This window comes from Micromys minutus, assembly GCF_963924665.1.
Source record: "Micromys minutus genome assembly, chromosome: 2".
Lineage (NCBI taxonomy): Eukaryota > Metazoa > Chordata > Mammalia > Rodentia > Muridae > Micromys > Micromys minutus.
This window is the reverse complement of record NC_137971.1, coordinates 38,595,505-38,880,245: the sequence shown is the minus strand read 5'-3', so window position 1 is coordinate 38,880,245 and position 284,741 is coordinate 38,595,505. Positions and strand designations below refer to the sequence as shown.

Sequence of the window (284,741 nt, the reverse complement as noted above, 5' to 3'; positions counted from 1 at the left end):
TGTAAATCATAAAATATCCAATAAAAAAACTGTGATAACTGAAACTTTCTGCATCTCTGGAGATAGGTACCTAAGTAACAAGTATGTTTTCTCTATTCCTTGTCTATGTTGTCTCATGCATGGTGTTGGCCAAAATCAGAATAGACCAAAGCTGTTAGCCTATGTGTGTGTGTGTGTGTGTGTGTGTGTGTGTGTGTGTGTGTGTGTGTGATTTATTTCATAGATAAATAGATAGACAGACAGACAGACAGACAGATAAATAGATATATAGAGATATAGTTATATATAGTGCTTATTATATTATTCTATTAGGAAAAATCATGAGCGCTGATAATCCTTGATATAAAACCCATTGTAAATACAAAGCAATGTAACTCAAAATTTAATGTTCATGACCTTCCCAGTGTAATAAAACAGCAGACTGTGAAGTGTTTCCTATTTCTTCATGAGCCCACTTCCTACCAGGAGCTGTGGTTCTTCCACTACCCAGCACGGAATAAAAACATCAGACCATATGAGGTCAGCCAGGAAAAGATCAGAATTCAAGCTTTGAAGTATTGCCTTTAAATGTTGAATGTATACTGATTTTTGCATCATAGTAAATGAGAAGAAAAGCAAAGCATGATTTGAGGGTCTACCTGGACAATGACATTTTCATTAGAAAGGATGACTAGCAGCCAAGCAAAGCTTTTAACACACTCTTTTTTCACTCTGCATTGCAATCAACGCTCTGTGTTCTGTCCCGAGCAGAGCTGATGAGCACATTGAATTAATCATAGGTTTAATTTCTGTGTGGGCTCCCTGTTCCAAATCTCTCACTGGCCTTTAATTAAAGCAGCTAATTATCTTTCAAATCCTAGAAGAAGAAAAAAGTGATAGATTATTATCTCCAGTCTTAGGCCATTAAAAACAAATGCTGCAATTATGTTGGCCATTATTGACTTTGTACATAAAGTGTTTATAAAATATCATACAGTTGTTGTGAACATCTTCATCTATACTTTATTGCACATGTCATTTTTTCATTTTCTCTTTATTTTAAAATTGGCCATGGTAAATATCAAGATAATGATCTCTCTTTTTAAATAGTTAGCATTATGACTTTAATTACTTAAGTATAGGGTAGTGAAGTTTAAAGTTTGGGTAGTTTATAAGCTTGAACCTGAATCACATCCCTGGTCAAAATGAATTTCATTTGAAAAATGTCAAGTATATCTTAACACCATTGAATTACTTATTCAAACAAAATTTATCCATATCAATTCTGAAAAATCTTTCTATTCTCTGAAGGTGGGTACCACAGCAGAGTTTTATCACACGATAAACACTTAGTTAAATTCTGCAAAAAATGAAAGTATTTCACAGATCACTAGCTATTTTTAATTTAAGCAAAATTATGCCATGGGACTGGAGCGATGGCTCTGCTGTAAAAAGCACATGTGGCTGAGTTTCATTTACAGAGTCCATGTTCAGAGGATTGCAATGACCTGCAACGCTGCCTCCGGGGACCACATATATATATATATATATGTGTGTGTGTGTGTGTGTGTGTGTGTGTGTGTGTGTGTGTGTGTGTATGCATTTAATTTTTATTTGGAAAGGTTACCCATATTCATTTGTCATTTTTTCTTCAGCTTTAAGAAAAATAGTTTAAAAAACATAAGATTGTAAATATACTCAAGAGTAACTGCTATTAAATAATTCTGATGAACAGGTAGAAAATGTACCTTCCTTTTACAGAAAATGTTAAATCTGTAATAGCAGCATAATTTAAATATAGAAAAAAGCTGGCTTTGAAAAACCCAGATTTTTTTTTTTTTCTTTTTTTTTTTGTACACACAAAAACACCTCCCTCTTTTTTCTATACAACATAGCAATGTTTTTGGGAAGGCTGTTCACATTACGGTACTTCCCACAGTTGGCAGCTCCATCACTTCCCCATCATCAGTGGGCTCTAGCCCAGCAGTCAGTCTAACACCAGGGCTGACAGGGCATTCAGGTCTTTCATGTACAGATAAGCTACCAGAATCTGGTCAATCTTCAGTTTTTGCTCAATCAGGAAAGAGCTTCAGCAGTACCTCCCTCAGCTCACTGGTCTCTTCAGATCTCTGTGTTGGCATGGGAAGGCTTGCTGCATTCTGGGAAGGATGGCTAGGGGTGTGAAGTGGGGCTGCTGAGAGAGCCAAGGACTTGAAGAGGCCTGGATTGGGGTGGAGGCTGGTGGCTGGTGTTGGCTACCTGGCTGCTGGGACTCCGGAAGCCAGGGTCAAAGGTGCCCACACTTGAAAGGGTGTTGGGAAGTGGCTGCATGGGAAACTAATATTTTCAGCCTTCTTGGGAACCTGCAGTTAGGTGCACGTGCACAGCATACAGAGAAAAGTGCAATTAAAACTGTACAAATTTGTTGAAAGCATACTTTCTGACAGTACATAGTTCAAGTAGCCTGGGCGAGGTATACAAAGCCTGGCATTGTATTCATGGATTCACATAAGCACTCACGTCTACAGATTACTTTCTCGATTTTATCTAAAAATTGCAAATCACTATTTAAGTGTTTCATAAACAGAAAATAAAATTTTATTGTCTGCATGTTGGGATGAGAGAGAAAGAGAGGAAGGGAGAGAGAGAGAGAGAGAGAGAGAGAGAGAGAGAGAGAGAGAGAGAGAGAGAGAGAGAGAGAGACTACATTCTGAAAACTCAGTGTAACAGGATCCTATAATGAATTCAAAAGACATTAAAACCCATGAATCCTGCCCATGAAATATGATTTGTGACTTCTGGCCAAAGGCCAGAGCCATCCAGTTTTATCAGGACTATGAGCCTGCCTGCAGATTGCTGGGCATCCAGAGGAGCCACAGAGGCTCTCACTCCAGAACCCATGGGTGAGTCCACGCACCCTCTACACTGTTTATCATGGGAGAGACAGCCAGGAACTCTCAGGGTGCAGGTGGCTTGGTGCTGCCTGGGAACTGACTATTTGGGACCAAATCAAGAGCCAGTCCAGTGCCATCAGAACTCACAGCCTACCCAGAGAGATGAACACCTATGAACAATATCCTTCCAGAACTCACAGACCCACAGTCCCACAGGAGAGACAAGCTCCAATTAGAGACAACAAGACCACCTGGCATCACTGATAACAAGATGGCAAGAGACAAGCACAAGACTGAGAAACAGAAACCAAGACAACCTGGCAACATCAGGACCCAGTTCTTCCACTATAGCAAATTATAGATATCCCATCTCACCAGATAAACAAGATTTAGACTTAAAATCATACTTCATGATGATGATGAAGGTCCTCAAGAAGTGCATTAAATAACACCCTTAAAGAAGTACATGAGAGCCAGGAGAAAACATGCAAACAAGTTGAAGCCCTCAAAGAAGAAACACAGAAATTATTTAAAGAGCCACAGGAAAGCACAACCAAACATGTGAAGGAATTGAAAACAGAAACAGAAACAATTAATAAATCACAAAAGGAGACAACCCTAAAGTTTAAAAAACCTAGGTAAGATATTGGAGTCATAGATTCAAGCATCACCAACAGAGTAAAAGAGATGGAAGAGAGAATCTCAGAGGTAGAAGACATGATACAAAACATTGACACAACAGTCAGAGTAAATGCAAAAATCAAAAGGCTTCTAACCCAAAACTTCCAGGAAATCCAGGACACAATGAGAAGACCAAACCTAAGGATAATGGGTGTAGAAGAGAACAAAGACTCTCAACTAAAATAGCCCTATCTTCAACAAAATTATAGAAGAGAACTTCCCTAATCTAAAAAAAGAGCTATCAATGAACATACAAGAATACTACAGAACTCCAAATAGATTAAACCAGAAAAGAAATTCTTACCGACACATAATATTCAGAACAACAAATGTTCAAAACAAAGAAAGAATACTAAAAGCAGTAAGGGATAAAGGACAGGTAACATATAAAGGCAGACTAATCATTTTGCACCATGCTTCTCAACAGAGATTCTGAAAGCTAAAGAATCCTGGAATGACATCATACAGATCCTAAGAGAATACAAATACAAGCCCAGGTTACTATATACAGCAAAACTCTCAATTACTATAGATGGAGAAACCAAGATATTCCACGACAAAAGCAAATTTACACAGTATCTGTCTACAAATCCAGCCCTACAAGGGATAATAGATGGAAAAATTCAACACAAGAAGAGAAACTTCATCCTAGGAAAGAAAGAAATTAATCTTCTTACAACAAACCCCAAATAAGAAAAGCACACAAACATAATTGTACCTCTAACAACAAAAATAGCAGGAAACAAAAATCACTATTTCTTAATATCTCTTAACACCAATGGACTCAATTCCCCCAAAAATACATAGACTATCAGACTGGATATGTAAACAAGACCCACCATTTTCCTTAGCACCTCATGACACTTTCTCCAAAATTAACCATATAGTCGGGCACAAAACAGGCTTCAAGAGGTACAAGAACACTGAAATAATCTCCTGCATCCTACCAGATCACCATAGACTCAGGCTGGTCTTCAATAACAACAAAACAACAAATAGCCAACATATACATGGAAGTTGAACAATGTTCTACTCAGCAATAGCTTGGTCAGTAAAGAAATAAAGAAAGAAATCAAAGACTTTTTAGAATTTAACAAAAATATATGCACAACTTGCCCAATCTTAAGGGATACAATGAAAGCAGTGCTAAGAAAAACTCATAGACCTGAGCACTTCCAAAAAGAAAATGGAGAAAGCATACACTAATACACATGAATAATCTAGAACAGATACAGGCAAGAAAAGTAGAGGCAGGAAATAATCAAACCCAGAGCTAAAATCAACAAAATAGAAACAAAAAGAACTATAGAAAAAATCAACAAAACCAGGAGCTGGTTCTTTGAGAAACTCAACAAGATTAATAAATCCTTAGCCAGACTAACTAGAGAGCACAGAGACAGTATCCAAATTAATAAAATCAGAAATGAAAGGGGAGACATAACAGCTGAAACTGAGGAAATTCAAAAAGCTGTCAGATCCTACTACAAAAGCCTGTATTCAACAAAACTGGAAAAACTAGAGAAAATGGCCAATATTGTAGACAGATACCAGCTATCAAAATTTAAATCAGGATGAGATAAACCATCTAAAGAACCCCATAATACCTAAAGAAATAGAAGCTGTCATCAGAAGCCTCCCAACCAAAAAACAAACAAAAAACAAAAAACAAAAATAAATATGGGTTTAGTGCAGAATTCTAGAACTTCATAGAAGACCTAATACCAATACTCTCCAAACTATTCCACAAAATAAAAACAGAGCGAACACTACCCAACACATTTTTGTAGCCACAATTACGCTCATTCCTAAACCACAAAGATGATACAAAGAAGGAGAATTTTAGACAAATTTTCCTCATGAACATTGCTGCAAAAATACTCAGTAAAATTTTTGAAAACCAAATCCAAGAACAAATCAAAAAGATAATTCACCATCATCAAGTTGGCTTCTTCCCAGGGATGCAAGGATGGTTCAGTATATGGAAATCAATCAATGTAATCCACTATATAAATAAACTCAAAGAAAAAAAAACACATGGTCATCTCTTTAGATGCTGAGAAAGCATTTAACAAAATCCAACACCCCTTCATGTTAAAAGTCATGGAAAGATCAGAAATTCAAGGCCCATATATAAACACGGTAAAAACAATATACAGCAAACCAGTAGCCAACAATGGTGAGAAACTTGAAGCAATCCTACTAAAATCAGGCACTAGACAAGGCTGCCCACACTTTCTCTACCTATTCAGTATAGTACTTGAAGTATGGCCAGAGCAATAAGACAACAAAAAGGGGTCAAAGGTATACAAATTGGAAAGGAAGAAGTCAAAATATCACTATTTGCAGATGATATGATAGTATACTTAAGTGTCCCCAAAAAAATTCCACCAGAGAATTCCTATAGTTGATAAACAACTTCAGCAAAGTGACTGGATATAAAATTAACTTGAACAAATCAGTAGCCTTTCTCTACTCAATGAATAAACAGTCTGAAATAGAAATTAGAGAGTAGACACCCTTCACATTGTAGTATATTTACACAATGGAGTACTACTCAGCTATTAAAAACAATGACTTCATGAAATTCCTAGGTAAATGGATATAACTTGAAGCTATCATCCTGAGTGAGGTAAACCAGTCACAAAAGAACACTCGTGGTATGTACTCACTAATAACCAGATACTAATCCCCAAACCTCAGAATACCCAAGAAATAATTTACAGAAATGATGAAGTCCAAAGAGAAGGAAGACCAGCAGGTGGATGCCTTACTCCTTCTTAGAAGAAAGAACAAAACTCTCATGGCAGGAAATAATGGGAGAAATAGAGGAGCAGGGATTGGAGAAAAGATCACCCAGGAACTGCCTCATGCAGGGATCTATTTTATATGCAGCCACTAAATCCATGTACTATTGCTAATTCCAAATAGTTCTTACTGGCAGAAACCTGATATGGATGCCTCCTCAGCCAGAGCCATTGTGATACAGAGGAGGATGCTTGCAGCTAACCATCAGACTGAACACCACGGTGACACCAGTGAAGGAACTAGAGAAAGGACTGAAGGAGGTGAAAGGGTCTGCAATCCTATGCGAAGAACATTATCAACCAAGCAAACCCACCACATTGCTCTAGGTGCATATGCTGCAGAGGATAGCATTCTCTAGCATCAGTGGAAGGAGAGGCCTTAGGTCCAGTGAAGGCACTTCTTTCCAGTGTATGGGAATGCCAAGTAATTTGCGAAGTCTTGAGCTATATAATGAGATCCCTTTCTAAAATACAACTTAATTGTAGCTGGAGAGATTTCTGATTCCATTCAGTGCTTTTATTGCAAATTTATAGACTGTAGTTTAATTCAACAACACTCATGAAAAAGCTAGATGAAGCTGTGTACACTTATAAACCTAGCACTAGAGAGATGGAGAGAAAAGAACCCCTTTCTCACAGACACAAGAATACATACACACACACAAACACACACACACACACACACACACACACACACACACACACCAAACCAATGAAATTTAAGAATGTTTATGCCCTGTGTGCCGGCTGGTGATAAACTAAAACAAAACAAAATGGCAAACAACTACAAACCCAAGTCCATTTTCCTGTCAAACACTGGTACCTTTAATGATGTAAAATTGAACTAGTAATTCATAATATAGCAATGGTTAATGCTTAGTATTTTAAAGTCTATAGTCCACTGAATTGTGAATCTTCTTTTAAATGGTTATGTGACTGTCCTCATTTTCTTCCGTTAAGGGTCACTAAACACATGTACCTGAGAGAATGCCGGAGGACGGAGTGCTGGGTGACACGGCAGACCATGGAAGAGCACATCCAGGAAGTAAATAGGCAATGCACATTTTCTATTAATGTTATTTCTACTGTTGTGATGCTCAGCTGCAGAAGGCAAGGCTGACTTCCATTTATCTGTATAGCTGTTCACCGAAGAGTAGCTTTGTAGAATTTATTCCTCGTCTCTTAGAATATACCAGAAAAATGAATTCTGTATGATCGAATATACCAGAAAAACATAGATATGTGCAAGGTTCAGTGCTCACTAGTGGCATTGTAGATTTTCTCTTACTTAGTTAAGAGTCATGATTTTAATTTTAATATGAAGCTTCATTGTTATTTAATTTACCATTACTTAAATTCCTAAGAGGTCTCTGTGTTCTTTCCAATTTCTTTGGTGTCTATAATCATCACTCGATGGTGTTTGAAATGACACAGTTCAGCATTTGTATGGGCTGCTATTCTGTATCTGTCCAGACAAAAATGAAAGGAGCTGTGTGATTACGGTACTATAAACAAATGACATCAACAACAACCACCAAACCCAGTAATCTACTTCATTCTCCCATCAGCCTGCCAAATTCATGGTGGGATTTTATACAGGCAGCCTGCTGGGCTGTAGACAGAACTCAGAATTCAAGTGCAGGTGTGCTTACTCTGAAGTAGGAGCTGGAGCAGAGCAAAACAACAAAAAGCTACATAAATTTGGATTTTCTCACAGCATCTGTCTTAGGCCCAAAGAGAAAAACCAAACAACAACAACAAAAAAGCAAATCTGTATTATAACCACAATGCAATTTGTCAAATTCCTATGAAGACTTTCCAGTCAATTGTGTATACAGAGGAAAAAAGAAAGTTCTTCCACAAACACTCTCAAGCTTACAATTACCAAGAAAATGTCAGAATTTGTAAAAGCAGGAAGAATATTAAACACATGTCAGGGAGGCCACTTTCTGTTTCTGCTTTATGTAGCCTATTTGCCCGTCCCATTCTTCATCGGCAAACAACAAATAACAATCTACCCATGAAATTGGTTTGTGGTCATATCATATCAAGAGGTGCCCTGAATTAAAATGTCCATTTTTCCCAATGGAACAGAGTCCCGGAGATGCCAAACAGATATTTTGCTGAAGAATGAGTTTGTTTGCAACCTGTAAGTGAAACTGAATTATGGGTGCATCTGAGACAAGGGTGTTCTATTGGCTGCAGTTATCCAAAGACTTCCGTCCATAAGCTAGGCTCCAGAAGCTGAAGACATGCTGGTGTGCACCAAAGGAGTGCTCCAGATGGGTATCACACATGGCTTTATTCACTCTTGTTCTTTGTTTCTGATCACATAAACACATCAGCACCTATCATTCACTGCAGGTTTTTGTACATCGGTATTTTTTTTTTTTTTTTGTGAAAAGCAGAAATAGAAGTTGACCTTCCTGACACATGTTTAATATTCCACATTTTGATTTTATATGTGTTTTACCTGCATGTGTGTAGCTGTATTATATGTGTGTCTTATGTAGAAAATTGAAGTGCCAGATAATCTGGGACTGGAGTTAGATGGTTATGTTTCACTGTGTGGGTACTGGAAATTAAACCCAAGTTCTCTGGAAGTGTAGCAAATACTCTATAGGACTGAGATATTTCCAGCCCCTCTTTTATATTAAATTTAATTTATGACTCTGTAGCAAACTTGGAAAGCATCAAGTAATATGTGACTTCATGATTTTCATGATCAATATTTTCACAGTATAAAGTAGTTCATGTTTTAGTAACATATATCACTTCTTTACATCCTAATATGCACGAAACAGCTGTGTTACTTGATTTTGATTTAGTCATGTAGTTACTCTGTCTCCATTCTCATGAAATGTGTGCAAAGTTCTTCCAAACAGGTGATACTAATGCTTATTTAATCTCGATCAACAGTGTCTAGCATATTATTACCCTTATTTTATTAGAAGATTCAAATAATACATTTTATTTACAGTTTCTCTTCTTTTAGGGTCCTTCTATTGTGTTAACCATCAGAAATATGCCAGTTGTTTTTATCAAATTGCCAAATTAACTTATACAGAGAAACCCATACTATTACCTCAACAACAACTATATATGTATATTTATACACACACACACACACACACACACACACACACATATATATATATATATATATATACATATATATATATATGGAAAGAGAGAGAGAGAGAGAATTTACATATAACATGTTTTGAACAAATCCACACTTTCTTTTCCATCTCATTACCGTTTTTTAAATTTTTCCTTTAGGTCACTCCTGCATGTTTATGAAGTTGTACTAGCCAGTGGAGCATGCATAGCTTTTCTGTGACTACATTCTGAAGAAAACTGGTTCTTCCTCCTATCCCTAACACCTCCTTCCTCATATAGGATAGGGTTTAATGACAAGCCATCCCTACCCCAACACACACTTTTAATGGGATTTAGACAGTCCTATTATTGTGAATGTTCTACAGTGTTGTGGATAAGACATTAATTATATAGAAAAACAGCCTAGTTATGAACAAAAAGTGAAATAAAAAATGTATAGAGGAGTAGGGAGAACAGAAAACTTGCAGAAGACTTGAAAAGAAGGAACGATGAAAAACTAAAGAATTGAGCTTTTTTCTTGAATTTACTTGGGGCACTATGTGCCATTGCCCAGCAGATGGTGATGGAGATCCATATTCCATCATCCAGGCAGAGTAGCTTACTGTCTGTTCTCTGGACATAGCAGAAACCAGAACAAAATTTAAAATGAATCCCAAGCCAATTGATCTCGTAGTTGGCATTGAGCAGGGACTGATTAGACCCTGTTAACACTAGGTGAGATTGAGGTATTAATATGTGCTCTTGATGGCTTTCTTCTACTTTTGTGCATGCAAGGGAAAGCAGCTAAAGCCTTCTAGTTTACAGCTTTTAGCAGTTTATACTGTTAGAATAAAAAGGCTAATCATCTCGTGGATGGTCTGTTCTCCTTGCACTTCTAGAGGAAATTATATTAAGGGCATGAAAGAGAAATACATAAAGAGAAGGTGTATGCAAACCTACATCTAGACATTTGAATTGGAGACAGAGATCACAAGTCCCCAAGGGGCCATTGTTAATGCTTGCACCTTCACCTGGAGGCCAGAAGATTCCCCTTGTCAGGAGGAGAGAAGCACTACATGATTTGCTCAAGGAACTGGAGTTTAGGTTAAGATTCATTGCCTTTAAGAATGCTACTGTTTCTGATTTAGTTTGAATTGGTGTATTGAGGAAGGATTTTATGTAGCCCAGGCTGGTCTCAATATTTTTGTAGCTGAGGCTATTCTTGACATAGAGATTTTCCTATTCCTGTTGCCAACATGCTAGAATCATAGGCAAGCACCACAATGCTTGACCTAGACTGTCTGGTTTTAAAATTATAATTATACAATTTCTTCTTTCTTCTCTCTCCAAACCCTTAAATACCCATTTCAATTCCCCTTAAAACTCATGCCCCCTTTTATTTAATTATTATTGCTTAAACACACACAGGTATTATATATGTATATATATATATATATATATATATATATATATATATATATATATCATATATCATATATCATATATATGTAACTGAGTCTGTTTAGTTCTGTATTTTCTTGATGAAACCAGAGCAAAAGGTGCTTAGATTTCAGTGGCACATACAAGTTTAGAAAAGGCATCTTAGCTGTAATCAAATGTGTAAAACATGGACAAACTTCTATCAAATGACATTTTTTATAGTCTGAGTTTGAGTAAAAGACCACCTACATAGATTTGGATAGATTTATATAAAATTTTAACTGAATAAATTAGTTTATTTTTAAAAATTTGTCCAGTATTTATAATTTTAATGTCAAATAAAACAAAACATAAGCAAATGTCTTTACTATGTGGTAATTCTATGAGCTGGGAATTAGGGGAAGGATTTTAATATCATGTTATGTGCATGTGTGGATTACCGCAAAGAATCACATTGGCGATTTCAGAGTGGGAATCAAGAGGCATTGTCCTAACTCAGGCACCCACTGAAATAAAGAAGTTATTGTCTTAAAGGTTCTACCCTGGAATAATATGAAGTCTGATGAAGTAAAGGGGTTTTCACTCATATCACAGATACCTTATCTAATGGACAGGTCATTTGCAAGATTTAATAGCCTTGGTAAAAATAAATAAATTTTTGAGAACATTCTGTTTCAGTAAATATTAAGCACTGTTTGGTGACACACCTGGGTTATGAGACTCTGACCTCATCTACTGTCATCGAGTGATTTCATCATTTTACAATGGTTTGTGGTTGATAAAAACTCCTGCCCTCTCATGTCACCCATGAACTGAGGATAGAAAATAAGTCTCCCAAGGAAGACAAACAAGGATCTTGACTCACACCAAAGTTCATTGAGCTAACTGAGCCTAGAACTTCCACAACCATCTTGCTCCAAATCTTCAAGAAAAAAAAAAGTGTATCCTTCTGTGGGTGAGAAGTCTCTGTGGGTTACCCTCCATCTTTTATACTGCCTTACCAGATGCAGAACAGATAAATAATCCACATATTTTCATTTTAAACAAAATGAAGGGTTTTCTAAGGAGACCTTGGCTCTTTTTTTTTTATGTAGAAGGTTGTCAACTTTATTTTTTTATTTTATTTATTTATTAGCTAAGCACTTTCTTTATTGGACATTTTCTTTTCTTACATTTCAAAATTATCCCCATTTCCTGGTTTCCCTCTGGAATCCCCCAGTTCCCTCCCACCTCCCCCTGCCTCAATTAGAGTTTTCCCCCACTCACTCACTCTCTCCTACCTCCCTGCCCTGGCATTCTTCTACACTTGGGTATTGAGCCTTCACCAGGCGAAGGGCCTCTACTCTCCTTGATGCCTGATAAGGCCATCCTCTGGTACATATGTGGCGGGAACCATGGGTCCCTCCTTGTGTACTCTTTGGTTGGTGATTTATCTCTGGGAGCTCTGTGGGAGGGGATCTGGTTGTTTGATATTGTTGTTCTTCATGTGGGGTTAAAAACCCCTTCAGCTCCATTAGTCCTTTTTCTAACTCTGTCCTCTGGAACCCCGTTTTCAGTCCAATGGTTAGTTGACAGCATCTGACTTTGTATTCCTAGGCTCTGGCAGAGCCTCTCAGGAGACAGCTATATCAGGCACTGGTCAGCATGCACTTCTTGACATTCACAATATTGTGTGGGGTTTGGTGAATGGGGAATATTTCCTGAACAGAACACAAATGGTTTATGCTCTAAGATTAAAAATTGACAAATGGGAATCTCACCAAATTGCAAAGCTTCTGTAAGGCAAAGGACAAAATGGCAAGCAACAGAATGGAAAAAGAGCTTTGTTAATACTACATCTGATAGAGGGCTACTATCCAATATATACAAAGAACTCAAGGAGTTAGACTCCAGAGAATCAAATAAACTTTTAAAAATGGGGGTCAGAGCTAAAAAAAAAAAAAAAAAAAAAAAAAAAAAAGAATTCTCAACCAAAGAATATCAAATGGCTGAGAAGCACCTAAAGAAATGCTCAACATCCTTAGTCATCAGGAAAATGCAAATCAAACCAACCCTGAGATTATACCTCACTACAGTATGAATGGCTAAAATCAAAATCACAGGTGATAGCAGATGCTGGCGAGGATATGGAAAAAGAGGAACACTCCTTTATCATAGGTGGGATTGCAAACTGGTACAACCACTCTGGAAATCAGTCTGGCAGTTTCTCAGAAAATTGGACATAGTACTACCTGAGGACCGAGCTATACCACTCCTGGGCATATACCTCAAAGATGCTCCAACATATAACAAGAACACACACTCCACTATGTTCATAGTAGCCTTATTTTTAATAACCAGAAGCTGGAAATAACCCAGATGTCCTTCAACAGAGGAACTGATACAGATAATGTGATACATTTAGAGAATGGTGTACTACTCAGCTACTAAAAACAATGACTTCATAAAATTCTTAGGCAAATTGATGGAACTGGAAGCTATCATCCTGAGTGAAGTAACCCAATCACAAAAAACACATATGGTATGCACTCACTGATGAGTGGATATTAGCCAAAAAGCTCAGAATACCCAAGATATAATCCGCAGACCACATAAAGCCCAAGAAGTTGGAAGGCCAAAGAGTGGATGCTTCAGTTCTTCATAAAATGGGAAACAAAATATTCCTAGGAGTTAGTACAGAGATAAAATGTGAAGCAGAAACTGAACAAAAGGCTGTCCTGAGACTGCCTCACCTGGGTATTCATCCTATATACAGTCAATATTAATTTTTAATTGGTTATTTTATTTACATTTGAAATGAAAACAACTAAGATTTTCTAATCTTATTTAATTTAGGTGAAGATAAATATAGTTAATATGGACAGTTGATAATGTATTCAATATGCTTTGAAATTAAAGCTCCAGAAATATAGTTGAGATTTCATTTACTGTGTCTCTGGGCTAGATACTACAAGAATGATAAGAAACTAGAAAAATTACCATATTTGTAATAGGGACAAAATATGATATTCAACCTAACAACAGCAATAGTATATTTTTAAAAATTCAAATAACAAATCTAAATAAAATGCATAAACAATAGCTATGACATAAATGATCTTAGTAATGTTAATGTTTCAAATATTAATATGTAACAGCTAATTAAGTCAAATGAACATTAATATGCTTTTCTATGGAACTATGAAAATGATTCTAGAATATACATATAGTAGGATTACTCTTTGGTGATTAGTGGTCTTTGGGAGGTAAACTAAATAGAAAGCGGTGAAAATACAATTCTCAATGTGTCCTTGAATAATTTTAGAAACAACAAGCATGTGGGGTCAGTGAACTAAGGGGAAAGAAATACCATGAATATGGAATAAAAGGCAAAAAAATTATTTAAAATTTAATTCAGAATGAAATAGTTATGTACTTTAGAGAAAGAAACCTGATAGAATTCATACACATGAATAAGGAGTTATTGGATCGGTTTACACATGAGCAGGATAATCCAACAATGGCTATGTGCATGGTGTATGTGCTGGGGACCCATCTGCTCAGTCTGTGCAGCTGGGTGTCTCAGAATATCCAATATAGTTCTTAAGGCCTGGGACACTTCTGGCAAGCCCAAGTCTTCACGTCATGTTGGCAGATGGTACAAACAAGTGACATAAAAGAACAACAACAGAAGGAGAAGAGGAGGAGGAAGAGGAGGAAGAAGAGGAGGAGGCAGGCAGTAGAAGAGGGAGGAAGAGAAATTTCTGTTTCTCTGAAGAACTCTCAAAAGCTATGCACTAACAAATCTCTGAGAATCTTCAACCAATTACAAATCCCGAATCTTGAGAAAGGGGGAGAGCAAAAGGGTCTTCCAGACACCTAAATAAAAACTTGCTGTAATCAACACTACATGGTATTGACACAGGAATACATAAATATTTTAGTTATATAAGGTTGAACATCCACATAAAGAGTCAATATGTAAGTGGTTGTAAATATAGCAGAGCAAGAAAAATGAGTTAATATAATAATTTGTTTTGTTATATTTAAATTATTCATCTAAAAAGAAGCAGGACTTATTTGTCTAAATAATGTAAAGGAAGCAGTTTGAATTTTTTTACTTCCCATTTTGCACCCCACAAACCAAAGTATGGTATTTACTATGGTACTTACTCTGAGGCCCAGGCTGTATACTCATGGTCTTCCAGCCTAAAGTTCTGATGAAGAGATGTTAGGCATTCACTAACAAACATGGCTTCTTTACTTTTTCTTTTAAGAAAAACATTGAGAGGCTGAGCCAGCACAGCCATAATCACCATATATATATGAATATATAAAAATAAAAAATAGAAGACAGTTTAAGAGAAGATTGTATAAAGGGAGAAATTCTTTCATATCATGAAGGAATCTCAGAAATTATAAAGAAAAACCTAAGTCCATTTGTTTTTAGAAAATTACATTTTTTACATGCCAAAAGTTATGTAACCAAAACCAGAAAACTCAAAGCTTTAAAATATTTATGAAAAATGTTCTAATATATTTAGAATTAATTATTAGATCATTGAGTATAAATCTGCTTTGGGAATTCATAGAATAACCTTATTGAATATTTGAATTTGAGAAAATTCCCAAAACTTTTTCAAGTAAATACTAAAAAATAGCACAAGTCAAATGCAGTAGCTCTATTACTGGGGAGAGAGAAACATTTTTGTCAGTGGGGTTGCCACACACTGGAATGGCACCCTTGCTACTGTAAACAACTTAAAGAAAGTCCATCAGCACTCTCTCTCTCTCTCTCTCTCTCTCTCTCTCTCTCTCTCTCTCTCTCTCTCTCTCTCTCTCTCTCTCACACACACACACACACACACACACACATACACACACAAAGTAGCAGGAGGAGTAGACAAGAGGAAGATAATTAGTGGGAGAGGAGAGAACAAAAAAAAGTAATGTGGAATAAATATAAGCCAAATGCACTATTATTTATTTAGAAGTGTCTTATTATGTATTATTAATACATATTAATAAAATTGTGAAAATAAATCTAAGCCTGAAAATAATTTTAATACAATTATACTCAGAATATAAAAAATTACTTCAGTTCTTCTTTTCAAAATGAATGAATAACAGCAAAAATGATTTGGTATAAAAGATATGAAGTGAATGCTGAGAGCTGACAGCCATATCAGTGGGTTATCAAATACCAAATGAACACATGAGAGATCACATGAACATATATAATAAACAAGCTGAGTAGGTTATATTGGAGAACATATATATGCTTGTGTGTACACATATACATATTATGTATGTTACAACAATTAATTTTAAAAATCTCAAGGATTTGAAAAAGAACAAGAAAGGACATATGGGAGGTTTAGAGGGAGAAAATGGAAAGGTTGAATGATATAATTATATTGCGATCTCAAAGGTAAAATAAAACTTTCATGATGTGAAGCAGAGCAGGGGAAGGAATGGCCACAGGAGTTGCTAATAAGGTCTAATCGTGTCCCTGCTTGAATTTCTCTTTTTCTGTCCCCGGACACAGAACTGCTTCAACAGAGTTGCATTTTTGACTAAGGAAGAAATATAGAGATGTGTATCAACAAGTAAACATCCTGTTTCTCAGCTCCCACAACCCTAACAAGCTAAGACTATCCCGAAAACTTCAAAGACTCATGGCACAAGTGAACCTCCTCTTCTTGACTAGCTATAAATTATGATCAAGAACAACAAAAATTATCATAGTAACCAAAATACGGTTTTAGAGTGGAATTTGGTCTAATTGATGGAGAAAATCCTGTAGTCTCTCTACCAAAGGGGGGAAATGGTCTTGGCTAACCTGCTTTCCTGAGACCATGGCAACTGAGAGCTAAGATCATGTGTTCCTAAGAAAACAGGGGATCAAGGGCAATTATTCACTATTGAAGCTTTGGTGATGACCTCACTCTGCCCCAGATGCATTTCATTATGAAAGAATAAATTAACTAACATTGCCAAGGTTAAGTTCACCTAAGGTAACAGGTCAAGGATGTTTCTGATGATGTACCTACTTAACAAACTTGCATTTGGCATCAAACAGAAACTATTATAAAATATCAAGTGTTGATATGTAGATCAACTGGGTAATGTTAAAATTCATACTTTCACTGTGAAATGTCCCCACCGTACCAACAATATAACTGGTAGTTCTACAGTGTGTGAGTGAATGCCAGTGACTCAGCATTTTAGAACAGAAATCCATGTATGTGTTTACAAATTAGCATGTGCAAGACTTTAGACTCAGCACTTTCCAAAGCAAACACCTACTGGAAAATCACAAAGTGATTTTACCAGCAGACTAAGTTAACTGTTTGTGGTATGTGTACCTATAAGAACTCTTCAGAATTGGAAGTGAATAAAATTCATCTACTCTCCACTTGAAAAATACTGAAAAAAACTCAGATCATCTAGTAAAGGCAATGTGGTAAAAAATGAAGTCAGAATAACGAATGTATGTTTGGTTCTTAGAAAAGTCAAAAGAAAACAAAGCACGGAACTTAGAACCACAGTGCATCTTGGGGCATAGAAAGTAGGCCACTGGCTGGATCAGGGGTATTGGTGGTGCAAGAAGGGAAAATATACCGAGCTTAAATCATGTTTTATAACAATTATCTATACTTTATTTTAATAAAATACTTTCCCCCAAAATATGTGTTCACAGCATGAAGCAGGAAGTGATAATGAGAAATGAACATGTTAACTTTCTTTGAAGTGAGAAAATTATTTTGAAAAATGTCAAACTGTAACCTAAACACAATACTTTCCCTATACAATTGTCTTGGTCTAATAGCAATGAAACAACAGCTTTTGTTTTTACTCTAAATAGGACACTGTCCCTTCCTATCCTGCTCCAGTGAACAATGGTTATGATCCTGGCTCTACTTCTCAAGTTTACTGAAATAGATAAAGTAAGAATTAACTTGGGATAGACCATCCTGGAAGTCAGATCACAGCCCTGAGCACTTTCACCTTTGACAAGCCTTTGTGACCGTTGTCATATGAACCAGAAATTGTCTTGAAGGAGTCTGCCAGTATGCACCTTGAACACTGAATGCATGTGGAAAGGCTTTATACCACAGATACTTACCTTGGCACTACTAAGACATTAGGTGACTTGGTTTTTACCTTTGAATAATGCTACAACCTCTTATTAATCTACTGGACTTTTAAATATCCTATTAGAATCACCTATGAGATGGCAAAAATCCACCATGATGCTAAGCAATTACAGAGAGGTGAGACTGCCCCAAGACAGAATGTCGCACAGTGGCAGAGCATGTGATTAGGAAGTGGAAAGGCTCCAAATTGTGGTGCCCAAATTCTTCATCCCTATGTCATGAATAATAACAAGAGATATATGTAAGATCCTGTGATGATGGCCGATGTACAATGCTAATATATAGGACAAAAGGGAAAGACAAGATGCTCTGAGGAGCCCAAAAGTGAAAGCTCTGGAAGAGCAAGGAGTTGAACAAGGATGCAGAATGTTAGAGCTATCCTGGTGTCTTGGGCCAACAAAGATATTTCACCTTGTCAGGGTTTTATTGCACACACACTACAAAGGAATTCTCAAGTATACACCTGACTGGGATATATGAGAAAGGTTGGCTAAATCTTGAAATTTCATAAGCATTTATAAACAAAAGCTAAAGATATACAATTGAATAACTAGGTAACACAAGAACATAGGCTATGAATTTTTATTGACATATATACTTTTTATTTTATGCATATATACTTGTTTCATTCTGCAAAAGAATAATTAGCAATCTCATCTTAATGGACTCTTCCGTGTCTGCTACTGAAAGAGCCTGGGTTAGAAGTACATGAAAATTTCCTAGTAGTACTAAATCAAATGTTAAGAAGGAGCAATTCTCCTTGACCAGTAGTCAATAAATGAGAACTTCTAAGGCTTTATGTTCAGAATTCTGCCTTTTTTTATTCTCAGTCACCACATCTATTATAAATAATTAGATATAATGCTTTAACAACCTGGGTTCTCATTCTACTCTGAATACCTGAGAATTTTAAGATAGACACTCACCACCTTTAAGCCTTTGTCCACAGTTTATATGCTGTAGTAGTCTCAAATAATGTTATATTTGTAATATAAACCTAAGCTCACCTGGAGAAAAAAAGAGATTTGTGAGTCTGACCTTCCTACATAGCAGATGTTCTGTTGATGACTTAAGTGGATTTCAACAGTGTCAGGCAAATCTATACAACATGTTCCATATCATTTAAGTGTGTGTGTTTGTGTGTGTGTGTGTGTGTGTGTGTGTGTGTGTGTGTGTGTGTGTGTGCAGCATTAGCCTCATGGAGTATACATAGTTTACAAACAAATAGAAGAAATAGTGATCCCTTACATGTATACTTATTTTTATATTGGATATTTTGGTTGACATATGCCAATCTCATAGGATAATAAAATGAAAGGCATGATAAATAGCCTTTAATTCGCCATGGTGAGCTGTGAAGTAAGCATGGCATAAAAGAAACGGTCTGTCTTTGTTTCCTATTGCTCTCATAAAACACACTGACAAACTCTTTCAGGATAGAAAGGATTTATTTGGGCTCATAGTCCTAGTTAAAGAACATCATTGTGGGAAAGTCTAGGCAGTAGGGACTTGAAGTAGTCGCATTACCTGAAAAAACAAAAAAGAATCAATTTGTTTAATGTGTGCACTTAGCTGGATTTCTCTTACATACTTTAAAACCTTCTAGATTAGCATAACCAAGATTGTCATATAGGCCATTCTGATCCAGAAAATGTATATACTCATTTACAAATTATTACAACCAAAAAGACAATATAAGATCTCATTTCTTCAAATGCTCATAGATAATGTCTCAATTTCAAATTTTGACAATATTATGGCAAATTCTATTATACATTGATTAAATATTTAAGTCACTGTCTTAGTGTTTTCTCCATGATTAATAACACAGATATATAGACTGGGTAACTTATAAAGAGAGAAATTCGTTTTAGGTTGTGGCTTTAGTCCAAGATTGAAGAGGCTAGCCTATAGCGATAGCCTTCTAATAAACAAATGCTTGATTTGGCAAGTGGACAAATTAAATGGCAAATATAGTGAAAGAGAAAATGTGAAAGTTAGTTTTAGTAAAGATCTCTCTTGAGATACCTCATTAGTCTGTTAATTGCATATATCAATTTCATGTATCAAGGCAGAACCCTAATCACCTTAATATCACTCATAGTAATATGTCATAATTTAGATTAAATTTCAGCATGAATTTCAGAGAAGAAAATCTATAATTGGCAATCACAGATTATCTTCCCATTTTCATGGCTTTGATATTCACATTTTTTATTAATTTAAGTGAAAACTTTGTTTATTGGAGATTCTATTCCTCTCTTCCCATTACCTGTGTCACTAATGCATCGCCCTTATCAACGTAGTTTGGTTTTGTTTTTCCACATTAATATTTCATTAAGCAGTAATCCAAAATGTCATTATCAGAAATAAAATAAGCTATTCTTATGTACTGTAGTATCTCTTTCTTATTAAGGAAATATCTTCTACACAATATGGCCTTTCTCAGTCAATCTTTGATTTCTACTAGAATTTTTTTTCTGAAATGAATATTTTGGAAGTTTGTTTCAATTACTACTTATAGATACTGGGAATTTCCCCAGACACACGCCGCTCACAGATACTGTCCCTGAATATTTACTACAATGGTTAGCAGGAAAACACAGCAAAGGGTCAGAATTCTAGGCTCCCCATCTATATCAGATAGAAAACATTTTTTTTTTATAAATATATTGAGATATCGTCAATGTTCCTCTAGAGTTTAGGCATATATTCTAGAACTCACTGCCTTCATGGAAAATGTACAAGCCTTGAATTGATGTTTATACAGATTTTAATTTTGTATTGAATTTTGATTCATAGTGTAATTTTAATTGGACCTATTGCTCAATATTTGCATGATATTTCTGAAAAGTTATTATATCTGCATGTACGTATAATTTTCATTATTTTTCAACAATTAAGAATTTAGAATATCAAATGACTGAGACACACCTAAAGAAATGTTCAACATCCTGGGTTATCAGGGAAATTCAAATCAAAACAACCCTGAGATTCCACCTCATATGGGTCGGAATAACTAAGATCAAAAACTCGGGTGACAGCAGATGCTCATTAGGATTTGGTGGAAAAGGAACACTTTTCTACTCATGATGGGATTACAAGCTGGTACAACCACTGTGAAAATCAGTCTGGCAGTTGTTCAGAAAATTGGACATAGTATTACCTGAGGACCCAGCTATACTACTCCTGGGCATATACCCAAAAGATGCTCGAACATATAACAAGGACAGATGCTTCACCATGTTCATAGCAGCCTTATTTATAATAGACAGAAGTTGGAAACAATCCAGAGGTCCTTCAACAGAGGATTGGATACAGAAATTGTGGTAATTTACACAATGCAGTACTACTCAGCTACTAGAAACAATGACTTCATGAAATTCCTAGGCAAATGGATAGAACTAGAAGCTATCATCCTGAGCGAGTTAACACAGTCACAAAAGAACACTCATGGTATGTACTCACTGATAAGTGGATATTAGCCCAAAGCTCAAAATACTCATGATACATCTCACAGACCATATGAAGCTCAAGAAGAAGTAAGGCCAACAAGTGTGGATGCCTTAGTCCTACTTAGAAGGGGAAACAAAATAATAATGGAAAGTAGAGGATGGGAGGCTCTTGGGAAAAAGAGAGAAGAGGGAGAGGGAAAAAGGGGGACAGGGTCAGGTGTGGGAGGAAATGGGAAGATAGACAGAGGGTCATGAAACTGAACAGAGCAGTGTGGCAATGGGAGATCAGGATCTGGGGGTAGCCAACAGAAAGTCTCCAACTCCAGAACAGCTATAGGCTCCCAGGACCCAACAAGGATGACATTAGCTGAAATATCCCACAAAGGGGAGAGAGAACTTATAGACACCGTATCCAGAGTTTAGGCACAGGTCCTGGTTGAGAAATAGGGCCACCCATCCCCCATCCGTTTTAAATTTTTAACCCAAAATTGCTCTTGTCTAAATGAAATACAGGAACAAAGAATGGAGCAGAGACTGAAGGAAAGGCTATCCAGAGACTGCTCCACCTGGGAATTCATCCCATTTGCATCCACCAGACACAACCACTATTGTTGTTGCCATCTGGCAGGAGCCTCATATGGATATCTCCTGATAGGCTCTTACTGATACAAATGAGGATGCTTGCAGCCAACCATCGGACAGAGATCAGGGAACACAATGGAGGAGTGAAGGAGCTAAAGGGGTTGCAAACCCTTAGGAATAACCACAAAATCAACCAACCAGAGCCCCAGAGATCCCAGGAACTCAACAACCAACCAAAGAGTACATATGGAAGTACCCTTGTCTCCAGCTGCATATGTAGCAGAGGATGGCCTTTTCTGGCATCCTTGGGAGGGGTGGCCTTGATCCTGTGAAGACTTGATGACCTAGCATAGGAGAATGCTAAGAAGATCAGGCGGGAGTGAGTGGGTGGGGAGTACCCTCATGGAGGAACAGGGGAGAGGCAGTGAAATGGGGAGAGGGGTTTCAGAAGAGAAACCAGGAAGGGAGATAATATTTGAAATGTAAATAAGCAAAATAACCAATAAAAATTTTCAAAACCAGAATTTAGAACTGTCTACTACCAATATTGTCAAGGACATTTGTCAGTGAAAACAAATCCCAGTAGTTTAAGAAAACTGGAATATGTTATAGGAAATAATTGCTCGGTTTCAGTGTTACAGTGTTTAGTTTCCGTGAAACAAGATGCTGGCAAGCAAGGTTAGATAGCCCAGGCTTTGAATACTAATTCTATGAGTATTTGTTAGGACAGAGTTCCGTGGTTATTTCAAGAATCCTAGGGAGGAGGGCTTGAGAGATAGGAATGGAACCAATGTCTGAAAATAAGTCTCTTCAAGGCTGAGGAAAGGCAGGCTGACTGCCATACTTACATGCCTTAAGGTGTTTGTAAGTCAGAGTAGGCCTTTTGAATGGGACTTGGTGGGAGTAGGAATTGGGAACTATATTACTCTTGGGAATAACAGAGAACTGGTCTAGAATGAGGCACTGAGGGTGAACAAGGTTTCTTTTCAGATTGTATTTCTAGTACTTCCAAATATTTTTCAACTTACAGTGTCATCCCATTGGAAAGTGGGCAAACATTAGCATTTTGTGAGTATGAACTGCATATAATAAAAGCAATACACCTACCCTTCCAGGAAGGTGATAAAAAGTGACAGATGCCCACAGAAGACAAAGGATTCTCTTGGAACATGTGTCAGATACAACAACTGAATCAACTTGGTGGGCAGGACTTGAAGATTGGGGCAGAAATCTTCATGATATTTTGGGAATCAGATGCTCTCTTAGCACATCCTGAAGAAGACATGCAAAAAGCTAATTTCATTAAAAACATTGTTATATAATGAATATCCTATATTATCAAATGAATTTTAAAAATCCTATCAGACAGTATTGGGGATTTTGCTGTTTACATACATGAAGTGTGGAATCTATTGCTGAATAATTTTAATTGGGAACATTGGACATCTGCTACCTGATTGAATTACTGATTGACACTGGATATACCACAAGGAAATGCAGACTGTATATTTAAATATATATATACATACTTGTATAAATATAGGAAATGCCCTATACTGATAGAGCTTAAATAGTAGGAGAGGGGATTGGTTTTTGGACAACGAATAATCCTCATATTAAGCAGAGATGCAAGATGTGACCAGGAAAGCAGCAAATGTGTCAAACTCATCTGAGAGGCTTCTCAAAATAAATAGCACTGCAAAGCACGAAAGAGAGAACAGTATTTTTAGTAATGGCATCTTAAAGATCCGAGCCTTTTTATGATGAGTCACTGAAAGCAAACACTCTGCAACTTGTCCATCATACTTTTCTGTAAAATGCATGCGTGCTAAGCAGAGATAGAGAGAAAAGCCTTTATGCATGACATTTAAGTTAGCCTGGACTATATGGGCAGTCACATTGATGGGGGGAAAGGACGACGGGACGGGGAGAGATAGAAAGATAGAGAGAGAGACAGAGAGAGAAGGAGGGAAGGAGGGAGGGAGGGAGGGAGGGAGGGAGGGAGAGAGAGAGAGAGAGAGAGAGAGAGAGAGAGAGAGAGAGAGAGAGAGAGAGAGAGAGAGAGGAGAGAGAGAGAGAGAGAATTTCGGTTTGTTCTTAGCAATCAAATGGAAACAAGTGGCCCGGCCCTGAGCACAGGGGTGAAAGAAGCTCAGACCACAGAACAAATCAGAGGCTGCCACAGGTTTTACTCCTGATCTGGAAGTCAAAGGAAATGGAAGACAAATACCACCTTCCTTCCATGAGAAATGGCAGAGCAGAAGAGAATGTGAACACGGAGAGAAGCTGACCACCAGAAGTTGGTGAACAACAGAATTTCTTTCTTTCTTTCTTTCTTTCTTTCTTTCTTTCTTTCTTTCTTTCTTTCTTTCTTTCTTTCTTTCTTTCTTTCTTTCTTTCTCTGGCCAACTTTTAAGCAAACAAAGAATGAGAACAAGACATAGACTTGGATCTTAGATCCTTCCCCTTTTAAGGGCTCTCAATACCATCTTGGTGATGGTATTCAAGGTCAATGTAGGGGATAAATATCACAAGAAAGAAGTCTCTACAGTTCTTAGAGAATTTCTCTGTCATATAGCTGGAGTGTTTTCCTGGTTGCAATGGTTAAAATAAAAGCTTTGTCTGTGATGTATTCCTTATGATGTCTACGAATCCATAATCTCTTAGGTGCCTAAAAGAACAACCCCCTTTTAGTGGGAAAGAGCAGTCACCCCTTCATCCCCATCTCCCCAATCCCCTGTCAAACCAGGCGCTCAAGGAGTTACAAAGCTACTCTTAATACTTTGGGGTGTGCCCCACAGGAATAAAAAACACCGGAAAGGGATAACCCCTCAGACCCAGGAGTGGCCCAGAGGGAAAAAGGCTTCCTGATGGAGGGGAAGGAAGCACAAAAGGAACCCGCTGCAGACTGGGGCAAATGGGGCAAAGGGAACACCACCGGTGCTGGGACCGGTGAGCACCACAGGAAGAAACTGTATTGGGATTGGCCCCAGGCACACAGACTTAGAGTAAAAGAAGCCACAAAGCTACTTGGATTCTCCTTCTTCGTGTTTGCCTTTTTCTGCTTCTGCTGCATGAAATCCGAGTCCCTCTGCTTGCTGGCAGCAGCAGAAAGCCCAGCATCGTTCTGGCGGGCAAGCTCTCGCTGGTTACCGCGGGTCTTGGCAGTGGCTCCAACCTGCCTCCATTGTGTCCCGATGCTCAGGCCTACATTGCAGGCCCTCACCTTCTTTATGCTGTATTTTTCTAGTTTCATTCTTATCTGTGTATTCTAAAGTATCTATATATTTTAAGCAAATATAAAATATAATCACGAATTATATAAAAAGCCCCCAAAGTATACTACTTAATTATATCTTAGAAACATCACCAGTGTTCAAATTAGATTTTAGAATATGTGTTAAAATTTAGAAATGTCTTAGTTTAGTTAATAAAAGGGTGGTTAAAATACCAGTATTTTGGGAAAACACCAGGCAGGAAGATGTAAGATGCCCTGTGGTGATCTACTCACCCCCCACTGATGCTGGGCCTACAGAAAAATTGACAACTGTCCTATTACAAAATGTGTGAAGTAACATAGATAATTTCCAAAGGCTTTTCAGAAAAGCACAAGTAATTGAATTTGTTTCTTTTAAAGGAAAATGTTGATTTTGTGTTTGGAATTTCAACCAAGTCCTGACTGATTACACAACTGTTTCTGAACGACTTAATCCTGCTGCCTAGATGCCAAGTCCTGGCGGGGCAAAGGCTGTCTAAGATCACACCACACTAGAGTCATAGCCCAAAAGGCAAATTTATCTCTGTCTGTTTTGGGGTTGTTTCTGTACCTTGACTTATTGGCAAATAGAAGAAGTACTCAATATGCAATACTTGGCAGTATACCTCATAAGCAATTCTGTTTCTACCAGAATATTTGGGTGAAATGTTGCATCCCGTCCTCCACAAAAAAATTCATATATAATTATATGTCATGTGTAGCTCAAAATATAAATGTATTATGACGTGGTCTGCAGAGAGGTAATTAAATTTGAATAAGGATCTTGATATAAAGAACTTAGGTCTTTTTTTTTTTTTTTAACAGACCCCTTTGTCCCTCTAGGACCTGAACTTAGCCTTTGATTTCTGTTTATCTTGTTTTTTAACACTTTTATTTTAAGAAACAAAGATAAATGTACAGATTTTAATCATTTTTTGCATAAAAGTATACAATACATTTTTGTCAGTACTTGGTTTCTTGTTTTTTTAAAGGTTTGATAGTGTGATCAAGATCCCACTAGTTACAATGAGCATAAAGTACATGTAAAACAAGATGAAACCTGGAAATAGTCAAAGTTTTCTTGGTGTGTAAAGATTTTTTTTTTTTTTTTACAATGAGCAAACAGTACACGTAATATAGGGTGCAACCTGGAATTTGTTAATGTGTTCTTGGTGGGTAAGGATTGAGCATGACTTTTTTTTTTGTTTTGTTTTGTTTTCTTTTTTTCTTGGATTTCACACAGTCTGTGAGTTGTTTCTGGGGCAGTGCGAGCCTCTGGGGTTAGCATCCCACTATCAGTGACTGCATATTACATCTTTTCTTTTGTGACTGGGTTATCTCACTCAGGATGATATTCTCTAGATGCAGCCATTTTCGTAAGAATTTGGTTAAGTCATTGTTTCTGGTGGCTGAGTAGTATTCCATTGTGTAAATGGAACAGAGTGTTGGTTAGTTTCCATGTGTACGTAGGCTTTTTGTTGTCTTTGTTGTTGTTAAAGACCAGCCGTAGACCATGGTGATCTGAGAGGATGCATGGGAGTATTTCAATCATCTTATATCGATTGAGGCTTGCTCTGTGTCCAATTATGTGGTCAATTTTCGAGAAGGTGCCATGGGGTGCTGAGAAGTAGGTGTATTCTTTTACTTTAGGGTGATATGTTCTGTATATATCTATTAATTCTAATTGGTTCAAAGTCTCTGCTAGTTTTGCAGTGTCCTTGTTCAGTTTCTGTTTCCATGATCTGTCCATTGATGAGAGTGGGGTATTAAAGTCTCCCACTATTATTGTGTGGGGTGAAATGTATTTTTTGAGCTTTAGTAGGGTTTCTTTTATGAATGTGGGTGCTTTTTTATTTGGAGCATATATGTTAAGAATTGAGAGTTCCTCCTGACAGATTTCCCCGGTAATGAGTAAAAAGTGTCTTTCCTTATCTTTTTTGATAACTTTTAGTTGAAAATTTACTTTATTCGATATTAGAATAGCCACTCCAGCTTGCTTCCTGGGGCTGTTTGCTTGGAAGTTTTTTTCCCACCCTTTTACTCTGAGATAGTGTCTGTCTTTGTCTCTGAGATGAGTTTCCTTTATGCTGAAAAATGCTGAATTTTCTTTATGTATCCAGTCTCATAGCCTATGTCTCTTTATTGGGAAGTTGAGTCGATTTATGTTAATAGATATCAAGGAATAGTTGTTTCTGTTTCCTGCTATTATTGCTTTTGTGGGTTGAGTTGTTTCTGTGTCTTTTTCTTCTTTTGGTTTTCTTGCTTAGGAGTTTTCTTGTTTTTACTATGCTGTATTTTCCCTCATTGTATTGGGTTTTCCACCTATAATTTGTTGTAGTGCTGGGTTTGTGGTCAGATATTGTGTAAATTTTGATTTGTCTTGAAACATCTTCATCTCTCCATCTATGGTGATTGATAGTTTTTCTGGGTATAGCAGCTTGGGCTGGCACTTGTGCTCTCTCAGGGTGTGTATTATGTCTGTCCAGGCTCTTCTAGCTTTCATAGTCTCTGTTGAGAAATAGGATGTGATTCTGATTAGCCTGCCTTTATATGTTACCTGACCTATTTCCCTTACTGCTTTTAGTATTCTTTCTTTGCTTTGGGAACTTGGTGTTTTGACTATTATGTGTCGGGAGGTATTACTTTTTTGTTCCAAATTATTTAGAGTTCTGAAGGCTTCTTTTATCCTCGTGGTCATCTCATTATTAAGGGTAGGGAAGTTTTCTTCTACGATATTTACTGTGCCTCTTAGTTGATACTCTTCTCCCTCTTCTATTTCTATTATCCTTAGGTTCGGTCTTCTTATTGTGTCCAGGATTTCCTGGACATTTTGGGTTAGGAGCTTTTTGGTTTTTGCATCTTCTCTGGCTGTTTTTTCTATGTTTACAATGTTGTCTTCTGCCCCTGAGATTCTCTCTTCTATCTCTTGTAGTTTATTGGAAATGCTTGCTTCTGTGACTCCTGATTTCTTTTTTAGGTGTTCTACCTTTAGGGTTATCTCTTTTAGTGTTTTATCTATTGTGTCAATTTCAGTTTTAAATTCCCTCTTCTATTTTTTCATATCTTTGGTTCTGTTTTCCTCTAGTTCTTTGAGTTCTTTGAGTGTTTTCCTTGTTTCCTCTTTAAAAGCTTCTGATTCTTTTTGCTTTTCCTCCCGTTCTTGTTTAAGTATCTCTATCAGCATCTTGAGGTATGATTTCAGGTCTGTGTCTTCTTTTTCTGGAGTGTTTGGCATTCCAATGTTTGCTGTTATGGGAGATCTGGGTTCTGGTGTTGCCAGGTTGTCTTGGTTTCCTTGGGATATACTCTTTCACTTTCCTCTTGCCATCTTGTTGTCAGTGATATGTTCTTGCCTTTCCCTTGTATCTGGTCTGTGTCCCTGGATCTCCACTGGTCCAGGTGGCAGATGGGCCGAGTCCTGTTCTGCGCCACAGAGTTTCCGGGTGGAAACAGAAGTTCCAAAGTTGTGTTCCTGGTCCCTGGATCAGGCAGGGCGGGGGATGCACTTTCTGTGCCCACTCCACAGAGATCTCTCTGCTCCCCGGCTGCCTAGATCTCCTATTCACCAGTCTTTAAAACTTTAGGAGCTGCTTGTCCGGGTGGCAGATGGGCCAAGCTCTCAAGAACTTAGGTCTTAAGATAAGCCAATGGATATTTTTACAAGGGAAAGGTTCTTCGGAAGACAGGAATATGGAAGCCAAATGTAAGTTAAGGGAGACGGCTTGGGAGAAACTCCTGCAGGACATCGTTTTTGGATACTTAACATTCAAAACCACATGAGAAGCTTTGTTTAAGCCATTCAGTGTCTCACATTTTTTCACTGGACAGTTTAGTAATCTAATGCGTATGTACATTTAGCAGACTAAAAGCAGATTAGTAATAAAGTAAAAACATCAATTTTTTTTCAACACAGAAAATATGTTAATTACCTAAAAATACGAAGTTTCCATAAAACTGACTTTTAAAACTTTATTTGTTTGTTAGTTTGTTTATGAAAGTACACTGTAGCTATCCTCAGACACAGGCAAAGAGGGCATCAGATCCCATTACAGAAGGTTGTGAGCCTCCATATTGTTGCTGAGACTTGAACTCAGGATCTCTGGAAGACCACTCAGTGCTCTTAACCACTGAGTCATCTCTCCAGCCGAAACTGAATTATTAATACAGAAAATATCATGACCATAGTAGATCTTTCCATATTCTGAGGTCTTTTTCAATGTTTTTCAGGACAAGAACTGAAGTTCTTGTCATACAAATTTTTTAATTGTTTGAATACAGCCACATTATTTCTATTATTCATATCATTTGTGATTATTGTGAAGGGTGTCAATTCCCTAATTTCTTTCTTAGGTAGCTTATCCTTTCAATAGAGGAAGTCTACTGATATTTTTGAGTTTTATATCCAGCCACTTTGCTGAATGAGTTTATCAGCTATAGAAGTTCTCTGGTAGAATTTTTAGGGTCACTTAAGTATACCATCATATCATCTGCAAATAGTGACGTCTTAATTTCATAATTTCCAATTTGTATCTCTTTGACCACCTTTTGTTGTCTAATTGCTCTGGCTAGAACTTTGAGTACTAAATTAAATAGATAGGGAAAGAGTCAGTAACCTAGACTTGGCCTTGATTTTATTTGGATTGCTTCAAGTTTCTCTGATCCATTCTCAGGCCCTTGTACAAAGCTCAAGTCCAAGTGGATCAAGGACCTCCACATAAACCAAATTCAATGAATCTAATGAAAGAGAAAGTGGGGAAGAGCCTCCAACATATTGGCACAGGGAAAATTTTTCAGAACAGAACACCAATGGCTCAAGTTCTAAGATCAACTATTGATAAATGAGATCTCATAAAATTGAAAAGCTTCTGTAAAGCAAAGGACACTGTCAGTAAGACAAAACAGCAACCTAGAGATTGCAAAATATTTTTACTAACCCTACATAAAACCCTATTTTATGTATATATGTATATATATATATATATATATATATATATATATATATATATATATATATATATATACAAAGAATTCAAGAAGTTAGAGTCCAGAGAACTAAATAACCCTATTAAAAAAGGTTACAAAGCTAAAAGATTTCTCAACAGAAGAATCTTGCAAGGTTTGGAATCTCCTAAAGAAATGTTCAACATCCTTAGTCATTAGAGAAATGCAAACCGAAATCCCCTCACAGCAGTCAGATGGCCAAGATAAAAATACAGGTGAGAGCAGATGCAGAAGGCTGTGGAGAAAGAGGAACACTCCTCCACTGTTGGTGCGATTGCAAGCTGGTACAACCACTGTGGAAATCAGTCTGGCCATTGCTCAGAAAACTGGACATATTACTACCTGGCAACCCAGCTATACCACTCCTGGGCATATGCCCAAAAGATGCTCCAACATATAACAAGGACATATGCTCCACTATGTTTATTGCAGTCTTATTTGTAATAGCCTGAAGCTGGAAAGAACCCAGATGTCCTTCAGCAGAAGAATGGATACAAAAATTGTAGTACATTTACACAATGGAGTACTACTCAGTCATTAAAAACAATGACTTCATGAAATTCTTAGGCAAATAGATGGAACTAGAAAATATCATCCTGAGTGAAGTAAACCAGTAACAAAAGGAAACCCATGGTATGTACGCAGTGATCAGTGGATATTAACCCGAAGCTCAGAATGCACACAATACAGCTCACAAACCATATGTAGCTCAAGAACAAGGAAGACCAAAGTGTAGATGGTTCAGCCTTATTTAGAAGGGGGAACAAAAGTAATCACACAAGGTAGAGGAAAGGTGAAACCTGGGCGTGGGGAAGAGGAAAAGAAGTGAAATGGGGGCAAGACCAAATGTGGGAGGTGATGGGCAAGAAGTACAGAGGTTCAGAAACTGAATGGAGGTGCTCAGCAGTGGGGGATTGGGAGATGATGGTAGCCACTAGAAAGTCCTAGATGCCAGGGAATCAAGAGGTTCCCAGGACCCAGTGGGGATGACATTAGGAGTAGTACCCCAAAACTGGGGAAATAGAACCCATAAGGCCATATCCTGTGAATAGTCATGTACCTGACTGAGGGAAGGGGCCATGCACCAATCTCAAATCTCATAAACCAGAATTTTTCCTGTATAAAAGAAATACAGGGCCAAAGAGTGGAGCAAAGATGAAAGAAAAGGCCAGCCATAGTTTGTCCCACCTGGGGACCTATTCCATCTGTAGTCACCAAACCCAGACAAAATGGCTGATGCCAAGAAGTTCTTGCTGATAGGAGCCTCATACAGCTGTTTCCTAAGAAGCTATGTCATAGCCTGACCAATAAAGTTGCAGTTGCTCCCAGCCAATCATTGGATTGAACAAGGAGACCCCAGTGGAGTAGTTAGGGAAAGTACTGAAGCAGCTGAAGGGGTTTGTAATGCCTTATAGGAAGAACAACAGTATCAAGCAATCAGGCCCCGAGAACTCCCAGAGTCTCAACCACCAACCAATGAGCACACATGAAGGGACCCATGGCTACAACTGCATGTGTAGTGCAGGATTGCGTCATCTGGCATCAGTGAGAGAAGAGGCCCTTTGTCCTGTGGAGGCTCAATGCACCAGTTTAGGGGGTTGCTAGTTTAGTGATGCAGGAGTCAGTGGGTGTATATGAGGCACCTTCATAGAGGCAGGGCGAAGGAAAACGGAATGGGGTGTTTGCAGCAGGGAGTCCAGAGAGGAAGTAACATTTCAAATGTTTGTAAATAAAGTAACCAATAAAAAATCTAAACAAAACAAACAGAAAACAAAAGAAAAGATAGGCAATTCAATGACTTTTTTAGAGATTCTTTATAATCAGATTACAGGGCCTTATTTTTTAATTTTTACTTTTATTTATTCATTCACTTAATTACTTATTTTTTCAATATACTACTTCAATTTTTATTAGATATTTTATTTAATTACATTTCAAATGTTATCCCCTTTCCCAGTTCCTTCCTCTGTCATCCTCCCTTCCCCTGCTTCTATGAGGATGCTCCCTTCTCCAACCTACCAACTCACACCCCACTGCCAAAGCATTCCTCTATGCTGGAACATCAAGCCTTTGTAGGACAAGGACCTTCCCTCCCATGGAAGCCAGACAAGGCCATCCTCTGATACATATGTAGCTGGGTATCTCCATTTGTATTCTTTGGTTGGTGGTTGAGTTCTTGGGAGCTCTGGGGGTCTGTTTGGTTGATATTGTTATTCTTCCTATGGGGTTGCAAACCCCTTCATCTCCTTTGGTCCTTCCTCTAACTCCTCCAATGGGGTCCCCATGCTCAGTCTGATGGTTAGCCATAAGCATCCGAATGTGTATCAGTCAGGCTTTGGCAGAACCTTTCTGGAGACATCCATTTAAGGCTCCTGTCAGCAAGCACTTCTTGGAATCAGCAATGTCTTTCTCAGCCTGTTTATTCTTTGAATAGAAGAAGGGTGGTTTGTTTGAGTGGATGAAGAAGCTAGGAAGGAATGCTGCTTACTGGCTTGCTTCCCCTGGCTTCTTCATCTTGCTTTCTTATAGAACCCAGGTCTACCAGCCCAGGGATGGCACCACCCACAATGGGCCCTCCCACTGTTGATCACTAATTGAGAAAATACCTTACAGCTGGATCTCATGGAGACATTTCCTCAAGAGAGGTTCCTTTCTCTGAGATAACACCATCAGCTGTCAATTTGACACAAAATCAGCCACTACATATGCAAAATCTGTAAGGTAAAAATATAAAATTAAATTAAACAGATAGATAAATGGATTAATAGGTAAATAAGTGGGAGAAGACCTTGGGCACTGGCTCCGCACCCAGACCCACAACATCCAGAGTAAGCCCAAGTACCAGGTGCTCTAATATGCTCAGGATCACATGGGAGGAGGCCACATCTGCCACAATATCCAAAGTTAACTGCATCTAACTGTGCTCTTAAAACATCCTATCTCATTGCTGAGACTGTTCTATACACTTACCATTCTGTAGGCTGCCATTTTGTCCTTTGGCTTAGAGAAGTTTTTCAGTTTCATGAGGTCTTATTTATTAATTGTTAATCTTAGTGCTTATGCTGTTGGCCTCCTCTGTTCAGGAAGTTGTCTCCTCGGCCAATGCATTCAAGGGTATTCCCCACTTTTTCAGATTTAGTGTGTCTGGTTTTATTGTGAAGTCTTTGATCCTCTTGGATTTGTGTTTTGTACAGAGTGAGAAATATGGATCTATTTTCATTCATCCATGCAACCATCCAGTTAGACCAGTACCATTTGTTAAAGATAATTTCTCTGTTCCAGTGTTTAATTTTGGCTTCTTTGTCAATGTACATAGGTTTGTGGGTTTACATCTGGGTCTTTAATTTAATTCTAACCTATTTTTTTTAACATTAATACCATGTGGTTTTTATTACTATTGTTCTGTAGTACAGCTTGAGAAATTGGAAACAACGTATATTTGTCTCAACTGATGAATGGTCAAGGAAAATGTGGTATTTTTACACAATGGAATATTACTCACTTATGAAAAACAATGATATCACAAAATTTGCAGGCAAATAGAATGAACTAGAAAAGATTACCCTGATTGAGGTAACCCAGACCCAGAAGGATAAACATGATTATATACTTACTTATAAGTCAATATTAGCCATAAAATACAGGGTATCCATCTATAAACAACCGACCCAAAGATTCTAAGTAACAAGTAAGGCCCAAGGCAGGATGCTTGAAACTCCCTGAGAAGGGGCTATAAAATAGACGTTTGCTGTGGATGGAAGAAAGAAACTTGGTGGGAGAGGGAATGGCAGAACATCACAGACCAAGTGTGGAGAGGATGGCAGGAGAAAGAACTGAAATCAGTTGGAGGGGGGCAGGGATCTCTGGGACAAGCTAAAAACCTAGAACAATGCAAATGCCCACGAATCTGTGAGGGTGAATTTAGCTAAGATTCCTAGCAACAGGAGATATAAAATATGAAATGGCCACCTCCAGTAACCAGGCAATACTTCCAAAAGACAGGTAGGGATACCAAGCCAGCCACAAAACCTTCTACCCACAATTTTTTTTCCTGCCTCTAAGGCATACAGGGTTAAAGAGAGAGCAGAAAGTGAGGGAACAGACAACCAATACTGGCACAGCTTGAGTCTCATGCCATGGGAGAGAGCCCAACCCTGACACTATTAATAATACTCTGCTATACTTGCTGACAGGAGCCTAACATAACTGTCATCTGAAAAGCTTCACCCATTAGCTGATGGAGACAGATGCAGAGACACATAGACACACATTAGGCAGAACTCAGGGAATCTTGTGTGTGTGTATGGGGGAAGATTGAAAACATTCTCTTTTTTAAATTGGATATTATCTGTATTTGCATTTAAATGTTATCCTCTTTCCCCCTACTCCCATCTGCCCTCTGCTTCCACTTGCTTCCATGAAGATGCTCTCTATCCCAACCACCCTTTCCTACCTCAACACCTTGATGATTCCCTACACTGGGAAAATGAGCCTGATTGAAAGCATTCTTGTCTTATCACATGGGGAAATAGAATTCACACAAAAATTCACCAAACAGATGAAGAAGGACATCTCATTTTTTTATATATTATAAAGTGATCCTCTTTTTATTAGGTAATAATAAGTTACTTTGAGTTTAACATACAAAGAATTTTTTTATTTTACAATTTTATTTTACAAAATAAAGATAAATGTACAGATTTTAAGCATTTTTGCATATAATTATACAATACATTTTTGTCAGTACTTTTTTTCAGATTTTAAGATAATTTTTACATGAAACTATATGAATATATATTTTGAGTCAGTACTTGATTGTTTTAAAGGTTTGATAGTATGCATTGAAAACTTAATAGTTACAATGAGCATAAAGTACATGTAAAACAAAATGTAACATGGAAATAGTCAAAGTTTTCTTGTGTAAAAATATTTTTTTGTTTTCTTTTCTTTATTTCTTGGACTTCATACAGTCTGTGAGTTGTTTCTGGGGGAGTGCAAGCCTCTGGGGTTAGCATCCCACTATCAGTGACTGCATATTATATCTGTTCTTTTGTGACTGGGTTATCTCACTCAGGATGATATTCTCTAGATGCAGCCATTTTCTTAAGAATTTGGTTAAGTCATTGTTTCTGGTGGCTGAGTAGTATTTCATTGTGTAAATGTACCACAATTTTTGTATCCATTCATCTTCTGAAGGATATCTGGGTTCTTTCCAGCTTCTGGCTATTATAAATAGAGCTGCTATGAACATTGTGGTGCATATATCTTTGTTGTGTATTAAAGTGTCTCTGGGGTATATGCCCAAAAGTGGAATAGCTGGATCTTCAGGTAGTACTATATCCAATTTTCTGAGGTATCGCCAGACTGATTTCTAGAGTGGTTGTATTAGTTTGCAACCCCACCAACAGTGGAGCAGTGTTCCTCTTTTTCCGCAACCTCGCCAGCATCTGCTGTCATCTGAGTTTTGGATCTTGGCCAATCTGACTGGTGTGAGGTGGAATCTCAGGGTTGTTTTGATTTGCATTTCCCTGATGGCTAAGGATGTAGAGCACTTCGTCAGATGTTTATCAGCCATTCAATGTTACTCAACTGAGAACGTTTTGTTTAGCTCTGTACCCCATTTTTTAATAGGGTTATTTGATTCTCTGGTGTCTAGCTTTTTGAGTTCTTTATATAACCTGGATATTAGGCCTCTATCTGATGTGGAGTTGGTAAGGATCTTTTCCCATTCTGTTGGTTGCTGTTTTGTTTTCTTGACAATGTCCTTAGCCTTACAGAAACTTTGCAATCTCAATAAGTCCCATTTGTTAATCTTTGACCTTAGAGCTATAGCCATTGGTGTTTTTTCTCCTGTGCCTATGTGTTCTAAGGTTTTCTCTACTTTCTTATCTAATAGTTTCAGTGTATCTGATTTAATGTGGAGATCTTTGATCCACTAACCCCTGAGCTTTGTACAAGGATATAAGAAAGGGGCTATTTTCATTCTTTTGCATGCTGAGTGCCAGTTGGACCAGCACCATTTGTTGAATAGGCTGTCCTTTTTCCATTGAATGTTTACAGCTCTGTTGTCAAAAATCAGGTGACCATATACGTGAGGGCTCATTTCTGGATCTTCTATTCTATTCCATTGATCCACATGCCTATTTCTGTACCAGTACCATGCAGTTTTCAGCACAATTGCCTTGTAATATAGCTTGAGGTCAGGGATAGTGATTCCTGCAGATGTTTTCTTGTTGTTGAGGATTGTTTTCCCTATTCTAGGTCTTTTGTTATTCCATATGAAATTGCACATTGATCTTTCCAATTCCATGAAGAACTGGGTTGGAATTTTGATGGGGATTGCATTGAATCTGTAGATTGCTTTTGGTAGGATGGCCATTTTTAAAATGTTGATCTTTCCAATCCATGAGCATGGGAGATCTTTCCATTTTCTGAGATCCTCCTCAATTTCCTTCTTTAGAGGTTTGAAGTACTTGTTGTACAGGTCCTTCACTTGCTTAGTTAGAGTCACACCAAGGTATTGCATAGTTTTTGTGACAATTGTGAAGGGTACCTTTTCCCTAATTTCTTTCTCCACATGTTTGTCCTTTGAGTATAGGAAGGCTACTGATTTGTTTGAGTTAATTTTGTATCCAGCCACTTTGCTGAACTTGTTTATCAGCTGTAGGATTTCTCTGGTGGAATTTTATGGTTAACTCAAGTACACTATCATGTCATTGGCAAAGAGTGATGTTTTAATCTCTTCCTTTCCAATTTGTATCCCCTTGATCTTTTTTTGCTGTCTAATTGCTCCAGCAAAGACTTCTAGTACTATGTTGAATAGGTGGGGGAGAGTGGGTAGCCTTGTCGAGTCCCTGATTTTAGTGGGATTGCTTCAAGTTTCCCACCATTAAGTTTGATGTTGGCTGTTGGTTTGCTGTATGTTGCTTTTATTATGTTTAAGCATGGACCTTGGATTCCTTTTCTTTCCAGAACTTTTAACATGAAGGGGTGTTGGATTTTGTCAAATGCTTTCTCAGCATCTAGTGAGATGACCATGTGATTTTGTTCTTTGAGTTTGTTTATATGGTGGATTACGTTGATAGAGTTCCTTATATTAAACCATCCCTGCATCCCAGGGATGAAGCCTACTTGGTCATGATGAATGATCGTTTTGATGTGTTCTTGGATTCAGTTTGCAAGGTTTTTGTTCAGTATTTTTGCATCAATGTTCATAAGTGAGATTGGTCTGAAGTCCTCTTTCCTTATAGGGTCTTTGTGTGGTTTAGGTACAAGGGTTATTGTAGCCTCAAAAAATGAGTTAGGTAGTATTCTATCTGATTCTATTTTTTGGAATAATTTGGAGAGTATTGGTGTTATATCCTCAATGAATGTGTGATAAAATTCTGCACTGAACCCGTCTGGACCTGGGATTTTTTTGTTTGGGAGGCCTTTGATCATTTCTTCTAGTTCTTTAGGTGTTATAGGGTTATTTAGATGGTTTACTTGGTCTTGGTTTAACTTTAGCTAGGTGGCAGATGGGCCAGGCTTTGTTCTGCTCCCTAAAGTCTCTGCCAGGTGGAAACAGAAGTTTCAAAGTTCTGTTCTTGGTTGCTGGATCAGGCAGGGCAAGGCGGGGGGGGGGGGGATGCACTTTCTGTGTGCACTCCACAGAGATCTCTCTTCTCCTTGGCTGCCTAGATCTCCTACTCACCAGTTTTTCAGCCTTACGAGCTGCCAGTCCGGATGGCAGATGGGCCGGGCTCTGTTCTGTACCCTGAAGTCGCCTCAGGGTGAAAGCAGAAGTTTCAAAGTTCTGTTCCTGGTCCCTGGATCAGGCAATACAGGGCTGGGGGTGCACTTTCCATGTGTACTCTGCATAGATCTCTCTGCTCCCTGGCTGCCTAGATCACCTACTCTCCAGTTTTTCAGCCTTTAAGGGCTGCCGGTCCGGGTGGCAGATGGGCCGGGCTCTGTTCTGTGCCCTGAAGTCGCCTCCGGGTGGAAACAGAAGTTCCAAAGTTCTGTTCCTGGTCCCAGTTTTTCAGCCTTTACGAGCTGCCGGTCGGACATCTCATTCTTATATGTATAAAGAACCCAGAAAACACTGTAGTCATAATAAAAAGTATGTAAAAAACTCTGGTGGCTCAAATTTTATAAAAAGTATATTACTGCATTTCAAGACACAGATTAACCCAAACTTAGTAGGTGTCTTAGTTAGGGATTTATTGCTGTGAACAAGCACCATGACCAATGCAAGTTTTATAAAAGACAACAATTAATTGGAGCAGGCTTATGTGTTTAGATGTTCAGTTCAGTATCAAGGCAGGTGCATGGCAGCATTCAGGCAAGCATGGTGCAGGAGGAACTGAGAGTTCTACATCTTCATTCAAAGGAAGCCAGGGACCAAATAAGCATCCTCAGGCAGCTAGGAGGGGTGTCTCCAAGATGACACCCAGAGTGACATACTTCCTTCAACAAGGCCACACCTTCTAATAGTGCCACTCCCTGGACTAAGCATATGCAAACCATCATAGCAGGTAATTTCAATATCCCATTTTCTCCTATAAACACATCATCTGGACTAACAAAATGCCACAAAGCATCAGAATTAAGTAACACAATACATGAAATGGACCTAACAGTTATCTGTAGAGAAGTCCCCGCAAATGACAAAGCACACTGATACTATGTAGCAACCCATGGAAGTTTTTCTAAAATAAACCATATTCCAGGACACAGACCTGAACAAATACAGAAAAGTGAAAACATTCCCTCTTTATCCTTGCACCTCTTAGAGGCAGAAAAATATTGTGGGTTGAAGGTTTTGTGGCTGGCTTGGTAGCCCTGTCAGTCCTTTGGAAGTCTTGCATGGTTACAGGAGGTAACTGTTCATGTTCCATATCATCTGAACATAATGCAAAAAAGATTCATCAACTAAGAATCACTTCTTCAAAGAGAAACTAATTCTCCCACTTAAGATGTGAATGATAGGCGGCCAAATTCAGCTTATATTCTACTCAGAAACCAAAGAGAAGAGAAATAGTTTGAAACAATTACTATGAAAAATAAATTCCAATATATATTTAAGAAAACACATAAATGTCTATTTTATTAGCTTACCAGGGAAAATAAACAGAACCCAAGAGTACATAGAAGCTAAAAATGTGCATAATCAATAAAACACATCTAATTTTTAAAATCTGTCTTCTCTCTGCTCGGAGAGAGTTAAGACTTAAGCATATTTCCTGGTCTGCTGCAACACAGTTACCACCTCTGACTGGAGTCTCCCATGTACCAAATTCAATTCTAAGCAAATTCTGACTTGCAAAACTCACAGTCCTTTGAAGAGTAAGTCATCACAAAGAGGTAAGTCATGTTTAACCAGCTTCCAAATTTCCTTTTGGTCTTATAATTATACACATCTAGCTCTTCTAAGTTTTGCATTCAAGCACAGATATAGTGGTGAAACTATACTAAGTAGTACATTTTCAGGGATTGGAGATATGCTTTATTTATAGTTATTAACACTTACTTTAAAAATTCAAACTATGCTTATATCCTATATAAGGAACATAAAATCTGTTAAGTGTGTTATCATTTACATTTATTTTATTGTCACTTTTTCCTTTTCCTTCTAACTTCTCCCATGTCCCACCCATTCCCTTCCAAGTTCATGACCCACTTTTCTTTAATTATTATCCAACACACACACACAAACACACACACACACACACACACACACACACAGAGTGAGAGAGAGAGACAGACAGAGACAGAGAGACACAGAAAGACACAGAGAGAGACCGAGAGAACACTAAGTTAATTTACTTTTATGTGTATATATTTAGGGTTGACTGTTTGATGCTGTGGGTTGCCCTGGTGATGTTTGTATTTTGATGTTAATCCTGCTTCCTCAAGTAGATCACATACTCAGGTAATCTCACTGAACTTTCTCCCAATTCTGACTGGTTACATAAAGGATAGAGCAGATGATTGGGCAGTGGAAGGGGATGGCCTGGAAGGTCTCAGAGTATAAGGAAAACAAAGAAGAATCATTGGCTTGAAGAAGTCACAAGTATCAAGGCATCTAATTTATTACTATGGCTGGGTAATAAATTAGTATAGTAATAGATCTATCTGCCTGATCTACACATACATGTTATAAATATAATAAATGAGTGTGGGTTTTGTATGGGCTTATTGGGGTAACAGCATGTAGTTGGGGTCTTCTCTCTAAAGAAGGCTAAACATTCCTTATTCAGCAGCTAGTAGTTACATATAGTTCCTTATCTATGGGTATGACCTTCTGTGATTGCTATCACTGTGGAAGGGATGATCACTGTGCAGATCATGGGTGCATCTGCTCAGTCATATACTGAAGACATCTCACATCTGAAGTCCTAGTTTTCTGTTCTTTATATTCTCCCTGCTTCCTCACCCCAAATGTTCCTTGAGACATGTAAATGAGGTTTAATGTAGATCTGTCAACTGGGACTGAGTGACCCATTGTCTCTTGTCCTCTGCATTTTGTCCTTTGTAGTTAGGGATTCTTGAGTGGTCTTTATCTGTTTCAAAAAGAAGCTTCTTTGTTGAAGGAAAGAGCTACACTTATATGTAGGTAAAATGATTCCTTTTGCTTTTTAAAAATACTGAAAATATTTTGAACATACAGTTTATACAATGGTGGTTCTCAAGAGCATTTTCAAATTAACATATGCAGTGTGTGTGTATGTTTGTGCATATATATATGTTTGTGTGTCTGTAGAGGAGTATTATATACATGTGTATATGCATATACATGTATATTGGTGTCGGTGTATGCATGTCTGTGTATATGTAAACTCAAACACATGTATATGTATAATATGTATATGTGTATAGACATATATATGCATGTGTGCACATGTGTTTACATGTATTCATGTGGATGCATATGTGTTCATGCATGTGAACAGGTGCATGTATATATGTGTGTGTACTTCACGAGAAAGACATTGTCTTATTAGGAAGTTGACTTTTTCCCAGTACCACATTTCTGTCTTCATACAGAAACATTTCTTAAAAGTAACAATATCTTTTACCCCAGTTTCCTTATGGACAGGAAGATTTCTAAGTCCAACTCTATTTTTCTGTAATCACAAGTAAAAAGAAAAATGGGCCAAAAGCCAGGCTATGATATTCTGGATACTTGTCTACTGTTACATCCCTTGGTATCCAGGACAAGTAAGCTGGCAATGCTCCCCTTAGTTCAAGCCTCACTAATTCTCTTTATCACCCTTTCTTTGGCCGTCTCCCAACTTTGTTATGCTGCCCGCCTTTTCTGCACATGTCTTGGAGAGCTATGAAGGCACACTCTGTCTTTGTCAGAGTGGCGTGAACTGTGGCTGAGGACAAGGAATGAAAAGTGTCACAAATCTTAACCCCTTCAGAAAGTAGGCCTGTAAAAACAAACAGGGTGGCAGGATCTCCTGATTCAAAAGTCTAGACACATACATCAGATCTGTCTTGTGAACAGTTAAATAATTCCAACATCCACAAAGACCATTTGAATCCAATCCTCCATGAATGAATGTCTTTTATATCTTCTCAGTGTGACAGGAGGTTCCAGGTGGAAGAATTTCTTAAAGAAAAAGAAACTTCAAAGGCTGATCATAAGCTTTAAAGGACCCGCTCAACCTGACTTTGAAAAACTTGGGCCCAGAAATGTCATCTGCCTCAGTGAGGAAACTGAAGAAGCCATCTAAAGGCAGAGAATTTTGGCAAAGCTGAGAATGTCCTAAGAAACTGGAACCATCTCTCTCACAGCAGAGACAGAGCCCAGAACTAAGCCTGCCTTGGGGAACAGCCAAAAGAGAACATCCAGGCCTGGAAGACAAGCTAAGGGGTGGATAGAACTGTGTGGGGAGGAGTCTGCTGCTGGCTAGGGATGATGAAAACAGGAAAGAGAGACAGAGAGTATTCTACAATCAGAAGGAAGCTGGGAAATAACCCCGTGAATGGAGCCAAAAAAAGGTATGATATCTGGAGAAAAAAATGGGAGCAAGGGGAGAGGCTTAACTGACTACAGTGTCGAGAAGGATAAAAGAGATTAAAAGATGAAATCATCTTTAATTAGCTGGCAATAATATGTAGGGTTGAGAATTTAGAACAGGAGCCACGAAGGGTAGTGGGAAGACCAGATCCAAGATGGCTGTTCGCTCCGAGCTTCAGAGTCAGTCTGGACACAGTTCCTTGGAAGGCAACTCTCCTTCTGTGGTCACTGCATGGGACAGAGAAGGAAGGTGGCCTTGACTGTGAAAGAAACATACATCTATGCTCTCAGCTGGATTAGTAAATTCCCCAGGAGTTTACATCAACTGGGAAGATCTGTACCTCTAAAATTAAAACAGTCAAATCCTGAGTATATGAGCCAGTGCTTTGGATTAGGAGCTTATTTCTATCTTGGTAAAAAGTGCTTTGGGACTATCTGGATAGATTTTGTGTTATTGTGATGTGACCAAGTAAATGGCCTATGAGGCTTTATTGTCTCTCTGTCAGGGCAGTTATAACTTATATAATAGGTTTTTTTTTTTTTTCTTCTAAGGTTGGAGTTTAGGGTTTGGTGGGTATTTGAAGTTTCAAAGTCAACTTTTAATGACAGTTCCTCCAAATGATCTTCAGTAGCTAAAACACTCTTACACAAAAAGGAAAGCAAGTCTTCAAAACAAATGTGAAATTGACAGGTCACAATACTGGTAAGCTTCAGATTCTTAACTACCTTGCCATGGTTTTCAGCTACAGGTTCCTACATATCTAAATGCTTTATGTTAATAATTCAAAAGTTTTGAGTAGAGTTTACAGACCCTCGAAGTCTGACCAACTTCCAGAAGCTTTTACAACTGTCGTTGTATCCTTTGTCCTATTTTATTAAAGAAAACCTTCACCCCTGATGTTTTTGCAGTTAAGTCCCTTCTGGATACAATTCATTCAACAACAAATTAACCGATGTATATTTAGAAGTAATAGCAAACAGCTTGTACAGATACCTATATTGTTTTTCCACTTCTGATTGCCTGAAGAATTAAGTGTTGTTAGCAGAAAATGAGCTTGCCTTGCGTTTCTTTTCTTTAAGAAGAACACAAATTCTTCAGTATGCCAGTTGTGGCAGATAATGTAGACTGTACACTTGAAAAGCTTAAGATGATGCATGCATGAAGCTGTGGGACTGAAGCCAAACCTTGAGTGGAAACTCCCAGGAAACTGCTGGAAAAGCAGTTGCTATCAGGAAAAGCTTACAAAGGTGTAGAAAGTCTGCTATGGAAAGAAGCACATGGTAAGCAGAGCCCACAGAAGAGAGAATCTATCTGGGCTGCAGACTGCCTGGACTTATGAGTAAGGCTTACCAAACTTTTGGAGCAGATACAATATTGCCTCCCGTATTCCTCGTTGTCAGACACCTAACAACAGTGGCGCATGCTTGCCCTAACGGGTTTCAGTGTTGCTTTGCCCCAGTCAGGCCCCTAATCATCACTTCAGAGTAGCAAGGTCTATCCAGTGTTATTGATGTGTATGCTGGAAGCAGGCACATTGCTGTTTTCAATTTTAAATGGTTTAATAGCTACATGTTTGTCCTGGGTCTCATAATAGACTACTGACTTGGAACTGTAAAAAAATGATAGAACTTTTAAGATGATAGTTTGGTTACAGCTGCTTGATTGTCTCTCCCTGCTAGTCAGTATGGACATAGATTCCTGCCTCAAATTTTAATTTTTCAAGTTCAGTATGTTATCTGGGCAGTGGTCCCAGGAGAGGCAGGTGGATCTCCATATTGGAGACCAGCCTGGTCTATAGAGTGAGTTCCATTATAGCCAGGGATATACAGAGAAACCCTTTCTGCAAACAAAACAGAATGCAAACAATAGCAGCAACTGTCATTTCTTATTTTCCATTCCTTTCCATCTACATTGTGTACACAAATATTACCATTTAATCTTTAAAACATATTTCCTTTGATGAACTTGACAGTGCTTACTTCCTTTCTTTAATTCTTGATTTTGGAGTAGTTCTTGTGGTGTCTATCTCAGATCTATTATTCATGGCCCATGCACACATCTTATCAGCTGCTGGGAATTTCTCCTGCTGAACACTGTCAAATGCATTTTCTGGATAGCTTTGTCTTTGGTATCTGAACAGTTCCACCATACAGCCTCTTCTCCTTGTTATTTGGGTAATACAGATGTACCAAGTCTCAGCTTAGGGTAGTAGAGAAAGTAGACCTGGCATATAAGGTTGTCCCTGTTTCAGCTCCATTTTCACTTGTGAATCAAGACCATCTGTGGAATTTGCTCTTCTTACTTCACAATTTCATTTTCTGGGACTTCTAAGCAAACTGTCTATATAGATTTTTAATTCAGAATCTGTTTCTAGGAGAGCCAATTAAACTCTCAGTTTAAAGTCAGTTGATACTTGTTACAAATGGTATAATATGGTCAGTGTTAGCCTTTTAATGATATTGGTAGTAGATTGTGGCAGTCAGATTTCTTATGCAAGTCTGAATTCTTAGCATACCAGTCCACTGAGCATTGCTTAATAATTGGAGAAATTTTTCTAGAGACTGCTATAGACAAAAAGGGTTTTCTTCTCCAAAATAGAAACTATTTTTATGTAGTTTTCCTTATTAAAATGTCTGGCCTAAGGACACAACTCCAGACACTAATGCTGACATTAATACAGAAGACCTACTGTGGTTGTTATTTCTCCTATACCCCCCCACACACATATACACACCATCACACCACACCCCCCCCAAGGTTATGTGCAGTGCTGTGCTGTAGTTAATGGTGACTAGGAGAAAGTAATATATCCCCAGACACACTGGAACATTCTAGAAAAGCATCTTAAGTCACTGTGGCCTTTAAAAATAAAAGTAGGCCTATCTTTAACCATGAAAGATATCCTTACCATATTACCAACAGAAAGAGAAGATGTTGTACTGTACAAATAAGAAGAAATACTATAAGTTAAATGTACAATAAAGAATGTGTATGTTCACAAAGATAATGACATCTAAAGCTTATAAAGATACCTATTTTCTATTCTAACATTCACATTTTTATATTGATTGCAACAGGTGTTTATAATTTTATTAATAAAAGTGTTGACATAAATTGAATATTAAATCATGCTTTTACAAATAAAGATTACCATTACTTCACTCCTATAGTTCCATATTTATTTTTATTATTTATCCTTATATTACCACTGATATTCTGAAGGCTGGCATTCACTTCAACATTTCTTGAATATTCATCCCTAGAAGTACAGCTTAAATCACATTGGTTTTGTTCTTCAACCAGACAACATTTGGTCTGTGGCATATTCTTTGTTGTATTAAAAACAAGCCTCTAAAATCTCTCCTATTACTAAAATACATAAAAATCTCCATTTCTCCAAAGTTTTTTTCAAGTATTACATAATATTTGTTGCTTTGTTTTATATTGCTAGTATAAAAATTTTTAATATATGTATCAAAAGTAAAGAAAGAGAGAGCAAAATTGAAAATCTCAGTGGGTCCTATAGTCTGGAGTTTTTGCATATTTTATAAATAATAAACTATGTTCAGAAAGTCAGTTTGTTTACTTCTGTGGTACATTATTTTGTTTTTATCCATTTGTTAAATACAGCCTTTTCCCCATACATAATTTAACCATATTATATTTGCTCTCTCACTACTCTTCCCACTTCCATTTCCTCCCCACCTCCCCTGCCTTCCGGATTCACCCCCTTTCTGTCTCTCATTACAAACACTTCTAAGTAATAATAATAATATAATACAATAAAACAAAACTAGCACACTGGAATAGGGACAAATAAATAAACAGAAGTAAAAGAGGTCAAGAGACGGCAAAAGAACAAGATATAGGTGAAGAGACTCACTGAATCTCACATTCAGGCATCCCTTAAAAGCACTAAACTAGAAGCCACGATATATGCCCAAAGGATCAGTGTCTGTGTGTGTGTTTGTGTGTGTGTGTGTGTGCGTGCGTGCGTGTGTGTCTTGGTGTATTTGTGTCTGTATGGGGGGGGTAAAAAATAGATATTTTAAGACCTTCACATAGCATTATGAGACAGAGGATCTCCAACCATGTAATTGAGTTAATTTTCTGTTGGCAATCTACTCCTGATCATACATCCTACCTTAGTTATCAACTGAAAATTGCTTTTGGGTTAGAGATGAGAAGTGCTCACTTCTCTTTTCAGCCCTAGAACCCCATTTGGGGTAGGCATGTGTAGGCTCCAAGCATGGTGCCTCAGTCTCCCTGAGTTTATATCTGTGTCTTCTGTTGATTTTGAGGGCCTTGATTTGCTAGTTTCCTCTATTGTCTTTGGCTCTTACATTTTTTTCTATAACCTCTTCTGTAAGATTCCCTGAGCTCTGAAGAGAGATTTGATGGAGCCATTCCATTTATGGATGAGTATTCCAAGGTGTCTCACTTTCTGAATATTTTATGGGTATACGTTACTCCTATTGCTGCAAGAGGAAGCTTCTAGAATGATTTTTCAGTAAGGCACTGGCCTATGAGTATAGCAATTTCTACTTAGGACTCAGTTTATGGTGATGGATGCTCCTTTATAAAACAGTACGAGCACTTCTTATAGGCATGCCATCATGCCAACACAATGTTTTATGGCTGGGTTGGTGTTTATACTCCTTTGGTAGCATGGAGAGTATCCTTATGTACTAAAAATGGTAGCACATAGGGGTAAAAGGCTCTATGTAAACACCAGATATCTTTTTCCATGTTCAATTAGTGGGTAGGTGTTGTCTTCAGCAATGTGGGCTTCATGTCAGTTTGTGGAGAACAATCTAAAGCTTTGACAACAACTTGGGTGTTTGGGGAATTTACATGGGAATCACTTTGTTTAAAACCTCAATTAGGTGTAACACAATACATGTACTGGAAGCTCCGTTTGGTGAGAAGTGGTCAATTGATTTTCTGTCTCCCCCATTATTTGGCCATATCATTTATATTTCCTACATATATGTACAAATTTTATGAAGCTTCTACATATTACACTTCCATAAAACCCCTCAATTTTTCCCTCAGTATTAGCAGTCTCTCCATGTATTTTCTTTTTCATCCACATCTTCCCTCTTTTTCCTCACTTGATTCTCCTTCTCTTTCCACCCTCTATCCATCCATCCACAAATATCTATCCTATTTCTCGCCTAGTGAGAAAAATCTTCTTGAACTCTCACCCCAAGTCCCATTGTCAATTCTTAGACATTGTTGTTCTACAGACTATAGCTTGGATATTATTTGAAGAACTAATATCCACATATAAGTGCATTCCTGTCATACTTGTCTTTCTGAACCTGGGTTACCTGTCTTGGGATGATTTTTGCTCATTCCATATATTTTTGTTTGTGAATTTAATGATTTTATTTTTAGATTTCTAGTTAATATTCCATTGTGTAAATATACCACATTTTCACTCTCCATTCAACTGCTAACAGGCATTTAGGTTGGTTACAATTTCTGAATTTTGTGAATAGACACAGTGAACAAGTTTAAACAAAGATATTTTGGGTTGGATAAAGCATCCTTTGGGTATATGCCCAAGAGTGGCAGATCAATTTTCACCTCACTGAAGAGCCTTCACACTGATCTCCACAGTAGCTGTAAAGAGTTTGTGCTCTTACCATCAGTGGATGAGTGTTCCTCTTCACCTCCTCAACAGCATGATTTAATTTTTATTGATCATAGAAACTCTGATATGTTTCTTATGAAGTCCCAAACATTTTTATTTGCATTTCCTTGAGAGCTAAGAATGTTGAACATTTTTTAAGTGTAGTGTTTCTCAGCCATTTGAGGTTTCTTTTTTGAGAATTTTCTGTCTAGACATGTAATGTTAATTTTTAATTGAGTTATTTGTTCTCTTGTTGTCCAGGTTTTGAGTTCTTTATATATTTTGAATATTAGACTTCTATTCGATATGGAATTGATAGTATTTTCCATTCTGTAGCCTGGTCCATGACCCATGATCACAGGAGATATTCCATCTTCTACTATCTTTATAAACATCTTTTAAAAATAATTTGACCTTTTTATTATACAAGTCTTTTACTTGCCTTGGTTAGAAATACCCCCGTGAGATTTGACCTCATTGGAAGTTTTTGTGAAAGATGATTTTTAATGATTTCTTTCTTAATCCTTGTGCCATCTGTATACAGAAAGTCTGTTAATTTTTGTAAGTTAATATTGTATCCTGCAACAATGCTGGAGGTATTTATCAGGGGTAGAATTTTTCTAGTGGATTTTTAGGGTTATTTATGCATATTATCATATCCCCTGAAAATAAAGATATTTTGAATTCTTCCTTTACAATTTGTAGCCCCTTGAGCTCGTTCTTTTTGTATTTCTTTGAGCAACTGCCGTATTTCTCTAATACTTCAAGTACCGTATTGATTGTCCTAAAGAGCAGACAACCTTGTCTTCTTCCTGATTATAGTAGAAAGTCTTTGAGTTTCTTCTCATTAAGGCTGATGCTGGTAATGTGTTTGCTGTAAACGAGCTTTATTATATTATTAAATTTTGATAATTTCAAGCAATATATCTTGATCATATTTTACTTTTGTTCCTTCTGCCTCCAAGATCTAATTCAATTCTTTTCCTATGTTCATTTTGAGTAGAATGAACTGGGATTTTATAGGACTTTTGATTTGTATTTAACTGAAGAATGCTAACATGTTAAAAGTATGGGCCATCATATTTCTTCTTTTGAGAATAGGCTAGCCTGTTTTATAGTTTATTTACTGTTTGAACAACTACAGAACTTTTAATTTAATTCTTGAAGTCTTTCATATACAGTGTTGTTAATTCCATGTCTGTTGTGCTGTTAACAAAGTTACATTTTCCATTCTGTAGATTATCTTGGTGGTGGCTGTTTCCATTGCTTACAGTTGTCCATACATGTCTTGGTTTCCTGTAATCTCACTTGTCAATTATTGGCGTTAGTTTCTGCTCTAGAAACCTATTCACAAGTTGGTTGTCTATATCTATATTGTAAAGTATTTTTTCTCCAGAAGTTACCAAGTTTCAGAATGTCACAGAAGTCTTTGATCCATTTTAAACTGATGTCATTCATACTAAGAGATATGAATCAAGTTTTATTCTTTTAATATGATAACCCAGTGTTGCTCAGACTATTTATTAATAAGGCTGACTTTTCTTTAATGTCTGTATTTCCATCACCATTCAAGTCTAGTTGGCTAACTGGATGAGTGTGTTTACAGGTCCACAATTCTATTCTGATTATCCTGTGCTTGCAATTGTATAATGCACTATTTGTTATTATGTTCTCTAATATAATTTGAGATTGAGTATTGGGATGTCTTTAGCATTGTTCTTCCTAATAAATATTGCTTTAGCTATTGGGAACCTTCATGCTTCCATGTAAGCTTTAATACTGCCTATCTACTTCTGTGAGGACAGTCATTGGGATTTTGATTGAGATTGTTTTGATTATGTGTATTATTTTTGGTAATATAGCTATTTTTTACAATATTCAGTTCACTGGTCAATGAACATTTTAGAGGAGGTATGATATTTTATCTTCTAATATGTTCATTAGTTTATTTCTAAGGCTTGTAATTACTTGATTAGGTTTGTTTATAAGCATTTTAGTGTTACTGTAAATTGTTTATTTCTAATTATATTTCACATAAGTTTATTACTGCTGTGTATGTAGAAAAGCTCTGATTCCCAAAAAATGATTTTATGTTTTTTTACCAAATGTTTTCATCTAGTCTATAAATTCTCTGACGAAGCTGCTAGGGTCTCTTAACGATATGATATGTCACCTCTCCGTAATGATAACACCAGTTCTTCCTTGTCTAGCTCCCCTTTTTCTATCATTTTATTACTGTACATAAAATTTCAAGCACTGTTCTGATTAACATTGGAAAGAGAAAGTATCTTTTTCTCTTTCCTCGTTTATAAAAATGCTTTTTTGCTTAACCCATTTACTATAAAATTATTACAAGTTTACCACATATAATTTCTATTTTGTTAAAGTATGTGGCATTTATATCTAGTTTCTTAGGAACTGTTACCATAAAGGAATTTTAAACTTTGTCAAATACCCTTTCTGCATTAACTGAGATGGCCAAGTGATTTCTGACTGTAATTATATTTACATAGTAAATGATTTGTATATCTTAAATTTTTTATGCATTCTTTAAATGAAACCAACTTCGTCATGATGTATGGTATTACTGTATTTGTTGATAGATTTATTTAATTTTATTTTATGTGCGTGAATGTTTTCTCTGCATATCTGTATGCATGCATGTTGACTGTGCAGGCCAGAAAAGGGTGTTAGATTCCCTGTATCTGAAGTTATAGTGACTGTAGACTGCTGTGTAGGTGCTGGGATCTGAACCCAAATTCTATGCAAAAGCAGTGAATTTTGTGATCTCTAAGACATCTCTCTAGTGCTTCTTCACACACTGCTGATCTTGACTTGAAGGAATTTTATTAAGAATTCTGATGCATAGATTTCTTTCCATGTTTTATCTTTATCTGTTTTCTACTTCAAGGTAATACTTGGCCATAGAATGAAGTTTGTAGTCCTGTTTTATAGAACACCTTAAGGAACATTGACATTATTTCTCCATGAAAGATTTTTAGCTGACAGTTCATCTGGTAATTTGAGTTTTATATGCTGTGATGATAATCATCAGTTATTTAGTGTCATTAGCATTTTTGGATATTCACCTGTATTCTTTTGCTCTAATGCTAGTAGGTCATATGTTTCTAGAAATGTATTCATATCCTCTAATTTTACAGGTTTTAGATTTTAAAATTCCAAAGTATTCTTTAAGAATTCTCTATATTTAACTGGAATCCACAGTAACCCATAGCTTTACTTTTTATAACTTTATTAATTTCAGTTTTTTCTTTTACTTGATAATTTAAGAAAGCTTTCAAATTTTTAAGAACTTTTGTCAACAAAGCTATTCTTGTATTGTCTCAGTGTAGTGCTTTTTAAATCTTTCTTTAGTATTTCTTGTTGTCTCTTATAGGGTTTAGATTGTTCTTGCTTACTAGATCCTAAGGGGCACAATTAGGTCAATAAAACTTTTTCCCTTTTTTTCCTTCCTTCTTTCCTTCCTTCTTTCCTTCCTTCTTTCCTTCCTTCCTTCCCTCCATTCTTCCTGTCTCTCTGTTTGTCTTCCTTCCTTAGTTTTTCTTTCTTTCTTTCTCTCTTTCTTTCTTTCTTTTTTCTTTCTTCCTCTTTTTCTTTCTTTTTTTTCTTCTTTCTTCTTTGCTTTCTTCTTTCTGTCCTTCCTCTTCCTCCTCCTTTTGTTTTTTTCCCATAATCATAGCTCTAAACTTTCCTCTTAGAAATGCTTAAACTGTATCTCAAAGTTCTAAAGATTCTGGTAAGTAGTAATGTCAGGTCTTTGAGCTTCCCCTTGAGCAAGATCCCAGTTTGGGCCAGCAGTCTCAACTAACCTTGCCTCCAGAGATCTCTCAGACACTGAGCCACCAACCAGGCAGGATACACCATTTGATATGAGACCTCCTACACATATATAGCAGAAAACTGCCTGATCTGGCCTCAGTGAGAGAAGATACACATAACCTTCAAGAGACTTGAGGCTCCAAGGAGTGGGAGGTATGATGGGGGGAACATCCTCTTGGAGATGGGAAAGAGGTATGGGATTAGGAACAATCAACTGGACTGTACAAAAAGATTAAAGAAAAGTAAAAAACAAAATAAAATCCAACAAAAACTCAATACCCAGCCTTTTAAAGCATACCAAATGTAAAATACATTTTATTTACAAATATTATTTATTTACTGTGGGGAGCCAAATGTGGATGCCATTACAAGATGGCGCTGGCTCCCTCACAGTTTGAGGTAAACAACTCCATATATAGTAGTGCTCTTGTCAGCTAAGGCACTGCACTCTGCACATGCGCAGTACATAACCTATCTCCGGCCAATCCCAAGGCCTCTGGTGTCAGCAGACTTGTGACAACAAATCATGGCAAGCCCTGTATGCGCTTCTCCCTATATAAGCAGACAGCTAGGGTAGTTTGGGGGGCCCCTCGCTTCCTGCTCTCCCCTTCATTCAAGAGGCTCCCACAATAAAGCGTGATCTGAGAAGAATCCTCTGGTGGTGGTCGTCTTTCCTCGCTGGTCAAGGAGCGCGCCGCAATTTACACTCAACCTAAGTTTTGGGGGGGAACTGAAATTCTTATATATTTATTAAAAACATTCATTATAATTAATCTTTAGTATCTTGAATTAAAGTTACCCAGAACTTACTGGAGTTATAAAAAGAACATATAGTCTCTGGTAAAAATTCTAAGAACATTTTAAATTTGGGGATATTTTATTAAATGAAAAGATGTAAGAAACAGAATAAGCCAATACTAATAAATGTTTTACATAAAAAGACTCTACCCTTACTAGTACTCAATAGGAGAAAAGAAATTCCTGTAATGTCCATAGTATCAAACTACAAAATATTAAGAAATGTCCCTAAAGTCAATTAAAAGTCACTAAAACATCAACAAATGAGTACAGACCTAAACATGGCAAAACTGCTGTTGGTTGTCATGATGATCTGCATCACTTAGGGTAAATGTTGGGATAGTCAATAAATGAGATTCGAAACAGGACAGGGAAAGTAGAGAAAAGGAAGAAAGAAAAATGAGTAGGAAGGAAAGCTACACTGAGAGACAATAGCCAGTGACTAAGGCAGGAGGGGGTAAGAAGAGACTTACCAACAGTGAAAATTATCTTCATAGTGCATATATTTAATAAGTGAAATAAGCAACAAGAGATGTCACGTGCCCACGCTTCCCGCCGGTAGGAACAGGCGTGCAACAAAACAAGATTCTTCTGCGGACAACCTTTATTGTACAGCACTCTGAGCAGAGGACTTCTTGAGCAGGAAACTTCTCTCTGAGCCGGGGACTCCCTACCGGGGTCTACTGTATAGGCAACCTCTCACGTGCAGTCTCCCACGTGCGATCTCTCTGTCCAGTCTCTCTCCACGTGGGATCTTTCTGCCATCTCTCTACGTGGTGTCTCCCGCAATCTCTCCACTATCTCCCACGTGAGAGAGAAATGCACTGCTTATAAATGCCTAAGAGACTTGTGTTGCTACCTGATTGGTGCATCCTCCAATAGCTCAATCACGTGCCCAGAGATTGGGCTGTGACTTATGTGGTTGCCAAGCAACACGAGGGGAAAGGTTTTTGTAGGCTGAATAATGGGCGGGAAGCTTCCTACATTTCTCCCTTTTCTCTTAAATAAAAAACATAAAACATGACCGATCAACCATCAGGCTCATGTTGGACCTTTAGGGTTCAAGACCATGATCAGTAATAATTTTGGGTAAGGCACCTTCCTGCGTGCAATGGGAACAAGCCCTACAGGGTGCAAAGGCTGCCTTAGTGTAGGACACCCGATCCTGGTGCAATGCCTCGAAGGCTCAGGGTGCAGGGGCTATCCAGACACAGACCCAACATTTTTCCTAAAGCATACTAAGCCAAACAGAGGGAGAGGTGCCCATTTCGAGTGCAGCAAGAGCTTGTGCTATGACCACTTTGTCACGTTACTGTTGAGTACGGAGTTTGCACACCATCTAGAGCAGAAACACAGTCTCTCTGCACAAAAGCATGCCAAAATTACTTGATAAGGCAAGAGTTTATAATCCCAATAACCCTGCTATCTCTGTGCCTAAGGGCAAGTACAGTACATCAAAGGTTACAATGGTGTCAAACAAACAAGAAAATAATTATGCATTAAGGCATATGGGCATTGGTTTTGGAAACACCGACAGAATCTTCCAACTCAGTTCCGCTTGAATCGTCATGCAGGACAGGCTCATCAGAAGCAGGTGGAACAGCTTCTTGTTCTGGTAGCACTCGACGTGTTAGACATTCTGGGATCCAAATTGGACTTTCTTCTCCCTGTGGAAAAACACAAATAGCTCCCCTGGATCGTATTAAAATAGGATCCGGGCCTTTCCAATTACCAGTGAGGACATCTTTCCATTTCACTAGCTCTTTAGGTGGCACAGGCCATTGTCCATGGCGCTCGGCAGCTGAATGGCCATGAGCGTCCAAATTTTAAAAATTTAAAGTTAGAAGTATAGTAGAAATGGCCATTTTGGGCGTAGGGGGTATCTCTCCAATTCCCCCTGCTTGTTTGTTTAAATAAACCTTTAGGGTTCGATGGGCACGTTCAATGATGCCTTGACCCTGAGGATTATAAGGCAATCCTGTCAGGAGTGAAACTCCCATGTGATGGCAAAATTGCTTGAATTTTGCTGAGGTATATGCAGGAGCATTGTCCGTTTTTAACACTTTAGGAATGCCCCATGCACTCCACGCTTCAAGACAATGAGTAATAACATGAGAAGCCTTTTCTCCTGATAAAGGAGAAGCAAAAATAACTCCTGAGCAAGTGTCAATGGACACATGTAAATATTTTAATTTCCCAAAGGAGGGAACATGAGTGACATCCATTTGCCATATTTGGAGAGGCTGAATGCCTCGTGGGTTTACCCCTATATGTGGAGTGGTGACAAAGACGCTGCAGCTTCCACAGCGGAGAACTATGTCTCCGGCGTCTTTCCTGGTGATGGAGAAATGCCTGCGTAAGGTTTCAGCTGTCACATGAAACAGAGAATGGAACCGGGTGGCGGCGTCCATAGGGGTCAGGACTGCAAACGCAGTAGCTCGGGTGGCAAGATCTGCTAAATTATTACCTTGTGACATTGGGCCAGGTAGGCCTGAGTGGGCACGAATGTGCGTGATGTAGCAAGGTGAATGTCTGGATAAAAACTCTTGCTGAATTTGCATAAATATGGAAGCAACGGGGCTCCCAGATTTAATTAGACCAGCTACCTCTAGGGAATTAACTGCATTAACTACATAAGAGGAGTCTGAAACTATATTAACAGGACCAGGGAAAGCACGTAAAACTTCTAGAACAATTTGACATTCAACCAGCTGAGGGGAATTTTGGACAAACTGTTTGGTTACTACTTTGCCCTCATGCACATATGCACCTAGTCTTGTTTTAGAGCCGTCAGTATATACTATGTCACCTTTTGTAAGAGGAACTGCGCTTGTCACACAGGGAAATACAAGAGGCTGACAGCGTGCAAAGGTCAAAATTGGGTTTTTAGGGTAATGGTTGTCAAATGTCCCAGAAAAGGCACATACAAGTATGGCCCAATCATCATTAACAGCAGCCAAAGTCTGTAACTGTTCTGCAGTATATAGAATAACTATTTTTTCTGGATAGGTACCAAAATGAGTAACAGCAGCCTTTAATCCTCGCAAGGCAAGTTTGGCTACAGCTGAGGGATACCATTCAATAGTTTTGGCTGGAGAAGCCTGTGGATGAATCCACAGCAAAGGACCTTTCTGCCATAATACTGCAGTAGGCAGCTTCTCAGTCTGTAAGAGACATAGCTCAAAAGGTTCACCAGGTTGTATTCTGACTAGCTGAGCTTCAGTCAAGGCCTTTTCTACCTTTTGTAAGGCTCCAACGGCCTCTGGGGTCAGAGACCATGGGGATGTTAACTGTGGATCTCCTTCAAGAATATCAAACAAAGGTTTTAGTTCAGCAGTAGAAATCTTTAGGAAAGGCCTTAGCCAATTAATGCCTCCTAGGAGCTTTTGGAAATCATTTAATGTCTGTAAATGATCTCTCCTGATTTCTATTTTTTGAGGTACAACAAATTCTGGGTGAATGACAGCTCCTAAGAACGTTCCCACTTGTGATCGGTAAACTTTTTCTGAAGCTATCGTTAACCCAAAGTGTTGTAAGGCCTTAAGTAAATCATCAAAGGCTATTTCTAAGTCTTGAACATTAGGGCCACATAATATAACATCATCCATAAAATGAAAAATAGATAATGACGAGTATTACCTCCTAATAGGGGTTAAAGCTTGTTGTACATACAGCTGGCACATAGTAGGACTGTTTGCCATTCCTTGTGGGAGAACTTTCCACTGGTATCTATTATCAGGTTCTACATGGTTTATGGCAGGCAGAGTAAAGGCAAACCTCTCTTTATCTCTGGGATGTAATGGTATAGAAAAAAAAACAGTCTTTAATATCTATAATAATTATCTCCCACAGCTTGGGTAAAGCTGATAGAAGCGGGAGACCACGTTGAACAGACCCAAACAGTTGCATTTGTGCATTAATAGCTCTGAGGTCATGTAAGAGTCTCCATTTGCCTGATTTCTTTTTTATAACAAAAATTGGAGTATTCCAAGGGGAGCTAGAAGGCTCCAAATGTCCTAACTGTAATTGCTCTCTTACCAGTTGATGAGCAGCCTCTAATTTTTCAGAGGAAAGAGGCCATTGAGGAACCCTCACTGCCTCCTCTGAAAGCCATTGTATGGACATAGTCTCCTCAACGGCCCCTAAGAAAAACCCAAAGCACTTCGATCAGATTTTATGGTGGGCTGTATGGGGTCTGTAGGACCTTGATATTTGCCAATGCCCCTTCCGGGGATATACCCCATATTAGTCATCATCTCTTGTGCAGGCAGGGAATAATTATTCATAAGTTTAAGACCTAGTTTTGTTAGAATGTCTCTTCCCCATAGATTAAACGGTATTGGAAGGACATACGGTGTAAAAGTTCCTTGGTGTCCCTCAGGGGTTTTCCATTTCAATGGCTTAGAGCTAATAGCGGGACTGGCTTCATAGCCAATGCCTTGTAAAGAATGGGAAGATTGATTAACTGGCCACTTAGCAGGCCACCACTTAGTAGATATGATACTAATGTCCGCTCCAGTGTCTAAAAGTCCTTCAAAGAATTTTTCTTCTATTTTTAAATTTAAGGTTGGTCGAGTATTTAAATCTATTGTTAGACATGCTAAGTCAGTTCCTGAAGAACTGAAGCCTTTGTTTTCCCTAAGCAATCCAATCCCCTGGTGAGATGGGAAATAAACCCCTCGGGGAGGAGCACATGATCTTTAGTTGGCCTTTATAATCTTGATCAATTACTCCAGGGTGTACTACCAAACTTTTAAGGGTAGCAGATGTACACCCCAAAAGCAGTCCTATTGAATTTGCAGGTAGCGACCCATGAAAGTCAGAAGTAATAGGCTGAACTCCCATTTGTGGAGTCAGGACAATTCTGGTGGTGGTACGGAGGTCCAATCCTGTGGAACCTGGAGTGGCTCTCCACGGGGGTTCTTCTGCTCCCAGACTACTGGGGAGGTGGTTGCCCCATATATTTGAGGGCCCTGAGGACGGGGGCCCCGCTGTACGTTTTTGATGCTTCTAGGGGTTTTCCAGTGAAATCTTTTACTGATCTACATTCATTAGCCCAATGCTTCCCTTTCTTACACTTAAGACACAGGCCAGGAATACTCTTAGGGTTGAATCCAGAGCTCTGACCTTTACATTCTCTCTTTATATGACCAGGCTTCCCACATTGAAAGCAATTGACACCTATTTTAAAAAGACCTAGCTGCCTTTGCCCCTGTAGTATGGCAGCAGCCAAACCTGCATTAGTTAAAGGTCCTCTGATCTCTCTGCAGGCTTTAATCCAGGCTTGTAATCCTTTAGCCTTGCAGGGGGTGATGGCATTATGACATTCCTTAGTACATTGTTCAAAAATTAGTTGCTCTATCAAGGGCATAGCCTGTTCTTGGTCTCCAAATATTTTTCCAGCTGTCTCTATCATTCTGGCCACAAAATCTGAAAAAGGTTCACTTGGACTCTGAATAATTTTTGTTAGATTTCCTGACACTTCTCCCTTATTAGTGAGCGTTTTCCATGCCTTTACGGCACAAAGTGCTATTTGGCCATAGACTTCTACAGGATAGGCGGTTTGATTTACCGCCCACTGCCCCTGTCCAGATAACATATCAAAATCCCAAGCTGGCTATCCTGCGGCTGCATTGGCGCGAGCCTGGACCTGACAAGCATCCTGCCACAAGGCTTTCCACTCAATGTATTGTCCCATACTTGGGAGACAAGCTTTAGTAACAAACTGCCAATCAGCAGGTGTCATGGCTATAGAGCTTAATCTTTCGATTAACGACATAGTAAAATTAGCAGTGACTCCATAAATTCTGACTGATTCTGCCAATTCTTTGACTTGTTTATGTTCTAGAGGATGATAACTGCGGATGTTATTCTCCTCAAACACCAGAAACATTTGCCTGAGGGCATGGCAAGTCTCTGGCGGACAAAAGGAGAATTCACACTTCCTCTCAGCATGAGGTGGAAAAGCTGAGGCTGCCTTTTGTTTTGTTAAAGTCTTTTGTTTCCCCTGAAACTGCTCTGCCCCAAATTCTTTTGTCTCTTGTTTTTCTAAAATTTCCTCAAATTGAAATTCAGTTTGTGATCCTTTTTCTGCCAGCTCTAGGGCCTTTTGCTCCTTTAACAGATACAAAGCATTCTCTCCAGGAAACTTGTACTGTTTCCCCAGACGCAATCCTACCTTTTTCCAGTGGTTTTTCCGCCATTTGTTCCTTTAGCGGATACAAAGCATTGGACTCTGGCGCAGTCCTCTCTTTTCCAGCGGTTCTTCTGCCGCCACTTCTCCGTTTCTGACTTGTTTTGAACATGTCTCTCGGAGACTGCCTCCCTTACCTTTTTCTTTATCACGTTCTGTTTCTGACCCACCCTCTAGGTGCTGCCTGCTAACTTTCTGTCTAGATAACTTCCACAACAGTAATGTTATAACAATTACCACAAATGCAAGCAATACTCCTTCTACTGCTGGAGAAAATCCAAGAAGAGACATGCCTAAGTTTTTGGCATGTTCTTTTGGCACCCCGTAAAAACTAAAGAGTGACATGTCTCTCAGAACTTACCTTTTAATTTTTCTGCAGTTCTGAATCTAGTTCAGCGGCCTGAAGGTTCCGCTTGCCGGCGTGGTTCAGGGCTCCCGGATGTTCCGGCACCACTTGTCACGCGCCCAAGCTTCCCGCCGGTAGGAACAGGCGTGCAACAAAACAAGATTCTTCTGCGGACAACCTTTATTGTACAGCACTCTGAGCAGGGGACTTCTTGAGCAGTAAACTTCTCTCTGAGCCGGGGACTCCCTACCGGGGTCTACTGTATAGGTGACCTCTCACGTGCAGTCTCCCATGTGCGATCTCTCTGCCCAGTCTCTCTCCATGTGGGATCTCTCCGCAATCTCTCTTACCGAGTCTCTCTCCACATGGGATCTCCCGCAATCTCAACTATCGGGTCTCTCTCCACCTGATTGGTGCATCCTCCAGTAGCTCAATCACGTGCCCCGAGATTGTGCTATGACTTATGTGGTTGCCAAGCAACACGAGGGGAAAGGTTTTTGTAGGCTGAATAATGGGCGGGAAGCTGGCACCATCTATTGGCACCAACGGCTTCCTACAAAGAGATATAACTATTTCTTAAAGTCAATATGACAAAACCAAGATACTATTAAAAATAAAAAACATGGGGACAATATCAAAAAGCAAAAAAAAAAGAAGGAAGGCAAGGAAGAAAGAAAAAAAGAAAAGAAAAAGGAAACTAAAGAAAAGAAAACAAATGAGAAAAGTGAATAAATGAAATTTTATTAATATAAGTAGGAAAATTATTACTAAATGTATTAAAATTTTAAATATGTTTTACAGTTTAAAAGAATCTTGCTAAGTACATGGTAAGTAAGAGGATTCATACTGAGAAAGAAACTTTTCAAAGGAATAGCTATTAGTGGCCCTGTTTCTGTCAGTCTAGACATGGTCTACAGCTTTCCTTTCTTTTTTTTTTTTTTACACAGCACTGCTAGAGTCTTGCTGGAGAGTTATGTGTAAGGTTCCATCAAGGACATTTTCCCCTAGTGACTTGTTGTGACTTCAATTAGATGATGTATTTTTGTCAGGGTGGTCCAACTGTTACATATGAAGCACTAACAAAACAACAAAACTTTGAATTTTGAGCAAGATTCCAAAGACTACCACCTCGATTTTCATTTGCATTAAAAATAGTTATGGTAATTTTCATAGCATATATGTAGGATATATTGGTATTGAAGATTTACTCAAGTTTCTGTCTCATAAGATTTCAGAATGAAGAATCTAATGTTCCTATAGTCAACGTCTACCACAGAAGGTACATGGTTATACAGTACACAGGAGACAGGATTCAAAACTTTGGTGAAAATTATAACAACATATAATTTTACTTCTTGGATTGTCTGTTTAAGGTTTCCTCATTTTACTGCATTAAAAGATACTTATATTTAGTTTGTGTGTGTGTGTGTGTGTGTGTGTGTGTGTGTGCGCGCGCGCGCGTGCGCGCGCACGAGAATTTCCCACTACATTAATATGCTGCCCTTGTAAGTCAAAAGACTATTGTCTTCAGTTGCTTTTCTCATTTTATTACATGGATCTCAGGCCTCAAATTCGGGCTTTAAGGCTTGGTAGTAACTTTACCTGCTAAACCGTCTCATCATCATTTATTTCCTTTTATTTTACCCATTTTAAAATCTTTGTCTTAATATATTTTGCATGAGAAAACTCACTTATTCTACAGCGTTATTTCAGTTGACATTAGCTACATTTTAAAAGAACATAACCTAAATATTTCAATGATGTTCTTTTCCTAAAAGGTGGCACCTTTCACATAATAGCCTACTATCAGACTTGTTATCAAACCCACTAAGATGAGCAGAATACATCAGTCATAGTTAACAGGTAGATGGATTTCTGAGTTTGAGTTCAGCCTAGTCTGCAGTGTGTTCCTGAACAGCCAAGGCCACACAGAAATACCCTGTCTCAAAATAAACAAAGAACAAACAGGCAGACACACAAAAATCTACAATGTATTAAAATATAAATTTTTAAAACATCATATAAATTGGCTGAATATTTCTGTGTGGTTTCGATTTTAATTCTGTCTTTCCTTGAGATGTAGTTTTACTGTCTTGTTCAGGTAGTCATCAAAATAGAGATCCTCCTGCTTTTTCCTTGTTTAGGAATAAGTTTTCTAATCTTATTCTTATCATATAAATTGAAACAAGATAATTAATTTATACAATGAGCTATTACTGATTTTTGTCATGAATATCCTTAAATAAACAGGTTGTATAAGCGCTAAAAGAAACATACATTGATACTGCGTTTCCTTTCCTTAAAATTTTCCTCTTGTGTGCTTTTCAGAATCACAGCTGACTTGATTTTGATGGGTAAATAAATGTAAGAACTCTCCCAAAGTATGTAAGATTTTCAAAGCAATGTTTGGTTGCCTCAGACAGACAAAGAAGCAGCAATTCATTTCCACCAACTCAGTAGTGGGAGAAAGGGGCACACCTCAGAGATTACTATGAATGCTGAACACTGAGTCCCAGAAAACACATGGACCTTTGAGAAGCAAAGACTGAGAAGCAAAGTCATGGGGAGTCTACTGCCTCAAGATACATGGAGTTTGCTCACTAGTAGCCTTGATTAGTGCTTCTAAAATGCAATAAAACAGAGTAGAAAGTTTCTCAAGTTGCCACGCATAGTAATATGTATTGTTTTGGGTAAAGGTGGCTATATTTAGCAAGTTTGAGTGAAAAAATGAGTTTATGTTAGTGAACTGTAGCCCATCTTGATGTATAGCCCAGCCTTGTTTTAAGTAAGTGAGTTTCAGTCAATCCCAAGTACTCATTTCAAATTATATGCAAGTAAAACAGACCAAAGCTGTAACCACTTGGGCTCCCTCTCTTGCTCTTTTCTCCATATCCCATGTTCTTTTCACTAGTTATAAATATAACCTGCCCAGATGGTAGAGTGAGTAATTTTGAATAACTAAATTTTGAATCTGGAATTGCAAATATAGCCAACAACGATGTAAAGATGCAGGTTTGTTATAATTTCTCCTTTAACCAGTGTGTGTTTAAAACATCAGGGGCTATAGAGATGAATCAGGATTTCAGCTCATCGATTGCTCTTACAAAGGACCAGCTTTGGTTCCTAACACTCATGTGGTGGCTCAAAACTTCCTACCTCTACTTGTAAAGGGGTCAGATTCTTCTTTATGGTCTCTGCAGAAACCTATCATGAATATTGTATACTTAAACATATACAGGCAATCACACACAATCAACATAAATAAGTAAAAATTACTATTTTTAAAAGCTGAGAAAAACTGCATAAAGATATGAGTTACCTATGGATGCAGTATAGAAAAGATAAGTAATTTCTTCATTATACTATGGCTAAGAAAGCTTAAACACTGCTGCTTTTCACTTAATATTCTCCTCCTTTCAGCCACTATTTCCCATATAGGAAAGTGTGATGTGTCTTATTCTTCATTTGATTTTTTTCAGGGTTATTTTGGCCATGCCTGCTCCAACTCCCTAGCAATACACACAGGTAAAAGCTTGTCCATAAATAGTTTATTCCCAGCAGTAACTTCTCATAAATTCTAAAGCATTTCCCAACAACAGACGAGTTAATTGTGTTGGATACAAGATCTCTTCCTTTCATTGTTAATGATCTCAAGGCTTTTTTTTGACTGAGTACACTTGATACACCACACAAAACACTCATTCTTCCTTCTTGACACAAACATCCCTCTACACTGAAATGCAACCCTGTCACAGAGTCTCTGCCTTTATCTGTTTCATGAATAAAGTACCTACAAGCAAGAGAGGTTTATAGTAAATAAGGACTTCTCTAGAATACCCCTGTTTTATAAAGTGTATGATCAATACAAACGATTTTATAAATTGTTTAGTCTGCCCCTCATAGGACTAACACAATACTCATTGAAATTGTGTAATTCACATTCTAGGAATGACAAACTGCTTTGTCTTGATTGATATGATACTGTGGGTAGTTCTCAGTTAAGTTGTCCAATCACAGTTGCTTTAATTGGCCTGCACATTTAATGTCTTATATCTAAGTATAATAAACTGAGATTCTCAGATGAGAATTAAACCTGCCAGACAGATCAGATCTGGCAAGTTCAGGTACACAATTGCCTGAATCCTTTGTGGCTTATTTATATAAACTGGTGTGTAAATATTTTCTGTCTGTTTTGTCTTCCCAGAGCTTTGCAAGTTCTCAAAATCTCTTTGCTGTTTGTATTATTAAAAATTTAGTGCATATGTGTAGAATAAATAGAAATATAATGGTCCAGAATGCCCAAGGTCAGTTCTTTCCTATTTTGTATTTGTTTTTGATTGATACAGGGTTCCCTTTTCTCTCCCATCTTTAGCAACTAACTACACTATTCTTCTCTCAACCATAAGATCAATGGGTTTGGATTCCACATGTGAGCCCGGGCATGCCCAATTTGTCTTTCTCTGCGTGACTTACCTCAATTAGAGCAAAGTGCCCTGTTGTGACACCTTCATAAAGCTGAATAGATTTTGTTGTGTATACATGCCACATTCTTTTTGCTCATTCAGCCACTGATGGTCATTTATGTTGATTCCAAATCTTGGCTACTGTAGATAGTACTAAGATAAACATGGAGTGCAGGTGTTTGTTTAGCGTCTGGTTTCCTTTTGGGAACAGTACTACTGTTGGGGTAGTTCAGCCTTTTGAGGAATCCCCATAGTGTTTTCATCGTGTGTTCCTCCTTCTCATTCTGTCTCACAGTGGTTGGGCTCCCCTCTCTCTGCATGTTCACCAGCATTTGTTATTCTTTACTTTATGGCAATAGATAGCCTAACTCACAGGTCATAATATTGTACTACAGTTTGACTTTAAATAGAGTTTTCTAAGGCATCTGTGACCTTCTCTCTCTCTCTCTCTCTCTCTCTCTCTCTCTCTCTCTCTTGCTCTCATTCACTCACTCACTCACTCTGATATATCTAAAGAATTGAATAACCTACAAATAGATAGCAAGGTTCTATTTGTTCATAGACTAGAAGAACTGATGCTATTAAGATGTCCATAGGCCCAGAGTGTCCTAAGGGTCTGAGATTCAGTGACATCCTCACAATATAATTTCAAATATTTGTCTTCACAGACAAAAAGAAAGATCAAATTCTCACATGCAGGGGAGAACCTGAAATATCCACAACTACCCAAAATGATATCAAATGAAACAAAAGTGGAGATACAGGAGGAGCTGGTGTTAAAACAAACTATAAGTGATAATAACCAAAATAGCAGGACACTGTCAAAAGGAAATTAACACAGAGAATAGGAATAAAGGGAGTGCCAGGGCTATAGCAACACACTTCCAGCTAACTGATATTTTATAGTGCCCCAAGAGCACAACAAAGAAAGAAGAATTGCTTATGTAAACAATGGACACATACCTGCATAATAATGTATTGAACACTTCAACCAGAGACTATGAAAATACTGAAGTTCGATGAAAGTACTAAGAACAGAGCGCTGTTGCATGACATTGGTACAGGCAATGCAGTTTTAGCTAAGCTCCCAACACCACTGGCAACAAAAGCAAATGGAGACAAATTAGATTTCTTTGATTAAGAATTTACTCAGAAAAGGACATAATAACAAAATGACCAGTAAAACTATTGTATGGTACAAAATACTTTTAAGCTGCACCTTCAACTTGAGGTGAATGGATAAGAAAGTCAGAACAGCTCCACAACAACTAACTTTAAAGAAAAGAAAATAAGACCAAATGAAATGACATTCTTTTGGTCAACTGTAAGGAAGGCATCAGCAGCTTCGAGGTTCAGCTTCTTGCACTCTTTCTCAGCATTTGAAATTTATTTTGAAAGGGATCTTATTCAAACCAAGCACTTCATCTATCAACTCTACCAAAAGAAGTCCCAGCATTGCCCTGTTTCCTGAACTCTAATTTGTCTCTAATCTCACCTTCAGCTATGCCTCTGTTAGAGCTTAATCTCTCATCTGCCAGAGTGTGCTTTACAGATGAATGCCCATTGTTTTGAAATGCTTCCCTTCTCATCCCACACACACCACTTTGAATCCTCAGCAGGCTTGTTTCTCTTTTTATTACTCAATGCACACATTCAGAGAGTCTTAGGTCAAGGATTTCCATTCTTCTGAGTGTTGAATGCCATGGTTTTTTAAAAGCTACTTTTTACTCCTTCACTCAATGTCAAAATGCATTACCTTAGTAGAAAGAAATTAATCTCTTGCCTCAAGCCTATTGTCTTTTTATAGGTATTAGTTTAGGATACTGATAGATGGTATTTCTCAACTGTCTATCATGTGTTTGTGAATTGTGTTCTCTTAGGAATTTGAGCCATACCACTAAACAAATCCAACAGTGAGTACACTCATAGACCTTATAGACAGTAAAGTGTACCATCACAAAACCAAGTATAAGCACATGCAATAACATAAACCAGGTGGTAGAATACATTATATAAGAGAAAACATGAGAGAATAAGAAAATACGCATGTAATAACATAAATCAAGCAGACAAAGTATAAAAGAATAATTTAAGGGAATAACAAAAGACAGATTAACCAGGGTAATGTTAAATATAATTGCTTTTCCATAAAGTTCTCATTCTTTAGCTTTTATCTTAAAGTATTTTTCTCAGGGAGATCATCAGTAGTCTGTCTTATAGCATGGTTTCTCAGACCCTCACTCATTCACAGCTCCAGGTACAGTGACACATTCTAACTCTGTGATTATTTGATCACATTTCATTCTCACTATCTGCCACCAGAAGACTGAGGTAACTGAAGGGAATCATGCTGCTTCCTGTGTCTGTCACTGCGGCCCTCTGCCCTCCATTCCAGGCTATATCTGACTCTTGGTAAATTCTAGTCGATTGACTGAATTGTGAGGCTACAGGGATGTTTATGCTCTGTTCTCCAGCTCTTCCTATGTTTCATGACAATTCTCAATTTCTTTTTTCAAAAGTTGTTTTGGGTGGTCTTTCTGTCTCAGAACAATTGTCTCTCCTAAGAATGATCTTCTTTGTTGCTGCTGCTGACTTTGCCCTTGGCTCATGGCTACCTTACATGGTGAGCTCAGGCCAGTAGATGGATCAGGTCACTCCAGTCTTTGGTACTGCCACAGAGCAGAATGGATTTTAACCACTTGTTCTAATGAATGAAGCAATCAGCTCCAAGCTATGACAGAGTGCAGGAGCACACAAAAAAGAGTCACAAAAAAATGGGCTTTTGAGAATTTGGAATGTACATTTTGCAACACAGAGTGGATTTCAAAGCAGTGGTGCAAATGTTCAGAATTGACTGCTGTAACCAGGAAGCGAGGGCACCTCTATGACTAGGCTATTTACTAATCATTATCCAGGCAGGAGAAAAAGGGGGAACACAGCCAAAGCTGGAATTAGTGAAAAGATATTCGGTCTTTTTTTTTTTTTTTTTTTTTTTTTTTTTTTTTTTTTGTGGTCAGGATAATGTGTGCTGCCTTTGGTTTACTTGCACATGATTGCAGAGCATTCTGGGTTACTGTATCCAAGCCAGAGTACTTTGTGTGCATTTGTCTTTTCCTGAAATTATGTTCAGAACGAAAACACCATATTCTAGCTGCTAGTACCATGCAAAGCTTTAACAGCATGAAGGTATTGTAATAGCTCCTGGATTTTAGAAACAGCTACACTTCTTAGAGTGAGTCACCTCATTGAGGAGCAGGGTATTCAGAAGGCTTTTCACACCCAGTCTGTCTCCTACGTCTAAGTGTACAAGCTGGTTTCTAGATGGATTACAATGTTCAGATAGCAGAATTCTAAGACAGAACATTTTGTTTTTCATTTTGTCCTAGTTTCAAAGTCATGTTGTGTTACTGAATTATTACCTTAGATAAATAACACCCCTTACTTACTGAGAATGCCTGGTACGCTTTGGCCTGTAACTCACTATCATAACCACCCAGAAAAGAGGACACATACGCCTCTCTACATAGTTTGAATAATTTTGCCAAAATCACCTGTTCTTTTGCAACAATGAAAATCAACAACTGGACTTTGAGAAAGAGTGAATTTGCCAGTGGAACTGGGTTGACACACTGGCAGACTGCAGAGGAGCCAAGTGGAAGCTGTGGCCTGAAGACAGTAACAATCACAAGCTATGCAATCAGGATTTCATATTAATGTAGTGATTGCTTTTTGATAATAGGAGTTGCATGCCTCACAGGAGCAGGAAGCACTGTGATTTACCAAAATTCTCCTGGAATCAGTGAAGCCTAAAAGACAAAGGGTTCCAGAAAGGCATTTTGTACTTCCTTCTGAGAAAGAGCTTTGATCTTATCGAAAGCTTTGCAAAAGCAGTGATTTGTCTCCATGTCAAGCCATGACAAGCACCTCGACTAAAGCAACAGAAAGGACTACACCATTCTGAGTTTTTATAAGACCAGATTTTACAGCTTAATTAAGGCAAATAAGTTATAGCTATGTAAATATTATCATATGTTTCATAATCAGAAAGAGACAGTGATAAAGAGATTGGAAGAGAGATTGAGAGAGAGAAAGAGAGTTACAAATGTGTGTCTGAGAACAAAAATCTCTCAGTGATAACAGGACTCATAACACAAGGACAATCTAATCTTCGGTACTGCTGTAACTTTCGCTTTGCCCTAGTAATTTCTTTTCGTCATTTCCCCAAAGATGTACTACTTTCCTATAATTCTAGAACTTTCTCATTAGTAAACAGTTAGCTTTTGATATGAAGATAAACTAAAACTAGCATCAAGACCTATTCATTTTGCGTAAAGAAAAATGTTCTATAGAGCCTTCAGATCTCATGGGTGAGAAATCCCTTCTGCTTGTGGCTAATGTTCATGCCCCTTTACTTCCTGCCTTCTCACATACCTTTCTCACAAATAATCTCAATGTCTCTGTGTGTCTTTGTGTGTCTCTGTGTGTTTCTGTCTTTGTCTCTCTCTCACACACACAGGTACCCACACACACATACACACATAAGACCACCCTTTCCTCATTAGAAAATAAACATACTTCAATACAGATATTTCATACTAGTCAGTTTTCTATTTAAGGAAAGAAAATGCAGCTATCCTCCCAACAAATAAATATCTTAAAGAGTTACACAAACCACTAATGCTCTTACTTGAATCCTCATAATTTGTGAGTCCCCAGGGTATTTTCCTGATTGATGATTATACCCACACCGCAACCTTTACCCAGATCAATAATAAATTGCAATTGTTTCTTAATCTGGGTTTAAATTACACAGTGAATGTTAGCTAAACTCAGTAGTTTAAAGGGTAACATAATTTGTTTCTCAGTCTTCCTCTTTTGTAGAAAATTTGTCAAGATACAATGTTGTCAGCTTTTCTCAATTCTGTGGTATTTAGAGACCAGCAGGAATAGTCAAAGCTCATGATTTAGAAACATTTGAAGTCTTACTTAGCCCAGTGCTAAGAGTTTGATGATGGATGATGGGTGTAAACTAAGATTTAAGTGTTGTATCTTAAATAATAAAACATTTCTGTGTGATCTTTCCATGGCTTTGCAATGTGAAAATTGGATTTGGAAAACAGGTATCCTAAGACAAATCTGAGGTTCTCATGGCCTCAAGTTTGAAATGATGGAGAGTTGTTTGGGCCCTAGTCTTTCTATTCCTGATCCTTTGTTGTTTTACACAACAGAAATTTGAGGATTTGGTAATGTCACACGCTTAGAAAACTCGGTTTTCATAGCCTGGGTTTTTATAACACACTAGTGCAGAGTGGGTAATTTACAAACAGCAGAAATATTTTCACAGAGTCTGGAAACCAGGGAAATTCAACAGTATAGCAATAGCAGATTCAGAGCTTAAAGATGACTTGTTCAGCATCCTAAGACATAAAAAGGAACAAATGCTATATCCTCACATTAAAAATATCTCAAACTAGCTTCTGAAGGCCTGGCATTAGGGCATGTTCCACAGCCCCCTTCTGGGCCATAGGGTTCAGCATCTAACTCTGTAAAGGTCACAAATATTGGAAGCACAGCCAAAGTTTTGAGAGAATGTTCAGAAATGGTTACAACTGATTATAAATCAGGTGATATAATTGGTTTCTATTCACAACAAATGTAGCCTGGAACTTCAACATTCTTCTTCCTGTGTCATGGCGATAAGTTGGGAGTGCCAAATTCTGCTGCACTACCATATTTTTCCTCCTTTCTAAAAGAAATGTTACATATTTCTTCAAATCTGAAATAGTGTTAGTATTTTATATTAGCCTATGATAACTTAATATTGTGTATAGGTATGTGTTATATCTGTGTGCATGTGTTTATTATGTATGTTCATATGAAATTGCATAAGGTTTTGTGTACACATGTGGCACATGTGTGTGCAGGCTAGAGTTTAAACTCACATGTATTCCCCAATAACTCTCTACGTTACTTTTTGAGACAATGCCTCTTCCTGAATGTGGAACTCACTAGTTTAGTGAATCTGGCTATTCTGTTAGCTCCAAGGGTCTTTCTCGCTCTCCTCCCATGCATCTGGACTACAGAAGTGCATTTCCATGCCCAGATTTCTCTGTGAATGCTGAGGATCCGAACTCAGATCTTCTTGCCTACAAAGGACTCAGTTTAGCCGCCCATTTATCTGTCTATCCCCAAGAATAGGTTTTTATATAGACCTTCTGGAAGTGTACTTTTGCTCACTGTCGGCTTACTATATTAATTCGTATTCAACTAGAATGTCTTCCGCATTTTATTGACTTAAACAGTTGTCTTCTGGATCTTCCTATTGTCTTTTAATAATGAGATCCTAAAAGTTAGGTATAAAATAACACCTATACTTCCAGAATCTGAAAAACTAAGAGAGACAGATAAGCAGTTTAAATCCATCTTGGGCTATACGATAAGATTCAAGCTAACCTGGGTTAATTAAAAACTGCTTCTAGAATAGCATCAAACATATTTTAAATTTTATCATTAGTCATATAAGCTTGCACTGAATATTTTATTTGAAATCATTTGCTGATCTTTTTCTCCTCAAAGAGCAAGAATAATAAAAAAATAAAGTGAAATCTAATAGTCAGTATTCCAAGTAATAAATGGCTGTTTATCTAAAGTGAGAGTTGACTAACAAGTAAAATTCAGTGAAAAAAAATTAGAATATCTGTTACTGTATCCATATGGAGAAAGCATGGACTTTCTTCAGAAAACTAAAAACTAAACTATATATGATCAGCTGGTCTTATTTCTGGGCATGGTCTTAAAAGAAATAAACTCAGTATATACCAGAAATGTCTGAACAGTATAGTACTTATACACAATGGTCAAGGAACACAGCAACAGGTAAACAGCATCTTAGTTTTAGAACCTCTGAGGGAAAAAATGATTAAAAAGGAGTAATTTTCAAATTCTTCAGTCCACAGTAATTTTCCATCAGTTTTAGTCGGCTGACACTGCTGAGGTATCATTACAGAAAGGCATGAGGGAAGAAAGCCGCTGCCTTCGGAGTAGCCAGGAAGGAAAGCACAGGATGCTAGACATAGTGTGTTCCTTTTGAAGACATGCTCCTGGAGACTTATAATATCCTACTAATAATAGTTCATTAAGTGATGTGTCCATCCAGAGACTAATGTATTGGCAAGGTTAGCAGCCTCCAACAACTTCTCAGTAGTACTAACATATAGGGACACAGCTCAAATACAGAAGCCTTTTTGAGAAATACTTTTATCTGGATCATAACAAAAAGACAATTATAGGCTACCTTTAGAAGACATGCCAGAATCTAAGCCCTCATGATGCTGAACTGTAAAGTAGCTAGTGTGTTAAAGGACTGTCCCTGTGGATATGTGAACAAATATTCATTCATCTGAGACAAACCATTGATGGCTAAACAATAAAACTATATCACTACAGTCTAATTCAGTGAATCATTTGCCAGAATATTAATGGGGAATTATTTACAGGAGTGTTGACATCACAGGTACTTCTAATACTCCCACACCAGCATAGATTACAACACAGGAAAGACCATTCTGGAACTCTCTATATGACTTACAAGCAGTTTTCCTGATACTTAGCAATTGTAACTGCTTATATAACCTTGGACAGGGCGTTTCTTTCTTTCTTTTTTTTTAGCATTTCAAATTTTTATTTCTTCCTCTTTTTTATTTTTTTATTTTTATAACAACTTTATTTTACAAAACAAAAATAAATGTACAGATTTTAAGCATTTTTTACATAAAATTATACAATACATTTTTTCAGAACTTTTTTTTTTTAAAGTTTGATATTGTGATAAAGATCCCACCAGTGACAATGAGCATAAAGTACATGTAAAACAAGATGCAACCTGGAAATAGTCAAAGTTTTTTTGGTGTGTAAATTTTTTTTTTTTTTTTTTTTTTTTACAATGAGCAAACAGTACATGTACTGCAGGGTGCAACCCGGATTGTGTCAGTGTGTTCTTGGTGGGTAAGGATTGAGCATGACTATTTTTTTTTGTTTTGTTTTGTTTTCTTTATTTCTTGGACTTCATAGAGTCTGTGAGTTATTTCTGGGGCAGTGAGAGCCTCTGGGGTCAGCATCCCACTATCAGTTACTGCATATTATGTCTGTTCTTTTGTGACTGGGTTATCTCACTCAGGATGATATTCTCTAGATGCTGCCATTTTCTTAAGAATTTGGTTAAGTCATTGTTTCTGGTGGCTGAGTAGTATTCCATTGTGTAAATGTACCACAATTTTTGTATTCATTCATCTTCTGAAGGACATCTGGGTTCTTTCCAGCTATTGGCTATTATAAATAGAGCTGCTATGAACATTGTGGTGCATATATCTTTGTTGTGTGCTAAGGTGTCTCTGGGGTATATGCCCAGAAGTGGAATAGCTGGGTCTTCAGGTATTATTGTGTCCAATTTTCTGAGGTATCCCCAGACTGATTTCCAGAGTGGTTGCATAAGTTTGCAACCCCACCAACAGTGGAGAAGTGTTCCTCTTTCTCCACAACCTCGCCAGCATCTGTTGTCATCTGAGTTTTGGATCTTGGACAATCTGACTGGTGTGAGGTGGAATCTCAGGGTTGTTTTGATTTGCATTTCCCTGATGGCTAAGGATGTCAAGCACTTCCTCAGATATTTCTCAGCCATTCGATATTCCTCAACTGAGAACGTTTTGTTTAGCTCTGTACCCCATTTTAAAAGGGTTATTTGATTCTCTGGTGTCTAGCTTTTTGAGTTCTTTGTATACCTTAGATATTAGGCCTCTATCTGAGGTGGAGTTGGTAAAGATCTTTTCCCATTCTGTTGGTTGCCGTTATGTTTTCTTGACAATGACCTTAGCCTTACAGAAACTTTGCAATCTTATTAAGTTCCATTTGTTAATCTTTGACCTTAGAGCTTGAGCCATTGGTGTTTTGTTCAGAAAATTTTCTCCTGTGCGTATGTGTTCTAAGGTTTTCCCTATTTTCTCATCTGATAGTTTCAGTGTACCTGGTTTAATGTGGAGATCTTTGATACACTAACACTTGAGCTTTGTACAAGGAGATAAGAAAGAGTCTATTTTCATTCTTTTGCATGCTGAGTGCGAGTTGGATCAGCACCATTTGTTGAATAGGCTGTCCTTTTTCCATTGAATGTTTACAGCTCCTTTGTCAAAAATCAGGTGACCATATACATGAGGGCTCATTTCTGGATCTTCTATTCTATTCCATTGATCCACATGCCTATTTCTGTACCAGTACCATGCAGTTTTCAGCACAATTGCCTTGTAATATGGCTTGAGGTCAGGGATAGTGATTCCTGCAGATGTTTTCTTGTTGTTGAGGATGGATTTCGCTATTCTAGGTCTTTTGTTATTCCATATGAAATTGCACATTGATCTTTCCAATTCCATGAAGAACTGGGTTGGAATTTTGATGGGGATTAAATTGAATCTGTAAATTGCTTTTGGTAGGATGGCCATTTTTAAGATGTTGATCTTTCCACTCCATGAGCATGGGAGATCTTTCCATTTTCTGAGATTCTCCTCAATTTCCTTCTTTAGAGGTTTGAAATTCTTGTCGTACAGGCCCTTCACTTGCTTAGTTAGAGTCACACCAAGGTATTTCATAGTTTTTGTGACGATTGTGAAGGGTACCTTTTCCCTAATTTCTTTCTCCACATGTTTGTCCTTTGAGTATAGGAAGGCTACTGATTTGTTTGAGTTAATTTTGTATCCAGCCACTTTGCTGAACTTGTTTCTCATGTGTAGGAGTTCTCTGAAGGAATTTTTGGGTTAACTCAAGTACACTATCATGTCATCGGCAAAGAGTGATGTTTTTATCTTTTCCTTTTCGATTAGTATCCCCTTGATCTCCTTTTGCTGTCTAATTGCTCCAGCCAGGACTTCCAGTACTATGTTGAATAGGTAGGGGAGAGTGGGCAGTTTGTCGAGTTTCTGATTTTAGTGGAATACTTCAAGTTTCCCACCGTTAAGTTTGATGTTGGCTGTTGGTTTGCTGTATATTGCTTTATTATGTTTAAGTATGGACCTTTGATTCCTGTTCTTTCTAGGAGTTTTAACATGAAGGGGTGTGGAATTTTGTCAAATGCTTTCTCAGCATTTAGTGAGATGACCATGTGATTTTGTTCTTTGAGTTTGTTTATATGGTGGATTACGTTGTTGGATTTCCTTATATTAAATCATCCCTGCATCCCAGGGATGAAGCCTACTTTGTCATAATGAATAGTTTGCAAGGATTTTGTTGAGTATTTTTGCATCAATGTTCATAAGTGAGATTGGTCTGAAGTTGTCTTTCCTTGTAGGGTCTTTGTGTGGTTTAGGTACGAGGGTTATTGTGGCCTCAAAAAAATGAGTTAGGTAGTATTCCATCTGATTCTATCTTTTGGAATAATTTGGAGAGTATTGGTGTTATATCCGCAATAAATGTCTGATAAAATTCTGCACTGAACCCGTCTGGACCTGGGCTTTTTTTGGTTGGGAGGCTTTTGATGACTTCTTCTATTTCTTTAGGTGTTTTAGCGTTATTTAAATGGTTTACTTGGTCCTGGTTCAACTTTAGGATCTTGTATCTGTCTAGGAATTCGTCCATCTCCTCCAGATTTTCCAATTTTTGGAGTATAAATTTTTGTAGTAGGATCTGATGATTTCTTGAATTTCCTCAGTTTCAGTTGTTATGTCTACACTTTCCTTTCTGATTTTGTTAATTTGGATACTCTCTCTTTGCCCTCTAGCTAGTCAGGCTATGGGTTTATCAATCTTGTTGATATTCTCAAAGAACCAACTCTTGGTTTTGTTGATTTTTTCAATGATACTTTTTGTTTCTATTTGGTCTATTTCTGCCCTAATTTTGATTATTTCTTGCCTTCTACTGTTCTTGGGTATATCTGCTTCCTTTTGTTCTAGGGCTTTTAGCTGTGCTGTCAGCTTGCTGATGTAAGCTCTCTCCAGTTTCTTTTTGGAAGCACTTAGGGTTATGAGTTTTTCTCTCAATACTGCTTTCATTGCATCCAATAGGTTTGGGTATGTTGTGTTTTCGTTTTCATTGAATTCTATAAATCCTTAATTTCTTTCTTTATTTCTTCTTTGACCCTGCTATTGTTTAACAGCACGTTGTTTAGTTTCCATGTGTATGTCGGCTTTTTGTTGTCTTTGTTGATGTTAAAGACCAGTTGTAGACCATGGTGATCTGAGAGGATGCATGGGAGTATTTCAGTCTTCTTATATCAATGGAGGCTGGTTCTGTGTCCAATTATGTGGTCAATTTTCGAGAAGGTGCCATGGGGTGATGAGGGGAAGGTGTATTCTTTTACTTTAGGATAACATGTTCTGTATATATCTATTAATTCTAGTTGGTTCAATGTCTCTGCTAGTTTTGCAGTGTCCTTGTTCAGTTTCTGTTTCCATGATCTGTCCATTGGTGAGAGTTGGGTATTAAGGTCTCCCATTATTATTGTGTGGGGTGAAATGTGTTTTTTGAGCTTTAGTAGGGTTTCTTTTCTGAATGTGGGTACTTTTTTATTTGAAGCATATATGTTAAGGATTGAGAGTTCCTCCTGACAGATTTCCCCGGTAATGACTAAAAAGTGTCCTTCCTTATCTTTTTTGATAACTTTTAGTTGGAAATTTACTTTCTTTGATATTAGAATAGCGACTCCAGCTTGCTTTTTGGGGCTGTTTGCTTGGAAGTTTTTTTCCCACCCTTTTACTCTGAGATAGTGTCTGTCTTTGTCTCTGAGATGAGTTTCCTGTATGCAGCAAAAGGCTGGGTTTTGTTTATGTATCCAGTCTGATAGCCTATGTCTCTTTATTGGGGAATTGAGTCCATTTATGTTAATAGATACCAAGGAATAGTTGTTTCTGTTTCCTGCTATTATTGCTTTTGTGGGTTGAGTTGTGTCTGTGTCTTTTTCTTCTTTTGGTTTTCTTGTTTAGGAGTTTTTTTGTTTTTACTAGGCTGTATTTTTTCTCATTATATTGGCTTTTCCACCTATAATTCGTTGTAGTTCTTGGTTTGTGGTCAGATATTGTGTAAATTTTGATTTTTCTTGAAATATCTTCATCTCTCCATCTATGGTGATTGATAGTTTTGCTGGGTATAGCAGCTTGGGCTGGAACTTGTGCTCTCTTAGGGTGTGCATGATGTCTGTCCAGGCTCTTCTAGCTTTCATAGTCTGTGTTGAGAAATCGGGTGTGATTCTGATTGGCCTGCCTTTATATGTTACCTGACAATTTTTCCCTTACTGCTTTTAGTATTCTTTCTTTGCTTTGGGCACTTGGTGTTTTGACTATTATGTGTCCGGAGGTATTTCTTTTCTGGTCCAAACTATTTGGAGTTATGAAGGCTTCTTTTATGCTCGTGGTCATCTCATTCTTGAGGGTAGGGAAGTTTTCCTCTACAATTTTGTTGAAGATATTTACTGTGCCTCTGAGTTGATAGTCTTCTCCCTCTTCTATTTCTATTATCCTTAGGTTCAGTCTTCTCATTGTGTCCTGGATTTCCTGGACATTTTGGGTTAGGATCTTTTTTTTTTTTTTTTTTTTTTTTTTTTTTTGCATCTTATCTGGCTGTTTTTTCTATGTTTACAATGCTGTCTTCTGCCCCCGAGATTCTCTCTTCCATCTTTTGTAATCTATTGGAAATGCTTGCTTCTGTGACTCCTGATTTCTTTTTTAGGTGTTCTACCTCTAGGGGTATCTCTTATAGTGTTTTCATTATTGTGTCAATTTCCGTTTTGAATTCCCTCTTCCATTCCTTCATCTCTTTGGTTCTGTTTTCCTCTATTTTTTTGAGTTCTTTGAGTGTTTTTCTTGTTTCCTCTTTAAAAGTTTCTGAATCACTTTGCTTTTCTTCTCGTTCTTGTTTAAGTATCTCTATCAGCATCTTGAGATATGATTTCAGGTCTGTGTCTTCTTTTTCTGGAGTGTTTGGCATTCCAATGTTTGCTGTTATGGGAGAGCTGGGTTCTGGTTTTGCCAGGCTGTCTTGGTTTCCTTGGGATATACTCTTTCGCTTTCCTCTTGCCATTTTGTTGTCAGTGATATGTTCTCCCCTTTCCCTTGTATCTGTTCTTTGTCCCTGGATCTCCCTGGTCCGGGTGGCAGATGGGCGGAGCCCTGTTCTATGCCTCAGAGTTGCCAGGTGGGAACAGAAGTTTCAAAGTTCTGTTCCTGGTCCCTGGATCAGGCAGGGCTGGGCCGGGGGGGGGGGGGGGTGGGGAGTGCGCTTTCTGTGTGCACTCTGCAGAGATCTCTCTGTTCCCTGGCTGCCTAGATCTCCTACTCACCAGTTTTTCAAGCTTTAGGAGCTACCGGTTCGGGTGGCTGATGAGCCGGGCTCTGTTCTGTTCTGCTGGACAGGGCGTTTCTTATAAATCCTAAACATTTCAGGAACTTCCTGAGAATTCTGAGTTTGTCAATATTTTCTTGGTTTGCATTCTGAGCCTTAACATGCCAACCTTCAAGAAGGAGTGTTTCAATTCATAGGTATACAACACTGAACTACATAAAGATCTTCCGGCTATTCTAGATCTTATGCTAAATAGTGAAATTTCGACTTAAAAATTATGGCCCATATCCAAAATGGAAAACTATTTAGCTTTAAATAAATAAAAATTCTGTTGTTTATAGCATAAATTAACTTAGAAGACACTCAGCTAAGTTAAATAATCCAAAAACTAGCAGAGACATACTTCATGGTATTGATTGTAAAATTGTCCATGAATTGAAAGTAGAATTGTGGTTGGCCATACTGATACAGAGGAGGATGCTTGCAGCTAACCATTTGACTGAATGCAAGGATCCCAATGACAGAACTAGAGAAAGGACTAAAGGAGCCTAAAGGGTCTGTAACCCCATGGGAAGAACAAAATTATTAACTAATCAAACTAATCAAATCAGCTCCCAGGGACTAAAACACCAACCAAAGAGTTCTTATGGTGAGACTCATGGCTCCAGGTGCATATGCAGCAGAGGATACCATTCTCTGGCATCACTGAGAGGACAGAACTTTGATGCAGTGAAGGTTCATTTTCCCAGTGTAGGAAAAAGAAGGCGCTGAGGTGGAAGAGGTAGGTTGGGAGAAGGAGCACCTTTGTGGAGGCAATGGAAAGGGGAGGAGGAATGGGATTGGAAGGAAGTGGATAACACCTCAAATGTAAATACAGATAATATAGAATAAAAAAGACAAAAAATAAGAATTATGGTAGGCAAAGCACAGTAACTGGAAATAAGAAGAAAAGTACCATTGTAGAGATCCATTTATATGGGATGAGTAAGGTTTTGTAATTTGTTGCATCTCAGTGAAAGCATAGTCAATAATAATGTGACCTAATCTCTGTGAGTTCGTGTGTGCTATGATCATGGTGATACAGAGGGATTTTTTTATATCCTGCATTTCCTCTGACTCCTACACTCATTCTAGCTCCTCTTCTATGGGATTCTCTAAGTTATGAGGAGAGAACTTTGATAAGGACATCTCAATGAGGCACTGTCTGTTTTTACACTGCTAAAATAATAGGCTTTAATGCTACTAGTACAAAATAAAAGCATAGAAGGTGACAGATGCTGTAAGCTCCTAGATATACTTATTCTGTAATGTATACAACTACCTAAACATTACTTCATATATCAAACAAGTAAATATCTTTTTTTTTTGTCCCTTGAATTGAAAATAGCCTCTGTCTCACATAATATATCAAGATTATGATTTTGCCTCCCTCTCCTCCTTTTAGTTTTCCCCAGCACCTCTCCCATCTACATCCATTCTCTTTCTGTCTCTCATTAGCAAAGAACAGGCTTCTAAGAGATAACAACCAAACGTAACCAAGTAAAATATAAAGGTAAAACAAAGCTGTCACATCAAAAGTGGACAAGACAGACTAACAGAAGGAAAGGAGCCCAGGAGAAGGCACAAGAATCAGAGTCTACTCATAGGCACACTCAGATGTCCCATCAGAATACTGAATTAGAAGCCCGTGGTGCAGACCTGTGCATGTCCTGTACGTGCGACCTAGTCTCTGAGAGTTCATGTGTGCATGCCAATTATGATGACTTAGAGGGCCTTGTTTTGTTTCAGGTTTGTTTTTGGTTTTGTTTTTGCTTTTGATATCTATCATCTCCTCTCGCTCTTATACCTTTTCATCAATCCATCTTTCCACCTTTTCAAATACTCTTTGCAGTGTTCCTTGAGCTCTGAGGGAGGAATTTGATGGAGACATGCCATTTAGGGCTAAGTTTTCCAAATTTTCTCACTCTCCGAATGTCTGGCGTTGGCTGTGGGTCTCTGTTTTGGTTTCCATCTGCTGCAGGAGGAAGCTTCTTTAGGGATGACTGAATAAGGCACTGATATTTATAAATATAGAGAGAATAAATTTGAATGAGAAGAGGTTGTTCTTTCTTTAGTACTTGTAAGCAGCAGAACTTTTTGCCAGGCTGATCATCTGGAGCAGACAACCCACCCATCTCTGACAACAGTTCATTTTGCTCCCTGAATCTCCAACAATGAGAAGCTGGAAAAATACTTAGTTCTGGAAAAAATACTTAACCCCAGCATCTTTAAAAGCATGTTTGAAAACAAACTCTCTAATAGGAAAATTCTATATTATATCAAATCTTGTTTTTTAATGAAGTCAACTTAATGGGTAAATTATAAAATTTATTGGAATTCTGATGCTCGAGTTAATTATCAGTGGGAGTTAAGATTTCAATATAAAAATCACGCTGGCTCCTACAAGCCTATTTGTAGAAACTAGGGTTCTTAGTAATTAGGGGAGCAACAATTTTAAAAGTGAGGAAAAGAGAGCAACACAAAGATGAACACAATCATAGTTTAAGCAATTCAAATAAAGCAAACACTGGGAAACAATTTTAGAATACTGGTGGATCCGGTCCATTGCTGATACTTGTTGTACCGCACACTACAGCTCCCCTAGCTGAGTCCAGGTGGATTACACAATATATATATATATATATATATATATATATATATATATATATATATATATATCAACACATATAAGCTGGGGCTTGAGGCAACATTCTAGCATACTTAGAAGCCATAAGGATGTGTGAAGCACTAAAGAAACACTGGGATCTAGTGGCTGTGCACTCATTAGAGAAACAGTCAAAAGGGCACATGTTACTTCATGTGTCCTCATGTGGCCAGAGCATGCCGTCAGGACTCAGGTCTGTCTTAGACAGATGTTCCATTTCATCTTAGACAGATGGTCCATTTCTTGAAATTTCCTACAAGTTACATATTCAAAAGAAGGAGCAATATGGTTATTTTTACCATACTATTGTCAGTTTTACTTAAGATACCAAAAGTTTTTTTTTTTTTTTTAATTTAGATAACAGTGGTGACTTTAACCTGGTGTCTAGCCACATTCAAGAAGACAACACATTGCAGAGAGAGGGGGGAGGTAGAAGGAAGGGAGGGTGAGGGAGAGAGATAGAGACACAGAGACAGAGGGAGAAAGAGAGAGAGAGAGAGAGAGAGAGAGAGAGAGAGAGAGAGAAGGAAAGAGGGTGCACTCAGTGGAGTCTACACTGCTCCTTAAAGCCTGGCTCAGAATCAGAATCATTGCTAAATTCTTCAGGTCAGTAACCCTCTAGCAACTTAAGTTATATAAAGATCTGGCAAAGCCAAACCACCAAACTGATTTATTTGACTAAGGTATACAATGCTCTCAAACCAAATGTGTCCTCTGATTAATAAAATACAAACTTGAACTTTTAAATGTACAGTGTGTTCCCTAGGTCCCTATGTTATTCTAGGGAAAAGACATTTTGCACCATTTAAATACAGGGATGGCGGTGTTACATAGGATCTAGAATACATTGAAGAATATTATGATCAGTAGGTTACAAAGGCATATTTTCCTTCAAGAAGATTCTTTTGTTTTGTGCTTAATTAAGAACAAAAACATTACTACACCTTTATAGAGCACACTAAAAAGCTGTCTGAGTCTGGCTCTGTTGGGCAAGGCACAGTTTTTCACTTCAAAAAAAAAAAAAAAAAAAAAAAGAAAAAAAGAAAAACCCAGAGAGAATAAAAGCATGCTTTGAAGGAAGGACCACATACATTAATGTCAAATGTCTTGTGTAAAATATCAATTGTAATTAACATTTTAGTAGTGATTTTCCCTGTTGAAATTTGTGGTTACATAAAAAAGTTGAATACCTAGATCCTAGATTGAACTAGTTTACTACCTAAACCCCTACTTTCACTAAGCTCTTGGGTTAAATGTAAAACAGCTAGAGGTTTCAGGTAAGGAACAGTACTAGGAATTTTCTATCCCAGAGTACTTATTCAACACCAGATCTGAAGCAATGAAATCCTAAGGGGTTTGCAGGAAAACACAACATTGTAGATTCCTACTCTGCTGAATTATATGGAATGTGTTCTCTTCTATATGATTTGATTTGATTCTTCTTACAAGGTACCAAAACATTGCCTTGACTCAAAGCATATCAAACTCTCTCTTTGAGTGTAATAAGTGACAGCCCATGTCATCTTAGGCTTCTTTGCAACCTTCTAGCATGCAAACCTCAGAGAAAAATGGGAAACCTGCGCTAGGCTTCTACACAAAATAGCACCGCTTTTGGATGTTTTTGAGTAATTTTTTTAGTGTTACCAGTTGCTATCATCTCTTTCCAATTGCTCTAGGATGAAAGCCCAGCCTTCTTCTTGGATATTAGCTGAGTCATTCACCTATTGCTACAGCAGAAGCTGCCTGGCACATTTGGAATGCACTGTGTTGCACTGTATTTACACCTGTTTATTGCATCCACATCTGACCTCTAGTACTGTTGGCTTTTATCTGCAGGACACTTGTACTTGCTGTTTTGTATTTCACCCAGTGTCTATAGTTGTGAAATGTAGAAAGTTCCATTTCTTTATTGCTGGTCTAAAGTCACTATTAACTTAATTCTTGTTTTTATTTGATCTTTTTGTGTGTACTCAACGAAAGACAGGACATGAGGAGTGCTGGCTAGTCTCATGTCAGCTTGACACACACAAATACCAACACACACACACACACACACACACACACACACACACACACACACACACACACACTAGAGGTATCTCGATGAAAGTGATTTAATTGAGGAAATGCCTTCATAAGGTTTGGCTATAAAGCATTTTCTTAATTAGTTATTGATAGGGTGAGACCCAGACAATTGCGGGTCATTTTGTCCTTGAACTGGTGGTCTGGGATTCGCTAAGAAATAAAAAGGTTGATCAAGACATAGAGAGCAAGCCAGCAAGTAGCTCCCCTCCATGGCCTCTTCAAGAGATCCTGGCTCAAGGCTCCTGCCTTTTGTGAATTTCTGTCCTGATGTCCTTCAATGATCAACAGCAATGTGGAAGTGGAAGCCAAATAACCTTTTCTCCCTAATGCAGTTTAGTCATTGTGTCTTATCAGAGCAATAGAAACCCTAACCAAGAGATTAAGTACAAGAGGGACTATGAATTTTTGTCTGCCTTTCTCATGGTCTGTTTGACTGCATGAGTTCTCTGCTATTTCTTGTCTCTGCAATCCTGTGGCTAGGTTTCTTTGTTCTTTCCATGCTTTTCCTTCCTTTCTACTTTCCTTCCTTCCCTCCTTCTTTCCTTTCCTCTTTATTTCTTTTCCCAGTTCCAAATAAAAAGGAGTGAGTGTGAGTTAAGAATTCTTTTTTGTTCATGAATCATCACAGACGGGGCCACAAAGGATAGGGGGAGGGCAATGGTGAAAAGAAAGAAGCTGGGCTTCAATCATTTCCTGCAAAGTTCTTATCACATATTTTTAGAATCCTGAAAGACTTTGATTATATTCTTATGCACTGTATACCTAAATACTAGAAATTAATTAAATTTACATAAAATATCCTATATAGGTATGTCATCCTCTATCTGCCTGAATGGTCAAGCTAAACAACAATGAATAGGTTTCACATGTCATGGTCCTGCTGGGAACGCTGAAAGTGTTATAGCTTTTAAAAGAGAAGAGAGGAGGTTTGGGAAGCCTGCACCGGGCAGGTAGTCCAGGTCCCCCTACAATAGCAGCTCCAGCACCTGGCAGAGATGTGAGCTTGGCCAGCCAGGCAGGTTCAAGGTTCAGCACTGAATGGATGCTTCAAGAGAGAGCTTTCATTATGTTACTTACCAAAGTTTCCAAAGTCATAGTTTAGTAATGATTTGTTAAGCGTATATTGGAAACTATAGAAAATATAAACACACTATAAAAAATTTATATTAAAAAGTCAACATAGAAGTTGGAGAGCACATTTTGTTGGTAAAGTACTCGGCAGATAGTCAGTTGATAACCCAGGCACCCGTGTAAAAAGCTGGGCACAGCAGGTTGTGCCTGTGAGCTGAGTGATGGGAAGATGAGGTGGAGTTCCAGCTAGGCTGCCCAATTAGTGAGTGACAGGTTCCATGGGAGACCATGTCTCAAAGACTCAGATGGAGTAAGAGTCAGTGATATCTCACCCTGGTTTCCATACACACGTGCAGGCATGCTTGCAATATATTCATACACAATATGAATATTACCTACATACCATAATAACGAAATGAGCTTGAGAGAACAAGGATAGCAACACTGTACATCTCTCACTGTGGCATCTTAACAGCTGCTCTAAGGGGCTTTTATCATTCCTATAAATGCACTTAGAAGTCTGTGAAGGAAAGAGCAGTGAGCATCATCTCATATTATCGTAGGACTCCCTGAGTACTAGGTACTCTGCACAGTGCTTTCAACATTTAAACTCATCTAATTCTTGCAGAAACTGTTTCTGGTGCTTCTATTTTATACATGAGAAAAAGATAAAACACAAAGGAAAACTGACTCTTCTAGGATCTCACACCTTAAAAGCAGCCAAGGCAGAACCAGTTTGATCCAGAAATCTGTGCTTTTATACCAACTTCTGCACCATTCACAGAGCGATTCTAATTGATTAAAGCAACAGTTATTATACTGTGGGTCATGACCTCTTCGGCTCAAGCAATTTTTAATAGGTTAGCATATCAGATGTCCTGGATACCAGATATTTACATTATGATTCATAACAGAAGTAAAATACAGGTATGTAGTAAAGAAATAGTTTCATGGTTGGGGGTCATCACAGCATGACGAACTGTATTAAAGGTTGCCACATTAGGAAGGTTGAGGACCACTGGATTAAAGGTATATGTTTCACATGGATCTATACTTCTTCTCCCCCAATAGTCTTATCTCCTCAAGTCTCAGATTTATTGTCTCAATCCATTCAAATAGGACAAAAAGTATTAGTAAATAATAATCAGTGAAATACACAGAGACCAGTGAAAGCGCATAGCTCTCAGAAGCTATCCATCATTTCCAGGTGACAGTGGTTAACTAAGATCATGTTTTAAATAGGCTTTGAGAACCAGAAATTTTCTGACTTATTATATTATGTTATCACATTATTTAGTATTAATATTTTAAGTCATGCTCCTTTTACTACATTGTACATCAGACTTGAATATTGGTTTTAAATGTCTGTCAATTTAGAGCTAATTATTTGGGTCCAACATTTTTTATGAAGTATTTCTAGTGTGTCCCTATTCTTTATCATTACTAGTTACTGATTTTAGACAATTGCATTGTGTTATAAAATTCTTCTACATGAAAGTATCTGTGATTATTAACAATTGCAAAAGATAATAGCTTTAAAAAACTTCAAAACTTCATGACTTTTATAATACCAAGTGTACTTTTCCATATATTAAATATATTCTATGACCCCAGCAACATAAATAACAAACTTGCAGCATTTCTATTTAAATATTTATGTAAGAGAAAAATGTATACCAAATACCCTCCAATAGACACACAAAAAAATCACCAGACTATTAAACTGCTTCTAAAATTTGATATAATATTGATGACAGTGACAAAGTAAGAAAGTTTCTCTTACCTAAATTATCAATACACACTGATATTTTTGAGTATCCCATAAAGAAAAAAACTATAGACATTATACCAAGGACAAAAGATATTTAAATGTGAGAGACCTACCTTCTTAAAAATTAAATCCCTGAAGTATTTGCAACATTTCATTTAGTTCTTAGAACAGAGATTTCCTGCTTGAAACCAGTCTCATTTAAACTCTCTAAGCCAGAAATTAACTTCTTCTGACATATTCATTCAACGGCCACACAAAAAGCTATAGTGACTTCATCAAATAAAAAGTTCATTTCAACCAATGCACAGACACACACACACACACACACACACACACACATATATAATAGTCCCTACTCGGCTTCCCTCTCACCAGGTCCAGTGTCAGAGAGGAAAATGTTTGTTAGGGCCACTTGTGTCCCAGTCATTCATCTTAACCTTGTAGGCAATCAAGTCTTGAGGTTTTAGTCTCTTTAACAAACACATCTTCATGTGTGAGGCAGAGGTTCAACTTTGTATAATTTTCTTATGATCCATAAGTTCATCTGTACTTATTAAACAGAAGAAGAAAACTTCTTGTCTTCAACGGATTCCATTTCAAAGCAGTTCTTTGAGGACAGAACAAAGGAACAAAGAAAGTCAGAAGCCTGTGCAGGTAGAGCCGGCGTTTTTCCGAGAAGGAGATGTGATCCTTGAGTTTAAATGGAGCATTTCCATGAACAGGAACACAGGCACGCTTTCTCTTCCTCCTCCTGCTCTGCAGTCTGAAGTGATCCGGAATAGACATCTGTCCCCCAGCTAGGAGACATGGACCAAAGGCTTCTGCCCTGGGGATAAGGGAATGGTCCCCCAGTCTCTGCAACCTGAAAGGATGCGCTGGCTTCACTGTTAGTACCTTGGTAGGACTGAAGAGAATACATCATGTCTTCTTGACTATATCTCATTTGGAGACTATTGAGGGGCGGTACGAGCGCTTGCATTGCCAAAGGAAAGCAACAAAGCCTGAAGATAGTTTCATGCTCACCGTGGATGTTTGTGGATCTGTGTAGCCACTTCTTGAAATAACTATTGCTGACTCACTTGCTTTGGGGACACATTAATTACATTCAGCATTTTTTTTTTTTCTGGCAGTTGCTTGTGAGATCTCAGATTATCAGTGTTGCCTGGCAACAAAATAACATGCTAGACATTCTTATTTTGATATCCCTAACTTAAACTTTCAAACTTTCAGAAAAATCACAGATGGTTTAAAAATTTTCACATTGGATATTTGTTAAGAAAGAATATATGTAATCCCAATTTGTTTTCCTAGCCAAAATTCACACTTAATTTCTTAGGTGTATGCTGAAGAGTTTGCTCTATAGCAAAGTTAATGCTCTCACCATTTCCTTCAGACTCTAGCCTAGATGTTTGTGTCTCTCCCCACACCCAATGAAATCCCTCACCACTAACAGTTTAGTTAGATTGTCTGCTCCTGAAAAACATGTATAAAACTACAATCACTTATTTTTTATTTTTTTTAAGTATGTCTCACTGTGTGTCCCACATGTGCATGTGGTTGCAAGAAGGGGAATGAGATCATCTGGAGCTGGAGGGTCGAGTGTCTGTGCCATCCAGTGTGGGAACAGAATCCCTCGGGCTCTGTACAAAAGCAGTAAATGATGCTAACAGCTGAGCTATCGCTCTAGCCCATAGTCCCTTTGCTTGATCATCTCAAGATGAGAGATTAAAAGAAGAAAGGGAAAGGAACTGAGGGAACTGGAGAAAGGAGAGAAGGAGGGGAGGAAGGAAGTGGAGGAAGAGAAAATGCAGAGGAAGAAAGGGGAAGGAATAACAACTAAACTGCCATTCAGAGAATTACTCTCTATGTGGTAAACATTAACTTTCAAAGAATTTATATTGACAATAAATATTCTTATAGAGTACTTGTTTATTAAATTTAAACAGAACGTGGTAAGAGTAAGGTATATATTGCTCCAAATTTAGCATAGCAGATTTTTATAAGGATTTTTCAATTAAAATATTTATCCCAATATCACTAATGTTTTAACAAATTCATTAAACATTTTTTAAAAGAAGGGACATTTAACGAGCATGTACCTATGGAAGAGAGTAAGAATATATTAGAATATATGTAGTAATTGGTTACAAAGATTGCACATAGAACAGGATGTAATTTTGGCAAAATTAAAGCAAGGGGGCCATAGAAACAATACTTCTTGAAACTCCTAGGAAGAGTGAGCCGCACTTGAAGAAATTTCTCCGTTGTATTTTACTAAGGGCATGTAGGTGGGCTCATTTTGTAATTGCCAATTGACTTAGGAAGGCCTAGCCCACTGTTAGCAGTGCCAACCATGATAGGTGTGGCTGGGTACTATAAGAAAGCAAGCTGGGCAAGCCAGAGGGAGCAAGCCATAAAGCAACTGTTTCTCCATGGCCTTTGCTTCAGTATCTGCCTACAGTTCCAGCCTTGTGCTCTTGATGATGTACCGAACCAGATAAATCCTCACCTCTCTCGGGTTCTTTTGTGTTAGTGTTTTATCACAACAGCAGAGATACAAACTAGGAGAAGGGAATTTTAATGGAGGAGAAATTTCTGCTGCAAATTCGGGTTGCTGAGAAAACTGCTTTTTTTTCTATGGATCTAGAACAATTCTCTTCCAAGATCCCAAGAAGCTGTGGTATAAATCGTGGTGATAGGTCATCGCACAGACTGTTGAGTTACTGTTGGCAGATTTATTTAGATTGGCTTATCGTCATTTCTATTTTTTATTTTGACCTTTACACAGAGTGAGTTCTCCCACTTGGACACTCGCACTGACCTTGCACCTAGCTACTGTTTGTAAACTCAGTGTTCCCTAGCCCAACATATGTTCAAAAGAACAGCTTATGAGAGACAAACATGAGGTATTTCAAGTATTTGAACTTCAATGTCTTTCACCATCTAATATTGCATTGTCTTCTCTCAGTCTGTGGAATTCTTATGGTAGAGGAATAAAGGCATATAAGCTTAGTGTTTAGGCGCAAGAATTTCAAAGGAGGAAACACAGGCCCTGCATTTCCATCAGTCTGGAAATTTGGGAATTCTTACATCACAGAGCTAACACTGGATAATGGTACTGCAAGGAAAGTGGCAATCATTTGTTCTCAGAGTGGAAATAATATTAATTTCAGGTACTGTGTACATAGACAAATTAATAGCTATCAAGAAAGACAATGTATATATATATATATATATATATATATATATATATATATATATATATATTGAGAGAGAGAGAGAGAGAGAGAGAGAGAGAGAGAGAGAGAATGTATAATGCTGCAGAAATCACTTTCCTAAGAAAATGTAAAATTTACCTGAAAATAGGGATTCACAAACATGAATGTCAATTAAACAGAATTTGGATTAGGAATAGAGTCCACTAGGAAGACTGGACCTTTAATATTTCCCATCAGAAATGCATAGGTTGTCCACAGCAGCAGAGCAGGATGCTTAATTGTATCCATTCATAGTACATCTTTAGGAATCTGTTATGTCCAAATGTGTCCCCAGGAATGAACTATTACAGAGTAAAAAGTTGAAATTCCTATTTACCTGGAGCAAAAGTCATGCAAGTAATGAACTAGAATAAAGTTGAAAGAAATCAACCACAAGAACACCATATAAAGCATCATTTATATTTTTAAAATAAGTTTTAAATTCTCCTTGATAATTAGTCACAATAATATATGTTTGTATGCTTTACTCGCAAAACAAAATAAAGCTTGACATTGCTACTGACACTTTTTGTTGTTTTTATTTTCTTTTGTTTGTTTTTTAAGGAAAAGTAGAGTGCAAATGTGGAGCAAATTAAACTGCAGTACCACCAGGGTCAGCCTGCCTACAAAGAGAGTTCAAGGTCTTCTAAGACTACACAGTGAAACCATGTCTCGTAAAAAAGTCCCCAGAGAAGCCATAATTTAAAAGAATTGACTAATCTTTTCTAGATAATAGTATTTCAAAAGGGGAAATTATATGTAGAATTTTATGTACATAACACACTTAAAATATATCTAATTATGTGTTGTGTTTAATAATATATTACACATAATAATATGTATATTGAGTATATAACTATAAATCCTTACTTAGTTTCCGTTTTTCATTGAAAATTCGTTTATAAAATGATGTATTCTCCTCTTTCCCCTTATTTCTCTCTGGGAGTCAGAGTTACAGTATCAGTGCTGGTAATATTTTTTTTTTAAGTTAAAAAAAAAGTAGAAAGACAGAAAGGTACAACAGAGGATAAGAAAGTGAGAAACATTATTACAAATTCATGTTTAACCAAGTCTTCAGATCTAAGCAAGCAAGCACTTGGTAAATAAGCTTTGGAGAAATAATGCCCAAAGGTTGTGTTTGCTGTTATGCTTGGCGTTTGCCTTGAATGTGATCGGAGACCAGATGACCAGTAATCTCCCTTGCCCTTTCCTTCCCTTGTCTCCGTGGGCCCTCATAGCTCTTTGCCTTGGCCACTCACTTGTCTTAAAATGTCTGCGGTGGTTAGGATTTAGCAGGTCGCACTTTAGCCTGTCAGGACCCAGCGGCTCCTATGCCCTGCTTCCACCCATCGCTTCATTTCACCTCCAAAGAACCCAGAGACTGGCCTACCTTGTTAGGCTCAGATCACAGGAAGCCCAAGGCAGACAGCAGTTACTGTTGGCTTTCCCTGTCATGTCTCCTTATGTCTGAGATACACACAGTCCTTATTAACCCCATCAAGGCCTGGGCCAAATAAGAACTTAATAGATTGGGAGTTTTAGGTTTACTCTATGCCATACAAGTATTCACTAATTGCACATCTTAGACCAAAATGAATGATAGTTTAAAATTTTCTGACACAGTGCAATTTCTCGTTGATTAGAGCTTGTGTTGCTGAGAAAACAACAACGGGATATTTGTTTAAGACTTTGACTTGCTTGATACACCTTAACTGTTTTCATCTTCACAGCAATCCTGAGATCCAGATGGTAATAGATTCCCCATCACACTGGCAACCACTCCCACTTAACAGACTTTTTACCAGGATTTGTTTCACATCTAGCACTGATCCTGGGGTGAACCTACAAGAAATAAAATAATGCCTTCTTATTTTCCATAGAATCTGCCTTGAAGGGGGGGGGGAGAATAGAGTTAGACACACATGTTGTACATGAGACAACAAATGAGCAAAAAAGGCAGAACAGAGGATTCTTAGTCATCTGGGATGAGAAGGAAAGGGCACAAGCTCAGGGGGGAAGGCTGGCATAGCACCTGAGGCAGAAAAAAGGCTTAGAGATCTGAACTGTGTTGCCCAGCACCCTACCAGGCCCTGGGAGACATTTATCCTCATTGTTACATTTTAAGACAGAAATAAGATTTGCTAGTTATAATTCAGAATAAATGTATTATGCTTTGAGCATTAAAAATTGTAGTGAAGCCCAGGATAACAGGTAACCTTCTTAAAAAACAAAAACCAAAAAATGATGCTTACTATACAGTTAAAGAATTTTGAGCCATAACTTTAAAGCTGTTTCTACTTGATTTAACTGAATATTTTTAAAATGTTTTACTGACTAAGAGAAAATCAAGTAAAGGAATTTAAGTACATTTGTCTCATAGACTATTCTAGAGCCACAGCAGACAGCCTTTAAAAACAAACAAGTATAAAACACTTTAAAAAGGCAAACCATGCAAAACCACAAACCAACCAGAAACTTTGCCTGGATTACTGTGGAGCTATGCACTGCGTCCTGGACAGGGGCCTTCAGGCTTTCATGTGATTGTGAGACAGTCACTTATGTCTTCCAGCTTTCAAGGTTTCTCTCTACAAACAAAGTGAACTAAACATAATTTGGAAATGTTAAATAATTTGCAACCTAAAACATTCTATTCATAAGGAACTAAAAGGAAGAGTTTTTTATTTTTATAAATCAATTGGTTTTCAATGAAGAAAAATTTATAGCAGATATTGGGGAGCAATGCTGATATAAACATTTTGGGACACTGTGAAATCATTTCTAATACAGATTATAACAACTCTATGTTCTCTACAATTTATTTTCAATGCTTCAGCAGGAGCCATATGGTACGTGGGTAGGTAAATTAATTTCATAACTAGAGAAGGTAATTTTTGAAGTATTTCAATAATGAATGTGTCCATCAGGTATATCAAAAGCATTTGAAAAAGCCTGCTCAGCATTCCATAAATAAAAGTAAACACCCACCACAATGACTTTTTTATATTGATTTATATTTTTAATACAACATGTCTATAAGCATTTCCTCATTGCAAGATGGTCTCAGAACCTGATATTGGTAAACTCTGATTACTGTCCTAAATGCACCTTATTTCTAAAACTCATGATCATGCCCAGGACACAGGCATTATGGGAAACTTCCTATTATGACTAGATGGCTTACTAATTCTTCCTCAAGACTATTTTCATTCCAGTGTTCGGATTCTTGTGGAGAGCTTGAATTTCACCTTATTTAAATAATACATATGTTAAATGTTTTTATACTTGGTTAGGAGGAATCATGCATGCTGGATTCTATCTGAAACTTGCTTTCCTATCGCATTCCTCTTGGTGAGCTGAGAAAGCATCTTAGAGCTTTCAGCAACACTAAGGTAGTGTAGAGATTACAAAGTCTTCCACAAGAGCCCAATGACTTGGAGGCAACAATGTACCCAAAGTCATTGCACCAAAATTATTTTATTGTTCCATACTGAAATACTCCTTATAAATATGGCAACTATCTACTTCAAGCCACAGACTCTGAAGAGATTGCTAGTTAGTGTTCTACAGAACAAAAACTTGAATAGTGCATTCCTTTTAAAGCATTGCTTCCTTTGAGGAACTAATTACCTTCCATCTTGTTTAATGAGAGTCAGGTAGGCCTTTTACATTAACCTTCAAATACTCTGATGTACTTTTTATGTTCGACGAAATGTCCTTGAGTCTAATCCAAAAGTCTTTCATTATATCTTTCTTCTTTCATGTAGTCTTTACTTTTAAATTTAGTTAATTGTTCTTAATTTTATCATAATAATTCTGGGTACATCACATGTTATTTGCAGCCACAAAGACTAGAAATACAAACAAATTTACAATGCACTTTCCATGCAATTTGGAACATAAATTACAAACCTGCTATAGGGTAACTTTTATAATACTGGAAATGATTTTTTACAAGTGCAATTTCTTAGTATATGAGAATTCAAAAAGTAGAGAGTATTAAAAGCCAAGGTATGAGCTGAGATCCCATTGTATTGTTCCCTGAGGATGAAATCATGAGAAAATAAGCATTTGAATAAGGTGTTGATATTTTTTTAAATAATTGGTTTTCTTGTATGATAAAATTACAGTAAAAGTTCTTGGATGCATATTTTATACAGTATGTTTGAGAAAATACTGTATATGTCTTTCCATATTTTGATGGTTACATGATTAAGAACAAAATATTTCCCCCATGCACACATTTTTAAATAAGTCATTTTTCTAGGGTTTTCCACTATGTTTTCCATTTCTAAGCTAACAGCAAATGTAGAACCAAGCAGTAGGGAAGGCTCAGTGCTATTCCAAGCCCTGGGTTTGCGTTAAACAATGAAAAGTTTTCTTGTAGATAGTTGAGACACTCATTTCATGCATGAAAGCAATGGATTGGTGGTTGCTGTTTTCATAATAGTCCAATTTGTCCTTTCCACATTTGCTTTGTTTTCTGTCCTCAGCGTCTCTGTGTTGCAGAACTTTACCATCGCTCTCCATAGTCTAAATTGACTTAATTGGGGTCTCTGCCATTTGTTCCCAGTTTGTGTTGTAGATGAATGACTGAAGAGAGGTTCAGACTTGGGCACACCCTTTATTGTTTGCAGGAGACATAAAGCCTGTGGGATTTTTCTTATTTACTTAACATCTACTGATTTCACAATGTTTCAATGATACAGACAGCAGCAGGGACTACAGGAATCTTAACCTCCTGCCGGTCCTCTTTTCTTTTTTCCAATTCCCCATACAATCCTGTTAACTCGAAGGTGATGGAGGAAAAGAAACAGGCTATGTGTCAAAACGACAGAGCCTATTACATGACCCGAGGAGTGAGTAGCAGGGGACTCAAATAGAAACTCTCATTTGTACCTTTAACTGAACTTCCTTTCTGGCACGTTGCATTAAAATCTCCCTATAAGCCCAAGTGGATAATGTGCATGTCTGAGGGAGCGCTTTGGGTCACCAGCACCACCATGATTTGATGACCATGAGAAAAGACAAACATCTTTGTGGTTCTGTTTCATTCAAAACCTGTAGAATCCAGAAGCTGTAATACAAGCAGGTAGTCTGGAGTCAAGCTTTGATTTGGAGCATAGAATGCCCAAGGTCAACTTTTGTAATAAAAGAACACATTTTATTCTTCATGTCTAGGTTGCTCTGAATTTCAGCGTACAAAGAGATTGTTCATGAGAAATAATAACTGTTTTGTAAAATTGTGTAGTCATCGAGAGAACTATGCAATCCAGTTTAATGGTTCAAATCAAAACAAATACTCAACATTAATGAATTGTTGAAATCAACAAGAAGAGGCTTTTCATTTTAATGCATAAGAATTATTGACAACCATTTTATAAAAAAAAAGAATCTTAAATTTCACCCCTTAAAAATTCTAATTGAAAACTCACTTGGAGTCATTAGACCATGAACAAATGCAAAATAATTGGAAAACAGATTTTACTGAATGGCTATCAGGATGTGGGAGAGAAAATAAGTGTCAGCTGCTTAAGAAATCTCCGTTGAATAAGAAATGACACACATGTTTCCAGAAGGAATATTAAGGACTTACCCTAAACACATTTTCCTTGAAGCTGAGAATCACAGAAGCAGCAGCCAAGTTGTTTTACTATTCTTCAAAAATAGCATAAAAATATTGTGTATTATTAACAGAAATAGGTTTTAATTGAGTATGGTGAAAAATCACTTCTTAAAAGTTAGGGTAAATTACTTTCACCAGATATATGTTATTTTTGGAAGATTACTCAAGGGAGATCCCTTGCATAGCCTCACTTAGATAAGGAATAGAGATGAGAAATGCCCATGCAAACGTGTTAATTACATAGGAAGGACACAGCATTGTCACTGATTTTCAGGGCTCTTTGGGAACATAAGTTAATTAATAAAACATAATTACACATTTCATTAGAACGCAAAGTTTAGTGAGACCTTTGGTTGGGTCTGTAGCTAGTGTCTATATTTATTGGTAGCTATGGTGTTCAGAGGGACAGAGCTGCATTGCAGGTGGTGTGCTTCAATTTCTTGATTTCTGCTTCTAGTTTATGAGATAAATACCTTTTTTCCATTTTCCATTTCATCATGTATACTAGAAAAAAAATTATAAGTATATGATGTCATACCCAACCATGTAAATGTGAATGTTTCCTTATATGGATCACAATGAACATATCAATTCATGCTACAATTAAACGTAATTGTTGTACCATTATTTGAAGTTTGATTCAACTTTGTTCTTCTGTGAGCACAAAGCCAATGATTGCTGACACTTTGTATATGAGCTTTGCATTCTTATTAATACCGTAACTGTCTTTCTATATTTGTGTATTACGTCAGACTTTTGGAGTTTAGAATATTATATGAACGAGAACAGAGCAGGAGAGCTAAAAATATGCTTGAACCTTTCTACACAGTTCACACAATTGTTAATATTCTCTGTATCCCCTACATTTCTACATGGGTAGCAAATCATATCTCACACATATTTTTAACTAAACTTACCTAGGAAACTTGGGCGCTTGGTTCAGGGGAGAGACCAGTGCTCCATTTATTTGGACTGTAGTTCAGAGAATACAGACTCCTCCCTCCATTGGGAGCTGGATTTAGATGAGTCTTCTCTCTTTGCTGACAGGAGAAGCATTGTTACTTTCCGTATGAATAGTTACCTTAGCTTGTCAGAGAAAATTGACATATTTATGCTGGATTCCTGACAATAATTCCTCTGTTTCTTTCTTGATTAAAAAGTCAGATATATATGATTTGCTTTTTCATAAACACATTTTATAATAGAATCTTTAATGTCTCAGAACATTTTTAAACATCAAATTATTTTGTTCTGCCAGGATCTACTAAATTAAAAAGAGGTTAGGAAGCAGCAATTTGTGTTTTTTCAAGTTGAATGCCTAATGCTGAATTTGAGCACTACTGTCATAGCAAAAGCAGATTCATAATTTCTTCCAATCACGGAGTCCAGGGCACACTCAGTGGACAGCACATATGTCCCCACTCCGCTCAATGCCAAGTTCCCAAGATTTCAGGACATTGAACTCCTCATGCATTGCACTTAAGAGCTCATTGGGTGACAACTGAAAAAAAAATTTCTCTAGAAGTGTTAATTATTTAGTACTTAAATTGAGGAAATGTAGAGACAACACAGAAAGGTTGCTTTGATAATACAAAAATGAGAATCTAGCAAATGAATAAACACATCTTTAAATACTGCCATGCATGGAAGTTCACTTGAAAATAGTGGCACCCTGAATCTTCATAGTAGTTTTCATTTCTATGAATCATCTCCTACACATGACAAATAGGAATATCTAAAGCACCCAAGAGAATCTTTGTGAGTGTCTCCAGTGTTTCTGCTAGCAAGGAAAGAATTCATTGGAAGGACAACGTTGACACTGAAGAACACTGGTATATTCAAATAGTTTTCTCCCTTGTTTTCATTTTAATATCAGCAGCTCATCTAGAGAACACCAATAAAATCATATGCAGGTTTCTCGGCACTTGAAATTATTATAGGCATCAATATTCCAGTCTTTATAGCCTATAAATGTACACATAGAGAATGAAGAATGAGAAACACCATAGTGCTTTTACTACTTGCAGCCAAGATTTACTCTGTTCTCTCTGCTCACACACTAACCGGTTCAATCATTCGCATCTAGTAACTAATATGAATTTTTATTTGATGCATTAAGAAAGTTGAACACCATATTTTCTACTGTGCTTAAAATATAGTGGTAAGCTTTATCATTTTGATACAAAAGTGAAAGCAAAATGCTGCACCATCTTTCCTCTGAAAGGCAATATTTAAAAATGATCTCATCTGGCAGTTTCTCAGAGTGTGAGATATCAAAGGAGCTGGTGCAGGGGTCATTCTCTTGCTCTAGACAGGCTTGGTGTTTTGTGTATTAAAATGTCCTTCTAAAGAGATAGGTTGTTGAAAGAGAGAAACTTTACAAAGTTGGTTTTTGCTTAGCAGATTTTGATTTCACCAAAAGGCAGGTGACTACCCCTCACCATCTCTAGGGAGCTTATCTAGTCCCCTGAAATTATAATCACACTGGGGGTTCAGGGGGTTCTTGGGCTGCCAGGAATAATCCAGGTAAAACCCATTTTGTGATGCAGCCAAGTATATGCCTTCAAGCACTCATGATGGGAATCCTGCTCTGTAAACTGATAGCCACAGCCAGAGGGATTGTGTAAATACTCAAGGGAATGAGATGCCAGGCAGTGGGTGTAACTTTATCTAGGCAGCAAAGCAAGAGACAGTATGTGCTTGGGCCACACACACCAATGAAGGGACATGTCTAAATGGAAGCACAGTTTCTTTTTATAACTCTGTTCCTCATGAGTATTTACAATGATGTTAAATAAACTTCCCATTGACAATGTTATTGTCATGGAGTCTATATTATTTTATATCTTGCTGCCCCACAGTTCTCTTCGAACACATTTTAAATATCTGAAATCATAAAAACTAACTATTCCGTGTACTCTGCCTTCAGAAGAAACAGCTTTAAAATAAGTTATAAACTCAATACATCATAGGCAATGTTTCTCAGATCACTTCCTTGGAACCATGATGCAAGTGACTTCCTTCCTTAGTATTTCTTTATTGTCAAGTGCACCTAACTTCTATTAGCTTCTGGGGCTCATTTATCTAACAGGTAAGTAGAAATAATAGTTCATAGTCGCCAAAATGTGGATAACTTTCATACTTTGACATCATTCAATTCTCTAAGAGCTCAAATGAGTCAGATTGATTTAGTTGACTAAACACAGATGAAAGGGGTTCTGACAGATTTTCTAGAATAAAGTCATATCAGAATCTAACCATGAAGCAGTAACATAGTAAAGATATATAGAAAAAATGGTCAAAGCCCAAACCAAACCAAGAAAGCATAGGAACGAATAAGGATCTTTGCTGGGCATGGTAGTTCATTCCTATAATCCCGGGCAGAAAGGGGGAATCAAGAAAGGAAGAGAAAGATGAACAGAGGAAATGAGAAGACACATGGGGAGTTTTACATATAAAAAGACACCATATTCTAATACATGTACTCATATTTCCGGAAGTGACCCAAAGGTCAGGATTTACAGAGAAAGAGGTAAAGAGGTGAGTTTGAAGTAAGCCTGGACCACCATCAAGCAGATTGGACAAAGCATGTCAAGAAGCTTGCAGTTCATCTTCCGAAGAGCAGTTTAAGCTATTGAATGGTCAATCGATCTAAACTTCACTGAGTTCATCCTACTTCCAGAAGAAAGAGAAGAAAGAATGAATGAGGGCAGACTGTGGGCATGACCACTAACCTGTTACTAAATTTTATTGTAGCTATAAATATCTTCCATGCTAAGTATTCAATATGTATCTGGAGAAACTGTCACTTTAAATAACTTCTTCTTTAGCCTACTATGAAAAGGCAACACTAAGCTACAAAATATCTGAATATCTTTAGTTTTCTTTCACACTAAATGATTTTTTTTTTAACAAAAGAAATTTGGTCATATAATTGTATCCCATCACAACATACTCGGAAGGAGTGGAGAAAGGAGTGTTTGAAAAGAAATTGTTTTATTTAACCATGGACTTTAGCATCAAATGGCTATGATCTCAATGAACTCAAAAACACTCTGAATGTTAGATTGCTTGATGGTGTTATCAGGTAGTAGGACTTTGAATCAACAATTTCCCAATCGCTTTCTCTCTCATAGTGCTACATCATTGTGGTGCCTGATCACAGAAGGGTTCACCACCAGATTCACTGCCTACAGTGCCAACAAGTGAAGACCATCTGCTACCCAGCTTTTTCCCAACTTTATTTTAAAAAACAAAGATAAATGTAAAAATTTTAAGCATTTTTGCATAAAAGTATACGAATACACTTTTGTCAGTACTTTCAATAAAAATAGAAATAAAAAGCCCAAAGAAGAAAGATATGCTGAAATTTTTTCTAGGAAATTGTACAAATAACCAAATAACAGAAACCTCCAAATTGCTGCTGTATTTTGACCTTCTTAACTTTTCGCATTATCCACATGCAAATGTATCTCAGTTCCATAATTCAGGGATTGATGGCATAAGAAATAACTAATAATGGAAATGTGCTATGCTGTGTTATCGATAAAGTCAAATTTTACTTTTTCACATTTAAAAGAAAAAAATAAATATAAAATCAGTAGCAACTTTATATTGTAATGAACTTTTCAGAAAATCAATTATTAAAGGAACCATAGTCACAAGAACTACTAATCATCAAACACCTTGGGAAACCATTCTGGTCCCTCATTAAGGCCATCACCCTCTACAGAAGGTACTTTGCTGGTGTGTGTTTATCAGTTTCAGTAATGCAGTGAACTTTCAACAGTGTGTAAGCATTTATCAGAAATATGTTTGTGTTTCCTGATCAGTAATCTTAACTGACCCCAACTTTTACAAAAGCATTAAGGATGATTCTTAATCATTGGCTAGTCTGGTATAATCTTTTTGTGCATTATTGTTTGATTAGTTAGTAATTCTAATGAAATATTAACAAAGGTTTTCTTTGCAGACACTTTTAATCTCCAGAAGAAAACTATGTCAAGGATGACTGTTCTAAATCATACTTGACTATTTCTCTCAAAGAACTTAAAACAAAAAACAAACAAACAAAAACCAGCCCAAGTTCATTGGCAATGATACAGACCTGAGATTCCAGAGAGGCCTGGAAAGATTGTCTGTGAGTGTTGACGGCCTCCCTACAGCACCACCATTATATCACTAGAGAAAATACAAAAGAAGCTTATGATTCTGAAGCTGGGAGTGTTCGTCCCTGATCACAACATTGGAGTATAACCCTCTACATCAAACATTTTAACTGTGACATTTGTAGAGCTGTTGCCATGACCGAAGACTTGAAAACATCCCCAAATACTTTCCTGATTAAAGCCCTGAAATTTCTTTCTAGAAGTTCATTCTGTTCAATGGGTCTTATAATTTCTCTTTTAAATTATACTCTGTCCTATCAAATATTCTGACAACTTTCAAAGGTTACTATTTCTAGCAACTTTATGTCTAACAATTACTTATTGAGCTAATGCATGAGGTGATATAATTGTATGACAAATTTAATACAGCACATATTTATGATGACATATAATCACATATAATTTTACAACAAAAATATATTTGAAGAAAAGTTATAAAATAATATTGATCTATAGTACATGGAATGCTTACCTTGATATTATATTCTACTCTGTTAGTCTAAAAAATGATGATCTTAACCTATAAGGCTAAGTTGATCCTTTAATAGAAAATTTTCCTTTGGTAATTACTTGGATTGTTTATTTGGTTTTAAAAATTTTTTTAAAAAGAAGCACATATATTTATATTTTATATTATATTTATAATATTTAAAAATATGAAATATTTTTAAAATAGTAAATCTGAAAAATATGAGGCTTTAACCTGTAAGAAGCAGAATTTTGTCAACAAGTTTTAGCAAAGTAATAGATTCTTCAACAGTTTTCAACAATTTTAAATGATTCTGCCTGCAGCACAGCTTTAGTTTGGAGGAGCTGGGGACTTGCTCTGATAGGCCAGCAGCACAGAAGCCTGGATCCTTACTGGATTGCAAAGCAGGGTCTCATCTTTTCATTCTTGTCTGTAATGATCAGAGGGCAACTGAGATATCTGAGTTTCAAGAGGGTATTGTCTCCACTTCAGCAAAGGTTTGGACTATTGAACAAGAAAGTGCAAAAAGATTGTGAAATTAGCCATGCTGGAAGACTAGAGTTTAATAACTTCAAGATCAAAAGCCAAAGTGCATGTTAAGTATGTGTGGTTCATTACCTAATTATTTTATACTCTCTGTCTTTGGCCTGATGCTTGGTCCTGCCTGGAAAGCTTCGCACAGTGTTACGGTTTCCTAAGTACTGGGACTATGGGGAAATAGACTATTGTTCCTATCTAGAATGAAATTTTCCCTGGGAGAAATGCATCAGATGTTTTCTCTAACCATTTCTGTTTCACTCTTCCTATGTAAAGTTATCTGGAGAATATAATTTGGACAAATGGGAAGAATTCATGCCAGAGAGGGAAAGTGGTATTCCATATCCCTAGTTGAATGGGGACTTGGAAAGACAAATCCACAGTCCTTTGAATCAAAGTGGATTTCTCTAGGAAGACTCTGATATTAGCACTTTTCAAGGTTTTGGATTTGTAAATCATTGGTATACCTTTCCTCCTTTATTTTGCTCTTTTGTATGTCTTTCCAAAAACATTTTAGACTAATTATTAAAAAGAAAATAGTCATTCACCCTGGCAAAGTTAAAAATGAATGGCACTCCTCATTCTTCATAAACACATAGCCCTTTACATAACTAAGCTTGCAGCCGATAACACTGGCAGGAGCTGAAAGGGGTTTACAAAACACTAAGGAGCATGAGATAAAGATCTGACCGGTACAGTACAAGAGTAGGTTCTTCAAAGCACACTCTCTCTTCAATCCTAGCCATCACAATAACACTCTGTGTGTAGCAGGCTCCGGTAGAAGATCAAAGAGCCAACACTTGAGCCTGTATCAAAAAATCTAGTCACTGAAGAACTAAACAACATAGATTAAAATCATCTTTCAGATTGACTCAGGATAGGAAGTTGATGGAAAGGAGACAAGTCTCTTTCTAGTAAGTGGAGAGAAAAAGAAGAAAACCGGTCACATGCAACTTAAAAGTGAACCCCCGCCGCACACGCACTGTGTTTATTGGATATCTGTAGACACATTCATCTCTATCACAACGCCACTGCCAGGCTGATGATTAACTGTTCAAACTTTCTGAGAATTATAGACCTTCATAAACAATGTGCATTACTAAATAAGTAATAAAGACTTTCTGAAAAGTGACCCCAATCCATGATACTTTCACCATTTTAGGCAAACTGGGTCTAATGGGAAGCCATTTTTATTGACTTATGTATTTAAGTTAGCAGCCAATAATGCTGGTGCCAGTGCTGATCTCAAGGACACTTTATAAAACAAAGCCTTTGGGAAGATTAAAGCCACACATTTCAGCGTGAGTCTCTCTCTCTCTCTCTCTCTTTCTCTCTCTCTCTCTCTCTCTCTCTCTCTCTCTCTCTCTCTCTCTCTGTGTGTGTGTGTGTGTGTGTGTGTGTATGTCTGACCTGTCATTTCTGATATGATTGTAAGGAACACTGAATGTTTCAATCATTTGAGTGACCAATAAAAACGAGAAGTGGTTCAGCTGTCAATAGCAATCACTATCATCACTCCCAGTCAGTACTTTGGGTTCAGATAATGATTGTAAACTGATTGTCTTATCTACTGTTAACCATAAAACTGAAGTCTACAGCTTTATCATTACATACATACAAATTGTTACGGTTTAGTGTCTTCACTGGTAGTTTGTGGTTTTAATAAATAATTTTCTATTACTACTTTAGTGTGAAAGAGAAAACTAAAAATGAATTAAATCTTTATAAAGCAAAGCCTTTAGAAAGGAGAAACCCACACATTTGAATAAAATGCATCTGAGTTGTAATTTTCTCCCTACAGTTGTATGGAATTCTGAATGTTTCTTCCATCTTGGTGACTAATATAGAATGTTAAATAAGGCTAGAGAAATGGCTCATCTTTTACAACCAGTTCTTGGTCTTCCAGAAGAACAGAGATCAGGTCTCAGCACCTACATCAAGTAGGTCACATATCCCTGTAACTTTAGCTCCAAAGAAGCCACCTACCTTTTTAGGAACCCTCCACAGGCACCAACACATACCTATACATACACACAAGACAGATGCACATTGTACATAAAAATATAAAATACGTTTTATAAAACATTACCAATTTGCATGTGTTTTCATATATCTGTCAATTAGTTTATCTTTTTTTTCCCGAGAATATGTGGATATCTCTGGATTTGCTCTACATTTAGAATTTAGCTTTATTTTTTTTCAAATAGAGTTAGCATTCTTACTTGCCCAGTGAGTCAGCATTTCTTATTTCCCAGTGAGTCAGCAATTTGGTTTCTGATAGAGAATGTAAATTGAGTGTCTTATCTATTGTTAAGTAACCATGAAACTTAAATCTACGGCTTAATAATTTCTCATGATATTCTCTTAACCTTCCACCTCTTTACAACTAAAAGGCTCTTATGTTTGAGCTTATATAACATGGATACTCCCTGTGTATACACTTGAAGTCTTGTTTGTATTTGGTTTCTGTGGCAGTGCCCACAAGAACATTTTTGTGGAAGGCGTTGCTGTTTACACCAACTTAAATTCGAGCTTGACTAATACACATCAAAACCCAGTAAACACGGAAGAATGACATGTAGCTGCAGTGTCTTTCATGTGAATGTGGCCTCCGAACTCTATGCCTCCAATGTTCTGGTGTTCATGGTAATAATGAGTGCTACCTTGGCAGAAGAGAAACTGTAGAATGCTTCATTACAATTAACACACAAAGGGAACCAGTAGCAGAAGCTCAATGAAAGCCCTGCTCTACCTAGGCTTCATGCAGAGAGCAAAACCTGACTCAAAAAAAGCACACACTTTGCAATGTAGAGGAGAGAGGCTACATAGAAAGCCTCTGGCCTATTTCTCTTGAATGCATAGTTTTCCCCAGCTCACTGTCTCGTTCTTATGCTCAGAACTGGGTTTATTTTCTTAATAAGCTCTTTATATTTTGATGTCTATCCATGCTCCAACTGTTTGTCATAAGATAACACAGAACTTGGCTTTTTCAACAGGGACCACATTCCAGTGGGTGTCCCAGTGACTATCAAACGTTAGTAAGGACTTGAGGAGGACAAGGTGTGCTCTGTTCTTGGAAGCCTCCCAGTGAAATTGCTCTGAGTGTCTTTAATCATAATGGCCCAAGTCTTATAAAAACAGATGCCCCCATTCATTCAGAACCATTTGTGGATATTCACAATAAGGAAACAGCACAAAGCAGCAGAGAATGGCATAAAAGATGTATTATTTCAAAAACTGTTATATCACAGATGTATTATTTCAAGAAGTTCTATCCATGTTTATCTAAAATACGAGTAAGTGAGACTCAAAGTAAATATTCACATTTATGTATATAGAAATAGAGTCTTGGATAGGATTCAGGCTATCCAAGTGCCAGAAAGCAAGACTGTTAAATATAACACATTTCTGGGTCTCTAATCTCTTGGATTCTTATGCAATCTTTTCTCTCCACTATTGAAAATGAATCCAAACCACAAAATGTCCTGGCATCACATATAAAACACTTGTACCAGTATTTGTCTTCCATTCTGCTCAGCTATATTGCTAGATGAACTCCCGCAGAATGAATTATTCTCTAAGAAACAACACTCCATCAGAAACTGAGAACATGATTTCAGTAATTTTTAATACAAACATCTGAGACTTGATTTCACACTGTGCATTCAGTCAACTGACTATTGGTTTGTTTGGGCTTCGACCAGTGGCAGTAGAGTCTGGAGGAAAGAAAATAAAGATGACTAAAGAGTGATGGCCAGACTTGATTAGTTCCAATACCATAAGAACCCAGTCTATTGTCACATCATAAATCAGCATGATTGAGATGACACGCAAGATTTCCAGGCCAATACAAAAGAAGAGCACAGCTGACAGTGGGGAGAAGACAGAATTTCAGTGGTGTAACTTGAACTTCTGAGTCAGGATACAAGTGAAGGCCTGTTTTTTTTTTTTTTTTTTTTTCCTTACAAATGCTTGATCCCGTAACTTCTCTCCATTCTATGTTGACTTGTTAAGACGTTTTGCAGTGAGGTTTGTGTTTGCTGTTAAAGATGTTTGAATAGAGAGTAAAATAAAATACAAAAGATAAAGGATAAAAAAATCAAGGAGGGCATGCCTTGGAGGAGTCTCTAGGAATGACTGTAGGATTAAAGGACAGCTGTGTACGTAGTAACAAAGGTGAGTAAAGGTACCCTTTTACTTTCTGGTCTGGTGATGGATAGTCAATGTGAAAGAGCAGTGACCATGTGCACTCTGACATCTGCAGGAGTCAGGTCCAAGGTTGGTGGTCCTTTATCTAGTGTAAGACACTGTCTGGTGAGGCCAGCTGAGCTTCGCAACACAGTAAAATTGGGATGATTCTCTATACTTAGTCCCCATGCCCACCACTCCTGTGAATGAGATGGAATCTAAATCCTCCACTTTGATGTTGATCCCTGCCGGTAACACTGAGAAGGACAGTAACTCAGTCTGCAGTGCACAGAGGTCCAAGTGGGCAGCAGCTTCATAGCCAGAATGCACCCCTGAACCAGAGACTGCAACTACAGAAGAACTGCAACATTTCACCTCAAATGTCCAGAAAGAGTTTTCTCTTGTAATGGCATCTGGAAAACAGGGCAAGGCTCAAGATGGATAAGGGTAGTCTAACACTCCAAAGGCTCTGAGTTCAATATTTAGCATGCATGTGCACATGTGTGCATACACACACACACACACACACACACACACACACACACACACACATACACAATTATATAAAATCATATAAGCTGAACTCACAAGAATAAGGTTCCTGAAGAGTGAAGCATTGAGTCTTAGGACATAGGTTAAAAAATAAAAAACATGAGAGTAAACAAAAAAAAACAACATATATGTGTGTATATATATATGCAGTAGCTGGAACAACTTGCATAAGAGGATGACTTATGCCAAGCAAGTTTATTAACATACTATATCATATATACTATTATCAAGGTAGAAGATGGCCTAAGTCATTGGAGACTTAAATTAGACAGTGTTGGCAAAGGGATCAGGATACTTTAGACACATATGGCTGAGATGCTTAAATCCATGGTGAACTCCGAAACCATAACCTTGACTCCTACAAATCACTGGCTCCAACCTTAGACTGTCCTTCCCAAGTCCATTCCTGGACAAGGACACAGAACTAAAGTGCCTTTTGTCCTTTTATCAGGGCCTCTGAGAAAGTCTTGGTTCAGTCTGGCCTCCAACTTTAAGTCTCTATGTTCAGACAGGGACCAAGTTAAATCAAAGAAGGAGTCAAGGTAACGCTTGTACTGAATCTCTGTCTAAGAATAGTCTCTGACCAAGGAGATCTCTTAGTGAAATCCAATTTTAGACGACACTCAATTTCAGCTAAATAAATATTTTTATTATTTAATGTTAATTTTATAGTCTATACTTTATCCCCCTCTCTGTCCACCCTCTTATTGTTTCACATCCCATACCTCCTCCCCACCCCCTAGTTTCCATGAGAATGTCCCCATCTCCACCCTTACCTTATCAGGCCTCCCCAGGCCCCAGGGCCTCCAGTCTCTTGAGGGTTAGGTGCATCTTCTCTGAGTTCAGAACCAGCAGTCCTCTGCTGCCTATGTGTTGGAGGCCGCATATCAGCTGGTGTATGCTACTTGGTTGGTGGCTCTAAATCTTCACTGTGAGTGATAAGCCTGACAAGTTTTAAAAGAGAGCTTTGATACAAGTTACACTAGTGTCAGGGGAAGCAAATAGGCAAATTTTATACTTCCCCTTCAAAATAAGTTAAAACTTATACAATTAGTTGAATTCACAAATAGAAAGAAGTTCCATTCCTTGGAAGACTCCTATAGAAGGACACAAATTCAAGGGAATGTTTGTGAAGTAAGGCCATAAACGGGAAGATGGTTGGTGTGCAAGCTATCTAAAGAAATAAGTGGTCAGCAATATTCTAAACATACATGTACAGATGAAAAAATATAAAAAACCAATAAACAAGAAGAAAATATATCAACCTCATGTGTAATCAAGCCATTTCAAACAAAGGTCACACCTGTTATAACTAAATGGAAGAGTTTGTGGAAGGATGCATAGGAAGGTACTGAACACAAAAACGAGATGTGGTCCAGTGACACTCAGAATAGAAACATAATCAACCAGCCTGGGTCTTCCAGCTTAGACACTAGTGATGAAATGAGAAAACGGAAAATTTAAGACGTAATGATTACTATTATTATAAAGAAGGAAGTGAAAGTCCTGGAGTGCCAGAACTTTGAAGGTGTAGAGAGAATTCCCACTTTGGCTGGGAAGAGAGAAATGCTGTATCTGGGTTTCTAACTTAGTGTTCTGATGAACTCCCATGCAAGGGTGCTAAGAATGTGATCTTGCTGCTTTGTCAGGGAAGATGGTAGTGATGGGTTCTGAGGGACAGACTCTCCTTCACATGGGATTATAGTTGCCTATATAGCAGAAGGATACCAGCAGAGTCAGCCTTACAGAGACATAAAGATGCTGAGTCTAAAGGTACACATAAAAAACTGACATATTTAATATGTGTATTTGGAAGAAAATTCATCAAAATTCTTCAGGGATTTACATTCCTAAAACTGAATTGTAGGAATTAGGTAGAGATCCTTCCTTTCACTGAGAATTAGAAAAAGGAAAGTAATATTTTGTAGTCACTGGGCCTTCTATGTGTTTTATTTGAAATATAAGAGATTCCAAATAAATTAAAAGAAAGGCATATTATCACAGAAATATTAACTAACCTAAGGCAACAGCAACAAAAGACAACCTAGAAATTTGAACCTGTAGCAAAATAACAGTGCTACAAAAATGATGTGTCTCTTGTCTCTGCTTTACAAAGCAAATTTTATGGAAAGTAACCTTCACCATAAACCAAAAAGGCAAAAGAACTGTTTTTTTTTTTTTTCATAGGTTTTTCCTTAATTTGAAAGATGGAAGTCTGTGATTAGGGTGCTTTGTATGAAATCCCTAAATAGTTAATAAAATATTATGCTGAGGAAAATTGTAAATATAAATTTTAAAAATCCTTGTGCTAGACATTCTACTGGAGATTGTGTGTCTCTTTGGTGTGAACCTTCTATGTGCCATCTTAAGAGTGAATCATGACCCAAGAGCCTGGAAGCAATGACCCATTAGTAATTCATGGCTTATTTAGACTTTCTATTACTGTGATTAAACATCTAAAAGGGATTTAAGGAGGAAAGGATTTATTTCAGGGTTTATTTATATTTTCCCACACTACACAGGCCATCACTGAGGGGAGTCAGGACAGGAACTCAAAACAAGAAAGAAACCTAAGAGCAGAAATTCATGACGCAGTCACTAAGGTTCAATTTCAATAGATTTCTCCTGTGGCTTGCTCAGTTTACTTTCTTATACCATCAAGGACTATCTGTGAAAAAAATGTCCCTCCCACATCAATCAAGAATCAAGATAATGCCCTACAGACTTGCCTACAACCCAGTCCTCTAGAAGCATTTTTCTCAATTAGAATTCTTTCTTCCCAAATATACCTAGTGTGTGTCAAGTGAAAAGAGAACTAGTTAGTACAAGTTACTTCATGCTGAGTTATTTCACTGTTACTATTAACTATTTACTAAATGTAAAAAGTTTATTAAGAACCATATTCTTGTCTCCAGACTCATTTGGCCAGGGGATGGGTAAGACAGATCATTAAAGATCAGGGTATGATTATAAAATACCCATAGATGATAGGAAATCCGAGTGACTAGAGACAACTCAAATGCAGGGATGCATTCAGAAAACAGCAGCACTCTGACAATATGACTCTGACCTCATCGACTCTTATCAATTCCTTCTGTAGATGAGAAAAATAGAAGTGGTTCCTACTTAGACTTTTTACGGTGCTAGAACAGACTCATGTTCATAATAACCACAATTCCCTCTTGGTGTCCTTACAGCTGGATTTCTGTTATTCAGCATGATTCTTTGAAGATTTGAACAAGTAGCAATATCCTAACAGTTCAAAACAATGGTAGATGCTCAATACTAGAATCACAGCTGTTGGGCATTTCATTTGTGTGGATGCAGAATGTACCAGGAGTTAGCACAGATTTTCTAGGCAAAAGAATTTCCTAAGCCAGAAGGTAAAAAGGATCATAAGGTACCAAGATTTTTCTGACCTTATTTCTATATTAAGCAACAAAAATTTTATTCACTACGGTCTTTGAACTTTATTTTGGCCTTTTGAAAGGAGACCACAAAGACCATCTTTCTATGTGCTGACCAAATGTTAAATAAGTAAGTACTATAGATAAATAATTTTGTAATAGTAATATAGATAAATAATAATAATTATTATTATCATCAATAGTAATATAGATAAATAAATGTTCTTTTGGTTTTATTTAAAGAAGCAAAATCAAACATGTGAAAGAGTGATGCTATTGAGGTTGATTTTTCTTTTTGACAGACTCAAATGATCATTAAAAGATAGTTTGAGTATATCAACTTCAAGTGCTCTGAGTAAAGAACTCTTTGGTCTATGTAGCAGATAAAGATCTATACACACAGTTTTGAAGACCCAATGTGCCTATTTTAGGTTTCAACTATTACTTAGGATTTTGTTTAGAGGGATCAAATTATAAACATTACTTCATGTTTGGGTAAAAAAAAAATAAAATAAAATAACCAAAATATTAATGCTGAATGCATTTACCAGAGACTTTGGAAGACTTTGAAATGTGGAAACCAGCTTCCTTTTCGAGGTTGCAGTTTTAACAGGTTCTTTTATTTCACTGTTCTTATGAAATTTGTGACCCCTGCATCTGAGGAACTGGTCTTCATGACAACATGAAGAAGAAACAGGCATGAATGCACTGCTTCATTTTTGGAATTTTATTTCTTAGTAAAACCAACTGCACTTGGTTGAGAGACAGCCTTTGAAATCTGGGTCCAAGAAAAAGCAGGGTACAATTGCCCAAGAGAAACTATTCGCTCTGTTCACAGACCATTTGTTTCAAAAATGCTTAAAGTCCATGTGCTGAATTGCTGTTTCTGTGCTGTGAGTTACTGTTTCCTCACTTCAGGGAAAATGAATTTTGACAGTCAGGATACTGTGCAAACCTTTTTCGTAAGTAATCAGTATAGCTTACAGACATTTGGATTCCCACCCACTTTGGGTTGATCTTTGTTTAAAAGAAGACTTGAAGGAAACTGTCGCTTCAGAAAATGTACAACCTCTTGCTCTCTTGCTCTTGACTTCCTGCTTCCACTCTCCCCATTCCCTTCCCCCCTCTCCACCTGCTGGTGAACAGCCTCTACTCCTCTCCTCCTCCTCTTCCTCCTCCTTCTCCTCTTCCTCCTCCTTCTCTTTCCTCTCCTTTTCCTACTCCTCTTCTCTCTATTCCTCCCTCCCTCTCTTTTTCTCCCTTTCTCTGCCTTTCTCTGCCCCTACTACACTCTTAACTCCCCTCATCATTTTCTGAATAAACTCTATTCTATACTAAGATAGAAAGAAAGAAAGAAAGAAAAGAAGGAAGGGAGGAAAAAAGGAAGGAAGGAAGAAAAATGTTCAGAAATAGCAGGAAAAATACACAAGATCTGGCCTTGAGGATCGTCTTTGATGTGCTGTCCAGCACATGCCAGTGGCTGTTTGTTCTGTCTCAGCATCTCAGAACCTCAGATGAAATAGGAGGTCACTGTATAAAAACATCGAAAATAGTGTCCAGTTCAGATCTCCACAGGGCGTCTGTCGTTGGCTCAGCTTGAAAGTATCAAAGTGTATTATTCACTTGTAAAGTAGAAGCATGCTCCTCAGCCCTTAACTATCCCTGATGTGGTAGAGTCATTGACCCTCTTAAAGTGGCAGCCATTGTTTGTATGAGGTCTGGCTTGTCAGGTGTTGTCACAAATGGGTTTCTCCGTGCTCTCAACTGTATTTTAGAAATCATTTATTGTAATCAACTCCGCACATTCTAACTCGTAAACTTTTAGGTATAAAACTTAAATGTTTGGTGTAATCTGTTCATACACACTTCCTACATTCACCAAGTGGTGTACCACTACCCTTACCTAGCTGGAAAATGTTTCTTATACCTCATAGTAAATCTTTCTTTGTGTAGTTTCTCGCATCCCCTCTCCCCCTTTCCTGATTTCTTCTTTAATGTGACAGTTATGACAAGTGCCTTTGCTTCCCATGTCCCCATCTGAAACTCTCTCTGCTGGTTATCCAACACCATTAAATATTCTAGAGCTAAGAACACTGTTTCCCTCATAGTCACTAAGCTGACAGTGTCTGTCTGCTATTTTAGTGACTTGAAAGCTTTATCGGGTGTCATGGCTGTGCTCTGTCTCTGTGGTGATGAGTTGTATAGGACAATGACCAAGCACTTCAGATACATATCCCTAAGCCTCTGTTGAGGTAATGTGTCCTTCTCTTCCCCTTTTGATTTACGTTATTGTGTAAGTAACAAAAATAAATCGAGTCCTCCTTGAATTGCTTGGTACATGTGAAAAACTGAAAATTACTTAAGGACTTTTTTCTAATTTCTCTATACTCTGTTGCTACCAGGATCATTGAAGACAATGTGTTGGGTAGAGAAGGCCGGATCAGAAGCAAATGTCAATAGTAAATTCAATAGTAAATGAGCAGGTTGAACCCTCGCACGTGAGAACTAATGCTTTACCAGACACAAATTCACTTGGTGCACCTATCAGCACCATCTGTGAGAACAGGGTTCATTGGCCAAGATTTCAAGATTTCTTGCAAAACTGCTCCTGATGGGAAACACTAATTTTCTTCAGACACATTTTGAGGTATCTGAGTTCTAGTGAAAGTTTAGCTTGATTTATCTCAATTTGAAATGGTACAGAGTAATATAAAGCTTATATTGAAGCAAATAGGATTAACTAAGAACTTTTAACATAAAGTTAATTACAAGAGTCTATGAAAGAGAAAAGGGAGAGGAAACTGGTTTTAATCAGGAAACATATTTTTATTGGATATTCTCTGTATTTACATTTTAAATATTATCCCCTCTCCCCCATCCTTTCACTTGTTTCCATGAAGGTACTCCTTCTCCCAACCACCCTCTCCATCTCAGCACCACATTTCTAAACATGAGTTATTGCTTTTATTTTAATCCATAATGGAAGAGAGTAAAAAATTCCAAAAAATCAATTGTTATTCCTTAAAAAAAATGCTTCTTAAAACACGTAAGAGTGAAAAGTGAAAAATATCATTAAAGCATTGCTGTCTCAGGCACACGTCAAGGGTTCTTAGATGACTGTTCTTTCTTTTCTAACTAAAAGAATCATTTTCACTTCCTTCAGTATAGCAGGTTGGATTACATGAACATTCAACTCAGAACAGATATTTTGCAACTAAAAATGCAATGTGAGAGAGATAGAACATAATCCACTCAATGAAAACGGTTGAGAAAACTCCAGAAGACGAGGAGGAACAGTGGAATCTGAAATCTTGGTGAAAATCAAGCCTTTTCTGCCCTTCAGGATCAGCCTTGAGGGAGCAAGTTTTAAACAGCTGGGAAAGCAGTCCTGTATGTCTTAGGGAGGAGGGAGGTCTGAGACCCACAGTTCTCAGTGACCTTTAACCTCTTAAGAATGCAATCAAAAACCACATCTCTGAAGGATTGGATAGGGATGAGGCCCTAGCTTTATCCAGCGCTGGGTGGAAAAAGACTCTTCCTTTCTTGCATTTGATAAACAAAGTCAAATTTCCTTGTCAGGTTCTTGGTGTTCCAGACAGCACTGTGGTAAATCCCAAATGCCAAGAAATGGATTTCAAGAAATTATGGATGGAATTTTCCTTCTTCTTGTGCAACCAGCCAGCACCAGCTGCAATCCATATATTAAATTTCATTCTGATAAAGTATAAGTTAAAAAAAAAAAACCTTAGGAAAATCTCAGTTCCAATCTCCTTGCTCACATGGAGGTTTATCTGAATCTGTATAGTCCTGTGCAGTTTCCTAAAACATCTCTGGATGTGTTATTTAAACAAATGAGCCTTTTAAAGATATTCAGACTGTAGAAGTTGTCATTGCTGTGTCTTGTGAAACGTATCCTCTTCCAAATGAGCCTGCATGGACTTTGCCAAGTCCACTGTATAAACAGATACTTTAGAGTTTTCATTAATGTTGGTCCAGCGGAGAACGTTAGACGTTCTTCTTTACCATGTATGCATAAAGATATCGTACATCGCATAGTTCTCCCAAATCTTTTAGTTAAACAACGGCATTATTTGTCTTATTGAAAAGCAGTAGCAAATATAACATTATAAATAACTGAGGGTCTATGAAAATGTGTAGAAAGAATCATTGTAGTAAAAAATTTAATGGATGATCTAAGCAGCAGAGGGATGAGAACTAAATGGAGCTGAGGCAAACTAGAGACTTGGGAACCTAATCAGGAGACAGAAAAGGGGCAGGATGACAAGAGACTGTAAGACAGAGTTTTCAATGGATTCAAAGAGTTTAAACTGAGAAGGCCCCACAACTAATGAAAAGAAAACTAAAGGAACTAAAACACTAGCAAACTTCATGAAACACAGATTTAAGTATCAAGATGAATGCAGAAGAGAAGATAATTATACCCCAGACACAGATTTGTAAAAATAATAAGCTGAAAAGCATAAAACAAAAGAACACTTGAAAATCACTGAGAATAAAAAAAATCATGCTAACATTATAAAAGATTATCATTTTACTCAAATATTTTATTAGATGAAATTCCAGAAAAAAAGAAAGAGTTGACTTAATTTCTGACTCTGATAATGGCAGAACCAATAGTTTGGACTGGTTCCTCCACTGAAGGAAAACTAATCACCTAGAAAAAGCAGAATATATATATATTCTGAATATATATTCCTGAAAACAGCTCTTATGTCTGTGCAAAGTTAGACAGTGGCATATCATCAGGCCAGATTCTAAGCTGCATAGGTCCCTTAAGAGCAGTTTTAGGTTTGGGGCTATAATTCTCAGGGCATCTTTCTGACAGCAAAAAGTAAAGCTGAGCATCTGTCAGGCCACACTGTAAAGTTTTCAACCTCCTCATACTGCAGATAGTATAGGATAGCCCCTGAGGTGCATCCCATACTTTGACCTCAAAACATAAGGGCTCACAGCTGTTTGGTAAGACTGGAGAAACTAAGAGCTTTGGCAGAATCAAATACAGACAGGAAGATTACATCCTCCTAGGTCTCTGCTTACTTCCACACACATAGTTTTAAGCTAAATATCTAATAATTTTTTGCAAAGTAAAAAGAAAGGAAATCATCAACATAATCTTGGGAAAACTACAGAAAATACAAACACATCTGGTTGGGATTATCAGAAACAACCTTTAAAATGCTAATGTTAAAAAGACCATGGCAAATTTTGAGATTGTTCCTGGGTAGTTGAAAAAGCATAGCAGCATTTTGTAACTAAAAATGATAGTTCATAAAAAGTTCAGTGAACATATTTATAGTATAAAAATGTGAACACTTTAGGAAGTAAATTTGGTAAACTACATTGAACAGAAAAATAACAAGCAAAAGTAAATAGGGCAAACAGTGACGTATTCTAAGACAAAACAGTAATGAAATGCCAGAAGGAAGAAAGATGTTGTACAGGAGTGGACAAATTCAAGATTCAAGAAGCACTGTGTCCTTGAACCAAGACCAAAAAAAATTCCAATTTTAGGGATATCTCAGTTGTTAATAATAATAATAATAATAATAATATAATAAGACATATGAAAGAGACTAAAGAAAACATCATGAGAAGGAAATAACAGAATAGACATAATTCCCTTAAAAGACCAAGCATCGGTTTGGCAGCTGATGCCAGGAGGGCAGCAAAGGGTAGTCCATACATTGTTCCAAAGCAGCTGCTAAGCCAGAATTCTTTGTTCATGAAAACAGAGAGATGGGAGAGGGCAGAAACAGAAAGGGGAGGAGAAAACTGAAAGCAAAGGAAGTTAAAGTAAAATATGCCTGAACAAAGCCATTGGCATGAAAAAAATAATGTCATTTTTAAATGATATGTGAAAATCCTGAAAATCAAACAAATCATTGAAGTACAATAAAGTCTATTGCTTTATGAGAAAGTGGAAGGGGAAATGAATAGGACTTTGGATTAGTGTAATTCACCACAACCTAACTATATGAAAGATAAAAATTCACAATTAATTCCTGTATGAAGTAAGAATTAAGAATGAGAAAATTTAAAAATAACAAACATATCAGCAATCACCATTGCAACCGTGAAAGACAAAAGGCTTTTTCTACAGTCAGAAAGAACTTGATAATTTTAGCCTTGATCCATTCTATTTACTGTTTTACTGAACTTTCTAGACAATGCAATCTGGAAATGAAGTGAGCTAAAAGAATACTTTAAGTGGGGGGGGCCAAAAATGTTTCTATTTATCAGTTGAAGGACATTCAGGTTGTTTTTATTTCCTAACTGTTGTGTGTGAATGGAGCATCAATGAACACAGCTGAGCAAGCATCTGTGGAATAGGTCATATGGTGAATTTACTTTAAGGTTTAAGGTTTCTCTACTGAGTTCCAGAGTGTCTGTGCCATTTTGCGTTTCACAAACAGTGAGTGAGGACCCCTGTTCCCTACAGTCTTTCCAGCACCTGCTGTCAGGTGTCTTGTTGCCCTTTGCCATTCTGACCTGGAGGAGACAATATCTCAACATAGCTTCATTTGCATTTTCATTTCTGCTAAGAGAGATGAGTACTTTCTGAAGAGTTTCTTATCCAGTCCTATTATTTCTCTTGAGAACTCTCTTTAGATCTGTAGCCATTTGTAAATTTGGTCATTTGCCTTTTTGGTGTTGTTTGCTTTTTACTTTTAAAAAATTAGTTATATATTCCAGATATCAAAATATCAATCCTCTCTCATATGGTATAGCTCCCACTTAACAAACTTTCTTTGCACTTGGTTGATTGTTTTTCTTTGTTTTATAGGATTTTAAAGTTTGACAATGCTTCACTTTTAGTTGCTAGCCTTAATTCCTGAGCAAATAGAGTCCTATTCAGAAAACCTAAAATCTGTTTAGCTTGATATACAGAAATGTAAAAGTAGTCAAGAGGAAAATAAGTAACGGGTTGACAAACGTTTGGTTCTTCCACAATGGAGTCTCTACACCAGAAGAATAGACATTATAGACTAAGATCCAGAAAGACTGGAAATCTGGAGGACTGGGGAATCTGCTTCTTCACATTACAGGGAAGCTTCCCCAGGGAAGTCTCAACAATAGGGTTCGCTAAACAGCACCTGCAATATGACAATGTCAGTCAGCATGCCGAAGGGAATGGGAACATTTTCACAAGGCTCCTGTTAGATGAAGAGCTCAGACTTGAAACTATTTCTGAGAAACAAAGAATCCATGTATTTTTCTCCAGCAACAAGACCTCCTGAGAGTTATCTAATCCCAAGTAGTCAACCCTAAATAACAATACATATGAGCAATATACATATATGATATAGAAGAAGAGATCATAAATTTGAGAGGGAAGGGAGAGACATTGAAAGTTTTACAGAGGTTATGATACAGTGATGGATGGATATTATTTAAGTACATAACTCATGTATGACATTCTTAATGAATAAATAAATACTAATGAAATAAATAATAATGATAGAATTTGCTATATTCTGAAAAGTACAATTCAACATGAAACAAGAATTTACAGTGACAATTCTACCATGCAAAGTCAACTTAAAAAGACACAACTTAAAGGTTCAAAGCCCCTAGATTCTTTGAAAAAAATAATAGTGGTAGAGTCAAACATTCTAATGTACTTGCTAAATGTTTAGGTCAATAATTTAGAATGTATTTTCTAATAGCAAGAGCAGGCCCAAAAAGATGGAAATGATTCAGGAAATGACAGTCCCTATCCCTCTCTGTGCTCTGCTTGCATACTGACTGGCTAGCACACCAGCACACTTGTGTATGTGCACACATGCAAACAGAGGAGTGGGAGGGAGAGTGGGGGCCAAAGAGATGTACAGAAAGGCAGAGAGACGTGGGGCAGGGAGGGAGAGAGAAGGGAATGCATAGGACATGGTCATGAAATAGGATCAATGCATGTGTGTCTTTATGGCTACCTCTCCAATAACCACTCTTTCTGCTACAATTGATAATTTCAGGAGTATGAGGCTGAAGCTTAAGGACAGTGGGCAGTTTGAATTTTCCATTTGTATATGTTAGCGGGTTCTTGTCAGCTAATTCCAAATTTCAGCAAAGCCTCTAAACATAGATATTACTCTCTTGTCATGTTTCTTCCTTTTTCCCCAGGTTATATTTGATGTGATAAGAATAATTGTAGCTGCCTTTCCTTATCAAGTGGCCAAGAGGCAAATGTACCTCAAAAATACCGAGACAGCCCCTTGGGAAAAGCCTATTTATGAATCTGACACCCTGCTCTCCAGATTCAAGCACCAACTTGTTCGACAGAGGGAAAAACACCTCCCATTTCAACCTCAAGTGTTTATTTCAGTCAGTGGATTAGATCTATCTAATCCACAAAGCAAAGACAAACAGAAAGTTCAAAGTACATTGAGAATTATGAAAGATAGATCAATATATCTATTGAGTGTATAATTAACCATAAGTTACTCATAAATATTCCATAAACACAAAAACACAACTCAGAAATTCAAAACACTCTACTGATATGTTTTTTATCCCCAGATCTAAAACAGACTGCTGTAGGTTGACGAGAACCAGTTCTTTTCATTCAATGAGTTACTAGCTTTACAGGAAAAAAAAAATTACAAGAGCTCAGCAAGGCTGAAGCCTAGTTGGCTTGATTTGGTCATCACCAGAAAGAGGAAACTCAACAAGAAAGAAAGGCCTGAGGAAAGAAGGATTCTCAGGCATGAGACAATGAAGAGTATAAAGGAAGAGTTAAGGGAAAGCAGACTAGAAAAAAGAACAGGGGGCATGGCAGTGTGGCCTTGCAGTAGCTCACAACCAGATTCCTGGGGAACACTTGCTACTCTGCAGGTAGCTGTGCCCCACCCCAGCAATTCTGACATAGCAGCTTTGTGTTGGAAGGATTTCCAGCTTGTGCGGATGTGGTTACCAATTCTTCACTCTCAGTGGCTGGCTGTGCCATGAGGAAATGGATCAAGAGCTGTTTGAGTGGTCTGACAGCTGCCTACAAGTTCCAGTGCCCCAAGATGCTTCAGAGGAAGCCTTCTACCTGAGCTTAAGCCAGTCCTGTGGTTCCTCATTTGCTCAGTGATCCGGATGCTGTAAGCTAGTTCAATGACTCTTTGGGCTTTTCTTAAGCTTACAAACTTGAAATTTGGGTTTTTCCTGTTAATGACTGTAATGTGTAAGGAAGTACATAAGACATGTAAAATAAATATGTAGCCCATAAGCATGCAAATGTAGCTACAAACTAGCTGTGACACTGTGCTTAGGAACTCAACAAGCTGCTAATGTGTAAAACCACAATCTGGAAGACCATTGGAATTGTGGTCACAGGTCTAGCTACGTCTGAAAAATTTCAAATGTGGGAAAAATTTAAGTAAGCAAGTGTAAATACAGAGATTGTCTTTCTAGCTAATAGCTTTCACAAACATCTATTTTATTTTGCTTTTGCAATAAAATAAATATGCATTTATGGTGCAACTGGAGCTGCAAGATTTTCAAGAAGCCTAACTGATGAAGAGCCTTTTGTTCCAAGGGATAGAGAGAAAGCTCACCTGTATTGGAACACAAATATTTAGATATTAGCAAATAACTGTTTTGACATGACACTTAACTCCTACCTCCAGTGGAACACAAGAACTACTCTTGGGCCAAATATGCATGCTCCTGCCCAGGAACACAGATTCAGGTTGCCCCACTAACAAATTCCAATCTTTTGTGTTCTTAAAGTTACAGAACTGAAGTCATAAGTTAAGGCACTTTTTAAATACCTTTGTGGGGACATAACATAGGTCAGATTCACCAAATAAGGAAAATTCTGCTGTGGATCTTTGATGCCACTCTTGCTGATAGCATTCTTAGATTAGGCTGCTGGAAGCTTCTGGTCTTCTAAGTTAATACATACTGAAAGATTGCATCTGATATCCACAAAGGCATTAGAGCAGATACAGGGATGGAAGTGAATGGCTGTTTAAAATCCAAAAGCAGAGGAAGATAATTAAATTTGTGTCTGGTGTCTGGAACATTCCAACTCTTTACAATTAGTGAAGTTCTAAGTGTTTGAATGGCGCTTTTTTTTTTTTTTTTTTTTTTTTCTTTTTTTTGTAGAATCTTTAGTGTAGGTAAGGCTTTAGGAACCTAGTCTGCAGTTCTCTTTGTTGGCTAAGTATTGTATTTTGTGCATTTGGAGGTCAAATATTGTATGCAGCTCAGGGGGTGAAAGACTTCTTATGGTCTAAAGTTGAGTAGACAGAAGAGCAATCATAAAAAAAGAAAATGACTAACAAATAATTAAATAAACCAGGAAACACTGGTTCTCAAGAATTAAATGTCACTGGTGTTGCCACTGGAAGCATTTTGATTCTATTCGATTGATATTTAAAGAGTAGGGGCTGGTGTGATGGCTCAGAGGTCCAGAGCACTGACTGCTCTAGAGGTCTTGAGTTCAATTCCCAGCAACCACATGGTGGCTCACAAACATCAGTAATAGGATCCAATGCCCTCTTCTGCTGTGTTTTAAAACAGCTACAAAGTACTCATATAAAATTAATTAATTAATTAATTAATGATGAATACATAAATATTTTTACAAAAACACAAAGGAAACTCCTCCTTTAAAGAAAAAGACATTTGAAGAATAAGAGTCAGTATAGTCAAAGCTGTCATAAGATACACTGTGGTCTAAGCATGTCATAGGTTTCCCAGAAACTTCAGTATTAACATGTTGAATACCAATAGCAATAAATTAATTCAATTGAATTAATTCAGTTAATACTTTTTGGTAGGAAAAAGTTTTGTTGTATTGGACCATGAAAATTTGAACTTAAAATAGAGGTAATCCCCATTCCTCTAATAGACTTCATTTTGGGAGAAGTAAAATAGGTCTTCATCTATTTAAACAATTTTTTAATCAAAACTCTGCTAAGTAATGAGACAATTGCTTTATGAACATGCTGGCATTTGAATTTTCTTCAACACGTAGACTTTACTAGGTAAAGTGAAAGACCTAGAAAGTAAATAGCATAAAACCATGATTGGTAAGAGGCTATCATACAATCTTCGCTGGAGTTTTAATGAAAGTAAGATCATCATCATTCAGAAATTCCCAATGTTTCAATCAGTATTTACATTTCTAAATGTGGCAGTAGTTAAAAAACCATAAGAGAGAGATCACTGGTAGACATTCTAGTGGAGGGCTTTGAGTTCTGTTACTTGGGGTACTTAGTTGTCATTGAAGATGAGTACCACCCAGATCTTCCAAAGTCTCCTTGGTGGTATTGTTGGCTGAGTTCAGAGTGACAAATATGGATGTAAGGTTTATCTACTGCAGACTCGCACCATAGAATATGGCTGTAAGGTTTATCTACTGAAGACTCACACCATAGAATATGGCTGTAAGGTTTATCTACTGAAGACTCACACCATAGAATATGGCTGTAAGGTTTATCTACTGAAGACTCACACCATAGAATATGGCTGTAAGGTTTATCTACTGCAGACTCACAGCATAGAATATGGCTGTAAGGTTTATCTACTGAAGACTCACACCATAGAATATGGCCTTAAGGTTTATCTACTGAAGACTCACACCATAGAATATGGATGTAAGGTTTATCTACTGAAGACTCACACCATAGAATATGGATGTAAGGTTTATCTACTGAAGACTCACAGCATAGAATATGGCTGTAAGGTTTATCTACTGAAGACTCACAGCATAGAATATGGATGTAAGGTTTATCTACTGAAGACTCAGAGCATAGAATATGGCTGTAAGGTTTATCTACTGCAGACTCACAGCATAGAATATGGATGTAAGGTTTATCTACTGCAGACTCACACCATAGAATATGGCTGTAAGGTTTATCTACTGCAGACTCACAGCATAGAATATGGATGTAAGGTTTATCTACTGCAGACTCGCACCATAGAATATGGCTGTAAGGTTTATCTACTGCAGACTCACAGCATAGAATATGGATGTAAGTTTTATCTACTGCAGACTCACAGCATAGAATATGGATGTAAGGTTTATCTACTGCAGACTCACAGCATAGAATATGGATGTAAGGTTTATCTACTGCAGACTCACAGCATAGAATATGGCTGTAAGGTTTATCTACTGAAGACTCACACCATAGAATATGGATGTAAGGTTTATCTACTGAAGACTCACAGCATAGAATATGGATGTAAGGTTTATCTACTGAAGACTCACAGCATAGAATATGGATGTAAGGTTTATCTACTGCAGACTCACAGCATAGAATATGGCTGTAAGGTTTATCTACTGAAGACTCACACCATAGAATATGGCTGTAAGGTTTATCTACTGAAGACTCACACCATAGAATATGGATGTAAGGTTTATCTACTGAAGACTCACACCATAGAATATGGATGTAAGGTTTATCTACTGAAGACTCACAGCATAGAATATGGCTGTAAGGTTTATCTACTGAAGACTCACAGCATAGAATATGGATGTAAGGTTTATCTACTGAAGACTCACAGCATAGAATATGGCTGTAAGGTTTATCTACTGCAGACTCACAGCATAGAATATGGATGTAAGGTTTATCTACTGCAGACTCACACCATAGAATATGGCTGTAAGGTTTATCTACTGCAGACTCACAGCATAGAATATGGATGTAAGGTTTATCTACTGCAGACTCGCACCATAGAATATGGCTGTAAGGTTTATCTACTGCAGACTCACAGCATAGAATATGGATGTAAGGTTTATCTACTGAAGACTCACAGCATAGAATATGGATGTAAGGTTTATCTACTGAAGACTCACAGCATAGAATATGGATGTAAGGTTTATCTACTGAAGACTCACAGCATAGAATATGGATGTAAGGTTTATCTACTGAAGACTCACAGCATAGAATATGGATGTAAGGTTTATCTACTGCAGACTCACAGCATAGAATATGGCTGTAAGGTTTATCTACTGAAGACTCACAGCATAGACAGTTCTGTAAAATTCTCACTAGCATTCTTTGAACAGGGGCAAAGAAGCTTTGGTCTAATTGCTTTTCTAATTGCAAAATCACCTGGATTTTAGTGCTTATTCCTTTAGCTTTGTTGTTGTTTATTGTTTTTTTCTGGGGGGGGAGGATGTTTGTTGGTTCATCTTCCCAAGAGCTCACTACAGAAAGATTCAATAACAATTTTGAATTTTTAATTATCACTGTTTTCAAGTGTAATGCTTAGTTATCCTTATTTAAGTAACATTTTTTTTAACACAGAATGTTCAACAACCCCTTTCTCAGTTTTCCTCAGATACTGTAATTATATGTGCATAAATCTTTTTTTCTAAAAGGAAAAGATCTTAGATTTAGAAAAACTAATGCAACCGTATTTGGCATAGGAAGCAAACATTTATTTTTGACTTTTACAAACTATGTAGTATTTGATTATTTAACCACAAATCAATAGAATTATTTGGCAGATTTTAAAGTCAGGGTTCAATACTCATCTTCTCATTTTGCTATACGTACAAATCAGGCCTTACTCATTTCTCATCAGAGAAGCTTTGTCTTATAGTAGATGGGACCTATATAAAGACCTATTATTGAACAACATCAAGACAGTGAGGAATTTTGGAACACTCAATCCTAAATGAGATATTTGTCATTAAACCCCTTCCCTCAGGAGTCAAAGAATTCTATAGAAGAGGAGACAGAGAGACTGTATGAACCAGAAAAATTGATGCCAAGGAAACTGTCTTCCAGACACAATAGGACTGATGTACATATGTACTCACAGAGACTGTGGCAGCATGCCCAGGGCCTACAGAGATTCAGGCACGATGGGGATCCCAGTGCTCAGAGAGGGGAGTGGACATGAGCTCTCATCTCTACCAAGAAGCCATCACCAGTTAAGAACTGACTGCAAAAGAAAAAAATTGATTTCTACAATGGAGTCTCAAGGGGTATACAACCAGACTCCGGGGCAGGCAGGCTCCATGTCTAGATGGCCAATTCAAAATTACCTCAATAGTACATTTCCAGACAATTTTGTCTCATATTATTTTGTTCGGGCTTTTTTACCCACTATGTGTGTGTGTGTGTGTGTGTGTGTGTGTGTGTGTGTGTGTGTGTGTGTGTGTTTCTTGTGTTCTTGTATCTTTTTTATTTTTATTTGCTTTTTTTTTAAAAAAAAAAAGGGAAGGAGAAGGCACAAAGTTGGGTGGGTATGAAGTTTTAGGAAGAAACAAGATAGAAAGTTGTGATCAGAAGTATTTTATTAAAAATTTGTGAATAAAAATATAATAGATATTTATCTACTAAAATAAGTTTTATGATTAATGTTTAATCATAAGAAATGTCCAAGTAGAAATAATTTTTTCTAGAGAGACTTCCTCAGTAGTACAGAAGCAGCTTTAACCAGGGGAAAATCATACAGCCTTTGCACCTGGATAAAAGCCATTCGCTGTAGCTTAAATGTCCATTTGGTGAAGAGATGAAACATTAAATCCTAGTTCTTCAAGGGAGTTTTTTTCTGCAAACATTGCTAAGATCAGATCAGTGCTTTAAGAGCTTTGTTGTAAACAGAGTTGGGCTTCAGTTCTATATCAGTGTGTTGAATTTTGGCCTTAGGAATTTTGAATAACCTTTCATTACATCCAACTCAGTCAATCCACATCATCGTTCTTTTGGGTTTAACTTTTACAAATCTTCATATGACATATGTTAACCTTCTAGTTTTGTCCTTATCATCTGTTTCCATTTTGAGACAATCATTTACTTTTAGGACAAAACTAAATTACAACCTAAAGTCCTTTCTCATCCAGAAAACTCTCTCTTTTTCCTCCTTTCAGCTTCTTTATCAAAAATATATTTAATATCTATAGACATCTATATTTCTTTTTATCATTTTGTGATTCCTTTCAGTCTTATTTTATTTTTACAAAATTTAGAGAACACTTCTTTACTATAAATGAGTATCTTAGAATGCACATACTGGAAAACAAAAATACAGACAAAACATGTTCACAGTCCTGACGATATTTCTGCTTTCTCTTATCAAAAATGTTCCATTAACTACTCATTAGTGTCTTAAGTCTTACTATAATAGTCACTCAGAAAATACCTTATTAAAGAAAATCACTGATTTCTCATCCGAGTTCCACAAGGTCGCTGCAACCAGGGTGAAGGCTGGAGTATCTGTCCGTATCTGCTACTGGTCTTAATTCTTTGAGCCATGTGTTTACTTCTGTAGTATACATGATAATTAAAAAGTGGAAGCCTCAGTCCCTCTCAGAAAAAAAAAAAAAAACAATAAGTGTATAGCACCCTTTCAGAGTGGGGTACATCTAGACCTTAAACCATTAATAACTCAAGAGCTAAGAAGATAGACTTGTGGCAATTTTTTGATATTTAAAAATCATTATGTTTAATCTATATACACCAAGAAAACTTTTACTATTTCCATGTTACATTTTGTTTTACATGTACTTTATGTTTATTGTAACTAGTAAGATTTCAATGCATACTATCAAACCTTTAAAAAAGATCAAGTACCGACAAAAAATATATTCATACAGTTTTATGCCAACATGCTTTTAAAAATCAGTAAATGTATCCCTCCTGTCTGCTCAGACTGTCTTCCTTCAGAACTGATAGTATGCATATAGGCTATTGCCTCAAATACACTGAACAGCCGCTAGGAATCGAATTTCTACTCACAATGATGGAATGACAACAGCAAAGCTCATTTGTCCACCTGCTGCTTTTTGTAATCCTTCAAGCAGGCAACAAAAACTTAATCTGAAAGTGACATCTTACCTTTCTTTTCATTTTGCTTCAGAAACAGATTCTAAAGTAAACATTTAAATGTCTATATTTCAGGCTTAACTAATAGAAGGACTTTGAAAAAGCAGATCTTTTTCAAAAGAAACAGGTACAGATAAACTAGCCATAGATAGACATTAATCTCTATATATTAATGCCATAATTGCAAATTAAAATGACTCTAAATGATTATATTCAATATACACATGTTAAATGAAGCATAATAATAAAAATAATATTAATATAATAACAATGATTATGAAGATAATAATCTTAGTGAAAAATGAGTTGAAACAGAAAAATAAAAATGAATTCACCACAGGTAGTTTGCAAGTCAATTATTTTAAAAATTCTGGATTAAAGATTAAAGTGTTGCCCCATACTGCTTAAGTCACAAAATGACACTGGAAAACTGGTGAGATAAATGCAGCTATCAGTGATGAACAGGTCCAACACAGACACATTAAATCAGAGTGCACCTGGTGGAAACATGATGAATCATCGCAGTCTTGGGGAGAGCATCCTTTAAAAGGCAATTTAGGCTCAGAAGGCGAATATGCTCTGGAAGTCTGTACACCGTCACCCTCTGGCTTTGAAGCTAGTGGGCAAAGAAGGAGAGCTCATTGAAAATGGAAAATCTCTCCTACTTTTGATTAAATCTCCTTTTTAGGAATTTCAGTACTTACAAAGTGCATCCTAGTTACTCTCACCCTCGGCCTCCTTTATCTCATTTCTGCTTCTGTCAATCCCATCCCTCCCCACACAACCGTTTCTCACATTCATAGCTGTGGTGGTTTGAATATGCTTGGCCCAGGGAGTGGCACTATTAGGAGGTGTGGCCTTGTTGAAGGAAGGGCACCATTGTGGGCATGGGCTTTAAAACCCTTGTCCTAGCTGCCTGGAACCAGTATTCTCTTGTCAACTTACAGATGAAGAACTCTTAGCTCCACCTGCACCATGCCTGCCTGGATTCTGCCATGCTCCCACTTCCATGATGTCTTAGTGTTGGGTTTGATTGCTTTGTATGTTTGTTTGTTATTTTGTGGTTTTGTATTTTTTTTTTACTGCTTTTTATAATCCATTGATTTTTTAGCTAGGGATGTGTCTGTAGTCTTGGGATTTGGATTATCCACTGGAATCTGGTATACTCACAAGTACCAACACAATAGAAGGTAATGACCATCCTTCCTTGAAAATAATTAGTAGCCAGGACTTCCCTGGGGAGACAGGGCTTCTTGTGCCTACTTGTGTGTGGTGTAAGCATAAATGGGAATTTGAAATAAATGTCATAAAACTCATTTTTCAGACCAACATTTTGATTTGAAGTTCAAGTGTTTAATCACAATATTTTTTCCAAGAAGTCTACATATTGTCGCATTTTATTCTCCGAGATGTTCCATCAAAACAACCACAACATACTTTTCTCTCGGTAAAGAGTTTTGTTCTTCTGGGACACCACTAGATAAGTGAGTGTAAGGAGAGGGTGATAAAGATGGAGGAAGAAGCAAAGTTAGAGAAGAGAGAGCTGCAAAGTCAAATTTTTCACAATTCATCTCAATGTTGAAAAAAAAATCTACAATTTCTTTACCAATTTCCTAATTTTTAACCATATCACATATGATTCTTTATTTTAGTGGTTTCTAAAACCCATATTTTCTTCTGAAAATGAGAAATTTCTTATTTTTTAGACACTTCACATCGTAGTTAAATTATTCTGGTTTTGAAATAATTTTGAGTCTGTTATTTTAGATAACTTCAAATTCGAGTTAAAGTATGTTGCCAGCTTTTGATCTTTAATTGTGGCATAGAACCCATAAGACACACATTATTACGTTTTATTAAATACCGTTGATTTCATAAAACAAATTTGAGAAGTAGGTTTTTTTTGTTTTTTGTTTTTTTCCTTTTTTTTGTTTGTTTTCTGTTTTATAGCTATTTGTATGGCTGTATTCCCATATATTTAAATGTTCTATGAATGGCACATTTAATTGGTGATGAGTTTGGGTAATTATAAAGGAAAATCATTTATTGAAATCTCAGTTTTGATTCAACACTCTGTTTCCTGGACCTCAGTGCCTAGCCCAGTGAAATACTCACTATTTCAGTCAAATAACTGAGACAATAGGACTTAAGTTTGAGTAGAAACACAGAGAAGAACTATTTCCAGTAAAGTGATGACCACGTTGTAGGGTCATCTACATAACAGATAGGTAAAGATCATGGGGCAGCTACAACTAAAGTTGCCCAGTGCAGATGGCCTGTTCAGTGTGTCCAGGGTTTTTATTTTTTCTCTGTACAACTATGAAACAAACTGGAAAGTATAGTTAAGACTGAGTCTTGTGTTGGCAAGGTCATGTTTTTAAACCCATGCCAGCCAAGTTTCAGGAGAAGGTCTTCAGCCACAGGGTTAGCCAAAAACATCTTAAGCTCAAAAAAATTATCTTATAAAGTCTTTAATCCACAGATAATGTCAGAGACGTTACTATCCAGTAAGTGCCCCAGTTGTACCAGATGCCAGAGATATGTGTCATAACTTAGTCACAAAAATAAGAAATAGAAAAGCAATGAGAAAATATGGAGGGAGAAATCAGAGGTGGTGAAATATGACTGAACAGAGAATAGTAAGTGAACAGAAATTAGCCCACAAATGCCTATAGTTTAACATACACTATTTTAGCATCAGCTTCTCCATCAAGCACAAGCAAGGGATATTTTCTTTTGCAATTCATTTAAACCTAAACTCTACATATGAGCAAGTTAGACAAAACTATAACTTTGCAATTTAAAGGCATATATACCACAGAGGCTCAAGGAGTACGGCATGAGACACCTACAAACCATCCTGAGTGAGGCTCTGAACTCTCATCATCCATCCAGAATCTTAAAATCAGATGTTGTAAAAATGGGGAAAATGAAGCACCTTAGTTTTTTCGGGCTACTATGACAAAATTCTAAAACTTACAAACAATGAAAATTATTTCTCAAAGATAGAGAGGCCAGAGGTCATTCAACAGAGTTCAATATTTTCAGGTGGTAGCCAGACTCCTGACTTCAACTTGGATTTTCACATAAAAGAAGCTGGCAGGAGATGCTGAGACTGTGTGTCACTGATAGAGTGCTTGTCCTGTGTGCTGGACGTTATGGGATCGACCACAATGGGCTTTTCCTTCACTACCCTCTTCATCCCGAAGACCCTGTGTCCTCATTCCTTACCACTGTCCTTAAAAGTTCATGTACTTTAGCAGGAGCAAACATTTGGCCCATTGCAGAAGATTTCATTTTGACTTCCAGTTAATTTTTCTTACCTAATCTCATTTTCATTTGCATTATTCATATTAGATAGACGCTCAGCTACTTCATTAGGAAAGAAATTTTATCTTGCCAGTCACTTTACCTTGAATGAATCCATGAAGAGAAGTGTGTCTAAGGAGATTGTTTTCAGTGACGGCAGATGCAGTTTCTGCATTTACTGGTGCAAGAACATACTTCGTAGGCTAAAGAGTTGGCTCACTGGCTAACAGTGAGACCTACTCTGGCAAAGAGGCATGATCTCTGTGCCTAGTTCCAATGGCTGATAACTTACAACCTCCTGTTCCCCTAGCAACTAGAGATCTGACACTCCCTTCTGGCCTCTTTCAACTCCTATATTCATGATTCTATACTTTCCTCCCACACTTGCACGTAATTGTTTTTTTAATTAAAAAATAAATCTAAAATAAATAAATAAATAAATAAATAAATAAATAAATAAATAAATAAATAAATAAATCTAAAACCAAGATAGCAATATGAGGATTCGGAAGCAGTCATGTATCTATTAGTATCATTTTATCCTCTCCTTCCTTCTCCCCTTCCCCCTCTCTCTCAACCTCCGGAGTTGCTTCTCTTTCACGTGGTCCATGAGGCGCCTTCTGGCTGTCTTTCAGCGGCTTTCACACACTGTCTCCCAGGATTTTACCATGCCTATCATACACACATCCCAACTCAGTGGTAGGCTTTCTGCATCAAGCCACTACACCCTCTTTTGAATTCAATTAAGTGGCCAAATGAAAGAACACACCAAAGTACTCATAACAACCTGTATTTGTGAACAAAGGAGAATATCCACATCTGCTGCCATGTTGGCTGCCCAGCTCCTTCTACTTTCACTTCCTCCTGATTCTATGGCTCCTCCCTTCCTTGACTTTTCCCCGCCTAACCTTTCTTCTCATCCAATGACAGGCTGGATCCGCCTTGCTGCATAATAACATGATCCTACATACACGCGCACACACAATTTAGCTTGTCACAGAAAGGAAAATGATGAAATATTCTCTACTGAGGACCCAATTTTAAATTACTAGCTCTGGCATATGATGAAAATACCCAACTGTGACATCAGTCCAGAAATAGGCCTACTTGTTACCTATGATCGTACCAAAAGCTAGTTTTTCATATGTAAGGACAAGAGGTAAAGAAACAGGTTACTTGTGTAACCATTCCCAGAAACAAACTTTTCTAAAAACAAAGCCTCAGAAATACATCTGTCAGAGTTGTGGTTTCAGGGAAGAAAAGGTCAGCTCAGTCAACAAAGTAAATTTGGAGAAGGACTGGTGGACTGGTTGGGAAATTAAATGGACAGGCATAGTAACTGTCTCCCAAGTTTCTTCCAGCTGCATGTATAATGTTTCATTTGAAGAGCATATTAGTACATAATTATCCAAGAAAATTCAGTGAATGATGGTGCCCCTTCAGAGAGTAAGATGGTTTCTCAAGTATGTTGTGCAGCCTCCTTTTTCTTCCTTCTAGACATAAAGTGAACCAATTTTGAATTCCCAAACAACTGTAAGTCTGCAAAACACAGCTGTTTGGGAATCGGCCTGAGTACCACTCTGTGTGTTGTGTAACAGCTGCTGAGAAATTGCACATTTAACTCAAAAAAGCATCTATGAAGGAGGAAACAATTTGTTGTTTTCTGGGGAAGGTGTGGGGGGTATGGGAGAGAGAGAGAGACAGAGAGGGGGAGGAGGAGGGAGAGAAAGTGAGACAGAGGGGGGGAAGAGAGACAGAGGGGGAAGGGGGAGGAGGGAGAGAGAGAGAGTGAGACAGGGGGAAGAAGGGGAGGGGGGAGGGAGGGGAGAGAAAGAGGAGAATATTTGGAGAATACAAGTGCTCCTATGCAGACTTGAGCAGGATGGACAGGGCATTCAAGGACGACTGAATCTAGAAAGACAGCCAATGTCATGGATCTGGCTTGCCTCCATTTTTAACATATATAATTCCACTAAAGGTGAGCACTCGCATATCTATTGTCTGTTGTTCATTTTAATTAGTATAGAACACATTCTAACAGCATTGATATGTCCTGGAAAGATGAAAATATTTTCCATCTGTTTTGTAAGAAAAAGTTCGCTATTTTCTGTTAGGATGAATAAAATCTTAACCATAACTTTGATGTATATAAACACGCACTGGGAGATCCCAGACTTATTTGACCCTATGTGTAAATCATATTATCAATATCAAGGAAGGTCTAGAAAAGCGCAATAACATCTTGGGGTACTTTGCCTTTTCCAGCCTTATGCTGAGAGGTCTGTGACCAGAAGTGGTATTCCTCTATGCATTTACAAAGGGAGAAGCTCAGTCAAGGTCAAAAGAGAAACATTCCGCAGGCCCCTGTTCCTCCCTGTAGCTAAGTACCAATGCCGGGGAAAGTGGTAATTTCATTACAAAGAAGTTATCACTAATTCTTATTAACTGGAGCATCCTAAGAATGTTATCTTGTTCCTTTCATATCTTGTGCAAAGCTTCAACACAGAGAGGCATTGTATTCAAAATGAAAATGCTACAGTTAAAAATTATCCTTTACCAAGTTCCCAGCTGAAAACTTTGAGAATTTAAACTCTCAGGGGGTGATATTTACATTCTTTTCTTCTACACTGCCTAGAGTAAAGATTCAAAAGTGCAGGTGCTCCCCCAAATCAGACATTACTTTCGCTTTAAAGGACCACTCACAGATGATTTCGGCATAATGGTCACTGAGGGTCTGCGAGTGACAAGGAACTCTGACTGAAAAGTCCTGCACAGTTTTACGTTCCCATTCAAAAGGACAAGGAGAACTTGAAGATTTTGATAAATTATTAGTTTGTTCGAATTTCTTTCTTTCTTTCTTTTTAAGCTAAGGAAGATAGAGTCTAGAAAAAGGGCATTTCTCCCTAACAGCACCCTGATCTGCACAGATAAGGGTGGATTTGCTTGTAGCCCTGTTTAGGCAGATTCACTTTTCCTGAGAACAGAGGTCTCTTCAGACTCTTCTTCATCTCAATGTCTTTGTTCCCAGTCTTTTCCATAAGAAAAAGTTACACAGTAGAATAACAAAGCAGGAAATGGCAAGGAAAAAAAAAAAAAAAAGAACTGGCTTCCAGTGTCTGGAGCAGCTGCACACACACCCTTAGCACAGGTTTGGATTGGTAAATTAATTCATCTGTAAATAGTGAGCAGTCTCCAGATGGGACTTCAGTGCTGAGGTGCAGGTTCCTTAAGGATTTACATTTAAAGGCAAAGGCTCCCAGCCCCTAGGTGTTCCAAGTGAATAGTGCCCTTCCTGCCCTGCCCTGAGTCCGCCTATCCAATCATATCTCAATATGCAAATGACCCTTAGTGCATGCAGATAAAAAGGAGCAAGTGCTCTTTCAGAACCAATTTGCTGAGCCTGTCACCTGTGTTCCAGGGCCCAAACCAGCAATGTCTTCCCCTGCACAGCCTGAAGTCCCTGCCCCTCTGGCCAATTTGAAGATCCAACATACCAAGGTGAGTCACTTGTGAACAGAGCGTTTTCCCTGGGATCTGGTTAAAGCCCAGGGCAAGTGAAGCCTCTTTAAGAGCTCCTCACAAACAGGAAGACCAAAAGCTTGTAACCCCTGATTTAGGGGTGAGATCTAAACCATATCAGACATCCCATAAGTTTCACTCTTGATATATGTCCAAGGGGAGGATTTCCTTCTGTATTCAAGGTTCTTGGGCCAAAGTGCAGTAAAGCACAGTGAGCAGTTCTGTGAACTCTGTAGTGGGAACTCAGGGTAAGGCAGACAAACGGTAACTTACTGAAGGGAGACAGGCATGTAAGAATTTTTTTTCTTATTCTTTCTTCTTTTCTTCCTTTCTTTTGTTCTTCTTAAAGGAGAAATAGCACACTGAAGCACTGCTACATGACCATATGTTTGATAACAGAGCGTTAAGATTTGAGGACTTACTTGACTCTGAACATCACATGGAAGCTACTGCCAAAAGCCCCCGGCTGCAGTGGAGTTATTTATTTTGAGATAGAAACTGCATTTATTTCTTTCCCTAGGAAAGTTTGTTGCCGTTGGAGAACACATGCGATTGTTAGCTGATAAATATTTAGAGACCGGAGACTTCAAATTTTTTCAGGCAGGGAGAGTCTGAAAATGATCAGGCTGGGATTGTCCTGAGATGCTCTCTGAAATTTTTCGTCCCCTGTAGTTTCATGCCTAGTCTATCACACATCCGAGGATTTGAGACACACACACAGTAACTTAAAATTAGCTGGGGGATATGAGTCAGAGTGTGAGATAGAGACGGACATCTCAATGCTGAAGCGAGCTATGCTGACTCCTGTATCTGCTAATGAAAACCAAGAGTGTTAACCTAGATTTCCGGGGGCCAAATTTCATTTCTTGCACGTTTATTTCCTTCTGTACATACTTATACGGCTTTTAAATCCGTGAAGACTTTTACATTTTCCTAAGCACCTGAAGTGAGGAAGGCCTCTTGTCCTATGCCTTGGGACAGTGTCTGCAGAGAGAAGCAGCTAAAACTACAGTAAGCATCATTTCCCAAGTTTTGAGAAGAATGAAAATGAAAATGCCTTTTGATTTAGGGTTTCTTTTTCTTCTTTCTTTCCCTTTTCTTTTCTGCCCCCCCCCCCATTTGATAGCTGCAAACTGTGGGGAGTGCACAACCTTTCTCCCTCAGCTCACAGATAGAAAAAGTATGTGCAAACCAAATGTGAAACTTTCAGCCTCTCTTCTCATGTGGGAAAATTCCTGTCAATCTCTACATCCAGCGTTTCTTGCAGATCAGAATTATTGGTACAGCTTCCATCGTTACATTTTAATCAGTAAGAAGAGTTTTATTTATATGATCCCAGCTGAAAATGGTTTGGGGTCGTTGGGATGCCCCACCACTCTTTACGTGGTAATTGTCATTTGTATGCTTTATGAATTTTGCCGAACTTTTGTGTTTGTGTGTGTGTAAATCCCAAAGAAGTTTTTAAAGTTACCGATTTCCCCACTGAGTCAACTTTAATTTAATGCTTATTAAGGAAGCATGCAAATGAAAGCACTTGAAAAAGGAGGTATTTCTCTAAGTCCCATGTACAAACATAGGACCAGTAATCCCTTAACACAGACAAATGTTTGCAGATTGAAGCCTCTTCAATGCAAAGACATTGGATTATGGACCCAACTATTTAAGAGTCAAGAATGCATTTGTTTGGTGTTCGCATATTTGCTAGTTAATAATAAGCAATGCCACTTGGTGGATTTTGATATTCTGCCTGTCTTCTATATACGTCTGTTCTACTCAGTAAGTACTATACCGTTTGATGTGCTGGCTACAGCATTTTCACACTTGGGAGGACACCAGTTATGTATGCAATTAAATCTCAATGGGGAGCTTTTTCTATGCCTGTGCACGTTCCTTTTACTGTGTCCCACTGAAGAACCGTATTAGATTCATACTCCTTACATAGCTGGAAAGCAATGGCTACTAACTCAGCTCCTGGTTGCAAACCACAAAACTCAGAGATTAAAAGTATTTCTCAACTTACCTTTTCTGATTATTGTCTCAATTCCTGTATTCTTTTTCCTACTGATTGTAAAAATTTCATTATTGTAGAAAACAAGTTGGCGGTTTTGGGCTAGGGGATATGTATAAATAAACAATAAATAACTAAGATTAAAAATGTCAGCTATAGTCAAATGTCTGCATAATCTTAACCTTCAGAGTATTTCTCTCCAACCAAAGAACTCACCGATGTATCTTTTTAGGGCTTATTCTCTAGTTAAGTGTCTCTTTGATGCTGTAGATAAATTAACTTGTAAGGCAATGCAAAAAACCCCTATCACATCCCTGTCTTCGCTACTCGCTTGGGAGTTCTGAGTAAATGCCACATGTAACCTCCATCCCTGCTAAGAAGCTTTTGCAAGAACTCCTCTGAAAGATATAGGACCTCTTGCCAACTCTATCACCTCAACCTGCCTCTGCCTTCTTTCAACTGATACAGGATAAAGAGGAGACCCATCTCCCGAGGAGTTGCAAACTGTCTTTACATTTAGTTGGTAAGAAGCAGTAGAGGAAGGCCCTAGCTCACGGGGAGTGTTTAACATTAGCAATCCTAATCCAGTGTATTTCTTTGAATTTTGTATCCTTTTGAAGTTCAGTGCCCACAGGGTCAGTCTCCTCTCATTTTGTTGTACTTTTTCTTTTAGTCTTAGTAGCATTGCTCCACCGAAGTACCAGGATAAAGCTCCAAGGTTTACCCAGATTTTCAGGGTCTGAAGATTTTTCTCTTGCAGGGTTTTTCTCACTCCAATTTTTCTTTCTCGTTTCACATGCCTTATTTAAAAAATAGGTAATTAGAAATTCAAAATGAACAATGTCTCCACAAAGGTTCAGATCATTAATACTTAGGATAAGTATTGAATTTAACTCCTTAATATATACTTCCTTCATTTGCAGAAGACATCTGCATCTCCTGGTGATTTTATGCATAGTAAACAATTACAACCCAAGAGTTTTCCAATCATTCCATTTATTGACTCATAGCTGCCTTATTGGACTCTGCTTTCTTTTATAGAGATGAGGGAACAAAGGGGCCGACTAACATAAACTTGCACAGCTTATAAGTGACAGTCTAGCCCTTCAATGCTGCTTGCCTTTCGCCAGGTGCTAACATGGCCCCTACCATGACTGAGGACATAGTATTTACATGCTGTGCAGTTTTCACTTTGACTTTTACTTGCCCATTCCTGAATCCTGGAGGATGATGACCGGTTCTGGATGCTTCTCTCGGGCCATAGGAAGGTATTGGCCAGTGTTGAGAGAAATGAGAACATAGAGAAGGCAGACACAGTTTTGTTTTGTTCACTGGACTGAAAAACATGCTCCGGGCAGGCAGAGACGGTGAGGAAGAAGTTGAGACAGAGGTTGAGACTTTCTGTCTGAACTATGTTACTACAAGTTCTGTGGGTTAAATTCTAGTTCCAGCTGGTGATTTTGTTCTTAGACGTCTGGTTTCATTTATCTCTGTCTTTCTGTCTCTTTGTCGATCTCTCATCTTTTGTGTGTGTGTGTGTATGTGTGTGTATACATACCTTTGTACAAAAAAACTATAAATAAATGAAATCTTCTGTACTAGACACAAGTTGTAATATTGAGATTTTTAGTTACCCCCACCTTTTCTATGTCTCTTAAAATTTGTAAAGTTTACAAACCCAGGCCACTTGAGATTTCAGATAATCCTCCCTGCCTTAGTTAATTTTTTCCCATTCTCTCTTTCATTTTTTAATGTTCCCTTTTGTTTAATGAGTTTTTTTGTGTGTGTGTGTGATTGTTCCTCAATATCAGAATTTTAGTTATAGTGGAAAGTATATGTCAAAGGGATAAATGTGGTTCTGAGATGTCTTGTTGGACCACATTGGCTAATGGAGTGAATACACATGAAATCTCAATAACTTCTCCTAACAGTGTATACAAAGTAAAAGGCAAAATACATTCTCTGAATTTTTAAATAGTCAGACTGTTCCTGAACTTAGGTAGGTTGTTTGCGTTTGAATTTTTTTATTGGATATTCTCTGTATTTACATTTCAAATGTTACCCCTTTCCCCTTTCCTGTCCCCTTGCTTCCATGGAGGTACTCCTTTTCCCATCCACCCTCTTCACCTCAGCACCTTGGCATTCCCTTACAATGGGAAAACAAGCCTTCACTGGACCAAAGGTCTCTCCTCCCATTGATGCCAGAAAATACTATTCTCTGCTACATATGCAACTGGAGCCATGGGTCTCCCATGTGTGCTCATTGATTGGTGTTTTAGTGCCTGGGAGCTCTGATGGGTCTGGTTGGTTGATAATGTTGTTCTTCCCATGGGATTGCAAACCCTTTCAGCTCCTTCAGTCCTTTCTCTAGCTCCTTTATTGGGGTCCCCATATTCAGTCAGATGGTTAGATGCAAGCATCCTCAACTTTATTAGTATGACTCTGAGAGAGCATCTTTGAAAGCATTCATATCAGACTCCTGCCTATATGCAGTCACCAAACCCAGGCACTATTATTGATGCCAAGAAGAGCTTATTGGCAGGAGAAATAATTTCTAACTTCTAACTCAAACTATATTTCCTCAGGGCCTGGAAGCATTTGAACAAATAGGTGAGTGTCTGTGAGACACAGTTGCTTAACTACACAGACCTGAATTCAATTTCCAGAGTTCATACATATTTTATAGCCTAACCTTGGCCAACCTTCTAATCTATTTGCATTTAAGTTTTTCTATCTATGAATTAGCATGTAATAAAGATGCTCCCTGAAAAGTCTGTATGAGAATTAAGTCCCTGGCTGGTGAAAAGCAGTCAGTTTCTACCACTTGTTATGCAGTACCTTCCTGAACTGCCCTTTACAAGACAAATCCTAGAATCCTGAAATTATTTGATTTTTTTCAGTTCTGATGAAATCTGTACTTTATTACTTAATAATGTGCACAACCTAGTTTAATTGTTTATGCCATTTGAGATTAATAAGTACCTAGAAGAAAGAAACTAGGAAATACTCCTGTAGTACTATTTACAAAGTTTGGAAGCTAAGTTCAGGGAACATGTTGAGCTCTTCAAGGTTATCCAGCTCTTAACAATCAAAACCAGAGTAAAGAGATTATGGATTAGATCATTTCAGGTGACTGGTTTCTATATGGCATTTTATTCTCCATGACTACTAATGATGTGGCATTCCAATCTCATTCAAGAATATCTCCTCAACACAAATCCTAAAGTAAATAGCACAGACCCTTTGAAAGTTATTGTCTTCACTTCTTCAGAACTGTATGTTCACTTTGCTTTTCAAATATAGATGATACCTATTGACTTTTTCACATACTACATTTCAGAATAAGAGTGAATGTGAGAAGCATTCAGAGAGTGTGGAGGATCCATTTGAAGAACAATCCAATCTGAGTTAATACCTCTGCTCTTTTTTAGAAGAAAGAGAACCTAATACTATTTTAAAAAAGATGTACACACATGTTTTTAATACTTCTGTAGATTAATTCTGATTCAGAACATATAAGATATACTGATATCATTTTGTCATCTACTAGACTTAGTGATAATTGTTGGTCAACATAAATGTAACAGTACCCTTTTTTTTGTCCTTGTCTCGTAAGGCTTTAGTATAGGGACAAATGACTATGCTATTACATGACAAGTTGAGGAACATTGTGTTCCTTCCCGTTCATTTTGGTCACTCTCACTTTGTTTCCTCACCTTGGACTGCAAATTGTTTCGACCATATATTATTTACTGTTGTGTTTCCTCTCCTTTCTCAATTTTAATTCACAATTATTTTGTTATGCTTCCTCCAGACTTAGGTTAATAACAGCTGTGATTATTTTTAATAATAATCAAGTCTAGCCTTGGTTATTTTTAATGTTTAAAACACAACTTGATATGCTCCATCTCCTAATGTTTACCCCCATGCTATCTTTCATCTAATTTTTTCAAGATTTCCCATCGTCTTGGTGCATTTTCTCATAGTGAAAGATGAGAAAATGCACACTTTATAATATCTCTCATTCCATGTATGTTCTCATTGCCACTTATTAATCTCCAAGCTGTGCCCCTGGCTTTCAGAGTTGGCAATGCACACAGGTGATCTGCTGAGGAATGACTTTATCGTTTTTTCTCCTTCAAAATATCTGAAAAACTCTTTGTGCTTTAAAAATTTAATAGACATTCTCGACATCCATGAAACTATTGACTTCTATTTTTAAAGACCTTGATCTGAGACTGGGTTGTCCTTGTGCAGAGATATTTTGATTTTATGACACTTTGTTGGAGGGAGTTGAGAACTGATAGGCTACCGAATTTTCTACCAACAGATAACAAGAGAAGTCCCTTTCTGTGTCTATTCATAAAACCCACTTTTTTCTAAATCAGAAATATTTTTGAAGAACTTTCTTATGTAATAGAAGGACAAATGTTATCTAATCTGAACAGAAAATGGAATGTATATTTTTTATTTAAAATTGTTTTTCATCAAATATCTTAAGTCTTTATACTGATCACTGATTATATAACAATTATGAGTTGAGACACTAATGTATGCCTGGCAAATAGTAAAAAAAATATGAACATCATTATTAATTTGATGTATGGAAATTACAAAAGACAGAAGTCAAGTTGAATTTTCCGTCAAACTCTTATTGTTTTACCAGATGTAAACAATATTAAAGTATAAAAGCTTAAATTCTAAGGTTAAAAATGATAGCTTTAAAATTCCAGTGGTTTCTGTAACCTAGTCATAATAGCTCCTAAAGTACCCCAAGTATATTCACAATTAGAATACAGTAATAACGTAGTGTGATGAAAGTATTTTACTTTAATAATATCATCCCAGTCCCCTAAATTGGCAACAGCAAAAGGCAAGTAGAAAGTATTTTTTCTCTCCGTGAGGAGAGAACATTCAATAGACCTCAAAAGGGTTTAATAATTGCTATAATAAACATTTATTGCACTAGATTATCCATCTAATATAATTACAGGAATGGTAGCTATTCAAATATATTTGTTTTTACAAATAGCTAGAAGGTAATAAAAAAACATAACTCCAAGAAAATTAAATAGGAAAAAGAGAAATTAATTCACTATAGCTAATAGATAAGATGAAGGAAAGGGTGTCATGCAATCCAGGTTGAGTTCTGTCTTAATCCTGAAATATCTGAATATCTGATGGAGAATGAATGTAATTTATTACCATAGGATTACTGAGTTGTACTCTGTGGGCGATACTACTGTTTGCTGCTTTGTGACCTTGTGCCTCATTGTTGGGTTGCTGAGGTATCCTCTAGGAGAATTCTATAAATCTGATTACTCCAGTTCATCTCAGTATTGGCTGAATTATTTTCTAAAACAACCTTTTGGGTCTTGAATCTATAGCTAAAATTTTTCTTCCTGGGCATCAGAGTCCGCTAGGTGCTGACTTCATTTCTGCTTGATTCTAGTAGAAGCCTTGCTTTTCTGTGAGTATCTTCAAGTGCTTTGTTTACAACTTGTCTATATTTTCCCAGTCCCATACCCCTGTATTTCACAAGTCTTGACATGAAATTCACTGATGAAAATATTACTTTGGTTATTTGACTCTTCAGTTTACTGGCCGATGTTGATTAGAAATCTACTCGTTTTAGAGTACAAACCTCCAGAATCAGGGTTACACTTAATATACCTTCCAGGTTTTTTATGGTATCTTCATTCCTATTTAGTCATTATTTTACAAATGATTTTCTGATCAACACTGTGACCATTTTTCATGGCACAACCAAAGCATGTCATGATCCAACAGTGGCTGTGGCTTACTCTAATGAGAGAACATGAAATTAGACCTATGGAAAGGTCATGGATCAGGGAGGGTCTTACTGGTAAATGTGCCTCTCTGATGAACTATTGACTACTGATGAGTTCTGGAGGTGGGGTGGAGTAGTCATCATTTTTCTTGAATAACCAGTGGTGATCCCATCAGGTTTCTAATGAATATCGCCAAACCTTTACACGCCAATGATCCTTTAAATTCACATTTCAAAAAACAATAACGTGAAAGACATGGAGGTGAGAAAGGGTGTGCAGAGAGCTTGAGAGGATTAATAGAGAAGTGAAAAGATTAGAGAAGTCAGCCACTGCACTAATGGGGCACACGTTGCACTCGTATAAAATTGCCAAAGAAAACAACTCAATAAACAATTTGAAGTGGTCACTCAGGACTTTGTTATATAAAACAAAACTAAACAGACACTGGATTTACACTTGTCCTTAATATTAAAGATCAAATCTGACTCATGCAGAGCCTTGGATGCTCACAGCTTGTCTCGCCAGTTTTCTGAAGCATACCAGATAATCTTCAATAACTCTAGTCTGACTTATTTCTCAGGCATCTAATGCATTTAGCCTGAAGGAGCAGTGTCCAATTTAGATGCATGATACCAATATTAAAATGACAAGAAATGTATTGCAATGGCTCTTGAACCAAAAGAGTTCATGGGCCAGAAGTCACCGTGGCAGGTATACCACTAACCACTCAATGAGCTAAGAATGCAAGAACTTAGGCAGAAACTAGTTGGTCTCATAACAGCATAACAAAATGTAGTTACCTTGGTGTTGAGGTATTTCTAAGTAAAATTACAGTTGACAAAATAGGATGTGGAATTATGTGCCTATCTACATATTGAGAGATATTTGATCTCTTAGTTTACCCATCCAAAATATGAGATATAATGCAATTCCTATGGCAGAATTATTGAAAGTGACTGAATTCTATGCTAATTTTTAAGGCTGACTATAAATGACTGGCTGGTTTCAACCTCAGAGTTTGTGTGTCTCTAACTTTAATACAGAGCAGAGCCTACTAATTTTGTACTAGGAGATTGGTGCATTACTTTGGAACAAAAGAAATTACATTTAGTTGGAACAACTAGTGAACAGGTCATGATGAGCTGCTGCTAAAACTAGTTTGAAGTATAACAGGAAAATAATGAGGGTCCAGCTGAAAACTTAGGAAGGAAAGTGAATCAGAAGGGGACTTTGGGACTAAGACCATGAATAGGTGTGTGTAGGGGCTGAGCTCAGGGACTATGGGACCAAAGGTCAAGGTGAAAAACCACCTGAACCACTTTACTTTAAGATGCACAAATGAGGAAACATTTTGAGACAGGGAAAGACATGCAACCTGTAAATGCCATACATTACTCTTCAACACTAGTTTAAAAAACCTTCAAACTTGTGGCATATTTAAGTGCTTTTATTTGCTTTCTGTCTATCATCACAGATCTTCATAAACAATGAATGGCATAATTCAGTGAGTGGCAAGAAGTTTCCTGTCCTTAACCCTGCAACTGAGGAGGTCATCTGCCATGTGGAAGAAGGGGACAAGGTAAGTTTCCCAACGCTTGCAGCTCTAATTTACAGCAGAAGCTCTTTGTCAATTATGAGCTCAAAACCTACTGCAAGTTCAAGAAAAGACATGAAAACATGGCTGCTCTGGCATTGGATAAATGGTCTGTTGTTTAGATTTTTCTTATGTCAAGGACATGGCTTAATGTATATAATATTTACTGTACAAGTTTGAAGGTCTAAGTTAGAACGTTACCACCCACACAGAAGTCATTTCTTTGAAATATCACTAGCTTACATGTGATAGTCACCAAATATAGATTATATAGAACTTCAATTTCTATTTCAACTAAAATTTTTCATTTTTTTAGTTTGAAAGAATTCTTTCTAGATCCCACACCCTCAAAAATATTACAACAATTAAATAATGAACATTTAAAATTATAACACTCTTAAGAAAATACTTCAAAACTGTTTTATAATAATTGAGTCCAAGTGAACCTATGGTTAATCAATACTCTTTCAATTATCATGTTTAATAATAAGGTTTAATTGCAATGAACAGCATTTTGAAGAACAAGTCAGAAGAAATATATAATTATAAAAAAGAAGAAATTTTTAAAATGTGCAAGTTCAGAAAAAAATGAGATTTCATATCCAAGTTATAGGGTAATAACATTAATTATATTTGAAAATGATAATGTTTCTAATACTTTTTGATTCTATCCAAAGAAAACTCTGCACTTAGATTAATTTATATATTTTTCTCAAAGTAATTTATTTGATATACAAGACATCTTCACCAAGGAGGACAACTCAGAATATTCCAAAGAAGTGTTCACTACAGGGATTTATAAACTTTAAAGGAAGTTTTCAAACAGCAAACATAGTGTAAATTTGCATCAACCCTGGAAAAAAGTTTGATCAGTAATCTACATTCTAGTAACCTAGTGATGATAGCCAAGAAATCTTCTCTTAGGAAGTGCTGACATAGGAACCTTCTATGCAGAAAAATGATAATTGGAAGAATATAAAAATAAATTGAGAAAAGAATATTTTGAATCACATTGAATTAATAGAATGTCTCATGGCACTTTTGTTTTTAATATTCACAATTACAGATTAAAATACTGTTTTATGTGACCAATTTGATAAAATGAGTAAAATAATTTAAAATTTTAGAAGAAAAGTAACAGAATTTGTGGCAAATGTCTATAAGCCCAGATTGAAGGAAGCAGAGACATAGTATCCACTGCATTTATTGACCAGCTGATCCTGTAATTGGTGACCACCTGATTCAGCGGGACACTGTGTATCAAAATGTATTATAAAGATACATCCAAGAAGACACCCTACATTCACATCTAGGTGCTACATGAATATATACACAAGAATAGCAACAGCCAAAGGTACCCTAAAGATACAAGTCATAAACTTAGTATTTATCAACCATGTTCAATTTGAGTGATAGCATGACTCACTTCACATCGGTTACATTGTAGCTAATAAAAGAGGCAAAAGAAGGCTCCTTTTCTAGCTGAATGTACAGATGATAATAAAGTAGAAGAGTAGCAAGGTTAAATAATTTACTCAAGTTGACAATGTTATTAGCTCACAGAATTGTCATCACTGTTGTGGTGACAGCCAAAGCCTGTGACTGCAGGATTAGTGTTGTGGTGGGGATTACTGTTCCACTTTGTCACTATTTATTATAAAAAGTAATGGTTAAGTGCCAAATACTGAATAGAAACAAGAAGCAGAAATTCCACAGAATCTTCATCTGAATACACATGTAAAATATACTTGTGCGCCCAGGTCTACTTTGAAAACTATTGCCCCTCAGTAGTCACTGAGCAAACATTAAGCTTTAAATTGCTGTGGCATAAAATACAAATAGATGGAGTCAGCAAACCTGAGGATTATATGATTCCTGACACTGGGCTTCAGCTAACTGGCGATCACATGACCCTGTCACTGTCTGCCCCTTAGCAGCTCAGCCTAATTCCCTATGACTACAAATATTAAGGTATGTTTGGAGCCACCCAGCCATGTTTCAGATAGCCATGGATCTTAGGTTTAGAACTTTTGTGGGGTTTGTGGAGGCTAAGGGTCCAGATTACAGTAATGTGGGCACAAAGTTAGATCAGGGCTTTCAAGGACAAGGTCTCTAAATGTACCATAAAATAAATGATAGAGAAATAAACAGAGAGCAAGGATGGCCTCTGTGGGCTGCTCTCTGGATCGATTCTCCACGTGCACTTCACGCTGCAGGTCTCTTCCCTCTGCTTCTCAGTGAAGTCCATCTTAAAAGACTTTCCCTCAGGGGAAGTTAGTTGTAAAAGACCTTTATAATGCTACACAACCTCTGTTCTAGGCCACCTCATCAAAGAGAGAATTTCAACCTCTGGCCAGTGCCTTAATTCTTCCCAGGCATAGCCAGTCTCCTGTTCACCGCTTCTGCACTTGTCCCGCTGCGGTGCTCCTGAACGGATCCTGGCAGCCCACTCCATAGCGAGAGGCCATGGCATCCATTGCTATCACTCTCTTCTGCCTCCTATTTCATTTCTCGTAAAACAAAGAAATAAGAAATTCTTGGAGTGCTAAATAAAATATATAAATATCAGGTCAGAGAGAACTTCTTTGTTTCCAGATCAACAATGCATCTCCTTTTATAAAATCAGGAGCCGGCACACCATGCGTATCAAGAAAACTTCTATTCTGGCAAGCTTTGAATTTTTATATAACTCACACTCCATATATTGGGAATCTAGTATTTACTCACCTCTCTCCTAACATGATTGGAGATTCTGAGAATTGGTGGGCACAAGAATATCTAGAAAGCCTACAAAGTACAGGTTCCCTACCGTCTCAGAAAACCTTTCTGCATGATTGTGAGTGTGGGAACTGGCAGAATACATTCCAGTCACTGCTGAAGTTATTAGCTGGGGATGTAGTAGCAAACAGAGTTTTAGAATCAATTAATATAAAACATAAAATAATCTGTGTTGTTTCTCAAGGGTTATCATTAGAATTTAAATATGGGATGTATATTTTAAAAAATAATACTCAGAAATCAGAGGCAGGAGGATCTCTATGAGTTTAAGGTCAAGCCTGATCTACATAGTGAGCTTCAGGGCATCCAGTGCTACATCAAGAGACCTCATCTCCCTCTCTGTTTCTCTCTCACTCTCTCTCAAAATATAAACAAATAAGAAAACAACAATTACATATACTTATGAGATGAAACATTTTAATTCAGTATATGTATACTGTTTATAATAATCAGATCAGGGTAACTACATTTCCATCTCCTCACCCAGTCTTCAGTTTTTTATGTTTGGAGCCATGACTACCAGTCATGTGCACTCACGATTTTCCTTGCCTTGTTCTTCACATTATGTTCCAATAACACAATAGTGTATTTTTCTTCTTTGATATCTGTAGTTTGAATTTCAATGTGAGTTATAACCATGTTTAATATTTATCTTCTTCGCTTGATTCATTTATCACAATGCCCTTCTGTGTCATGATTTTGATGCAAAGATGGGATTTCATTCTGCTTATACTTAATTGCATTACATTGTTTTATCCCTTGTGGGTAATTTGTTTACTTTAATATTTTGGCCAATATGAATAATTCTGCAATAAATGTAAGAGTGGAATTTTTCTCTTTGCTTAACTTATTTTGTTTCATTTGGTTGTATGCTTAGAATCAGGATAGATAGGTCAGATAAATTACATATTCCTCATTTTTGAGGAATTTTTATGCTATTTTGCATAATGGTGAAATCAGATTCCTATGTAAAGACTTATTTTTCCCACAGTCTGAACATTTCTTTTACATTTTTTGTTAATAATCATTAGGACTAGACCACACATACAGTAAGGCATAGAGGTAAATAAACTAGGAGCTAATCTACTGCCTATGCCTTCTCTATGTAGATAAAAATTATACTCAAGACTATGAATCTGTAGAACAAAAACTCATATTCTTGATGATCTAACATCGAAGCCTCGACTACTTTGCTCCTGTGGACATGTTGGTTTGGTAATGGGATTGGTGTCATTAGGAAAACAAACTCTTGGCCTAGGTTCAATAAAATCATTGTGAGCCAGACTGAGACTTTGCTAAGGCAGTCCTTAGGTCTTTCTAAGGTTCAGAGGGAGAGTGGTGACCGTCACAGCAACCGTGCCAGTGTGCGCTGATCTGCTCTGCTCAGGACAACTACCCCTCCCATAGAAGAAATCAAAGAAACTAATTCACAGCCAGCCAAGCTGCACGTCATGTCCCAGTGCCAGAGGAACAAATGGTTCCTCTAAGGAAATTGTCAGTAATACAGTCTGCAATAAGAAAGGGCTTGTTTTATTACCACATTCCTGTATCTGTATCTTTTTTTAAATTATTAGACAACTTGCATTTTTGGAATAGTTGATGCTGAAACAATTTGTGAGGAATCTAATGAGGAGTGGCTGGCATGACCTAGTGAAATCTCCTAACCTGGTAAAGTGCACAGTCACAAGAAACCTGATATGCTGGACTTGACTCATTAGGTCACAGGCTAAAGGTTGGTTTTGGAAATTTCATTCACTGCAGAAAGGGGCTGCCAATGGGCCATATCCTGTCTTTCATGGTATCATAAGGGTGGGACAAGGGCCAGAGCAAATGCATGTTAGGAAGTAAAGTGTGCCTGTGGGAGAGAAGAGATTTCTTTTCACTTCAGTGGCTCCTTTAGGAACCACTGACTAATTCTCAAGAGTGAGCTAATTGATAATTCAAGGGATAAAATTAAATGTCTATTAAAGTTAGTGCTGTAGACAGGTATGAATGAAAACTGGTTTGATTGCTAATTTTTCCATCTCTGATTGAACTAAATATACAGATATTCTGGGAGAAATAGGGGCACTTGGGATTTACTAATTAGTCTTAGAAGCTCTTTAACAATCTCACTGAAACTACCTCTATGCATTCAGCCTGCAGGCTCTGACTTAAAATTGGAATATTTTACTTTCCCTTGACACCAAGATTTGATCATGGAAAATCCCAGTTAATCTTGTTGTCTTACTAATTTAAAAAATATATTAGAGGGGCTGGAGAGATGGCTCAGCAGTTAAGAGCACGGACTGCTCTTCCTGAGGTCCTGAGTTCAATTCCCAGTCAACCACATGGTGGCTCACAACCATCTGTAATGGGATCTGATGTCCTTTTCTGGTATGTCTGAAGACAGCTACAGTGTACTCATATATATAAGATATAATAAATCTTTTAAAAAAATTAGAAATGCCAGTCCTTGAATTAAAATAATCAAAATGTCAACTTCAAAATATTGTAAACTTATTTAAAACCCTTCATGTGATTAGTACATTGGATAATGCAAAGGTTCTGCGACATGATGAAATCACTTAAAATATTCGTATTATATGAATATTGAGAAACATAAATTACATAAAGCATAATTCATGTCTTTATTTGGTAGTAACATAGTATGTTAGATTTATAAGAAAGCTAAAAAATAATCAAACATGAGATGTGTAGTAAATGTATAAAAAATAGCAAGAAGTCTTACAGTCTGTAATTCAGAGAAGTGACTCTGATACCCAGTGCAGCTATGTTAGACCATTTTGTTGAGATAGAAGACAAAGCTATGAAGGTCAGATCAAGAATCAAAATTTGCCTCTATTTTCTGCTGTGTTTCACAAACATAAACTACTTACCTACAAAACAAGGTACATGATGCTTAACTGTAATAATAATGTGGGGGCTATAAAGAGCCTGCCTTTCTGCCTGGGGCCTAAAGCTCCTCCCTCTTTCTTAAATCACTTTATTGTGATAAACTCACAAAGAAAAACATTGCACAGCTGAATTAAGTAAGCCACTCAAACAAAAACTACCCAAGTCCCAAAGCAATGCATCTCAGTGAAGTTCCACACATTTAGAAGGGCCATTCTGAAGCCATTAATTTCACTTGTGGTGTTACGCTTTCACAATCTCAGCTGCATTTTTTGTAGACTTGTCCAATACAAAAGACCATGACAGAGTTGAAACTTGCAAAAAGAGTAATCTGTTGTCCTCCTTCATGATCCGAGTGTTCTTTGTCTGGGTTCTCCACTGCCACACTCACTACCGTTACTCTTTCTTAGTCTTCTTTATAAATGTTATTCTACGTACATACTTACAGCTGTCCACATATAAGCATTTATTTATACCTTATAGGCTAGAATCTGCACATGAAGAACATTCTGCTTTATTTCTGAGTTTGAGTGACCTTTACATAATATTCTACCTATTAAGCCCATTCCTTTTCCTCCAGACTTTTCTATTTCATTTTTCTTTACAACTGCCTATTTTATTTTCTATGTGAACCACATTTCTGTTTATCTATAGATGGACACCTAAGTTGCTTCCACTTCTTTCCCACTATAAGGAGAAAAAGTTTATGATATTATCTGCAGTAATAATTGTGGCCATAAAGAGCTTACCTTTAAAGGGTGTTAGTATGGCTGCCATGTGGAGACAGTGGGAATGGAAGATAACGAATAGTAGGCTGCTCACAATACACAATGTAGAGGTGGGTAGAAAAAGCTGGCAGAATGTGCTAGAAAGGCCTGTACTAAGTTTGACAATGGTTGTCTTTTAGGATGACACTTCCCTCCATCTAGTAAGCATTTAACGTGTTTGTCATATAGAAAATGCGAAGCTGTTTTCCTGAACAAGAGGAATGAACTTCATTCAATGGGTTTTACTTTAGAATAGAGTGGCCATTCAGCATCCATATGTAAATTAAACCACAGAGGGATCAGAATAGGTAGCTGCTGACATGGATGATGTCATGAGGTCTCTCACAACTTTGAAGACAGAGTTCACAGGCTTTCTTAGCTATAACTCTCTAAATAATAAAGTATAACTATACCCATATTTAATAAAGTACTACTATACCTAGTATTGTTTTATGTACGAGAAGAAAACTGGAGTTAACTTGAAACTCTTGAAAGGCCTGTGGGTTATATGCAAATATCATGTAAATTCAGCATCTGGGAATTTAGGTTATCTTTCCAGGCCATGGGGAACAGTTCTTCCTGGATACCAAGGAAAGCTCATGAATTTATAATAAGATAAAGTGATATTTGGGTGTATGCTACTTCACCTCACTGTCCTATCATTATCTGACTTATAGTTAGAATGCTATACAGACAGACATGTGTCTGGGTCTCTCAAATCTTACATGGTTAAAATGGAGAAATCAGAATTTAAAGAGCAGGGTTGTTTCATTGAAAATTCACCTTCCTTGTGCTCTTTCTAATACTGAATGAGGAAATACATGTGAGAGAAGGAGAGCCATGGATTAAAAGAAATAAATGTAAGAACAAAATTATTTATGACAGCATTGTGTAGGAGGGTTTCTCAAATGGCAAAGTTGGTTTCAAAACCATTGTCCCTATATACCTGTAGAGAAAGGCAGGAGGCTCAAGAAAGCTCATATTTGGCAAAGGCCAATGATATAATACTGAACCGAAAGATCCACACAGGAGCTGCATCTCATGGGTCTGTCTAAAACAGATGTATGTGTGTGTGTGTGTGTGTGTGTGTGTGTGTGTGTGTGTGTGAATTATGGAGTTCCAGAAATTACCAGTTTTATACACAAAATTTTTTAAATTGATTAAATTTAAAATATTTATTTAATATGAGTATGCATATTATATACACACATAAATATACACACATGTGTATGTACAGGTATCATGTCTCCATCTCAAGGTTAAAGGACAGCATATTGATGATGGTTCTTTATTTCTACCATGTGGACCCAGGGACAGAACTCAAATGTAAGATCTGGCAGCAAGACCCTTTAGTCAATGAGCTGTCTATCAGGGCCGTGTTGTATTTTAGTAGTTGTTCCTTTATCCCACCTGTGTTTCACAACAAATATTTTATTTGATATATATTTTTTTCCAAATAAGATTCCAGGGCAAATTTGTTCTTCATTTTTCTAACAGAGGAAATGTAGGAAAGGGAAGATCTCCTGGAGATTTGGTGAAGAACCTAAACTGACTGAGTGGCCTGTTTAGGGAAGATGCCGGGCTGTAGATGACATGGGCCGTGCTTCCTATTTCATTCCTTCACGGATAGGAAAAAAGTATTTTGAGCCCAGCTCAGGATCTGGACTAACAGATATCTTCTGTGACCTCTGGTGACTCTGCAGCCTGTCTACTCTCACGAAGTTCCGATGAAAGTGTGAATAATAACTTGGCTGTTACTATGAATGTGTGCTCATGCATTTTGAGTGAGGAGAGCAAAGAAGAAATAGCGGAGCTTGTCTCAGAAGAAAGGGTATTGTTGTGAATATTTAATGGATAGCTTAACCTTTTATCAGCCCCTGTGGTTTCGCTCTGCGGACGCCGCTCTAGCATGGAGTCCAGTGCACGGACTCTCTCACTGGTCTGCAAGCTACACTCTTTACAAAATTCCCTTCCCAGGCTGTTCACTCTGCCCGCCCAGCACAAACAAGACTCTAAAGCCCAATATCTTTACATGGTTGTTTTATATATTGAATTCTCAATCCACAAACCCTCTACACAATAAGATTACATCCAAATGCAAAAAGATGCAAACTTCCCTTCTATATGAGATAAAATGACCTACAGAAACCCTTAAAATATTCATATCTACCTATCACTAATTAAGTCCTCCTGGAAATAGGTCTGCCTTCTCCAGCTCCATTTTGCTTCTCCCTAAATTTCTGCTCCTCTTCCATTTTCCTACCTTTTCCCCACCTATCTATCCACTGTCCAATCATGTATCATCTTAACATCAATCCACAGAAGGGCCTAATGTAGTATGCAATTAAGGTTACTTAAATCAACCATGGTGGTAAAGCTGGTTCTCTTTGCTGCCCGCCCCAATGTTCTGGGATCAAGAGTAAAGACAGACAGACACACACACACACACACACACACTATATTTGGCTATGCTTTAAACAGCTCAATGGCTGGGCCACTTCCTAACCTCTACATGGATGATAAACTCTTCTCCCATATTCCTGAGTTATTACTGAAATCTATATTCTATCTTTGATTCTCTGGACCCAAACCTGCAGCCCCCTCAACTATATTCCATGCCACCTACATGACAACTATCTCTCTGTCTTCTGCCCCTCTTGGGCTGGCCAGGTAGCTCTCTTTTTTCCCCTCATCCATGGCAGCTATCCCCCTCCTCTTCCACAGTCCCTTGCCTAGGAATCCTAAGGGTGCCACCTGTCTAACTGCCCAGCCATTAGCCACTGACAACTTTATTTACCAATAAAAACCAACTGGGGATAGGGTTCCATGCAGTTTTGAGGGCAGATTAACATAATGCAAGTATCACTAAATGAAATGCTCAAGAGGGTCTGCATGCTGTTACTTTTCTTATCTGCCTTATAAAATATTGGACTGAAGCAACTGTAGGAAGGATTTCTGCTGACTCACAGTTGGAAAGGGTACAATATGGAGCGATGCTGAAGGGAGGGGAGAGAGCATGGTATCAGGAGTGTAGTGCTAGGATTCCTCGTATCTCATTGGAACAGAAATCACAGATCTCCAGACCCTATTAGATCCTGGTTATAACCCATGTTCCTACATCTACCACTCAGTCCCTATGTCTATAAAGCCTTACAACCTCTTGAAACAGTGCTAACACTGGTATAACAACTGTTAAAATATTTGATCCTGTAGTTGCATTTCACATGACAACCAGTGCACCATGTATATAATGAACCACCATTTTTAACTGGGTACAGTGTGAAAGAACATTGGTACTTTAGTCCTAATTTAGTAAGGGAGATAGTCTTCTTTATTTCTGAATCAAATGAGCTAATGTGTGTAAAGTAACAAGAACATTATTTTGAATAAAATAAAGTATTCTATTATAACAGGATAAAGTGACACCTATTAAAACATAGCATCTCTATTCTAGTCATTTAACTATTTGATAGACAACTGGAGTTGTTCTAAATGTTAATCAAGAGAAACCATTACAACACACTAGATTGATAAATGTGTAAATATTCTGGAGTTTGGGCTAATGGAGCCTCTGTTTGTAAGGACTGTGTCTAAGTTCATAAGATTATGATGTTGTGCTTGCTCATCTAGTATTTTGATTCTCTTAAATGGATTGATCTCTGATCTCCAGGCAGATGTTGACAAAGCTGTGAAGGCCGCACGACAGGCTTTTCAGATTGGCTCCCCGTGGCGCACCATGGATGCTTCAGAGAGGGGACAGCTGCTGAACAAGCTGGCTGACTTAATGGAGAGAGATCGTCTGCTGCTGGCCGTGAGTATTAACCAATGCCAACAACTGGGTACATTAGGAACTCTCCAGAGCACTCACTGCTTCAACTGGCCAGTCAGTCAGTGTAGCTAAGAGAACACATGACGAACCATCCTGCCTTTTCTCTAGAACTCCTCAGAGCCCTTGATATAGTAAATGCTGCTCTAACAATGTCTTTGATTTCCCAGACTCACTGATCATAATGCCTTTCCAGGGAATATTCATAAATCTCTTACAAGTGTCAAAATATTGCTCTAAAATAAATTGTATTATATCAAGCCAAAATATTTTTACAATGGCTCTTTTTCCTCACAGATATCTGTTCAGAATGTTGTGGCAAAGAGAAGTGTTTTTATTTTTGTTTTGTTTTGTTTTAACAGGGTGTAAAAGAATTAACAAACATAATGTAGGTTTAATGTTGAATAAAATAGTGCTTCTATTTTGGGCATTATGCTTTTTCCATTTCTGTGGATAGATATGTCAGGTTAGAATACAAATGAGAGCATATTTTCTGGTCCTCTGAGCCCCTGTTTAATGAAGCCAACTGAAAGCAGTGTGATTCCCAGTTAGATTTCAAACTACATTTTATTATCTTCATATTATTGGAAGCACTACCAATTATTTGTAAAGAATCACCCTTTTCTGATATTTGCTGAATTTCTCAATATTGGGGAAAAATACAATCAGTATCTATCGCAATAAAACCACAGCAATTCTCTGTGTTATATAGGAAGCAGATAACATGGCTTCTCTCACTTGTCTGTGGCATGAAAAGTGTTAACTGCCTCTGTCACCTTGAAAGGTCACAGAGGATAAAGAACAGACACAGAGAATCACATCGGTGTAAATTCTGAGGGAGTGGACAATATAAACTGGAAGAGAGGTGCTTTAGCCGTTGAGTGATCACCTCCTAGAATGTGGGATTCCAAGGAGACCATATAATCAGAATGACATGAAAAGGAAGACAAGACACTACAGGGGCAGAAAGTCTGGAACTTTGTAGTTCAGACTACTGCAATAGTTGTTACTATGTTGCAGGATTATCACTGAAAACTGCTGAGGAGAATCCTTGGAGAAAGTGGTAGGAACTACATTTGGATAGATAGATTTTCTTATCTGTGAGGAAAATGACAATAGTTACTCAGGTGGTGAGAAATTGAGAACACCAAATTGTCTCTAAAGATGGATCGCAAGTGGGGTCCTGTTATTCGTATATGACAAGAAAATTGCAAGTCCTATTCACATCTGTGTACCACTTGTGCCTAGTGCTTAGACATTGCTTAGCTGGAAGGAACTCAGAATGAGACAGAAAGAATGCAAGTGTCAGATAATCAGAATCTTACTATTGGGATCCTCTACCAGGATCTTGCTTTGTGGCCATAAAAAAGTGTTATTTGGCTCCGTTTTAGAAACAGAAGTTTAATCAAGATGATTGGAGATTCCTTTTGATTACAAAGCTCTCTTTTGTATTCAAATATTGACTACTGAATATATTGAATATATATTTTAATTTACTTTTTATTTTTATAACATGCCATACATTTATAAAACAGATATTCATTATATCCATCTACAACTACTTCCTACAAACTCCCTCTACTTCCCCCATTCCCCCCTAACACCTTTTTTACACTCTCTCTTTACTCAGTAAACTTCTGAGTCTGATTGAGCTGCTCATATGTACATGAGTATATGGTCCTTCTTTTTTATTTTAAATTATTTCGTGTGTGTGGACATTTGCCTGGGATGTGTGTCTATGCACTGTGTGTGTGATCGCTGCTCTCAGAGGGCAGAAGGAGGCATAATTTCACATCCAACTAGAATTATGTATTATTGTAAGCTATTATGCTGGAAATTAAACTGGCTCTTCTGGAATAACAGTCCATGATCATAACCACTGAGCCATTTCTACAGCTCCTTGGAGCAATTTTATTAACCTAATGTTCTGGTTGTCATTATTGATTTGGTTTTGTGCTGGTTTTTCAGACAATGGAGGCAGTCAATGGTGGGAAAGTCTTTGCCAATGCTTACTTGTCCGATATAGGAGGCTGCATAAAAGCATTAAAGTACTGTGCAGGCTGGGCTGACAAGATCCATGGTCAAACAATACCGAGTGGTAAGTATACTTGGAAATACTAATGGGGATTGGGACAGAGGCCAGGCCAGAATCATGATGGTACTTTCAAATTCTGATAAGTATGTCAAACAGTAAGGCAAAAAAATTTTATCCTTGATTTTGAAAAAAAAATGGCTTTCTGAAGAAAGAAGTTCTATTATGAGTCACCATTTTTAAAGTTATATTCATTAATTATGCAGAGAATAAAACTATGTAGCACACGGGCAGCATTACAGTAAGAGAATCATCATAAATTCAGTTAAAATTCAATGTGGTGTCTAAGGGCTAAAACTGTCCAAAGCTGTCTACTAAGTTAGTGATTTCTGCTTCATTTCCATAACAACATTGATCTTTCCTATAACACTGTTTGTTTTTTAAGAAAAAAAAATTATGGTCCAGAAAGAGGCAGTTATGCTAATCTGTGTCCCTTTATACTCAGTGTCTTTAGAACTAACTAATTTATGTTAACATGTTTTAAAAACCTCAGAGATGAGAGAGAGTAAGGCACAGGCCAAATCCAGATGGAAAATAAAACACATCACCTCAAATAGGTTTTTGGTTTGTTTGCTTTAAAAAAACATGTTTTCTCTTAGATAAAAAGACATTGCATTTGTGTTCAGTAGGCAACAACTACACACACACACACACACACACACACACACACAAACCCAACAATTTCAAGGCAGTTGAAACACAGCGTACATTTTACTATTTTAAACCATCTTAAAGGTTCATGACCCTGGTAAACTTGAGACATTGGAAACATTTGCACCTTGTTAAGAGATGCTCTCTCTCCCAGTTCCTCTCTGCTCCGCAATATGAACAGGTTGGTGTAGAAGGAAGCCATTTTGAATAAAAGGAATAGAGTTAACTGCCTGTCTGATCTTCTCCCATCTTGTCACATGTATACCCCAGTTTTTAGAATGAAATTGGCATTTGAGGGCTCCATTGTTCATGTTATTAGCCTTACAAAGAGGATCTTTTGTTTCCCTTTGGCTGCTGAGTGTGTGGCTCCCCTCACAGCAACCTCATGTCTACCCGCCATGCCTACACAACACATTGGCCTTTAATGACTGGTGTGTCTGCTCTGCTTTCCAGATGGAGACATTTTCACTTATACAAGACGTGAACCTATTGGAGTGTGTGGCCAAATCATCCCTGTAAGTTCGCTTTCATGACTCCCAATGTGGGAAGGGTCTGATTCCATTGATCTGGTGATTAAGCCCGTTCCCACACAAATTAAGCTTATGTGATGGTTATGTGTAAAGTGAATTCAAGAGGCATGGCTGCCTGAAGCTTATTGTCCTATAACTGAACTTCTTGCATAAGAGCTAGCCGGTCAAGAAACCCTTCGGTATACTGCTGTGTCCTTGGAGGGCATTTCGATGTTATCACATGAGCCCTAAATGTTCACTGCATGGATTGCTTTGGAAATTGTGCTATGTTCTGGTTTCACGAGCTGTGCTTTGAAAGTATATGACAAAGGAGCTCGTCTGCTGAGTCTCCATTTCCATGAGACTCAGCAACATTTGCCACCTCTAGCACTGTCTCCTCCTTGAGACTTCTCACCGTAAATAGTACCTGCAGCAAGACTGTTAAAATATTAGAAAATATCTTTTTGTCTTAAGTAGAATTAATAAATGTCACAAAAATTGGAAAAGTGTGTGGCCTGCATTGAAATTTTAGAAATCAAGATTGGGCACTTCAAATTCCTCAGTCAGAAAATCAACTTCTGAATGGAACCAGATTTCCTCTAAGCTTGACACAAAGGACATACAGCTGATATTATTTAAAAGGAGACATTAAAACAAAGTGAAGCCTCCCACTTCTGTTTTTGAATGACTCCGGTTTAATGTGACTGAACATATTGATGTATTCAGTAGAAGTGCTCATTACTTCAAAGGCTAAAACAGTCAGGCTCATGTTCATCACTCTACCATGGAGTAGCTTGACTAAGCCCAAACACTATCTCCAGCAGCTTTGTTCTGTTGTTCTGGGATCTATCTCTAACCCTGGGCCTCACACAGGCATGAGCTACCCCCACCCAGCACTGTTTCTCGATGAATTCAGAAGACATCCATGTAAGGTAGCGAGGACCATTTTCAGGACTCATGCATGGTAAATGCATAAGCAGAAAAGCGGTCATGTATCTCCCTTCTTACAGCTGGCCAGAGGGTTTGTAGGAATCTGAACTCAAAGCACTCACCCTCTGGATGTGAACTTCCTTTGCCTCTAACAATATTGTTTGCCCTCGTCTGAGTCTATTTCTCTGTTGTGCAAAGCAAATTGAGTATATTTATGGCCTGGTTTTAGTCTCACGAGTTGAAAAAGTTAAGTCTCCTAGTATTAAATATACTAAAAGATATTATAATTTGGTAAATTCAATAAAGGGACTCTAGGAAAATATAAAGAGAGAATGCCATGTCTTTTTAACATCTGATATGCTTATTTATATACAAAAACATAAAGAATTCTTCCTTGTAAAATAAACATTTAAACTATCAGCACTTGATTAAATTTCGAAGTGTTTTCTTGTTACTTTCTATATGGTGAATCCAAACTATTATCAAGTATTAGTTGTTTTTTGCAGGGACCGTGAGATGTTTCAGATAAGTATGCAGAACTTACACATTTCTATTCAACATCTATCAAGGCAGTTTGTTCTAGAAACTGTGGTTTGAGGCAATGTAAAAAACTTTTTATTTTTGCTTTCTAGTGGAATTTCCCAATGCTTATGTTCATTTGGAAGATAGGTCCCGCCCTTAGTTGTGGGAACACTGTGGTTGTGAAACCAGCAGAGCAAACCCCTCTCACAGCGCTTCACATGGCATCTTTAATAAAAGAGGTGAGTTTCCTGAGTCTAAACACACAGGCAGACTCTGGGTCTTGGTTTACCTCACAGGCTGCATTTTGCATGCTGGGTGTGCTCCATTGTTCACTCATGCATAAAAGAGCGGCAGAGCCAAGGGCTGTGATATCTGTGAGTCAGCACAAGTGTATCTCCACCTAAATCAGGACAGGAAACCAGGCTCAGAGATTTATAGCCAGTCACCTTGTAATCTGCTGTTTATATTGTTCAAGTCTCATGAACACAATTCAAGAAGAAATGAAGTGTTTTTTTAGATGCTGAAATATCTGTTGACAACTGCATGGTTGCTTCTGCGAGTTTCTTCAGTTATTTTAGTTTTCATAGGCTGCAGGTTGGAAGTAACATTGGTAATATACTTGTTGGAATATTGGGCCACAATACATAAAGAATATATCCAGCTGTTCATTTTCATCTTTATTTTCTTTCCTGGTCAGTGTGCAGAGAATATGACACTTTTATGTAATTCACCAAAATGTGTTATTTTGCCTCTTTAAAAAAATTGTTTTTCATCCTTAATTTCATCAACACCTCACAATGGTAACTTAGAATTTCACAATACAAAACAATATTATTAAGATATTTTTTTATTTCAAACTAAAATGGACAAAAAAAAATTGTCAAAATGATGCTTTTTTAAAATTCAAACACCATGAACTTTTAATATGTTCATCCAGGCTCTGTCACTGATGCTGTTGGTGAGACAGAAATCTGTTTGTCATTTTCATTCTGTATAAAGAGGCTTTGCCTTTGTGTTGTTTGACTGATCAAACAGTACCACTCAGGATTTGAGACTGAGCTGCTCTCAGGAAAAGTCAGCAGTGAAAACTGAACATGTGACCTCTAGATTTCTAGCCTTGCTGATGATACAAAATGTCTCCGAACTTCATCTCACTGGAATTATGACTTGTTGATGGGGTTTTGGGGTTTTGGAAGAAATAAAATATCCCCTTTGAGTACATTTCCATATAGACTAAGATATAGTAATAATCAAGAATAAATGTGTAGGTGAAATTTTCTTGGGAAAACATGAAAGATTGAACTAAGAACACAGCCTCAGACATGTACCCACCTCCTGTGAATTAAATTCTCTGTCTGTTGGCTGCTTGTAGGCTGGGTTCCCTCCTGGTGTGGTGAACATTGTCCCTGGTTATGGGCCAACTGCAGGGGCAGCCATCTCTTCTCACATGGATGTCGACAAGGTGGCCTTCACGGGATCAACAGAGGTAGGGCCAATCTATGAATGTCTAATCTCCTGCAAGAGCAAGCAGGTTTTCGGCAGTTCTTTCTCAACCAACACTTTTTAAAACAAAAGTTACTTCAATGATTTATTACTAATTCAATCCTTGAAAATATGTTTATCGTGCACAGCTGGATGAATTTAGGATAAAAGAAGATACCTGTTGCTAATTCAGGAAGATTACAATGTTCAATGTGTTAATTATCTTTTCCAGATTTTAAATTCTTTATTTGAAGAGCATAGAGACCCTAATATCTACTTTAATTGGTTTTACATTGTAAAAGTGGGAACTGGTAGAATAAGAAATCTAACATACACCCCTTTTCCCCCAGAGCCAGGAAATGGCCTTGCTCGCTATCTTTCACTGTCCCCGATTTGGGGTTGTATGTGGACATCAGCTTCTCGCACCTGACCCCCAGTGTTCCCACACTGCCTTGGTGCTCTTATCTGAAGTTCTCAGAAATCCTGAATTCAACAGTGTTGCCATTTGTGTTCCCGCTGTCTGAGATTCCTAATCGTGAGCATGTATATCCTTGGGGATTTATCTCATTCTCTTCCCTGCTTAGTCTCAAGGCTCTTTTGTTCAAGGTTAGTCACAGGATGGTGTACGACTACTTCTAAAGAGTGAAATGATAATAACATAATTTTCAAAACCCCATTGAAGGAAAAACATAGCATTAGTTCAAAACAAATACTCCATGGAAGCTTATTTATACTTTTTTTTCTCAACAATTGTTACCTGACTTATGTTAGAGGTCCTGAACCATTTTTAATCCCCAGGCAAATGCATCTCTCATCATCAAAAGCCACACAGCATAGAGGAAATACTTTCCAGACTGGATACCTCTGCATCACACAAAATACAACAAGAAGATGAACAGTTCATATTTTTGCCTTTCTCATAATCCTTTTTGGGAAACTCATGTTTTCCCTTTTCAAAGTAAGGGGATGAAATTATAGGATATGAGAAAATTCAAGCAAGCTTCAAATTGTCTGCCTGAATTTGAAATATATAAAAAATCTTTATTCCTCACTCATATTTCTTTTTATTTTAATATAAGTTTATTTATATATTTATTTATTTTATGTTTACAAGCACTCTATCTGTATGCATGCCTGCATGCCAGATCCCATTACATATGGCTGTAAGATACCATGTGGTTGCTGGGACTTCAACTCAAGACTCTGGAAGAGCAGCCAATGCTCTTCTCTATAGCCACTGAGCCATCTCTATAGTCACCCCCCATGCATATTTCTAACCATCTTTTCTATTCATTCCTTTGCCATGTGTAGCTTTAGAAAATGGATTTTGGTCATACTCCGGTAACCACAACAAAAGTTAGCTATGTAAAAAGAAGTTTTCTACTAAATTGACTAGGGAACTCAAAATGACAATATTTGTTATATAGAAAATGAAACTTCTTAAATGATAATAATCCAAAGATTGTACTACAGTCTCAGAATGGTGCAACACACCACTACACCAACTTGGGAAGAGAAACAGGAGAATCACAAGGTTGAAGCAAGACTGAGCTATGTGTGGATTCACTCTCACAAATAAAAGACAAAACAAAAAAGAAGGAAGACACTAGTGTTGAAAGACAAGCAGGGAAGATCAATTAGAGGCAGGGTTTTTTCAGGACATTACTGCTTTTGCTTGGTTCCTGTTCATCTACTATCAGGCGTTAAAGTTAGAATCATAAAATTGTTAATAAAAGGGAAACTTTAGTAAAATAATCATATTTTTCCATAATGCAGTGCAGAATAATAGCAATAATGGTAATGCAGTACCAACATAGAGATTATCTGAACACTCTGATGCGAGAGAACCTTTTTAACAAATTCCAACATGCAGAATAACACAAGAGACCCAGAAGATTAAAGAAGAAGAAAAAAATAAGATGGGTTCCCCTAGTCACCAAGGTAAAGATCTTTTCAATAGAATGTGGTCTTAGTGTACAAGTCATTAAAACACCTGGATTTAAAGATGGAAAGCAAAAAGTATTATTTAGAAAATAACCTTTAATTGAAGAGATCCAAAATCAGTAAGTAAAATAAGATGAAAGCAAGGTCTTAGTTTAGATGAAGAAACTAGAATAAAGAAGAAAACTAGAATGGCAGGATCCCAGCTAAGTGCTGCAAGAACTCCGAACTCAGAGCCAGTCTCTGTGCAGACACCTGTGTAGGAGAAACAGAAGCATAGCACCAAAAAAATAATGGGAAAATGGTACTGAGATCCACTAGGAGTGAGCATACCATGATAAACACACAGGAAGGGAAAAGGACAGTCTGTTGGGGAAGTTTTTGCAGATACATAGATATCATTTGGGGAGTTCCTTCTTTGGGAGACCAATGTAAAAGAATCATGTCCATATAGAGTCAACAGAGAAGAGCTCAAAAAAAAAAAAAAAAAAAAAAAAAAAAAAAAAAAATCTGTGCTAAAAGATGAGCCCAGACAAAGGAAGTGCTGAGTTCTCTGAATGTCACTAGAGGAATGAGAAATCAATACATGAGGTGCTCGGGGGTATTTCTGATCAAACACAGAGAGTAAGTTCTGATGGAAATGAAAAATAACTTGTAGCTGCCCTCCCACAAAAGTCAGTTCTCTAGGTAACTGTGTCTGCGTGCCTGACTATGGGGATTTTCTGATTTGTCTAATGTTTGCATACTTGATGAGGAGAGCTTTGCATCTTCAGATGCCAGATCTTGAATAACAACACTTAATGTTTCCTCCAAATGAAATGAGATGATGGGGCATGTGTTCTGTAATTCAAAGTATTAAATGAATCTATCTACTCAGGAACAGGCTAAGACCCCCTCCTTTGTGGTGGTTGATTTCAGGTTGGCAAATTAATCAAAGAAGCTGCAGGAAAAAGCAATCTGAAGAGGGTCACCCTGGAGCTTGGGGGAAAGAGCCCTTGCATTGTGTTTGCAGATGCTGACTGTGAGTACAGTCCTTTGTTAAAATCTCACCTTCTTCCTCCTCATGCCTGATACTGTCACTCAGTCACTCAGTCTTACAAATGACTTTTCTTTAAGGTGAAAGGAATTAGCTAGAGTCTGTGGTGACTCTAGGAAGCTTTTAAATTGACCGGTAATGTAGATAAATTAAGCACAGATACAATTTTGTCCTGAGTCGGAATAGATTGTTACTTCCCAGTATCAATGTGAGATGTTACAAACGGTCTGCAGGTAGGATGTAGGATCTTTTTTTAATATATTTTTTCTCTTTATTTGTGTTGAGTACATGATACCTGAAACCTTTGGAGCCAGCAGGATCTGGATCTCAGTAATTTCATATTTTCTTTCTGTCCTCACTTTGTATACAGGGATAGACAGAAAAGTATTAGACCTGCTTAAATATTTTTTTCATTTCCAACTAATGTTAATAAATTGGAATATGTGAGCTTATCCTTTGAACTTGACTTTCATCCATAATATTTCAAATCACTCTGGTTTACTAACAGATAAAATTTTGGGTTACTTCCTAACCAGGCTAATTTCAAGGAAATTTGTGGTCAGGCATTCCTGTACCTCTTCCTTCAGTGGGACTTAGAAAAGAATGATGCATGGACTTTGTTCTTGCCCTTTTTTTGATTCTTTCAGGAGACTTTCAAGCTGACTTCTGTTTGCCATTCAATACATGGCAAAGTCACTCGTTTATCACTCTGGAAAATCCACTGAAGCGATATAATTGGTTCACTGACTGAAACTGACTTCTATTATATTGAATAGATTCTTCCTTGTTTATAAAATTGACACACAGACACTTCTCACTAGAATCAACAATGTTCCATTAAAGCAATGCACACACTGTACTACATAAACTAAGCAATGAGTCAGTAGGTATGTTTGACACAGGCTCTGGATATATTTTGGAAGTGTCTTGCCTGGAGTAAGGTTCGTATGGCCTGAGATGATTCTGAATACTAATGGGTTTTGTTTTCATTGATCAAAGAATACGAATGTCTTAAAATTACTTAGGCAATGAATAATTCACATTTCATTTTTATGTTCTGTTAAAACATGAATCTTAAGTTAGTCATAAACATTTTGATCCTTAGAAAGAGTAATAAAATTATTTGTATTGGTATTTGATTTTACAACCAAATCTACACTTTTAGTAAGGTCTGTGTTAAAGCTATGCGAGCACCTCTTCCCAGATTCTTTTTGTTGTTAATATTTCTTTGTAAATTAAAAGATCACCAAGATTATTTTTTCACCTGGCTTCTAAGAATCTGTATATATTGATCTATAATTTTTTTGCCATATCACCATTTTTCATCTGAAAACAAACAGATCTTTAAATTTTACTTTGACTTAGACATGTCCAGGTATGGGCACATACAAATGTGTGCTTTAGAAAAGATCTCTTCTCTAATGTAAATGTTTTTACTGCAGTGGACATTGCTGTTGAGTTTGCACACCAAGGAGTGTTCTACCATCAGGGCCAATGTTGCGTCGCAGCATCCCGGATTTTTGTTGAGGAATCAGTTTACGATGAGTTTGTGAGAAGGAGTGTTGAAAGGGCTAAGAAATACGTTCTTGGAAATCCTCTGACCTCAGGAATAAATCAAGGCCCTCAGGTAAGTATACAACAAAAAGACAATAATTTCCAACCCAAGAATAAAGGATCCTGCTTAAAACTAATATTTAACTTTACTTCTTAGTTAAGTTCTCTGCTAGTAGATATTACTCTCATGTCATTATAAAAAAAAACATAATTCCCAATAATAAAGAAGGCGTCTGTTTTAGGTTGAGCAAATTGTTTATATGTCTGTATATGATTTAGGAAGAATTAAATGTAGAAAGGTCTGAGGAGATGTCCCAGTGGATAAAGCACTAGACATGTACCCAACATTCAGGAGCTAAGGCAGGGTTTTCCCAAGGCAAGGTAACTGACTAGGGTTCTCAAACTCATAAGTTCTGGGTACAGAGAGTCACATTATCTGGATAAATAATAGGAGGAGAAAGTAATAGTAGAATGCGGCTAATATCTACCTCTGACTTCTACACGCAGTGCACTGCCATGCACAGCTCATACACATAAACAAAAGAAAAAATAGCCAATATTATCAATTGTGTGCTTTCTTCAATCTCTATGCTTTTGATTCCTATTACAATTCTTAGACCTCTTGGAAATTCATTTATAGTTAGTTCTCTCATTTTTGCTTCATAATCCACCTTTCCCCTCAGCCATTATTATACCAGCCTGAGCAGGAAAGAAGGCCCAAGTGCTTTGCAGTGTCTTTACTCTCTGACATATGACGATGCTGTAAGTGCTTCTTGGAAGTCCTGCTATTGGCAAACTCCTGACAAGCTTTTCCCCTTAGTTATCAAAAGTTAGGCATCCCCCAGGAGCTCTGAGTATTCTTCTGTGTCATTAGTCCACTGTAAGTATGAATGCCTTTGTTTCTCCCATTCAAAAGCCACCTTTTCCTCATATGCTGTTTTTGTTCATGGTTTCTTATGATCTGTTGTTCAAGATTTTGATCCTGTGATTCTGAGGTCACTCCTGCCTCTGGATCCTGCTCTAAAAGGATGATTCTCAACCTGAGGGTCATCCCCTACAAGGGAGTTAGACTTTATCTGGAGACAGGTAAAATCGTTATAAAAAGGTGAGGAGCTGTGGGTTCATGGGGCTCTCTAGTGAGAAGAAGAACAGGCCCTTGATTAAGCCTACAGTCTAATTGACTACCACATGGCTTTACTTTCTGTAAGAGCATACATTTTTTAATAAAGGTTGCTCTGAATAAAAACAAGCAGGCAAGCTTTTTTTCTCTACTCAATGGTGTTTTATTTTCTATCATAAAAGAGATGCTATGAGAAGAGATATATACTGGCCAACCTTCACCTACTGCTTTACTACTGGATGAGCCACTGCAACATTTTAAACAGAATTTGGGATTTATAAATATCACAATAAAGATGAATTATAGGAAAAGTTAAAGCCAAATATATATTTTAGGAAATAATATTTACAATGGTCACTTTCTTGTTTTGAAGACGACAGAGTTAAAGTATTTCAGTTTTAAAGCAGATTACATTATATTATATTGTATATAGTACTTATATATCTTATATATAAAATAGCATTATTTATATTGTATTCATATATATTTTTTACCTATAAAGTAATATTTTTATTTGTATCCATGGTCCCAAATACATACGTAAAAGTGATGAGTATTTTCATTTGAAAAAACCATATGATTTTTTCTCTGCTCAATTTCCTTGACAATTAAAATAGAGATACTAGTGTCACTTGTGAAGATTCCCTATATAGTGAAGTCAGAAAAGCTGTGACACAATCAACACATGCTTACAGTGTGCTGTCATAAATATCATTAGATGCTTCTATACATGATGGCAATTATATACAATAATAAATGATAACAATTTCACCTGAAGTATAGCATTCTCTTCTTTGAAATAAGATATTTACATGTCTATTCTTAGTGATCTTGTTGAGCACTGGCTTCAAGGTAACGATAAATTATTTCCTTAAAGGAACTTGTGTCTTTTTGGTTCATATGATGTGTTGATACATAAAAGGAAGGAATCAATATCCACACATTCAAACCATCAAAGTATACATTTTAATACCATTATAACAACGTGGAGCATTTTGCCATTTCACTGACATTCTGATAACTGAGTACTGTTACTGATTCCATGATCCAGCACAGTGTATCTCAGTCTTCCCTATTTCTGAAGCACACATTTAAGAACTAGATTCCCTAGGGTTATACTCTGGTCAGAGACAGAAGTACTGTGAGTTGGGAAATACATCTTTGTAGGAAAATGAACTGAATAACAGTGATTTGAAGATCTATCTCATATAATTGGAAAACTAGGACAGAGAAAAATTTTAGGGAGATAAAACAACTTTGGCTACAATTCCAGAGTATCTTCATTGGGCATATATTATCTAGTATGTAGTAGTACCAGTATCTTCATCTGTAAACCAACCTCTGGAATTCCATATTACACTACAAATAAAATGATTATCCTTAAGGAATGTACTTTAGAATATTGCACATTAAAAGTTTTAAGCCAACTTTGCTAAAATAATCACTGATAGTGGCTATCATTTATTCTCAAGAAATGTAGCGGCTGAACTGAGCTCAGTTCAAAAGCACATCATACTTTTGCAGAGTTTTTGAAGACTGAAGGTTGGAAGAATCCAAGAATATGAAAAATTCTAGCTGTCAGTTCAACACAGAAAATAAACAAAACTGAACCGTACCCATTCTATTTAGCATCTTGGGTTTTAATTGTTCTACGTGTGGTATCTTTTGGGGGTGTGTAGGGGAGGTTCCATGCATGTGTGCATGTGGGTGAAGTATGTCACACTTGAGGCAGGCTATATGCACCAATTATGTGAATTTAAGAGTTATTCAATCAGTCATCTTCCCCTACTATGAAAAATGGGGTAATAAGAAGCCCTTCCATCTCAGCAAGTAGGTTGATTGTTAGGTGATTTTGATTTGCCAACCAGAAATCTGATCTTTTTCATTTTTTTCTTATGTGAGATTTTATTTAAAACATAATAAATCTATGATAAGTATATTATTTAGACATTGTCCGTTTAATGGAGCAGGAAGATGATAATAGTTTCTTGTTAGAATCAGGAATTCAACCTATTGAACTGAATGGGGCAAGATCCCAAACTATGATCATATGTGGTATGAAAGGGAATCCAAGCCAGTAGATTTAAGAATTGGCAGAACCGTCTCTGAAGAATACAGATCTCCTATGGTCAAGAGCATATCCAAGGGTCATATCCACTGGACCTGAATCAAAGTTGTTCTTCTCCATCACTCCTTAATTTTAAATTCAGTAAGAACTAAAGTTCCTAGCATAGGTGTTCAATCATCAACAATCTTTCAAAGGGAATAAGTGATACATCAACATTGTGTAAAAGCTCTATGCATTTTTATGTAGCCAATTTCTGTGTTTGTGTAGCTGTACTTAGTTTAAAGATTCTTAAGCTTCCTTTCTAAAAATTCACAGGACAAAAACATACCCAAGAATGATCAGAATGAACTGGTTCTGTGTCCAGTGACTCATATTGTCAGACTTAACCTCTGCTTCCTGTATACTTTGTATCCTGGAGGTCGGAAGTCTTGTCTTTACTGTGTGTTTATAATTTTCATTTCTTTTTCTTTCCCTTGGTTTCTTCCCACTAGATTGACAAGGAACAACATGATAAAATACTTAATCTCATTGAGAGTGGGAAGAAGGAAGGAGCCAAACTGGAGTGTGGGGGAGGACGCTGGGGGAACAAAGGCTTCTTTGTCCAACCCACAGTCTTCTCCAATGTGACCGATGAGATGCGCATTGCCAAAGAGGAGGTAATGTTTTCACGTGGTTCTGATTATAGGCTTGCCATGTTCTCTCAGTGTGTGGGCAATGTGTTTCTCTAAAATCTTCAGCGATTTGATCAACATTACCAGGAAGTGCTTGATGACAAAGTCATAAGATTTTGGTGATCCAAGCTAAACAGTACAAAATCCAAATGTCCTATAAAGAGTTTCTGACAAACACAGAACTGTACAGGAGATTTTATACTGGCTTTAATCACAGCCTTAAATGAGTAGAAAATGACCTTTTCACTTATAAAAACAGGAATAAACATGCATATATTTTGTTACATATACTAGACACCGAACAACATATACTGAATGACCTCAGTTATACAAAAAGCATAAAAAATTCAAACTCACATAGACAGACTAGACTGTCTTTGTAGGAAAAGTAAAGATGAGTTCTGGTGAATGCAATTTGAGTAGTATCAATAAAGATGGCTTCCAGAAAAACAACATATAACTAAACGGAACTAGGTTGCAATTAATATGGTAACTTATGTGCATCTTGAATCTGAAGACTTTTACTATATGCAGGGAAATGAACACATGCCTTTGACAATGAAATCATTATATGGAACACTATGTAAGAAAATACTATGACTCAATTACACAGATTCATAATTTCCTCATTAAGTACATTTTTAAGCATCTCCTTGATATGGCAGAGGACTTAAGAGTTATTTTCTTTACTTCTATAATGTAAACAAATAAAGAGACAGGGCGATTATTTAGCTTTTCAAGATGAGAAAATAAGTATAAGGAACAGAATTAAATATTATATGTCCATCATCCAACATACTTAGATTGTCTACAGCAATTCACTTCTCAGGATTTCCATTTGTATTTCTGCACTTAGAGCTGGTTCTTCTTTGATTAGAGCTGTTGTTCTTGAAGACTATGACTAACATGCATAGGAAGGACAATAAAGTAGAAAGTAATCTTCATTCAAGGAAATATTTGCCCCTCTAATATGCTCACAGGAATATCTCATTTGCTGCCTCAGAATAGGAGACTGGAGTCCAAACGGTGTCAGCTAAGTTGAGCAAATCACCTCAGTTTTGTTCTGCCTGTTTCCCATTCCCAGTGTTCCCAACATTGTGTTTCCCAGTTATGGGGTCATGATGAAGTTTAGAATCCCAGGATCTGCCCCCAGCCTTTAGAGAGTGGCCACTCACTGCCGCATACCACCCAGTTTAACTTGGAACCAGCCAACCATATGACAGCTAAGAGGTTTCTGCCAACCCATGTTCATATTTCTCAGGAAAGCATACTAGCATCCCAAGAAACCACTATTTTATCTAATATTGATAAATGTGTTATCAAAGATAAAGAAGGTTAATAGCTAAAAGTCAACCCATTTGTTTCTTCTAACTTGTGGTGTGAGCTATAAAGTTGTGTGGAAACTTTCCTGACTAGATTCCCACATAAAGACTGGCTCATACTAGAATAATCAAGTTTTGATGATTGTCACTGCCAAGGACCACAGGCTTTGGTTAGTGTAGCATGGGTCAAGAGTTAGGCTTTTAGTAATAAGTCATTTTGTTTGGTAATGGTGTATAGAATTGGGTGACAAAAGGAATAAAAATATGTGATATGCTATACAATGTTTATAATTATGAAATAATTCAAAACAAAAGAATGGCTGATATTTAAATCAATAATACACTTACATTTAAAGAGTAAACACTGTTGTCAGTCTGCTTGTTTGTTTTCTTAGAGCAAAGACTGCATTCTTGGTCTTGCTGTCTTGTGTAATATCTTGCACAATGAAGAAAACTAGGCTTAAAGTGTAAAATGTTTCCAAGTAGATCATGAAGTTAGTGATTTTGATGTTTGGTCCTTATATTTCAGGCAGCTCTGTCACAGCATCTAAGGAAAATCACTGTCTTCATGACTGGTATTTGATCCACAGAGAATGTCACACATAATCCTAGCCTGTTTCCATGGTCACTGTCTGTGGCTACCTGTTTCGATTCTTACCAATAGGTCTAAAGTGAGAGATAATACCTTCGCCAATGTACAGTGGTTTCTAGGAAAACATATGCAGCACATTTAAACGTAAAGTTAACCCATTTTGTGTCATTCTGTGTAGATATTTGGACCAGTGCAACAAATCATGAAGTTTAAGTCCATAGATGACGTGATCAAGAGAGCAAACAATACTACCTATGGTCTAGCAGCAGGAGTCTTCACCAAAGACCTGGACAGGGCCATCACTGTGTCTTCTGCTCTGCAGGCCGGGGTAGTGTGGTAAGTGCAGCTGCCCGAACGTGTGTCCTTTCTGTGTCAGCGCATGGTGGGGTAGAGTTGACCTCCTCCAGAGCTGAATATTCATTTGAAGTTATCTGACCTACTATAAAATTAATTTTCTAGATTTTTAATGTCGAATTCACTTTATTGATTTTTGTCAAATTACTTGCCTAAAATAATTTGTGAGTGTTTACTTCGTGAACTGTTAAGAGGTACAAGGGAATTTCAAGGTCCTTAGTACTATTTTGAACAAAGGTAGAAAAAGAAAAATTGTTTTCTTCGAGTTTATTCACGTTAGATAATGTTTTGGTACCACATGTATGCTGAAAGTTATTGTTATTAATGTCATTATTGTTTTCTACAACGAACATTAGACCTAGTGATTCTCTCCCTCTAGGCAAGTAATCGGTCCCTCAGCCCTATCTACAGCTTTATTATATATGTAACATGCTAGATTTGAATTGGTGCAATTTATCCATCCTCCTGCCCCAGGCTCAAGAGTTGGTGGGATGGCAGTCAAGCTGCTATAAAAGTTTTATATTAGATTCTTACTCTAGGTTTTTTTTTTTTTTCTGAGACCTAACTGTTTTAAGAAGAGCAAAAGAACTTTTTTTCAAAGCAATTTTCTCTCATCTTAGACCTAGTTTATTCTTTGAATATTATAATTTAACATAGAAGCATCTCAGGCTGTGCCTCTCAGAGTTAGTTACTCTAAATGTTTTTTATGTGTTTCTTATACTCACCATTTAAGCTTACTTGAAAACTACTATTTACTAACCCAAACCTTATGTATGGTGAAAGAAGAAACTTGCTGGGGTTACGTAACTTATCCAGACCATGCAATGAATAACAGAAAGCCAGGCCTTTCACACATTTAGTAAGGTCTCTTTCATGCATTCAGGCACACAAAAATACACATTAAAAACTAAATGAATAAAATAAATATTTAAATAAATACATAAATACACCTTTAACAAAAATAGGAGAATGGAGCTGGAGAGTTGGTTTATCCGTTAAGGGAACTTACTGTTCTTTACAGCCCCATAAAATACCATTTTCTCTAATATTAAGATAATTGTTTACAGCCTGTAAAACTGCATTGTAGTCAACATTCCCCTCCAGCCTCTTTTTAACTCTATGCATATTTTAATAATGTATTTATGTGTAGAAGCATTTATTATTTTTAATCTAATTGAAATTGCTAATTAGGTATAATTTCAGCCAACACTTTTGTGTAAGCAATATATTGACCAATTAAAGAAATGAGTGGACTATAAATTTTGGCTGTGTATTGATTATAATTGCTAAGAAATATTGATTTTTAGTCTGGTAAACACATAAGCATTACAAAGCAACTTACTGAAGAGGAGCAGACAAGCCCCAACCTCCAGAAAATGAATGCTTCCTTCCTTCCATGGAACCCTCCCTGTTTTGTAATTCTGATGAATCTTGCTTTGTGACTGTTCACACTTACACTGCTACTGTTGATTTATTTCTAGGTAACATCTGTGTGTGCTTTCAGCATTGTCAGCTATAACACTGCTTATTTTTTTCTTTTAATCCCAATGAGTATGTTATATCAAATGCTGGAGTTTTTAAAGAGGTCTCTGATTTTTCTTAGACCCAGTTTTGAATTCATGAGATAAGTAAAAAGTTATCTACAGTGTCCTTTTCTTCTTTGTTTAAGGGTAAACTGCTATATGATCTTGTCAGCCCAGTGCCCCTTTGGTGGATTCAAGATGTCTGGAAATGGACGAGAACTGTGAGTAAAACTTGTTATTACTAACACATTTTTAATAATAAATAAAAAAGATTGCGAATTCCAGAAGAATGTTCCATTTTCAACACCTTAAGTAGAGCATGCATATGTTCTTTCTTGGACTTTTCTTACTACATAATAACATTTAAATTAGAAAGTAGTCCTAACAGAAGGAATATACTTTATTAAGTTGTTACTGTCTATAAAGAACCATGCTAAATACACCACCTTGGTAGTTAATTATATCCTGCTTTTAGTATTGCCTATGGTATAAGTGACTAGAACCCACTTGGGAAATATTTTCAGAAAGTAAAAGGGATAAAGTGGCAATCTAGAGATGATTTAAATGAATATAGAAACACTCTAGGTATGTGAATATTGCATTTAACTGAATTAAGGTTGCCTTATCTCAAGTTAATCCATTCCTGGTGACTCTATCAAAAACCTGGTGCATGTATTAAACAAGGCACTTCCTGTAAAATGTCTTTAAAGAATTACTGAAGAGACTATATCTAATAAACCACAAGAACTAGATTGTACTAAAGTTAGAAATAACCTTAGCCTTTGGGAGACAGAGGCAGGGAGAGCTCTGTGGCTTCAAAAGCAGCATGGCCTCTGAGGTGAGTTCAGGGTATCCAGAAGGACAAGGTGAAATAAGAGAGAGGTCCTTCCTGCTTCAAAAAATGAAAACAACAGGAGAATTAAGTCAGATGACAGCAGGGCCCCCCAAGTTATGGATATGAAGTTCCCAATGTGTTGAGGGGAGCCCAAGCCTTGAGTTCTGAGTCTATGATCAGTGCTGACACTGGAACAGGTTAAATGGCCAAAATCATGCTTTGTGTAATTCCTCTCAGTACTCAGCTGATAATATCATTTGGAAATGTTAGATTTTCAATTACTCTCTGTATTTCACAGGGTATTTTTTCTTCAGCCAAAACCAAAAACAACAACAAAAAATTTAAAACAACAGCAAAAAACAAACAAACAAACAAAAAAAACCAAAACCAAATTGAACAAGGAGATTTTCTTTCTTTCTTACAATTTTATTTTAAAAAACAGAGATACGTCTACAGATGTTTAAAGGCATTTTTGCATAAAACTATATGGATATATTTTTCTCAGTACTTGATTTTTTTAAAGGATTGATAGTATCCATTGAGATCTTACTAGTTACAATGAGCATAAAGTACGCGTAAAACAAAAGGTAACATGGAAATAATCAAAGTTCTCTAGGTGTATAAAGATTAAACACAATGTTTTTAAAATACCAAAAATTGCTACAAGGCTATCTTCTTAGCTCTTGAGTTATTAATAACTTAATGTCTAGGCGTACCCCACTCTGAGAGGGTGCTATACACTTAATTTTTTTTTTCTAAGAAGGGCTGAGGTTTCCTTTTTTTTTTTTGAGCTTCATATGGTCTGTAAGTTTTTTTTTTTTTTTTTTGGTATTCAGAGATTTTTGGGGCTAGTATCCAATTATCAGTGACTACATATTATGTCTGTTCTTTTGTGACTGGGTTACCTCACTCAGGATGATATTCTCTAGATACATCCATTTTCCTAGGAATTTCATAAAGTCATTGTTTCTAATAGCTGAGTAGTACTTCATTGTGTAAATATACCACAGTTTTTTATCCATTCATCTACTTAAGAACATCTGGGTTCTTTCCAGCTTCTGGCTATTACAAATAAGGCTGCTATGAACATGGTGGAGCATGTGTTCTTATTGTGTGTTGGAACATCTTTGGGGTATATGCCCAGAAGTGGAATAACTGGGTCTTCAGGTATTACTATGCCCAATTTTCTGGGGAATCGCCAGACTGATTTCCAGAGGGGTTATACCAGCTTACAACCTCACCAACAGTGGAGGACTGTTCCTCTTTCCCAAGGAGATATTCTTAAACATTGTGCTGTACACATCTAGTCTAAAACAAGGACTAGAATGAATTTTTATATTGCTCGAATATAAGTGTCAATTTCGGCAGGTTCCGTGAGACTGTTCATTTCTAACAACAGAAGGAAAGATAAATTCCATAAATTCCTACCATTAAAAACATCTGTCTGCATAGATGTGGAGAGAGGCAGCAAATGGGTTCCTGCCCAATTCTCTCCATCACATGACCAAACTGCACTTGAAGCATAGACAACAGGCTTTCCCCAAGCCAAAGCACACCATCCAAGTTCTCAGCACATGGTTTAAGTTCTGAGTGATTTGATTATCAAAACTAATGACCTTTTAACCCCTTTGAAGACAGCCAGTCGCCAGTCCCTGTCTTAGCAACAGTCAGGCCAATCTCATGGAGGCTGCTGCTGCCTCAATAGAAGGAGGGGATGTCTATACTGCATGCAGACCAAAGGCATCTTTTTAGAATATTGTTGTTCACTGGAGAGTGTGTATTTGGTCATAAAGCTTATGGTCAGCTAGAAACTATATGGACTACTGTGCATTCGGGAAATATTTTACTTTGTCTCTGGTCAGATAAGTAAAAAAACCATGCATCAAATCATCATATTTGATTTATACTGCAGTGGACAATCACTCTTATAGGCAATTTTTCTGCCCTCTCTAGGGGTGAACATGGCATTTATGAATACACTGAGCTCAAGACAGTCGCAATGAGAATATCTCAGAAGAACTCCTAAAGAAGACAGCAGAGTGAAAAGAAAGTCTCAGCAGTGGCTACATGTCTCCTATAGTCACCAGCATAGTGGTGTTTTGCTATAATTTCTTCTTCAGTCGATTTCTTCAACATGACGAATCATCAGTGTTACTGTCACTCATAGAAAACATGTGGCTTAACCCGACAGAATCATTCACCTTCTAATATGTGACCCCCAATTTTTATCCCAGAACAAAAGGATGGATTTAAGTGTAAGCTCCCTGTAAGTCTGTTGTGACCAGTGCTTTCTGTTGTAGCTGCTTGTCTAGAGTACTCATTTGGTGAGGAGGACCAGTCATGATCTAAGCTCTGTCCCTCTGAGATTCCTTGGCCTACTACTCAGCATGCATGATAGCCGCAGAGTCAGCTGCTCTGTTCCCTAGGTGTTGTGAAATATTTTCTAGAATGCCATGCCTGCTTGTCAAATGAAATGCCTAGCTGTAATTAGAATGCAAAGCTTAATAAAGGCACCCTTGCATGATTTTGTTGGTCTATAATTATTTGGAAATCAGTCAGGATTATGGCAATAAACTCTACTGGTCAGTCAAAAGCAGTATTAAATTCATTTAATACTTGAATTTCAAGATAAAACCCTATTTACTCCTCAGTGGTGTTGGAAAAATATTCTTTTGGAGTAATTTTTAAAATAATTGGTGTCTATTGTGACAAACATGATCAGTAACTCATAAGCATTACTGAAGGATCAGAAATGATGTGCTATATAATATATCCTTTAATAACTTTTATCTCAAAGTGATTCACTATGGAAAACAAACACATTCTTTGGTATACCAAAAGAATGGAGTATGTAACAGAAACAAAGTTTTTGAAATCCTATGTTTGGTAATACGTAAAGAGGTAGAGTCTAGGGAACTGGGAATAACTTTCTGAAGGAATCAACTAGATATGAATCTTAACAGTAACCCAGTCAGTTTTCAGTGCATAAAAAGAAAGAAATATCATTTTGTTAAGACTATTCATTGTAAGAGAGTGGAAACATTGTACACACTATAGTCTTCTGCTTTTAAAAGCTGCATTCTGAAATTTTATAGGTTCAGAGAAATCCTCCAGCTAGGTTTTGTTTTATGATGGCATTTCTCCAAATTTATTTTAGCAATGAACTTGTCTTTCTGTGAGCCTCATTTAACAGAAAATACACACTCAGAAAGCCTTGTTGAAAGATGCTGTTCCTGCCATGGCCTCAGTTTTACTGGAGAAGGAGGAGGATGCTCTGAAGATCAAAGGAGCTTCTGGGGTGATGTCTCCTGTGTAAAACTCACAGCCCACTCTCACATTGTGTCCCCCAAGAAGACATTATTATTCTGGCTTGGCCTCCCACAGGGAAAGCAAGGTGGGCTCAAATAAATCAAGAGATATTTGTGCATTTGCTTATGTATTCTAAAATGTTCTTAGTTTGATGACTTAAAACTTATGTTTAGAAGTCTCTAGACCAGCACTTTCCAGATTCTGATTGCAAATAAAACAGCTTACCATTGCCATGGGGCAGACACCTTGACAGTGATGCTGTGACATTCACATAGCTGCCCTCCTATGAGAGTCAACAAAAGACACTCTCACTATGAGAATCAACCAAAGTCCGCCTGAAGTAATTGCAACTCCAATTTTGAGAAGCTCAGACTTACATAAACTTAGCATTTTTGCCATCATTAAAAGATTTGCATCATATTTATTGCTATTTTGAAATCTGGAGAAATGGCAGTCTTGGAAAAACTGAAAGACATTTCATCACTAAATGCAAAATAGTTGAAATTACAAAGGAAGTTTTCATTTTCCTAAACGGAAAACAGTTCTTCTATCTTCAGGTGATATGTTTGAAGCATGTGTCACTACATCAGCCAGCAGGCCTGTGGACACTATGTCAATGTACCCCACCAGACACTTCTCATGTATCAAGGCTGAGCACCCAACAAGACAAACGCCAGAAGCAGGTTTTAGTATTTGAAAATTAAACCTTCCTTATGTAAATAAGGTATTACAGGATTAAACTAAAGAGTTCTACTTTGTATTGGCTTCTTTTAAGTATCTGGACTCTATGTGTCATTAACTGTACGAAAACCACATGAGCAATACTTCTTAAAGCTTTGAAAAGTTACAGGGTTTTTTATATTTACTCATGTGTGGCCAATTTTATAAAGAATTTAGCTTTGCCATTGTAAATATGACATCCGTTCATAATGTCTGTGTAAGGAAGAGATTTTTTTATCTCCACACATACCAAGCTAAAAGGCAAAAATTGAGATTTACTATCAAGCTAGTGGGAATGTATAGCCTCATATACACATTATTAAATGTTTAGTCCAGGAGAAATTTTTCTTTATTCCTTTCTGTATCTTTTTTTCCCTCCCTAATTCTTTTTAAAGACTATTTTGAAATAGAAATGTGTGGAGGCAGTAAACATATTATTTCTTAATGTAAACACAAAACAGAAAACTGACTTATTGTCAAGATCTTTGCAGCTTTTTCTTGTAATTCAGAAAAAAAAAAAAGAAGCCTTTTCCTCCTAGGCAATATGCTTCTGCTCCCCATATTCTCTGCCTATTCTCTCATTCCTCCTATCTCATGAATCTGGTAGCTACTTTTCAAGGTGTTGAATATGTCATCGTTGAAATTCACCCATCCCAAAGCAGTTCTAAAGCAAGGCTCTGAACCAATTCTTCAATTCTGACATATCTCAGAGAAAAAATGGTTCTCAACCATAGCAATGTGGGAAATTTCCAATCACTGAATACTATGATTTCTCCCCCACGTGGTACCTCCACCAAGGGAAGAGCAAAATTCTGACCTGCTCCTGTGCTCTGTGTGTTTGGAAGTTTCCTGAGAATGGGCCATGTGAGTCTGGTTTTCACAGAAGGCTGACAAGTCACTCTGATGGTGGCACCCAAGTGTTGGAATTTTTGTTAGACTTCATTTTGGAACATTATTTACTCAAAGATTCATCAACCTTAAGAAAATACTGAAAGGCAAAGTACTAACTTAAGCTAGTAATTAAAGTTTTAAGTTAGTTTTAAACAATTTAAGCTTATAAAGAAAAGGCCAGAAGCAAGGAGAAGTACTCTGCACCATTTACTCACTAATTTTTAGATGTAGGTGGGATATCAAGAGTGGGGAAAACTCTGCTATAGGTTTCTGATGCCCTCTGCCATTCTTTTTAGCTCTTTGGTTAGTGAACACTGAAAGACTGTTCTAACTTGTTTTATTATTGGTTATTTTATTTATTTACATTTCAAATGTTATCTCCTTTTCCAGTTTCCCCTCCACAAACTCCCTAAGCCATGTCCCCCTCCTGCTTCTTCTATGTGGGTTCTCCCCCACCCACCTCCCACTCCTGCCTCACCACCCTAGCATTCCTGTATACTGGGGCATTGAGATTTCACAAGACCAAGGGCCTCCCCTCCCACTGATGCCAAATAAGGCAGCCCTCTGCTACATATACATGTGTACTCTTTAGTTGGTGGTTTAGTCCCTGGGAGGTCTGGAGAGTCTGGTTGGTTGATATTATTGTTCTTCCTACGGGGTTGCAAACCCTTCAGCTCCTTCAGTCTTTCTCCAGACTCCTCCACTATGGTCCCCGTGCTCAGTTCCATGGTTAGCTGCTACCATCTACATCTGTATTGGTCAGGCTCTGGCAGAGACTTTCAAGGGACAGCTATACTGGGCTCCTGTCAGTAAGTATTTCTTGGGATCAGCAATAGTGTTTGAGTTTGGTGTGTGGGATCAGCATGTGGGATGGATCCCCAGGTGGGGATATCAAACAAAATTGACTTTTAACTAAAAGTTATCAAAAAAGATGAGGAAGGACATTTCATACTCATTAAAGGAAAAATCAAGATGAACTCTCAATACTGAACATATATGTCTCAAATGCTAGGGCACCCACATTCATAAAAGAAACTTTGCTGAAGCCCAAAGCACACATTGAACCTCACACAATAACAGTGGGAGACTTTAACACCCCACTCACACCAAGGGACAAATCATGAAAACAGAAACCAAACAGAGACACAGTGAAACTAGCAAAAGTTATAAACCAAATAGATTTAACAGATATCTACAGAACATTTCTCCCTAAAACAAAAGAAAGTCTGTTTTTACATTCCAAAGGACTTGCCCAATGGTTACCAGGATGTTAGGTCATGTTCTGAGGATGGCAAAGTTGGCTATTATGCCTAAGATATTCCCAGATAATTTGTCTATTGACTTGCAACATTCCAATCTCTTAATATCACTGACATTCTAGTCAGTCACTCAATCTTTGTTACGGATTCTTTCCAGGAATTCTCCAGATGACGGACTTTCTGGATAGGATGGGAGGCTGGCACTTAGCTATAGGGAAATTTACTGTCCTCTTAAAATGAAGTAATAGACCAGGGCAGCTGTTGATAATCAGGAGAACCTTAGAACCAAACTGCAGGTTTAAGTGAACTCTTCAGAACTCATTGAACATGGCATCAAAGAAACATTTCTCCATATTGCTAAGCTACTATTTATGTTTTATTAAAATGAATTAATGATAACTGCATGCTTGGATTATTATATTATGAGATAGCTTTTGCATAGCAAGAACTCCAGATTACAAATGTTTAATGATTTATAATGGATATACTGATGTACTTAATAAAAATCTAGACCTAACAGTTAACCAACAAAAGCAATAGTCACTCAGAGATGGCAAGCCTTCCTCATGAACTTGGCATTGATTGAATCCTTTTTTTGTTGTTGTTGTTGTTTTTATTTGTTTATTTTTTAAATCTTGTTCATTTTCTCAGCCTTCCTTTAAATTGTTAGGCAAATTCAATTCAATCCCAATAGAATTGTGTTTTCTTTCAGTTCTTTTCAATTGACTTTCTTTGTAATTATTGTCCTCAGATAAAAGGTAAGTTTAACTATCAAAGAAAAACAGGGTGGGGAGGAATGTGAGTCCCAAAGTTGGCTGAGCAAACTTTGTTCTAATTAGATGTTCCCTGCCTTTCACCAGAGTCATGGAGATTAATCTTTAAGCTAATAGAGACAAGAGGAGGAAGTGAATAGTCAAAGAGAAAGCTGGTTTCAAGTTCAGATCACAGCACCATGATGCTAGTCACCTGTTATTAAATTCAGACACTCAGATATTGATCAATGGCAGAAAATTAGGGGACAGATGGCTTAGTATTTTGCCCTCTATGACATTATCACTCACTCATGGATGGAACCCTGTAACATAGGACCTGGAAAGGAGCCTGATGTTCTTGTAGCTCAGTAAACAGTAGCGTTCCTTTACAGAATTATAGATAAGTAAAAAACCATGCAAGTTGCCAAATGATGTGGGTTAGAGTTTGATAAAGCCACTGTTTGCTCTACTGGTCTCTTTGTCCCATGCAACCCTGTAAATATGTGAACAAGTATGCAGATCCATACACATTTTATTTGTTTGTATTATATTTTTATATTATATTCATTTGTTTTGGAAGCAAAAATGTTTTATAATGCCTACCTTTTTGTTTTACCTCTATGTATTTATTAATTTGTGTCTAACAAAGAAAAGCTTACTTATAAACATTAGTCCATAAGTAATGCAATTAGTTGCCAATGTTTCCATGGCCCTCCTTATAATGTAGTCACAAAATTTAAAAGCGCCATTATGCTGGAGACAGCATATCATGACAGGGACGGCCAGCAGTAGGCCTGGGTGGAGACATTTCAGAAGCCTGTGGCAGCTCTTTGTAGAACAGGATGGTCTGGGATCCTCAGAAGCAGGAGACACATTCCTCCAGGGACCCGCCATCTGAAATAAGAGACTGCCTGAAGTAGGCCATGATGGAGCAGTAGCCTGGGGGAGGCGACTTTTTGTTAAAAAAAAACAGTTGTTCCCATTTCTCCTAACCTTAACCCTGGAGAACAGTGGTACAGATTTTATTTGTGCATGACTACTTTTCAGTTGGCCTTGGTGTACATAATTATTCTACTATATCTGGCTTTCCTACTTCTTCTTCCCTCTGCTCTGCTGGATTCTGTGAAACTAGATGTTCCTTGATGTAATGATTCTTTAACCAATTGGAAATTGACATACAGGAGCACAGCACAGCACAGTCCTAGTGGCCCAGGTACATGCTGTATGTTCTCATTTTGGAAACAATGTAATAATTGCGCAATGGTAGGGTACTGACTGGTTTTGTGTGTCAACTTAACACAAGCTGGAGTTATCACAGAGAAGGGAGCTCATTTGAGGAAATGCCTCCATGAGATCCAGCTGTAAGGTATTTTCCCAATTAGTAATCAGGGATGAAAGAGCCCATTGTGGGTGGTGCCATATCTGGGCTGGTACTCTTGGGTTCTATAAGAAAACAAATTGGGCAAGCCAGGGGAACCAAGCCAGTAAGTAACATCCCTCCATGGCCTCTGCATCAGCTTCTGCTTCCTGACCTGCTTGTTCCAGTCCTGACTTCCTTTGGTGATGAACAGCAATGTGGACAATGTAAGCTGAATAAACCCTTTCCTCCCCAACTTGCTTCTTGGTCATGATGTTTTGTGTAAGAATAGATACCCTGACTAAAACAGGTAGTTCCAGATTAATGCTTGACTTGCACAGAAAGTTTGAAGGATTCATTAGAAAATGAATTAGAGCCAACATTGGGACCCCAAGAAAGGAAAAAGTTATTAAATTTTTAAAATAAGTTTTGCATAACATTTGAGAGTGGTTCCTGGATAAGAAAGTATAGAATGGATGAAATTATATACTAATAAAACTAAGTCAAAATACTGGAATTCTTAGGAGAGTCATTGTCAGGAACGGAAAGTTAGCAGAACTACTGAGTTGAGGATTAACTTGATTCTTTCATGTCAGTTATCATTAGAATTTCATAGGAAAATGCAAGTACCTGATCTCGGAGCTCTGAGAGAGAGAGAGGGGGAAAGAGAGAGAGAGAGAGAGAGAGAGAGAGAGAGAGAGAGAGAGAGAGAGAGAGAAGAGCATGTGAAGAGAAAATATGAGGTGTGTATGGATTGAGTGTGTGTGTGTGTGTGTGTGTGTGTGTGTGTGATGTGTGTGAGATGTGTATGAAGCATATGTGTGTGTGAGTGAAAGGAGAGTGCTTGTGGTATGTGTGAGATGTGTGTTAGGTGTGTATGAAGAGTGTGTGTGAGTGAAAGGGAAGGAATAAAGATGTGTATTAGTGTGTGAGTTCCAGACAAGAAAAGCATAAAGAAGAAAAGCAGAGTGTGTAAGAAAATGCAGAGTGTGTACAGCTTCAAGCTGTTTTGAAGTAAGAGAGAAAGAGAGCAGAGAGGGAGAGAGAAACATTAAGCCTTGAAAAATTTGCCTGTTAGTTTGTACCCAAAAAGTAGTCTGTGTTTATCTATTATGTTCCTTCCAGATATCTCTGAATCCAGTTGAGAACTCCGACCCTATTTTGAGGCTAAACCATGACACCAATCAATTTATTATATGGTGAATAAAGAGACAAAATAGAGGAAATCCTAAGCATTGTGGTAAAATATTATCTATGTAAGCTAGGTAGCAAATAACTTTCAGTGGTTATTTGCTTTGCACAATAATAAAAACCCTGCATATATAAAGTTCTTTTCAGTCTATTAGAAAAGAACATGGGTGCATATTAAACTGTTTAATCATAAACTAGAAAGCACAAAGTGTCATGGGAACTCATGGAAGAACTCATGGAAAAAAACAAGTTGTTTCTTGTTGTTCTTGTTGAGTCTATGGGAGATGAATCATAGCTGGCTTTATATACTTAGTACGACCCAGGCATGTGCAGATAAGACAGGAAACAAGCTCAAACCTGGAAGTGAGGATTAAAATTAGGGAGGTGCATCTTATATAGAAAATATCCTGTGCTTTGGGCATTTGATGCTAGATACTTAGTTTGGGAAGACCAATAAAGTAATCAGAGCCAAATCATAAAGCTTAAATACCGAGGGAGCAAAGAGTACTTTAAAATTAATGGTTGAAGTCAAATTTTATTATATTATTGCTCCTCTGTATTTGTAGATTCATGTGTGTTTGTCTTAAACAACAGAGTGGCAGCAGCATCACTTACCTAGTTACCTCAAGTGTACAACTTGCAGAATTATGGTAGAATGTTTAAGATTTTTATAGAATTTGTAAAAATTTTGTGAGACACTGGTGCCTCACAGCCTAGGAACAGAACAGCCCTAGTACTAAATGGGTACCTGGTGTTGGTTTTCTGGGACTCGACCCGTCCCTCATCCTCAACATCTGAATAAGAGCAGCAAAAGGAACCTTCTTGTTTTGCACTAAAATTTCCTAAAAAGCCACTGGGATTTTTCGGGTCACAGAAATACTTTTTTTTTGTGTTGAGAGCTAAGTGTTTTAAGCAAATCTACTTTATATTTAATGATGCCTAGTGGCGAAAAGATACTGAAGTACTGGCCGTCATGGCAGGCAGCTCTGGAGAAGTACGAAAGAATGCTTTCAGCTTTCTCTAGTGTCTCTTTCCATAAAGGACCACAGTGAGAGATCCATCATCTCTCTTTCATTTGCCTGAAGAATCAAAGAATCCCTGTATCCCTCATTTTAAACACTGATTCTCAAGCCCAACTGCCCAAGTCTTTCAAAGGCCAAAGAAGTTGCTATGGTGAATGCTACGATTTTCCAAAACTATTAAATCCCTCTGTGATGACTTCCCAAAGTAAAACAATTTTACTTTGTTGAATTTCATCCCTCAAAAACAAGAGTACTAATTTTAAGCAAAGAAACTTGAAGAAAAATGTAAAGAGGATATCATAAAATCCTTAAGGTTAATAATCATTTTCTACAACAATTATGACTAGTGAGAAAAGTCAATGGAGATTTTGGGTAAGTAAGGAATCAGGCACCAGACCTTTAAATGCAGGTTCTGAATGAAGAGTGAGACATGGAATCAATCAAGTGTGTCACAGCACTTCTCCATCATTCAGTCATTTAACATAAAGGAGATGATTTGTAAAACAATTTTTGAAGTCATATTGTTGAGAATTTATGTGTGTACCTTCTGGCATTTCTAGGAGACACAATCTCTCAGCACACTTTCTGTTTCTTTGGTACTTACAATCTTTCTTCTGCCTCTTATGTAATGATCCCTCAGCCTCAAATTTGAGACGTGTTTTATAGATGAACCAGTTGGAACTGGGCTCCTCAACTCTTCCTTTTGATCTGTAGTGATTGTCTGTAATGCTCTCTACCTGTTAAAAAGAGAAGTCTCCTGAACTCCACTTACCTGTAGATATAAGAATAAACATTAAGAACTTCAGCAAAGTGGCTGGATATAAAATTAAATTAAATAAATCAGTAGCCTTCCTTTATACAAATTATAAACAGGCTGAGAAAGAAATTTGGGAAACAACACCCTTCAAAATACCCACAAATAATATCAAATGTCATGAAGTTAATTCAAACTAAACAAGTGAAAAACCTATATGACAATAACTTCAAGTCTCTAAAGAAAGAAATCAAAGATGATCTCAGAAAAGGAAGAGATCTCCCATGCTTATGGACTGATAAAATTAACATAGGAAAAAGGGTCATCCTACCAAAAATAATCCCCATCAAAATCCCAACATAATTGGTCAAAGACATGGGAAGAGCAATTCTCAACATCATCTAGAAAAAAAAAAATAGCAAAAACAATTCTTAGCATTAAAAGAATGTCTAGGGAAATCATCATCCTGACCTCAAGATCTACTATAGAGATAAAAAATACACGTTATTGGTAAAGAAACAAAAAGGTTGATCAATGGAATAGAATTGAAGACCCAGAAATAAAACCACACACACACACACTTGATTTTTGACAAAGAAGCCAAAAATATACAATGGAAAAAAATTATTGTTAATTAATGGTGCTGGTCTAACTGGCAGTCTGCATGTAAAAAATTAAAATAGATCCATATTTGCCACCTTGCACAAAGCTCAAGTCCAAGTGAATCAATGACTTCAACATAAAATTAGATATACTGAATCTGATAAAAGAGAAAGTGAAAAAGAGCCTTGAACTAATTTGTACTGAGGTAGGAGGAGGGGGCTCTAGGATCAAGAATTGATGACCTCATGAAATTGGAAAGCTTCTGTAAGGCAAAGGACATAGCCAATAGGACAAATCAGTAACCTACAGATTGGGGGGAAAAATCTTAACTAACCCCACATCCAATAGAGGGCTAATATCCAAAATATATAAAGAACAGAAGAAGATAGCCACCAAGAAACCACACAACCCAATCAAAAATGGGGTATAGAACTACACAGAGAATTCACAACAGAGGAATCTCAAATGGTTGAAAAGCACTGAGAGAAATGTTCAAAGTCCTTAGTGATCAGGAAAATGCAAATCAAAATGACCATGAAATACCAATTAGAATGGCTAAGATAAAAACTCAGGTGATAGCACATGTTGGTGAGAATGTGGAGAAAGAGGAACACTTCCATTGCTGGTGGGATTGCAAACTGGTGCAACCACTCTGGGAATCAATCTGGACGTCTCTCAGAAATTTGGGAAGAAATCTACATGAAGACCCAGCTATACCACTCTTGGGCACATACCCAAAAGATGCCCTGCCATGCCAGGGGTATGTGTTCCACTATGTTTATAGCAGCCTCATTTGTAATATCCAGAAGGTAGAAACAACCCAGATGTCCCACAACAGAAGAGTGAATACAGAAAATGTGGTTCACTTACACAATGGGATACTACTCAGCCATTAAGAACAAGGACATCATGAATTTTGTTGGCAAATGGATGGAACTAGAAAATATCATCCTGAGTGAGGTAACTCAGACTCAAAAGGACATTCATGGTATGTAATACTAATAAATGGATATTAGCCAAAAAAGTACAGAACCCAGGATACAATACACAGAACTCAATAAGGTTAATAAGTGGAAGGGTCTAAGTAAGGATACCTCAATTCTTCTTGGGAGGGAGAAGAAAGCATTCATAGGAGCAGAGAGAAGGACCTAGGTAGGAAAGAGGACAGGGAAGGAAAGATGGTAACATGATCAGGTATTGAGTGTGAGGAACAGGAGTGAAGAAAGAGGAAAGGAGTGATCTCACGAGGTGAGGGGACCTGCTAGACCTGGGAGGTGAGAGACTCTTGGGACTCAAAGAGAGGACCTTAGATGAAATGCCCTACAGTGGGGAGAGGGAACTTTTAGAGCCCACCTCCAGTAGAAAGACAGGGCATCAAGTGGAGGGATGAGATTTGCCATCCCACAGTATAAAACTCTGACCCATAATTGTTCCTGTCTGAAAGAACTGTAGGGACAAAAATGGAGAAGAATCTGGGGAAAAGAAGGTCCAGTAACAGACCCAAACTGGGATCCAGCTCCATGAGAGGCTTCAAGTCCTGACACTATTAAAGATGCTATGGTGTGCTCACAAAAAGTAACCTATCATGACTGCCTTACAAAAGACTTAACAAGCAGCTTAAAGATTCAGATGTAGATATTTATACCCAACCGATGGACTGAAGCTGCTGATGCCTATGGTTGAATTAGGAAAAGATGGAAGAAGCTGAGGAAGATGGCGACCCTGTAGGAGGATCAGCAGTCTCAATTAACCTGGACCCCTGAGATCTCTCAGACACTGAGCCACCAACCAGGCAGCATACACCAGCTGATATCAGGCCCCCAACACATATACAGCAGAGGACTGCCGTGTGTGGACGATACACCTAACCATCAAGAAACTTGAGGCCCTAAAGCGTGGGGAGGTATGGTGGAGTCGGGTTGGGAGGTGGGGTGGGGACATCCTCATGGAGATGGGTAGAGTTGTGTGTGGGAAGCATGGGATGTGGAACAGTCAGAGGGTGTATTGGGAGGGGGATAAAGTCTCGGAAAAAGATTAAATAATAATTTTTTAATAGAATGCAGTTTGGGACTGTTCTGATTTAGTGGTTGTACATTCTCCTCCTAAGCCCTGGATATTTGGCCACATTTCCACTACCAGGTATTGGTCTTGTTGTTCAAGCTTTTAGTCCAATTAGAGAGCTGCTGATTACCATCATAGTGTACATGTAATTGAGGCACGCTTAAGATTATGGTGCCAGGCAGAGAATTCTTAATGTCTGAGATATGTAGTGGTTTATCCAAGTTCACAGAGGAATGGAGCAACAGGCAAAGGTTATGCTGAAACCTAATTGCATCACCTTGGACTGCTTGGCAGTGTTCTCACGCCTTTCACTGCCATAGAAAATTCGGTGCATGTGACTATGCCTAGAAAGGAATAGTTTATTCCCAGCAACAGAAACTAGGGAGACTGCAGAAACGAGAATATGGCATGGCTCAGAGGCAGGTAGAAGGCAAGGTTTTAAAGGATTTCATGGGAAAGTAGCAGCTAATGCCACACCCAGGTGTCTATGAAGGGTGTGTCCCTTGTTTCCAGAAGGGTGGCCAATTTTTATGTACTTAGTATTCTTATACTCCAGCTTTGTCCTCCTAATGCCTGGATTACTTCCATGTTAATGCTAAACACAGGGTGCAGCAGGATGAAAAGGGACAGCACAGGCATTAGAGGTAAAAGGTGGAGAGAACGGCCTGTTTGCATGGACTTGGTCCCAGATACCACTACAGCCAATGGATGGATGAAGTCCTTGCAAGCACACAGTTATGGTGAGAGAATAGAATGCCCCACAAATTTCTGAGCCACATAAACAGACAGTGGAATTAAAAAGAAAACACATTATTATTGAACCAAGAGTGTTTCCCCAAGTAGGTTGACTTAACAAGTGAAGCAGGGCTGTCTCTCACTCTTGTCCATCTTTGGATCTCTTTCCCATAGCTGGGTTGCATTGACCGGCCTCATTGGCAAGGATGAGCTTAGTCCTGCTGTGACTTGATGTTCAAGGGTCTGTGGGTACCCATAAAAGGGCTCCCCTTTTCTGAGGAATGAGAAGGAGGAGTAGGGGAGGCGGTACAAGGGTGACACTTGGAGGAGAGGAGGGAGAGGGGACTGTGAAGTGAATCAACCAAAAGGCTTACAACTCTGAACAGCCAGGAGGTAAGAGGTGCAGCCTGGCAGGCTAGAGAACACTTAGCTGAGAAGCATGCCCCAGCCTGCCTCATTCAGGAAAGGCTAAGGAGAGATAACAATATTTACTTTCAAGCCGCCTGTGAGAGGAGTGAATGTTCCCAAGGTCAGAAAGCAGAACTGCTTTGTCACTGTGTGTGTGGTGGGGGGAGGGGATGCAGAATCCTGACTCTGGGTGGGGCAATAGGTGAAAAGTGAAGACCAGTAAGGGACAGCAGGTCTCTGCAGTGGTACATGGTCACTTTTTCTTCCTTTAGCTATTTTTAGTCAAATTTGATAGGGAAGAAAATCCTAGGTGTGACTTTCCCATAGACTGATGATGAAAATTAAATGAGCAGTTTGGAAACACCCAATGGGCGATGCCTTTCTGTCTAAGGTCTTTTAGACGCAGCACAATGTGGGCAGCTGTGACATCATGGTGCCCAGCATTTACCAGAAATTAAGTTTAAACGAGGTTTAACTCCTCCCACCAGAAACTGACAAAGAAGCTGTCTATGAAGACTTAAGTTCGTGAGTGGGAAGAGAGTTTATGTGGTTCAAAGCTATCATTGTCCAGATATGGAGGCTCTTAGAGGTTACACAGACTTGCTGTTGTTTCTTACAGAGTGACATTACATTCACATTTTATTACATATTATAATTAAAACAGAATTTCAGGTATGGTAGAGGATGTGTCTACATTCTACACACACACACACACACACACACACACACACACACACACACACAGCCAGTTTCTATAAGGGACTCAAACACTGGCCTGTTATGTTGTCTAGAGGGTAAAATTATATAAAATAAATAATATCTGTGAGTCACAAAAACTGCTGTTTAAAAATTTTATTCATCAAGACTAAAGTGTTTTTCATACTCATAAAATAAAATATAATATTTTCATGTCAAGTGCCTTTTTTTATATAATGACACACCTTTGTTCAAGGGAATGACTGTCATGTTCAAAAGGAGCTTTGGTCAAGTAAAGAAAGGTAAACACAGTTAAAATCAGTTAACTCTGACATTTCCTTCTCCTCTTTCTCTTTCCCTGATTGCACCTTTACTTCCCCCCAGTTGACTGAGCCTATTTCTCATTTTTGTAGTTTGAAATCTGATGGGGATATAGTCTTAGTGAGGGGGAAGAAAGTTTGCAGTTGTACGAATTCTCAGAAGGCTCATACTGTTGCCATCTGGCTTTCTGTACTGTAAGTTTTCCTGGGGGTACTTTTTTTCTTCAGGCATTTCCAGTGTTGAGATTCATGCTGACCAGTTTCAAATGCCACCTTGAAATACCTTCGATTTACCTGGAAAGAGTCTTAATGAGGAATTTTCTATACGAGAATGTTTTAGTTTCAAATAATAACCTGTGATCTATATATAAGTCCCTAATTTTCAGCTTATGATACTGTTCTGGGGTGCTGCTGAAACTGGGTGATAGAACAGGGGCACTGGAGCTAGATGTCTCAAAGGTCCCCGTCTGGTGCTGAATGTCTAGGATACTCCCTGACTAGCACTCAGTTTCAGTTAGAAAGTTAAAGAAGCTAGAGAGAGAGATAACAAAAAATATAAATAAATAAAACTAAAAAACACAAAGATCCACCAGGAGAGTCTATGTAGTGTGGAAATCTGTGACAGCTGGCATTTGCTCACTCTGTTGATGGGAGCATGAGGAGGTGGCTCTTGTTCGCAAATGGAATCAGAGAAATGGACCAGAATGAAGGCTGGCTCCATGAGCTAATAAACTACCAGATTGCCAGTCTCTCTGATATGCAAGCATCCATTGTTGGACTACCTGGCTCTATCCTATAGGCCATTCTCACAAATCCTTTCATAGTATCTATACATTGTGTAAGTTATACCATTAAAGAACTTTCCTTAATATGACTGTACTAAGAGTCTATAAAATAAATAACCATAATGATATAGATACACATGAACACATAAAGTTCTTTGTACTAAAACATAGACTAAAATCAAGACCATTCTTTGGAGGCTGGATTAGAAAATCACTGTAGAAGACTTTGATTGCCTGATTTTGAATATGTAGACCTTAAGTTTTATTTTTCCTTCACAGAGAAATTAAATGTTAGTACATAGATGTGTTTTGCTCACTCGGCCATCTTCTCTTCTTTGCCATCTCCCATCTCTCCATGTAGAAATTATTAATCCCTGGCCTTCACCTAGGTTCTCACTGTGCCAAATTCTTTTGCTTCTTTTACCCTTGTTCCTCATGAGCACTAGGCTTATCATTGCAGACTCTGACTTCCTGATCAGATCCATGTTCAGAGAAAGGGTGCTGTCTAGTTTATATCTATGAGGTAGAAGTACAACTTTGCTTTCTTCTTGTTTGTATCTCTGGGATTCTCGGTCAGTGAGGTGACCAAGAGAAACATGTACTCACTCTAATTGGGCCGCCACTGTTATACTGTGTTATTTGTTGCATTAGGTCTATTTGTGGGTTTTTAATTAGGATATTTTTCAGTTTCAATGTGTTTATCAATGTGTACCAATATAACACACCAAAGGGAGGCATATTTTACTGCATGATGCTTTATCTGCAGGCTTAGAAAACTACAATTGCTCTTAAAGTTAGATTCCTTCATAGCCACTGGGGACATACACTTGAAGAGGATCCTGGGATCTTGGTCCCTTTCTTCTTCCTTTTTGCTTCCTGACTACTATGGAGTGAACAGTCTTCTTCAACCCTGCCTTTCTACCATGCTGTTCTAAACTATCATATGCCTAGCAAACAAATGTTTCCTTTTTTAACATGATTTCCTTGGACCTTTTCTTATAGAAATTTAAAACTAACATTAGATTTTTCCAAAAAGATGTGTTTTTAATTAGATGTAACTCACTTTTAATATATAATGTTTATTCTGTACAAGATACAGGAAGGTAGAGGTTTTTGATCCTTTGTATTTCTCTCACACCTCAAAAAGTTCTACATTTGTGGAAGAAAATACAAAATTATGAAGGAATGAGTTCAGGAAGGAAGGAAGAGAGGGAGGGAACGAACCAGGGAAGAGAAGAGTAGGAATAGAGGCAGAGAGAGAGAGTAAAGAATAAAAGTAATGATAAGAAGTACAGTCTGGGGAACCTCTTCATATGAGCTATGGAAGCATCTTTTTAAACTTTTTTTACTTTAATTTTTTATTGGATATTATTTGTATTTACATTTCAAATGATATCCCTTTTCCACCCACTCCCTTCCCCTCTCCCCCTCCACTTGCTTCCATGAAAGTGCTCTCTCTCCAGTTACCCTCTGTATCTCAGTGCTTTGGCATTCCCCTACACTGGGAATATGCACCGTCACTAGACCAACGACCTCTCGTCCCACTGATGCCTGACAATGCTGTCCTCTGCTGCATATGCAACTGGAGCCATGGGTTTTTTATGTGTGTTCAGTGGTTGGTATTTTAGACTCTGGGAGTTCTGGAGGGTTTGGTTGGTTGATAATATTGTTCTTCCCATGAGGTTGCAAACCCTTTCAGCTCCTTCAGTCCTTTCTCTAGCTCTTTCATTGGGGTCCCTGTGTGCAGTCTGATGATTAGCTGCATGCATCCTCATCTGTATCTGTATGATTGTAGCAGAGCTTCTGAGGAGGCATCCATATCTGGTCCTGACAGTAAGTACTTCTTGGCATCAGCAATAGTGCTTGAGTTTGGTGGCTGCATATGGAGTAAATCCCCAATTTTCTACTCCTTGACATGTAGTAAACCCCAAACTCTTACTGTAAAGAAAACACACCTTTCCTTTAAAGTTGGTTTTCTCTGGTTTGTTTTTGTTTGTTTGTTTGTTTTGTTTTGTTTTGTTTTTTTGTCTCCAGATTTGGTCATAAAACTCAAGGCAACCTAGATTTCATCCTAAGTCAGGTGCTTGAGCCAAAGAAACAAATCTTTCTTCTGTTCCCCATCTCTCTGAGAGCACCCATGCCTTCATATCAGAAAACCTTTAAGTTAAGCTCGAGCTTTAGGAACATTTTTCTTTGACACCCAACTTTTCTTAATTTCTTCTGCTTTGCTTTCGTCCTTGTGCTTTGTGTCTAATGAAAGAGACAGGGCAAGAGAGCAGAAGAAGACAGAGAACGACTTTCTTAACATTTGTCACTCAACTTCAAAGTTGCAAGAATAGTGTGAATATTTATTAAATCCTGACCAGTTCATTATAGATTTGCTTAATCTTTTCAGTATTGTGCAAGGACAAAGTTGGTTCCCCTGTTTATAGAAAACCTTGGCTAAGGATTTGACACAATACAAAGCTGCCCGCATCACAGATGTTCGGACTTCTGAAAGCAGTAAAATCAGTCACTTTGATGACCTGTGAAGGTTTTAATGATATCCAAAAGATAGAGGACTAGTGATAAATTCAAGACAGAATTCAAGCATAAGTCTTTCTAACTGAAAAGCATGTGTTCTGACATTTGCACCACAATCAGTCTGTAGTTCTTCAGGAGGACTGTGCTGATCACTGCACCTCATAGGTCTCCAGGACAGGTTCAGCCCTTTATAGTAGAGTCTTTGAAAGACTGTTTTAAAACCTAAGTTTTCATGCACTTTATCTTCAGAGGGACAGTGCAGGCATGGCCACAGTGCTGATGCCTGAAAATTTAACCCTTATTAAGAGCTCTCAGCACAGAATGATGGGAGGACAGTTGAAAACTGAAATAGAAAACAAAATAAGGTCACACCCTGGCACAACAGGGGTTGAGTAGCAAAGAGAATGACTAGCTTGTAGAGTTGACACTTGAGGCTATGTGAGTCCTTGCTGAAGCAGAGGCTGGGCATGGCAGGGTGTTTATCAATGCTTCTTATTTCTGGTCACTGCATGTTGGTAACACTTTTCAGCTACTATGACAACCAAACTGTCTCTAGGCACTGATGAGCAAGGGCACCGCAGCTGAGCATCAGTGTCTAGAGGCATAGTTCATCAAAGAGAAGCAAGCAAGCCAGCAGACTACTGATGTTAAGATGTGATTTTAATAAGGTAATACTTGCGGACCAATTGCTTTAGGAAACTCATTTTGTTACAATCTTAACAATATCTTGAGCTGTACAAAAGAGAATGGTTTCAAGTTAATAGAAAGGGGCATTGATAGGAAAGAGCTGGGATGACAAAAGTCAGAAGTACAGACTAGGAAAGCTGACACTTGAATGAATCCTACCTGTCTGATCAATTGATCAGCCCCTGAGACATGAAAAATGCTTCTAACACATTTCTGTGCTTCCTCATTTTCTCTACACATCCTTAGGTTGAACCTAGGACTATCGAGGGGAAAATTATGTTTTATTCTTAGATTTATCTATTCATGAATGCTAGAATTAATCTTCATGGGACACATTACTACATCCTATTTTGAATGATTTATTTTGTGAGCCTTGTCTAGGTGCCCAAAAGAAATATCTATTAATTCTGAAGGTTGGAATAGGTTGATTCATCTTATCTTTGGAAATCAAGCTTCTTTCTATCTAGGGCCAAATGGAAATCTCTAAACATAAGAAAACGGCTTAGCAATAACCAAATACAGCCAATTGTTTTTATTAAACTGAATTCTTGCAACACAAATAGAAAAACAAAGGAGTGACAGAGTGAGGGGAGAAAGAAGATCTAGATATGTTCATTTTTTAATATAAGAGGAATGGGAAAATTTAAGGAGGAGATGATTAATTTCTTTTAGGTTCAAAATTCTATAATTTTTTTCAGAAAACCTCAAGTGGAAAGTTTTCTTTATATACAGAAAACAGTGAAAATAGTCTATCACTAGGATGACACAGCCCTTGTTTTCTTTTCACTCCACAATCTAGTAGACCTGCTGTAGGGATATATTGGATAGTCATTTGCTTCTTGCACTCAGAGGTTATTAACTGAGAAGTTTAGAGGAGGATCTGGAAATGGAAATGGAGGAGTAAAGTCCATTACTTGGGTATGCAATTCTCAAAAAATAAAAATAAAAATGCATGCTAAATAAAAGATTCCAGACATAGACGAAGTGACATTTAATAATAGAGGATGAAAAACTAAGCTGCACAGTGACTTTCCACTAAGATAGCAGAACCACTGAAGGCAGACATGACAGTCTTTGCTATACACGGCATCAAGAAGACCATTGAAGAGAGACATGATAATCTTTGCTATACACACCATAAAGAAAGCCAGCTAATCATCTCAAAGTAAGATCCCAAACATGCAGATGGAAATGCAGAGCAGATGCCTGATGGTATTTGAAATTTCTATTCCCTAGACTCAGAAATTGATGGCCTACTACTGTGAGAGGATGAAAAAGAGAGTGTTATCCTAACTGACTAAGCACCACCTATGAACTTCTCGAAAACAGGGTCTTTCCAGAAAATTCACAGTAAAAACAACTGAGATGTTCTGACATTCCAGCTAAGGAATGAACAAGCTGGAGACATTCTTATGATGGTAGTGATATGGAACTGAAATTCCAATTGTCACTGCCCCTGTATTTCCCCTACTACTTGTTACTAATACATGTAGATTCTTTCCAGGACTTTTAATGGGTATGTACTAACCAGGAATCACTTTGTAGAATGAGCTATGTAGAGATTTTGGATCCTTATTGTAAAACTGTATTTTAAGGGAAGATTGGGGGACTGAGGGCAACTGACATGATTATCTCAAAGTTTTGCTTCTATGGTTCCTCTGAGGGCTTAAATTTGTCTTATTTTTAGAGTTTCCACCACGTAGAGTCAGAAGACAGATTGTTTAAGGGTTGAACTTTAAATGGTTGCTTAATGTTTCTTTGTCCTCTTGCAGGATGAGAACATTGGAATCACCAAGCAATGCATCCTCAATGGTCTTGCTGTTTTTGTTGTTGTTGTTGTTTTCTTATCATTTTTCTTTAACTGTTATATCAATTTGTCCCCATCTGTGATTGTGACTGAGAATTAATGCATCTATTATGAATAAGATGTCTCTCCAGATAGTAGGGAGTGGCTGTTGTCCAACAGCCAGGACACCTGTGACTGTAGGCAGCCTTCCATGCTGCCACATAGACAGCTGTCTTCTGGGAACAGTAGAATTAGAAACTCCTTATTTATTGCTAAAAGTAATGAAGAAATAAATTAATAATTTAATAAACTTCAGCTAATATTAGTACAATAATTAAATTTCAGGCAAAAAAAAAGGAGAAGAGAATCTTCATCTTGTCCTTTTTCTCTTATGATATCGTGTATTCAACACCAAAGAATTTCAGGAGAAAAAAGAAGTAAAGAGAACAAAAAAAATAATATCAAAAGAAAGCCAGATCCAAACATCTGAAAAACATTTTCTGCCGTATCCTCAAAAGAGTAAATGAATTTAAGCTCTATTCAGGTGTGGTGCCCTCCTCTTACAACCCCCTTGGCAGGAAGAGACTTGATTCCCCTTCATTTTGCTTTGGGGCCAAGCTTAATAGTAGTGAATTATCCCAGAAATTTGTTTTTTCATAGAATAAAAAAAGAGAAGTGGAAACATGTCTCCATCCCTAACCCAGAATCAATCTCCAACTCATAACCACTTTCAAATGAAATTTTAGTTTCCTCAAAGAACATCTCACTACTCTTAAGGATGGGCTGCATGTACAACAAATAAATGGCCACCAAAAACATACTTAATTGCATCTTGTCATAGAGTGGGCCTTAAATCCAGTTAGATATTATTGTCTATTCCCACAAAGTTTATGTCTCCATGTGCATAATATCAAGGTCTTGCTTTGTAAGTATACACTGAATAAATAAAAGGGAAGCCATGCTAATATCAAAGAGACTTAAGTAGCAATGATATTGAAAATCTCAGGAGGAACATAGGTATATGGATTTTGCTGGACTCAACTAGACTTGATTAGAAACCCTTTTTAGCCATATATCCTATCTCCTATTTCTTTGACTGGCATTGTGGTAACAGTTCTTTGGTGACCCATAACAGCCTTTTCATAATTTGAGTGCTAAGAGACAGATTGTATTTACATGCACTCTGTCCAGACCATATTTTAAAAGAATAGACTCATCAAAATAAAAGCAACATAGTGTTTTTAAATTTTAAAGATTTGAAATACATTTAAAGTTACAAAAATGTTACATCACCCTACAGAACAAAAACATTTGCCTACTTCCTTGATATGTAATGATTAATACTAAAAGAGTATATCAGTATAATATTAACCAAATAAAAAGCCTTATTTTTTTTTTAAAGCATATCATTGTTGCTGACTGCTAGTGAAGATTTGTGTCTGCAACCTGTCTCAGTTCTGGAAGCCGTGCTAGGTTTCCTGTGTTTCTAGATATTTGGCCATTCTCAGATTTTTGATGGAGTTGAAGACTGATTCAGTTTTATAGCCTACCCAAGCTAATTAACTTTGAGAAAACATAGTCATTTAGATGATTTTCAAATGGTAATAGTTGTACACAGCTTACATTTGAGGAAAAGTTTTTTTTTAAGTAAACAGAAAGTGTGATGTGTAGGTTGATGTCAAGGTAATACATGATTGGACATTGAAGAGTGGGCGGGAACAAAGTTTTGGTAAAGCAGAAGAGAAGGAGAAAGCAGGAGATTCTAGAGGAGGCAATATGGAAGCAGATGAGCATGTTTCTCTCCACACACCTATATATGGATATGGTGGTTTTTAATATTTTATAAGGTGTGGAATTGTATAGGATTATTTGACTTATCTAGGTGGGCAAATTATATTATACCAATTGGATCAGAGTGTTTGGGTGTGTTCTTTGATGTGGCAATTTAATTGAGCTCAAAGTGGCGGGATGAACAAATCCCACCATGGAGTTGGGATGTGTGTGTGTGTGTGTGTGTGTGTGTGTGTGTGTGTGTGTGTGTGTGCAAGGCTTGGCAACAACACACCAAGGGGAAATGAATAAAAAGAACATGCTGGAGAGGTCATAGACCACCCGGAACAGAAGCAAGCAGAGCAGGCAAAGTGAACCACCTGGGAAGTGAAGCAAGTGGGTGTGATAGCGTCCCAGTGACAGGCTCCGCACTGGAGTGGCTTCTGTGGAGTGAAACAGCTGTGCAGATAACAACAGAACTTTTTTTAATTATTACTGAATCACATCATATTTGTTGTCCTCTCCTGACCCTGTCCAATTTGAGGGTCATAGAAGATGTCTGAACATTGAGAAGTAATATTTGTCAAGTGCATAGCAACACAGTGGCACATAGAAACACAATGGTATGTAACAATACAATGGCACATAGCAACACAATGAATGATATATAGCAATACAAGATGCATAGCAACATAATGGCACATAGCAACAAAATGGAGAAAAAAATAGAATTCAGCTTTGGACAGGCTTGTATGTTCACCCATAAACTAGAAGAGTGCTGTAGGATTCATTATTAACTGAGAGAAGACAGAGGGATGGAAAGAGAAAGAATATTTTTAGGTTTTCAACAGTAAGGCCCAGATATATTACAATTTGAAGGACCTTAGTGGCTTGTCCACTACTCCAAGCTGCCTTGAATTCTTGAGATTGAAAATCAACACCATATCTAGAGGGTGAAACTTTACATCCATAGCTCTCACTAGATGTGGTCCCCAATTCTGCCCTTCTGAGCTTCCATTTCCTTCTTCTTCTCTTTCTTCACGCCAGTTATTTCTTCAACCAGTTGTCTCCCTCCTTTCTTTTTGTCCTTCTTCCCTGACCCTTCCTTCATAATCGCATGCTCTCTTTCACAACTATAGAACTAATTCTTTATAACTAATAGATAAAACCTTTTTGGACTCTATTAACTCAACATATCACTAAGTCCAATGATCCCTAAAGCTAGGTTATGTCATCAGATAACATCCTAGGCCTATAGAAAGTTTTCCGATCGTGCTATAACCACCTCTGATGTAGCCAGCAATATGTCTTAAAATTGCATTGATTTTTGACTTTGTTCTCATCTATCAAACCTCATTAAACTGAGTCTACATTTGGAGTAATATAAATTTGTGTTCTTGGGCCATGGTCCTTCAAAAGTGTTCTAGTATAAACTATTTTAGAGAGAGACAAGAGCTACAATATTTATATTAGCATCTGCTTATTTTATACCAACATCAAATGTTTTGCCTTGGCAATGGTGTGACAATACACATTTAGTAGAGACAGTGCTAAGAATTTTGAGTTTCACTCACTCAATAAGCATTTGGTCCCAGGAAGGAGCTTTTATGTAGTGGTTAACAAGATGTAAAAAGTAGTCAGTGGTTTACCAAAAACAGACTGGTACAGAATAATAAATATTTTCAATATTTATTTTGTTCCTGTAATGCATACCTTGTGTCATGGGTATGTGCTACAGGCAAGAAAGAAAGTAGAAAAAGAGAGGAGAAGAATCTCAACTCGATGTGACCTGTTATAAAATACAATGTATGCCAGACATGGATTTTAAAACTCTCTATATAGAGAGTGAGGTTGGTAGATAGAGAGATCTAAGCCTACTGGTACAGGGTAGGTTTAAGAAAAGCATGAACAAAATGTAAAAAAGCAAAACTTTAGTTAGAAATTTAGTTCTACATAGCACACATGAGGCTCAGAGTTCAGTCTCTGGTAAAACACACAGAGAGAGAGAGAGAGAGAGAGAGAGAGAGAGAGAGAGAGAGAGAGAGAGAGAGAGAGAGAGAGAGAGAGAGAGAAAGAAAGAAAAGTCAATATAATAATGCATACAAAAGCCCACAGTTATGTTAATGTTCAGTGAATGATTGCACGGGTCATGGGTCACAACAATGAACCGTGCCTATAAGGCACAGCTACCTGCTCTGTTAATTGTTAGCATCAATTAAATCCTTAAACTAATTATCTTGTATAATCTTCTGAAGTGTGAACTACTAATCCTCATTTCAACTGATCAGACAAGGCAAAAGAAAGCTGTAATTAGTCTTTTATAGGAAGTAGCACCCTTTGCCCCAATAGGAAAAAAAGTAGAGCTGGCTCTGGAAAGAAGTCTTTGTTATCAGAGACAACTCTTTTATGTGAGCTGGGTTTATTTTAATGATGTGATACCTCCTGTGTAATGGTGGTAGGTTTCTGATCTGATTATTCTTGTCTGCCTGCTGCCTCTGCGATGAGTAACTCAAGAATTGATATTCAGTGGCCCAGACCCTCCTTCAGCCTCTGCTTCCTGATGGCTGGTTTCCATACTTTTCCATTATCCCCAGATTTAATCAGTTTAGTAAAGAAAAATGGGGAAAAGGGGACTCATAGTAAATCCCACACTGGAATTTTACATATAAGGTATTTTTAGAAACGTTACCTATTATTTGAAAAGACAAAGACATTGAAATAAAGACTTACTTGGTGTGCTTTGTAAATGAATTCGGGAAAAGAGTGAGGGTCTGTGCTGCATACGTACTCCTGACTCAGTCTGTCATGTGCTTTGGCCAGCATGTGAAAAAGAGCCAATAACAGGATGAAAGCTGAGAAAAGAAAGACTTGATAACAGACGAGTTGAGTAAGCCATAGGCACACAAAATTCATATAACTAGAAGGGGAGAGAGAAGAGATGGATGGGGAGCCGCTTGGGTAAAATTCACCATTGACTTAAATCTTGAAGTCAGAAACAATCTTGTCCCTTTGATTTAGTGCATTCCTTCCTCCCATTCAGACTGTGCATAGAACATTTCCCCTCTCCCTTGGCTCTTTATTTCTCCACTATTTAGTTCCATATTATGTTTTTGTCTTATTAATAGCAATTTCACTATAAGAAAATGTCAACTCTAAAGACGTTTCCCTATCTTATCTACATTTTGTCAAGACTTCTTTGTTTTAAAATTAGCATTGCCTTGTGTGTTTGGAGCTATGAACTCAACATATTTTTCCTTTTAGAAGTCATCAGAGAATCTTCATGATTTTAAAATGTTACTGAGATTCGATAATTAAAAATATTGGCCTCGATGAAGTGGGATACTCAGGAAGTCATTGTTCTGACGAAGGAACACAGGGAACTTCAGCATTCTTAGGACGAAGGATAAAGTAGATGGTGGTGTATCATTACTCTCCTTCATGAAAGTGTGCTCCAAAGAAAAGCAAGAACATTCTCCCACGGCTCTTCTATTCCATGCCTGCTTTCTCTCAGAAGATCAGGTTGCCAGAGGAGATCATTAAGAATAGAACAGACTTACCACTTACTTACCTGAGAGATCAGCCCTTTAACAAATAAAGAAGAAAAGTATACTATTTCTGTAATCATAAAAGTGCCACTGACTTTTCAGAAAATCCTAATACAAAAGGACCAAATTACGTTTTGTTAGCTATGTCTTAAGGATGAAGCAAGGAACCCATGTGTTCAGTGGCATCCACAGTGAAAAACAGAACGATGAATGCTTGTTCTCAGCCATCTGTGTCTTTACATGCATTTGAAGTCTCCAGCCTAAAGAATAGGGCTACAGACATTTAAGGTCAGTCTTTCCACTCCAATTAACTTAAGAACATGTCTCCCAGATATTCTCGGATGTCTATCTACCAGGTGATTCTAAATCCTTTCACCTGAAAAGGAAATCAGATCCTCAGAATCTATTGATACAGGGTAGACAGAGACATTGGCTAGGAAGACCAAACAAGTCAATAAACCTTTTTTTCAAGTGAGATATTCTGCTTCAATATATAATGTGAAGAGTAGAAGAGGAAGACATGAAATATCAATTTGTGGTCTCAGCAAGCATTCAAAGCATACAAGCATTCAGATTTACAAACTTTGTATACTCACACAAGAACATGTATACACACACTCATACAGATGTGAACATGCATGTGTATGTCCATGCATGAACCCTTTCCACACCATCAAGAGAATCATTTAATTTTATCTTATCATTCTTTTAATTATAGAACGATGAAGCTAAACAGTATACCTTAAGTTGAATGGATTTTATATTGATAGCAAGAAACAGTAATGCCTAATTTTTTCCAACTATTTAAACATAAATCCATAAATGTGTACGTTAATAAGTAACGGGAGTAAGAAAGATTTTTAAAAGAAAATTTAAAAAAGTATCTCATGAGACAAACTATTTGCAATTTGTATCTTGGGTCTGATGTTACCTCTTGCCTGCACATTCTGGCAATGGGTTTGAGCTTCTCGGAGAGAGAAACTATTTAGTTCCATCATTTTTGTATATACTAAGATTATATTTATGGTAACTAAACTAAGTTCTTGCTCCACATTCTTGTCTATGGACTGAGAAGAACGTCTCTAACTTTACAAAGTTTTAAGATTTACTGCTGGTATGAATTTGAAACAAATAATGGAACATAAATAATTTTTAGAGACATAGTATGACACAGTGTGAAGCAGATACTTTCTGTTTAATCCTGTAATGTCTTATTTATAGAAGAAAGATTTAATTTCTGAGTGTTCAGACATGCTTCTGGTTCTCATCTTGCTCTGTGCTCAAACTGCTCTGTGATATATGAAGATGTCTAGGTGCAGTTACTCTGTGATCTAGTCCTATGTGCTCTCTTACACTGTGACTTATGACCACTTATGGACCCACAGTATAAACACACCACTCAGTTTTAGGAAAATGAAACCTTCAGTATTTAGACATTTTTCAGTCTCATACTTTGTGATCCCTTCGGTCTATAAAATAGTCATTATTCCTGTCTTACAATGGAAATAAAATTACAGTTGCTTGGAGGATTCTACTGTTTGTGAGAGTTGAAATTACAGTTCCTCCGGGACTCAGGAGCCACAGTCTTTCATTGATTCTCTCACCTATTGGTGACAAGGGTGGCTATCGGTGTTTCAGAACATCAGTGTCACAAGGTGTCTGCAATGAGGAAATCAGACACTATTTTACTATAGAGTTTTAATTCACTGAACTAAGAATATTTCAGAAATCATACACCAAATGCATAAATATCTATTGTTTTCACTTGATCCCATTTTGCTTTTCATGTGGGTGCAGCCCTGAATGAGAAAGGATGATGATGAAGGGTATATTATAGGGGCCTGTGCTCAGAAGACACTGCTCCAGAGACTCCTTTGATCTTAAATGTGTTCCCTCCTCCAGCTTCGGTGCCTCCCACTGTAAGAAGAGCACCTTCCAACAAGGCCTCCAGAATGCGCATTGGTGTTAAATGGGGCAAGCAGAAAGGCAAGTTTTATTTTTGTTTTTGCTTTTTCTTTTTCAAAAAAAAATATAACAATGTAATAAAACTAAGCAGGTTATAAAACTTCTCAAAGCCCACAATATGGTTTTACTTGTAACTTGAAACTACAAGTTTTTTTTTGAGAAAAGTGTGTATAATACTTCAGATCCATTCTGTGAGTTGTCCTGAGAAATGAAAAATGTTTTCTTGCCCTCTGTACACTGAAAAATCAATTCATTGTAAAATTCATAACCAGTTAAATTCTCCTCATGAAGCCATTTTCAGTTTTCTTGGACTTCCTCTCAATTTCTTTGCATGTTACTGCACTCAGGGTTTCAACTAGTTTTTTGTCCATTATAAATTTGTCTCTTTTTACCTGGCTGGGTTTTTTTTAATTACCTTGAGACAATGGACTATTCAATGCAATACACCAAACAGATATGTGTTTAAAAAGACAAATACAGTAATTATCATCTCTGTACAGTTTTTCGTTTTGACTTTTAAGATTTCTCTGCCAAATGAAAAAGTTCATTACTTTTTATTGATAATCAGTCAATTAGACTTTTATTTGCACTGTTTTCCTATGATCAATTGAATACTACTTTGCAGTAATAGGATAATTTATTATAAACTTACACCTAAACCATTCAAGCTTACACAATGTGAGTTTCTGTTTATAAAATTTTGTTTCAGGTTACGGTGCATTGCTTGATAAACAGCTAAAGAACAACTGGGCCCCTTTATCAAATGAGTATTCTAAACAAGTGACTGCAATGGAAAGCAGCTGATATCCAAATCTGTCCCTTTAATTGGACATAGGACTGTGGCCACATGTGATTTTCCAAGAATAAGATAAGTTTTTCTATGTGTATTATTATTGCTACTGATTTAAGTTTTAAAAGCCAAAAGGAGAATAAACTTGTGCTTTACAATGATTATATATTAATCATTTTATGAGATCTTAGCCACTGAAGAAGGGATGCTCTTCACTCATGGGAGTTTCTTCTATGTTTTAAAATATCTTCACTGTCATTGTTCTGAGCTTTGTAAATGGGCAAAGACAATACTTTTCTATAGAGACAAGGAGAAATCCTGTAAACATCACTGCATAAAGCTGTGCTAATGAATAACTGGCCCTCATTTTTTTTTTGTCTTGCATACCTGGGCAGGGACAATAGAAAATATTGCTTACACACAGCATTTTGTAAAGGACCTAACTGATTATAAGTCATCTAGTCAGGCACAAATCCCCAGGGAGAGACAGTTCCTTATAAATGCTTTAATTATATGCTCTGTTAATTTCCATAGTAATGGTCTGACTTTGCCAATATTCTGGTTAACTAAAAATCTTTCCAAAATACAATATTCAACCTGAAATTTATCAACCTATCCGTGTTAGTTTTTGTTACCATGACATAAATCTAGGTATATCTGCCAAGAGGAAATCTCAATCGAGTAATTACCTCCAACAGATTGGTCTGTGCTCCCTAGTATTATCGTATTAGTACACCCTGTTTTATATACAGGATTTAATAGTGGAATTATCTTCGCGAATACTTGAAGTTAGAAAATCAACTATAAACACACTGTAGATTTGTCTTCATCAGTGTTCTATCGCTGTGAAGACAGGAAGAGCAAGTTCATTTATAAAGAAAGCATTTAGCTGGGGAATTGCTTATAGTCTACGAAACTCAGTCCATTATCATCATGTCAGAAACCATGGTGGCAGCAGGTGTGGTTCTGAAGAAGGAGTTGAAGAATATATCCTTGTCTGTAAGGACACACACACACACACACACACACACAGGGAAGGGTAGATAGAGAGACAGACAAAGGGGCAGAGACAAAGAGACAGAGACAGAAACAGAGACAATTGACAAAGAGAGGGACAGAGACAGAGAGACAGAGATGAAACAGAGATAGATACAAAGAGACAAAAGGCTGGTCCTTGCATAACTTTTGAAACCTCACATCTTACTCACAGTGACTTGTTTTCTCAAACAAAGCCATACCTCTTAATCCTTGTAATCCTTCCAAACAGTTCCACCCCTTGGTGATCAAGCACTCAAATATATGAGCCTATTGTGGCCATTCTCATTTAAACCACAAGACTATAAAGAAATTAGCGATGGCTCCCTCCTATTTTCAGACTTCACTTATTGCTTCCTTATGCCTTCACTGTAATGTTTGGCTAAACTAGATTTACCAAAGTCAACATATATTTTTTATTTTTGTTATCTTCAGGGAAACATGTCATCAGGGTCCAGTGAATTAACAGCATTTTAGAACATTCTTACCTTTGTAAAAAGCTTTTTACAAAGTAATTAGATCTGTCTAGGACTCCTCTAAAACTGCAAATAGCAAAAAGAAGACTTTTATTTGAAGTCCTCTCTTGGAGATGGCTATTAAACTAAAGGTTAAACATTCCATAGGCCTCTTCACTCCCATCATCATTCAAAGTGGAATGTTGAAAATCCTGTTCTAAACTAAAGGAAAATTTCAGCGCAGAAACCACACAACTTGAAACACCTTATGATGGAATCAACCAGGATTTGGTTAGCTTTTGTGTCTATGCATTTTGTAAGTTGATGTTGGTCCCCATTTGTGACCATAACAACTTTCAAAACATATGCATCCAGGCCAGTTTTATCATATTCAGTACTTTATACACTGATTCTTTTTAGCTTTGAAATTACCCCCCCCCCCACTTAAATCCATGCCAACCCAATTTGCAAACCCTACAGAGAGCAAATACCTTTAGGCACATATCATTCCAATATCTTCTGTCTGTAACTGACCACTGCATGTAACAAAAAGAATCATAATTAGGCTACAGGCCAGCAGGCTGCAGATCTTTGCAGGAGACATAATTTTCTGAGGAATTAGAAAAAAAAAAAAAGAAATTGCAATAATTATGTTGGATCCCATTCCAGTTTGTCAAAACCCTCTTTGAGAATCATGTTTACTCAAATAATTACTGTCCCTTTCCTTCCTTAAATTTTATTCAGTTAAGAAGTCCTGTTGAGTCAGACACATGGCTCAGCAGTAGAGGAGCTTACACACAGGCCTAAGGACTAGAGTTAAGCCTCAGGATCCTATAGGATGGCAAGAAAGAACAGACTCCCTTTTCTGCTTAGGATTTCTATTGTTTTATGATAAATCACCACAACAAAAAGCAACTTGGGAGAGAGTTTATGTCATTTTGTATCTTGTAGGTGATTCTCCAGGAAGAACAAGGCAGGAATGAATGCACAGTTCATGGAAGAGTTCTGCTTAACTGCTTGCTCCTCAAGGTTTGGCTCAACCTGATTTCTATATAACCCATAACCACCTAGCCACCTAGCCAATGTGTATGAATTTTTCTTCTGTTTAACGTATTCGTAGAAAGTCGCCTGTTATACTACATTGAAACCCACACTTTGAACTGACTGCATTTTAAAGATATTATCTTCTTTTTTTAATAAAGATTGTGCATAAAGTCTCAGAAATATTGGGCAAGTCCTTTGTCTCTCAGCCTTATCTGTAGCTCTTTCCTCTTAAATTTGACCCTTTGGGAACACAATTTAATTTATTCACATGAAAAGGTAAATAACAGCACTCCTTGGCATAGTTATCAGAGATTTATTCAATGAAAGAAAATAGTGGTTTGTTTTGTAGCTGTAATAGAACAGTTGACATAAAGGATTGTTCATATGACAGCGTGTATTCGATGGTATAAGAACTGCAGCATTGGAAGTGTCTTAAATGCAAAGGCAAATGCCTCCAGGGGAAGTGCTCAAGGAAAAACTCAGCCCACTGAGATCATTCACAACCACAAACAACTTATCTCTCCATCCACGTCACCTTAGGTTTCAACCGAAAGAATGAAAACTGTACTCAGCTAATGGGAAGTGGTGAAGAGACTGAGTAGCAAAGAAAGGAATAAGAAATCAGTTTTGACTCTTTTGCTAACTCAGCTTTCGTGTTTCAGAAGACCCCTCCACCCCCTCCCCCGTTTGATCATAACAAACAGTGGCTTTGAAGAAAGATGGGCCCCTGTAGATTGCTGTCTGTAAAGCAGGTGAGGGCAGGTAAAGACAAGGCAAGGGTCTGTGATTGGACTGGAGAAAAAAAGGGAGGGCGCAGAGTTTTTGAGAGGCAGGAGGTAGATAGTAAAGAAGATGGAGGAAGAGAAAGAAAACCCAGATCTAGGTGGCTTTAAATAGCCACAGGTAGCTATGAATATCTTATAGGGGATGGATAATTAAAGGACAATTTGTCTTATCTAGGTGGATAGTTTATATCAATATCAATTTGCTCTGAGATTATTGTGTGGATGTTGTGTGGGATGGGAATTTACTGGTATAAATCTGATTGATAAATGACAAGCCTCTAGAGTTTTGAGTTTACCGGGTTACTGGAAGTTGTGATTATAACCACAGGGGGGGGGGGGCAGATACTGAGAATGTGAGCAAAGTCTGTAGTCCCATCACTACATGGGGCTAGCCCTGGAGACAATGAGACTGCTGGGGCCCAAGAGTAACCAGTGCTAGCATAGCATCGTGCCTATTTCTGTAATTATTAAATGCAACAGGACCCTGTGTCATAAATTCTCCATGACTTCTTAATATTGTATGAAATATTGCCTGCATAAATAACTATTAGTGTCTTTGTTTGTCTTTTGTATTTTTTTTCAAGACAGGGTTTCTCTGTGTAACCCTGGATATCCTGGAACTCACTTCATAGGCCATGCTGACCCCAATCTCAGGTCTTCCAACCACTGTGTCCCAAGTGCTGGATTTAAACATGTATGTGAAAGCCATCTGGCTTCATTAGTGTCTCCAAATGAAATTAGTACGCAGTAACTATAACGCAGTTATTTTGACCTAAAGGTCTGTTGAATGTCTTTCCATTCATAAACTTCAGCCTACTGGCTGCTGGAAATGGGAAGTTCTAGTGGAAGGAGTTTAATTTTGTGGCTATTTTATACTAGTTCCCAATTAATCCTATGGCAAACAAACCTGCTACCATCGAAATGTTCTGGGAACTTAATGGAAATGAATGACTGGTAGATGTGATTCGGTGCTTTCCTGGTAGCTGCTTGGCACCATCATGTTAGAGCTGCTTGTCCCATCTTGCTATTAAAGGACTTTATAGATTGGAGAAGGTTCAAGGGGAGTTTCAAAATAATTTATTTAAATTTCGTCATCAACTTATAGGAAATCACAAATTGTTTGTTTTGGCTTGGTTTGGTTTTTTTGTTTTGTTTTGTTTTGTTTTGTTCCCCACAAAATATGGCTTAAATTGACAAGAAAGTTGCAATGGTCTGTTATCCCTTACCATTCTCCCCCAGTTCTCTGCCGACTGTGGCACTATGAGGTCTGAGATCTTGACACCCCAATAGCTCATGATAGTGATAAAGCTGGACTGTTTTATTTTGTCATTATTTAGAACTTTCAATCACTACACAGGCTCGTTGTAACTAAACATTTTCATCTGTTCCAGCTCTTTCAGCTAGAAGCAGGTTAGAACACACTTCTCAGATAGTGATTCACTGATCTTCTGGGGCATAGATCTTACCTCCAGGATGTTCACAACTTTGTATTGGAGACACCCTATAGCTCTCTGGTAATGACTCTTTAACTTCTAATATTTGTCTATAAAATTCAGAAATCATTGCAATATTCCACCCATTCATCATTCCAGGTATGTTTTCATGCCTTTATCTATTAGATAGATGCCAAGGTACTTGAGGTTAAATTGACAAGCCCATGCACACAGAGGAAATACAAAGTAACAGGGGCTTTTCTGTCTAATACATGCCTTTGAATCTTATGCTGTCTGTTCTAACCCTGCTCTATCGTGTCCTTACTATTAAAAAGGGAAGATAACCAGGCATTAGAATGTTAAAATAGTCATTAAAATGTTTAACCAAGAATGTATGAATGGTAAGTAAAGTATATCAAAGCATATGATCCTTTTAGAAATGAGTGGACATAGCCTTCATTCAGGGTCAGCTGTGACATTAGCTACATTACTTTCATATGAAGTCCTCTTTTGGAAGGTCACCTTCCAACTCTCTCTTACCATTGCTTTCTTTCTTTCTTGCTTTCTTCCTGTCCTTTGACATTTGTTTAGCTCATGACATAGCAGTGTGAGACAATATGGTTACACGTCAGCACAACTTGGCAGCACAACTTTTGCCTGTTATTCCATTTCTTTTTAAACTCAAACAAATCATTATATCTCATAAACATTAAAAACTCTTTTTTTTTTCAATTTCATTGGATATTCTCTGTATTTACATTTCAAATGTTATACCCTTATGTGGACTTCAATATAAAGAAAAACAAGATGAAGAAGAGATATTATTTCTACCATCTAAGAGCTTAACACAACATGTCATAAAACAAAAATATATTCTGAGAGTCTTAGATGAGGGCCGCCATGACAGCCAAACAAGGGGGTATAAGACAAGTTCAAGACCTTCTGAGTTATAGAGGGACCTCCTGGCAAGTATGTGCAAAATTTAGAACAAGATCCCAATGGCTTGACATGAAAAATGAATACAGAAGATCAAGTGTAACTTTCTCAAGTCACAGCCAGAGGTGAGGGTGAGACATGAGCCGAACCTGAAAACCACACCAGGGACTCCCGAAGCATGGTGGCCGTCCTGCACTAGCCTGTGGGGGCATCAGTGTCTTACTTGTGGAATTCTGTCAGCATTTTGCAAGTTGTTACAACTAGGAGAAACTGGGGGAAAGGTATGTGGTTTCACTGCATAATTTAAAAGAAATACATGTAAAGTTCAATGTCAACATTACCAAAACATTTTGGGAGACTTTTTTTTTTTTTTCTGATTCGTAAGATACTTGACTTTGCATACAGATAATATTATAATTTCCCAAACTTTCCATCTAGCATTAAATGACAAATTCATAGGAGATTTACTATATAAAGTGCACCTTCCCAGTTTTATGTATTTCCAACTACATTCTGTTTTCTCCGCATGTTTGGGTTATACTCACTATTATAAGGATGTAGCTATACCTGCCCTCCCATGAAATCAGGGTGAAACCATTTTTTCTGATGAAAATAATTATAGATTTTCTTACCATTAATCATAGACACTGTGTTATACTTCTGATTATACAATTTTGAATGTGTTTCTCACCTTTTCTAGTAGATTTAAGCATTGCACATATAGGATCTTTCATTTTTGTGTGAAGCAAATAACTTCTGAATGTCACCTGCAAACAAATACATGGAGGACAAGGACTTTCACACCTAGAGTGTCCTTTATAGTACCTGGTATTTTCTCTGTAATGTTTTAACTCATCATTGACTAGCCAGTAAATTTGGTGAAATTTAATTGTTTTAAGTAAATAATCAAGACTTTAAAAAATTAATAAGGAAAAGAAAGTAGACAAAAACATCTTACTGAGTGAGACATCTGATGATCTGTATCTGAAACTGTCCTTGTTTGAATTTTAATTTCTGTCCCTTAGCAATTTGTGAACATAAAACTCCCTTTGTTCTATAGACATTGTGAACAATGAAATCATGCTTATAATTGCAAAACTAAATTCTTCCTAAAATTTTCCACACATATGTCAGCAATAAATTCAGAAACTTTCCAAAGTGTTAATGATTAATTCTGGACCATACAATGTAAAACAGAAATTTTTTGTTTAATCCAGTAATGTCTTATTTAAACAAGGAAGATTTAACTTTCAAATAATCAGAGCGCTCTGGCTTTTGTCTTGTTCTGTGCTCAGCCTTCTCTGTGATATATGAGAAATGACTGCATTGCCCTGGTCTTCTGGCTGACACATTTATGCATGGTTAAAACACATGGCAAAACCTGTGTAAAAGTATAGGCATTCTTTGGGATTAAGAATCTAGAATCCTTCTTAATATTTGAATAGTTTTCATTCTCAGTGACAAAACACCTTTCCATTTTTGAGTAACTTCCGTTGGTCCTGTTTTTAAGATGGCGGTAATTATATTCCAAATCTTAAAAAGGAGCCAAATAGAAAAATCTGATTTTTATAAAGTTTAGCAAATCATAGAGTTGGCAGGAACAGTTGACTTTATTGACCTTCTCACTGCTATGCATGACTAGGGCAGCATTAGAGTGTTTCAATGTCACTGTCACCCAACGTCTGCTATTTGGAAATGATAGGCCATTTTATTATGAAACTTGAGTCTGGAAACTGTTAGCCTAAAGATTCCTAATGGTAAATTTTAAGTCAGTGGAGAGTATTTTAGAATAAGTTCACCAATGCACAAATCAGTATTCTAAGGTTTTTAGTTGAGCCCACCTTGCTTTGCAGTGGAAACCCAGACCAACATGACAAGGTTCTCATTAGAGCTCATAATGGGAGCATGGGCTGTGGGTTTTACACAAGGGACATCACCCAAAGGATCCTCTGATCGTCAGAGCATTCGTCCTCTCCCAGCACCATTGCTGCCATTGTAAGAACAATACCTTTGACCAAGGTTTTGGGAGTGTGCATTGCTCTTAGATGCAGCAGGCAGAAAAGCAAGTCCATTGCCAAACTAAATTTTAAAAAATGTTATCACAAAACAAAACTAAGCATGTTCTAGCACTTCCCAACTGTTAGAATGTCCTCCCTGTATAACTGCAAACTCCAGGAGAACACAGTGTGTGGAATACCTCCAGATATGTTTTCATGAATCGACCTGAGAAAGGACAATGTTCTCTTTCTCTTTGTGCTCTTACAATTAACTCACTGTTAAGGTTCCTTACACAATCATATTTCCTGCAACAATTCATCCTCATTTCCCTCAAAAGTATAGCCCTTTATGCATTACTGCACCCAAGGTTATAGACAACTTACTTTCCTATAATTTTACATGCAAGGATTGATTGTGTAACTGTTCTCCAGTAAATTAAATCATCTTGGAAGTGCCATAGTGGTATACCATGTGTGGCCAGAAACTTCACAGTAATCTAATAAATACGTATCAAGTACTGATCCCATCTGTCTCAAATACATACTACTTACTACAAATTTTATTCTGATAAATAGAATGTTTTTTTTCTGGACTGAGGATGAATAGATAACACATTATTTACTCAGCTTGGCTGTGCTTTTGGTAATTGGATATTCTATCACCATAATCCAGACATACACTTTTAAAAATGTATGTTGTCCTTCGATAGATGGCTCAGGAGGTAAAGGTGTTTACAACGAAGCCTGAAGACCTGAGTTAGATCCACATGGTAAAAAGAGAGACTCAATTCTTCCAAGATGTTATCTGACCTCTGTGTACCACACACACACACACACACACACACACAGAGAGAGAGAGAGAGAGAGAGAGAGAGAGAGAGAGAGAGAGAGAGAGAGAGATCACATCCTAAATAAAATATAATTAACATGTTCAAGTTGGTACTCCTATCTTATCCTATATAAGATAGACCCAGAAACCCCAATAGAAGTGGTTGGCTATAATTAAGAAAATTAAAGGAACAAGAATATTCTATCACTCCATGAGCTGCTTCTCTAGTCCCCTTAATCCATTTCATGAACCACCAACCATGGTTCTCTACCATTGGACTGAACTTATTGATGAGACTTCAATTAGTATAGCCATACACTCTGGCCAGCTCTGGAATACTGAAAGGTGTATACTAGGAAATCTTCAAAGGCTGTCCCTCTGGACACCTCACAGAAAGGTCTACAGTGATTTCTATCCTATCCTAACCATCCTATCAATGGATGACAACATTTTGGAAGCTAAGCATGAGCTCTGAAACATGTTTAAGCATTACACAGCCTCCTTTTGCTTCAAACAGGGTCACACCAACTGTGGCTTCACACACTTTGGCTAAGCTGCACTGGCTCACTGACAGCGAGTTGTTCTGCCAGGAGTTTCAGCAAACTGAGCCTAAAGTCCACAAGAGAAGAACAACACTTGTAAAAACCAGCAGCTGGCATATCCCAAACAGGTGCTGGAGAGATAATGCAGCAGACCTGCCAAACACACAGGAACAGCATCTGAGCCAGCTAGTAATTTCCATTCAGCTCTCTATCCGCCTCCAACACTTAGCATGCTAACACTGTTCTCTACAATTTACAACTTCTCTGCTGCCTCTATCTCTGTCTTCTTTCCTTTTCTTACCTTACATTTTCTCCTCCTAGTGTCACATATCCAAAAGCCAAGAAGCAAACCTTGTTTATGATGTCTGGGCATAGATCTTAAGCCTTCTTTATAGTCTACTGTTAACCAAGATGTAAATGTCTTCACCCTTTTATCCCTTGGATTCTATTCTTTCTATTCCTACATGTATCTGTCTTCTATATTTTCTATCTAACAAACTAATATTATCACTAGTCTTAAAACTAAGAACAAATCTTCCCAGGATCCTTTACCGCCTTTCCTTCTCCTTTCCACTTATACCAAAAGTATCTGACATTGTCCAGATTATCAACTAGGCAGAGTACTATCAAGATCCTATTGCTCTGAAAACACTCAGTACTTTACAAGTGACTGTCTTGTTACTGGCTGTTCCTCTGTTTATTTGAGTGGGTTAATAGCTGGATAATTTTTTTTTGCTGAAGGTAATACTCAACCTCTGAAAGACCATCTACTACCCCTGTGTGGGATATGAGACTCAACCCCAGTGCACTGGTTTCTGTTAATAAACCTCATGTAATGGGTCTCCCCACTCAAGGGGTCTTTCACCTTCAAGAAGTGAACTATAGATTGTGTCATGTCTACTTCTTGTAATTTAGTGGTAACAGAGGTAAAGATCAACACAGCTGTCTCATAACCTAGTCTCTCATGAACACTACCAAAAACTCCACTGAAAATAGAAAGACAACCCAAATTAAAATAATAAAAACAAAATTGAAGGAACAATCTTACCCTATGCCTTAGTTAGGGTTTTATTGCTGTGAAGAGACACCATGACCAGGGCAACTTATATAAAGACAAATATTTAATTGGTGATGGCTTACAGTTTTAGAGGGTCAAGCCATTATCATCTTGGTGGGAAGCATGACAGTGTGCAGGCAGACATAGTGCTTTGTCCCAATATGCTCCAATGTATTACTTTTTTGCCTTAACTTGTTATATTTTATTTTATTATTATCCTTTATAAGCCTGTTTGTTTTCTAATAGGAAATGGAAGGGGACTGGATCTGGATGGGAGAAGAGAAGCAATTGGGAAAAATACAGAAAGTAGAAATAATAATCAGAATATATTATGTGAGAAAAACTTTATTTTCAATAAAAAGAAAATTAATTAATTAATATATGGATTTTTAAAGACATCATCACAAACAGCTGAATGAAATAAAGTATTTGATTTAAGATATATTTACAAAATGATAGATATATTGAGGAAAACCCAGAAAGATTTAGGAATGAAACAGTAATAAAGACTGGCATTGGAGACAGTATAGATCAGATGGATGTAACAGCCATCTACCAAAACAGAGAATAAATACATTCTTCTCACAGATGATGTAATCTTCTTTAAAATAGATCACATGTTATTCCATAAGGCAAGTCTCCGCAAACAGTTGAAAAATGGAATACTATTTTGTATTCTACCCTACCACCATAATGTACTGCTAAGCATCAATAACAAGAGAAACTAAAGAAAACAAATTAGTAGAGATTTTAAAAGCTATTGAACGGTGAATATGTAACTGAAGAAATTCAAACCAAATTAAAAAGTTCTTAGAATTATCAAGATAAAAGTATAACATACTCAACTCTTTTGGGCTTCAATGAAGGAAATCCTAATATGGCAGTTTATACTTCTAAGTGCCTATTTTTTTTTTGGGGGGGGGGGGCTTCAATTCAATGAAGGAAATCCTAATATGGCAGTTTATCCTTCTAAGTGCCTATTTTTTTAAAAAAAAAATCATAGAGATGTAAAATAAATAATTTTATGGCTAATATTAGTTCATTGGAAAATCAAGAAAAAGCAATGTCAAAACCAGTAGGTGAAGAGGAATAATAAGGACCAGGGCAGAAATTAATAAAATAAAAATAAAAAAAAATTGAACCAAATGAAGTTTTTTTAAAAAAAAATATAGGATTAGCTAGCAAATCCTTAGTCAAACTAACCAAAAGAAAGAGAGAAAAGGTCCTATCTTAGTTAGAGTTTTACTGCTGGGAAAAGACACTATGACCAAGGCAACAATTATAAAAGATAGCTTACAGATTCAGAGGTTTAGTCCAATATCATTAAGGCAAGAACATGGCAGTGTCTGGGCAGGGAGGGTGCAGGAGTAGATGAGAGTCCTGCGTCTTCATCTGAAGGCCACTAGGAGAAGACTAGCTTCCAGGAAGATGAATCTTAAAGAGCATGTCCATAGAGACACACCTACCCCAACAATGCCACAAGTGCTCCAATGTGGCCAAACTACCACAGATCCTAATTGATAAAGTTAGATATGAACAGAGATAATGTGACACACACTGAGCAAATTCAAAGAATCAAATGATATTCTTGAAAAATGTACACTCAATTAAATTTAAAACTCTAAAAGAAATAGATAAGGCTAAGTAACCTATGACCTACAAATTTTATGTCAAGATAAAGAAAATAATTAAAAACAGCATGTTAGAAATGAGACAAAAACAAAGATGGAAAACAATAACTTACTAAAAAATTTTGAAGGCCCGGCAAATTCAGTGTAAAATTCTATCAAAGAAAAGTTTTTTTTTTTTTCATCAATACTTCTCAAATAATTACACAAAAAAAAATTTTGTCCTCACTTCTAAGTGGGATTGAAGCATTCTCACTGGAGCCTTCCTTCTAGTTTAACATTTTTAGGTTCTGTAGCATGTATGATGGGTATTCTGTAAATATTAATTAATAGTCACTTACCAGTGAGCACATACAATGCATGTGCTTTTGGGTCTAGGTTACTCAGAAGAGTATTTTCTAGTTCCATCCATTTGACTGAAAATTTCATAATGTCTTTATTTTTAATAGCTGAATAGTATTCCATTGTGTAAGTGAACCACTTACCCAAAGCTGAGGGATGTCTGGGTTGCTTTCAGTTTTTGGAAATTAAGAATAAGGTTGCTATAAACATAGTAAAGCATATGCCCTTGTGATATTATGAAGCATCTTTTGGGTATATGCCCACAAGTGGTATAGCTGAGACTACAGGTAGAACTATTTCCAATTTCCTGAGGAACTGCCAAATTGATTTCCAGAGTAGTTGTACAAATTTGCAATTCCACCAGCTATGAGGGAGTATTCCTCTTTCTCCACATCTTTATCAGCCTATAATGTCACCTGAATTTTCTATCTTAGCCATTCTGCTAGGTAAAGGTGGAATCTCGGGATCGTTTTGATTTGCATTTCCTTGATTACTAAGAATCTTGAACATTTCTTTTTCTAAAATATTTTATTGAGTATTTTATTTATTTATGTTTCAAATGTTATTTCTATTTCCATTTTTTCCTCTACAATCCTTTATTCCCTCTCTCCATCCCTTCCTCAATGAGGGTGCTTCCCCACCTGCCCACACATCCCATCCTCAGTGCCCTAGCATTTCCCTATGCTGGGTCATCAAGCCTCCACAGGACCAAAAGCCTCTCCTCTCATTGCTGCCAGAAAATGCAATCCTCTGCTACATATCCAGCGGAAGCCACATTCGAGATTCCTCTACTGAGAATCCTGTTTCACTCTGTACCTCGCCTTGTAATTGTATTATTTGGTTTGTTAGACTTTAATTCTTGAGTTATATTTTGGATATTAGTCTTAACCAGATGTCTCCTGGGCATATATAAGCAGTGCTTTTCTCTCCCACGTGGAGTAGTCCCCTGCTCAAAGGAGAAGTCCCCTACTCAGGAAGATCCCCTGCTCAGAGTATTGTACAATAAAGGTTGTTCGCAGAAGAATCCTGTTGTTGCACGCCTTTTCCTGCTGGCAGGACGTGGGGCGCGCGACAAGTGGTGCCGAAAATCCCGGGAGCGCCGAGGGGACCCTTCAGTTCGCTGAAGTGGATTCAGAACTGCGAAAAGGTAAATGGTAAGCTCTGAGAGACAGGTCCCTCTTTGGAATTTACGGGATGCCAAAAGAGCATGCCAAAAACTTAGGCATGTCTCTTCTTGGATTTTCTCCGGAAGTAGAAGGGTTATTGCTTGCATTTGTGGTAACTGTCATAACATTACTGTTGTGGAAGTTATCTAGACAGAAAGTTACCACACAGCACCAAGAGGGTGGGTCAGAAACGGAGCGTAATGAAAGAGGGAGCGCGCAAGAAAAAAGTAAAAGAGGTAGGCTCCGAGAGACATGTTCAAAACAAGTCAGAAACGGAAGGTACTGATTGTGCCCCAGGAAACGAAGTACAAGTTTCCCAGAGAGGATACTTTGTATCCGCTAAAAGAGCAAAAAGCTTTAGAGCTGGCAGAAGAAAAATTAGAGGATGAATTTAAATCTGTGGAGAAAGATTTAGAGGAGGAGGAGGCAGCAGAATGTGAGGCGGAGCGGTTTCAGCCCTGACGGAGGACTCCTGTAGCACAACTGGAAGCTCTTAAAGCAGCCGCCGCCTCTGTTCCTCCGCCTCACTCAGAGAGGAAGTGCGAGTTCTTTTGTACACCAGAGACACGCCATACCATCAGGCAAATGTTTCCCATGTTTGAGGATGATCACCCCGAACACAAGCAAGTTAAAGAGTTGGCAGAGTCAGTCCGAACATATAGAATCGCTGCTAACTATACAAAAAACCTGGATAGGCTAAAGCCACCTGGATTGCCGGTCGCTGGCCTATTTCCCAGCCAAAGGGTAATTTGTTTATTCCAGCCCAACCTAAGTGGTCACCTTTCTGTACAGGAAGAAGAGATTCAGCCCTGTATCCTTAGATTGGCTGTCAATCTCAAGGTGTATGTTGGGCAGTTAAGGGCCCTCAAATATATGGGGCAACCAGCTCCCCAGTAGTCTGGGAGCAGGAGAACCCCCACGGAGAGCCACTCCGGGTTCCGCGGGATTGGACCTCCGTGCCACCACCAAAATTGTCCTGACCCCACAAATGGGAGTTCAGCCTATCCCTTGTGACTTTAATGGGCCATTACCAGCTAATACAATAGGGCTGCTTTTGGGACAGTTACCTGCCACCCTTAAAGATTTGGTAGTACACTCTGGGGTGATTGATCAAAATTATAAAGGCCAACTAAAGATCATGTGCTCCTCCCCAAGGGGTTTGTTTCCCATCTCTGCAGGAGATCAGATTGCTCTATTGCTCATCCTCCCCAATAGTCCTGCCCAATTTGCATCAAACTGGGCGAGAAGGGAGAACAAAGGGAGAAGAGGGAACAAGGCTTCAGTTCTTCAGGAACTGACTTAGCATATCTATTAGTAGATTTAAATACTCGACCAACCTAAATTTGGAGATTAAAAGAAAACTTTTTAAAGGACTTTTGGACTCTGGGGCAAACAAAAGCATCATATCCACTAGGTGGTGGCCTGCTAAGTGGCCAGTTAATCAATCTTCCCATTCTTTACAAGGCCTTGGCTATGAAGCCAGTCCTGCTATTAGTTCTAAATTATTAAAATGGAAAGACCCTGAGGGACAGAAAGGAACTTTTACACCGTATGTCCTTCCACTACCTGTTAATCTATGGGGAAGAGACATTTTAACAGAACTAGGTCTTAAACTTATGAACAATTATTCCCTGCCTGCACAAGAGATAATGATTAATATGGGGTATATCCCAAAAAGAGACATTGGCAAATGGATGTCACCCATGTTCCCTCCTTCAAAAAATTAAAATATGTACATGTGTCCATTGATACTTGCTCAAGAGTTATCTTTGCTTCTCCTTTATCAGGAGAAAAGGCTTCTCATGTTATTACTCATTGTCTTAAAGCGTGGAGTGCATGGGGCACTCCTAAAGTGTTATAAACGGACAATGGTCCTGCATATACCTCAGCAAAATTCAAGCAATTTTGTCATCACATGGGAGTTTCACTCCTGACAAGATTGCCTTATAATCCTCAGGGTCAAGGCATCATTGAACGTGCTCATCGCACCCTAAAGGTTTATTTAAACAAAGGGGGAATTAAAGAGGTGCCCCCCACACCCAAAATTTCTACTATACTTCTTACCTTAAATTTTTTAAATTTGGATGCTCATGGCCATTCAGCTGCCGAGCGCCATGGACAATGGCCTGTGCCACCTAAAGAGTCAGTAAAATGGAAAGATGTCCTCACTGATAATTGGAAAGGCCCGGATCCTATCTTAATACGATCCAGGGGAGCTATTTGTGTTTTTCCACAGGAAGAAAAAAGCCCGATTTGGATCCCAGAATGTCTAACATGTCGAGTGCTACCCGGTGTTTCCAAAACCAATTCCAGTGGAACATGATGCTAAAGTCTTCCCTAAGTTTTTCACCACCAATATCAACTTGGGTGGGGGTGGGACTTTGGAGCAATCCTTTGCTGTGGACTTGCATTGCTTCTCTGGCTGGTTTATAAGCTCAAGGCCCAAATAAAAAGAGACAAGGTGGTTATTGCCCAAGCGCTTGTCCCTCTAGAACATAGAGCATCAGCCAATATCTGGTTGTCTATGCTTAAGCAGTAGGACGCCGGCCAGACAGCTCTTGCACTCCTAGAACTTCGGTTCATTGCACAGGATTAGAGTGTCTGGTTTGAGCAGCCCATGAGGAATGCCGAGCAAAGCATCGCACTGAAAGCCCCTTGTCGCGGGGTATCTCTGGGAGATATGTCATCTGGCGTGAGGGTTGCTTGCCCCAGTGTCCCTCCCTCAGAAAAATGGCAGAGTGACAGGTCAAGAGTACTACGGGCTACAAAAAGTCTAGCGGTTACTCCTGTACATGGTCTTTATACACCTTAATGAGGATTTGACTTCTATCTCCGCCCTCCTAATATGGGTGTCCTACTTTGCTTAAAGAATAAAAGATAGGGGGAGATGTGGGGCGCTGCCTGCACATTCTCCATTACAAGATGGCGCTGACATCCGGCTGGAGTTAGCAGTAAACAAGTCATGTGCGCACGCGCTGGGTAACTTTCCACTCCTTGAGCTCTGCCTCTCTCGTGGCGTCATAGGGCCTGATGAGTTTCAACCAATCAGGGGGCTCCGCGTCCAAGGCAAGGACAGATTCCTATATAAGGGGATGGGCTAGATAGTTCCAGGGTGATGACAGCCCTGCTCCTGATGCTTTAGAACCAGAGAGTCTGAGGAGAGGCAAGATGGGCAATTCTGTCAATGTTTCCAAAACCGATGCCCTTTTGCCTTAATGCAAAACTATTTTCTTGTTTGTTTGACACCATTAAAACCTTTGATGTACCGTACTTGCCCTTAAACACGGAGATAGCAGGGTTATGGGGATTATAGAACTCTTGCCTTATCAAGTAATTTTTGACATGCTTTTGTGCAGAGAGACTGTGTTTCTGCTCTGGATGGTGTGCAAACTCAGTACTCAACAATAACATGACAAAGTGGTCATAGCACAAGCTCTTGCTGCACTCGAAATGGGCACCTCTCCCTCTGTTTGGCTTAGTATGCTTTAGGGAAAATGTTGGGTCTGTGTATGGATAGCCCTTGCACCCTGAGCCTCCAAGGCATTGCACCAGGAATGGGTATCCTACATGTAGGCAGCCTTTGTACCCTGCAGGGCTCGTTCCCATTGCACGCAGAAAGGTGCCTTACCCAAAATTATTGCTGATCATGGTCTTGAACCCTAAAGGTCCAACAAGAGCCTGATGGTTGATTGGCCATGGTTTTATTTAAGAAAGTAGGGGGAGATGTAGAGAGCCGTTTGTGTCACACCCAAACATGGCGCCGGCTTCCTGCCGAGAACTTGGCAAACAGAGCTGTTGCCCAGCCAAGAGACTTAGAGCGCATGTGCCATATACATCACAGCCTGCTCTCTGGGCATGCTATTGAGTTACTGAAGGGCGCACCAATCAGGTAGCGACACAGGTCTCCTGGGCATATATAAGCAATGCTTTTCTCTCCCATGTGGAGTAGTCCCCTGCTCAAAGGAGAAGTCCCCTGCTCAAGGAGATCCCCTGCTCAGAGTATTGTACAATAAAGGTTGTTCGCAGAAGAATCCTGTTGTTGCACGCCTTTTCCTGCCGGTGGGACGTGGGGCGCGCGACACAGATGTAGGGTTAGTGAAGATATTTTCCCAATCTGTAGGTTTCCCTTTTGTCCTATTGACAGTGTCATTTGCTTTACAGAACTTTTTCAGTTTCAAGAGGTCACATTTATCAATTGTTGATCTTAGATCCTGAGCCATTGGTGTTCTCTTCAAGAAAATTTCCCCTGTGCCAATGCAATTCAAGGTTATTTTCCACTTTTTCTTCTATTAGACTTAGTGTATCTGATTTTATGTTGAGGTCCTTGATCCATTTGGTCCAAGTATTGTGCAGGGTCATAAAAACGGATCAATTTTCATTTTTTACATTTTCTAGAAAATCAACTTTTGTTGAAGATGCTTTCTTTTGTCCATTGTATGGTTTTGACTTCTTTGCCAAAGATCAAGTGTCCATAGGTATTTGCATTTATTTTTGAGTCTTTGATTTAATTGCATTGAACAATGTGTATTTCTCTGTACCCATACCATGAGGTTGTATCACTATTGCTCTGTAATACAGCTTGAGGTCGGACATATTAATTCCTCTAGAAGTTCTTTTATTGTTGAGAATTGTTTTGGCTCTCCTGGGTTTTTTGTTTTCCCATATCAAGTTGAGAATTGCTCTTTCCATGTCTGTGAAGAATTTTGTGAGAATTTTGATCAAAATTGCATTGAATCTGTAGATTTCCATTTTCATGGGAGCCACAGGGAGAGATCTGGGTGGTGAAGAACGGAGGAGAAATGTGACAGAATCAAGTATGGGGGCAGGAAGCATGATAGAAATCCAGAGGACCAGAAAAATGAATGGAAATATGTAGCTGTTGGAAGTGGGGATGGGTGAACCTCTAGAAAGTCCTAGAGATACGGGATGGGAAAGGTTCCCAGGAATCAATGTGGTTGGCCTTAGCTAAAATTTCCAACAGTGGGAAGATGGAACCTGAAGACACCACCTTCAGTCGTTAATTAGGGGTCCCCTGTGGAGTGATGGGGATACCAACCCACCTTCAAACTTTTTTAACCAGAATTGTTCTTGTTTAAAAGAAATGCAGGGTCAAAAATGGAGCAGATATTGAATGAATCGCTGACCAGTGACCAGAAAAATCTGAGATCCATTCTATGGGCAGGCACCAAACCCTGATACTATGTTGTGCTTGCAGACATGAGCCTAACATGGCTGTCCTCTAAGAGGATCTACTGGTACAGATGAAGATACTTACAACCAACTTTTAGACTGAGGTTGAAGAGCCCTATAGAAGAGTTAGAGGAAGAATGGAAGGACCTGAAGTAGCCCCATAAGAAAACCAACAGTGCCAACTAACTTGAACACCTCAGGGCTCTCAGAGACTGAGCGACTAACCAAAGAGCATACACTGGTCTGAGTCCCACAGCACATATGTAGTAGAGGACTGTCTTGCCTGGCCTCAGTGGAAGAGAATGCACCTAATCCTGTAGAGACTGGATTCCCCAAGGAGAGAGATGCCCAAGTGGGGCACCCTCTCAGAGTTATTTGGAAGGGGATATGGGGAAAAGAACAGTTAGGGGGTACTGGGAGGGGTAAATTTTGTGATGTAAATAAATAAAATAATTAATAAAATACAAAAAAAGAAGGGTATTGGGATACCCTCTTCAAGTTGTTGATCAAGTTGGGAGTCCCCATGAATCTCCAAACAAGACCATATAGCCATTTCTCTGGTTGCCCATCAGAATGTCATCTTACTTCTGAAGACAAGACATATTCCACTCACGGGTGGCTGAAGAATCAGTTGGTGCTGACTTAGAAGCCTTCTTCCTGCTGTCTACCTTTCAAAGAAACAGAAACTGTGGTGGACATTGTGTGGGAGAAATGTTATTACTCATATCCAGCTGTAATCCATGTGCTCTAAAAGAAGCTAAGAGGATGAGTACCAAAGTTCCTTCAAAGACATATCTTTGGACATAAATTAGTACATATTCCAGTGCTCTTTAGGGAAGTTCCCTTTTCAGAGAATGATGATGAATGGAGAGTTTCACAATCAGCTAAAGTGCAGAGAATAAATTTCTGTGGACTGCCCAGTCATAAATGGGGCTTACATATTACACCCCCTCTCCTCAAGGCTCAGGAAACATCATGGAAGAGGGGTGAAAATATTATAATGGCCAGAAGTCAAAGAAGACTGCTACAAAATAGTGCCTTCTAAACATTACAGGATCGTTGTACTCATGAACTCAGGGTGGTTGTGGTTAACTACATGTAAAACCTGTACAAGGGAATACCAGTCAACATTTAAGCATGGATGGGGGAAGAACAAGCCATCTTCCTAAGTGAAGCTATTGACTGCTGATGGCTGCTGGCAGAAGGGAAGGCAGTTTTCTCCAAAAGTATGGCTCCTGTTAGATTGATAATGGGCAGCATTACTGAATTCAGTGCATTTCAATGGACATAGAAGTACATGAAATTGGGTATGGATGTACACAGATATAGATATGGGAGAAGTCAGAGGGGAGAGTGAGGTTGTATATGTTCATGATACATTGCACATGAAATTCTGAAAAAGTATATATTCAGGGCTTTAGTATGGCAGTTGGGGAAGCAGTGGTGGTCACACGTTGGCTGCTGGAAAGAACTGGATTCTTGTTTTAAGTCATCCTCAGAAAAGCTATGTTTGCTATATAGTAAGGATCAGGAGATCGGACCCTCGATGCAGAACCATTCCTAGTTGCAAAATACAGAGTTCTATTTCCACTTCATTTCAGACCATTCTAAGAGATCTATCTGTAAGATTCTATCTGGGAGATTACAACAGATCCGAGGAAGGGAAAACAGGAACATTGTTGGTTGGAATAAAACCAGGGTTGAATGAGTTCCAGAAAGCAGACTTGTCAAACTCATGACAACAATCTGCTGAAGAAGACAACTTTTAGAAACCAACTTGAAGCAATATGCAGAGAAGTAAGATGAGAGGAGCTGCCTCAGGAAAGAAGTCAGCTGGTTCGCAGCAGAAGAATCTTGATCCAGCCCTCCCAGGAAGATGGGGTAGTTGCTCTGCTGAGAATCCCCCCTTCTGGTTCTGTATGGAAGACAAGGAAAAAAAAGCAGAAGACTCCTGGCAACAGAGACGGCAGCAGTACCAGTGAAGTCCCCCAGCTCCCACAGAAGAAAAGGGCACGGGCTGACCCCACTGTGGAGAGCGAGGAGGCATTCATTCAAGAGTAGGATGGAGGTGAAGGTGAAGATCCTTGAAAAATTAAAATCATAGCTGGTGGAGGACTGGGACTTGCTTACTAGGCAGGAGCAGTTGTTCCAGCTCCCTGATTAAAAGAATGTAGACGCCATTCTTGAGGAGTATGCCAATGCAAGAAATCACAGGGAAATGTTGATAATGAGGAGTATGTAGTTAATGAAGTCGTGAGAGGGATATAAGAGTATTTCAGTGTGATGCTGGGCACTCAGCTACTGTACAAGTTTGAAAGGCCTCAGTATGCTGAGATTCTGATGGCTCATGGTGATGCTCCCATGTCACAGATCTATGGGGCGCCACACCTACTGAGATTATTTGTGAGAATTGGAGCAATGTTGGCCTATACGTCCCTTGATGAGAAAAGCCTGGCTTTATTGTTGGACTATCTGCATGATTTCCTTAAGTATCTGCCAAAGAATTCTGCCTCTCTGTTTACTGCCAGTGATTACAAAGTGGCTTCTGCTGACTATCATCACAAAGCCCTGTGAAGGTCTACTGACCACTCGCTATTGTCTGGCATCTGTAAACACTTCTGTTTAGTCCTTCCATGTATAATTGATGTTCCTCAAAACTGTGATGTAAAACAGGGCTTATGTTTCAGTTTGTTTCCTCTTCTGTTGTAGACAGAAAATAAAAGAATTGCCCTGTTCCTTTCCTCATTTCAGAGTTGCTACCAGTGTATGCAGTAATTAGACAAAAAAGAAATTCAGTAGACCATTTTATTGCCTAGTCGACGATATTGCTCAAAGGCTGGTGGATCTATCCCTTTGACAGTACAAATTTTTCTTTCTTTCTTTCTTTCTTTTTTTTTGATGCAAATGCAAGAGGTTTATTTGTCTAGTGCACTGGGGTGGCCAACATCCAGAGGAGAGGTGACCCCAAAAGGCTGTTATAAGCAGTTTTTATACTTTTTAGAGGTACAGGTTACATCAACAAGGTTATGATTTAAATTCCTTGGCTAAGCATATTGACCTTTAAACCTATTGGTTAGTGAGCATATTCATCAAGACCCTAACTGGGACTCTCTAGATGTGTGTTAATGCTACTTGATGAGGTGCCCTGGTCCCTAGTGCCAAAGGCTTGTCTTACTGTATATACCTGGAAACCTATGCACTTGTGCTTTTTTATGGTGCTTGACATCTGTAACCAGCCCGTCCTCTACAAGTCCATGTTTGCTGTTTCTTAGGTATTCATTTTATCTTTGCTCAAATTGTTGAAGGATGGTGATTTGTTTCCTAGTTTTGTTGTTTGAGTCTAGCACGATAGTAGCAATGCATTATTGAATAGCCACAGTTTTCTGAAAAGTTGATATTTTAGGAATTGTATTTCAGACCTTAAAACGTGTTTCTAAATTCAAAGCAAAAAAAAAGTGAGTATATATTTAAAATTTTTAAGCTGAACAGAATCATGTGAGATTGCCTTATTAAGCTTTGCATTCTAATTACAGCTAGGCATTTCATTTGACAAGCAGGCATGGCATTCTAGAAAATATTTCACAACACCTAGGGAACAGAGCAGCTGACTCTGCCACTATCATGCACGCTGAGTAGTAGGCCAAGGAATCTCAGAGGGACAGAGCTTAGATCATGACTGGTCCTCCTCACCAAATGAGTACTCTAGACAAGCAGCTACAACAGAAAGCACTGGTCACAACAGACTTACAGGGAGCTTACACCGAAATCCATCATTTTATTCTGGGATAAGAATTGGGGGTCACATATTAGAAAGTGAATGATTCTGTAAGGTTAAGCCACATGTTTTCTATGAGTGACAGTAACACTGATGTTCCGTCATGTTTAAGAAATCGACTGAAGAAGAAATTATAGCAAAACACCACTATGCTGGTGACTATAGGAGACGTGTAGCCACTGCTGAGACTTTCTCTTCACTCTGCTGGCTTCTTTAGGAGTTCTTCTGAGATATTCTCATTGCGACTGTCTTGAGCTCAGTGTATTCATTAAGGCCATGTTCACCCCTAGAGTGAGGAAAAAATTGTCAATAAATATGCTTGTGTAGTTTTTAAGTCAATATAATTCCTGCTAATTTGGTGCTAGTTTTTTTCTTTCTCATCTGAGTAAGGACTATGTGAAATATTTACTGAATACACAATAATAGTTCATACTGTTTCTAGCTTTATGACCAAAAAAAAAAAAAAGGACATTCTTACACTAGTCTTTTATTTTAAATAATTGGTCACTTGGCTTATTTTCAGACACAATATCTATTGTTTATGCAATTCTACATAATCATATGTCTAACTACAACATAATTCAACCTGATCAGATTTTATCAGACCAATGACTGAGGGAGGTGAAATTCATCTTCACTATATGGTCACAGAGGAGCAGAGGAATTGAACCACAGGGGCACTGGAGCCCGCATTCCCACCTGCCTGTCACAGAAATGGAAGTGATTAGCATAGGCAGAGCATAAGCAAGATTCGCTTTCATTCAGGGTGTTCTGTTTTTCTAAAGCTGTATTTTTAACAGTATCTTTTGATTCTGGAACATAATCTTTGTTGGTGGGATTCTTTTTCTTGTATTCCCTTTTAAGAAGGGAGAAAACTAAAGATTGGCCTGATTCAGGCTTTTCAGATTTTAGGTCTCTATTACTTAACAATTCCACAATACACTTATAAAATTATCAAGCCAACCCCAACTGAACAGAAACTCAATCAAGTCTATCTGTGGGTACCAGAGTAACTTATTATGGCTTTGCCTAAAACAATTTTGAAAATTATGATTTCTTTCCACCTGGTGGGTGCTTCAGTTTGGAAGAATTGCACTAAGTTATGCCCTGCATTGCTTGGGCATGAAGATTAAATTACATGTATACAGGACCATTCTCAGTATCCTAAAACCTATGTATGCTTAGAACAAAGGAGCTTCATTGTGGTACTTCCCTAGCAAGTTTTCTCCTGATTCCATCATATATATCAACTATGTCTTGTTCTTCTGAGCAGTCAGTAATCCCTATATATTGATTGTTTTTGTGTATAATTCAAACTTCTTAAAGTATCCCTGAAAATCTCAACAGTATATTTTTCAATGTAATTAAAGAGCTTGACTAAATTGTCTAAAGTTCATTAAATACAGTGTTTTAATAAATAGTTTATGTCAACGAGGCAGACAAATTAGCCTATAATTTTGACCAACTTGATTTCCATTGTATTTAGGGCTCTTAAGGCCCTGGACACTTCCAGTAGACTTATAAGTGTATTGTCACATTGAGGCTGACCTGAGTCATTTTTCTCAGAAATATGTACCAGCATTATTTTACTACAGACCACAGGAGCTTCTAACCACTTACATTCCTGCTTACACTTATGTCAGCTGAGAAAACTCTAGACTATACCAGCTCTGGCTTTTCAATCTTTTGTACACAATTCACCTGAGTTAGTCATCAACTATCAATTGTAATTCACTGCATCTTGATGAGGTCCAGGTTGCATTTCCAGTAAACCTGCCCCCAGCAGCTGAGATTCTCTTGACAGTCTACATGATGTGTGTGAGGCTAAGCTATGTCTGCCTCTACTCAGTCACAAGGAATAAGCCTTAACAAAGGTGAAGACAAATGTTTACGAGACTTATTTGACTAATACAGTCAAGAAAATACAAATTTATCCAAGTTCACTATAGGAGGCCCTTTGGGAACCCTGCTTCCAAACCTGTTAACTCTGCTTTTCAGAATGAATCACATTCTGACTCTTGAAAGAAGTCCTTATCAGTAATCACCTCGGCGATTCTCAATAGACATTTTGCAACAAATTGCTTATCTAAGAGATTATCATAGCTGTTAGGGAGAAGTCACCAGGAACACATCAGCTTGGGGTCAGGCAACTGTCATTTATTTAAGGAAGTATATTTGAATACCTAGAGTATTTCAACATTTAATTACACGAATCTCAAGAACATGTTTGCCTCTTTATCTACTTTCTGAAAATGTTTCCCAAATATCTTCTACTCACACATACCACAGGCCATTCTGAAAGCAGACAACAATTTAGTTATCAAGTTGGGTTGTACTTAGTCCAGCCCTTTATGGCTGTAGGAGCTTAATAAACCATATCTTATCTGCTATTGCTTTTGTATACTTAGTGAGTGCTTCTAAAATTTAAAATACTATTTGGGACTAAATATGAGTGGAGTTTACCTAAGGTGGTGAAAATAGATCAGTTTTCTGGGAATGGTTCTCATCTTCACAAACTTAGGTATTTACTGTCATAGAAAGTTTAACTTACATCTCTCGCCCATTTCCAGACATCTTGAATCCACCAAATGGGCACTGGACTGGGAGAGACAAATAGCAATTCACCCTAGAACAGAGAAGAGAAGCCTACTATAGATAACCATGAACTCTTGTTATAATTTCTAAACTGAAAATTTAAATATCCAGAGATCGCCTTAAGAATTCCTTTGTTTCGCCTTAATATGATCACTGAGATAAAATTTAGTGCTTTAATTTATAATGCAGAAAGTATTCACATATTACGTAGAAATAGATAATGCAACTATAGGTACAAATAGTTATTTTTTAAAAGTTAGTTTGAATCAGCACAGAGAGAAGAATCAGTGGACTGTAAAGGGCAGCAGCCGAGACCAGGATTGAAGAGGGTTCTATACGGTTCTTTGTGTAGGAAGCTCTGTGATAACCTTGAACTTTATACACTTATCAGCCTGAAATCAACTCTTGTTAGCAATTATAACACTCTTCAATATTTATGTCATGTGTGTCATTCATTGATCAATAGATGGTTTAAGCAGGAGTGATGGCAGGAATTGGGTCTAATTATTCAATCTGGTAATATATTTAGGAATATTTTTAAAGATGTTTCTACAGGAAAAGATAGTATAAAATGAGACTAGAATTAAAGAGAAGCTTAGAAATAGACCAAGGTAACCTGGAGGAGAGGTGACGGGTGTAACTGTGCAGGCGAGGAACAATTATCTTAATGCTAATCCAGAGAGGATGAGGTTTCATATTTTATAGTGCTCCTGTTGCCCTCTACCAGATGACTTATAAAAATACATAGTACACAGCAAGTTTTTGGTAAGCATAGAAAATAAACATGTGTGACTTAGTAACACTGAATTTATTAGTACTTCAATCATAGGAAAAATTCTGTTAATCATCAGTTATGCTAGCTAAATGAAAATTTGATTTATTTCCTTTAAGAAGCTTGAGGAGAAATGCCACTAAAAAAAAGATTTTTGAGCTATAGTGCTTAGTGCTATATTCGTATACATTAACATATACAATAGTTTTGAAACGTTTCATTGAATAAAAGACCTGTGCCAGAGACATCACAGAGACATACTATGAGTGTTGATTCACAACCTTATCCCTTACTTGGTTATTTATATACATTTTTCATTTAGTGTGTGTGTGTGCTTATGTACATGCACTTATGCTCACACTTGAGAAACTAAATGGAGGCTAGAAGTACTTTGTTTTAGTTTTTCATTTTCTCTCCATTTTACCTTTTGAGACTACATTTCCCATCAAGCCCCGAGCTCACCAATTTAGCTAAATTGACTGAGTGGTAAATTCCAGGCATGCTTCTGCCTCTGGCTATGGCCACAGTGATAGAGTCAGAAGCACAGGCCAGCATGGCTGGTTTTTCCATGGAACTGAGAATGAAACATTTTTTATGCTTGCACACCAGCACTTCTCGTGCTGAATCATCTTCTACTCAGCCCCACATGACAGGTATTGCAGCTCTCCGGTGAGTATGCCTTCTCTGAAATGCAGCGGACCACAACTGCTTCCGTTTCGGAGGTTTTTCAGACAATAAATTAACTCACATAGATCTTACTGGTTAAAAATTCACATTCAAAAACACCAAATTTGAAATAAAAAATACAAACACTACATTGCCATATTTCAGAGAATTTTGAATTTGGCATTTTAGTGTCATGCTGGTTAAACTTGTACATGGTGAAAGTTAAGGTTTTTCTATAGATTGCTGAAGCTCAGACTCCCACCTCTACGATCATTGTATGATCTTGGTAAGTTACTTAATCTCAAAGGTCTCCTGGTTCTGTTTTTTTGTTTTGTTTTTATCACATATAAAGTTCTGGGATTACAAATAGTGGTTATCAGGTAAGATAAAATGATGAATTAAGAAACACTTTGCGACTTTGTGCCAATAGTTGGTAAGTGATGACTCTTGCTTTACTAGCAGGAAAAGATTCTTCAGGCTCTCGAGAGGACCAAGAAGTGCCTGGCTGTGACCCTTAGGATGCTTTTCTGTGCTTGATTTTCCTTCACTGAGCTAGGTAAGAAAATGAAAATAGCTGTGCTGTAGCTGGGACTACAGGAAGGGAGGTCTGATGAGACAAGGATGTGGAGGAAAGACTCTAGAAGTGAAGCGTAGCCTTTGAGAGGCACAACCTGAGAATGTGTGCTATTCCAGAGGTCCTGAGTTCAATTCCCGGAAACTACAAGGTGGCTCAGAACCATTTGGAACATGATCTGATATACATTAAGTAAATAAATACATACATACATACATACATACATACATACATACATATATACATACATACATACATCTTAAAATTAAAAAGGAAATCAAAGAACAAACTAGGTCAAGAGCTAGAGAAAATCATGGAGAGATGATTTAGAGATAACAGTACTTGCTGTTCTCATGAAAAGTTTGAGTCAATTCCAGGTGCCCCACATTTTTGCAGCTTACAACTGCCTATGACCCCGACATCCAGCTAATCTGATGAATTTTTCCTGGCTTCTGTATGCCCCAGGAACTCACATGATGCACAGAAAAATGCACAAGCCAAATACTCATATGCATAAATGCATTTTTATAAAGAATAGCATCATACCCATCCCAGCTACTCAAGAGTATAAAGCAGGGGGTAAGAAATCCAAGGCTGGTATGGGTCGCAGAGTGAGTTCAAGGTCGGACTGAGCAACAGAGTGAGTTCCTGTCTCATATTAAAGAGCATAAAGAAAACCAGGATAGAGTATTCACTCAGATAATACATCACCTTAGTCTTAATTTTTAAGCATAGCAAGTTGATATAGCAACAACAATAATTTCTTTAAGGTACCAATATAAATTATCTATTGTAGGTTGACTATGACAAAATTTTTCTTTCATCTCACATATTCATTGCAGAGTGCCAATTTTTTTGAAATTATCTGACTATATAGATGAATATATATATATGTAACTCTATATATCAATATATATATGTGTGTGTGTGTGTATATATATCAAACAGCCATAAAATGGTCAATGTTTTACATAAGTAATTTGAAAAGGTGGATATTAATAATATTGTTTACTTTATTTGCAGGAATGACATTTATAACTGGTCAGGTAAGTTCTATTAAAATTCTACTCCACCTGGTGTAAGAAGGACACATGTTCGGGCAGCTGCACTTACCACACTACCCCGGCCTGCAGAGAAGAAGACACAGTGATGGCCCTGTCCAGGTCTTTGGTGAAGACTCCTGCTGCTAGACCATAGGTAGTATTGTTTGCTCTCTTGATCACGTCATCTATGGACTTAAACTTCATGATTTGTTGCACTGGTCCAAATATCTATCGAAGATTGACAGAAAAATAGGTTAACAATATAAAGACTACATATGCTTTAAACACATACATAAGCTTGCCTAGAAACCATCCTATAGTGGCTAAGGTGCTATCCTTCCTATCAGACCTATTTGTAAGAATTAGAATAGGTGGTCATGGCTAGTGAACATAAAAATAGGTTGTGATCATGTGTGACATTCCATGGAGAGAAGACACCAATTGTTACAGCAGCATTTATTCTTACATCCTGCCACAGAACTGCCCAAAGTGGGAGAACTGAACATCAGCTCACTAACTGGATCATTTTCTTATAAACATCTTAAAACTCAAATCCGGTTTTTCTTCATTGTTTAAGGTGCTGCACAGGATAGTGAGACCGAGAAAGCAGTGCTTTGTTCTAATACTAACAAGTAGAGAATCACTGAGAACAATGTCTATATTAAACACCACTGTATCACTGATTTAAAAATCATCCATTTTTATACTTGAATATGTTTACAATTATAAAAGTTAGCTAAAATAGCACATGGCACTAATTTTTACTCAGATTCAACTAATCACCCAACCATATACAACATTATCAACAAAGAAACAAACAACCAAACAAAAAGGTTATTATTGGATGCCGAACTACAGAACCATCCTTTCTACCTAAAACCTGAAGTCTCTGTCAGGGGCTAGAGTTACACAGCAGGAAACAAGAGTCACGGCTTGTCTGAACCAATGTGAGCCAGCTCTTCTCTTCTACTGGAATCTGGTCAGAAAAACCCACATACAGCTCAGTTTCTATCTCACCCTCCAGGTAAGAAGAAACCTATGGATTTTCTAGGTATCTGCATTTTAGATATACAAAATGTAAATCTAACTTTCTGTATTTCAGAAAGGTGACAATCAAAACTAAATAAATGAGGGGCATCTTTGAATGCTCATACATTTTCTTTGAGAATGTGAGCATGGATTGGTAAAACCTGGTTCTGAGTCTATTTGGGTTTTCTAGGTCACTTAACGACTATTGCTTGGAGGCTGAGGGCAGACCCTAGGATTCTAAACGCTGCCCTGACCCCATAGCTGGGAAGCATAACAGAGTGAACATTGGAAATGGGGAGCAAGTAGAGCAGGGCTCTGGTGTGTTTCCACAGTCACAGCAGCTAGGCTGGCACGGTATAGACTCCTATTTTGAAGCAGCAAATGAGGTATGCTACCGAGTACAGAATAAGAGAACAATGATGTTTTCTTGAGTTAGAAGTAGTTTTTGATTTACTGTCTGTCCTACCTTTGTTAATCAAGTTCTACAAGAACAATAGCTCAAATCAAAGAAGAACTGCCAAATAAGTACAGAAATGTAAATGCAGTTGAGGTGTGAATTCATGCAGACAACCTAAGTATGGTGGATGACGCACATACATATAATTTTTATTTCTGTTCTTTATATTTAGTTCCTTTTCTTGCCATGCTAAATATTGCTTTTATCTCTTTATTTATTGACATTATGGAGTTAACAAAAATAGCCTCCAAGATCCTCTGTTACATCAGGGACATGAGTATAAATTCATTGGATAGGAAATCGTGATTCCATGTATTTGAGTACTGAGGGGTAGTACATGACACGTCCATTGATCACATACACATATCATTGTATATATTAAAATCCCATGGATTTGTGAAGTATATTAGTTGCCATTTTAATCACAAACTAGTTCTTCTTACTTATACATTGAATATTTAGGTACCATCTTCGTTAATGCTCCTTCGATTGTGTTTCTAGGAGTCACCCTCATTTCCCTTACAAAGCTAGTCCACTCTGTCTCTGTGAGGTTAAGTTGACTTTTTTACGGTCTTCTTTTAACTGAGATCAGTCAGTACTTCTCCTTCTCTGTCTAGCTTGTGTAACTTAATATGTGCATAGTTGTTAATGTTTTTACAAATGACAGCATCATTTCTCATTCCTTTAAGGCTGTGAATAAGGCACTTACAAAAGCTGTTGTGACTTACTGTGTGTTAGATCACTCTTTGTAGGCCCACTGTATTCCTCACTGCTCAGTCTTGTTCCGAAATTATTTAAGATTTTATTGTCAACCATTTCAAAAAAAAATGATATTAATGAAGCTGAGCTTTTAGAGGGACACACAGAGACAACACACCAAGAACAGAACCACGTGAAAACATTACCTCCTCTTTGGCAATGCGCATCTCATCGGTCACATTGGAGAAGACTGTGGGTTGGACAAAGAAGCCTTTGTTCCCCCAGCGTCCTCCCCCACACTCCAGTTTGGCTCCTTCCTTCTTCCCACTCTCAATGAGATCAAGTACTTTTTCATGTTGTTCCTTGTTAATCTAGTTGAAAGAAATCACAGGAAGTGATGATAAATATAACATACTATAAGTGAAGACTTCGAAAATGCCGGGATATTTGTATTAAATCTAATTATTCAAAACAGATGCTATACATCTCAAGAATTTTCAGGAAAAAAATGCTTGTATGTATTTAAATTAAAGCAGTTAGGAAAGAGAAGAAATTAGCTATATGAGAATGCACGAAACATTCATACATCTGGTTTTTGTTTACAATGGAAAAAAGTTGTTAATGATTGAACAATTTGGTTTGGGATCTTAGTCCCAATAAGAAAAAGGAATGAAGTGAGACAGAGGACTTTGACTCAGGTCCAGCCATTATATCCCTTGAGAAGTAGATGCTTTTGATGACTAGAATCTCCTCCTCTTCAGGGACAGAGCCTAAGTGGCCCTAAGTCATGTGTGACCTGCCATCCATAATTACTACAGATTGGTATCATCCTCAGTTCTGCTCAGTAGGTTGCATCCCAACAGCGAATACATTCTGCTTATCCTCTTTGAACTTCAACAGGTTAGCTATGTCTAAGCTTATGACAGTTCCCATGAATGAGCAATAGTTTATCTAATACTTGGCATAAGGAAGAGTGAAGAAGATCAAAGTTCTCTTTGGTGGTGTCAGAATAACCCACCCCATTCCACGTGGCATTGGAATGTGGGGTCTTCCTCTTAGCTCAGCGCTCATGGAAAGAGGTAAATGATTATCCCTTAGACCTCACATCATTGGTGAAAGCAGGGCATCTGGAGTATGATGGGGTGGAGAGGGGGCAGGTTAAAAACACAGAGATCAAAGCACTAAGAAGAGGATCAGGTTTTTGCCTGTTCAATGTGTCTCTTGCCCTGCCTTGAAAATGGCACTCTTCATATTCTTGGGCTCTGTCAATTTCCTCAGTCTTTTAAGGAACAGAAGAGATTCCACCCGTGCTCGCTAATTGCCCTAAACTCAATCCCATCATGCAAGTAGAAAAAAAAAATGCCACCAAAATCAGTGATAAGTTTAGAAACTGTGGCATAGTATGTGGTACCATGTTTCCATAAACTTTTTCTGTATATGTCACTGAAGGGATAATCTCCAAAGAAAATCTCATTTCTAGCCTATTATGGAATACTAGTGGTTGTTTTATAACAAGGTCATTGGCATTGCTTCATATCAATATAATAAGGCTAAGTGGCATTGTTATTAGAGATGCTCAGTAAGGACATGATCAGTATGAACTGTAAGATTTTAGATCGACTAGTGATAATCTTGGTTTTCTTTCTCAGTATCTGGCCCCATTCAGTAATTCTTGTGAATAGAAGCGGCCTTTACTGTTTTGTGGCCAGTGTAGGAATATTCATAGATCATGATATTACTGTAATAGTTTAAAAATATATTCTTTAATTTTTTAATATGAAGAATTCTGATTCTTTAGATTTGATGTGCTAAAAATAAGAGAGATATATAACTAAATAAGTAAATAAATGATTGCAATCATATCTATGAAAAAACACATTTGGCAACCGTAGTCCAACAAGAGCATTAAAAAGAGATATTAAAATATTTCAAATCAGTTGATACATCTACAATGCAACCCATACACTACGTACTCAGAATCATTGTAAAATAGGAGCCAGGAGTCTGCTTGGAGAGAGTGTCTGCTATATATGACTTGGAAACTGTACCCATGAAATCTCAAAAATGAGCTCAGCTAAGCAAGACCCACATAACGATAAAAATCAGCTGCCACGCTGACATGGATGGAGAAAATCTCACAAGAATCTACACCAGAGGAAGAACTACAGAAAATGAATAGAAAGTGTCAGAAAAAAAAAAAAAAAAAAAAAACGAGTTTTGCAACAGAAGAACCCTTGATAGACTATCCAGTCCCAAGCAGTAAACCCTCAACACAGACAAACTACGACAAATGCACTCAGAAGGCTATAAACAAAATGTTTAGACATGTGCAACAATAAGTGAAGAAAATACCATTCATGGAGTAGACAAGGGAAGAGATGGAAGGGAGAAAGAGAAGATTGAAATGTCTCACATAAAATTGGCAATTATTTTTAAATGAAAAAATCCTTATATATGAGGTAAAGTTAATTGTTAGCATGCATAAAGAGATGTAGTTGTTGTTTTTAATGGAGATTTATAAATATGAAGAAAATTAAGCATGGTGTGTTAGATGTGTCAATCTATAACATTGTCTCATTTCAGTGTGTAATAAATCATCAAGGTTAATATTACTATGTCTTCTTTATTGGCAAAGAAACTGAGTAGAAAAAAGGTCAAATTACCTTTTCAAATGAAACCACTCATTCCATATTCACATATATGTATATGGGTGTGTATGTGTGTGAATGAAGTCAAATAGAGAATCCTTCATAAATTAAAGTATAGCCCTTTATGAACACTAATATGTGATACAAAATAAACAACACACCCATTAACCTGTTATATCTTCTGTAAAACTCAAATTCAGACTGGGTAATCTTTCAAAAAAGAACCCGGAAAATTGTAAAAAATATTTTTCATACATAGATATATGGCAATTTGTTTGTGATTCAGTATGAATTCCAAAACTTTGTTTAGAAAGACTTGGCAATTCAGGCAGTAGATGAGATGCCAAGCAAGAGCTTGGTCAGTGTATGTCTCTTCCCATCAGCTCTCTTTTATTACAGAAGAGAGAGGGGGGGTAGAAAGAGGGGGGGTTAGAGAGAGAGAGAGAGAGAGAGAGAGAGAGAGAGAGAGAGAGAGGAAGCATTGTTAAACGTGGGACTTCCAAAACCTTTTGTTGGTCAAAGTCCTAGCATACCATCTATATCTTCAACCTTCTCATCGTATATCTAATGATACTACTATTTTATGTCTATGTAAACAGGCCAATAGGTAATTAGAATAAGAAACAGTAACAAAAAAAAAAAAACACTCAGAATTACACATTTTGTGGATAATGAGACAAACATAAATATAAATTTGAAAAAATTACCAAATCTGATAAAAATCACCAACTACCTCTATTTAATCTTTGAACTCAGTAGTTTAAAAAAAATATGATGACATTGAAACAAAACGATGATTGTTTCACTTGACAGCTACCTTACTGATTTGGGGTTTCAACATTTCCCAATGGTTTTGTCCTAAGATGGTTTTATTTGGGTGTCTGTGCTAAGTAGACAATCACAAAATATTTTTTCCAAATCATTTCCTCCAGAGAAACCAGTGACCAAGTCTCCTTTGGGTTTTATGGTTTTTGTTAGACTCCTCTCTCAGGGTATACTTGGTAGCAATGTCCTCCACGTTTTTGTTAATTAAATTTAGATTATACTTATTTTAAAATCTAATGAAGTGTGTCTCCATAGTGAGACACACTGTAGTATATTTCATGTAAAAGAGTGATGACACCAAAGTCAACATCCAGTCCCCAGAGCACAGCTCTCAGGAGTGATTCTGCTGGCATTTCTGGAAATAAATGTGAGGTTTCCTGTTCACTGTGCGGTGTTCAGCAACATCTGTTCACTAGATGTGAGTAGACCCCATAGCCTTGTTATAATATCTTAGTCTCCAGATAAGGTCAGTGTCTCCTGTGGGTATGAGGAAACCTGTCTCCAGTTGAGGATCACTGATTCAGAACAGGATCCAGAGGTCAGAGTGACCTCAGAACTAAAAGTACAAGAGCTTGAACAAAAGCTGTACAAGAGGAAAAGGGTGACCTTTGAGTGAGAGAAACAAAGGCATTCATATTTACAGTGGATCTACCTATAAAGAAGAAACCCAGAACTCTGGGAACTCCTGGCTTTAGACAACTAAAAAGAGAAACTTGTCAGCAGTCCTGGAAATAGGACCTCCAAAGCCACTAACAATATCCTTACATCATAGAAACTGAGGAACCTGCAAAGGATTCAGGAATGTTCTGCTGCTTAGACCTGAGATGAAATATTGATTATAAGAGCGACCTGGAACCTATGTGTACAAATTTCCAGACTAAGAATTTTCTGTAAGAAATAAGAGTTTTGCCAATTGAAGAATGCAGGAATTTATAACATTTTATAATTTTCCTTCTTTTTGGTCTGTCTGTGAGTGTAGTGTGCAGGTGTGTGTATTGGGGTGTATGTGAGCACAAGTGGGAGCAAATGCTGGTACTTCTGTGTACACCTGCATATATAAAGGTGCACATGCACATGTGTGGATGCCAAAGTTTGTCACAGGGTGTCTTCCTCAATGGCTTTCAGTTTTATCTACTGAGGCAAGCTCCTGAACTCATAGCTCCAGTTTAACCAGCTAGTTCACCCTTGTGTACACTGGGACATCAAATGAGTTCCTACACACTTCCAGCTTTTATATAAGTGTTCAGAACTCAGGTCCTTGGGGATATATGACAAATGTTTTATGTATTGATTCATTTCCCCAGCTCTACTTCTGATGCTAAATCCTCATATGGCTCCTGAAGTGTTTCTAGATACTTTTAAAAAATGGCCAATACAAAACAGAATCATGTCTTTGCTGTTGGAAATTAGATTCTTTAAATCACCAAATGAAGAAAATATCAGCTAACAATGATCATAAGTAAGAAGTCAAGCTTACTCAATCAAAACTAGGCTTAAAAAGATGGATTTCGGTGGGAAACTTGAAGCAACCCCACTAAAATCAGGGACTCAACAAAGCTGCCCAATCTCCCGCTACCTATTCAACATAGTGCTGGAAGTCCTGGCTGGAGCAATTAGAAAGCAAAAGGAGATCAAGGGGATACAAATCGGAAAGGAAGAAGTAAAAACATCACTGTTTGCAGATGACATGATAGTGTACTTAAGTGACCCCACAACTTCCACCAGAGAACTTCTACAGCTGACAAACAAGTTCAGCAAAGTGGCTGGATATAAAATTAACTCAAACAAATCAGTAACCTTCATCTACTCAAAGAACAAACATGTAGAGAAAGAAATTAGGGAAATGATACCTTCACAATAGTCACAAACAATATGAAATACCTTGGTATGACTCTAACTAAGCAAGTGAAGGACCAGTATGACAAGAACTTCAAACCTCTAAAGAAGGAAATTGAGGAAGATCTCAGAAAATGGAAAGATCTCCCATGCTCATGGATTCGAAGGATCAACATTTTAAAAATGGCAATCCTACCAAAAGCAATCTACAGATTCAATGCAATCCCATCAAAATTCCAACCCAATTCTTCATAGAGTTGGAAAGAGCAATGTGAAAATTTACCTGGAATAACAAAAGACCTAAAATAGTGAAATCTATCCTCAACAACAAGAAAACATCTGCAGGAATCACTATCCCTGACCTCAAGCTACATTACAAGGCATTTGTGCTAAAAACTACATGGTACTGGTACAGAAATAGGCATGTGGATCAATGGAATAAAATAGAAGATCCAGAAATGAGCCCTCACATATAAGGTCATTTGATTTTTGACAAAGGAGCTGTAAACATTCAATGGAAAAAGGACAGCTTATTCAACAAATTGTGTTGGTCCAACTGGCACTCAGCATGCAGAAGAATGAAAATAGACCCTTTCTTATCTCCTTGTACAAAGCTCAAGTGCAAGTGGATCAAAGATCTCCACATTAAACCAGGTACACTGAAACTATTAGATGAGAAAGTAGGGAAAACCTTAGAACACATAGACACAGGAGAAAATTTCCTGAACAGAAAATCGATGGCTCGTGCTCTAAGGTCAAATATGGACAAATGAGATTGCAAAGTTTCTGTAAGGCTAAGGACACTGTCAAAAAGGCAAAATGGCAGCCAACAGAGTGGGAAAAGATCTTTACCAACCCCACATCAGATAGAGGCCTAATATCCATATATACAAAGAACTCAAGAAGTTAGACACCAGAGAACCGAACAACCCTATTAAAAAATGGGGTACAGAGCTAAACAAAAAGTTCTCAATTGCGGAATATTCGAATGGCTGAGAAGCATCTAAGGAAGTGCCCAATATCCTTACCTATCAGGGAAATGCAAATCAAAACAACCCTGAGGTTCCACCTCACACCAGTCAGATTGGCCAAGATCAAAAACTCAGATGACAGCAGATGCTGGTGAGAACGTGGAGAAAGAGGAACACTTCTCCACTGTTGGTGGGCTTGTACACTGGTACAACCACTCTGGAAATCAGTCTGGCGATTCCTCAGAAAATTGGATATAATACTACCTGAAGACCCAGTTATTCCACTTCTGGGCATCTACCCCAGAGATGCTTCAACATACAACAAAGACACATGCATCACAATGTTCATAGCAGCCCTATTTATAATAGCCAGAAGCTGGAAAGAACCCCGATGTCCTTCAGTAGATGAATGGATACAAAAATTGTGTTATATTTGCACAATGGAGTACTACTCAGCTATCAGAAACAATGACTTAACGAAATTCTTAAGAAAATGGATGCATCTAGAGAATATTATCCTGATTGAGATAACCCAGTCACAAAAGAACAGACATAATATGCAGTCACTGATAATTGGATACTAACCCCAGAAAGCTCTAAACATCCCAGAAACAACTTACAGACTATATGAAGTTCAAGAAAAAAAAAAAAAAAAGAAAATAAAAAACCATTATGGTTCATCTTTACACACCAAGTAAACTTTGACTAATTCCAGGTTACATCTTATTTTACATGTACTTTATGCTCATTGTAACTAGTACAAGCTTAATGCACACTATCAAACCTTTAAAAAAAAAACCCAAGTACTGACAAAAATGTATTCATATACTTTTATGCAAAAATGCTTAAAATCTGTACATTTATCTTTGTTTTTTAAAATAAAGTTGTTCAATTAAAAAAAGATATATGAACACATTAGATTATATGTATAAATAAGAATATAATAAAACATTGAAAAGTTTTTTACCCAGAAAAACAAAAAAGATTGGTATTTCTTCTGAAATGCTGTTTCCAATATTTACTCACCAGAGGACCTTGATTTATTCCTGAGTTCAGAGGATTCCCTAGAGTATATTTCTTAGCCCGCTCCACACTCCTCCTCACAAATTCATCATAAATTGACTCCTCTACAAATAGTCTGGATGCTGCCACACAAATCTGACCCTGGTGGAAGAACACTCCTTGGTGTGCAAACTCCACAGCACTATCCACTGCAAAGGGAACGTTCACAGAAAAGAAATATTCTCTAAGGAATATACACACAACATTATTTCTCAGATGCAATACAGTAATAGAGAAAAATCATAAATTATTTGAATAGACATACTCAGTATATGCCACCATTTAGGAGTCAGGTAATAAATTAACTTTTATTTACCTTAGAAATAATAAGAACAAAAAACAATAAGAACAAAAAGACAGTGTGTTCTGACTTCTGAAGAATATAGATTTGATAGGATCAAATATTATTGCAGATAATTCCATATTAATTCCAATTTTAATTCTTTGAGACAATCGTACTTCTTTTAGGTGTTAGGTTTTGACAAGTTGACAATATAAATCTGTATTACCTATTGTGTTTAATAATTTCATAATATTATTGAATACTTTGGTCAATAGAAAGTACTATTTTTCCAAATACAACACACAAACAAATAAAACTAACTACATCAGAATAATTCATCCTCTCCTTATTCTAGAAAAAAAAAATTCTAAACTCTAACTCAAGCCTAAATTATAAAAGCATACAAACTCTTCACTTAGTTTAAATGGTACAATATGCCTATATTTTTATAATAGAATATTGTTGATTCTAAGCAAAAAATTGGGGGGATTGCTATTCAGTCCTATATGTGTGTTAATGATTATTTGTGAGACACAGAAACTAACCTGGCAAATAAATTCCGAAGCCACCTTTTACAAAGTACTAAATATTTATAGGCTTGCCAGAGAAATGTTACAAAATGTTGTTAAATACAGCTTCTTGCTCAAATTGGTGTATCTAAAACATATACAGGAGAGAAAAGGAGAAGAATGTAAAACTAAAGGTATGTTGCTCTTTTATCATGTCTTCTCATAGATTTATCTGGCTGATGGACTGTAGCATTTCTTATAACCTACACCTGGGACAATTTGACATTCGAGCTGAGGAACAGCAATGGTATGTCATGAACACAAAAGCATGCAATATGCTATTGATTTATAGGGAAAAATACCAGAGGATTGTAGAATTGTATAACCTAGAATTTAGGTTCTAGCCTTGTAGCTTCCTTATCAAGAAACCTGGAGTAGTTTTCTTACTTTACTTGGACATTTGTTTCCTTATTTTTCAGAATGGATGTTTAATTTCCTATAGACCAACTTATGTCATGGTTATAAAGTTTGAAGAATATGGAGGTAGCTGAATGACTGATCATAAAGACCATATCCAGGACGCTACTAAGAGACTGAATGAGATGGTCAACTCCCACAAAATATTTCCAATTCGTTCTTCTGAAAGAGGCCTGAGTAAAAGGCCCCCTCACATAGCTGGAGGTTAATAACCTTCTGATCAGCTCACTGATGGATTTCAGAAGTCAAATACCTGTGCAGTCATTACTAAAAGAAAATAAAGCTACTTGCTGCCGTTCCTTCCACAGGGATACTAGTATTATTAGATATGTGTTAAAATTGGACACAAAACCTCCATCTGACTGGTGAAAATTAAACTGTCATCCCATGGGGCACTTCAGGAACGATGCCTCTTGGGCTCCCAGCTTTACTCCGACAGCCTTTCCAAGAACAGAACCCATAGACTCCTGGCTGTCTCTCCCTTTCCTTTTATTCTATGCCATCTCCATCGCAGGCAACCCCTTGATCTTTCTCCTCATCAACGAGGAGCCCGTGTCCTACTTCCTGTCCCTACTGTCTGAGAATGACCTGAGTGTGTCTTTCTCTGCACTGCCAACTATCCTGGCTCCCCTTTGCTTTCATGTCCAAGGGATCGCCTTTAATACCTGTTTGGCTCAGATGTTTTTTATACATCTCTTTTCTTGAAGAAGTGGTATTTTTAAGCTATGTGTCAAATTTATAAATGAGGAATACTCAGTTCGTGGTTGTAGAAATTTGGTGTGAATCTGTGGACTGAGTAAATGGCAAAAGTATAGTGAGAAGAGATTACAGAATGAAGGGCTAGGAATCTTGTTAACCAAGCAGTACGGTCTAATATTTCCAGTAAAGATCACAATGACATTGATAAATTCCATGAATAGCAATTTTGGTGATATGAAACTATCAAAATCACATTATAGATCCCAGATGCAGTTAATTTATGCTACGTCAAATTGACATTGGGAAGTAGCAATCTGCTCCAACCCACAAAATTATATCTGTGCTTAATTTATCTACATTGTGGAACAATTTAAAGCATTCCAGAGTCACCATAGGCACTGATTAATTCTTTTTACCTTAAAGGAAAGTCATTTGTAATACTAAGTGACTGTGTGACAGCATGAGGAGGAAGAAGGTGAGACTTTAACAAAGGACTGTACTCACAGTCAGCATCTGCAAACACAATGCAAGGGCTCTTCCCCCCAAGCTCCAGGGTGACCCTCTTCAGATTGCTTTTCCCTGCAGCTGCCTTGATTAATTTGCCAACCTGAAATCAAACATTGCAAAGGAGGGGTCTTAGCCTGTTCCTGAGTAGATATATTCATTTAACACTTTCACTTTATAGGACATTTCTGCTACCATTCAATTTCATTAGGAAGAAGCATTAAATGGTGTTGTTCAGGATGTGACATCTTCAGGTATAAAATTATCCATAATCAAATGTAAAAACTAAAGATAAATCAGAAAATGCTCATGGGCAGGAGAGTAGCCATCTCAACTGTGACCAGGAATACTCAGTAACACCTTGGGTGTTGACATCTCAGCCCTCTAGGGACCTGCAGAGAACTCTGTCTAGACATACTAGCATTCTTTTCAGTCTGGACTACCTCCAAACTGGTCCTTTATTTGGGATCAACTTCTAGCAGAGATCCTTCTTAAGCCCTTTTCTGATTATTCTAGATGAATTCTGGTCTTCCAAAGAAGCACATGGTACTTGATTCAGCATCAGATGGCATCACGTATATCTGTATAAATATCCAAGATGCCTATTTTCCTGTTTACAAGAGTGAGCTCACTGCTAATTCCCTCACACTACTACCTCCCTCTGCCTAACCACCCACCTACCTACTCTTCCTTCACGCCTGGTGGTGGTGCTTTTTACATAAGAGGCAGAGAAAGAGAGACAGAGACAGAGAGAGACAGAGAGACAGAGACAGAGAAACAGAGACAGAGAGACAGAGAGACAGAGAGAGAAAGAGAGACTGGATTTGAGCTCAGTGTTTTACTACATATAGCTAAAATTCTACAATTATCATTTCTTCTTTAATTCTAATTGGATTTTTTCCAATAAAAAACATTTATTTTGTTTTATTATATTTTGTTTTTGAATCCTTTCCCATCTAGAGTATTACCTATGAACAGTTTTGGTTTTGACTTCTGAATCCTGGGTTAATTATTATTGAGTCTTCATTTTATATATATTAAGAACACAATAGGCTAAAATGGTTTTTACATTCTTTTTTAGAGTAACCATTTTGTCTAGCTTTCTTTACCTACTCCATCTACTAGATTGTAACAAAAGCTTTCTACTTTGTCAGACCAATAAGATAATGTCTAAGTTGATATAGAGACTGAACTGCTCTTGTGTATTAGGCAACGAAGAACTGATTTGCTAAGATTTTCAGTCTAAAAGTGCTTCAAGGACAAAAATAGAGAAGAGACTGAGAGAAAAAAGATTCAGTAACTGGACCAACTTGGAATCTATCTCAAGGGGGGAGGCATCAAAGTCTGACACTATTACTGATTCTATGGTGTGCTTACAAACAGGAGCCTACTGTTTCTATCCTTCAACAGGTCCAACAAGCAGCTGATTGACACAGCCTTAGATACTGACACCCTACCATTGGACTAAAGTAGGGGACCCCTGTGGTTGAATTAGGGAAAGGCTAGAAAAAGCTGGAGGGTGACCCCATAGGAAGACCAGCAGTTTCAACTAACCTGGATTCCTGAGATCTCTCAGACACTGAGCTATCAACCAGGAAGCATCCACTAGCTGGTTTGAGGATCAGGAAACATGTACAACAGAGGATTCCCTGGTCTGGTGTAAGTGAGAGAAACCATGCCTAACCCTCAAGAGACTTGAGGCTCCAGTGAGTGGGGAGGCCTGGTGGGAGAGTGAGTATAACCTCTTGGAGATTGGGGAGGAGAAATTGGATGAGGAACTGGGAAATGGTGGGCCAAGAGGTAGGACTGTAAAAAAATAAAACTTATAATAAAAAGTATTTATGAATAAATTTTACTTTGAAATTGAATCAATAGATAAATAAATAAATAGTAAATATGCTTAAGGAAACCCTGCCTGAAATTTCAACTTATATTCAATTATTCTTCCATAGTTTCTTCCCACCTCTTCTCTCTTTCCTCAGTCCTTCCTTCCTACATGCTTCTTTTTTCTTCTTCTTTTGCCTTTTCTTTCATTATCTAAGAGTATCTCCTTGACAGTTTGATCTGGCCTTAAACTTAGGATGTTCTGGCTTCCGTCTCTCAACTGCTCAGACTCCTGAATACCATGGTGTCCAACTGTTATATTTCCTATTACCATTTTCACGTGAATTTTATATTTTCTAGATAACGAATTCCAGTATCGTTTTCCCCACTTATGTTTTAAATATAAGTTTACTGTAGAAAGTTCGTGATCACAGCTGGCTGATGTTTACTTGGGGAATGGAAAGTATCAGAGCAATCTTTCTAAAAGCTACAGATAAGAGAACTAAAGTGAAAACTGTTAAGAAACATGAGTGAGAAAGAAGGCAGGGAAGAGGGGCTTTTGCCCATATACATGTCAAAGGCCTCCAGGATGTGAAAGATAAAAGACTAATCGGGAGGGGAGAGGGCACAATGACACACCTCCTAAATTAATGTGAGAAAGTGTAAGAATGGGAGGAGGAAGCAGAACCTGGGGATGTTTCCCAAACACAGTGAGCCATCTGAGTTCCCTGGCCTTACTGTGTGAAGCTACAGAAAGTGCGCATTACAATTCCCATGCTTTTCAAATACAGAAGCTTATGCTGGGAAGGACTCTGCTGTTCTCTGAGACGGAGCCCTCCATTTGGATCCAGAAGCTGCCTAGTCTTCTTAGCTTTTGAGTCTTTTTCAGAAGGCAAATGGGCATAGAGATAGCATCGTGAGAATGACAAAAATGGCACAGAGTTGCAGATCAGTTAAGACGATGAGTAAAAACTGAAAGACACTATAAGCATTCGCCAGGCTCAAAGACCATTGGCCACTGGCAGAGACAAACAAGAGACTTGCCAAAGATTGATGGAGTGTCTTTACTGTTGAACAGCTAATAACATTACAACCTAACACAGCTTACCTGAAACATCATAATATCTACATATACTTTTATTCATAACAGAAACTCATGCAATCCCAAGAATTATATGTTAAAACATGCCTTTGCTTGAAACTGCATACCTACATATTCTTTTGTTTGTAACAGAAACCTCCACACCTCTTCCTCTAGTCCTCTGTCACTCCCTTTGCTGAGTCTTGTTATAACTTGTAATAGTTGTGACTGGCTTCTGATTTTGAGCTTTGTGTCTATCCACAGTGGAGACAGACAAAGTGTGGCCCAATTTGTATTTTTTATCATACAGTTTATTAATCATTTGACATCCTCAGAGGCTATTTATCCTAAGAGATAGTAGTGATTACACTAAAAACTTGTTTACCATAATCTTTCCAAATTAGTAACAAGTATTTTCTTTTATCCAAAGCTTGGCCACTTGTATTTAAGCATATTTAGAGTCTAGAATAAGGAACAATCCACTAAGCAACATTTTTAAAGAACGTGGTGGCTGAGAAACAGCTTCAGAGAACATGCATCTGCTTGTCAGACATGAGATGTTCAGAAAAATGGCCCTACTCCTACCTCTGTTGATCCAGTGAAGGCCACTTTGTCTATGTCCATGTGAGAAGAGATGGCTGCCCCTGCAGTTGGTCCATAACCAGGGACAACGTTCACCACACCAGGAGGAAACCCCGCCTACAAGTTAAGAAACGAGCAATAAACAGATCAAGAATGTAATTCACAGAAGACCTAAGTGAGACATTCTGTTGTTTCATATGTTCACCTTGGGAGTTCTTCTATCAACACAACTCATCTAGGCATACTGGTTGTTTGTTCATTACTGTTTTTAGTTTCTCACTCATATGAACATACCTCCAAAGGTCATGACCCTGAGGGACGCCATGTTTTAAGGATAAGTCTGTGATGACTTGCATTAGTTGCTCCACTTTTGCTATGATAACACATTGACCAAAACAAACTTGGGAAGGAAGGGCTTGGTTTGGTTAATGAATTATGGTCCATCATTAAGGGAAGCCAAGGCAGAAACCTGGAGCCAGGAACTAGAGAACAGACAGAGCTATGCTACACACTGCCTAATTCCTCTGGCTGGCTCAGCAACTTTTCTTATACAGCTCAGGCCCACCTGCCTACGGATAGCACTGTCCAAGATGACCTTGGTCTTGCTACAACACTGAGCAAACAAAATCTCCTGCCCCCCCCCCCCACATGGCCACAGGCCCATCTGAGAAAGACAATTCTCAGCTAAGGTATTTTCCTTAGATAGGTCATGTTGGCAACAGCATTGTGACAACTGCACATCAGACAAAGAATTAGCCGTGTTAAATTTTATAAAAGGAACTCAGTTGGAAGGACATAGGCATGTATATTAAATTACCTATTGAGAAAGAATTCATTGTCTCCACCAACAAAACTAGAAATATATTGGCTCAGTAACCTTCAACCCTTAGAGGTATTAATAGTAACATAACCTTTAAATAGTTTACAGAAGCAACCAAGCCAGTTATAACCTGGAGGTGAAGATACAGGTTTCATCATTTGAAAATAAGGTCGTAATTCCATGTGAACGTAACTAAGTTCATGAGATTTAAGCAAGACAAGTCCCAGTGTATATGACTCTGATTTGTGTGAAGACACATTTGTGCCGACTGACGGACTGACAGACATCCCAGCCCTCGGCTCTGCTGCACTTATCTGCATGACTGAGCAGGATCTACATGTGAACAGTGAAACTTAGGGAACATGTGAATGACACCTGTAAGGTAAACAGGACCCACAATCTGCCGTCGTGTTTAGACTCAGGAAACTCACCTCTCTTATTAAAGATGCCATGTGAAGAGCTGTGAGGGGAGTTTGCTCCGCAGGCTTGACAACCACGGTGTTCCCACAGCTAAGGGCAGGGCCTATCTTCCAAGTGAATATAATCAACGGAGCGTTCCACTGAAAAATCAAAATTGAACAGTGGATTCTTTGCATCACTCAAAACTACCTTTTTAATGCTTGCTTTTATAATAACCCTGATAAATGTTGAATAATACTTCAGAAGTTGTATTTAATTTTCTAGTTTATTTTATATAACTTCATTAAAAAAAAAAACTAGTAAATGATAAAAACATAAAACCATCCATAGAGGAGAAAGGAACAGGAAAGAACTACTGAATTTAATCAAGTCCTGATATGTCGAATTCTCAAGAAAATACAATTATTTTTACTGCATGCTTTCACATGTGGTTAAGCCTGTGATAAGTTCCTTGTGTTTTACATGTGTAAAATCCTCTTTCTATTTCCCCTGAGAAGATACTTAGTATATTTTATCCAATATTGTAATCTAAAAAAGTCATATCCAGGAAATTTTGTGTATATGTGTGTTGGAGAGTGATTCCAGGGCTTTAAACATGCTGAGCATGCTCTTGAAATTAGAAACCTAGGCTCAGCACAGAATAGACAGTATTATTAAAGGCATAGGGTGTGTCACAGCCAGAGGGTAAGTACTTAAGTTTGGATTCCTGCACACCAACTTTCGGGTTGTCAAAAAATCAGACACATGGTTCTTTCTCCATTCAATTCATTCACTACACATGAATGGCAAAAATAGTCCTTTCTACTTTAGATGGATATCCTTAGGCTTAATCCAGAAATTTAGATCTGGGGCATTGTGCATGCATGGATAACATGTGTGAAGCTCAGGGTAAGATTCCCCAAAACAACAGACAAAAATAGACACTAATGTCTAGACTTATCCAATGCTACTCACTAGTAGAGTGATGTAGCTATGCTTGAGGGTTTCTAAGCTTGTGAAATAATGAGCATTTTGATTAAATACAATTTAATGATATATAATGTCAGTCTCATTAAACCAAAGCCATTGTTGTTCCAAAACAAATTAGTAAACTTCACTCTATTTTTTATCGAGCCTTTTAAATTATGTCAGCTATATATAGCCAGTGTCCTGTGTGTTAAGCTTAGAGATAATCTGGTTCTATCCAGAAGTTAATTCTCTGGCAGAAGAATTTTGAGTACCCAATCCTGCTACCTAAAAGTACAGTACAAGCCATACATTTTTCCAGTTGTCATGGAGATTATTTTAAAAATTATATTTCCAAAATTTGAACAATCTGGCTATAGTTACTATCAAAGATGAGAAGTCTCAAAGAGGAGGCAGTAGTGCTGGGAGTGGTGGGTCCTGCTGTATCCTACTAGGGGCCATGATGATCCTTTACCATATACTTACAAAGCACAATTCATAAAACCAGAACATCACACAATTTCCAAAGCAACCCGAGCAGTAAACACTTAGGTTGACACATTAGTTAACACATTGAAATGCCCTCCAAAGGCACAGCAGTATACCAAAGGGATTCTGGACCAGCTAGCTCCTGTGCAAGAAGCTCAGTTACAGGACAATAAGCTTCAGGCAGCCATGCCTGTGGAATTCACTTCACACATAACTATCACATAAGCTTCATGTGAGGGGGAATGGGCATTCTCATCAGATCAATGAAATCAGACCTTTCCCACATTGGGAGTCATGAAGGAAAACTTACAGGTATGATTTGGCCACACACCCCAATAGGTTCACGTCTTGTGTAAGTGAAGAGATTTCCATCTGAAAAAAAAGTAAAAGCACACACACTCACTTTAAGGGCAAATGTGCTGTGTAGGCATGACATGGAGATGTGAGGTTTGGGTGAATGGTGAGTAGCAAAAAAGAAATAAAATATCCTTTTTACAAGGCTAATAATATAAACAATGGAGCCCTCAAAAAGCAATTTGAATCTAAAGACTTAGGTCCATGAATCTATGCATCAATCTCATGCATAAAGTGATACATAAATGAACCAGGAGTGATATCCTCTCCAGGTAAGGGCTGAGCCACATGCAAATATTTCCAACATCTCAAGTCTCCCAGAAACATGAACTTTTAAAAGAAAAGTGATTTAAAATAGTAAAAAGTGTAAGCAATTTGTCTTAGTTAGGGTTTTATTGCTGTGAACAGACACCATAACCAAGGCAAGTCTTTTAAATGACAACATTTAATAGGGGCAGGCTTACAGGTTCAGAAGTTCAGTCCAATATCAAGGCAGGAACATGGCAGCATCCAGGCAGGCATGCTGCAGGAGGAGCTGTGAGTTCTACATCTTTATCCAAATTAAGTCAGGGACAGCCTGAGCAACCTCTTGTAGCTAGGAGGATTGTCTCCAAGCTCACTCCCAGAGTGACACACTTCCTCCAACAAGGCCACACCTTCTAATAGTGCCACTCCCTGGGCCAAGCATATGTAGACCATCACAAAGTCTTTACTGACTTGAAATTGTTGGTTTTGTGTCTTTTGCCTGCTAAATACCAATGTAATGTCTTTTAATCTATGAGAATAAAAAACCTGTCTTAAGTAAAACATGATTCTTTTCCATCTGGATGTTCCCAAGTCCTGAGCCTTACTCTGATGTGGTTACCCTGGGATTTTATCATTCTGTGTTTTGTTCTGACTTCCACAGCTTACTGCTACCACAACTCTTTGTGTCAGAAACCACAGGTACTTTAAACAGTTCCTTCTATGTTTCCTAAGAGTGGAGCAAGGGCCAGGAAAGAGCCTTCTTCATGGTATCTCTGTGTTCTTATTTTTATCTTCTGACTTCCTGGTGACCACCTTCCATACTGAATCATCCAGTTAGATTGACAGTGCTCATCAAGTACAGAAGTAGAAGTGAATTATTTGAGTTCCTACAGCCATTAAAATTCGGGGTTAAACTACCTTTACTCTCTGGCAAACTGTGTCTTTTGTCACCCCTGTGCTGTTACTCTCCTGCCTTGCAAAGAAAGACTTACAGAACATTTCCATGAAAAGATTGTTAATTCAGCTACTCATCACAGTCTAATCTTGCTTTGAAGCGTTTGAAACACACTGGTGTGAATTGGGTCTAAGTACACCAGGCTTGAGCAGGCACCGGTAGACACAGTTTACTCTTTCTTGCTGAGGAAACTCTTAGGTAATAATATTATAGAAAAAAATATAAATATCTTTATGGAAATGAAGCTCAAATAAATAATTTCAGGAGCCATCTTTGGAAAGTTTCAACCCTGAAACATTTCACTCAAATTAGTAGCTATATCTATGATAATGTTATTATTTTAATATTATCTAAACTATGCGCATGTTGACTGGTAACAGAAATACCAGCATTGGAACAGTATTGGATCAAAATGAAAGGAAAATTAATTATTTGCCTAATTGATTGACACCTCTATGAGGAACAATTTGAAGGTACTTAGCTCTGCAACAGTGGCCTCTCCTCTACCATCATGGACCTAGTTTCCCATATGCACTTACCACTTGGTATTGTTTGGCCATGGATCTTGTCAGCCCAGCCGGCAAAGTACTTTAATGCTTTTATGCTGATCTCTACATCCATCAGGTATGCATGAGAAAAGACTTTCCCAGCATTCATTGATTCCATTGTCTAAAAAAAAATAAAAAATAAAAGAATATCAAAGTCTAAACTTTTTTTTGTATTCTAAATGCTGTTTCTTTTTTTTTAAACGACTTTATTTTACAAAACAAAGATAAATGTACAGATTTTAAACATTTTTTGCTTAAAATTATACATTTTTGTCAGTACTGCTTTTTCAGATATTAAAATAATTTTTACATAAAACTATGTGAATATATTTTTTAGTCAGTACTTGATTTTTTCAAGGGCTTGACAGTATGCATTGAAAACCTAATAGTTACCATGAGCGTAAAGTACATGAAAAACAAAGCACAACATGGAAATAGTCAAAGTCTTCTTGTTTTGTAAATATATAAATATTTACAATATATATATATATTGTTTTGTTTTGTTTTCTTTATTTCTTGGACTTCATACAGTCTGTGAGTTGTTTCTGGGGGAGTGCAAGCCTAAACTTTTAACAATAAAAATTATATCAAAGAATATACAGTGAATGTTTTTAGCAATTATGTACTCTAGAGAGCTTTAGACTTATAGGGAATCTTAAATCTAGTGGTTTTTAAATCAAAAACCTTGAGAATGGATCAAATGTCATATTTGTGGTTAGATAGCAAGATCCTGGTGGAAGAGATGGTAAGATTGTGATTGACTGATTCTGGTCCCTACTCTGCTAGGCTCTAAATGTGTCCTGGTTGAGCAGTGTCTAAGAACTGGTCACATAAGTACTCAGCTGTGAAAATGACTCTTAGTCTGTTTGTTATATCAAAGTTCCAAAGATTATACTTGATATCTGGCTGTGGCAACAGTTTGGTGTTTTCAATCGTTCACAATGCCACAGTCATTATCACATTTTCATATGAACAGTAGGTTCACACAATTGTAACACATGTTTATGTCTATTTACACAATTGTAACACTACCATCTTTTCTTAGGAATTTGTCATAGCAGGTTTCCACTATAAACCTGTTTGGGAAATTGTGTCATAGTTATTTCAACAATGCCCCCCTCAGAACTCAGGGATCCATGCAGTGGAGGAGACAGAAATAACGCGAGAGCCGGAGGGAATGAGGACACCAGAGAACACGGTTTTCTAAATCAGCTAATCAGGTGCATATAAACTCAGAGAAACTGAAGAAACAAGCCTAGCGCCTTGATGGTCTGTGTCAGGTCCTCGGCAGATATTTTAACATTTAGTTTAGTATTTTCATGGGATTTCTGTAAGAATAAGTAGGTCCCTGACTCTTGTGTGTGTGTTGCAGACTTGTTTCTACCTGTTAGTTTGCCATGACCAATTTTGATATATTTTCTGTCTCATCTTATTAGTTATATTTTATTATGTTTGGTTGTTATCTCTTAGAAGCCTGTTTTTTTTTTCTAATGAAAGACATATAAAGAATACATAGTATGAGAAAAGAACCTATTTTTCAAAAGGGGGAGGATTGTGAAGTTGCACATTTTCTAGCTGTATCTTCTTTACCTCCCACATTTTGTATAAGATACTTTGAAATCATACATTTCAGTGACTGGTTGCATGGAAAGATACACACTTGCTACAGCCCACTACTACCCTAGAATTAAATCAGTGCCACTTTTTTTGTCACCCTGTTCTGCTCTCCCTGTGGCTGACAGAGGAAATAATACTTTTCACTCTACAATTAAGACAAATGGAAGAGCCCTGCGCTTTGAGAAATGCTGATATGTCCCAATAGAATATTTCAATTAGTATGCATTTACTACAAAGATATAGATTCTATTTTTACATGTTTTAAGCAATGGTTTATTCTTGAGGAATAAATTATTCTTAATACTTGGTGAACTGCTGATACTTTATAATAAAATAAAAAATTGACTCTCATTGAGTCAGATTGTATTCTGAATTGTAACCTAGGTACCACTTTGTTTTCAATTGGCTTTACTAAAATTCAGAGCTGAAAAGATTAGTAAATATATCCTCCATCCATGTTTTATAATGACTTATCTATCTGTTAAAATAAAAATATATAACTGCTGATAGCATACAGGAGTTTAATGAATATAGGAAAACTGGATTTCGGACTCTTGAGAAGTTCTAGAGAAGAGCAGAAGGAAGCCAGTCTTTAAACCAGACTGACTGGTCAGTTGAAACAGTGAGTGTTCTGTGGAACTCTCTCATATTTCCCATTGGCATTGGTTAATACTCACGGCCAGCAGCAGACGATCTCTCTCCATTAAGTCAGCCAGCTTGTTCAGCAGCTGTCCCCTCTCTGAAGCATCCATGGTGCGCCACGGGGAGCCAATCTGGAAAGCCTGTCGTGCGGCCTTCACAGCTTTGTCAACATCTGCCTGGAGATCAGAGATCAATCCATTCAGAGTATTCACAGTACTAAACGAGCAAATATAACATCATAACCTTATAAAATACAACATGGTCCTCATGAGCAAAGACTAAGTCTCCATACCTTCCCATAAGATGTTGAAATGGCTTCTCTTGAAGTATTTAGAATATGTTCCAGTTGTCTAATAAATAGTTAAACTTTTAAAATAGAGATTGTAGGTTTTAATGATTACTTTATCTCGTTGTAATAGTACATATTTAAAATAACATTCTAATTAATTTTCACACATTAGGTCATTTGTTTCAGAAAATACAATGGGAGAAATTTATTCCTCCTTTTACAAATTGAAGAAAAAGAGACAGGAGATCTCAGGACTAACATATTGGTGGTAAGCCACATGCCCTGCCTCATGGTGCTACATCTGTCTCTTAGAATTTCATGTCTACAATGTTGCACAGCCTTTCATAGCAGTTACACTACTGGTGTGACAGCTGTGTAACTAAGCTTTGTGTTCTGTGTTTGTTCTATAAGCACATTATTTCCCAACTGTGTACAAAGTGACCCACTGTACTCTGTGTGATGATTAAGTAGAGAAGATAGTTTTCTTTATTAACTATATACTGCTTAATAGAGTAAAGTCCCACTCACACCACTCAACTTCCTTGGTTTTGCTTATGACCACTCAGACCACGTCTAGTCTCTTCCAGCATACCTGCTAAAAGCATCTCTGCTCCTTCTGTTACTGTTTCAGGTGCTTTCTTTCACAAATCAATGGCAAATAGCATGAATGGAAGGACTTTTCTACAACTTTCTGTCTATGGAACTCACTGATTCATGGAACCCATAAATCAAGATGATCAAGAGAGTAGTGGGTTTCATCTTTTTGTGATGTTCCTTGGGAATAATATTACTGTGCTTTCTAAAACCACACAGTTTAAACTCGTATAGCACAAGCTGTGCAGGCATCCTTATGTTCAATGTTTGGTCATTGGCCTTTGCTTAATAAGGCTCTCTTGAGCATCCTGGTCTCTCCAAGAGCTGGGGAGAAAAATAGCTTTGAGACAGGTAACCTGGTCTGTAGAAAACCAAAGACCCAAGCAAAGCAGACAAACAAACAAGAAATCCTGCTATTAAAAAGCTGCCAGGAATAAATTTATTCTTGTGGTTTCATCATTTGGGTCATGACTCTCTTCCCTCAAACAAGATGCTTAACCTTACAAGGGAGAGTAAATCTTTAATTAAAAAAGAAATGAATCCTTCTTTTTAGTTTTGATACATCTGAATACACATCCACCTTATGGCATTCTTAGAGTTGGCTAATGATAGGGCAATGAAGGAGAAACATACAACTGAGCATTCCACCACCAAATTATAAACATCCCTTAGTATCCCAGAAGAACGTTTCCACAAGTCACTGAAAAAGTAACCTGAAATTATGAATGCTTAAACATATGTAGTAGTTACAAATAACCCACAGACATCTTCTTGATAATTGTACTTCTGATGCCGAACACAAATGCTAGATAAGAAGTTGGTAAATGGTATTGTTTTGAGCATAATAGCTAAAATTGTCTGTGTACTCAGTGTGCACACATCTGACATAGGCCTCTTGACACACATATTTCAGATCCCAAGTTTGAACTGGCGAGTGGAGAGTCTGTGGTTGCAGCAGATGCTCTGCTCTCTTCTAAACAGACACAAGTTACTATTTTGACACAAGTTACTATTATACTTAGGTATATGTGCCCTATGTTAAATGATAAGGAAAAAGAACTTATGCTAGTGAAGCAAAGCAGAATTTGAACCAACATGTTTATGCTACGCCTGACCTATACCTTCAATTTTGTTGTCAAGGATGATCAATATAGCTGCTTTATTAAATAGTCATTGTTACCGTGTTACCAAATTGCTCCATATTATATATAACAGTGTTTTTTGAGCCTATGTGTTGGTCTCTAAGAGTGCACTTTATTAGTAGTGTCTGACTCCATTTTGAGGGAGAAGGATGACTGTATTCCCCAGGTGGACCCAGAAACTCCACCATCAACCACCTATCCACCACAGACATACATTCTTTACTCCTGGGAAGAGAAGGTGAACCACTCCATAAGTGTACTGAGGAGAATTAAAATTATGTGGGCAAGTGGACATAATAAAATCAAATCATAGAAAGTATGCCCCAAAACTTATCAGATACCCAGGAAAGAGTGAACTCCCTGGCTTGAACCCAATAAAATGATGGACACCAAAGTCTGAAATGGCATGGCTTTTGAATGAGCTATCATCTGGTACCTGGGATGTGTGTCAAGGACCAAGGAGTACTTGACTCAACTGAGTACCTGCTGTTGAAGCAGACTACTGGACTGCCAACTCATGTGCACATTCACCCCTCCGAACTGCCATTTTTTCCTATGGACCCAATTTGCCAAGTTTTGCAGTTTCTCTGTCACACCTGACTCCAGGTATCCCCCTTAGAAGTCCCCCCCCCACCCCAGTCACTAGCATGGTCCCTTTTCATTACAGACTCTTTGTGATCCACTTGTGAACCTCTTCAAGTACACTGAAAGCTTTCAACCTTGTATTCAGTGGCAACTCGTATATTCATCTACAGAAGCACAAAGGCATTCTCTGTGTGGTGTATGATATGAAAATAATGTTAGTAATTAACTCTGGAAAAAATTGGCATTCCCCTCTTGCAGGATGCTAAGGTAGATGGCTTTTATACCAAATTGCTATAATTTAATTTGCTAAATCTTGTGAATTTATTGCTATTCAATATAGTTTGGCAGTGTTGAAAGATACAAATATATTAATTTATGTTTTAGATATGACACATATCCTCATATGACTTATTTTATTGATATGTATAAAAACAACCATACTTTAAACAATTGTTTTCTATGATGTGACATTTTTGCATTATCCAAAAACTACTAGTCTCAAAATGTTATTTAATTGTTTGTAGTATTTTTTTAACTTCAACAAGTATAATTCCTAGATTTTTGTTCAGGGGCTATTATTTTAAGGGTACTTTGGAATTAAACAGAAAACAGTGTATAGTTTAACTTTGACTTGCTACCATCAAATCATGTCGCCTAAATGAAAACAAAACATTCCAGTTTTGAAGTCAGAGCCTGTAGGCTGAATGTATATTGACACTTTGAATGAAGGTGGGAAGTCACAAGACTCTTAAACAAGTTTGGGAGGCTCTAAATGCTCTCCTCTCTCTGGATGTCTATGCCCACATTACTTCACTTAGAGATGGAGAAAACAATAATCTCCTCAGCTTTCTTTCTCACCTGTCTGCACACTTACTTTAATAGACATTTGGTTTTTTGGCTACTTCTAATTATCTGTTAGCTCATTCATAGTCATCCTGAGAGTCATGTTTTATCCACATGGAAAAATGATGAGCAGCTGAAAGGCTTAGCCTTACTATATTGCTATTTTAGAACTTCGTGCCCCATATTAAATGTTAGTGTTAACCCTTATGAAAAGAATAAGTTATTTGATAGTTCACCCTTCACACTGAGGTGCTACTGAAGCCTTGGACTGATATTTTGGATGCTATCACTGTATTCTCAATTCCCAGGTTACATTAGGAAAGCTAGCATCAAATCTATAGCCTGAGCTCTCCACCAGATGTGTATGTAGCAAATTTTCTTATGACAGAAACAAATGGAAATGTACCTAAATACTTGAGAAGCACTTTTTCATGTTTTTTGTTGAACTGTCAGTGGGTTTGAGTTCAAAGTGGTAAGAAATGAAGACCTTTGGTGTAAAGTAGAGCTGCAGGTATGGGAAACTTACCTTGTCCCCTTCTTCCACATGGCAGATGACCTCCTCAGTTGCAGGGTTAAGGACAGGAAACTTCTTGCCACTCACTGAATCATGCCATTCATTGTTTATGAAGATCTGTAGAGATACAGTAAAGGCATATTAAAAGAATTTAAATACATTGTACATTTGAGAATTCAATAGATTAAAATTGAGGTATTAAATGGTACCTAAATGTGTGTCTTTCCCTGTCTCAAAAATGTTCATGTTGTGCCATTTAGTATCTAAAGAAACACAGAGGTAAGACATTTGTGAATTGTCTTACTATTGGGTCACTAAGTCACAATATCTATGAGAGATTCCTTTAGATCATTTGGAAAAGTCCTAATTTTAGCTTCTGTACCCTGAACTCCAGTTTCATTAAGAACTATTTTTATATGCATTTAACTCCATTTGTATAAAGAAAACCTTAGCTTTGTTATAAGGCCACTGTGAGAATGTTGAAAGAAACATTGTAGTTTATTTCCTTTGTGAACAAAAAATTGTTATTTTTCAATAAAACATTTTTGAGCATGATAAGTATTATCACTGGGTAATTTAAATTCTTTAAAAATATGTGTATTTTTATTTATTCGTATGTGTATGCCTGTGTGCATTTTGTGTACCACATGCATCTGTGGAAGTCAGAAAGACTTGAACGCCCTGGTACCGGAATTACAGACACTTCTTCTAGTCATGTAACATTTAAGAAGTGTGCAATGAGAAAGTTAAGTCAAGTTGCCAAATCCTAGGGGTCAAATTCTTCACCTCTGAATTCCTTGGGAAAAGCCTCAGAATTTCCTTCCGATGAAGTCTGTCAGATAGAACATGACTGTGCAAGACAGACTGACAGAAAATTAGGAGAACAGAAGAGAATGACATAGTGGGATAGAAATTTGGGAAAATCAGATAAAAACATTCTAGAAGTTGGAAATTATGCAGAAAAACATATCGGCCTAAGATAGCTAATATTCCTAAGGAGCCTAACCCTGCCTCAACTGCTTCCTTCTGATTGTGAGGATGGAATATGCTTGTCCCAGGGAGTGGCACTATTAGAAGGTATGGCCCTGTTGAGGCAAGTGGGTCACTGTGGGGCTGGGCTTTGTGAGCTTCCTCATAGTTTTCTCTTCTTTGCCTTTGAAACAAGATGTAGAACTCTCAGCTCCTCCAGCACCATACCTGCCTGTATGCTGCCATGCTTCCCGCCTTGATAATAATGGACTGAACCTCTGAACCTGTTCACTAGCTCCAGTTGAATCTTGTCCTTTATAAAAGTTGCCCTGATCCTGATGTATCTTCAGAGCAATGAAAACCCTAAGACACCAGTTAAATATGGAGACTATTTATACCTTCTCAGGAAATAGGACTCTTCATAATTCTATCAACTATAAGGAAGCAGAGGCAGGTAGAGGTGAAAGAGTGGACAAGGGGCCCTGTAACTTCCAAAGGAGCTGCTCATGCAAAAGCTTGGTAGCAGGAACAAAGGCACATGTAGTGCTTACTCACAACCTCTAAGGGGAAGGACAGGGATTGCCAGGTGCACTTGGATTTATGAAGTTATAGAGGCTTCAAGTACCAAAGCTTTTGTATTTTATTTTAAAAAAAAATAGTTCTTAAACTCCATTTCTTCTACTACATCAAAGAGGAACTGAAATAGAAAAGAAGTCCTGAAAAGCTGATGCTTCAATGGCTTGCTTTGTTTGGAGACAAAACACTCTGAAGGATAGGAGTATACAACTCTGACTATAGGTGTTTTTCTTTTCCTTTTTGTTATTAATCTGCTTGTTTCCCAGGACACCAAACACTGTTAGAATAGGGAAAACAAAACCTTCTGTCCAAGAGAATAGACTCTCTGCCCTGGTTGGAGATTTAACACTACAGTCGGACTGGTTCAATCACTTTGGACAAGGGACCATCCCTAGGACACTGGGCTTATCTTAAGCCAAACTACAGTGGTAATTGGAATAAATAGTTTTCTAATGAGATACTTACTGTACTTTTTCTTCCTACAAACCTCCACCCCAAATGCAGAAGTTTAGACTATGTTTGTAGGGTGATAAGTCTGATTACTCTTTTGAGTTATTAGAGAAAGAATAACTTCCCTTTTCTTCTTTCTCTTTCTCTGAGCATACTTTTCTTAACAGTGTGCTTTTTCCTCCCAACATTTTGAACTTTGTAATACCTCCCCAGGAAAGTTCTCTGCCTGTCACATGGCTCCTTATTGGCTATGTGATCCACTTCATGGCAGCTTGAACAGAATTGGTACACCTACCCCCAGCTCCCAGACCCATTCTCCTCCCCTGGGAAGCTGCTGAGGTTCTAAAGCTGGCCAGCCCTGGGATTTCCCTTTTAAGTGCCAATCAATTCCATTTGATTTTATTCTTAATGTATTCCATTAAAGAAACTGAGGCATGCCCTAAGAGATGACCCTAAATTATTCAGGTATAAAGACCAATATGGCCCTTTCTATAATAAAAAAAAAAAGTAAAATATTAGGGAAAATAATTCAGAAATTGAGATACTGGTCAGACAAAGCATTTTCACAAGTACTTCTAACCCTCCCCTTTCATGTTTTGCAACCAGGAGCTGGATTAAGTCATTATTTCAACCTCTCTTAATAGGCATCCAATGCATGTCTCCAGTGGGACATCGCAAAGGGAACATGCGCAGGCATACAGAAAACCCTATGAGATTCAATTGCATACACAACTGGTGTACTACAAAGTGTAAGAATGCTGTAACCAGCACATCATATACCAATACAGAATGGACCAAATATACAGTGAAGATTCATAGAGAAGATACATAGAATGTAAAAACTCACTGAGTGCCATTGCTATTATTAACGAGAGAAGTACATGAACACCAATCAAAAGCTTAGTTGGGTCTTAAATACTTAGGTTTGTCAGCCTATCTAGGATGTCTTTATGCAATACCATTACAGTAAAGAAGTTTCCAACTGGAAACTCCGTCTGTGTTAGGGAGTTGCTGATCCCGTGTTTGTACATGGGACATTAAGAAATGCTTCATTTGTCTAGTACTTTTGCCTTTATATTAATTAATAAGTGTTAAGTGAAACAATTTGGAGAAAAGATAATTCATTTTAAAGCTTCCTTGAGATACACACACGCATGCAAAATTCATAAATGGCAAGTTAACTAAAGAAGGAGGGGAATCCCAACACTAAAATACCTTTCCAGTTGGAATCATGCAAACCAGACTCTTAGTGATTACAACACTATATAAGCAGGGTTGACAATTCTCATCTTTTTGAAACAGTTTGAACGTAAACATTTTGACAGGAATTTCTTCCAAATGAGAAAGACGGAGGGAGGGAGGCTGGCATCCATGGGGCCACAAAGCTTTGACAACTGTGAACTATTGGAGACTGTGGACAAGCCACAGTTTGCATATTCTCATTTCTCAATACCTAGCATTTTTCTCTCCAGTGAAATCATGCCTCAGGGAACTTCTAGCTACTTGCTGGACATGGCCATGGGCTCCTCTCTGTAGACTTTGTCCTAAGGAAAAGAGCCCATAAGCCAGGCAGTGCCCTCAATTTGGGTGCTCTGGACAATGCAAAAAGCCGCATTGGTTCAAGGCCACCTCCATTTGCTCAAAGAAGAAAGAAAGAACTGAGAGAGCTTGTCAGGCTCTCATTACCTTTAACCCTTTCTGGTTTTGTCCTTTAGTTCAGAAGTCAAAATGACTGTCCCCAGAGTTGAACAATTAGTCTCTCACTTGGTAATATTCAGATCATAAAATTTTAAGTCACTGTCCTAATAATGTGCATGGGGGTATGTGTGATACTGATTTATTAGTTTTGGAATCCTAGAATCTGTGGCAAAAGTTTAACTATTTGACATTTGACTATTCAGGAAGCAAAATTAAGATAGCCCCTCAGGTCAACCCAGCCTGATCATTTTCATTCCCTGGCTGCAGATTTAAAAGGCTGGGTCAGCCTCCTGCTCTTGTGTCTCTAAATATTTATTTATTAATGAACAATTACATGTGTTCTCCAACAACAGCAAAATTGCCTGGAGAAATAAATAAGTGCAGCTTATATCTCAAAAAAAGGAAAAAAAGGCAAAAGAACTCAAGTCTGAGAGCTTTGGCAACAGCCTCCACTCAGAGTTAAGTCCTCCAACTTTATCACTGTGCCAGAAAACATATGGTGATATAATCCTGGCTAAGTGTTGGGGGGCAGGGAGGGAAAGACAGCACTCCTTCATACATGTCTGGCTCCTTCAGTAAGTTCCCGTTTGTCTGCCTTACCCTGAGTTCCCACTGCAGAGTTCACAGAACTGCTCACTGTGCTTTACTGCACTCTGGCCCAAGAACCTTGAATACAGAAGGAAATCCTCCCCTTGGACATATGTCACGAGTGAAACTTAGGAGACATTCTCTGATGTGGTTTAGTATTAACTGCTTCATCAGGTCACGAACTTTACAAGCCTTTTATCTATGTGCTTGAAAAGAGCTTAAACCAACCTTGGCTTTAACAAGTCCCACCACCACCAGCAGCACCCCAGTCCCCAGAAAGCCCAGCTCACAAATGACTCACCTTTATATGTTGGATCTTCAAATTGGCCAGCGGGGCAGGGACTTCAGGCTGTGCAGGGGAAGACATTGCTGGTTTGGGCCCTGGAACACAGGTGACAGGCTCAGCAAATTGGTTCTGAAAGAGCACTTGCTCCTTTTTATCTGCATGCCCTAAGGGTCATTTGCATATTGAGATATGATTGGATGGGCGGACTCAGGGCAGGGCAGGAAGGGCACTATTCACTTGGAACAATTAGGGGGTGGGAGCCTTTGCTTTTAAATGCAAATCAAAAGAATCTGCAAGTTCAAACAGGAGGCTATTCCACACTATTAGCAGATGAATTAATATACTAAGCCAAATCTATGCTAAGGGTGTATATGCAACTGCTCTGGATTTTTAAAAGACATTTTATATTACTAGGTAACTTTTCCTTCTCTGTGATAGACTGGGAAACAGGAAATTTGTGAAATGAAAAAGAAAAGACTCCTGTCCTCCATAGGAGCTAGGGGTGAAGGACCAACCTTTAAGTCAAAGGTACCAGAATATATATATATCCGTACTCCAGGCAAGGATTTTGCTGGTGAGAAAGCCCCCCCCCCTCCTCTGTTTTTGGCCACCTTTAAAAATTCAGCCAATCCAACCAGACCTCCCAGAGCTCCCAGAGACTAAACCACCAACCACAGAGTACACATGAAGTGGCCCATGGCTTCAGCTGCATATGTAGCAGAGGATGGCCTTATGGGGCATCAAAGGGAGGAAAGGCCCTTTGTCCTCTGGAGGCTCAATGTAGGGGAATGCCAGGGTGAGGTGGCAGGAGGGAGGGAGGGAGTGGGTGGGTGGGTGGGTGTTGAGGGAGCACTCTCATAGAGGCAGTGGAGGGGAGATGGGATAGGGAGATTCCAGAGGGGAAACTGGGAAAGGAGATAACATTTGAAATTGAAATGTAAGCAAACAGTTACATTGAAAAAAAAAAAAAAAAAAAAAAGACTAGTGTCAAATGAATCCTCATATTGGCTTTGTCTTTTTGGTGGAAACATTTTCAGTCACTCATAGACCCTCAAAAAGCATTATGCCAAGGTCATTTGTGGAAATTCTTTTAAAGTGAAAGGAATGTCAGAGTTTAAGAGGTCTGCACCTGTGAATTCTTTCACTAGAGCAGCAGTTCATGACCTGTGGTTTGTGACCCTTTGAGGGTTGCATATCAGGTAATTATATTACAATTCATAAGAGTAGATCAACATTACAGTTATGAAGTAACAATGAAATAATTTTATGGTTGGAGGTCACCACACATGGAGAACTGTATTAAAGGGTCTCAGCATTAAGAAAGCTGAGAACCACTGAGTTCTACTAGAGTCTAGGACCTAGAGTCTAGACCGAGTACAAAGAAAGACTGTAAATAACACTTCCTAAGAGTTTTAATTCTGGATATTCTGGGAGATTTGTAAAGGGCAACTTTTAACTTGAACATTTTCATTTTGAATACAATGCTTCTCTGTGATGCAGCTCCTGCACAAGATATGGAAAGAACAAGATAAAATTCTTAGGATGCTCTGGTTATTAAGAATCAGTGTTAAGTTATTCATAGTAAAATTGCCATATTCCTGCATGGGAACAGGAACAGTGGCTTGGGGACCCTGTTTCTCTGTCTACCTTGGTCTGAGCTTCTCATTTTAACAGAAAACTACAGCTTATGACCACACACCTCACAGCATAAAGCTAAAATCTCACTTCAGGCAAACCATGTCCTGTATGGTATTCTTTTCCAGCCCTCCCTTGATATCCATAATATGATACCTACATAGGCACAAGCTCATCATAGGGTGTCCCTGTGGGTAGTTACACCCATTAAAATCATGGTTAGTCTTTTGTTCATCCTAGCAGGGAATGGCAAACTTTTTCTCATGAAAGAGATAAGAAATGTTTTCATCTTCCTGGGACATACCAGTTCTGTTGTAACTTTGTCTATGCTGATTAAATGGAACCACAGACAAGAGAAGAATGAATAAGTGGTTGTTTTTAAAATAATATATTTGGATAAAATGGGAGGCAGGTCAGGTCTATAGAATACAGACCATTCCTCTGTGTTCTCAAACAATAAGTTTTAGATGTACTTGAGCACCCTGCACCTCTGATTTGAATTATTGGGCTAGAAACTTCTGCCCTTTATACCTAAACTTTATCTATCAAACTCTCTATCTATCATCTATCTATGTATCTATCATCTATCTACCATCTATTTCTATATCTTCTTGTCATTTTGGAACCTTTTTTTACAAATGCCTTTTGAGTTTAATGCATAATTGCTCAACAGCTGTTGTATAACATGATCTGGCCAATACCCAAACAGCTGCATTATGCAGAGCCAGTTATTTGTGGATTCAAAGCTTGAGGCTGGAAAATAAAGCATTCCTGGCATCTTACTTTCTGAATGGGCATATCATTCATTACCATTCAATAGATAATTACGTAATAATGCAGTTCTTAAACCAAGTATCACTGCACGGAACTAAAGAAGTTTAAAGACACCACATTTGTCCATTACTTTTCAACAAGTACTTACTAAGCATTATGTAAACATTCCTGAGCTTTTGCTTCCTTTGCCCAGTGGGGTTTTTCTGCTTATATCTATTTCATAGGTAACTGTTACCAAGCCCTGAACTTAGTTTGAAGAAAAGTGTATTTCTAGGGATGGTTAAAAAAAAAAAAAAAACCAAACCAAAGACATTTTTCCCCCATTCTTTTCCCTTAAAGAGGTAAAGTAAGGTTTCGGTATAATTAGTAGTTCTCAACCTGTGGGGTCACAACCTCTTGGGGATTGCATATCCAACATTTCAAATATTTGCATTATAAGTCATAGCAATGGCAAAATTACAGTTATGACACAACAAAACAAATTGTTTGTGTGTCACTACAACATAAGGAACTGTATTAAAGTGTCATATAAATAGAAAGATTGAGAACCACCAAGTAAAACTATGGAAACCAGTAGGCCCTCCTCATGACTACATCTAGAGCTACATACTTTCATTTGATGACTAAGCTAGTATATCTTTTAACATGGAATCATTTTCTTCTTAGTAATAATCTAAAATACATAGACACACACACACACACATGAGATTATAATTAAGCAATGGCTTCCAACTCTTGCCAATGCTGTATTTAACAGGGGAGGAAATACAAGGCCAAATAGAGAAACAGGGATTGAAGAAAAGATTTACAGAGACTGCCTCACCTAGAGAACCACCCCATATGCAGCCACCAAACCCAAGCACTATTGCTGACACCAAGAAGTGTTTAGTGGCAAGAACCAGACATGAATGTCTCCTCGGAGGCTCTCCCAGAGTAATATAGATACAGAAGTGGATGCTTGCAGCTAAACATCAAACTGAACACAAGAACCCTAATGAAAGAGCTAGAGAACAGACTGAAAGAGCTAAAAAAAGGTTTGAAACCTCATGGGAAAAACAACATCATCAACCAGCCAAGGCACTGAGGTGGAGAAGGTGATTGGATGAGGGAGCACCTTCATAGAAGCAAGTTAAGGGGGATGGGGGAGGAGAAGAGGGCAGGGTTTAAAATATGAAACGTAAATACAGAGAATATTCAATAAAATTGAAAGAAAAAAAAGAAATGTATAAATCATGACTTCTCCATCACTGACACCAGCTCAGCAGCCAACACATTTCTGATGAGATCAAAGTTCTTTATTATATGGATAATCTACTGATATAAATACTATAAATTGGGTACTTAAACCTTCTACTACTATAAATAATAGAAATTAGAGATTAGGTATCAAACCATAACTGAATAGTAAAATGAACTCTTCTGCAATAGGTCAAATATTTGCTATCTCTCAAAGTGCTTGTGCTGAAATCATGACACTCAATGTGACAATGTGAGAGGTGAGATTTTTGGGATAAAAGTGGGTTATAAAAGGGAAGCCCCTATAAGATTAGTGACTTTATAAGAAAGATTCCAGAAAGACTTTTGTTAGTTTTGTTTTTCCCTCCTTCATTCCCCATCTCATTGCTTTGTATGTGTATTGGCTGGTTTTGTGTCAACTTGACACAAGCTAGAGTTATCACAGAGAAAGAAGCCTCAGTTGAGGAAATGCCTCCATAAAATCCAGCTGTAAGGCATTTCTCAACTAGTGATCAAGCAGGGAGGGCCCAACCCATTGTGGGTGGTGCCATCCCTGGGCTGGTAGACCTTGGTTCTGTAAGAAAGCAAGCCATGGGAAGCAAGCCAGGAAGTGACATCCCTCCATGGCCTCTGCATCATTCTGACCTGCTTGAGTTCCAGTCCTGACTTTCTCTGGTGATGAACAGCAGTGTGGAAATGTAAGCTGAATAAACCCTTTCCTCCCCAACTTGCTTCTTGGTCATGATATTTTATGCAGGAATAGAAACCCTAAGACAGTATGTTTCCTTCTCTTTCTTTACTGGTACCAAGGTTAGAACCCACAGATTTGTACATAATAGGCAATCATTCAACATCTATCTATGTTGCCACTTTCTCTTGCCAGTGTCTTCAATATGAGGACCCATAAAAATGTCAGGAGTCTGATGCCAAGAAGTGGGTTTCCATACAAGCTGATTATGCTAGAATTATGATCATTGGCTTTTAGCAACCAGACCTTTGAGAAATAAGTATCCCTTTTTAAAAAATTATCCAGTCTGATAATTTGTTGTGGGATCCTGGATGGTTCATGGAACTCAGAATCTTGCTGTGATTTATTCTATATCACTCAAAGCACTGCTTCTTTCAGCATAGATGAGTTAGCCCATGATTAATATGCCATTACATTTCTTAATGACTATATTTTATCTGCTACCATAAAATTCTTATATCTGCTTAAGATTTAGACTTAAACACTTGTACAAAATAGTCCCTGATTATACTTCATCATTAAATAGATGCTAAGAAGCACACGAGGAATTAAATGTGTGCATTTATGGGCCAATTGCTGTTCAACCCCTGTTCTCTATTTAATCAAATTTCTCATCTGTTATTTTTTGGGTGTTCATGTATTTTATCATTATCCTGATTGCTACTAAAATATAGTGTACATCACAGACATCTAATTGTGTAGTAAAGTTTCTAAAGTTACCTGTAGGTTAAAGCCTCTATAAGATAATTGAACTTAAACAAGTTTTATTCACCCTTATAGTCCAAGGCCATCTCTTGAAACTTGGGTGGCACAGACTTTTGAAATCACCTTAACAACACAAGACTTGGTGTCTATACTTCTCACTTTGTTTTTAAATAGATGAGAAAGAAAATAAAAACACTTGACATTTCAGTATCCATCTGTGCCCTGGAGTTTTAACCCTGTGGTACTGCTCTCTGGGCACAAATCTTGCCAGAGGAGAGCAGGTCTCTTAGGATTGCTGTCACTCCTACATCAACAGGTGACATGAGCATTTTTGCTGCAATAACTGGCCACAGAGGTGTGAGCCAGGAAACCCCAAGCTTGGGAACTGCATAGCAACAAGGGACAGGATCCTTTCAGTCTCCATCTGCAACCCAGAGTTAACCCTGTGGCACAGCTCTGCTGACCCAAATCCCACCTGAAGAGATCTGGTCTCCCAGGAGTGCTGACACACTTAAGATCACGGGCTGACAGAAGGTTCCAGTCAGAGATAACAAGACCAACTAACACCAGTGATAACCCTATGGCAAGAAGCAAAAGCACAATAACATAAGCAACAGAAACCAAGGCTACTTGTCATCATCAGAACCTATTTCTTCCACTACAGTAAGTCCTGGATACCCCAACACACTGGAAAAGCAAGCTTTAGATTTATAAACAGAAGGCTTAAAGAGGAAGCACGAAAATCCCTTAAAGAATTACAGGAAAACACAGCAAAAAGATAAATGAATTGAACAAAACCACCCTAGATCTAAAAATTGTAAAAAAAAAAAAAAAAAAAAAACCACAAAGGGAGACAACCCTGGGAATAGAAAACCTAGGAAAAAGATCTGGAATCATAGATGCAAGCATCACCAATATATATATATATATATATATATATATATATATGAAATAGAAGTAAAAAAATCTTAGATGCAGAAATACCATAGAAAACATTGAAACAACAATCAAAGAAAATGCAAAATGGCAAAATGTAAAAAGCTCCTAATTGTTTCTCATTGTATCCAGAAAATCCAGGACATGATGAGAAGATCACATCTAAAGATGATAGGTATAGAAAAAAAAGCAAAGATTCCCAACTTAAAGGGCCAGTAAATATCTTCAACAAAATAATAGAAACAAAATTCCCTAACCAAAAAAAGAAAGAAAGAGAGAAGCCCAAGAACATACAATAAGTCTACAAAACTATAAACAGACAGGAACAGCAAAGAAATTCCCTGTCTCATAATATTGAGAATATCAATTGCACAAAACAAATAAAAAATATTAAAAGCAGTAAGAAGAAAAAGGTCTAGAAACCTATAAAGGCAGACCTATCAGAATTACACCAGACTTCCTAACAGAGACTCAAATGCCAAAGGATTCTGGGCAAAAGTCATACAGGCTGAACCTGCAGCCTCACCCAGTGATCCCTCCCCATGGCTTGGAGCAGGCTGTGGAGGTGGCAGAGGCACTGACAGGCTCAGGGCTGGGGCCCAGGGCCCTGGGGAAGATGAGCACCCTCCTTGAGCAAAAGGTGCAGTAGGAGAGGCTGCAGGAGGCAGAGGCTTTGGGAGATATTAGGGAGGTGCAGAAACTGGGTCAATGTGAACTCCCAAAATGAGGTCAAAGGCTGGACCTGCTTTCACTGGACATGCAATCTGTAACCATGGGCAGGTGGTATCCTACCTGTTATAATCAGGAGCTGACAGAGAGAAGAAGAAGAAGAAGAAGAAGAAGAAGAAGAAGAAGAAGAAGAAGAAGAAGAAGAAGAAGAAGAAGAAGAAGAAGAAGAAGAAGAAGAAGAAGAAGAAGAAAAACAAGAACAAGAACAAGAAAAACAAGAACAAGAACAAGAAGAGGAAGAAGAAGGGAAGATGATGAAGATGAAGATGATGCTGATGAGATCCCCCAGATGAAGAAGGAGTCAGAACTACCCTTTGTTCCCAACTATCTGGACAACCCAGTCTTCCCTTTTATCTACACCCCTGCAGAAGAAGACTTCATGCAATTGCAGGATGGGGGCTTCTCACCACCTCCAGTGTCACCCCCTGCAGATGCCTTGCCTCCATTGCTTCACCCCACAGAAACCCCTCTGCTAGGGGTCTTTCCTAGGGATCACACCTCTTTGGCACTGGTCCAGAAAAGTAATATTTCTGCCCCCCCCCCGCCATACTTAGAACACCAGAAAGCACAAAACCTGTTCCTGTCAGCCAGCCACCAATATGTCAGAACCACTCCCTGTTCTCTGTCCCATCTGAGCCACCAGTGTCTCTGGAGCCTAAAAATGGGACATATGCAGAACCAGTGCCAGCATTCCAGCCATTTTTCTTCACCAGAGCATTTCCATTTAATAGGCAAGAGCTGGCACTCAAGGACTCAAGGTGAGGATTCAGAACCCATCTCTTCGAGAAAATGATTTCATTGAAATTGAAATGGATCAACAGGAGCTTACCTACCAAGAACTACTCAGTGTGAGTTTCTGTGAGCTGGGTGTGAATCCAGACCACATGGAAAAGATAAGAAAGTTACCCAATACTCTGTTAAGGAAGGACAAAAACGTTGCACAACTCCAGGACTTCCAGGAGCTAGAACTGGTCCTGATGATAAGTGAGAATAATTTTTCTGTTTAGAAACGCTGCATCCTCACTGACTGAGAGGCCTTGCTACAACCGGAGAGCTTCAAAACTGACATACTAATGCAGCAGGGACTTTATCACTGAGTATTGTGACAGTATGTGTCACCTCTGGGCCAAAGGACAAGCCATTGATCCCAAAGCCTCAGATGACCACCAGGGCCCTGGTGCCACTGTGTAGTGTGGGATGCCACTAACATCCCACTTCAGCAGGCGGGAACCCCGAACCTCCAGCAGCTGTGCCTCTCTTCAAAGCCTCTTGGTGCACAATAAACCTATTGCTGAATCTTTGAACAGCTGGAAAGTAGTGTTGAGAAGCAGAAGCCAAAGGTATGAGAGCCAGTGTTTTATGTGCAAATCTAGAGATTTATTGAAGCAGAAACTGAGAGAACAAACCTGTTTCTAGCCACTCCCATTGACAGTGCACCTAAAGGGCCGGGCGGGCTTTTCTTGGTTTTGCATGCTCATGAATCATGAGATTTTGAACGGACTAGGAAGGAAGACTAGGGAAAGAAAGAAAGCACAGGTACTAGACAAGAGGAGTCCAGTGTGACCTGAGGCTGTAAGGTCAATATAGCATATTTACAGGAGAAGGAGAAGGAGAAGGAGAAGGAGAAGAAGGAGAAGAAGAAGAAGAAGAAGAAGAAGAAGAAGAAGAAGAAGAAGAAGAAGAAGAAGAAGAAGAAGAAGAAGAAGAAGAAGAAGAAGAAGAAGAAGAAGAAGAAGAAAGTCATACAGACCTTAAGAGAACACAAATGCCAGCCCAGGCTACTACACCCAGAAAAATCTCAATTACCATAAATGGAGAAGCCAAGATATTTTAAGACTAATCAAATTTATACAATATCTATTCACAAATCCAGTTCTACCAAGGATAATATAAGGAAAACATCAGAACAAGGAGGAAAACTACACCCTAGAAAAAGCAACAAAGGAATCTTCTTTCAACAAACCTAAAAGAAGATACCAAAATTTTAATTCCACCTCTAACAAAAAAAATAAAAATAAAAATAAATAAAACAGGAAGCAACAATCACTTTTTCTTAAAATCTCAACATTAATGGACTCAATCCTCCAATAAAAAGACATAGCCTAACAGACTGGATACATAAATAGGAAGCAGCATTTTGCTGCACACAGAAAACACCTCAGTAACAAAGAGAGCCACTACCTCAGAGGAAAAGGCTGGAAAACAATTTTCCAAGTAAATGGTCCCAAGAAACAAGCTGGAGTGGCCATTCTAGTATTGAATAAAATCTACTTTCAACCAAAAGTTCTCAAAAAAGGTAAGGAAGAACAGATTCTTCATACTTATCAAAGAAAAAAAATGTACCAAGATGAACTCTCAGTTCTGAACATCTATGCTCCAAATGCAAGGGCACCCACATTCATACAAGAAACTTTACTAAAGCCCAAGGCACACATTGTAACACACATAATAATAGTGACAGACTTCAACACCCCACTCTCATCAATAGACAGATAATGGAAACAGAAACTAAACAGAGACAATGTGAAACTAACAAAAGTTATGAACCAAATAAATTTTACAGTTATCTATAGAATATTTAATTACAAAACAAAAATATACCTTCTCAGTACCTCATAGTACCTTTTCTAAAATTGACCATATAATCAGTTACAAAACAGGCCTCAACAAATACAAGAAGATAAAAATAATCCCATTCTTTCTACAAGATCACCATAGACTAAGGCTGAACTTCAGTAACAACAGCATCAGCATCAGAAAGTACACATACACATGGAAGCTGAACAATGTTGTACTGAAAGATAACTTGGTCAAGGAAGAAATAAAGAAAAAATTAAAGACTATTGAGAATTTAATAAAAAAGGAGCCACAACATATGCAAACTTATGGGACCCAATAAAAAGTGTTAAGAGGAAACTTCTTTAGCCTCTATAAAGAAAATGAAGAGAGCATACACTAGCATCTTGGCAGCACATATGAAAACTCTAGAACAAAAAGAAACAAATACACCCAAGAGGAGTAGAAGGCAGAAAATAATCAAACTCAGGGTTGAAATCAACCAAATAGAAATTTTAAAAATAAAAACTATATAAAAAAATCAACAAAACCTAGAGCTGATTTTTTGAGAAAATCAACAAGATAGATAAACCTTTAGCCAGACTAATCATTGGGCACAGAGACAATTTCCAAATTAACAAAATCAGAAATGAAAAGGGAGCACAACAACAGAAACTGAGAGAATCCAAAAATAATCATCATCATCATCATCATCATCATCATCAGATCCTACTACAAAAGCCTATACACAACAAAACTGGAAAATCTGAATGAAATAGACAACTCTCTAGACAGATACCAAAGTTAAATCAGGATCAGATAAACCATCTAAACAGTCCCATAACTCCTAAAAAATTGAAGCAGTTATCAAAAGTATCCCAACCAAAAAAAGCCCAGGGCCAGATGGGTTTAGTGCAAAATTCTATCAGACCTTCAAAGAAGACCTAATACCAATACTCTACAAATTATTCCACAAAGTAGAATCCAAAGGCACACTATGCTATTTATTCTATGACGCCACAATTACCCTTATACCTTAACCATACAAAAACCCAAGAAATAAAGAGAACTTTAGACCAATTTCCCTTATGGCCACCCTTCCATAAGTCATTTCATTTCACACTAGTGAAAATGGCTAAGATCAAAAACTCAAGAGGTATCAGATGCTGGCAAGGATATGGAGAAAGAGGTATACTCCTCTATTACAAGCTGGTACAACCTGTCTGGAAATCTGTCTGTTGGTTCCTCAGAAAATTGAGGACCCAGGTATATCATACCTGGGCATATACCCAAAAGATACTTCAACATATAACAATGACACATGCTCTACTATGTTAATAGCAGCCTTATTTATAATAACTAGAAGCTAGGAAGAAACATGGTGTCCTCAATAAAGAATATGTGGTACATATACACATGGAGTACTACTCAGCTATTAAAATCATGACTTCATGAAATTCTTTCACAAATGGATGGAACTAGAAAATATTCTAGGTGAGGTAACCCAGTAACAAAAGTACACACATGGTATGCACTCACTGATAAGTGGATATTAGCCCAGAAGCTCAGAATACCCAAGATGCAATTCACAGACCAAATGAAGCTCAAAAAGGAAAATCTAAGTGTGGATTCTTCAGTCCTTTTTAGTAGGGGAAACAAAATACTCAAGAGACCAAATATGCTGACAAAATGAAAATCAGAGTCTGAAGAAAAGATTATCTAGAGACTGCCCCACCTAGGGTATTCATTCCATATACAGACATCAAACCCAGACAATATTGCAGTTCCCAAGAAATGCTGGCTGACAGGAGCCTGATATAGCTGTCTCCTGAGAGGCTCTGCCAGAGCCAGACAAATATAAAAATGGATGCTCTCATTCAACTATGGGACTGGACACCAGGTCCCCAATGGAAAACTTAGAGAAAGTACTGAAAGAGGTGAAGGGGTTTGCAACTCCATGGGAAGAACAACATTACCAACCAACCAAACCTTCCACAGCTCCAAGGGACTAAAACACCAACCAATGAGTACACATGTAGAGGCCTATTAGCTCAAGTTGCATATGTAGAAGAGGATAGTATTGTCTGGCATCAATGGAAGAAGAAGCCTTTGGTCCAATGAAGGCTCATTCTCCCAGTGTAGGGGAATGCTAAGGAGCTGAGGTGGGAGAGGGTTGTTGGGAGAGGGAGCACCTTTTGGAAGCAAGGGGAGGGGGATGGGAGTGGCATGAATTGGGATTGTATTTGAAATGTAAATACAGAGAATATTCAGCAAAACATGAGACATATAATAAATTGCCTTATCCTAATAAAAAAATTCATAAACTCTGGAAATTAAATGTCATAGAGTAGAATTTAGTGGAGAAATCTCATGATTCATTGAGTAGAGCAAATTTCTAGGGAGGGATATAAAAGGTTCATGACCAGCCTGGTGTTCTGGAATAGTTATGTCTTTTGGTCATGGCAACAGTTACATAATGCTTAGTAACAAATCATTAGTTCTACAAATCTCACAATAAAAATATTAGGGGAAGAGTTCTCATCAATGTTCTGATCTTGCAGGTCCAGTCCTAGGATCAGAACTGTAAGCTTCTTTCAGCCTATTTCTCTACCTAGTTCAAGGTGACGTTGTAGACCACTAACATTCACAGATATATTTTACAAGTTGCTCTGTGATCTCATGTCTAAACCTATTATGAACCAACCCAGACTATTTTTTTAAATGACTTTATTTTGCAAAACAAAGATAAATGTAAAGATTTTAAACATTTTTTGCTTAAAATTATACATTTTTGTCAGTACTGTTTTTTCAGACATTAAAATAAATTTTACATAAAACCATGTGGATATGTTTTTTAGTCAGTACTTGATTTTTTTCAAGGGCTTGACAGTATGCATTGAAAACGTACTAGTTGCAATAAGCGTAAAGTACATGCAAAACAAAACGCAACATGGAAATAGTCAAAGTATTCTTGTTTTGTGAATATATGTATATTTTTTGTTTTCTTTATTTCTTGGACTTCATACAGTCTGAGTTGTTTCTGGGGGAGTGCAAGCCTCTGGGATTAGCATCCCATTATCAGTGACTGCATATTATGTCTGTTCTTTTGTGACTGGGTTATCTCACTCAGGATAATCTTCTCTAGATGCAGCCATTTTCTTAAGAATTTGGTTAAGTCATTGTTTCTGGTGGCTGAGTAGTATTCCATTGTGTATATGTACCACAATTTTTGTATCCATTCGTCTTCTGAAGGACATCTGGGTTCCTTCCAGCTTCTGGCTATTATAAATAGAGCCGCTATGAACATTGTGGTGCATATATCTTTGTTGTGTATTAAAGTGTCTCTGGGGTATATGCCCAGAAGTGGAATAGCTGGGTCTTCAGGTAGTACTATATCCAATTTTCTGAAATATCGCCAGACTGATTTCCACAGTGGTTGTATTAGCTTGCAACCCCACCAACAGTGGAGAAGTATTCCTCTTTCTCCGCAGCCTCGCCAGCATCTGCTGTCATCTGAGTTTTGGATCTTGGCCAAACTGACTGGTGTGAGGTGGAATCTTAGGGTGGTTTTGATTTGCATTTCCCTGATGGCTAAGGATGTCTAGCACTTCCTCAGATGTTTTTCGGCCATTCGGTGTTCCTCAACTGAAAATGATTTGTTTAGCTCTGTACCCCATTTTTTAATAGGGTTATTTGATTCTCTGGTGTCTAGCTTTTTGAGTTCCTTGTACACCTTGGATATTAGGCCTCTATCTGATGTGGTGTTGGTAAAGATCTTTTCCCATTCTGTTGGTTGCCGTTTTGTTTTCTTGACGATGTCCTTAGCCTTACAGAAACTTTGCAATCTCATTAAGTCCCATTTGTTAATCTTTGACCTTAGAGCTTGAGCCATTGGTGTTTTGTTCAGGAAATTTTCTCCTGTGCCTATGTGTTCTAAGGTTTTCCCTACTTTCTCATCTAATAGTTCCAGTGTATCTGGTTTAATGTGGAGATCTTTAATCCACTTACACTTGAGCTTTGTACAAAGAGATAAGAACGGGTCTATTTTCATTCTTTTGCATGTTGAGTGCCAGTTGGACCAGCACCATTTGTTGAATAGGCTGTCCTTTTTCCATTGAATGTTTACTGCACCTTTGTCAAAAATCAGGTGACCATATACATGAGGGCTCATTTCTGGATCTTCTATTCTATTCCATTGATCCACTTGCCTATTTCTGTACCAGTACCATGCAGTTTTCAGCACAATTGCCTTGTAATATAGCTTGAGGTCAGGGATAGTGATTCCCGCAGATGTTTTTTTGTTGTTGAGGATGGATTTCGCTATTCTAGGTCTTTTGTTATTCCATATGAAATTGCACATTGATCTTTCCAATTCCATGAAGAACTGGGTTGGAATTTTGATGGGGATTGCATTGAATCTGTAGATTGCTTTTGGTAGGATGGCCATTTTTAAGATGTTGATCTTTCCAATCCATGAGCATGGGAGATCTTTACATTTTCTGAGATCCTCCTCAATTTCTTTCTTTAGAGGTTTGAAGTTCTTGTCATACAGGTCCTTCACTTCCTTAGTTAGAGTCACACCAAGGTATTTCATAGTTTTTGTAACTATTGTGAAGGGTACCTTTTCCCTAATTTCTTTCTCCACATGTTTGTCCTTTGAGTATAGGAAGGCTACTGATTTGTTTGAGTTAATTTTGTATCCGGCCACTTTGCTGAACTTGTTTATCAGCTGTAGGATTTCTCTGGTGGAATTTTTGGGGTCACTCAAGTACACTATCATGTCATCGGCAAAGAGTGATGTTTTTATCTCTTCCTTTCCAATTTGTATCCCCTTGATCTCCTTTTGCTGTCTAATTGCTCCAGCCAGGACTTCCAGTACTATGTTGAATAGGTAGGGAGAGAGTGGGCAGCCTTGTCGAGTCCCTGATTTTAGTGGGATTGCTTCAAGTTTCTCGCCATTAAGTTTGATGTTGGCTGTTGGTTAGCTGTATATTGCTTTTATTATGTTTAAATATGGGCCTTGGATTCCTGTTCTTTCCAGGACTTTTAACATGAAGGGGTGTTGGATTTTGTCGAATGCTTTCTCAGCGTCTAGTGAGATGACCATGTGATTTTGGTCTTTAAGTTTGTTTATATGGTGGATTACATTGATGGCTTTCCTTATGTTAAACCATCCCTGCATCCCAGGGATGAAGCCTACTTGGTCATGATGAATGATGGTTTTTATGTGTTCTTGGATTCGGTTTGCAAGGATTTTGTTGAGTATTTTTGCATCAATGTTCATAAGTGAGATTGGTCTGAAGTTCTCTTTCCTTGTAGGGTCTTTGTGTGGCTTAGGTACGAGGGTTATTGTAGCCCCAAAAAATGAGTTGGGTAATATTCCATCTGATTCTATCTTTTGGAATAGTTTGGCGAATATTGGTGTTATATCCCCAATAAATGTTTGATAAAATTCTGCACTGAACCCGTCTGGACCTGGGCTTTTTTCGGTTGGGAGGCTTTTGATGACTTCTTCTATTTCTTTAGGTGTTATAGGGTTATTTAGATGGTTTACTTGGTCCTGGTTAAACTTTGGGACCTTGTATCTGTCTAGGAATTCGTCCATTTTTTCCAGATTTTCCAATTTTGTGGAGTATAAGTTTTTGTAGTAGGATCTGATGATTTCTTGAATTTCCTTAATTTCAGTTGTTATGTCACCACTTTCCTTTCTGATTTTGTTAATTTGGATACTCTTTCTTTGCTTTTTAGTTAGTCTGGCTAGGGGTTTATCAATCTTGTTGATTTTCTCAAAGAACCAACTCTTTGTTTTGTTGATTTTTTCAATGGTTTTTTTTGTTTCTATTTGGTCTATTTCTGCCCTAATTTTGATTATTTCTTGCCATCTACTCTTTTTGGGTATATCTGCTTCCTTTTGTTCTAGGGCTTTTAGCTGTGCTGTCAGGTTGCTGATGTGAGCTCTTTCCAGTTTCTTCTTGGAAGCACTTAGGGCTATGAGTTTTCCTCTCAATACTGCTTTCATTGCATCCCATAGGTTTGGGTATGTTGTGTTATCATTTTCGTTGAATTCTAGAAAGTCCTTAATTTCTTTCTTTATTTCTTCTTTTACCCTGCTATCCTTTAACAGAGCGTTGTTTAGTTTCCATGTGTATGTGGGCATTTTGTTGTCTTTGTTGTTGTTAAAGACCAGCCGTAGACCATGGTGATCTGAGAGGATGCATGGGAGTATTTCCATCTTCTTATATCGATGAAGGCTCTTTCTGTGTCCAATTATGTGGTCAATTTTTGAGAAGGTGCCATGGGGTGGTGAGAAGAAGGTGTATTCTTTTACTTTAGGATAGTTTGTTCTGTATATACCTATTAATTCTAGTTGGTTCAAAGTCTCTGCTAGTTTTGCAGTGTCCTTGTTCAGTTTCTGTTTCCCTGATCTGTCCATTGGTGAGAGTGGGGTATTAAAGTCTCCCACTATTATTGTGTGGGGTGAAATGTATTTTTTGAGCTTTAGTAGAGTTTCTTTTATGAATGTGGGTGATTTTTTATTTGGAGCATATATGTTAAGGATTGAGAGTTCCTCCTGACAGATTTCCCCGGTAATGAGTAAAAAGTGTCCTTCTTTATCTTTTTTGATAACTTTTGGTTGGAAATTTACTTTATTCGATATTAGAATAGCCACTCCAGCTTGCTTCTTGGAGCTGTTTTCTTGGAAGTTTTTTTCCCACCCTTTTACTCTGAGATAGTGTCTGTCTCTCTCTGAGATGAGTTTCCTGTATGCAGCAAAAGGCTGGATTTTGTTTATGTATCCAGTCTGATAGTCTATGTCTCTTTATTGGGGAGTTGAGACCATTTATGTTAATAGATATCAAGGAATAATTGTTTCTGTTTCCTGCCATTTTTGCTTTTTTGGGTTTAGTTGTGTCTGTGTTTTTTTTCTTCTTTTAGTTTTCTTGTTTAGGAGTTTTCTTGTTTTTGCTAGGCTGTATTTTCCCTCCTTGTATTGGGTTTTCCACCTATAATTTGTTGTAGTGCTGGGTTTGTGGTCAGATATTGTGTGAATTTTGATTTGTCTTGAAATATCTTTGTCTCTCCATCGATGGTGATTGATAGTTTTGCTGGGTATAGCAGCTTGGGCTGGCACTTGTGCTCTCTTAAGGAGTGCATGATGTCTGTCCAGGCTCTTCTAGCTTTCATAGTCTCTGTTGAGAAATCGGGTGTGAGTCTGATTGGTCTGCCTTTATATGTTACCTGACCTTTTTCCCTTACTGCTTTTAGTATTCTTTCTTTACTTTGGGCACTTGATGTTTTTACTATTATGTGTCGGGAGGTATTTCTTTTCTGGTCCAACCTATTTGGAGTTCTGAAGGCTTCTTTTATGCTCGTGGTCATCTCATTCTTGAGGGTAGGGAAGTTTTCTTCTATGATTTTGTTGAAGATATTTACTGTGCCTCTTAGTTGATACTCTTCTCCCTCTTCTATTCCTATTATCCTTAGGTTCGGTCTTCTCATTGTGTCTTGTATTTCCTGGACATTTTGGGTTAGGAGCTTTTTGTTTTTTGCATCTTCTCTGGCTGTTTTGTCTATGTTTGCAATGTTGTCTTCTGCCCCCGAGATTCTCTCCTCGATCTCTTGTAATCTGTTGGAAATGCTTGCTTCTGTGACTCCTGATTTCTTTTTTTGGTGTTCTGACTCTAGGGTTATCTCTTTTAGCGCTTTCTTTATTGTGTCAATTTCTGTTTTAATTTCCCTCTTCCATTCCTTTATTTCTTTGGTTCTGTTTTCGTCTCTTTCTTTGAGTTCTTTGAGTGTTTTTCTTGTTTCTTCTTTAAAAGCTTCTGAATCTTTTTGCTTTTCCTCCCTTTCTTGTTTAAGTAACTCTATCAGCGTCTTGAGGCATGATTTCAGGTCTGTGTCTTCTTTCTCTGGAATGTTTGGAATTCCGATGTTTTCTACTATCGGAGAGCTGGGTTCTGGTGTTGCTAGATTGTCTTGGTTTCCTTGGGATATACTCCTTCTCTTTCCTCTTGCCATTTTGTTGTCAGTGATATGTTCTTGCCTTTCCCTTGTATCTGGTCTGTGTCCCTGGTACACTTTCCGTGTGCACTCCTCAGAGATCTCTCTACTCCCCGGCAGCACAGGTTCCGGGTGGCAGCTGGGCCAGGCTCCGCTCTGCGTACTGAAGTCGCCTCCGGGTGGGAACAGAAGTTCCTAAGATCTGTTCCTGGTCACAGATGCTCAGCCTCTCCGAGCCACCTTTCTGGCTGGCAGGTGGGCCAGGTTCTGCTCTGCGTCCTGAAGTTGTCTCCGGGTAGGAACAGAAGTTCCTAAGATCTGTTCCCGGTCCCAGTTGCTCAGCCTGTACGAGCTGCCTTTCCAGCTGGCGGTTGGGCCTGGCTCTGCTCTGTGTCCTGAAGTCGTCTTCGGGTGGGAACAGAAGTTCCTAAGATCTGTTCCAGGTCACAGTTGCTCAGCCTGTTTGAGCCGCCTTTCCGGCTGGCTGTTGGGCCAGGCTCTGCCCCCAGACTATTTTTTAAAAGGCCTGTTAGAAGAATAAATAATTATCCTTGGTTTAGATATCATCTATTGATTAAAAAATGGACGAATGACCAACTTTGGTTAATATTTTCTATGGATTGCAAACTAATAAAACCTTAATGTTCTAAAGATCACATCAAAATAGTCAATGATTATTTCAAGACCTAATCTTACAGCCTTTTACAGTTTCTTACTCACCAAAGAGCATAAAAGTTCATCTGATGAGTGTTCTCATGCAGTGCTGTAAATTCTCCTACTTATTATGACATAGGTAAACAAGAGGAAGATGATAAACCACAGTACTTGTTCTTTCAATTTTGAGACTTGGGTTTATTAATTTTAAGTAACAATAATTTTAAAAGTACAAAGAGTTCTCATATTATAGAAATATATTTATACAATAAAACTGGTCAGGGTCATAAGTCAATATATAATAAATCAGTTAACAAGGGAGCTAGAGATCAATGTGAATTACCTCAGGGAACACTTGTTTTTGTGCTGTTTTGGTTTCTAAGAGAGTCCCACATATGTAACCACAACTGGCCTCAGACTCACTATTGCTCTCTTCCCTAAATACAGAGTACTGCACAGAAAAGCATGTTAAGCGTAACTAGCTATTAGCTGTTACCGACTGGTCTGTATCCCAGTCTGAAAGAAACACATTATCATCTTATGCAGTACTCATTTTCTGGTGTTTAGGAATTCACTGGGTAAAGCCAGATATGATGGCAGACACCTTAATCCCAGTACAGGGGAAACATAAGGAAGTTTGAGGCTAACCTGATCTACATAGCAAGTTCCAGGCTAAGCTGGAGTTAGTTAAGACCCTGACTATAAAAACAAAACAAAAAAAAAAAAAATGAACAAAAGAAACAAACAAAAATCATGTGACACCACTCAGTATTTGGGCAAATGTCAGAATTTACAGTACCATCGTAGCATTTGCAAACTTCAAGTTAATACTGAGCAATTTTTTAAAAGCACAGATATAAAACCTCATAAAATATATATTTTATTTTTTAACTTAAAATAAATGGATCAAGTTTCAGTAGTATCCCTCCCCAAAAAATCAAAATGATAAAATGAGTGGATTCCAGCCCCAATTTTACCACTGGCAGGATCAAGACCATGCACCAGTCACTGCTCTTTCCAGACTCTGTACTAACTAGAAATACTGCTTCTCAAACAAATGAAGACAGAGTCAACCAGCAAGTGTCCCAAATCATGTCTAGGTTTCTAGTAACTCTAAGTCAGGAGTTCGCTCCACTTAGGAACTCTCTTAAGTTCTCTCTCCTTAGGAACTGATGTATGGACTGGCACCAGCAGGCCTGGGCACAGGACTGATTTCAAAGCATTTCAGTTACAGAAAAAAGCCTGGAAATGACTCACTTGTCCAACACTGACCTAGTCACCCAGACTTTGAATGGGACAGCCAATAATGGTAAATGGAACACTTCCTGCTTGGTCTAGAAACCAATTGAAACAGCACCTCCCTGCACCCCTGACCCATGCTTGTGTGCAAAGTGATAGTTTTATTTACAAACTTGTTGAGTAAAATCTACATGCCTACAGGAAACAGTAAGCAAGTTTGATATCTTTAAACAGCCCCGTGGGTTCTAAATGTTTAAACCTGCTTGCTTGAGGATCACTGTTCATCAAGCCTGGCCCAGTCTGCTGTTAGTGCTTTAATGAGGTCAAAAGTGACCACCAACTTGTCAAAGTCAGGAAAAGGATCTGTAAGGACCCAAGCACCCATTACTTTAGGTATACTTTCTTCTTCAAGTGACAAACCTAGCAAACAGGACTGGTGTAGCTACACATCCTTCAGGCACCTGTTAAGAAATTTAATGACAATTCATGGTGTAGCCAGTTGGTTGGTTTTGCTGATTTCCTTTAATGACCAGGAGAGAAAAATCAGTTACTTAGAAGTCAGCATCGAAGGTGGAAGAATTCTCTATCGAATTTGACATTATTCCCATCCTGACACTTGCCTACTTGCTTCTCAAAGTTTGTCTTTCCTTCTAGTGAAATATTTTCTATGAAGTCAAACAAATTTTCTACTCTGAAAATCTTGTTAAAACCCAGCTCCAGCATAAGCCTGTCACTACAAATTCAATATACTGCTTCACCAAAATGTAACTCATTCTGATGAGCGTCATAGGCAAGGCCTTCGTGAGATACTCCTGTTCAGAACTTTTATAGAGGTCAATGGCCTACAATAAGTAGACAGAATGCAAATGATTTTCCAAGGTATCTGATATCTCCTAACTCTTATGAACATTTCTTTCTCAGAAAGTTGTTGCAGTAAATACTATAAATATAAATTGTTTATCTCTCTATCAGCCCTGAGGTTTAACTCTCAGGCCAGACCCTGATACGCAGCCCCGAGCACCTCTTTTGCTCAGCCCGAGCCACCCTGTCCGAGCCCCCATGGCCCAACCCTGTCCATGCAACTCACTTCCCATGGCGGTCTTCTATGCCTGCCTTTCACCTCTGACCCAGGTGTTCATTTACCAAAACTCAACACAGCCACAACTCTACAGTCCGATAGTTTTTATACAGGTTTATATATTCAACTCTCAAGTTACAAACCCTAAACACAAGATTACATCAAATAGACAAAGATACAAACTGCCCTTCTATATAAGATATTAGATCTATAAAATCCTTAATGTTCATAGCTACTTAACACCAATCAATCCCACCTGGGTCTAGCTGGTCTTTGAGAACCTCCATGTTGTCACAACCTCCACCCTCTTCGGACCTTGAAGACTTCTTCTCCCTCCTCCATTGTCCAGCCCAGTCACCGACTTTCCTTTATTTTACTAATTAAAATGGGAAGGTTCAGATGAAGTCACCACTTGAGTACCTGACTGGGCAGCCCTTCTTGGGAAAGTGGAATTAATATTAAAATACAAACAGCTTCAGGACAATCTACAGAAAGTTTATTATGATATAGTTGTTACTGTATTTTCATATTGCTTTTAATTCTATAACGTAAGTAAATTTATTTCTCCACCCTCATTCAGTGTGATTGTGTGTCCTTGTGTATGTGTGCATATGTGTGTGTGTGTGTGTGTGTGTGTGTGTGTGAAGTTTTTATGTTTCAAAATTTACAAAATCTTGTTATTCACAAATGGGAATCATTTCACCACCACTTTTATTTAAAATCCTTCAGCTATTTCTCTTGCTAGTACTTTGAATAAGACTGCCAATATTACACAGAATTTGGACAATGTGAGTGAACATCCAGCCCTATGTCTTCTTCTTGAAGACAGTATTTACATTTCCACTCAGCAGGATGCTGGCTAAGAGATTGATGTGTGGAGGAATTGTTCTCTATGCTTAATTTGTTGATTTGTTTGATCATTAAGTGGGAAAAAAGACTAGGATCAGGGTGGGAAAGAAAGGGACATAATCTGGTGTTGGGTAGAAGAAAAGGACTGAGGGACAGCAGAAAGAATGGAAACGGGCAACCCCGGGAAGTAGGAGGTTGAGGGACCCTCCAGAATGTACCAGAGACCTGGGAGCTGAAAGACTCTCATGACTCAAATGGGGAGACCTTAGATGGAATGTCCTACAGTGGGAAAAGGGAACTTGTAGAGCCCACCTCCATCAGAAGTAGAGAAGAGAGGGCAGAGAAGCCCCTTCCATCCTTCTGTATCATGCATGTGAAGGCAATGGCCCACTGCCTCAGGCTTCTGTGACCATGTTTGCATGTTTTCGTTTTGTTTTGTTTTTTAATTGCCTATTTTATTTACTTACATTTCAAATGTTATCCCTCCTCCCAGTTCCCCTCCACAAACCCCCATCCCCTTCTCCTTCCTCCCTGCCTCTATGAGATGCTTCCACTTCTGCCTCAGCTGCCTATTGTTCCACTATCCTGGGGCATTGAGCCTCTACAGGACCAAGGGGCTCCACTCCCAGTGATGCCAGATAAAGCAGTCCTCTGCTTCACATCTAGCTGGAACCATGAGAACCTCTTGTGTGCTCTTTGGTTAGTGGCTTAGTTTCAGGGAGCTCTTGGGGGTCTGGTTGGTTGATATTGTTGTTCTTCTATGAGGTTGCACACCCCTTCAACTCCTGCAGTCCTTGACCTAACTCCCCCATTAGAGTCCTCATGCTCAGTCCGATGTTTGGCTTTGTACATCTGCATCTGTATTGGTCTGGCTCTGGCAGAATCTCTCAGGGGACAGCTATACCCAGCTCCTATCATTAACCATGCCTTCTAACTGGGTCAAAAGAAACCTTTCTTTCCTTCATGTGCTTTGGTCAGGTGTTTTGTCAGAACATGAGAGAAAAAAGTATACCCAGCTGGCATTGTGGGCAATGAATCTGAGGGTGATCCCTTCTGTGATCAGAATGATAGTGACATAGCACTTTTGTAGAAATTGGGCTGGGAAGCTGATTGTACAAACAGCCATAATGTCTGTTGACTATTTCATTGATGGTCTTGATAATTGCTTATCATGAGAACCCTCATCCAGCATATTGTTGAACAATACTGCTGCATTCAAATTGCTTTGTCAACATGTAGTGATTGAGGTCATGTTAGTTTGATAGTGAAGTCCTTAGTTAAATATCTTTGATATTTTACCATGCCCTCTTTCTCATCCCCACTGGCATACTTGGTGTTAGACTATTATTGATATGTAGTTTCTTTCTTAAGGGAGACATTTAGCCTTAAGAGAAAAACTAAACTAACAAAGTTCCAAGACAGTGTTCTTTTTAATGTTTATACTAAGCTATAGGAAAGGCAGTTCTTTGTAGTGATCATTCTCCAGATACTTACTGAATATGTGGTCTGTAGGTCACTTATAGAGGCAAGAGAATTCAGTAAACAGTCAGTTACACCCCACCAGTCTACTCTCACTCGCCCTTTCTTCACAAATTTGAATGAACTCTGTGAAGTGAAGCTCTGCAGGCTGTTCAATGATTCCTACTGTTCTCTGGGAGATATAATGCCAGGTTCTTGGCATGCTGTGTTAAAACAACTTCATAGCAAGTCTAGCTCACCTTAGTGTCGTCCCTCCCCATAAATGCCAAGCTTCAGGTTACATCCAGAAACATGAATCTCTGGCTAATAAATTAATTAGTTGATCTTGTCTTGTAGTTTTGACGTATTATCTATAGGATTATTCATGGAGAGTTTTATCCCAGGTCATAGAAAGATTCTTCACTGGTCATGTTTATTTGGAGTTATAAATATAACTACTCTAAGTTTGTGAAATGTTCTGTTATAAATTTACTAGATACATTGATGATGCTTTTACTGTTTATCACAGTGCTCACTTCTGTCCCATGCAACATTTGGTTTAGACTCTTAAATATATCCTAGATTCTTAGAGGTTTTAATCATTCTCATAATTTTTTAGATGGGTCTTTTACATGGATATTTTTACCCAATGCAACTTCATTTCTGAAATTCACCCTTTCGCTTGGCCTTTTCTGTTGATGTTTTATTGAGTTGTTTATTTGCAAGATGTTTATTTCTTATATTTCCACTGTTATTTTTGGAGAATTTCAAAATTCTTGAATTTTCTTTTACTTTTAAATTGTTTTCCAAATTACCAGTCGCTTAACACGCTCTGCTTACATTTTTATCAGTGTCCCGAATAGACTCCCTTCCATTATCCTCATACTTGAGTTCTCTCTGTGATCACTGACCCTTTAAAATCAGGATTCTAAGAACTTGTTGGCTTTACTGTGATCTCATCATTTTTTGACATCTCTGATTTTTTAGGGTTAAAAGTTGCTAGCTTCTGGAGGTACTCGTTAACTTTTGTCTCTTTTGAGTGTTGTGTTTTCTGTCTATGTGCACTGTTGAGAGGAACATGTTCTCCCTCTGATTCTGCTTGTCTCTTCTCCTTTCCACGAATTTTCTTACTATTTTGTCATTTGGAAATATTTGCTCGTCCTATTTATGTATGTGTTGTGAAACTTTTCTTGTCAAGATAATGTGTTCTTGTGGAGTAAATGTGCTCTAATCCCAGATGGGAAACTCATGACCAAACCAATTAAGGATACCATGAAGGTCTAAATTAGTGACCCAAAGTTGTTTGTTCTGATTACTTATGAAAATATGGGCAAGGGGTTACTTACAGAAGCAGAAATGACTTGAACACACCCTCAACACCAAAGCCCACCAGAGTTCATAAAAACTGAAAACTTTCAGCCAACTGCATAGATTACAAGCAACCCAAAACAAGTAATTATCTGACAGAAGTCCCCATGTTGACTTGCAGTAAAAGGCATTTGTGTATTTTACCTGTGCCTCCACTGAGGTTTAGATAATGTTATGTCATTTTAGAACAAAAAAAAAAAAAAAAAAAAAAAAAAAAAAAAAAAAAAAAAAGGAGTGGCAAGTGATGGAATTAAAAGCAAAGGGAGTAAATATAGATGAAAAGAAAATATATGAGTCAGAAAAGAAAATGTGAAGTAGACAATGAACAAAAATGGCATCGCAGCAACTGACTCGGAAAAGACAAAAACCAAAACCCAATTTAAGAATTAAAGTTCAGATCAAAAAAAGAGTATAAATGTAAGTCAGTGTTTCTTCCCAGGCTGGAAGGTGTGGTGATTTCTTTTCCTCCGAGATTGTGTTTGTAGCAGTCTCAGTACAGTTAGGCAGGAGGCTGCTGCTTTCAGTAACTCAAGCATGTTAAGTGATTGTGTCCCTCTTGACAAAGAGTTACATTAGAAGTTCTCTTGCTACCGGGATTTCTGAGACTGAGCACCAATTTAAGTTTGATCTTCTGTGTTTTGTAGATTTTATTTTTTCATGAGTGAGTCTTTCTGTCATGAGAATACCATATGGAGGTGAAAGTCCTATAAATTTGTGTTTCCTTTACCCTTGAAGGACTCTTGATGTTTACAACCTCTGAAATACCGAGTCATGCTCAGTTGTGCACATGCCAAATTATTGTTTAGCTCACCAAGGCAACGGTCAGGGTAGTGTTCCTTACTAGATTATATCCAGGGAGGGCACTTGTTTCAGTTACTTTTTTACTACTGTGATTAAACACCATGAGCAAAAGTCGATTGTGAAGAGGAGGGTTTAATTCTTCTTACAACTCTCAGATCACACTTTGTTACTGAAGGAAGGCAGATCAGGGACTTAAGACAGAAAGAAAGCTGAAGGCATGAACTGAAGCAAAGGCTGTAGAAGAATGCTGCACAGCAAGGCTTGGGCTGCTTGCTGTCTTCTACAGCTCGGGACTGTGTCCCAAGTCGTGCCACTGCTCCTGTGGGTGAACCCAACTACATCAATTATTAATAAAGAAACTTGTCAGCAATCTGAAGGAAGCATTTTCTCACTTGCAGTTTGTCCTCCAAGCCAATTCTACCTTATCTAAAGTTGAGGGAAAAAATAGTAAGAAATGTATGAACAATGAGGAAAGCATTCATGCCAACTTCTGCTTCACATTCTGCCTCTTTTCTTTACAAACTTACTTATGTTCAAGATGGGAGAGGACCTTCATGTCAGCTTGTTCTGAGAAAAAAAATGTTCTTTCTGGAGACAGTACTACCTAGTCTTGCTCTTCTTTTTTTCCTTAATCATTTCAGAGAACCTCTCTCTCCCTTCCTCCCTTCTCCCCCACTTTGTTCCTCTATCTCTCTCTCTGTATTTCTCTTTACACACACACACACACACACACACACACACACACACACACACACACACAAGTGCATATGTTCGAGAAAGTTCGTCCATGGGGAAGGGGCACACAACTGCACATAAACATTTAGAGTACAGATGTCAATGTTGAATATCTTCTTATGTTGCTCTAACATTACTTTCCAGAAAAGGATTCTAATGATCACTTACTGGATATATTGAAAATCTAGTGATTGAGCTCCAGGGATTAGCTTGTTTCCTTCCTCTCTTCCTACTACATGTACAATGGTTACAAATGTGCGCCACCATGCCTGGAATTTTATCTGGAGACTAGAAATCTAAACTCAGGTCCTTAATTTATCTTCTGAGCTATTTCCTTAGCCCCATTGTATTTAAAAATCCTTACTCCATCTTTGGCCAGATCACACAGATGCAGCTCCTAGTCTACCACTTTCCTTGAAAATCTCTGATTGATCTACAAAATTGAAACCTTCCATTTTGGTGACAAATTTCATTTTTTTAATCGAAGTAGCTTTTTTGCATAATTTTGCCATGTGAACACTAAAAATTTGTTTACAAAGGTTGCTTCTTGCTTTTATAGAGTAATAGTCTGCACTATTTAGTAGCCCAGCAATGGTTTTATTTTTCCCTTCCTGTTTTCTCCTAAGTCAAAATAGTCATTGCTTTAGAGAAGGAGGTCAAAGAACTCCTTCCTTGTTAATTGTCTCAAAGATTTTGTGTAGAATGATTTGTTATAGGCTTATTACAGTCTGGATTCAGAATGTTCCTGAAATGACTTGTCCCCAGCCACTTTTAAGGGAGTGGTAGAAACTTCAAGTGGCTCCTGGTGGGAGGTCCCACTTCATCATCATCAGACACACAAGTGGTACATAAGACCCTGCACCACTTCCTTTTCTCAAATTCACTTCTGCCTACCTTGGAGCAAGGAGCTTCCCTGTCACACACCCTCGCCATGATGCTTGACCACAACTGAAAAGCAGTGGCTCTGGAGGTATAACTATGACCATGAAACCTGCAGAACTGTGAGCAAAATCAGCTTTTTCCCCTTCACGTTAGTGTTCTGATATAGTCACAGAAGCCTAACGAATATAGGATGGAAGGTGAATAGATTCTCTTTATTTCATCTCAACTAGAAGCAGAAATTTTTTCTTTA

At 37.8% G+C, this 284,741-nt stretch overlaps 2 protein-coding genes and 2 pseudogenes across 5 annotated transcripts; 3 read left to right on the top strand and 1 right to left on the bottom strand.

Moving 5' to 3' along the window:
• Nucleotides 1-42,251: 42,251 nt before the first annotated feature.
• Nucleotides 42,252-171,779, top strand: LOC308416569 (aldehyde dehydrogenase 1A1). 2 transcript variants are annotated; one of them, XM_080911608.1, is made up of 14 exons: nucleotides 42,252-42,327; nucleotides 130,293-130,372; nucleotides 139,668-139,772; nucleotides 149,898-150,038; nucleotides 152,022-152,151; nucleotides 153,250-153,311; nucleotides 154,868-154,996; nucleotides 156,130-156,243; nucleotides 159,099-159,201; nucleotides 160,659-160,843; nucleotides 164,450-164,614; nucleotides 166,722-166,879; nucleotides 168,567-168,641; nucleotides 171,209-171,779. In XM_080911608.1, exons 1-14 carry the CDS (start codon nucleotides 42,312-42,314, stop codon nucleotides 171,279-171,281), a joined length of 1,536 nt encoding a protein of 511 aa, XP_080767734.1. In that variant the 5' UTR covers nucleotides 42,252-42,311; the 3' UTR covers nucleotides 171,282-171,779. The 2 variants fall into 2 exon arrangements, with proteins under 2 accessions (XP_080767734.1, XP_080767735.1); XM_080911609.1 differs by lacking the exon at nucleotides 130,293-130,372 and having other exon boundaries at nucleotides 42,275-42,327.
• Nucleotides 171,780-219,327: 47,548 nt separating this feature from the next.
• LOC308416002 (mortality factor 4-like protein 2) lies at nucleotides 219,328-220,197 on the top strand (annotated as a pseudogene). Its single transcript has one exon. The product of its transcript is annotated as a mortality factor 4-like protein 2 (transcript).
• Nucleotides 220,198-221,611: 1,414 nt separating this feature from the next.
• Nucleotides 221,612-258,185, bottom strand: LOC308418179 (aldehyde dehydrogenase, cytosolic 1; the record flags this gene model as incomplete). Its single annotated transcript, XM_080913548.1, has 13 exons — nucleotides 221,612-221,684; nucleotides 223,950-224,024; nucleotides 227,119-227,276; nucleotides 229,440-229,604; nucleotides 236,540-236,724; nucleotides 239,048-239,150; nucleotides 242,538-242,651; nucleotides 243,786-243,914; nucleotides 245,519-245,580; nucleotides 247,303-247,432; nucleotides 249,606-249,746; nucleotides 253,550-253,654; nucleotides 258,120-258,185. 13 exons carry the CDS (start codon nucleotides 258,183-258,185, stop codon nucleotides 221,612-221,614), a joined length of 1,506 nt encoding a protein of 501 aa, XP_080769674.1.
• Nucleotides 258,186-264,754: 6,569 nt separating this feature from the next.
• LOC308417530 (ankyrin repeat domain-containing protein 40-like) lies at nucleotides 264,755-265,941 on the top strand (annotated as a pseudogene). Its single transcript has 2 exons — nucleotides 264,755-265,018; nucleotides 265,102-265,941. The product of its transcript is annotated as an ankyrin repeat domain-containing protein 40-like (transcript).
• The last annotated feature ends 18,800 nt before the right edge of the window (nucleotides 265,942-284,741 follow it).

Coding starts and splice junctions, on each gene's coding strand:
- LOC308416569 (XM_080911608.1), top strand. Junction 130,373..139,667: donor TGAAGATCCAACATACCAAG/GTGAGTCACTTG, acceptor CTATCATCACAG/ATCTTCATAAACAATGAATG. Junction 150,039..152,021: donor GAGATCGTCTGCTGCTGGCC/GTGAGTATTAAC, acceptor CTGGTTTTTCAG/ACAATGGAGGCAGTCAATGG.